This window comes from Salmo salar, chromosome 10 (genome assembly GCF_965601325.2).
Source record: "Salmo salar chromosome 10, fSalSal1, whole genome shotgun sequence".
Lineage (NCBI taxonomy): Eukaryota > Metazoa > Chordata > Actinopteri > Salmoniformes > Salmonidae > Salmo > Salmo salar.
Window position 1 is genome coordinate 74,053,138 of NC_138300.1, and position 288,358 is coordinate 74,341,495.

Consider the following 288,358-nt stretch of genomic DNA (forward strand, 5'->3'; position numbering starts at 1 on the left):
GACTTTTCAGACTACAAAAAAAGGTCAATTTGTCAGCAAGTGGCATCAATTAATGTAGTCTTGCGCAAGCGCACCCAATAGAGTCTGTGGTGGAATATTCTATTCAGGTGAGAGAGACTTTGTCATTTCTTCAAACAATCATCTTTATTCAATATCGATTAATTATGGCAATAATGAAACTAGTCAACTCAACAGTCTTGACTGTTGGGCTGAGAAGCCTAACCGAAAATGAAAAAAATTATCTTATATAGGACCTAAAAATGCTTTATCAGACTGGTTCCAACCCCTCCCATAAGCCACCTTGGTCCATCTCCTGATAGTCTGCACGGGATGTTGTTTTACTTCCAATCCGGCTTAGTATCCCAGATGCCAGGATGAGGCATTGATCTAAACACTTCCAGGCTATCTCTATCTTGGGTCACACACACCACATCTTGTCTATGGAATGCCAGCTTTAGGTTTTTATCACCAAGTCATTGTCAGCTCAAGCTATCTCTAGCAAAACCCATTTTTCTTGGCCATACACCCAGTCTAACTGCAGGAAGCTAGAGTGGAAACCATCTCTTTACAGAAATAGAAAGAAACCGAACAGAAAAATCCTACTATTTGTTAAGTATATAATCGTTAACTATTAATATCAAACAAATCAGGTAAATATGTATTTGTATTTATTATGGATCCCCATTAGCTGCTGCTTTGGCAAAAACATGACAATACATTCATAGATTTCACAACACACTGTGTGCCCTCAGGCCCCTTCTCCACCACTACCACATATCTACAGTAGTACATCCATGTGTATGTATAGTGCGTATGTTATCGTGTGTGTGTGTGTGTGTGTGTGTGTGTGTGTGTGTGTGTGTGTGTGTGTGTGTGTGTGTGTGTGTGTGTGGTGTGTGTGTGTGTGTGTGTGTGTGTGTGTGTGTGTGTATGTGTGTGTATGTGTCTGTGCCAATGTTTGTGTTGCTTCACAGTCCCTGCTGTTCCATAAGGTGTTTTTTTTATCTGTTTTTTTAAATCAAATTTTACTGCTTGCGTCAGTTACTTGATGTGGAATAGAGTTCCATGTAGTCGTGGCTCTATGTAGTACTGTGTGCCTCCCATAATCTGTTCTGGACTTGGGGACTGTGAAGAGACCTCTTGTGGCATGTCTTGTGAGGTATGCATGGGTGTCCGAGCTGTGTGCCAGTAGTTTAGACAGAGAGCTCGGTGCATTCAACATGTCAATACCTCTCATAAATAAAAGTAGTACACTCTCAGCCAGGAGAGATTGACATGCATATTATTAATATTAGCTCTCTGTGTACATCCAAGGGCTAGCCGTGCTGCTCTGTTCTGAGCCAATTGCAATTTTCCTTTCACAAGACCCTCCCCCAAAATATGTCTGGCCGTCCACATGCCTATTACAGTACGTCCACATGCCTATTACAGTACGTCCACATGCCTATTACAGTACGTCCACATGCATGTCTAGACAGTTTGAGTGATACAAGTTGCCCCTATTCTAATGCCTTAAATATATATTTTTCAGAGTTAGTTACACTCACAAAGTGAAAGTCTGGTATGACATTTTTGCTAATGAATTAACTGCTGCTAATAACACGTTTTGGATATTACAAACAAAGTGTGAACAAATTGCATCTGAAAATAGAGACTTGCTCAAATGAGCTGGCCTCACATTTAATTTAACTGGCAGAGCAGTAAATTGAGAGATTTAATATTAACACTATAGTGGAGGATTCTAGACTGCCTGTCTTATTACTGTGAAGTCGAATGGGGAAAGGTAATTTGGGTTTCTCTATAATTCAAATCAAATCAAATCAAATTTATTTTTATATAGCCCTTCGTACATCAGCTGATATTCTCAAAGTGCTGTACAGAAACCCAGCCTAAAACCCCAAACAGCAAGCAAAGCATGTGAAAGAAGCACGGTGGCTAGGAAAAACTCCCTAGGAAAAACTCCCTAGAAAGGCCAAAAACCTAGGAAGAAACCTAGAGAGGAACCAGGCTATGAGGGGTGGCCAGTCCTCTTCTGGCTGTGCAGGGTGGATATTATAACAGAACATGGTCAAAATGTTAAAATGTTAAAATGTTCATAAATGACCAGCATGGTCAAATAATAATAATCATAGTAGTTGTCGAGGGTGCAACAAGCACGTCCGGTGAACAGGTCAGGGTTCCATAGCCGCAGGCAGAACAGTTGAAACTGGAGCAGCAGCACGGCCAGGTGGACTGGGGACAGCAAGGAGTCATCATACCAGGTAGTCCTGAGGCATGGTCCTAGGGCTCAGGTCCTCCGAGAGAAAGACAGAAAGAGAGAAAGAGAGAATTAGAGAGAGCATATTTAAATACACACAGGACACCGGATAAGACAAGAGAAATACTCCAGATGTAACAGACTGACCCTAGCCCCCCGATGCATAAACTACTGCAGCATAAATACTGGAGGCTGAGACAGGAGGGGTCAGGAGACACTGTGGCCCCATCCGATGATACCCCCGGACAGGGCCAAACAGGCAGGATATAACCCCACCCACTTTGCCAAAGCACAGCCCCCACACCACTAGAGGGATGTCTCCAACCACCAACTTACCGTCCTAAGACAAGGCCGAGTATAGCCCACAACGATCTCCGCCATGGCACAACCCAAGGGGGGGGGGGGGCGCCAACCCAGACAGGAAGACCACGTCAGTGACTCAACCCACTCAAGTGACGCACCCCTCCCATGGACGGCATGGAAGAACACCAGTAGGCCAGTGACTCAGCCCCTGTAAAAGGGTTAGAGGCAGAGAATCCCAGTGGAAAGAGGGGAACCGGCAAGGCAGAGACAGCAAGGGCGGTTCGTTGCTCCAGCCTTTCCGTTCACCTTCACACTCCTGGGCCAGACTATACTTAATCATAGGACCTACTGAAGAGATAAGTCTTCAGTAAAGACTTAAAGGTTGAGACTGAGTCTGCGTCTCTCACATTGGTAGGCAGACCATTCCATAAAAATGGAGCTCTATAGGAGAAAGCCCTAACTCCAGCCGTTTGCTTAGAAATTCTAGGGACAATTAGGAGGCCTGCGTCTTGTGACCGTAGCGTACGTGTAGGTATGTACGGCAGGCCAAATCGGAAAGATAGGTAGGAGCAAGCCCATGTAATGCTTTGTAGGTTAGCAGTAAAACCTTGAAATCAGCCCTTGCCTTAACAGGAAGCCAGTGTAGGGAGGCTAGCACTGGAGTAATATGATCAAATTTTTTGGTTCTAGTCAGGATTCTAGCAGCCGTATTTAGCACTAACTGAACTAATTAACTAATTGAGTTGAGTGAAGCAGAGTCATGCCAACTATTGATTTGATAAAGAGTTGTTGAGCTGAAATGAAAAGACCATGATAGTTCAAAGAGGCTTGGGTTTATCATTAAGCCAAAGACAATTTAATACAATATAAATCAATGCTCCTATTTTTGCATACTGTTTAGGCTATAATGAAAATAAATCTATTGCACAAGAACAATGGAAAAGTTAACAATTTGGAAAGACCCATACCAAACACAAACCTCTATCCATATACTGTACAGAAGAAAACCACAATCTATTTGAAGCACTGGACTGCAGCCACAAAACACATACTTTTTATCGATGCCAAACGTGAGTATAAGGCAATAGTGTCCAACAATGCCATATTACGTTACTCAACTTAGTGCTTGCTGAACAGACATAATTGCCGTTATCTCTTTGGCCTTTGCAATTCAGGCATGTTGTTAGTCCAGACCTCTAGAGGTTGAAATACAGTGCATTCCACATTCTACACTTTTTCCACATTTTGTTACGTTACAGCCTTATTCTAAAATGAATTACACACAAAACCCCATAATGGCAAAGTAAAAACTGGTTTATAATGTTTTGCAAATGTATAAAAAATAGATTCTTTATACATTTACATCAGTATTCTTTGTTGAAACACCTTTGGCAGTGATTACAGCCTTGAATCTTCTGGATATGACTCTATAAGCTTGGCACACCTGTATTTGGGGAGTTTCTCCCATTCTTCTCTGAAGATCCTCTCAAGCTCTGTCAGTTTGGATGGGGAGTGTCGCTGCACAGCTATTTTCAGGTCTCTCCAGAGATGTTAGATCGGGTTCAAGTCAGGATCTGGCTAGGCCACTCAAGGACATTCAGAGACTTGTAGCGAAACCATTCCTGCGCTGTCTTGGCTGTGTGCTTAGAGCATGACTTAAACAATGTAAGCCTATGCTACATTAAATACAGTACTGTAGCAATGAGGTTTGTGCAGTAGGCTTTAGGCCCAAAACATTATCACTGCATATTGGCTTAGCTTGAATTACCCTGCTAATGTTGTTCTTCTCTGACCATTTAGAAATTATATTTCAAAATGTTAGGTATATGATCACACTTGTTATTGATAATTTGTTGTATTACTTGTGAGGCACAGCTGAGTGAGCATAATCATGAGCTTTTTCCTTTTTACTGGACTCATGGCCTGCATCTGATGGTCAGATTGAGGGGAAAGGAGGGAGCAGCGGTAAGGCTGCCTCTCACCTCTCACCTGCCTCTCACCTTTCCTCCACTGAGAAAAGAGGGCACAGTCATCCAGCTGATGGCGAAACTTAAGTCACAGTGCATTATTTCTGCCTCATGCACCAATTCATGTTGTTACTCCTATGACCAGAGAAAGTGAACTATTCCTCTATATTTAAAAAGACACAGCCGCTAATAATAACAATGTAAGCTTATCGAAACACTTTGCTAAAATTATTAATTGCAGCTGCAGTGCTGGTTGTTGCGTGTGTGGAAGTAGGGAGAACGCACATTTTATGGCTTCTGAAAATGTTAAACAGGGCTGAATAACAACTTAAACATGAACTTACTCATAAAAACAGCAGCTCTTTGGTGTATTCGTTGAGTCTCTCTCTAGTCATGGTTTTGAAACGTTTTGAAATTTCATATTATGAACTTTGCTGTGCGTTCAAGGCTTCTTTTTACAGTCTATGGCACGAGGAAACTGTGCAGACACAGTGATCTGAGCTATCTGATTAGCCAGCGGTAGGCCTAGAAGTGCACTTTATTTGTTCTCTGGGCCTGCCGGGTAGGCGGAGTTCTACCTTCAGACACATTAAATGTTTCAAAATGGGAACACTGCCTTCCTGGTGCTAGGGCTGTTGAATCAAGTGCACCTACCACCAACAGCCCAAAAACAAATACAAAAATAGGAACGCAAGGCTTTATCGTTGGGTTATTAACAGAAATGTTTGGTGATCGACTAGGAAATGCCTTAGAGATTGCGATTGACCAGTTGGTGACCACTGCCCTAAAACATCTTTGTTAAAAAAAAGTCACACCAACAAAACATGCTTATTGGATGGATGCTCATCATGTCTGACAATAGCTGAACCTTTTACTGTGAGTGGGCATCATTGTAGTTACAGTAGCAAGCTAACATCGACTTGATATGCCATTTTCGAACGAGTTGAATATGACACACGTGAGCAAAGATTGAATAATAGCACTTTGACTTACCACAATTTACGTGAGTAGTTGAACAGAAGTGTGGAGAGTAAATACCCTGTGGTCAAATAACTAGGCTAAACAAAAGCTCCTCGTTGCTTTAGCCAGCTGGCACCAGGGACAGCTCCTAAGTGTGAGATGAAATCTGTTATGTATTCTCCCAAGTGATGTTTGCTTGCTAGATAGCAATTAAGTTTGCATGCCAGATGAAAATAAAGGACACTGTCTCTATGTACCCAACCGCTGCGCCCTGTAAAATCAGAAGAAATACCGGTAGATGCATTTGTTTTGGGTCATGCACGACATTTTTATGTTTGTAATGCATTTTAATGCAAGATAGCAATTGTGCTAACACTAGTTAGTAACTTCTTTCAAACTGCACGCAGAGACACAAAAATGGTATCCAGGAGTTCATCTGACTGCCAAAATCCTGAAGTACCACTTTAAGCAAAATATATTTTCACATGACCCTCCCCAAACACTTGAAAAAAAACAAGCAACCCTCCCTCTACCTAAAATAAATTATAAAAACATGAAGTAGATAGCAGAGAACATGCCTACAATTTACCCTCCATCCTAGGACAGATCGGAGCCTGTCCTTCATCTCATTAACATTACATGGCAAAATTCTAATTTTGATAGCGCGTAGGCTACGGGACAGGTTGTGGTTCGCAGATATGGACAAGCTCACTCTCCTTGTCTGTTATAGCCTACAACGGACTCTCAGGGTGTTTTCAGTCATATTTTGTTTGCTATAGTTCAAATCAGAGTTCGATTATTTGTTACATTGTATAATTTGTTGTTGTTGATCCATTTGCTTTCGCATTGCCAAATGTTAAACAAAGTAATTTGTTTATCAAAATGCTCATGTTAAATCCATCTATGATCATCATAGAAGATCACTTCTGTGTTCATATTACCACATCTATAGGCTCTTTGATATTACCTTTGCTCTGGTCTTCCAACAACATATGGAAGGAAACCATAATAGCTGTGACATGCAGTGAATAGGGGAGACTGGGGCTGGTTGTCTCATCATGGATTGGTTGTCACAGTGCTTAGTCTATTACTCCCAATCTAAATGGTGCTGTGTAGCTTAGTAATTTTAAGATTAAAATGTGTGATTTATTTGCAAGATGTAATCCACCTGGTCAATTCATAACAGCATCTCAAAACATTAAGGAGAGGCTAATCTGCATGTTTTTACAGGAGGTGAAAGTAAAAAATACATGTAAACTCTGCATAAAAAGAAATGTCCTCTCACTGTCAACTGCGTTTATTTTCTGCAAATTTAACATGTGTACTTTTTTGTATGAACATAACAAGATTCAACAACTGAGACATAAACTGAACAGTTTCCACAGACATGTGACTAACAGAAAGGGAATAATGAGTCCCTGAACAAGGGGGGGTCAAAATCAAAAGTATCAGTCAGTATCTGGTGTGGCCACCAGCTGCATTAAGTACTGCAGTGCATTTCCTCCTCATGGACTGCACCAGATTTGCCAGTTCTTGCTGTGAGATGTTACCCCACTCTTCCACCAAGGCCAGGGGCGAAAATCTGATATCAACTTTGGAGGGGACAATTACATGACATTTTCTCAAGAGCAAATCCTGAGGGGGACACCAAAAGTAGTGCTGTAACACATAGCCTACATTGTAATAGGGTAAATGTATATTGAGTAACCAAATAAATAAGGTGTTTGCCGTACTCCTAACTACCGGTACCCAAAACTAATCACAACAGCAATACCATTGCCTTTAACAAATCTTAGTTCAGTCACCAGTTTAAGTTGAGAGTGGGGGTATCCATGGCATTTTCCAATTATGTTCCTATTTTACAAGTAAAAAAAATTGAGAACCTTTCATAATGTTGCTAAACAAAGACTCAACAAACTTACCTGAGACTCCCTGTCTCTGCCAGTCTGTCCCTGCATATCTGTCCCCAACTCTGCTGTCTGTGTGCCATCTGTTGCCTGCTCTGCCTAATGACATCATTGTGAAACATTTCCATTAGAATTTCATTTCTTTCTTATGAACATTTTATCAACTAGTCTTTGAGATATTAGGCTACTAGGGTTCTTACTTTGCGTTTTGGTGTACTGAAAAATACTCTGATGTCCGTCTTTTATTTTTCTGCCATTTTTCTACCTGGCTGGCTGGCTACACACACACACAGTGTGTAGGTTATTTACAGTAGGAGATGGGCTTCTATCATCTTATCTTTTATCATTCTATTTGGGCTTCGATCTAAAAGGTAGCTAGCAAATGTGAAACGGATTAAAATGACAAGAGTTGACCGCTGTATGAGTTCACCATTTACACAACATATGCTGCAACCTTTTGTAATTTTAAAAGTTTGTTTCATATTGGCTGGCTTCCAACAATAGCTGAATTTGCAAAGCTAGCGAGCACCAATTCCGTTTCAGTAGTGTTTGCTATAATCTTTGCTACCCAGGTTAAATAAAGGTGAAATAAAATAAATAAAAGTTCCCTTGCGACAATTTAGCTTTTGCAACGAGACCATTAAATATATTTAAGACAATGGTAGAAGAGAGTGTAGTTCTGTTCAGTTTGGACTTCCGTTTACCGCTAACCTTATCACAGGGACTTTGAAGCACTAACTTACATCATCTGCATGCTGATCTTGGAATAAATTGACGATAGCAAAGATTCCATCTTTGACGACGCCACATAAATGGAATAGGTACTAGCTAGCTTAATAGTTAATATTTGCGCGCTAGCTCTGCATATTCAGCTAGTGTGTGTGCGCGATTGACTGGATTAACCTCACGTCAGTTACGTTCATTGAGTGCCTTTCAGACAGTGGATACGACCCCTCTGTTACCTTGCCAACTAAGGAACTGGCAGTGGATCAAACCATTGTGAGACAAAGGGTGGGGGGGGTCGCAATCTTTTGAAACTTAAAAACGCGCTATTAAGTGTCTATAATCAGCACAATTGCTTTCATTGCGTATTATTAATATTATTTAAATTACATAATTATGTTTCAGTGATATATTGGGGGGGGACAAATCATATTTTTCCCAGGATGGGGGGGTCGTGTCCCCCCTGTCCCCCCCAGGATTTCCGCCCCTGACCAAGGCACCTGCAAGTTTCCAGACATTTCCAACAGGTCCCAGACGTGCTCAATGGGATTGAAATCCAGGCTCTTCGCTGGCCATTCCTGACAGAACACTGACATACCTGACTTGCAGGAAATCACGCACAGAACGAGCAGTATGGCTGGTGACATTGTCATGCTGGAGGGTCATGTCAGGATGAGCCTACAGGAAGGGTATCACATGAAGGAGGAGGATGTCTTCCCTGTAACGCACAGCGTTGAGATTGCCTGCAATGACATCAAGCTCAGTCCGATGATGCTGTGACACACCACCCCAAACCATGACAGACGCTCCACCTCCAAATTGATCCCGCTCCAGAGTACAGGCCTCGGTGTAATGCTCATTCCTTTGACGATAAACGCAAATGCGACCATCACCCCTGGTGAGACAAAACCGTTACTCGTCAGTGAAGAGCACTTTTTGCCAGTCCTGTCTGGTCCAGCGATGGTGGGTTTGTGCCCATAGGCGACGTTGTTGGAGGTGATGTCTGGTGAGGACCTGCCTTACAACAGGCCTACAAGCCCTCAGTCCAGCCTCTCTCAGCCTATTGTGGACAGTCTGAGCACTGATGGAGGGATTGTGCATTCCTGGTGTAACTCGGGCAGTTGTTGTTGGCGTCCTGTACCTGTCCCCCAGGTGGGATGTTCAGATGTACTGATTCTGTGCAGGTGTTGTTACACATGGTCTGCCACTGCGAGGACAATCAGCTGTCCATCCTGTCTCCCTGTAGCGCTGTCTTAGGCGTCTCACAGTACGGACATTGCAATTTATTGCCCTGGCCACATCTGCAGTCCTCATGCCTCCTTGCAGCATGCCTAAGGCACATTCAAGCAGATGAGCAGGGACCCTGGGCATCTTTTTTGGTGTTTTTCAGAGTCAGTAGAAAGGCCTCTTTAGTGTCCTAAGTTTTCATATCTGTGACCTTAATTGCCTACCGTCTGTAAGCTGTTAGAGTCTTAACGACCATTCCACAGGTGCATGTTCATTAATTGTTTATGGTTCATTGAACAAGCATGGGAAACGGTGTTTAAACCCTTTACAATGAATATCTGTGAAGTTATTTGGATTTTTACTAATTATACTTGAAAAACAGGGTCCTGAAAAAGGGATGTTTCTTTTTTTGCTGAGTTTACATATTTAATTGTTTTGAATTATAGGACTAGGCTATCCAAGAACATTCAATTGTTGAAAAGAGAAAAGGGATAGCTATAATTCAAACCTATTTCTGAGTTGCTAGGACAAGCCCTGTGGAAATGAGCATCATAGTTACCCTCATTTGGGGGTGAATATATAAAAAGTTAGACTTACAAAGTATAAGCTGTTGAATTTTGTTAGGAATATTGTTAAATAAAAATGAAAGTCTATAACTTGGCTATTTCTAAGACCTACATTACTAGCCTACATTACTTTCTTCAATCCAAACGGACAGTGTGTTTAATAGGCAATAACATGTCAACCCAAGACCTTGCTTTCTATTAACTCTATCAGTCCATCCTAACAACTCTTGTGTGGCTTGTGAGCTTCATAGAGTAAAACATGTTACAAGTGCATGTTTGTGAGAGTCTAATCTTTTCAGAGATACTGTAGCTTTTCATAGTTTGTAGCTCAAACAATCAGAACAAAGAGAGCAGCAGTGCCTGGAATTCGCAGTCTCCCTCTGAGACTGCCTGCCTTTTGAGAACAAGTGACAGGCAGAACCTCCCACCCACACAGCACCCACCGCCTCTCTATTCCACAGAGAATTCAGAATTTCTGTCTATGATTGCCATGTGAGTGTACAAACAAAGCCGTGAAAATAAATTATTGACACAGCTGTACCGAAAAGCTATCAAAGTTCATATATTTACATTTTAAATATTGCCAGGTTGATTATCACATCTATTTCACAAGGTGTTCATTGTTGTAAATTGTAAGGTACCCCTTGATGGTACTTGTTAGTTCAACATTATCATTGGACCTACAATAGATACATATATACTCAACTACAAGGGTTTACTAACGAGCTATGCGAGTGTCACGATCACTGTCTTCAAACTCCCTGTCATAAATGAGCCAAGGCGCAGCATGTAATTCCAAATCTTTAATGGAAGTGAAACCTTTCACAAAAACCAGGTAAACAGAAATCAAATGGGACGCAAACTGTGGCGCACAAACACTCACAGAAAATAATAATTACCCACAAACACAGGTGAGAAAACGGCTGCCTAAGTATGATCCCCAATCAGAGACAACGAATAAACAGCTGCCTCTGATTGGGAACCATACTAGGCCGACAAAGAAATAGAAACATAGATATTACCACCCAAGTCACACCCTGACCTAACAAAATAGAGAATAAAAAAAGGCTCTAAGGTCAGGGCGTGACAGCGAGATAGATTTTTTTAAATCATAATAGAGGACTACTGAAATAATATTATTTCCATGTATATAAGGAAAGGGCAGCTTAAAATAAAAACATGATAGCCAGACAAGCCAGTTTCTGAATCAAACCTATATACCAAGCAGTTTAGTCATCTCAACTTGCTCAATTTCCACGTTATTTACTGCAAGATTTAGTTGAGGTTTAGAGTTTAGTCCTAAATAAATGATTTGTCCTAAATACAATGCTTTTAGTTTTTAATATTTAGGACTAATGTATTCCTTGCTACCTATTCTAAAACTAACTGTAACGGCTGTCGTAGAGAGGGGACCAAGGCGCAGCGTGTTGATTGCTCATGATGAATATTTATTTTCACTCAGAACACTAAAGAAAAAAATAACAAAGCAAAAACGAAAGTGCACAGTTCTGTCAGGTACATAAACTAAACAGAAGACAACTACCCACAAACACAGGTGGAAAAAAACCCTACTTAAGTATGATCTCCAATTAGAGACAATGAGGACCAGCTGCCTCTAATTGGGGATCATCCCCCCAAAAAATTAAGAAATAGAAAACTAGATACAAAACATAGAAAACACAAAACACCCCCTGTCACGCCCTGACCTACGCTGCCGTTGAAAATAACATCTTACTATGGTCAGGACGTGACAGTACCCCCCCCCCCCGCCCAAAGGTGCAGACTCCGAATGCCCCTAAAAAACTAAAAAGGGAGGGTAGGGTGGGTAACTCCTGTTTATGGCGGCTCTAGTGCAGTCCACATAACCTTATCCTCCAGCAGAGGAGGCGGCTCCGGTTTGGGGCGTAACCCCCGCTGATCCCTCTGCTTTAGTACCACTGGACTGTAGATCATCGCTGGAGGTTCTGGGCTGCAGGCCGCCGCTGGAGACTCTGGGCTGAGGGCCGTCTCAGGAGGTTCCGGGCTGCGGGCCGTCTCAGGAGGTTCCGGGCTGCGGGACGTCTCAGGAGGTTCCGGGCTGGGGAGCATCGCTGGAGGTTCCGTACTGGGGAGCGTCATTCCAGTTCGTCATTCCAGCCCCAGGCTGAAACACATTATCGCCTTTGTCAAGTGGCCGATCAGGGGACAGTGGGCTTAGGCGCGTGTACTGGTCGCCCCCGTCTTTCTTTTTTTTCCTCTATTTACCGAAAAGCAGATTCCCGGTCGGAATATTATCGCTTTTTTACAAGACAAATTGCATAAAAATTGATTTTAAACAGCGGTTGACATGCTTCGAAGTTCGGTAATGGAATATTTAGAATTTTTTTGTCACGAAATGCGCCATGCTCATAACCCTGATTTACCATTTCGGATAGTGTCTAGAACGCACGAACAAAACGCCACTGTTTGGATATAACGATGGATTATTTGGGACCAAACCAACATTTGTTATTGAAGTAGAAGTCCTGGGAGTGCATTCTGACGAAGAACAGCAAAGGTAATAACATTTTTGTTATAGTAAATCTGATTTTGGTGAAGGCTAAACTTGCTGGGTGTCTAAATAGCTAGCCCGTGATGGCTGGGCTAAGTACTTAGAATATTGCAAAATGTGCTTTCACCAAAAAGCTATTTTAAAATCGGACATATCGAGTGCATAGAGGAGTTCTGTATCTATAATTCTTAAAATAATTGTTATGCTTTTTGTGAACGTTTATCGTGAGTAATTTAGTAAATTGTTGTATTGTATAAACATGTATTGTATAACATAATGTCCTAGGGTTGTCATCTGATGAAGATCATCAAAGGTTAGTGCTGCATTTAGCTGTGGTTTGGGTTTATGTGACATTATATGCTAGCTTGAAAAATGGGTGTCTGATTATTTCTGGCTGGGTACTCTGCTGACATAATCTAATGTTTTGCTTTCGTTGTAAAGCCTTTTTGAAATCGGACAGTGTGGTTAGATTAACGAGAGTCTTGTCTTTAAATAGCTGTAAAATAGTAATATGTTTGAGAAATTGAAGTAATAGCATTTCTAAGGTATTTGTAATTCGCGCCACAGGATTCAACTGGCTGTTACGTAGGTGGGACGATTTGGTGCCACCTAGCCCAGAGAGGTTAAGTAGGGTTTTTTTCCACCTGTGTTTGTGGGTAGTTGTCTTCTGTTTAGTTTATGTACCTGACAGAACTGTGCGCTTTCATTTTGCTTTGTTATTTTTTCTTTAGTGTTCTGAGTGAAAAATAAATATTCATCATGAGCAATCAACACGCTGCGCTTTGGTCTCCTCTCTACGACAGCATTTACAGAACTACCCACCACCAACGGACAAAGCAGCGTGATCAGGAATGGACCTGGGAAGACATTCTGGACGGGAAAGGACACGGGAGTCAGGCTGGGGAGTATTGCCGCCCGAGGGAGGAGATTGAGGCAGCAAAAGCAGAGCGCCGTTATTATGAGGAACCATACCAACCACGAGGCAAGTGCGAGAGACAGCCCCCCAAAAATTTTTTTGGGGGGGGGGCACACGGGGAGATTGGCAGAGTCAGGTTATCCTGCGCAAGCTATACGCATGGTAACCCCAGTTCGCCAGCACAAACCTGTGCGACCTGTTACAACGCCCCGCGCTTGCCGGGCTACAGAGGTTATCCAGCCAGGACGGGATGTGCCCGACATAAGCTCCAGACCTCCAGTGCGCCTCCACGGCCCAGTATACCCTGTGCCTACTCCGCGCACCCGGCCTCCAGCGACGTTCCCTAGTCCAGAACTCTCAGCGACGTTCCCTACTCCGGTGAGACCTATTCCAGCTCCACGAAAGAAGCCTCCAGTGATGATCTATGGTCTGAAGCCTCCAGTGATGATCCATGGCACGAAGCCTCCAGTGATGATCCATGGCCCGGAGCCTGTAGGGATAATCCATGGCAAGAAGCCTGTAGGGATGATCCATGGCACAAAGCCTCCAGTGATAATCCATGGCCCGGAGCCTCCAGTGATGATCCATGGCACAAAGCGTCCAGTGATGATCCATGGCGCGGAACCTGTAGTGATGATCCATGGCACGGAGCCTCGCTCGAGGCTCCGGACTGGGGAGCGTCGCTGGAGGCGACGCCCACAATAAGTTGGGTGAATTTTGGCCCATTCCTCCTGACAGAGCTGGTGTAACTGAGTCAGGTTTGTAGGCCTCCTTGCTTGCACACACTTTTTCAGTTCTATCCACACATTTTCTATAAGATTGAGGTCAGGGCTTTGTGATGGCCACTCCAATTCCTTGACTTTGTTGTCCTTAAGCCATTTTGCCACAACTTTGGAAGTATGCTTGTGTTCATTGTCCATTTGGAAGACCCATTTGCAACCAAGCTTTAACTTCCTGACTGGTGTTTTGAGATGTTTCTTCAATAAATCCACATAATTTACTTTGTCATTATGCCATCTATTTTGTGAAGTACACCAGTCCCTCCTGCAGCAAAGCACCCCCACAACATGATGCTGCCACCCTCGTGCTTCACGGTTTGGATGGTGTTCTTCGGCTTGCAAGCGTCCCCCTTTTTCCTCCAAACATGACGATGGTCATTATGGCTAAACAGTTCTATTTTGTTTCATCAGACCAGAGGACATTTCTCCAAAAAGTACGATCTTTGTCCCCATGTGCAGTTGCAAACCGTAGTCTGTGTTTTTGAGCAGTGGCTTCTTCCTTGCTGAGTGGCCTTTCAGGTTATGTCGATATAGGACTCGTTTTACTGTGGATATAGATACTTTTGTACCCGTTTCCTCCAGCAACTTCACAAGGTCCTTTGCTGTTGTTCTGGGATTGATTTGCACTTTTCGCACCAAAGCACGTTCATATCTAGGAGACAGCGCATCTCCTTCCTGAGCGGTATGTCGGCTGCGTGGTCTCATGGTGTTTATACTTGCGTGCTATTGTTTGTACAGAAGAACATGGTACCTTCAGGCATTTGGAAATTGCTCCCAAGGTTGACCAGACTTGTGGAGGTCTACAATTTTTTTCTGAGGTCTTGGCTGATTTCTTTTGATTTTCCCATGATGTTAAGCAAAGAGGCACTGAGTTTGAAGGTAGGCCTTGAAATACATCCACAGGTACACCTCCAATTGACTTAAATAAAATCAGTTAGCATATCAGAAGCTACTAAAGCTATGACATCATTTTCTGGAATTTTCAAAGCTGTTTAAAGGCACAGCCAACTTAGTGTATTTAAACTTCTGACCCACTGGAATTGTGATACAGTAAATTATAAGTGAAATAATCTGTCTGTAAACAATTGTTGGAAAAATTACTTGTGTCATGCAGAAAGTAGATGTCCTAACCGACTTGCCAAAACTATAGTTTGTTAACAAGAAATGTGTGGAGTGGTTGAAAAACAAGTTTTAATGACTCAAACCTGAGTTTATGTAAACTTCCGACTTCAACTGTATGTGCATTCAGGTTGAGAGAAAATGTTGAGGTGACACAGTGACACATGGACAGACAGTGACATATTTGTCACACCCTGATCTGTTTCACCTGTCCTTGTGATTGTCTCCACCCCCTCCAGGTGTCGCTTATTTTCCCTGGTGTATTTATCCCTGTGTTTCTTGTCTCTCTGTGCCAGTTCGTCTTATGTCTTTCAAGTCAACCAGTGTGTTTTCCCATACTCCTGCTTCTATTCTCTTTTTGCTAGTCCTCCCGGTTTTGACCCTTGCCTGTTTTCTGGACTCCGTACCCGCCTACCTGACCATTCTGCCTGCCCTGACCTCGAGCCTGCCTGCCACTCTGTACCTCCTGGACGCTGAACTGGTTTTGACATTTTGCCTGTCCACGACCATTCTCTTGCCTACCCCTTTTGGATTGAATAATAAATATCAAAGACTCAAACCATCTGCCTCCCGTGTCTGCATCTGGATCTCGCCTTGTGCCCTTATAACATTCAATACCGCCTTGCACACTCTTGCCTGCATCTAGCTTATCTAGGGTGTAATCATTAGTCCAACAATTGCAAACAAGAGTTTATTTTGGACAAATTCTGGTATTTTATTTTTATTATTATTTATTTATCATTTTGCTTACATTTAAGAAACATTTTTCAATAGAATTGGCAGAATTAATACACCCCTGATCACGCGTAAACACCACATTGTATTCCTTCTCGCCTCTGTGCACTCTCCTCCTCTCACCTTTTCCCTTCCTTTGTGGACTTAAATGCACAACACATCAGCTGTATGTGACAAGGTGAAAAAAACATTCCAAGCCAAATCATGTCATAACCACTACACACAGCCATCACAGCCATATTAGCTAAAGTAGCGACCTAGTCAACTTAGCTAACATAACTAATGCGTCAGTAAACCTGCTACAATCATGCAGTAACGTTACAGTGTTTAGTCAGTAAGCAGTTACACCGGTGGGTCCCAGTAGCAATACATTTATAAAACCAAAAGCTTACCTTGACTTGGAAGAGTTCCAGTGTTGTTGTCACGTCCTGACCATAGTAAGTTGTTATTTTCTATGGTAGAGTTGGTCAGGGCATGACAGGGGGTGTTTGTCAGTTTTTGTATTTCTATGTTTAGTTTCTAGTTTTGTATTTCTAGGTTAGTTTTTGTTTGGCATGATCTCCAATTAGAGGCAGCCGGTTGTCGTTGTCTCTAATTGGAGGCCATATTTAAATTGATGTTTGTCCCACTGGTGTTTTGTGGGTGATTCATTTTGTGAGTAGTGTATGCCTGCTCTGCATCACGGCTTTCTTGTTTTTGTATTTCAAGTTTATTGTTTATTGCATGAGTTTCACGATTGAATAAAAGATGGGGAATTACCGGCCCGCTGCGCCTTGGCTCCTATATGACAGGGAATTTGAAGACAGCACTCGTGACAGAATCACCCACCAACAAAGGACCAAGCAGCGTGGAATGGAGCAGCGGGAGTCGTGGACGTGGGAAGAAATCCTGGATGGGAAAGGACCCTGGAGGCAGGCTGGGGAGTATCGCCGTCCGAAGGAGGAGATCGAGGCAGCAAGAGCGGAGCGGCGATACTATGAGGCGCTATATCCACCAAGAGGCAAGGACGAGAGGCAGCAGCCACATTTTTTTTTGGGGGGGGGGGGCACACGGGCAGATTGGCTAAGGCGATTTTAAGACCTGAGCCAACTCCCCGTGCTTACCGTGGGGAGCGAGTGACCGAGCAAGCACCGTGTTATGCGGTGATGCGTACTGTGTCGCCAGTGCGCACTCACAGCCCGGTGCGCTCGGTGCAAGCTCCTCACCGTTGCCGTGCTAGAGTTGGCCGTCAGCCAGGTAGAAGTGCGCCGGTTCAGCATATCTGGGTATCTGGTCATACTTTCAAAATCTTAGGTAGCAGGCTAGTGTCACTTGTGCTCCCTATCCGGCCTCTAGGTCACCAGGCTGCTCGTTATGGCGCACACCTGCCACCATCGTTACGTGCACCTGCGCGTCATCACTCACCTTGTCTTACTGCTAAAACAAATGACGCAGTGGGTTGGTTTATAATTGAAACTTTCATTTGTTGGCAAGTAAACATGTTTTAATAAAACAGTAGACTTCTCAGTCAATATAGCAAATAAGTAGACATGGGTTGTATTCAAGATTAAGTTTATTTGCTCTGGAGGCTGAAGTGAGTTTACACAGCAGTATGCATGCACAGTTATGGCAATATACAATATACAGTAGAAGAAAAATATACTACTAACGCTTATAATACATACTACAGTTCTACAAAGGGAATATTTGCAAATGTTGTGTTTGGGTGTTGCAGTGAGCGGTTCGTAGTCACTTTGATAAAAGGGGACATTTGTTTTTATGGAACCTTTCACATCTCCCCTTGAGAGTTATCAACTTCTTTGTATCCAAGCGGTATTGTCTGAGAGAGAAAGATGAAAATACTATTACATTCATGGGCAATCGTTGTGCACTGTCTGTATTCATACTGTAGCAGCATGGTGTAGAATATGAGACATCTCACAGACACACATTAGCTAGCTCCTTTTCTCTCCGCCATCATCATCAAAACATTTCTCCAGTTTGCTAGTTAACTAGCTAGCTATAACATTAGACTACAGTACAGCTAGCTAGCTAAACTTGGCTTGTAGTGGTACTAGCAAGCCTCATTATGGCCAAATCGATCACCAAATTGTACTGTACTGAACAACACTTCCTATTGTAAAAAGAAAGCTTATATTGCTAGCTACCGACAGCAAAATAACTTACTACACTGGACCAAAATATAAACAGAACATGTAAAATGTTGGTCCCATGTTTCATGAGCTGAAATAAAAAATCCCAGACATGTTCCATATGCACAAAAAGCTCACTTCTCAAATGTTGTGCACAAATTTCTTTATATCCCTGTTAGTGAGCATTTCTTCTTTGCCAAGATAATCCATCCAACTGACAGGTGTGGCATATCAATATGTTTATTAAACAGCATGATCATTAAACAGGTGTACCTTGTGCTGGGGAAAATCAAAAGAAATCAGCCAATTGTAGACCTCCACAAGTCTGGTTCATATTTGAGATCAATTTCCAAATGCCTGAAGGTACCACGTTCAACTGTACAAACAATAGTACGCAAGTATAAACACCATGGGACCACGCATCCGTCATACCGCTCAGGAAGGAGACGCATTCTACATTTACATTTACATTTAAGTCATTTAGCAGACGCTCTTATCCAGAGCGACTTACAAATTGGTGGATTCACCTTATGATATCCAGTGGAACAACCACTTTACAATAGTGCATCTAAATCTTTTAGGGGGGGGGGGGGGTTAGAAGGATTACTTTATCCTATCCTAGGTATTCCTTAAAGAGGTGGGGGTTCAGGTGTCTCCGGAAGGTGGTGATTGACTCCGCTGTCCTGGCGTCGTGAGGGAGCTTGTTCCACCATTGGGGTGCCAGAGCAGCGAACAGTTTTGACTGGGCTGAGCGGGAACTGTGCTTCCTCAGAGGTAGGGAGGCGAGCAGGCCAGAGGTGGATGAACGGAGTGCCCTTGTTTGGGTGTAGGGCCTGATCAGAGCCTGAAGGTACGGAGGTGCCGTTCCCCTCACAGCTCCGTAGGCAAGCACCATGGTCTTGTAGCGGATGCGAGCTTCGACTGGAAGCCAGTGGAGAGAGCGGAGGAGCGGGGTGACGTGAGAGAACTTGGGAAGGTTGAACACCAGACGGGCTGCAGCGTTCTGGATGAGTTGTAGGGGTTTAATGGCACAGGCAGGGAGCCCAGCCAACAGCGAGTTGCAATAATCCAGACGGGAGATGACAAGTGCCTGGATTAGGACCTGCGCCGCTTCCTGTGTGAGGCAGGGTCGTACTCTGCGAATGTTGTAGAGCATGAACCTACAGGATCGGGTCACCGCCTTGATGTTGGTGGAGAACGACAGGGTGTTGTCCAGGGTCACGCCAAGGCTCTTAGCACTCTGGGAGGAGGACACAAGGGAGTTGTCAACTGTGATGGCGAGATCATGGAACGGGCAGTCCTTCCCCGGGAGGAAGAGCAGCTCCGTCTTGCCGAGGTTCAGCTTGAGGTGGTGTTCCGTCATCCACACTGATATGTCTGCCAGACATGCAGAGATGCGATTCGCCACCTGGTTGTCAGAAGGGGGAAAGGAGAAGATTAATTGTGTGTCATCTGCATAGCAATGATATGAGAGACCATGTGAGGATATGACAGAGCCAAGTGACTTGGTGTATAGCGAGAATAGGAGTGGGCCAAGAATAGAGCCCTGGGGGACACCAGTGGTGAGAGCACGTGGTGCGGAGACAGATTCTCGCCACGCCACCTGGTAGGAGCGACCTGTCAGGTAGGACGCAATCCAAGCGTGGGCGGCGCCGGAGATGCCCAGCTCGGAGAGGGTGGAGAGGAGGATCTGATGGTTCACGGTATCAAAGGCAGCAGATAGGGCTAGAAGGATGAGAGCAGAGGAGAGAGAGTTAGCTTTAGCAGTGCGGAGAGCCTCCGTGACACAGAGAAGAGCAGTCTCAGTTGAATGCCCAGTCTTGAAACCTGACTGATTAGGATCAAGAAGGTCATTCTGAGAGAGATAGCAGGACAGCTGGCCAAGGACGGCACGTTCAAGAGTTTTGGAGAGAAAAGAAAGAAGGGATACTGGTCTGTAGTTATTGACTTCGGAGGGATCGAGTGTAGGTTTTTTCAGAAGGGGTGCAACTCTCGCTCTCTTGAAGACGGAAGGGACGTAGCCAGCGGTCAAGGATGAGTTGATGAGCGAGGTGAGGTAAAGGAGAAGGTCTCCGGAAATGGTCTGGAGAAGAGAGGGGGGGATAGGGTCAAGCGGGCAGGTTGTTGGGCGGCCGGCCGTCACAAGACGCGAGATTTCATCTGGAGAGAGAGGGGAGAAAGAGGTCAAAGCACAGGGTAGGGCAGTGTGAGCAGGACCAGCGGTGTCGTTTGACTTAGCAAACGAGGATCGGATGTCGTCGACCTTCTTTTCAAAATGGTTGACGAAGTCATCCGCAGAGAGGGAGGAGGGAGGGGAGGGGGAGGAAGATTCAGGAGGGAGGAGAAGGTGGCAAAGAGCTTCCTAGGGTTAGAGCCAGATGCTTGGAATTTAGAGTGGTAGAAAGTGGCTTTAGCAGCAGAGCCAGAAGAGGAGAATGTAGAGAGGAGGAAGTGAAAGGATGCCAAGTCCGCAGGGAGGCGAGTTTTCCTCCATTTCCGCTCGGCTGCCCGGAGCCCTGTTCTGTGAGCTCGCAATGAGTTGTCAAGCCACGGAGCAGGAGGGGAGGACCGAGCCGGCCTGGAGGATAGGGGACATAGAGAATCAAAGGATGCAGAAAGGGAGGAGAGGAGGGTTGAGGAGGCAGAATCAGGGGATAGGTTGGAGAAGGTTTGAGCAGAGGGAAGAAATGATAGGATGGAAGAGGAGAGAGTAGCGGGAGAGAGAGAGCGAAGGTTGGGACGGCGCAATACCATCCGAGTAGGGGCAGAGTGAGAAGTGTTGGATGAGAGCGAGAGGGAAAAGGATACAAGGTAGTGGTCGGAGACTTGGAGGGGAGTTGCAATGAGATTAGTGGACGAAGAGCATCTAGTAAAGATGAGGTCAAGCGTATTGCCTGCCTTGTGAGTAGGGGGGGAAGGTGAGAGGGTGAGGTCAAAAGAGGAGAGGAGTGGAAAGAAGGAGGCAGAGAGGAATGAGTCAAAGGTAGACGTGGGGAGGTTAAAGTCACCCAGAACTGTGAGAGGTGAGCCATCCTCAGGAAAGGAACTTATCAAGACGTAAAGCTCATTGATGAACTCTCCAAGGGAACCTGGAGGGCGATAAATGATAAGGATGTTAAGCTTGAAAGGGCTGGTAACTGTGACAGCATGGAATTCAAATGAGGAGATAGACAGATGGGTCAGGGGAGAAAGAGAGAATGTCCACTTGGGAGAGATGAGGATTCCAGTGCCACCACCCCGCTGGCCAGATGCTCTCGGGGTATGCGAGAACACGTGGGCAGACGAGGAGAGAGCAGTAGGAGTAGCAGTGTTATCTGTGGTAATCCATGTTTCCGTCAGTGCCAAGAAGTCGAGGTGCTGGAGGGTAGCATAGGCTGAGATGAACTCTGCCTTGTTGGCCGCAGACCGGCAGTTCCAGAGGCTGCCGGAGACCCGGAACTCCACGTGGGTCGTGCGCGCTGGGACCACCAGGTTAGAGTGGCAGCGGCCACGCGGTGTGAAGCGTTTGTGTGGCCTGTGCAGAGGGGAGAGAACAGGGATAGACAGACACATAGTTGACAGGCTACAGAAGAGGCTACGCTAATGCAAAGGAGATTGGAATGACAAGTGGACTACACTTCTCGAATGTTCAGAAAGTTAAGCTTACGTTGCAAAAATTTTATTGACTAAAATGACAAAGATGATACAGTACAGCTGGCTGGTGAAGTAGGCTAGCTAGCAGTGGCTGCGTTGTTGACTTTATTTGAACGTGTAGCTGGCTAGGTAACCTCGATAGTTTCAGTACTACACCTTATCATGATACAAAAGCAACTATGTAGCTAGCTAACATAGCACTAATCAAGACGTTCCTTTGTAATGTATTTAGTTTCTACAATGCTGCTCGTCGGTAATAGTTGGCTAGGTTTGGAAAATGGCGTCGCGGGGACGAAAATAGCTGGCTAGCTAACCTCGATAATTACTCTAAACTACACAATTATCAAACTATGACAAAGACAACTAACACTGCACTAGTCAAATCGTCCCGTTGTAATGTATTAGTTTCTACAGTGCTGCTAGTCAGTAAAGGTTGGCTGGCTAGCAGTGGGTTTGATGATGACTAGGTGTGTTGACTAAGTCTGGAGTCTGGACAACGGCGTCGCATCGCGGCGCGGCTGGCTAGCTAACCTCTGTCTCCTAGAGATGAACGTACTTTGGTGCAAAAAGTGCAAATCAATCCCTGAACAACAGCAAAGGAACTTGTGAAGATGCTGGAAGAAACAGGTACTAAAGTATCTATAACCACAGTAAAACAAGTCCTATATCGACATAACCTGAAAGGCCACTCAGCAAGGAAGAAGCCACTGCTCAAAAACCGCCATAAAAAAGCAAGACTACGGTTTGCAACTGAATATTGGGACAAAGATCGTCCTTTTTGGAGAAACGTCATCTGGTCTGATGAAACAAAAATAGAACTGTTTGGCCATAATGACCATCGTTATGTTTGGAGGAAAAAGGGGGAGGCTTGCAAGCCAAAGAACACCATCCCAACCATGAAGCACGGGGGTGGCAGCATCATGTTGTGGGGGTGCTTTGCTGCAGGAGGGACTGGTGCACTTCACAAAATAGATGGCATCATGAGGGAGGAAAATGATGTGGATATATTGAAGAAACATCTCAAGACATCAGTCAGGAAGTTAAAGCTTGGTCGCAAATGGGTCTTCCAAACGGACAATGACCCCAAGCATACTTCTAAAGTTGTGGGAAAATGGCTTAAGGACAACAAAGTCAAGGTATTGGAGTGGCCATCACAAAGCCCTGACCTCAATCCTATAGAAAATGTGTTTGCAAAACTGAAAAAGTGTGTGCGAGCAAGGAGGCCTACAAACCTGACTCAGTTACACAAGCTCTGTCAGGAGGAATGGGCCACAATTCACCCAACTTTTTGTGGGAAGCTTGTGGAAGGCTACCCCAACCTTTGACCCAAGTTAAACAATTTAAAGGCAATGCTTCCAAATACTAATTGAGTGTATGTAAACGTCTGACCAACAGAATGTGATGAAAGAAATAAAAGCTGAAATAAATCATTCTTTCTACTATTATTCTGACATTTAACATTCTTAAAATATAGTGGTGATTCTAACTGACCTAAGACGGAATTTTTTCTAGGATTAAATGTCAGGAATTGTCACATCCTGACCAGTATAGGTGTCATTTGTCATTGTAGTACGGTCAGGGTGTGGCAGCAGGTGTTGTTTTTGTGTGTTTTGGGATTGGTTTATTTAGAGGGGATTTGTTCTAGTTTTCATTTTCTATGTTCGTTTTCTATGTGTGGCCGAGTATGGTTTCCAATCAGAGGCAGGTGTCTTTCGTTGTCTCTGATTGGAAGCCATACTTAGGCAGCCCTTTTTTCCTTGTGGGTTTGTGGGTGGTTGTTTTCTGTATAGCCTGTGTGCCTTATGGAACTGTTTCGCCGTCTGTTTATTTTGTTTTGAGTGTTCTTCCTAAATAAAGTAAGAAGATGAGCACTATACCCGCTGTGCCTTGGTCTGTCCCTTACGACGCGTATGACAGGAATTGTGAAAAACTGAGTTTAACCTCTATGGGCTAGGTGGGACGCAAGCGTCCCACCCGTGGTGCACTCCATCAACAGCAGGTGCATTTCAAGAGTGGCAAATTTGAATCCAAATAAATGTCAAAATTCTAATTTTTCAAACATACAACTATTTTACACCCTTTGAAAGATAAACATCTCCTTAATCTAACCACGTTTTACGATTTCAAAAAGGTTTTACGGCGAAAGCATAAATTTAGAGTATGTTAGGACAGTACATTTACAAGAGTTGTGTGTAATGTTGTGCCAATTCAAAGACAGGCGTCACCAAAACCATAAAATCAGCTAAAATTATGCACTAACCTTTTACAATCTCCAACAGATGACACTCCTAGGACATTGTGTTAGACAATGCATGCATTTTTAGTTCTATCAAGTTCATATTTATATCCAAAAACAGCGTTTTACTGTGGCGTTGATGTTCAGGAAATCGTTTCCCTCCAATAACCGGCATTCAAGTCAGCACCACAAATTAAATAATTAAAATTAGAAAACATTGGTAAAATATTATATTGTCATTTAAAGAATTATAGATTTACATCTCTTGAACGCAATCAACTTGCCAGATTTAAAAATAACCTTACTGGGAAATCACACTTTGCAATAATCTGAGCACTGCGCCCAGAAAAATACGCGTTGCGATACAGACTAGCCGCCATGTTGGGGAGATCTAAAATCGAAAATACTATGTAAATAATCCATTACCTTTGATTCTCTTCATCAGATGTCACTTCCAGGTATCACAGGTCCATAACGAATGTAGTTTTGTTCAAAAAAGCTCATCATTTATGTCCAAAAATCTCCGTCTTGTTAGCACATGATCTAAGCCCGCCGGACTTCACTTCATGAACGAGGGGAAAAAATATATTTACGTTCGTTCAAACATGTCAAACGTTGTATAGCATAAATCATTAGGGCCTTTTTTAACCAGAACATGAATAATATTCAAGGTGGACGAATGCATTCTCTTTTATAACGTATTGGAACGAGGGTACCCAACATGAACTCGCGCGCCAGGTGTCTAATGGGCCATCATCGTTCCATGGCTCTTGTTCGGTCAGATCTCCGTCCAGAAGACTCAAAACACTTTGTAAAGGCTGGTGACATCTAGTGGAAGCAATAGGAAGTGCCAAAATATTCCTCAGCCCCTGTGTTTTTCAATGGCATAGGTTTAAAGGTAATACAACACATCAGGTATCCCATTAGACACCTGGCGCGCTAGTTCATGTTGGGTACCCTCGTTCCAATACGTTATAAAAGAGTATGCATTCGTCCACCTTGAATATTATTCATGTTCTGGTTAAAAAAGGCCCTAATGATTTATGCTATACAACGTTTGACATGTTTGAACGAACGGAAATATATTTTTTCCCCTCGTTCATGACGAGAAGTCCGGCTGGCTTACATCATGTGCTAACGAGACGGAGATTTTTGGACATAAATGATGAGCTTTTTTGAACAAAACTACATTCGTTATGGACCTGTGATACCTGGAAGTGACATCTGATGAAGAGAATCAAAGGTAATGGATTATTTACATAGTATTTTCGATTTTAGATCTCCCCAACATGACGTCTAGTCTGTATCGCAACGCGTATTTTTCTGGGCGCAGTGCTCAGATTATTGCAAAGTGTGATTTCCCAGTAAGGTTATTTTTAAATCTGGCAAGTTGATTGCGTTCAAAAGATGTAAATCTATAATTCTTTAAATGACAATATAATATTTTACCAATGTTTTCTAATTTTAATTATTTAATTTGTGACGCTGACTTGACTGCCGGTTATTGGAGGGAAACGATTTCCTCAACATCAATGCCATAGTAAAACGCTGTTTTTTGATATAAATATGAACTTGATAGAACTAAAAATGCATGCATTGTCTAACATAATGTCCTAGGAGTGTCATCTGATGGAGATTGTAAAAGGTTAGTGCATCATTTTAGCTGGTTTTATGGTTTTGGTGACCCTGTCTTTGACTTGACAAAACATTACACACAACTCTTGTAAATGTACTGTCCTAACATACTCTAAATTTATGCTTTCGCCGTAAAACCTTTTTGAAATCGTAAAACGTGGTTAGATTAAGGAGATGTTTATCTTTCAAATGGTGTAACATAGTTGTATTTTTGAAAAATTTGAATTTTGACATTTATTTGGATTCAAATTTGCCGCTCTTGAAATGCACCTGCTGTTGATGGAGTGCACCACGGGTGGCACGCTAGCGTCCCACCTAGCCCCAAGAGGTTAAATAGTACCTGCAAAACACCAGTCTCAACGTCAACAGTGAAGAGGCGACTTCGGGATGGCCTTCTTGGCAGAGTTGCAAAGAAAAAGCCATATCTCAGACTGGCCAATAAAAAGAAAAGATTAAAATGTGCAAAAGAACACAGACACTGGACAGAGGAAGATTGGGAAAAAACGTGTTATGGACAGACGAATCTAAGTTTGAGGTGTTCGGATCACAAAAAAGAGCATTCGTGAGACACAGAAAAAATGAAAAGATGCTGGAGGAGGCAATGTGATGGTCTGGGGGTGCTTTGGTGGTGGTAAAGTGGGATATTTGTACGGGGTCAAAGGGATCTTGAAGAAGGAAGGCTTTCACTCCATTTTGCAACGCCATGCCATAACCCTGTGGACGGCGCTTAATTGGAGTCAATTTCCTCCTACAACAGGACGAATTTTAAAAAAAACAATTATTTAACCTTTATTTAACTAGGCAAGTCAGTTAAGAACAAATTCTTATTTACAATGACGGCCTAGGAACAGTGGGTTAACTGCCTTGTTCAGGGGCAGAACAACAGATTTTTACCTTGTTAGCTCGGGGATTCGATCCACTGTCTATAATGGAGTGGACAGCACAGTCACCGGATCTCAACCCTATTCAGCTGTTGTGGGAGCAGCTTGACCATATAGTACATAAGAAGTGCCCATCAAGCCAATCCAACTTGTGCGAGGTGCTTCAGGAAGCATGGGGTGAAATCTCTTCAGATTACCTCAACAAATTGGCAAAGGTCTGCAAGGCTGTAATTGCTGCAAATGGAGGACTCTTTGACGAAAGCAAAGTTTGAAGGACACAATTATTATTTCAATTAAAAATAATTATTTATAACCTTGTCAACGTATTGACTATATTTCTTATTCGTTTGTTCATGGATAACAAGGACATTTGTAAGTGACCCCAAACTTTTGAACGGGTAGTGTATGTAATTCTATATCATGTTGTACATGATGTGCAACCACAGTGTTTTCATGAGACAAATGCACAGGTCTCTCCCCACTATTCCATCAAAAGACACAGACCCTGTCATCCTGATTCAGACTCTTCACACCGGTTTCTTGTGCCACAGTGCACAAAATGATTGTAGAAATGTCCAATCTTTTTATTGCTATCACCTATGCAGTACTGACGATCAGATATGCTTTCATGAATATAAACAGTGATTTTGGAGGTTCTTTCAGAAAAACACTTATTTAATTAAGTTGAATTGTATGCCTATTAAATCCCACTGGAAAGCAGTAATGAGCAGCAATTAACCCTGGTGTCTATTTGAACCCTGTTGGTATTTAGAGCTTTGAAATGGCAGATGAAACAGTAAGTAGGAGTGACACACACAGAGATCAAAAGAGAGGCAGTCAGAATTTTGTATCACTATGTTTTCCTTATGGTTATATTGCATTTTACCCAACCACCCACTTGCCGTCAAATCCTTGCTTCCTCCATCCTTGTTTACTCCATTCCTCACCACTCTTTCAAAGCACATGGGAGGAGCAAGCTCGAGGGGTGAAACCTTCAATCCTCTCCCCGAATGGGCTTTGAGAGTGAGGTGAGGAATGAAGGAAACAAGGACAGATGAAGCAAGGATTTGACAGCTAGTAAAATGTTTAGACTGTGAGTGAGTAGCCGTGATACCCAGGCAGCTGTATCAGTCACTCACTCTTGCACTGTCTAACAATGTTAATAGGTGTCAAATATTGCTTCCTCTATCCTTGGAAGAATCTCAATTGCATTTCCTTGATTCATCACATCCTCACTTACCTTCCTATCCAATGGGGTTTGAGAAGGAGGCAAGGAGAGAGGACGTGAGGAATTAAGGTTTCCTCACGTGAAGAATCCTTCCCTCGGGCTCCAATGCGCTTTTAACGAGAGGCAAGGAGTGGAGGAAGCAAGGATTTGACGGCTAGTTTTCTATTATTATTGTAACTCTCAACAGTAAGTTGAGACCGCTGCTGAGTACCAACAAATAATAATAAACAATTTTGGCTGGGCAGGCCCTGGTTCACCATATCAAGCTCTTCCTCACTTGATCAGTTCAGCAGTCACTTATCCTCGCATGTTTTGCTCCGATCATTTAGATTGCTATTGCCAGCTGCTACTATGATAAATCAGTTGGCAAGGACGTTTGCTAGCAGGCTATCAATGTGCATAATATCTAACAAGTGGAGCAAGGGTAGGGAAAAAATATGTACTGTGTGTGAGGGAGAGCGGTATAAATCACCGACAAAGCCTCTCTTAAAAGTTTAAGTGTTTTGAACCTTTAACCTCAAACATTGTAAAGCTGTGCGTATTGCAGTCTTAGCGGTAGATCACCTTGAGGGAGAGAAACATTTTACTCTTTTTATCTTTGGCCCCTCCTTTTCACCCACGACTGCGTGGCCACGCACGACTCCAACACCATCATCCAGTTTGCTGATAACACAACAGTGGTAGGCCTGATCACCAACGGCGAAGACACAGGGTAATGGTCAGAGAGTTGGCAGTGTGGTGCCAGGACAACAACCAGTCCCTCGACATCAGTAAGACCAAGGAGATGATTGTGGACTACAGGAGAAAAGGGGAGAAAGAGGGGAGACCACGCCCACATAGCCTGGTTCCTCTCTAGGTTTCTTCCTAGGTTTTAGCCTTTCTAGGGAGTTTTTCCTAGCCACTGTGCTTCTACACCTGCATGGCTTGATGTTTGGGGTTTTAGGCTGGGTTTCTGTACAGCACTTTGAGATATCAGCTGATGTAAGAAGGGCTATATAAATAAATGTGATTTGATTTGATACACATCGACAGGCTGTAGTGGAGCGGGTCGAGAGCTTCAAGTTCCTTGGCATCCACATCACTAAGGACTTAACATGGTCCACTGCCTCTCGTGTGACGCAGTGGTCTAAGGCACTGCATCACAGTGCTAGCTGTGCCACTAGAGATTCTAGGTTCGAGTCCAGGCTCTGTCGCAGCTGGCCACGACCGGGAGACACATGGGGCGGCGCACAATTGGCCCAGCGTCATCCGGGTTAGGCGAGGGTTTGGCCGTCAAGGATGGCCTTCTCCCATCGCACACTAGCGACTCCTGTGGCGGGCCGGGTGCAGTGCACGCTGACACGGTCGCCAGGTGTACAGTGTTTCCTCCGACACATTGGTGCGGCTGGCTTCCGGGTTAAGTGGGCATTGTGTCAAGAAGCAGTGCGGCTTGGTTGGGTTGTGTTTCGGAGGACGCACGGCTCTCGACCTTCGCCTCTCCTGAGTCTGTATGGGAGTTGCAGCGATGAGACAAGACTGTAACTACCAACTGCATATCATGAAATTGGGGAGAAAAATGGGTAAAAAAAATAAGGGTACCACACAGGAGTGATGGTTGCTGATAATGGGCCTGTATGCCTATTTAGATATTCCTTAAAAAGTCTGCCATTTTCCAGCTACAATAGTCATTTACAACATTAACAATGTCTACACTGTATTTCTGATCAAGTTTATGTTATTTTCATGGACAAAAAATGGTTTTTCTTTCAAAATTAAGGACATTTCTAAGTGACCCCAAACTTTTGAACGGTAGTGTATATATATAAAAAAATATAAAATAAAATTACAAAATAAAAAATAACATGGTCCACATACCCCCGCACAGTCGTAAATAACCTACACACTGTGTGTGTAGCCAGCCAGCCAGCCAGCCAGAGCAGGCAACAGATGGCACACAGACAGCAGAGTTGGGAACAGATATGCAGGGACAGACTGACAGAGACAGGGAGTCTCAGGTAAGTTTGTTGAGTCTTTGTTTGGCAACATTATGAAAGGTTCTCAATTTTTTTTACTTGTAAAATAGGAACATAATTGGAAAATGCCATGGATACCCCCACTCTCAACTTAAACTGGTGACTGAACTAAGATTTGTTAAAGGCAATGGTATTGCTGTTGTGATTAGTTGTGTAGTTTTGGGTACCGGTAATTAGGAGTACGGCAAACACCTTATTTCTTTGGTTCCTCAATATACATTTACCATATTACAATGTAGGCTATGTTTTACAGCACTACTTTTGGTGTCCCCCTCAGGAATTGCTCTTGAGAAAATTTTATGTAATTGTCCCCTCCAAAGTTGATATCAGATTTTCGCCAATGCACAAAATCCAGGCTTTTGGTAAGAACGATAATTTGTTGAGTTTGTACTGAATTTCTGTGTTTGGAATTATAATGATGTGCCTACAGAATTATGTTGTTTGCTACTATACTTTTATTCACCCTATTCAACCTCTTCAGATAATTGGAGCTGCAAAATGTTTTTGTTTCACTTGACCTAGTCTCCCGCCTTGAGCACACTGAGTTGCATTTCAGACATTCAAAGCAAAAACCCTAATGAACTAGTGTGGGCCCAACAGACTTTGACCAGACCTAACCTGTTCTAATCAACGATGGCTTTGGTGCATTTCACTCTTTAATGTTTAAATTAAAAACAATGAATGTAGTGTTTGTACATCACAAACGTCATGGATGCAGCAATAAGGTAAAATGATATTATAAACAAAATAACAAAATGAAACCGTTTGGATTAGCGGAGGTTGTTTGAAGATAAGCTCATACTTTCCTCTACATGTTTTGACTGTATTGTTTATGCACAGTGATAAAATAACACAATCACTGCATAACATGTGTTACACAGGTATTACACAGACACAATGGAAGACCAATTAATCTCACATAGGGGTCTGTCATGGTCAGCATCACGTTGTACGCCCTTGTTGCTACATGTATCAAATTAGTGTACTGTTATGAATGGGGTGGTCATTTTGCTCACTGCATTTCACAGCCCTTCAAGCTTGAGGAACCAGAAAATGTTTCTAGACAAAAATAAAGTGGATTGTCAGCCAGAGAATCCCATCTGATTTGCTAGTTGGGTTGGTGAAGAATGAGGGTTGATAACACAGGGTGTCAATTGCTATTTGCAATTTATTGAATATCGGCAATGGAATCAATGAGGAATCTCAATGGGTTCCATCTCTGAGGCTGACTAACAGTACAGTCAATTACCTTCACATTGCTTTAGCTCCTATTTTCAAGCGAGCATTGGCAAACTCATTCATGAACAGATTGTAATTGGCTTTTGGGGAAGTTGATTCCAGGAAGTGGATGTACATTTCGTATTTCCTTTCCTTAACAAAATTCATAGGTCCTCTGCCATGTGAATGGAAATAACTTGAACCTTTGAAAAGATACTATTCACCCATGAGGTATTGAAAGGGCTGAACGGAACTAATTCAGAGAAACTGAAAGCAACCAATTGCTTGAATGAACTTATCCTAATGCTCCCTCAAAGACAGAGGCCAAAACTATGCGAGTGACGTGGCCCAAACTGTTGTTCAGCCTCAGAGATGGTTTGCATTGTGAATGAGCTTCAGCAAATGAAGCACAATGTCTGACCTTTTCTAGCTTTGCATATGGCACTTGGTGACACAGCAGAGGTGGAGATGAGATTCACTACCTGGAATTCACAGCCACCCACGGCCAGTTCATGAAATTTCACACTGGCAGACAGATTCAAATGGCACAGGAGCTCATCATGATGGAACATAGAAGGAAAATGAAATGTGCCATCAAGTTTAAGACCGCTCAAACATAAATCCCTTAACCTTTTTTACCTTCAGAAGATAAGAAGGAAAGACAAAGAAGGGAACATTTGGAAGAAAGAGAAAGCAAGCTAAAACTAAGAATGAAAGGAAGAAAAAATAAATAAATTAGCCTGTAATGAACAAGCAGGCAGTACCCCATTGATGTTTAGCTGTAGGAGGTCCAATTAGAACATATGGTACACTGTAGCCAACTAACAAATTCTCACAGTAGAGCAAAGCTCATAATTAAGAACCTTAGTGTCATCATCTGACACGTCGAGAGTTTGGCAACAGTGGAAGTGAAAATTAGATGGATGGTGAATTATGCTGAGAATCGGATGGTGTTGCGCCTCAATTAATGTCCACTTCTGAGTACATATTGACAGCCATCCTTATCAGGCCTCTCCAACCCTCCACATGCTGCAATCTGCAGTGCTTCTTCCCCAATATGGAGGGTAAGACGAGCATTCAAAATCGGGTACAGTTTTTTTTTCTCATAAAACTTTATTGTATCCAACTGTCTTTCTGTGGAAGTGAGGAGCCAAGCAACTCAATCATTAAAGGTAACTTTTTATGAATTATTGAACATGTTTGCTCAAAAATTCTTGGAACATGTTTCCTGTATACATACACATACCATATTGATATATGGATCTAAATGATGTCCAGCCTTTCATTGTAGATTAAACTCCAAGGTAATGTTGGTAAGTCACATCAAGTACAGCGGGGTACGAAATTATTGACACCCTTGATAAAGATTAGAAAAAATGACTATTGTAATAGCAAACATTTTTTGAAATTGTATTATTTTATACTAATACAAATGGTCAGGGACAGAGATTATGTTTAACAAGTAATCTTTCAAAAAGGTAGTGCTCAAAAGGATTGACACCCCTGTTTTCAATACCTCTGTTCTCTTGCATGCTTCGCAAATACACCAAAGTAGCCTAAAGTTTGCCTCTTTCTCTCTGGTTTTCTTTCAATTACACAACTTTCCCCAAGCCTTTGTAGCCTATCGTCTAGTTAGGCTATACCACGGAAAAAAATATGTTTTATGATAACTGCACTGTGATTTTAATTGTGGGGATTTTGTTATCGTTAAGAATCCCAATTACAACCTACTATACTATACAAGCCTACTATATAATATGGTGATGGATTTTTGATGTTATGGGGTTACATATCAGTATTTGGGGGGTCTTTAACCACAACCAAAGTGTATTTTATGACCTCATACATTTTGTAATGATTATGGAAAAGTGTTTTGTGAGAGGTTGGTCTGGCTGTTATAGCATTCAGACTGTGCATTGACCTGTCTATAAGTGGATAGAAGCAATAGATGCGGTAAAGAGGTAAATTAACTGGACCTAAACAATGGAAATGCCATTGAAATGCGAAGATACCAAATCTCCTTATTTCCCTCTAGCAAAATTATTCTACACTAAACAAAAATATAAACACAACATGTAAAGTCTTGGTCCCATGTTTCAAGAGCTGAAAGAAAAGATCCCAGAAATTTTACATACGTACAAAAATCGTATTTCTCTCAAATTTTGTGCACAAATTTGTTTACATCCCTGTTAGTGAACGTTTCTCCTTCGCCAAGATAATCCATCCACCTGACAGGTGTGGCACATCAAGAAGCTGATTAAACAGCATGATCAATAAAAGGCCTCTTTAAAATGTGCAGTTTTGTCACACAACACAATGTCACAGATGTCTCAAGTTTCGGGGGACGCCTGCAATTGGCATGCTGACTGCAGGAATGTCCACCCAGTAGCGGTGAGTGGGTAAAATTACTACAGCCTTATTCTAAAATTGATTAAAAATAAATAAAATCCTCAGCAATCTACACACAATACCCCACAATGACAAAGTAAAATCAGATTTATAGAAAGTTTTGCAAATGTATTCAAAGTAAAAAACTGAAATACCTTATTTACATAAGTATTCAGACCCTTTGCTATCAGACTTGAAATTGAGCTCAGGTGCATCCTGTTTCCATTGATCATCCTTGTGATGTTTCTACAACTTGATTGGAGTCCACCTGTGTTAAATTCAACTGATTGGACATAATTTGGAAAGGCACACACCTGTTTATATAAGGTCCCACAATTGACAGTGCATGTCAAGCCAATTTGTATGTTGCTGATTCATAAGTAAAGGCTGGGTTCGTGCAGATAACCAAGAATTTTACGATGTTTGGAATGAGAACTGATGAAGTAATAATTCATTAATAGAAGACTGGGAGTTTTAAGTGTTTCCTAGAGGCATAGAAAGGCAGCATTCCCATCAACTATCAGCCAAGACTCTTTTTTGAAATTCAGTAAAGACACTCATAGTAAAATCAGACCAGAGGGAAGATAGTGATGAATTGAAACAGCCCTGTAAATACAAGCACACAACCCATTTAAAAGGATGCATTCAGAAAGGCAACCGAGCAGAGACTTGAAGGAGACTGGAGGGCAAAAGCTACTCTTTGTTCCACCTCTGTGCCTCCACGTCAGTGTTTCTCAGTGTGTGTGTGGGGGGGTGGGGGGCATTACCATCAGGTCAGGACAGGGTTACAGTGAGTCCCAAGGCTTCGCAGTTTGATCCCACATGAGACACTGATGATGAACGCATACTGAATATTTTGTTGCTGGCTTGGCTACTCGTGATAAATACATTGGGATGTGCAAGCGCCGTGGAGAAACATTATTGAACAGTGTAAAACAGTTACTGTAAAGCACTTTGTGACAGCTACTAATGTAAAAAAAAGGCTTGCATTTATTTGATTTAAGTGTTATTCATTAAAGGGTATACAAGGGCTGTTAATGCACTCTGTAGAAACATACCTTCATAGGCAACACAAAGATCCTATTATATTCAGTCTTTTTAACATCAGAGATAATCTGATGTTATCTATGCCATTGGTTATGACAGTCCTCTCTACCAACTGTGCAAGAGTGAAAATGAAAGCATTTCATTCCAATAACATTTACTGTGTCTATCTGTAGACGTGTTTTATATAGAAACCCTTTTAAAGCTTTGTCTCTCCTAGGGGCCTATGTGCTCCTCCATATTCCCGTCCCTCTGCCCAAGCAGAAACAGAGATTGTATCCCAAATGGCACACTACTTCCTATAGAGTGTGGCAGTATAGAAGTAAGAGCGGCATCTAGTGGTCAAAACCTGATACTTTCACACTAATTCATGGTAAATAATGCATGCGACTTCAATTACTAATTTCTCTGAACAGGGAAAAATAACCAGCACCAGATTCACAGAGAATACATGACATATTATGAAGAAGCAATACGCCAAACTGCAGCTTCATACTACTTGTCAGACATAGATAACTGAAACTGTATACTGGTTGTTGTGGTGGGATTGGCGTGGTGGGGTCCGTGGGAGGCCTTTGGCAATTTTATTGGATTCCCCATGTCTTACTCACTGGTAGGATGAAGTTTTGTCCAAATCAGATGTTGGGTACTATATGTTTTAAATATTACCTGAATCCTATAAATTAAAATGGGCAATTTGGTTGGAATCAATTAGGTTAATTTCAAAATGTTTCAGGAATGCCACTCTTACCTGTTTCTAACTTCAGAAATGATTTCAGAACAATTTGAGATGGTGGGTGTCACGGCTGCTGCCATTGGCATTCAGTGGACACAGGATTATGTTGATAAAAACAGGCTGTACAAACAAACAATATTTTCTATGACTTCTTTCACTGCGCCATTGCTATGAAATCACAAGGTAAACACAATTAAAAGGGAAATTCTGCTATAAAAATGGTAATGAGAATGGTAAATAGAACAAACAATTTTCAGTCTGCCACTAACTGACTGTGCCTTTGTCAGTAAACCACAAAGTAAACAAAATAAAAGGTAATTACTAAGAACAATTTAATAGTTCTCTCTCCACTAGGACTTAAAAAATACAAATGAAAGTATTTACATTGTTGTTCCAAATTAAAGCAATGAGAAGAACAGCTTGCACTAGGTTATAAAAAGAGCATGAAAGAACATGGATCACATGAATCATTGCCAAACAGGCTCTTACTTGAAACCCTTCAACCTAAAAGAGGAAGACCACTTAGCGGCATCATTCAGAACAAGAAATGATGGGGGACTGACTTGGCCATTTGGCAACATCTCAAACGAATCCGCATTTCTATCTGAAATCTGTCAGGTACACAAAGCTACATAATGGACCTTTTATGTATTGCATAAGAGATAATAAAGCATAACCCAATTTTCTGTATTGATGCATTTAATTGGTGCTATTGGTACAATTTATTCCTAGCTGCTATGTGGTGTGAATTAGAGCCTACTGGATGAAAAATAGCCTGAATGTCACCCTGACACCCAAAGTCACTAGGGTGACCTGGGAGTGCAACGTTACCATGGAAATATGAGCACTCCAGATGTGGATCTATCAGGATGCACGCACACATCAAAGGGCATGTGCACAAACACACAGGCACGAATGCACGCAGACAAACACATGCACGCACAAATGAATGCATGCACACAAACTCCCTCAGACACACACATGGCATTACAATTTAGATTTTCCATATACGTAAGGAGACATACTGTGTAATATGACTTTTTAAACCAAACATGTTGCTGCCAGCTGTCAGTAGCATATATACTTATTCAATTTACAACTGACTTTCTCTCTGACATAAGAGATAGCAAATGTGGCAGCTGAGCTGACACCAAACTGAGAGGCAGTGAAGTTTAGGCGCCATAGGAACCACTCAGAACCACTCAGACAGCACTTAGTCTGACTGATGACCTAATTTCATGCGGCCGTGACAAGAAGTTCACAAAATCCCCGGCAGTTGGACGATCACTTGAAATAGCACAACAGGCTGTTGACATTTAGGAAAGCACAGAGATAAACAAGATGACTCATGTAAGGTCTTGTTTTTTTTTTTTAAACAAGATTCATATTGAGTAGTGGGGAAATTCAATAAGACATATCCAACTCATATTAATGCTCTATCCACGGCCCAAATCACACTCCCACAGGAATAACAATAAATAGCTTGAGGAGAAGATTTAGACCCGTTGCCATATTTGTCACGTTTTCCTGGCATGTACTGTAAGCTAAGAGGGATTTGATTCCCCAGGGTGTTGGAGGGAAAACAAGAGCACAGTGTGTGTGCATGCGGTGAGTGTGTGGTTGGTTGGTACAGCTGGGAATACTACTGTATTCTGTATTTCTGGAATACTACTGTGTAAATTGTGTAAATTGCATCATATCACAGGTTGTGCCCGATATATAAAATTGCTCCTGCTCAGGCAGCTCAGGCAGCGCATTCTGAAACACATATATACACATGTGTGTGTCAGGGTTTTTGGTTTCTAGGAATACATTTGAGATTTCTGTTGTTGTGACGTGACTTTCATTAATGTGATGACTGTCATTTATTAATCAACTAACTATGTTGCCTGATCAAATTAACCATGTAACAAACGTCAGCCTCAAAACCTTAATGACTTGGAGAAGATCTGCAAAGAGGAGTGGGACAAAATCCCTCCTGAGATGTGTGCAAACCTGGTGGCCAACTACAACAAACGTCTGACCTCTGTGATTGCCAACAAGGGTTTTGTCACCAAGTACTAAGTCATATTTTGCAGAGGGGTCAAATACTTATTTCCCTCATTAAAATGCAAATCAATTTATAACATTTTTTACATGCGTTTTTCTGGATGTTTTTGTTGTTATTCTGTCTCTCACTGTTCAAATAAACCTACCATTAAAATTATAGACTGATCATTTCTTTGTCAGTGGGCAAACGTACAAAATCAGCAGGGGATCAAATACTTTTTTCCCTCACTGTACAGTGCTTTGAAAAAGTATTTGCCCCTTCCTGATTTCTTATTTTTTTTGCACATGTCACACTTAAATGTTTCAGATCATCAAACAAATGTAAATATTACACAAAGATAACCCAAGTAAACACAAAATACAGTTTTTAAGTGATCATTTTATTTATTAAGGGAAAAAAGCTATCCGAACCTTCATGGCCCTATGTGAAAAAGTAATTGCCCCCTAAACCTAATAACTGGTTGTGCCACCATCAGCAGCAACAACTGCAATCAAGCGTTTGCAATAACTGGCAATGAGTCTTTCACATCACTGTGGAGGAATTTTGTCCCACTCTTCTTTGCAGATTTGTTTTAATTCAGCCACATTGGAGGGTTTTTGAGCATGAACCGCCTTTTTAAAGTCACGCCACAGCATCTCAATCGGATTCAAGTCCGGACTTTGACTAGGCCACTCCAAAACCTTAATTTAGTTTTTTTTTTAAGCCATTCAGAGCTGGACTTGCTGGTGTGTTTTGGATCATTGTCCTACTGCAGAACCCAAATGCGCTTCAGCTTGAGGTCACGAACTGATGGCCGGACATTCTCCTTCAGGATTTTTTGGTAGAGAGCAGAATTCATGGTTCCATCAATCACAGCAAGTCATCCAGGTCCTGAAGCAGCAAAGCAGCCCCAGACCATCACACTACCACCACCATATTTGACTGTTGGTATGATGTTCTTTTACTGAAATGCTGTGTTACTTTTACGCCAGATGTAACAGGACACACACCTTCCAAAAAGTTCAACTTTGTCTCGTCAGTCCACCGAACATTTTCCCAAAAGTCTTGGGGATCATCAAGATGTTTTTTGCCAAAACTGAGACGAGCCTGTATGTACTTTTTGGTCAGCAGTGGTTTTCGCCTTGGAACTCTGCCATAGATGCCATTTTTGCCCAGTCTCTTTCTTATAGTTAAGTCATGAACACTGACCTTAACTGAGGCAAGTGAGGCCTGCAGTTCTTTAGATGTTGTTGTGGGTTCTTTTGTGACCTCTTGGATGAGATGTCGCTGCTCTCTTGAGGTAATTTTGGTAGGCCGGCCACTCCTGGGAAGGTTCTCCACTGTTCCAAATTTTCTTCATCTCAAGTGCATCCCTGTGCCATCTTCCCCCACCGCCTCAACGCCACGGAGAGGAACTACGATGTGGGGAATCGTGACCTTCTCGCAGTGAAGATGGTGTTGGAGGAGTGGAGGCACTGGCTGGAGGGGGTGGAACATCCATTCATCGTGTGGAACAACCACATATCTCCGCACCACCAAGCGCTAGATGGCCCGTACTGTTCACCCTGTTCAACCTACCGGCCGGGATCCAAGGATGTCCAGATAATTGGATGTTCGTGCCTGATGAGGTCCGCTCCGAAGTCCTGGAGTGAGCCCACTCCTCCAGGCTTGCCTGCCACCCGGCCTCCTGGCGGACCCTGGCTTTTGTGCTACAATGCTTTTGGTGGCCTACCATGGTTCCTGACATCTCCACATTTGTCGCCGCCTGCATGGTCTGTGCACAGAACAAGACTCCTCGGCAAGCTCCGGCAGGTCTCCTCCAACCTCTGCATATCCCTCACTGTCCTTCGTGTCACATCTCCCCGGATTTTGTCACGAGTCTCCCTCCGTCTGATGGCAACACCACCATCCTGACCATTGTGGATTGGTTTTCCAAAGTTCCCACTTCATTCCTCTCCCCAAGCTACTCTCTGCTAAGGAGTTCATGGTGCAGCACCTCTTCCAGATCTATGGACTGCCCATTGACATGGTCTCCGACTGGGGTCCTCAGTTCTCATCCCGGTTCTGGAAGGCGTTCTGCACCCTCATTGGGTCATCGGCCAGCCTGTCCTCCGGGTTCCACCCACAGTCTAACGGCCAGTCGGAGCGAGCCAACCAGGACCTTGAGACTACTCTGTGCTGCCTGGTCTCCGCCAACACCACCACCTGGAGCCAGCAGCTTGTGTGGGTCGAATACACCCGCAACACCCTTCCCTGCTTTGCCATGGGCATATCACCGTTTGAGTGTTCCCTGGGGTATCAGCCCCCGCTCTTCCCTGAGCAGGAAGAAGAGGTCGACATATCTTCTGCCCAGATGTTTGTCCGCCGCTGTCGTCATACCTGGAGGAGAGCCCGGTCAGCCCTCCTCATGACCACCTCCAGGCATCAACGACAAGCAGATCGTCCCCGGTATCGTCTCAGGCAGAAGGTATGGCTATCCACCCAGGATCTGCCCCTCCGGGTAGAATCCCGCAAAGTATCCCCCCGGTTTATCGGCCTGTTTTCCATCTCCAAAATCATTAGCCCCTCTGCTGTTCGTCTTCTGTTGCCCCGAACCCTTCGTATACATCCCACCTTTCATATGCCCAGAGTTAAACCCATGTGTCACAGCCCTTTGTCTCTTCCCCATTACCCACTGTGTATTTATACCTGTGTTTTCTGTTTGTCTATTGCCAGTTCGTTTTGTTCGTGAAACCTACCAGCGTTTGTTCAGCGTTTGTTCCCCTGCCCCTACCTGTTTCTTGCTCCTGCTTTTAGTCTACACAAGGTGGAGATTCAAAGTTCTAAACATTTTCAGCCGTTGAGCCACAGCTACACATTTTCTGTTCTTAGAGTTATAACCATTTGTAAAGTTTAGCTCACGCTTCACATCTTCTGGTCTGGTATATTATTTCTTAGCGAGTCCTTTTAAGCACTCAGGTCGAAAAGGGTGGTTCCATCACACTGACATGTGCTTCTGACATCATTCGGGGCATGGCTTAGTTAATGTGCAGGACATGAAGGACATGAAAACTATGATCTTGTTAGAAAACAAAATAGTTTAATCGTTCTTCATATTGTATTAACATCATATTGGATGGAAACTTAACAGCTGAAGAGGGTTTCCTTCCTAAGCAACAGTATTTGGTTCATACAGTTTTTAATAATATCACAAAATGAAAAGCAATATGACATGATTATTCTTTACATCCCCACTGACCATTCGTAGCATTTCTATCTTTGAAATATTGTTCCAAAGTTCACTCTTTGGAACAGATTTTTAGATTTTTCGGGCGGCAAAATGTCTCTGTAACAAAGACATTCCAATCTTGATACTAGAGACCAAAAGGAGTTGTCTGCTGCATACAATTTACGATTGGCGTGTGGTGTCATAAAACCCCCACACCAGTCCCTCCTCCCCTCTGCGGGTGAGAGGGATTTGTAGACATTGATCCATTGTAACCTGATCTTTGGATCCTCATGACACTGTGTTCTGAGGTGTGATAATGTTTGTGTATGCATGTGTGTGTTTGCACATGTGTGTGAAGGTGTCTGTTCTGCCAGATTAAAAAAGTTCTGCTTCCTTGCCAACACTTTATAGATGGTATTTCAAATGACAGGATTAAAGTGTTTTTAAACACCATAGCTGTCCTATGCTATTGGGTGAGTAGATGCAAAAGCCACTCCGGAGCAAAACATATTGCAACTTAAAACATTTTGCAGCGAAAACAAGCGTTTCTTATTGGACAAATTCAGGTATATCCCTCCCCTTTTGCTTTGTTTGCTTCCGAGTGACTACATTTACATTTTAGTCATTTAACATTACCCAGAGCGACTTACAGGAGCAACTAGGGTTAACCTGTTAGGGCTAGGGGGCAGCATTGACACGGCTGGATAAAAAACATACCCGATTTAATCTGGTTACCACTTCTACTCAGTAACTAGAATATGCATATACTTATTACATATGGATAGAAAACACCCTAAATTTTCTAAAACTGTTTGAACGGTGTCTGTGAGTATAACAGAACTCAAATGGCAGGTCAAAACCTGAGAGATTCCTTTACAGGAAGTGGCCTGTCTGACCATTTGTTGAACTTCTTTTCCATCTCTATCATTTACTAAGGATCTCTGCTCTAACGTGACACTTCCCACGCCGTCCATAGGCGCTCAGAGCCCGGGAAAAAACAGAATGTCGTCATTCCAGCCCCAGGCTGAAACACATTATCGCCTTTCTCAAGTGGCCGATCAAGAGACACTAGCTTATGCGCGTGACCCCGACCACCCCCGCCTTTGGGATTTTTTCCTCTGTTTGCCGAAAAGGAGATTCCCTGTCGGAATATTATCGCTTTTCTACGAGAAAAATGTCGTAAAAATTGATTTTAAACAGCGGTTGACATGCTTCGAAGTACGGTAATGGAATACTTAGAATTTTATTGTCACGAATTGCGCCAAGCGCGTGACACTTCTTTACTATTTCGGATAGTGTCTGGAACGCACGAACAAAACGCCGCTATTCGGATATAACGATGGATTATTTTGGACCAAACCAACATTTGTTATTGAAGTAGCTGTCCTGGGTGTGTATTCTGATGAAGACAACAAAAGGTAATGAAATTTTTATAATAGTAAATATGATTATGGTGAGTGCTAAACTTGCCGGGTGTCTAAATAGCGAGCCCGTGATGCCTGGGCTATGTACTTAGAATATTGCAAAATGTGCTTTCACCAAAAAGCTATTTTAAAATCGGACATATCGAGTGCATAGAGGAGGTCTGTATCTATAATTCTTAAAATAATTGTTATGCTTTTTGTGAACGTTTATCGTGAGTAATTTAGTAAAATGTTAGCGAATTCCCCGGAAGTTTGCAGGGGGTATGCTAGTTCTGAACGTCACATGCTAATGTAAAAAGCTGGTTTTTGATATAAATATGAACTTGATTGAACAAAACATGCATGTATTGTATAACATAATGTCCTAGGGTTGTCATCTGATGAAGATCATCAAAGGTGAGTGCTGCATTTAGCTGTCTTCTGGGTTTTGGTGACATTATATGCTGGCTTGAAAAATGTGTGTCTGATTATTTCTGGCTTGGTACTCTGCTGACATAATCTAATGTTTTGCTTTCGTTGTAAAGCCTTTTTGAAATCGGACAGTGTGGTTAGATTAACGAGAGTCTTATCTTTAAATGGCTGTAAAATAGTCATATGTTTGAGAAATTCAAGTAATAGGATTTTTAAGGTTTTGAAAATCGCGCCACAGGATAGCAGTGGCTGTTACGTAGGTGGGACGAATTCGTCCCGCCTAGCCTAGAGTGCCTTGCTCAATGGCACAGACAGATTTTTCACATAGTCGGCTCAGGGATTCAAACCAGTGGAATTTCAGTTACTGGCCCAACACTCTTAATGGCTAGGCTACCTGAATAGAGAGCAATAGTAACGGTGACTTTTTGTCGGCACTAACACCACCATGGTTCGTTGGACAAAGCGTATGAAAATAATGTGTTTTGTATGGTTTTTAGATAAACGCCGAAAATAGGTTGGTGGTTAACAAAGCACATAAAGGCTTTATAATTCCTAAAGATCATGTTAACTGACTGATATAATATCATTGAACAAAACGTATAATATCTCCTAAGCCTGTGTTGACATCTCAGGCCTTATTTTCAGCGTTCATTCCAAAACCCTATTATTCCCGATTTAATTTTCCCCATATGAGTGACTGAACGAACTAGTGGTAACTTATTTCCATTTTTAGGACTACAAACTGGCGAGTTCTGTACACCACAGACGTCACTGTGGTTCTTCTCTCAATTCTGCAAAACAACCCTGTGTATAGGATCTATATAAGCCTGTAGTGTGCTCTGCAAAGTTTCTGTTCTCATCCCTGTGTGTCTTTGCCAAAAAGAGGGCCGGCCAAGGGAGAGCAGCTATGTGAGCCAAGTGTTTGCGTGACTGATGGGTTATTGATGTACAGTCGCTAGTGAAAGTCTACACAACCCTTGCACAGTCTTCACATTTTGCTCTCTTAAAATATATATATATACACATTCAATTCGATTTTGTTTTGCAGATTTAAACAAACTACTCCACGTTTTGAAAGTAAAAGAAGAATTATAGAAAACTTTCCAAATTAATAAAAAATGTTAAAAGGAAGATTGTTTGCGTATGTCTTCACACCCCAGAGTTAATATTTGGTGGAAGCACCTTTGGCAGCCATTACAACTTTAAATCACTGAATAAGATTCTACCAACTTTGCACAACTCTTAAGGCAGCATTTATCCATTTATTTTGTCAAAATTGCTCAAGCCAACTAAATTTGGTTAGGAATCATTAATGGACAGCAAAATTTAAACCTCTGATTTTCAAGCAAATTAAAGTCGGGACTAAGACTGAGCAACACTCACCACCTCTTGGGAAGCCATTCTGGTGTATCTTTGCCATAAACATTTGTCTAATTGTCCAGCTGAAAATACAACTATCCCAAGGTTAAGTTTTCAGAAGACTGAGGTGAGTTGTCCTCCAACTGTTCCCTGAACTTTGCTCCTTTCAAATGTATTTTTATCCTGACAAACTCCCCAGTCCCTGCCGGTGACAAACATGCCGATAACATGATGCTGCCACCACAATATTTGAAAATACAGTGCCACCACAATATTTGAAAATACAGTGAACATATTGATTTCACTTTGGAGTAGCTTGTGTACATCGATAGGAGAAAAATACAATTTTATGATTAAAAAAAAGATATATATATATGTGAAGACTGTGCAAGGGGTGTGTAGACTTTCACTATGCACTGTATGCTATAGGCTTGTGGGCATACATCGCATTCTGAAAGTATTCAGGCCCATTGACATTTTCCACATTTTGTTACGTTACATTCTAAAATTGATAAAATTGTTTCCCCCCCTCATCTACACAGAATACCCCATAGTGACAAAGCAAAAACAGTTTTTTAAACATTTTTGCAGTTTTTAAACAAAAGCCTAAATGTATACTGAACAAAAATATAAACGCAACATGCACCAATTTCAAAGATTCTACTGAGTTATACAGTTCATAAAAGGAAGTCAGTCAATTCAAATAAAATAAATTAGTCCCTAATATATTTCACATGACTGGCAATACATACAGTGCCTTCGGAAGGTATTCAGACCCCTTGACTTTTATCACATTTTGTGACATCACAGCTTTATTCTAAAATGTATGAAATAGTTTTTTCCCCCTCATCAATCTATACACAATAGCCCATACTGACAAAGCAAAAACAGGTATTTAGAAATTGTTGCTAATTTAAAAAATGTAAAAATAATAATAATCTCCCATTCATCTCTGCAGATCCTCTCATTCTCTGTCAGGTTCGTTGGGGAGCGACGCTGCAGAGCTATTTTCAGGTCTCTCCAGAGATGATCGAGTGGGTTCAAGTCCGGGCTCTGGCTGCCAGGTTTCCTCCAGACATGACATTTGGCATTCAGGCCAAAAAGTTCAATCTTGGTTTCATCAGACCAGAGAATCTTGTTTCTCATGGTCTGAGTCCTTTAACAATCTTTTGACAAATTCCTAGCAGACTGTCATGTGCCTTTTAGTGAGGAGTGGCTTCCGTCTGGCCATTCTACCATAAAGGCCTGATTGGTGGAGTGCTGCAGAGATGGTTGTCCTTCTGGAAGGTTCTCTCATCTCCACAGAGGAACTCTGGAGCTCTGTCATAGTGACCATCGGGTTCTTGGTCACCTCCCTGACCAAGGCCCTTCTCCTCCGATTGCTCAGTTTGGCCGGGCGGCCAGCTCTAGGAAGAGTCTTGGAGGTTCCAAACTTCTTCCATTTAAGAATGATGGAGGCCACTGTGTTGTTGGGGACCTTCAATGCTGCAAAAAATGTTTTGCCACCCTTCCCCAGATCTGTGCCTCGACACAATCCTGTCTCAGAGCTCTATGGACAATTCCTTCGACCTCATGGCTTGGTTTTTGCTTTGACATGCACTGTCAACTGTGGGGCCTTATATAGACAGGTGTGTGCCTTTCCAAATAATGTCCATTCAATTGAATTTACCACAGGTGGACTCCAATCAAGTTGTAGAAACATCTCAAGGATGATCAATGGAAACAGGATGCACCTGAGCTCAATTTCGAGTCTCATAGCAAAGGGTCTTAATACTTATGTAATTAAAGTTTTTCTGTTTTTTAGGAAAGGGGTCTGAATACTTTCCGAATGCAGTGTATCTGCTCTGATGATTTGTAATATGTGTGTTAGATGTACTTTAATGTAATATTTGTGTAATATCTACTCTGATATTATTTATTTGTCATATCAGATTTGTACTGTATGCTGTCTGTGTGAGAATCCCTGCGCGGGCTGTGAGCCCAGGTTGAAATTGTACCAGCTTCTCCAAACACAGCACAAATCACTGCATCGGCCTGTCATGGTTCTCCTGACAGTGGATCAAAAGACCCATCAGCTAGGCAAATGTTTGAAGATAGCCAGACCTCCTCCCTCCCACACAAGAGGGGAAGGGGGGCTGTGCCGGTCTTGACACCTTAACACTGGGTCGTAAATTTAGAGACTTTCTCTTTCTTGCCCTGCAGTATTGGGAAAGAAATCCCTTTGTCTACAGAATTCTAATGGCCAAAGAATAAACTGTGGAACAATATTCATAAGATAGGAATGTTAAGAATGATCCGTGGGATCTAAAGAATAGTCCTGTCATGTGGTTTATTGTTTTGTGATGTCATTAACTTCTCTAGGGCCAGTGGGGCGATTTCGTCCCACCTACGTAACAGCCAGTGGAATCCCGTGGCGCGTTATTCAAATACCTTAGAAATGCTATTACTTCAATTTCTCAAAATATGGCTATTTATGGCTGTTACGTAGGTGGGACGATTTCGTCCCACCTTCCCTAGAGAGGTTAAGGATGGTATGACAAAGTAACTAACTCCAAAAGTGTATTCATCCTATGTATCAAGTTTACATCTAAATGTTGTATAAAATATATGATTAAATATGAAAATAATTTTGTAAAGATAGCAATGTGATTTTAGCCTTCTAAATGACATTGATTTTCATATAAACTTGTGCCCAGTCAGTAACCACGCCCACGTGAGCACAGACATTGTGTTGGCGTGATGGAATGCCCCCTTTTGGCCAGAGTGCTTAAAAGGACTCGCTAACAAAATATAAATTAGACCAGCCAACGCAGAGCGCGAGATGAATGTGACAAATTGTTTAGACTACAGACCAAGCAGACGGACGGTGTAAACCGGACATCACAAATGGTTAAAACTACAAGACCAAAACATGCCAGGTTGCTGCTGGCATATAAAGTGGTTCAGTAGCTGAACCCTGAGTAATCAACCATTGATACTAAAAGAAGTGAGACGTTAGTCTACACGTTGAAATAGTGGGAAACTTTGAAGCTCTCAACCTCAACACTAGAAGAGAAGATAACCTCACCTAGGAGACCAGAAATCTTCACAGGGTACATCTGAAGTATGTGTTCTAACAACCACTCCACGACAAAAGAAACATTGTAACCTCTGGTGGACAACCAGAGCCTTACATCGAGTCACTACCCATAGATGGATCGATTGGTTTCAACAGAGAGACGACAGAGAAAGACAGCTACGCGTAAATGTATATTGCATTCTAATCCGAATAAGCGGTGGTTAGGGTGCTAAGTATTCTGTTTACTGTGAGCGTTGTTTCCAAATGTATGTACGATAAGTTGACTGTCTTTGTCTCTCCCTCTCTTTATCTTTCCCCACCCCCTTTCCATTGTGTAACAAGCCGTCAGATCGTGTCAGTCCACTGGGGACTTTTCTCTCATGTAAGTGTGTATGTGTATTCTGTGTTATTATTTGGTTAGTTAGTAAATACGTGATTAAATCAAGTTGTGTAGTACTGAATATTCAGAAGGGCTAGGGTTCTTGCAGATATCAAGGATTATGCGACATTCAGAATGAGACTGATGAGGTAATAATTAACCTGTTGGGGCTAGGGGGCAGTATTTTCACGGCTGGATAAAAAAACGTACCCGATTTAATCTGGTTACTAATCCTACCCAGTAACTAGAATATGCATATACTTATTATATATGGATAGAAAACACCCTAAAGTTTCTAAAACTGTTTGAATGGTGTCTGTGAGTATAACAGAACTCATTTGGCAGGCAAAACCATGAGACATTTTCTGACAGGAAGTGGATACCTGATGTGTTGAATTACCTTTAAGCCTATGCCATTGAAACACACAGGGGTTGATTAATGTTTTGGCACTTCCTATTGCTTCCACTAGATGTCACCAGCCTTTACAAAGTGTTTTGAGTCTTTTACTGTGAGATCTGACCGAACAAGAGCCATGGAACGGTGATGGCCGATTAGACTCTGGCGCGCGAGTTCATGTTGGGTACCCTCGTTCCAATACGTTATAAAAGAGAATGCATTCGTCCACCTTGAATATTATTCATGTTCTGGTTAAAAAAGGCACTAATGATTTATGCTATACAACGTTTGACATGTTTGAACGAACGTAAATATATTTTTTCCCCTCGTTCATGACGAGAAGTCCGGCTGGCTTAGATCATGTGCTAACAACACGGAGCTTTTTGGATATAAATGATGAGCTTTTTTGAACAAAACTACATTCGTTATGGACCTGGGATTCCTGGAAGTGACATCTGATGAAGAGAATCAAAGGTAATGGATTATTTACATAGTATTTTCGATTTTAGATCTCTCCAACATGGCCGTTTGCTATACAGACAAAGCATATTTTTCTGGGCGCAGTGCTCAGATTATTGCAAAGTGTGATTTCCCAGTAAGGTTATTTTTAAATCTGGCAAGTTGATTGCGTTCAAGAGATGTAAATCTATAATTCTTTAAATGACAATATAATATTTTACCAATGTTTTCTAATTTTAATTATTTCATTTGTGGTGCTGACTTGACTGCCGGTTATTGGAGGGAAACGATTTCCTCAACATCAATGCCATAGTAAAACGCTGTTTTTGGATATAAATATGAACTTGATAGAACTAAAAATGCATGCATTGTCTAACATAATGTCCTAGGAGTGTCATCTGATGGAGATTGTAAAAGGTTAGTGCATCATTTTAGCTGGTTTTATGGTTTTGGTGACGCCTGGCTTTGAATTGACAAAACATTACACACAGCTATTGTCAATGTACTCTCCTAACATAATCTAACTTTATGCTTTCGCCGTAAAACCTTTTTGAAATCGGACAACGTGGTTAGATTAAGGAGATGTTTATCTTTCAAAGGGTGTAAGATAGTTGTATGTTTGAAAAATTTGAATTTTGACATTTATTTGGTTTCAAATTTGCCGCTCTTGAAATGCACCTGCTGTTGATAGGGTGCACCACTGGTGGAACGCTAGCGTCCCACATAGCCCCAAGAAGTTAACTGTTATTGATGTAAGATATATCTATATATCTTTAGAGTTTAAGTAGGGAGAAAGTAACTTGTTAAACAACTTTTCCCGTGGTGCCCCAAATTCCTAATGAGTTAATTGTTACATGATTCATTTCATCGAGTAACAATTAAACATATTTAGTTGATAAAATAAATAACAGTCATCAGATTAATGATAGTCACGTCACGACAGGCCCATAGACATTGCCAACCACCCAACCAAAGTGTAAATTATGCATAAAAGGACAATTCACTGAAATTACAAATATATCCAATGTTCAGGAGTCAAAGACTCACAATTTGGTGAGTGACTCTCCAAGAACAAAAGTGATAAATTATACTGTGATGTAACAAAGCACAGATTATGTATTTGAACCAGCAATTTCAAGCCCACGAAGTCGATCCCATTAAGGTACAGTCCTCTTCTAAAATCCCCAAATGCTTTACTTTGGCTTGGGCTTTGGCCCAGCAGGGTAGGTGGGGTCATTACATGTCATTTCAGCAAGCAATGGCACCCAGCATCTCTGATTGTCTGAAATGGTTTCTGCAGTTAGAAACAGATAAGATAAGCAATCCTCCACCATTATTTTGCTTAAATATAATTTTATCTCTGAGAAATTAAGCTAAATGTTTGCACCCAAATTAGACATTTTAATTCATAGGATTCATATAATATCCATTTGGACCAAACTTTTTCCTACCAATGTGTAACACATGAGAAATCCCCAAAATAGTCAAAAGCCACCCATAGACCCCCCCCCCCCCCCCCCCACACCAATCCCACCCCAACAACCAGTATACAGTATCAGTTCTTTATGTCTGACAAGTAGTATGTTTCATGGTGATGATTCTTTTCCCATTAAGGTGATAAATTAGTCATTGAAGTTGTTAGGTTTATGTCCCATCATACATAGTGATATTACCAAGTTCTGACAACACGATGGTGTTGTTCCTGCTATTAGGTGAACAAAAATGAAATATCCCCCCTCCCCCAATGTTAAAGGTATAGTTCACCCAAATGACATATTGGTTTCCTTACCCTTTAAGCAGTCTATGGACAAGATATGACAGCAATCCATGCTTTGGTTTTGTTTACCTGGCCACTGTTTCCAATGCAAATATTTGTAGCATTTATGCCACAAATCCGATGCAAGTCAATGGTACGGATAATGGTATTTTCACACTTCATGTCCAAATCATCTACAAGTAACTTCATTGAGTTACACAATTCATTTTTTGGTACTTTAGGATGTTTTGACATGAAGCGTGAAAATGCTAATATAGGTACCATTGACTAGCATTGGGTTTGTGCCACCAATGCTAAAAACGTAGTGTTTGTAACAGTCGCCAGGTAAACAAAACCAAAGCATTGATTGCGTTCATAACTTGTCTATAGGGTAAACCAATATGTCATTTTGTAATTTGGGTGAACTATCCCTTGACATTGAGGGGGGAAAATCCTTAACACTTTCTCCACTTAACAGGAACAGCACCATCTAGTAGTCAGAACCTGGTAATAACAGGATGTATGACCTGGTGGTCCGTGGTGTCAAAGCCTTCTGGGTAATATAGCGGCTCCCATGGCTCAGCCTTCTCCAGACCTCCTGGGGTGTAAAGTCAGAGGATGTTCGCTCATGATAATGTGGAAGACGGACGCTACTCCTGCTGAGATTGAAACAGTGCTGATAAACTGACACCAAGCAAGCACAGCACCATGGCCCATCAGATAAGAGAAGTTGGCACAGAAAGTGAACAACAGCTTACAGTACATGCTCTTATCGATTTAAACAAGACTATAGTTGTGTCAATCTCAAACTGATCGACAAAGCTATACTATTGTTAGAATGCTGGTTTGGTAAAAGGTGATATTGTATGGTTGGATGCACTTTTATCTACAGTATATCAGCAAACTTGCTTGCCTCAAATTAAAATATTAAGGGGTAAAAATTAACCACCACACAGACAAATTGCAATGTCAAGCAATTGACACTCAATAAACAGATTGACTGAGATTAGACTTTTAGATTTGCCAATCTCCCCCTAAATTAGCAAGCAAGATAGCTACGACAGTTACAATTATGTATGCACAAATGCATGACAACACACTCTTCTTCTCTGATACAATGGCGTTCGCACTATTTTTAATGTGCATGCATACTGCCATCAACTGTACAGGTAGTGAACTGGATTATATCTTTTCTTATCAATTGCACAAAGAAAAAAAGAAAACAAAGACAAAAACAGATACATTTAAAAAAACATCCCCTTCCTTCAGTCATAGTCCAATCCAAATTACACTCCTACACAGGTTCAGGGTATTCCCTGAAATACTTCATGCTCATTTGGGCAGTACAATTAATCACTTGCGCAATAAATGCAACAAAAATTCACCTTCTTCACTATCGATGTATCTGTACCCTTCAACTGATGAACAACATTCTGAATCTCAACTGGCTGCTGGGCATCCACTACCATAGCTTCCTCAGATCTACTCGCTCCTTCAACAATTTCCCACACCTCTGTGAAGGACAGTGGAGGCTCCTCAGAGGAGGAAGGGGAGGACGATCCTCTTCAGTGAATTTAAGAAATATGTGAAGTGAAACATTATTTTATTATTTATATTTTCGACAACTTTTAATTTTACTTCACTACATTCCTATAGAAAATAATGTACTTTTTAATACATACATATCCCTGACACCGAAAAGTACTCGTTACATTATGAATGCTTAGCAGGACAGGAAAATGGTCCAATTCACACACATCAAGAGAACATCCCTGGTCATCCCTACTGCCTCTGATCTGGTGGACTCACTAAACACAAATGCTTGGTTTGTGTAACGATGTGCACTGGGAATTGGGAAGCAAATTCAGGGAGCAAATACATTTAATGAATGAACGAAACATAATAAAAAACAAGAAACACAAACAACGCACAGAAATGAAACTGAAACAATAACGCCTGGGGAAGTAACCAAAGGGAGTGACATATATAGGGACGGTAAACAGCGAAGTGATGGAGTCCAGGTGAGTCTGATGACGCGCAGGTGCGCGTAACGATGGTAACAGGTGTGCGCCATAACGAGCAGCCTGGTGACCTAGAGGCCGGAGAGGGAGCACACGTGACAGTTTGTAAATTATGTCTGAGTGTTGTAGATAGCCCCTGGCTATCTGTAAATTAAAAAAAAAACAAGAAAATGGCACCATCTGGTTTGCTTAATATAAGGAATTTAAAATTATATTTAAAAACAAATACTTTTAGACTTTTACTCAAGTAGTATTTTACTGGGTGACTTTCACTTTTACTTGAGTCATTTTTTATTAAGGTCTTTTAACTTTTACTGAAGTATGAGAATTGGGTACTTTTTCCACCACTGCACATCATCAAATAATTGATTAAAACACACTGTTTTGCAATGGTCTACAGTAGCTTCAACAGCACTCTGTAGGGAAGTGGTTCCCAACCTTTTTTGCTTACTGTACCACCAACTGAACTTTGCTCTGCCCTGAGTACCCCTGAAGTACCCCCTCATGTGCATTTCTACCAGTACGCCTATGTTCTCATAAGTCTTCTCAAGTACCCCCACTGGATAGGCCAAGTACCCCAGGGGTCTTAGTACCCCTGGTTAGGAACCACTGCTGTAGGATAGCACCATGGTATAGCCGGAGGACAGCTAGTTTCCGTCCTCCTTTGGGTACATCAACTTCGATACAAACAATAGAAGGCTCGTGGTTCTCACCCCTTCCATAGACTTACACAGTAATTATGACAACTTCCGGAGGACATCCTCCAACCCATCTGAGCTTTTGCAGCATGTACTGACATGTTGTCCACCCAATCAAAGGATCAGAGAATGAATCTAAATAGTACTGAAAGTATAAGCTACAGCTAGCAAGTACTGCAGTGCATAAAATGTGGTGAGTAGTTGACTCAAAGAGAGAGAAAGATAATAGTTGAACAGTTTTTAACAAATACATTTCTTCAAAAATGAAGGAGAAGCAAGAGGGAGAACGAGAGAGAGCTATACTTCATTGTATTTTTTTAGTTAGCAAATGCAGCTAGCTAGTTTAACCTACTTAAACACCTGGCTCAAACAGAGAGAGATGCTATGTTAGTTAGCTGCATATGGCTATCCAGCACTGGAACTCCTCCAAGTCAAGGTAAGCTTTTGGTTTTATTAATTTATTGCTACCGGGTTCTGCCGGTGTAACTGCTAAACTGCTTGCTGACAGCTGATGTGTTGTGCACTGAAGTCCACAAGTGAAGGGAAAAGGTGAGAAGAGGAGAGTGCATAGATGTGAGAAATAATTATTCAAGGGATCATGCTGTTTGTATGTGGCTGCTATGAAAGTTCACTGTGTTTGTGTGTTCAGGTGTGTGTTCATTCTGCGCATACTGTTGGAAAATGTTTCTTAAACGGAAGCAAATTGAACAAAATGGGCATAAACATAGCTGAATTTGTCCAATAGAAACTCTAATTTGCAACTGTTGGACTAATGATTACACCCTAGATCAGCTAGATGCAGGCAAGAGTGTGCAAGGCGGTATTGAATGTGTTAATGTCTGCCACCTTGATTAGTCAAATTTCTCTCGACCTGTGCACCTACATTGTACATTTTCATTCATAGGCTAGGTTGTAGGCCATGATGGGTATAGGAAAAATGTGAGTATCATTTAGTAGCCTAAACCTATCGATACATTGAACTGGGTGAACAGAAGAAGAATGACAGTCATCCAATATGCTGCAATATAAATTATGCAATGCTTATAAAAAAATTACATTCCTCCCTCATCTTAACAGGGCTGCTAACTTTTGAAGAAAGCTTGGAGTGAGATGTGCTATGTGAATTTCACTTCCCCCTGGCATAACCCCTAGACAGCTCTTCCCTCAAGAACATTGTACTGTTTTAAAGCTAATTTCCTGCAATTCTACTTATTTTGACATGGCTTAGGCCCCCCAAAAACACATAAACACAGGCCAGGTGTATTCAGGATGCTTTGAACATTAAATGAATGATTGATGGTAGTGGGTAACCAGATCATAGATTGCGGACTCCTTGTCCATAGATGCTTTCAAGGTGAGGGCACAAACACTTAGTATTTTGTCATTTGGGTTTAGTATATCTTTAAAATAGGGCTGGAAGAAAATCCTGCTTGATCTCCAGAAGGGTTGCTCTCCAGGAGGGTTGGCCATCTCTGGGTGCTGGGTGTTTGAAAATGTTCTTGTTATTACAATTCATTTCTAAAAATCATCCAACCTTCAAGAAAAATCAAAAGAACATCAATATTCAGGTGGTTAATGCCTATTAGTTGAAGGTCTTTGCCATCTTCTTACTCTACATGGACAAAATATGTGTTTATTAGTTATAAGTCCAATTACCATCTCTGCCTAGCATGTGCATAATAGTAAAATGTCAATTATATTTGATTCCTGGAGCATTTAATATCCAATTCTTATTTGTATGACTTATTCAAAACTGTCCATGAATGGCTGCAAAAATACATATCCTCATATAATTCATTTTCAAAGACACAAGTTGGCCATTCAGATTTCAAATATGTGATTACACTGGCAAAATTGGGAAGAAGTGGATTAATAGAATAAGTGTGGAGATAACAGTAGTGTTCTTGCTGACAGGCACAGTAATTACCCTATATTTTAGCCCATTGATAAGAATGAAAATTGTTCCACTGATCCAGACGAAGTAATGTAAATAGATAAAATCTCCTGAAGAAAAGATAACATAACTCTGCTTCTATTGTCACATCTGCTCCTTCCACGCCCTCTAGTGCTCATCCTGTGTCTCCTTGACCTGCCGCTACTCCCCCAGTGCTCTCTCCCTCTCCCTCTGTGTGTGCGTGTGTGATTGTGTGGGCGGAGACAGGTGTGCTGGAGTCAGAGCAGATCCCCACCAGCTACAACCTGTTCCATAATCAAGACCTCTACAAATACTCTGTCCTGCCACTTTCACACTGCCAGATTGTAATCTCTGCTCAGTCGGTCTACGTTTCTAGCCGTTTGTTACTGCGATGCATACATGTCAGGTAAAGAGAGCAAGGGTTGAGGGAATAGGATATGTTTTTCCTAAACAAATGAGGGATTTCGGTAACAGAACTTTTCAAGTAAGAATCTAGAAATGGCTGTAATTATTTTGCAGCTTCAGCACCACGGACAGCACAATAAAACTGTTGCTATGCAATGTATGGTCGCACTAGCAGTTCTGGGGGGGGCAGTGCCCCTGTGACAACAATTTTGGACCCCCTTGTAGCCCCCCTAACTGTGGAGTATGAAATCATTTTTACATAACTAATTTTTGCTATCGTTCTTTTTTTACATCCGTTATTAGACAGTGGCAACGCGGAACACTAATTTAACCCACACATTTTCTAGAGGGACGGCTTTAAGCGGAACACAACAGTATCGTACCACATGCATCTGCAATTTTTTTTCTATTCAGAAGTTGTAAGAAATTCCGCACAAATATTATTGTTCAAGCACAAAGAAGGAAATATAGAGGTGAGTAAAATTGTTAATATGTTGTATTTGTATTAAATGCATTACAGAAGTGTAACGTTAGATCAGCTTATCTTAACCTGGCCGTTTGTTACTTTGTGGCAGTATGAAAAAGGATAAAATATATGATCAACAAACTCATGGTGCTGAGTGTTTTTCCTCAAACCACACTCCGTAAATGCATTGTAACGTAAAACGGTTACACATAAGGGGTAGTTACCTAGCAAGTCAGTTATTTTAAGTAAATTAATTAATAAGCGTGGTCCCCATTTGCTTTTGCTCTTTAGTTTTCACCAAAATGAAGGACATCATGTCCTTCTTACAAAGAAAAGACAAGGCAGACAGTGAGACAGAGCCAGATGGTTCAGGTGTGGAGAGAGCAAGAGAGAGCAGAGAGCCTGCAGAGAGAGAGCAGGAAGATTTCTCCATTGGAGAGACAGAGTGAAGCCATAGTAGAGTAGGAAAGTGAGACAGATGGAGAGACTGAGGCTGAGAGTGAGACACCAACAGAGGAGCCTCGTGCGTCCACAAGCAGTGGACCATCAGGTTTGTGATGTTGAATAAATCTGTGGTTTGTAAAGCAGTGCAATTAGTCAGTTTATATGGTGTATAGAAATGAGTCAGTTTGTGATTGAAATGAATTCTTATTTAACATGCTATTGGGCTTGTGATATAGATATCAGATGGATTTCAGAAGTTGCCTGATGGCAACGGTATATCTAAAATTACACAAATAGATACTTTAATTATACACTGCTCAAAAAATAAAGGGAACACTTAAACAACACAATGTAACTCCAAGTCAATCACACTTCTGTGAAATCAAACTGTCCACTTAGGAAGCAACACTGATTGACAATAAATTTCACATGCTGTTGTCTATTCCTTTTGCACAACAGGTGGAAATTATAGGCAATTAGCAAGACACCCCCAATAAAGGAGTGGTTCTGCAGGTGGTGACCACAGACCACTTCTCAGTTCCTATGCTTCCTGGCTGATGTTTTGGTCACTTTTGAATGCTGGCGGTGCTTTCACTCTAGTGGTAGCATGAGACGGAGTCTACAACCCACACAAGTGGCTCAGGTAGTGCAGCTCATCCAGGATGGCACATCAATGCGAGCTGTGGCAAGAAGGTTTGCTGTGTCTGTCAGCGTAGTGTCCAGAGCATGGAGGCGCTACCAGGAGACAGGCCAGTACATCAGGAGACGTGGAGGAGGCCGTAGGAGGGCAACAACCCAGCAGCTGGACCGCTACCTCCGCCTTTGTGCAAGGAGGAGCAGGAGGAGCACTGCCAGAGCCCTGCAAAATGACCTCCAGCAGGCCACAAATGTGCATGTGTCTGCTCAAAAGGTCAGAAACAGACTCCATGAGGGTGGTATGAGGGCCTGACGTCCACAGGTGGGGGTTGTGCTTACAGCCCAACACCGTGCAGGACGTTTGGCATTTGCCAGAGAACACCAAGATTGGCAAATTCGCCACTGGCGCCCTGTGCTCTTCACAGATGAAAGCAGGTTCACACTGAGCACGTGACAGAGTCTGAAGACGCCGTGGAGAACGTTCTGCTGCCTGCAACATCCTCCAGCATGACCGGTTTGGCGGTGGGTCAGTCATGGTGTGGGGTGGCATTTCTTTGGGGGGCCACACAGCCCTCCATGTGCTCGCCAGAGGTAGCCTGACTGCCATTAGGTACCGAGATGAGATCCTCAGACCCCTTGTGAGACCATATGCTGGTGCGGTTGGCCCTGGGTTCCTCCTAATGCAAGACAATGCTAGACCTCATGTGGCTGGAGTGTGTCAGCAGTTCCTGCAAGAGGAAGGCATTGATGCTATGGACTGGCCTGCCCGTTCCCCAGACCTGAATCCAATTGAGCACATCTGGGACATCATGTCTCGCTCCATCCACCAACGCCACGTTGCACCACAGACTGTCCAGGAGTTGGCGGATGCTTTAGTCCAGGTCTGGAAGGAGATCCCTCAGGAGACCATCCGCCACCTCATCAGGAGCATGCCCAGGCGTTGTAGGGAGGTCATACAGGCACGTGGAGGCCACAGACACTAGTGAGCCTCATTTTGACTTGTTTTAAGGACATTACATCAAAGTTGGATCAGCCTGTAGTGTGGTTTTCCACTTTAATTTTGAGTGTGATTCCAAATCCAGACATCCATGGGTTGATAAATTGGATTTCCATTGATTATTTTTGTGTGATTTTGTTGTCAGCACATTCAACTATGTAAAGAAAAAAGTAGTTAATAAGATTATTTCTTTCATTCTAGGATGTGTTGTTTAACCTGTTTAGGATAGGGGGCAGTATTTTCACAGCCGGATAAAAAACGTACCAAATTTAATCTGGTTATTACTGCTGCCCAGAAACTAGAATATGCATATAATATAATATAAATGGATAGAAAACACCCTAAAGTTTCTAAAACTGTTTGAATGGTGTCTGTGAGTATAACAGAACTCATATGGCAGGCCAAAACCTGAGAAGATTCTATATTTAGGAAGTGCCCTGTCTGACCATTTCTTGTCCTTCTATAGTCTCTTTATCGAAAATACAGGATCTCTGCTGTAACGTGACATTTTCTAAGGCTCCCATAGGCTCTCAGAAGGCGCCAGAACGTGGAATGATAACTCTGCAGTCCCTGGGTGAAAAACAGTAGGGGTTTTGGAAAGTGGTCATTCTGAGAACAATGACACTGGTGCGCGCATGCATGTGACGACTCCATTTTACTTCTTTCAGTGTTTTTACGGTCTCCCGAACGGTCTCCCGGTTGGAATATTATCGCTATTTTACGAGAAAAATCGCATAAAAATTGATTTTAAACAGCTTTTGACATGCTTCGAAGTACGGTAATGGAATATTTTGCATTTTTTTGTCACGATACGCACCGGCGCGTCGCCCTTCGGATAGTGTCTTGAACGCAAGAACAAAACGCAGCTATTTGGATATAACTATGGATTATTTGGAACCAAAACAACATTGGGTGTTGAAGTAGAAGTCCTGGGAGTGCATTCTGACGAAGAACAGCAAAGGTAATCCAATTTTTCTTATAGTAAAAATGAGTTTGGTGAGTGCCAAACTTGGTGGGTGTCAAAATAGCTAGCCATGATGGCTATCTACTCAGAATATTGCAAAATGTGCTTTCACCGAAAAGCTATTTTAAAATCGGACACCGCAATTGCATAAAGGAGTTCTGTGTCTATAATTCTTAAAATAATTGTTATGTTTTTTGTGAACGTTTGTCGTGAGTAATTTAGTAAATTCACTGGAAGTTTTCGGTGGGTATGCTAGTTCTGAACAAAACATGCTAATATAAAAAGCTAGTTTTTTATATAAATATGAACTTGATTGAACAAAACATGCATGTATTGTATAACATAATGTCCTAGGAGTGTCATCTGATGAAGATCATCAAAGGTTAGTGCTGCATTTAGCTGTGGTTTTGGTTTTTGTGACATTATATGCTAGCTTGAAAAATGGGTGTGTGATTATTTCTGGCTGGGTACTCTCCTGACATAATCTAATGTTTTGCTTTCGCTGTAAAGCCTTTTTGAAATCGGACAATGTGCTTAGATAAAGGAGAGTCTTGTCTTTAAAATGGTGTAAAATAGTCATATGTTTGAAAAATTGAAGTTTTAGGATTTTTTAGGTATTTGTAATTCGCGCCACGCTCTACCATTGGATATTGGTGAGGCGTTCCGCTAGCGGAACATCTAGATGTAAGTGTTCCCTTTATTTTTTGGAGCAGTATATATATTTTTCTTTGGCAGATATCAGCAAGTCTGGGGAGGAACCACCGGTGCAGACAATGATGAACATATACCCAAGAACTCTGATGGGGGACCGGAGGAGGAGCTTCAAGGCGGCCTGGTACCATGTCCACCCATGTCTTGAATATAAAAAAAATAAATCAGACTCTGTGTTTTGTTACACCTGCAGGCATTTTAGCCCTCCCAAAGTCTCAGAGACTGTATTTGATTCACAATTGGGTTTTAACAACTGGAAGAAGGCAACTTACAAAGAGGGGGGATTTGCAATTCATGCAAGGTCTGTGCGGCACAAACAAGCAATGATTACATGGAGAGACTATCAGAAAGCTGTAAAAAGTAATGCAACACTGGTAAATGCCCTAAACAAGGAACACAACAAACAGGTTCAAGAAAATCGGGACTATATTAAAACAATAGGAGAAGTACTACTACTTACAGCCACACTAAACATTGCACAAAGAGGACACGATGAGTCTGCAGAGTCAGATAATAAAGGGAACTTCATGGCAATCCTAGAAACAATAGCTAAGCATGACACAACTGTGGAAAAAAGGTTGACTTCCATTCATAATGCAAAATATACAAGCAAAGGGATTCAGAATGAGGTTCTGAGTTGTTTGGCAGACATGGTTCGAACAAAAATGATAGAAGAAGTGAAAGACAGTGAGGTCTTTAGCATAATGGCAGACGAAACAAAAGATGTAAAACAAAAGGAGCAGATATCTCTAGTACTCAGGTACTATTTCAGAGGAGCTGTCCATGAGAGCTTTCTCCACTTTGAATCGGCTGAACGACTAGATGCAGCAGGGCTTACTGACAAAATCATACACATATTACAAAGTTATGGTCTTGAATACAAAAACAACCTAGTAGGCCAAGCATATGACGGTGCTTCAGTTATGAGTGGCAAGCATTCAGGCGTCCAGGCACGCATTAAAGAACAAGCAAAGCATGCCTTTTACATCCACTGCAGTGCACACTGTCTAAACTTAGTTTTAGTGGATACAGTCAAAGCTGTCCCTGAGGTAGGACAGTTCTTCTCCTTACTAGAAAGACTTTACGTCTTCACATCTGGGTCATATGTGCATCAAAAATTGCTTAGCATACAAAAAGAGATGTACCCAGGTGCACCTAGAGAGCTTCAGAGACTAAGTGACACTCGCTGAGCATGTCGATATATTGCTTTACATACTATTATGGATAGATTACCTGCCATTAAGCGAGTCATGCAAGACATAGTCCAAGAACACAATGGTGACGGATCTGTTGAGGCACGAGGTCTACTTGCACAGATAGATTTACAATTCATTGTGTGCCTTGTTACACTACATAAAGTGTTTGGAGAAGCAACATTTATATCAGATATGCTAGTCTTCATCACTTGACCTGTCAAAGGCTGTTGATTTAGTTGAAGCCTTAGTTCAAACTTTGAATGACTACAGGGATGAGTCATTTTTTGATGACCTATGGAATGAAGTGTTGAACACAGCTGAGCAATTTGATACCGCAATACATCCCCCTGAAAAACGACCAAAAACACTAAGCTCTCAATTTAATGGAGAGTGTGTACTCAGTACCGTGGGTCAGAGGTCAGTTTCAGTACAAGAAAAAGGTTGTTTTCGTACAACCCTTTTCTACCCTGTTTTAGATCATATGAGCTTAACAGAAGGTTCCCTAGCAAAAACTGTGACATAATGAATAGCATCCAAACTCTAAACCCTACAAGTGATGTGTTTCTCAAAGACAAGTCCCTGTTTCCATTTGCTAGAACGTATGAATCAAATATTGAGGACTTGGGGCATGAACTACATCAGTTCAGAAGAATTTTAGAAAGGAAAATACAGAGTGGCATGCAGAGACCCTCCAGTGTAGTAGAGCTGGCATTATTCATTGAGCCTTATAAAGAAGTTTTCTTTGAGCTCTTTAAACTGTGCAAGATAGCTGTTTCAATCCCTGTTAGTAATGCTTCTTGTGAACTGAGTTTTTCTGCACTAAAGCTGGTGAAAACGTATCTCAGGTCCACAATGTTAGATGACAGATTAAGCAATTTAGGTGTATTAAGTATTGAGTCTTGATGAATTAGCTGATCTTTTTGCAAAAAACAAAAAAACCTAAGAATACAGTTGATGTGACCTGATACTGAATATGTAATGCAAATGAAAATTATAATGGGAATGCAAATAAATTGTTGAATGATTATGAACATGGTCTTTTGCCTGCTAATGCCTGCAATGCAGTGAAGAAAACGATATGACAACAATAACGTCTAATATAACTGGCCCCTCTAACAGTACAACTGGCCCCAGCTTGGCCCCCCCAGTTGAAATGGTCTAGAACCGCCATTGGGTCCATGGTCGCTGCAGCAGGGAGAGACAGTCACACAGGCACTAGCTGTCAGGCTCCCTCTTGACTCATTTGTGTCTTCATTATTTCATCAAAGAGTGTGCTTAAATTATCAGACAAGCTCAGCGCATATAGTTGATTTTATTAAAACACATTGGGTGTTTTTTTATATGGAAAAATACACGTTTTACATTTTGATTGGTCGAAAGAACAGACACTCTAGATTGCCCAACATTTTTGTTGTTGTTGCGGACAGCCCTACTCCCTAACTTGTAGGCTTACCAAGTACTAAAGGCTTGGCTTGACTATCTCGCAATATCATTAAACTTTTTGGTATTTTGTCTCTTTCCATTCATCAGATGACCGCTGCACAGTTTGGACATATTGATTTTATCTGTTAAAAAAAAATACATATAGTGCATTCAGAAAGTATTCAGACCCCTTGACTTTTTCCACATTTTGTTAAGTTACAGCCTTATTCTAAAATTGATTAAATAAAATGTTTTCCTCATCAATCTACACACAATACCCCATAATACCAAAGCAAAAACAGGTTTTTAGAAATGTTTGCACATTTATTAAAAATAAACTGAAATACCTTATTTACATAAGTAATCAGACCCTTTGCTATGAAACTTGAAATTGAGCTCAGGTGCATCCTGTTTCCATTGATCATCCTTGAGCTGTTTCTACAACTTGATTGGAGGCCACCTGTGGTAAATTCAATTGATTGGACATTACTTGGAAAGGCACACACCTGTCTATATAAAAGGTCCCACAGTTGACATTGCATGACCAAGAACCCCGATGGTCACTCTGACAGAGCTCCAGAGTTCCTCTGCGGAGATGGGAGAACCTTCCAGAAGGACAACCATCTCTGCAGCACTCCAACAATCAGACCTTTATGGTAGAGTGGCCAGACGGAAGCCACTCCTCAGTAAAAGGCACATGACAGCCCACTTGGAGTTTGCCAAAAGGCACCTAAAGGACTCTGACCATGAGAAACAACATTCTCTGGTCTGATGAAACCAAGATTGAACTCTTTGGCCTGAATGCCAAGCGTCATGTCTGGAGGAAACCTAGCACCATCACTACAGTGAATCATGGTGGTGGCAGCTTCAGGCTGTGGGGATGTTTTTCAGTGGCAGGGACTTGGACAAGATGAACGGTCAAAGTACAGAGATATCCTTAATGAAAACCTGCTCCAGAGCGCTCAGGACCTCAGACTGGGGCGCAGGTTCACCTTCCAACAGGACAACAGTCCTAAACACACAGCCAAGACAACGCAGGAGTGAGAGGATCTGCAGAGAAGTACTGAGTAAAGGGTCGGAATACTTATGTAAATGTGATATTTTTTAACATTTTTAATACATTTGCAAAAAAATCTGAAAACCTGTTTTTGCTTTGTCATTATGGGGTATTGTGTGTAGATTGATGAAGAAAAAAAAACAATTCAATCAATTTTAGAATAAGGCTGTAACATAACAAAATGTGGATAACGTAAAGGGGTCTGAATGCACTCTATATACACTACACAAAGATTTAAAAGGGTGGCACAATAAAGTCGGTAACTTATTTCCATTGTGGTTGTTATTATTTTTTTTTTTACATAACTAGGCCTACATACAATTAGGCTCCATAGATGGACAAATTACAGAGATGGAGACAAAAAAATGCTCAACCTCCAGATTAGTATGAGGGGGAGTTTAAGTATACCGGCAGGTAGCCTAGTGGTTAGAGCGTTGGGCCAGTAACTAAAAGGTTGCTGGATTGAATCCCCAAGCTGACAAGGTAAAAATCTGTCGCTCTGCCCATGGACAAGGCAGTTAACCCACTGTTCCCTGGTAGGCCGTTATTGTAAATACTAATTTGTTCTTAAGTGACTTGCCTAGTTAAATTTAAAGCAAAAAAAAATATTTTAAAAGTATAAATCTTACAAGCTTGCTTGGCTGGTCTGTAGCTAATTCTTCAGACGTTTGGGGCTGCTGGTGAACCATCATGTGAAGGCATAATCAAAGTGACACTGGACTAAGCACACTTGCTTAAGGGTGGTTTCCATCCAACTGGAGAAAGATTTTCATGCACATATTAAAAAAAATCTGCATAAAAACAATATATGCATTTCAGAGTTTCCTTTGACTGTGAAGGTTTTTTTTTAACCGAACATTTGAGAAATTTACCAGACATCTATTAAGATCTGACCTGGCACAGCCAGCACCATCAATCAACAAGGAATATTGGCCAGATGAGCCACATTTACATGTCCTTAAAAACAACCTTTAACAAATTACAAAAACATTATCCCTTGGGTTTTTATGTGTAGCATATACAAAACTTCATAGCCAATTTTTATTTAGTGGTTTTTAGGCTACTTTCTTAAAACAATAATTGTCCACCTCATGGTTTAGTTGTCTGAGATTTGATTACAAAATGAATCAGGGCTTTGCATGCATAGGCCAAAAGGCTTAGGTGTCCACTGTTTGAAAATATATATATAAATAAATAACAACACTGCATGCATTTCTTTCCCTTTTCCTTATTTTATTTGGCCCATCCACCACCCCCCCTCCTCCTCAGAAGACAAAAATAAACTTTGTTTTTACAGCTTTTTCTTTTATTGTTATTTGGTATTTTATTAGGATCCCCATTAGCTGTTGCAAAAGCAGCAGCTACTCTTCCTTGGGTTCACATGACATAATACAGAACATGAATAGACAAGAACAGCTCAAGGAGAGAACTACATACAAAAATGTTTAAAGGCACACGTAGCCTACATATCAATGCATACACAAACTATCTAGGTTAAATAGGGGAGAGGCGTTGTGCTGTGAGGAGTTGCTTTATTTATATTTTTTTTAAACCAGGTTTGCTGTTTATTTGAGCAACATGAGATGGAACGGAGTTCCATACAATAATGGCTCTATATAATACTGTATGCTTTCTTGAATTTGTTCTGGATTTGTGGACTGTGAAAAGACCCCTTGGTGGCATGTCTGGTGGGGTAAGTGTGTGTGTGTGTGTGTAAGTTGACTATGCAAACAAGTTGGAATTTTCAACACATTGTTTCTTATAAAAATAAGAACTGATGCAGTCAGTCTCTCCTCAACTGTTAGCCAAGAGAGACTGGCATGCAGAGTATTAATATTAGCCCTCTGATTACAATGAAGAGCAAGACGTGCCGCTCTGTTCTGGGCACGCTGCAGCTTAATTAGGTATTTCCTTGCAGCACTGGACCACGACTGGACAATAATCAAGATTAGACAAAACTAGAGCCTGCAGAACTTGCTTTTTGGAGTGTGGTGTCAAAAAAGCAGAGCATCTCTTTATTACGGACAGACCTCTCCCCATCTTTACAACCATTGCATCTGTATGTTTTGACCATAACAGTTTACAATCTAAGGTAACGCCAAGTAATTTAGTCTCCTCAACTTGTTCAACAGCCACACCATTCATTACCAGAATCAGCGGAAGTCTAGAACTTAGGGAACGATATGTACCAAATACAATACTCTTAGTTTTAGAGATGTTCAGGACCAGTTTATTACTGGCTATAACACCTAAGTTTTTTTCAACAACAGCTTATGGTAAATAACATCAAGGGCTGCACTGAAATCTAACAGTACATCTCCCACAATCTTCTTATTATCAATGTCTTTCAACCAATCATCAGTAATTTGTGTCAGTGCAGTACATGAACCTTCTCCATAAGCATGCTGAAAGTCTTGTTAATTCGTTTACAGAGAAATAGCATAGTATTTGGTCAAACAATGTTTTCCAACAGTTGATAGGTCTGCTGTTAGAACCAGTAAAGACCGCTTTACTACACTTGGGTAGCGGACTTACATTGGCCTCCCTCCAGGACTGAGGACAAAGACTTTCTTCTAGGCTCAGATTGAAAATATGACAGATAGGAGTGGCAATAGAGTCAGCTACCGTCATCAGTAGCTTTCCTTCTAAGTTGTCAATGCCAGGAGGTTTGCCATTATTGATCGATAACAATAATTTTTCCAACTCTACACACTAACTTTACAAAATTCAAACATGCAATGCTTTTCTTTCATTATTAGTTTTTTTTATGCATACATACGATGGCTCACTGTTTGTAGTTGGTATTTCCTGCATAAGTTTGCCCACTTTAAGTAATCATTAAAATAATTGGCAGCATCAAATGGTTTTGTGATGAATAAGCCATCTGACTCGATGAATTTGTCTTTCCGCCCATAATTTCATTTAAAGTTCTCCCAAATTTTTCTTGGCTTCATAATACAGTTTCTACTCATTTCTTTTTTAGTTTAGTCACATCATTTCTCAATTTGCAGTAAGTCAGATGTGCTGCCAGACTTACTAGACACTCCTTTTCTCCCATCTATTTCAACCATACAGTTTTTCAATTCCTCATCAATCCATGGAGCCTTAATAGTTCTAACAGTCTGTTTCTTAACAGGTGCATGTTAATCAATAATTGGAAGAAGCAATTTCATAAAATGATCAAGTGCAGTGTCTGGATGCTCCTCAATAATCACATCAGACCAACAAATATTTTTTAACATGATCCACATAAGAGTCACAGCAAAATCTTTTGTATGATCTTTTATACACTATTTTAGGCCCAGCTGTTGGAACTTTGGCTTTCCTGGATATAGCCAATATATTGTGATCACTGCATCCAATGGGTACGGCTATAGCTTTAGAACAAAGTTCTACAATATTAGTAAAAATGTGATCAATACATGTGGATGATCTTGATCCTGTAGTGTTTGTAAATACCCTCGTAGGTTGATTAAAAACCTGAACATGATTATAGGCACTGGTTACAGTAAGACGCTTCCTCTTGAGAGGACAGCTTGATGAAAACCAGAAAGTAGACCTCTCTGTTTACATCACATACATTATTTAGATACTGACTGTTCGCACTTGGTAGCCTATAACAACACCCTAAAAGAAAAGTCTTTAGATGTGCCAAGTGAACCTGCAACCACAACACTTCAATAACACTTGACATAAGATCTTCTCTGAGCATTACAGGGATTTGGCTCTGAATATATACATCAACACCTCCCCCATAAGGCCAGCGCCAGTGGTTAGAGCGTTGAACTAGTAACTGAAAGGTTGCAAGTTCGAATCCCCGAGCTAACAAGGTACAAATCTGTCGTTCTGCCCCTGAACAAGGCACTGTTCCTAGACCATCATTGAAAATAACAATGTGTTCTTAACTGACTTGCCTGGTTAAATAAAAGGTTACAAAAAATAAGCATTTCTACCTTTTCTACAGATGTTAAATCCTTGTATTGCTACTGCTGTATCAAATGAATTATCTAAGTGAGTCTCAGAAATGGCTAATATATGAATGTTATCTGATGTTAGCAAGTTATTGATTTAATGAACCTCATTTCTAAAGGCAACATATATTCATATGGGCTATTTTCAGCCCATTCCTGGGTAGCTTATCAGAGATAGACATAATACTGAAAAGAGTAAACAAAGCAAGAGAAAAACATATACATTTAGCAGTCCATTAATCAATTGCGCTGCGCTGCAGAGTTGAAGACATGAACCCATAGGCTTGGCTCTCTCATCCCTTTCAGGCTTATGGGAGGGAGGGTGGACAATGAGCCTGTCATAGAGGATGAAAGCAATGTCCCCACGTGCTATGGCAGCTTTCATGGCTGGGATCAGTTCTTTTCTCTTCTGGCGCACAACTTCAGGATACAGTGCCTTGCAAAAGTATTCATCCTCCTTGGCGTTTTTACTATTTTGTTGCATTACAACCTGTAATAAACATGATTTTTAATTGTATTTCATGTAATGGACATACACAAAATAGTCCAAAAATGGTGAAGTGAAATGAAAAAAATTACTTGTTTCAAAAAATAAAAAAAATGGAAAAGTGGTGCATGCATCTGTATTCACTCCCTTTGCTATGAAGCCCCTAAATAAGATATGGTGCAACCAATTACCTTCAGAAGTCACATAATTAGTTAAATAAAGTTCACCTGTGTGCAATCTAAGTGTCACATGATCTCAGTATATATACACAGCTGTTCTGAAAGGCCCCAGAGTCTGCAACACCACTAAGCAAGGGGAACCACCAAGCAAGCGGCACCATGAAGACCAAGGGGCTCTCCAAACAGGTCAGGTCAGTTGTGGGGAAGTACAGATCAGGGTTGGGTTATAAAAAAATATCCGAAACGTTGAACATCCCACAGAGCACCAGTAAATCCATTATTAAAAAATGGAAACAATATGGCACCACAACAAACCTGCCAAGAGAGGGCCGTCCACCAAAACTCACGGACCAGGCAAAGGGGGCAATAATCAGAGAGGCAGCAAAGAGACAAAAGATAACCCTGAAGGAGCTGCAAAGCTCCACAGTGGAGATTGGAGTATCGGTCCATAGGACACTCCACAGAGCTGGGCTTACGGAAGAGTGGCCAGAAAAAAGCCATTGCTTAAAAAAAATAAGAAAACACGTTTGGTGTTCGCCAAAAGGCATGAGGGAGACTCCCCAAACATATGGAAGAAGGTACTCTGGTCAGATGAGACTAAAATGTAGCTTTTTGGCCATCAAGGAAAATGCTACGTCTGGCGCAAACCCAACACCTCTCATCACCCCGAGAAACCATCCCCACATTGAAGCACGGTGGTGGCAGCATCATGCTGTGGGGATGTTTTTCCATCGGCAGGGACTGGGGAACTGGTGAGAATTGAAGGAATGATGGATGGCGCTAAATACAGGGAAATTCTTGAGGGAAACCAATGTCAGTCTTCCAGAGATTTGAGACTGGGACGGAGGTTCACCTTCCAGCATGACAATGACCCTAAGCATACTGCTAAAGCAACACTTGAGTGGTTTAAGGGGAAACATTTAAATGTCTTGGAATGGCCTAGTCAAAGCCCAGAACTCAATCCAATTGAGAATCTGTGGTATGACTTAAAGATTGCTGTACACCATCGGAACCCATCCAACTTGGAGAAGTTTTGCTTTGAAAAATGGGCAAAAATCAAAAAGGTGGCTCTACAAAGTACTGACTTTGGGGTGGGTGAATAGTTATGCAAGCTCAAGTTCAGTTTTTTTGTCTTTTTTGTTTATTTCACAACAAATATTTAGCATCTTCAAAGTGGTAGGCATGTTGTGTACATCAAATGATTGTGTAAATCAATTTTAATTCCAGGTTGAAAGGCAATAAAATAGGAAAAACGCCAAGGGGGGTGAATACTTTTGCAAGCCACGTAGTCCTCGATGAGGAAGATATATGTTCCTCTCAAGTTCTTGACTCTTTCCAGAACAGCTACCTTGTCCTTGAACCTCAGGAACATGACCACTATCGGCCTCGGCCTGTCACCTGGACTGGGGGTGGGTATTCCAGTCCTGTGGGCGCGCTCCACCTCAATCTTCCTGTGGTCCGTCAGAGATCACTTCCCTCACTTTGTCCTCAGACTCTGTTCAGGTCTCATGTGGAGATTCTGAAATTCCGTCCACAACCATGTTGTTCCGCCTTTATTGTCCCTTGATTTATCCGTCATTGTTATCATGGATTCACACACAGAACTGATGTCCTCTCTCAATGACTTACAGATTGCTATCAACTTACCGTTCTCCTGTTTCAACTCATCGAGCTGACCCTGGGAAAGCTGCAAACTGTTCTTCAAGTCCTGGACCTCTCTGGTTTGGTTGTTCATTCTTTTAATTAGTTGAATCCACCAGTATTTGGACAAAACACATTAAGCTATTTTCTTGTTGTAGCAACTGCTTGAAGAACTCTTTTGTTTGTTTAGAAGATCCTTCACGTGTGATAGACACCACTGTCCACAACAGTACTCCTGCCGGCTTTATCTTTGTCATGGTAGCAAGCAACGTAGGTTACGATCTTACTCTTCACAGTTCCAGACAGGAAAGGTCACAGGGAAGATTGTTGTTTTCAAAGAGCAGGGATCTAGACAGCCACAAACCTGGGACAATCTGCGGCCCCAGCCACAATGGCTAACCGCGTTGCAGGCTGCGTTCAAGCCCTCAAGAAAACCCAGCTAGCTTGATATGCAGCTAGCAATGCCAAATGGCTCCTCAGGCCCATCCTTGGTCGACAGGATCACTGGACAGAGACTAGCAGTCCCAGCAACTGATGCCAACTGCGTTGAGGGATCCAAACTAAAAAGTTAGCTAGCTACTAAGAACTTTCCAATACACTTTCAAAACAACAAAACTGAGCTCTTCCTTGTTCAGCGTTCAAAAGGAAGTGACGTGTTACAACATGTTATATGTACATTCTACACACATTTGACATACATGGCCTTTATTTTTTACAGTACATAGCAAGAATAAAGTAATTTGATATATATTACATCTAGGTAGATAACACGATGTATAATGTGTAGCTTTTCAGTCAGAACTATTAAAGAACATGAGCTTTTAAAAAAACACACCCCTCAGCTACTCTCAGTCCATCCCACCTATCTCCGTAAACCACCGTCTTAGGATTTCCATGTGCCATATTTTAACTGAACCTGTCTAATCGCATAGTATCTACAGATTTTAAGTTAGTCAATAAATCAACATTGTAAAAATATTTAACTATGGTATTCCAAATCTCCCAACAGTGCTATTTGTAGAGTTAATTTTAGATAAATGTGATTTTTCAGCCATTCCTGAACCTGTGACCAGAAACAAGCTACACAGCGGCTAATGATTGTCTCTTCGTAGCAAAATCTGCAGAGCTGAGATGGTTGTATGCCCCATATACTGTACATAACATTTGGTTTGTGACAAGGCTTTATATCATTTAAATTTAAAAACTTTTGAATCAAACATTGTTTTGCATATCATGTGCCACTGTGTTCACAACGTTGCCATCAGCAAACTGCCCACACACCGCCATACACATGGTTTGCGGTTGGTAGGCCGGTTGGATGTACTGCCAAATTCTCTAAAACTATGTTGGAGGCGGTTTATGGTAGAAACATTAACATTCAATTATCTGGCGACAGCTCTGGTGGACATTCCTGCAGTCAACATGCTAATTGCACGCTCCTTCAAAACTTGAGACATCTGTGGCATTGTGTTGTGTGACAAAACTGCAAATCTGAGACTTTTATTGTCCCCAGCACAAGGTACACCTGTGTAATGATCATGCTGTTTAATCAGCTTCTTGATATGCCACACCTGTCCGGTGGATGGATGGATTATCTTGACAAATGAGAAATGCTCACGAACTAATTGGAGAAAAATAAGCTTTTTGTGTGTATGAAACATTTCTGGGATATTTTATTTCAGCTCATGAAACATGGGATCAACACTTTACATGTTAAGTTTATATTTTTGTTCAATATAATTACTGACTAATTGCTTACACTGAATTGTAGATGGTTGATTGTAAATTGCACAATGTCTTGTAAATAAATCTCTACAGCCAGCCTAATTGTACAAGGGGAGTTGACAATCACAATGAGTTCGCAAAAGGTTCACAAGTTGAGCCATTTCTCATGTTTCTCACATTGCATTACATGACACTGTCCGTTTTTCAAGATATACTCATGGAACATATGAACTGCACTACACAGTTGGTATCAAAACATTGGAGAGCGCTGCAACTTGAGAGAGTGAATGCTGTTAAGACTGCTGATCTCTTTCGACCTACCTACTTATATATATTTATTGTACACTGCTTTCCCGTATTTATTAAATTGATATTGCACTGTTTAGGAAGAGCTTGCAAGTAAGCATTTCACTGTACCGTTTACATCCACTGCATATATCCTGTGCACGTAACAAACTTTGATTTGTATCCATCAGATACTCAGCTCAAAGGGAGCTGTATTTTTCATTACCTTGATTTAACCTCGTTATAAATCTTTAATAAAACAGAGCTATTCAAATAAAAAAAATGGATATGAAAGTACAACAAACTGAACTCCAAACTGGAGTTTCAGCTGAGCTGTCATCTCTAAATGTATTTGTTTTAATTCTCAAAATCCAATGAACTTTAGGGAACTCAAGAGGGGACATAGAAGTGACAGGGTCCAGTAAAAATAGCATGTTGTGCTTAGAAGAGATTACAGAAGTGTTGTCTGTATAATCTTCAGTTAGAAGGCTCTGCTGATCATTATCTATTGTAAGAGTTTGCAGGAGTCTGTTATTTATGCAAGAGCCTGTTTGATGACATATTGAAGAGTGACAATGAATATTATTTTTCCTTAAAAAGCCTAGGATAACATTGTGTCCTTAAAGCTGTACATACTGTATATTTTCATAACTAATTAACATTATTTTGTTTGTCCTGTTTCATTATCTTCTGAGAATGTAGGCTAAATTTAGTTCCACAGTAATACTTCCATTAATTCATAAACTTCCATCAATTCAATTCAAGCTGTTCGTTACGTCAGAGCCATATATAAAGGATTTTCCAAACTTTTGTGAGAGCCTTTTGGAAAAACCTACACATTATTCTTAATGGTAATTTACCAGGAAAATAAGCACATTTTCTATGGGCTTCAAAAACAGACATTAGCTAGGTTTCTATCCAATTGGCGACAGATTTTCACACAAATATTCTTCAATCTGCATAACATAATGCACATTTTCCCACCAGAGATGTGTTTCCATCAAATTAACAAGGCTGTGCGTGATGACATGGCACACAGAAAAATAACGTTTGTGGTTAAATTCCCGTAGTGTAGGCAATATCACCTCCGCCATGCTGACCCTCAACATAGGGGCCCCACAGGGATGTGTGCTTAGTCCCCTCCTGTACTCACCCACGACTGCAACACCATCATCAAGATTGCTGATGACACAATGGTAGGCCTGATCCCCGGCGACGATGAGAAGGCCTAAAGGGAGGTCAGTGACCTGGCAGTGTGGTGCCAGGACAACAACCTCTCCCTCAACGTCAGTAAGACCATGGTGCTGACCGTCCTAATTTTCCCACCAGAGATGTGTTTCCATCAAATTCAGTTGTGGATAAAAGTCAGTGCTTGATGACATACAGTAGTGCACAAATAACTTTTACGGTTAAATGTACAGAATAAAAAAATACAAGTTAAATGGGTTTCCAACACATTTTCAACTCCCCTGATGGTTATCACAACTTATATAGCAAATGTGCCCATTCTGGTCTTGGCATGTGCTGGGCTCTCGAGTGGCTCCTCCAGCATCTCAGTGCTAGAGGCGTCACTACAGACAGCTGGTTCGAATCCAGGCTGTATCACAACCGGCCGTGATTGGGAGTCGCATAGGGCGGCACACAATTGGCTCAGGGTCGCCCAGGTTTGGCCTATGTAGGCCGTCTTTTTAAATAAAAATGTGTTCTAAACTGACTTGCCTAGTTAAAAAGGTACATATAAATAAAAAAATGTAATATGTGCACTCTAGCCCACAGCTCACAGGGTAGGCTACCTACATGAGATTAATATGGACAAAAGATAAATATTTTTATTTGCCAAACAGCTGCCAAGCATCGATTATTGTAACCAGAATAAGACACTCGATATTTATTGGAAAGTTGCATCATGTTCATTACCATGCACTTTCACCACCCTGTGAAGTTCCTAACTTATTTAATATGTAGCCTAAAACTGCATGCTTTCACCGAGTCATAGTGGGAGGACCACACACCATAGCACCACGTGACTCCAAGTTTAAGTCAATGTGATGGTTATTATATCAATATTTGAGCATAAAAGGCATTTCCACTGCCATTTCTCGCATACTTAATTTTACCTAAACTAAAAGACACCACCTTGTCTAGCGTATTTTGTTTTGTCATCATTTGGAAAGTTTACAGCTGAATTAGCTGTTTCCATCAGGCCTTAACTTGCATGAAAAAAGTTGGAGGTAAATCATAAAACTGCAATACCTCTGAAATTACAGCCTGTTACAGAAAGCACATTGAGAAAAGAGATTTGATTGAGACAAATGTCATAAGCTGCCCAGGATATCAACATGACATTAGAAAGTAATTAAAAGTACTGTATATGTTGTTTATTCAATAGGAACCACGCCTAATTATCCTCAAAATGAAATGGAAAGGTTGGCCACTTTTCAAGCAACTAGATGGCTGATTGTCCAACTTCAGAGACTAAAATATGTACCGCATTAGTGAAACCTGCAAAAAGACAGATTTGAGCACCCTTTTACAACACTAGTGATAGTGAATGTGTATTCAGAGGGTTATGCTTTAACTACGCAGACCACTCTGAACAGTACTCAAGCAGTAGCAGACTCACATGTCATCTGACTTGTCTAGCAATTCCTAGAATTCCATTGTTTACGCCATGTTAAATGTATTTTCTGGTTCTGTAAAGACTAAAGCGCTTTCTTCCCTCTGTATTTACCGATTACTTTCCACTACAGATGCGCTTCATCTCAAAGTCCCTCAAAAACAAAGGCAATCACAGGTTGTTTTTCTGAGTGAAGCAATGTCATTTCTGCTCATCTCTTCCATCTGCTCGGACATGCTGGAACCGTATGCTCTGCTCTCAAGCGGTGGCTTCAGTGTTTATTATGTCCAGTTGGTGCGGTTTATCCTTTAGGCAAGGGGAGGTTTCCAACACATATGGTGTAAACCAGAGAGGAATTGTGATATCCTCTGCAAAGCCATCAAACAAGCAAAAGGACATTTCCTATTTGACCTAAATAGTTTGTGTATGCATTGATATGTAGGCTACGTGTGCCTTTAAAAATAAATGTATGTAGTTCTGTCCTTGAGCTGTTATTGTCTATTAATGTTCTGTATTATGTCATGTTTCATGTTTTGATTGGACCCCAGGAAGTGTAGCTGCTGCTTTTGCAACAGCTAATGGGGATCTGAATAAAATACCAAAAATAGGAACAAGATGGAATTCTCAGAGCATGTGCAGAACAGCCACATTCATGTTCAACCTCTCCTTGTCCCAGTCTGTCATCCCCACAAGCTGACCAATATCATTCATGTCCAAAAGAACACTAAGGCTACCTGCCACAATGACTACCGCCCTATAGCACTCACATCTGTAATCATGAAGTGCTTTGAAAGGCTTGTAATGGCACAGATCAAATCCATCATCCCAGACCCAATCCAATTTGCATACTGCCCCAACAGATTCATAGACGATGCAATCTCAAGTGCACTCCACACTGCCCTCACACACCTACAGTGAGCTCCAAAAGTATTGGGTAAGTAACACATTTGTTGTTTTGGCTCTGTATTTCAGCATTTTGGATTTGAAACTATACACTGACTATGAGGTTAAAGTGCAAATTGCGAGCTTTAATTTGAGGGTATTTTTAAAAATCCATACCGGGTGAACCATTTAGAAATTACAGCACTTTTTGTCCATAGTCCCCCCATTTAAGGGGACCAAAAGAGTTGACTTCTGTGCGCGCATTAAAAAAAAATGGAACACATTCATAGCACACAATGAATACATCAAGCTTGTGATTCTACAAATTTGTTGGATGCATTTGCTGTTTGTTTTGGTTGCGTTTGATTTTTTTGTGCCCAATAAAAATGTATGGTAAATTATGTAGTCATTTTAGAGTCACTTTTAATGTAAATAAAAATGTTTCTCAACACTTCTACATTAACGTGGATGGTAACATGATTACAGATAATCCTGAATTAATCTGGAATAGCGATGAGTGAGAAAGTTAGACGGACAAATATTATACATCCAAGACATGCTAACCTCACCATTATAATAGCAGGGGAGGTTCACATTTTTTGGGGGTATGATATGCCTCTAACTTTGACTCATTATTATTCACGATTCATTCAGGATTATCCATAGGCATGGTAGCATCCACATTAAAACATCTGAAACACAACCAAAACAGAAAATGCATCAAACAAATTTGTAGTAACAAGCTTGATGTAATCAAATAAAATGTTATTGGTCACATGTACTGAATACAACAAGTGTAGATTTTACAGTGAAACGCTTACAGGCACATTACCAACAGTGCAGAGTTTAAAAAAAAAACACTAATATTTGCTAAGTAAAAAAGTAAATGGTAACAAAAATAATAACGAGGCTATATACAAGGAGTAGAAAGCCAGTATGAGTTTTTTTATTTTATACTTTTTAGGGATTAGATCAACTTTAATATTGCAGATACATTGATTGAAGCCACAATCTAATTGTCTGCATTATTTCCAATCCCCCATACATACACTTGAAGTCAGACGTTTACACACACTTTAGCCAAATACATTTAAACTCAGTTTCACAATTCCTGACATTTAATCCTAGTAAAAATTCCCCGTTTTAGGTCAGTAAGGATCACAGCTTTATTTTAAGAATGTGAAATGTCAGAATAATAGTAGAGAGAATGATTTACTTCTACTAAGTCCTGCTAACAAAAGGGTTCATAATACATCTGTGAGAATATCCAACCGGCTATTATATAATTCTAAATGAATAATATACTGCTCAAAAAAATAAAGGGAACACTTAAATAACACAACCTAGATCTGAATGAAATAAATAATCTTATTAAATACTTTCTTTACATAGTTGAATGTGCTGACAACAAAATCACAAAAATAAATCAATGGAAATCCAATTTATCAACCCAAGGAGGTCTGGATTTGGAGTCATAGTCAAAATTAAAGTGGAAAACCACACTACAGGCTGATCCAACTTTGATGTAATGTCCTTAAAACAAGTCAAAATGAGGCTCAGTAGTGTGTGTGGCCTCCACGTGCCTGTATGACCTCCCTACAACGCCTGGACATGCTCCTGATGAGGTGGCGGATGGTCTCCTGAGGGATCTCTTCCCAGACCTGGACTAAAGCATCTGCCAACTCCTGGACAGTCTGTGGTGCAACGTGGCGTTGGTGGATGGAGCGAGACATGATGTCCCAGATGTGCTCAATTGGATTCAGGTCTGGGGAACGGGCGGGCCAGTCCATAGCATCAATGCCTTCCTCTTGCAGGAACTGCTGACACACTCCAGCCACATGAGGTCTAGCATTGTCTTGCATTAGGAGGAACCCAGGGCCAACCGCACCAGCATATGGTCTCACAAGGGGTCTGAGGATCTCATCTCTGTACCTAATGGCAGTCAGGCTACCTCTGGCGAGCACATGGAGGGTTGTGCAGCCCCCCAAAGAAATGCCACCCCACACCATGACTGACCCACCGCCAAACCGGTCATGCTGGAGGATGTTGCAGGCAGCAGAACGTTCTCCACGGCGTCTCCAGACTGTCACGTGCTCAGTGTGAACCTGCTTTCATCTGTGAAGAGCACAGGGCGCCAGTGGCAAATTTGCCAATCTTGGTGTTCTCTGGCAAATGCCAAACGTCCTGCACGGTGTTGGGCTGTAAGCACAACCCCCACCTGTGGACGTCGGGCCCTCATACCACCCTCATGGAGTCTGTTTCTGACCTTTTGAGCAGACACATGCACATTTGTGGCCTGCTGGAGGTCATTTTGCAGGGCTCTGGCAGTGCTTCTCCTGCTCCTCCTTGCACAAAGGCGGAGGTAGCGGTCCTGCTGCTGGGTTGTTGGCCTCCTACGGCCTCCTCCACGTCTCCTGATGTACTGGCCTGTCTCCTGGTAGCGCCTCCATGCTCTGGACACTACACTGACAGACACAGCAAACCTTCTTGCCACAGCTCGCATTGATGTGCCATCCTGGATGAGCTGCACTACCTGAGCCACTTGTGTGGGTTGTAGACTCCGTCTCATGCTACCACTAGAGTGAAAGCACCGCCAGCATTCAAAAGTGACCAAAACATCAGCCAGGAAGCATTGGAACTGAGAAGTGGTCTGTGGTCCCCACCTGCAGAACCACTCCTTTATTGGGGGTGTCTTGCTAATTGCCTATAATTTCCACCTGTTGTCTATTTCATTTGCACAACAGCATGTGAAATGTATTGTCAATCAGTGTTGCTTCCTAAGTGGACAGTTTGATTTCACAGAAGTGTGATTGACTTGGAGTTACATTGTTGTTTAAGTGTTCCCTTTATTTTTTTGAGCAGTGTATATCACTTTGTAAAAAAAGAAAGATTTCATTTTCAAATAACGTAAAATGAGCAAGAAAAAAAAAGCCATTCTTGAACATGTGGTGAGACATTGTAGGTTTTTGGTATTCACAAATTAGTAACAATCATCTCATGGGTCTCCCAGTTGAGGGTGGCATGGGTATTAAACCAGCATCTGTAGCAACACAACTTGCATGGCTATGCAGCATCTTAGACAGTTGCGCCACTCAGGCGCTGTTTAACGTGACCGCTCGGGATTGGCCTACTGTACTAAAGTAAGAGAAAAATAATCATAAAATAAAAACCCTAGTGTAACAACAGTTTTAGTAAGTAATACTGATGTCGTGCACAATTATCTGTTTCTATTTAGAAATATGTCACCCATTCATTGTCAGTTAGACACAGTAGGACCCAGAAGCATAATCAGTGCTCTAACTCCTCCTTGTGCTGGTCTGGAGCAATGAAGTGGTGACGTAGGATACTGTACTAAACGACAAATTACCTCAAAATCCCGCAGCATAATCGCAAAACTTAGTAAAGCAACACAAAACAATTAGCCAAGCAAGGGAAGTTGGCAATGTAAACCCCTATGCCCTTGTTTGTGATCGAGTTTGTGAGTGTACCATTCTGAAACACCTCATAATTCAATTTGTGATGATTTTACATCCACTAATAAGTCAGAGAAAACTAAAAACGACCATCTATATGAAGAAGTCAACATACAAGTAAAAATGAACGTAAATAAGTTAGAAATTGTGCTACTAATGCACGACAGCACGGACATGTTTCTTAGAAGTAATGATGTTTTTGGTTAGCTTTTGGAAACTTTAGCTAGCGCATATAACTTTCCCTGACATTACACTTACACATTGTAATTTTCGATTTACCTGATATCGTCGGATGGCTAGCATTCGATGTCTGCGGATGCGTTGTCTTCTAGCTAAGATATCAAATGCAATCTTTGACTGTAGCACATATAAAGCACACAACAGCTACCGGTGGTTCCATGATGACTGAAAACAGTGGGCCGAACGAGTGACACATTTCCGTACTTCATCTTTTATATCATGGCGGTCCGCAAACAAACTTTTCAAGCACATGCCGCAACCTACTGTGCTGGAATGTATGATCAATCATGAATTGTACTACCATGAAAATACAGTTCCAAACCAAATACATCCCTAACTACTTCTTCCCCCTCCCCCATTAAACTTTATATCATGCTGAAACACTGCACCCTTACAGGCTGACCACAAAATAAAATGTAGAAATCTGTTATTCAATAATTGCACCCACACTACATGCGCGCCGGGTGTCTTCGTTGACAAGGGCTAAAATAGAAATCAGTTCTATTTCTGACGCAGATCGCGCTGCAAGTCCTGCCTCTCCTCATTGGTTAAGTAGAAGCAGGTACTCGCATGGTTATACCCACATGGGTGACTGAAAGACAAACGAGGTCAGTGGCGGTAATGCACCTAATTTATGAAGAGATGACTAGAAAGGATTCGGTTGACCGTTTTATGTGTGGATTAATTGGCGGAGTAGAGGACCTTGTGCATTATTCCAGCTAGCAAATTGCCATAAATGTTTAATGCGTTTCAACCTGTTCCCAAGTTAATAGAATCGTTTCAGAGTTTGTTTTGATATTTTAACCTGCGTGTTGTGATCGCGTTTGGTGTGGGAGGACAAAATACATTTATGCACGATGGCGCACAGGCGCAGCCGGTTTGGGTTCCATGTCAGGATTGTTCAGCATGTCAAACATTTCAACAGTAACATTTGTTACCCCCAATAGCTCTTCAGCCATCTCCACAATAACCTTCAACCTGGCATTTGTTTGCCACAACCCGCATTGTATTGATAACCTTACCAATAAAAGCTATGAAGTCAACTTTATTCATTATCAAAGTGTCCTTTGATACCGCACATTCATGAGCACAACACTTGTGAACAGGCCTCAAAATCATACCAGGACCAGCCTCTCTCTGTACCTGGCATCCAAATGCTGCACTGTGTTCTACCCCCAATTACAGCACTTAACCTTCACACTGCTTCCACATTTACCGTAATCATGTGCCTCTCCACACATCTTTTCTTTACACCGAGCAGCTACATTTGGCATTTAAAACCCCGCAGTGCAGATAGGACAAACGTTTCCTGACAAGATGTTCTCAAACCTCAGCATCACTGATAAGCTTTCCCTTCTTTGACTCTCCTACTTAAACTTTTGGCCTCAATCACTCTGCCTCCCTTCACATTTTCTTTAACATCATCTGTGGACCCCAGTGATGACTTCCCTCAATCTAGCATAAGAACCAGGGACATAGATTTGAATCATCTTTCCATTAAGCCTTTACATTTTCAGAATCTTCTCTTGCTGAGCCAGTCAACACACAACATTAACAATCTACCATTTCCAATGAACCGAGCTAACTTCACCTACCTCTTACTCTACGGCATTAGTTAGTCAGATAGGGTGTAAGTGATGCCCTGTGGTCTCAAACACTATCACCACTTTCCACTCCAACACAATTACTTCCAACCTTGGCCCTCTTTATGATTTATTTTCTAGACGCTCCACTGCATCATGATCTTCCTTCTTATGCCTTTCCACTACCGACCATTCCGGACCTTGACCCTCATCCTCAAGCTCCATAACATCAGAACTGACACCCATATTGTTGGAACTCCAGCACAGCTGTCGCTTCACCAACTTCCTCAAATTCCTCCATTTCGTTCGCACTACTCGCCTCCATTTCCGACCCATTCGTTACTTTTGCTACAGCTGCCTCATTGGCCGAGAGGACCAGTTTCCAGTCACTTCTGAACGCGTCGAAGTTTCAACAAAAACATCAACACACAAACTCTTTGCTTCAAATAAATTAAAAAAATAATAATAATCAGTATCAACACAAACGGTATCCCCCTCTGTGCGACCATGATACGTCATCAGAAGAGTCTTTTACATGTTTGGCATGCAGCCAGAGAAACTGAAAAAAGTTCATCCCGAATAGAGGCAGCAAACAATGTACCAGGCCAGCAATGATTTTTTAGGACTACCAAGACATTTTTTGATGAATTATATTAATTATTGTCATGACTCTGAGGATCCAAAGATCAGGTTTACAACGGATCTGACTTCCATCAGACCCCTCTCACCCGCAGAGGAAGGATTGATGTGGGGGTTTTATGACACCTCACACCAATCATAAATTGTATGCAGCAGAGGACTCTTTTTGCTGTTCAGTAGTGGTGATTGGAATCTCTTGGTTACAGATGTTTTGCCACCCAAAATCTCTAACATCCCAAAGTGAACACTGGGACAATATTAACATCCGAATGTGGGGAATGATGAGATGGAATATGAGAAATTAATGCCAATTTTGTGATATCACTTTTATACCATTTTTAATGACACAATCTTTTTTTTAACTTTCACACTGTATGTCAGGTTTACATCCTTTATGTTGTGTAGGAAATAAAGGATGAAGAGAATATTTTTTGTTAACCTTTCTCTAGGGGAGGTGGGACGAAATCGTCCCACACTATTCAACAGCCAGTGACAAATCAGAGCGCCAAATTAAAACCACAAAATGTCATAATTCAAAGTTCTCAAACATAGGACTATTTCACACCATTTTATAGATACACTTCTCCTGAATCGAACCATGTTGTCCGATTTCCAAAAGGCTTTACAGCAAAAGCAAAACAGATGAGAGTACATAGACACAAATAATCAGACATTTTCCAAGCAAGCATATATGTCACATAAACCCAAACCACAGCTAAATGCAGCACTAACCTTTGATGATCTTCATCAGATGACACTCCTAGGACATTATGTTATACAATACATGCATGTTTTCTTCAATCAAGTTCATATTTATATCAAAAAACAGCTTTTTATATTAGCGTGTGATGTTCAGAACTAGCATACCCACCGAAAACTTCCGGTGAATTTACTAAATTACTCACGATAAACGTTGACAAAATACATAATTATTTTAAGAATTATAGATACAGAACTCCTTTATGCAATCGCTATGTCCGATTTTAAAATAGCTTTTCGGCGAAAGCACATTTTGCAATATTCTGAGAACATAGCTCGGCCATCACGGCTAGCTATTTTGCCATCCGCCAACTTCGGGGTCACCTAAACTCAGAATTACTATTAGAAAAATTGGATTACCTTTGCTGTTCTTCGTCAGAATGCACTCCCAGGACTTCTACTTCAACAACAAATGTTGTTTTGGTTCCAAATAATCCATAGTTATATCCAAATACCTCAGTTTTGTTCGTGCGTTCAGGTCACTATGCAAAGGGTAACGCGCGAGCGCATTTCGTGACAAAAAAAAATCTAAATGTTCCATTACCGTACTTGTCAAACGCTGTTTAAAATCCATTTTTATGCTATTTCTCTCGTACAATAGCAATATATTCCAACCGGGCAACGTTGTATTCATTCAAAGACTGAAAAAAAAAAAAAATGGAGAAGTGTCGTGAACGCGCATCCCCAGGCTGACCACTCAAACTCTGCTCCTATACTTTGCCCAGAGACAGCAGACACCCCATTCCACTTTCTGGCGGCTTTAGAGAGCCAATGGAAGCCTTAGAAAGTGTCACGTTACAGCACAGATGCTGTAATTTCGATAGAGATGCAACAGAAGGACAACAAATTGTCAGACAGGGCACTTCCTGCATGGAATCTTCTCAGGTTTTGGCCTGCCATATTAGTTCTGTTATACTCACAGACACCATTGAAACAGTTTTAGAAACTTTAGAGTGTTTTCTATCCAAATCTACTAATTATATGCATATTCTAGTTTCTGTGTAGGAGTAGTAACCAGATTTAAATCAGGGTACGTTTTTTATCCGGCCGTGAAAATACTGCCCCCTATCCCAAAGAAGTTAATATAGGATTTTAGTTTTTCTAACGAGATCATAGTTTTGATGATACTTTGCCAAGTTAGTAGCCACACCCGAGGGAGCTCAGAGGGCATTTCATCATGACGGAAACACCTTTTTACGAGTGTGTGTAAAGGATGAGTTGAGAATTAACATATCAGACCAGAAAGACTCAAACTGCAGCTTAGGTCTCCATTGGTTACAACCCTTAAAATCAACATGAGGTAAAGACAACAAAGTAGCCTCTGACAATCAATGTTACGGCTGAGTAGCTGTTCTGATTACTGTATCTAAGAAAGTTAATTTAAGATGGACCATCCTGTTATTCTCTTCAAATCCTCGTCAACTACACTCATCACCAAACTGGGGATCATCGACACAGCTGATTAGCTGTCTTCAGAGGACCCCTCTTCCTGGGAAGTGAAAGTAAACACCAACCTGTTAGTCTGCTTCAGACTACAGGACAAGGACATTGTGACCTCGTGGACAATCAGAGCCTTACACTTAATTCGGGAGAAGGCCCATCAGAACCCTTTTCATGAAGGCCTTCATGAGTCCGACAGAGATACATGACAAAGGAAGCCATTCAAACACGTAAACATATTCATTATTTCTTTACCCCAAACAGGCGGCGGTTCGGGGCAAAGTATTATGATTACTGTGAGCGTAGTTTCAAGTTCATAAATGTGTCTCTCTTTCTCCCTTTGTTCCCCTCTACTCCTCCCTCTTTTGATAAACAAGCAGTCATGTCGTTAATACGATGGAAACAAGTCCCTAGCGGACTAAGTTTCTAATCAATAACCTATACCGTGTGTGTGAATAAACAATCAAATCAATTTGTGTGGTACGGAATGATCAGTAAAGCTGAGGTTTGTGCAGATACAAGGAGTATGCGACATTCAGAATCATGAGACTGATGAGGTAATGATGAATAAATGACTTATCTAGAGTTTAATTCGTGAGATGATAACTCGTTAAACAACTTCTTCCGTGGTGCCCCAAAGCCAAATGAGTTAATTGTTACATAATTAATTTATCGAGTAACAATTAAACAGTTTATTTGATACATAAGTCATCAGATTAAATGAAAGTCACGTCACGACATGATGCATTGAACTGCATCCATCTATTCTGCCAACAATGCCTTAGTGTGCGTAATGGAATGTTGAGTCAAACATAACCTACTTTTAAAACCTCTTATGAAGTTGGTTTTGTAGCATAAATTGGGAATTTGATATGACTGATATTATTTTTAGTTTCATACCTGCAAAGTAGTTAACACTGTCAGCTCCACTTTCAATATATACAGTGCCTTCAGAAAGTATTCACATCCATTGACCTTTTCCACATTTTGTTGTGTTACAGCCCGAATTCAAAATGGATTAAATAGATCTCACCCATCCGCACACAACCCCCCATAATGACAGTGAAAACATGTTTATTTTATTTTTCAAATGTATCAAAAATGAAATATCAAAATATTCACACCTGAGTCAATACTTTGTAGAAGGACCTTTGGCAGCGATTACAGCTTTGAGTAGTCTTGGGTATGTCCGCATTAGCGTTTCACATCTGGATTTGGGGATTTTCTCCCATTTTTCCTTGCAGATTTTCTCAAACTCTGTTAAGTAAGATGGGGAGTGGAGGTGAACAGCAATCTTCAAGTCTTTCCACATATTTTAAATGGGATTCAAATCTGGGCTTTGGCTGAGCCACTCAAGGACTTTCACATTCTTGTTCTGAAGCCATTCCAGTGTGGCATTGGCTGTTTACTTGTGGTCATTGTCCTGTTGGAACGCAAATCTTCGCCCCAGTTGAAGGTTGTTTGCACTCTGAAGCAGGTTCTCATCAAGGATTTGCCTGTATTTGGCTACATTCATTGTTCCCTCCATCCTTACCAGTATCCCAGTCCCTGCTGCTGAAAAGCATCCCCATAGCATGATGCTATCACCACGCTTCACAGTTGGGATGGTGTTAGACAGGTGATGAGCTGTGCCTATTTTTCTCCAGACATAGCACTTTGCATTCAGGCCAAAGAGTTCAATGTGTCTTATTAGACCACAGAATATCTTGCCTTATGCTCTGTCTTTCATGTGCCTTTTTGCAAACTCAAGGCGTGTGGTCATGTACTTTTTCTTTGGAGTTGATTCTCTCTGGCCACTCTCCCAAAAAGGCCAGCTTGAAGTGCTGTAGAGATGGTTGTCCTTCTGGCAGGCTCTTCCCTCTCAGCCAAGGAACGGTTGTTTTGTCAAAATGGTCATTGGCTTCACCTCCTTGACCAAGGTCCTTCTTACCCAGTTGCTCAGCTTGGTCGGACGACCAGCTCTAGGCAGAGTATGGGAAGTTCCATATTTTTTCAATTTCCCAATGATGGAGACCACTGTGCTTTTGGAAACTTTCAACACTCCAGACATTGTTTTATACCCTTCGCCAGATATATGCCTCATCACAATTATATCTGGGATCTCTACATACAGTTCATTGGACTTTATGGTATAGTTTCTCATCTGACATGCACTGTCAACTGTGGGACCTTATATAGACAGGTATGTTTCTGTCCAAACAAATGAATTGGCCACAGGTGGACTCCAATCAAGTTATAGTGACCTCTCAAGGATGATCAAATGAAATTGGATGCACCTCAGCTCAATTTGGAATGTCACAGCAAAGGAGGGTGAATACTTAAGGCACTGTATGTGAGGCCAGTGTAGAGTGAACCCATGATCCGGGCATTGCTAGCACCATGCTCCAGCCACCATACGCTAGCTGTAAGTTATCTACACTCCACTGTATTCCACAACCCCTGTTGTGCTGTATGTAAATACACCGTGTACAAAAAACATTAGGAACACCTGTCCCCAGAGCAAATCAAACTTCTTCCAGAGGCTGAGCCAAGACAACGCCGGCGAAGGAAGAGGTACTCGAGGTGGTCTTCTGGTCCGACTTAGGAAGCGTGCACACCACCCACCGCTCCCGAGTATTTTACTCGTCAATGTCCAATCTCTGGATAATACCATTGATGAGCTCAAGGCGAGAGTTGCTTTTCAGAGAGACACCAGGGATTGTAACATACTCCGCTTCACGAAAACATGGCTCTCTCGAGATATAGTGTCTGACTCGGTAAAGCCAGCTGGTTTCTCAGTACATTGCACCAACAAGAACAAACACCTCTCCAGGAAGCAAAAGGGTGGAGGTATATGTTTTATGAATAACGACTTATGGTGTAACTGTGATAACATACAGGAATGCAAGTCCTTCTGTTCACCTGACCTAGAATCTCACAATTAAATGCCGACCGTACTATCTCCCGAGAGATATTTCGTCAATAATAGCCACAGCGGTCTATATCCCCCTAGCAGATACCACGACGGACCTCAAAGAACTTCACTGGACTTTATGCAAAGCACATATCCTGAGGCTGCATTTATTGCAGTTATTTATTGTAGCTGGGGATTTTAACAAAGCGAATTTGAAGAAAATGCTACCGAAGTTCTATGAACATATTGACTGCGATACTCGCGCTGCTAAAACCCTAGACCATTGCTATACTACCTTCCAGAATGCATATAAGGCCCTCCCCCGCCCACCATTAGGCAAATCGGACCACAATTCCATCCTGCTCCTCCCCTACTATAGGCAGAAACTCAAACAGGAAGCATTCATGGTGAGGACTATTCAACGCTGGTCTGACCAATCGGAATCCACACTTCAAGATTGAATATATCCCAGTCCACATGATTGAAACAGAATAGCTTCAGAAAATAGACACATATACCGATAAGGTGAATGAGTTTATCAGGAAGTGCATAGGAGATGTTATACCCACTGTGACTATTAAAACCTACCCGAACCAGAAACTGTGGATAGATGGACGCATTCGCGCAAAACTGAAAGTACGAACCACCGCATTTAACCAGGGCAAGAAGACTGGGATATGGAAGTATACAAACAGTAGTAAATCCCTTCGCAAAGCAATCAAGCAGGCTAAACGTCAGTATAGGGACAAAGTCAAGTCCCAGTTGAACAGCTCAGACACGAGATGTATGTGGCAGGGGCTACAGACAACCACGGATTATAAAGGGAAAACCAGCCACGTCACGGACACCAACGTCTTGCTTCCAGACAGGCAGAACACCTTCACTCGCTTTGAGGATAACATGGTGCCACCGACGCTGCCCACTTAAGGACTGCGGGCTCTTCTCCTCCGACGTGAGTAAGACATTTAAGCATGTTAACCCTTGCAAGGCTGCCGGGCTCTTCAATTTGCTTACCGCCCCAATAGATCCACAAACGATGCAATCCTCACCACATTGCCCTGTCCCATCTAGACAAGTGGCATACCTACGTAAGAACGCTGTTCAGTGACTATAGCTCAGCATTCAAAACAATAGTACCCTCCAAGCTCATCATCAAGCTCGAGGCCCTGGGTCTGAACGCCGCCCTGTGCAACTGGGTCCTGTACTTCCTGACGGGTCGCCCCCAGGTGGTGAAGGTAGGAAACACCTCTCCTCAAAACTAGGGCCCCACAAGGGTGTGTGCACAACCACTTCCTATACTCCCTGTTCACCCATGACTGCGTGGCCAAGCACGCTTCCAACTCAATCATCAAGTTTGCAGATGACAACAGTAGGCTTGATTACCAACAACTATGAGAGCCTACAATGAAAGCCTAGGAGGTGAGGGCTCTGGGAGTGTGGTGCCAGGAAAATAACCTCTCACTCGACATCAACAAAACTAAGGAGATGATCGTGGACTTCAGGAAACAGCAGAGGGAGCACCCCCCTATCCCCATCAATGGGACCACAGTGGAGAAGGTGGAAAGCTTTAATTTCCTTGGCGTACACATCACTGACAAACTGAAATGGTCCATCCACACAGTGTGGTGAACGTGGCAACAGCGCCTCTACAACCTCAGGAGGCTAAAGAAATTTGGCTTAAAACCTAAAACTTTTACAGATTAACAATTGAGAGCATCCTGTATCACCGCCTGGTACGGCAACTGCACCGCCCACAACCACAAAGCTCTCCAGGGGGTGGTGCGGTCTGCCCAACGCATTACCAGGGGCAAACTTCCCGCCCTCCTGGACACCTACAGCACTCGATGTCATAGGAAGGCCAAAAAGATAATCAACTAGCCGAGCCACTGTCTGTTCACCTCGCTATCATCCAGGAGGCAAGGTCAGTACAGGTGCATCAAAGCTGGGACCGAGAGACTGAAAAACAGCTTCTATCTCAAGGCCATCAGTAGCACATCAGGGGCAGCTGCCTAAAGATAGATTAGGAATCACTGGCCACTTTTAGAAATGGATCACTAGAAACTTTATTAATGCACCGTAACTATATATTACTCATCTCATATGTATAAATTGCACTCCGCACAATTCTACGGTATCTTAGTCACTTTTAAATAGTGTTTACATATTGCATTACCCATTTCATATGTATATACTGTATTGTATTCTATCCTACACCACTGACTGTTAAACAGCCATCTCCAGCACATCAGAGGCTGCTGCCTATAAACATAGATTAGGAATCACTGGCCACTAAGGAAATGAAACACTAGCCACTTTTAGTCGTTTGTAAATATTGCATCACCCATCTCACATGTATATACTGTACTCTATAGTATGCCACTATGTTAGTCTAATGCCGCTCTGAGATGTATGTATGTATGTATGTATGTATGTATGTATGTATGTATGTATGTATGTATGTATGTATGTATGTATGTATGTATCCATTCCTTACTTAGATTTACGTGTTTGTTTTGGGTATAGGTTGTGAAACTGTTAGATATTACTGCACTCTCGGAGCTAGAAGCACAAGCATTTCACTACACCCGCAATAACATCTGCTTACATCACCATCCCTCCCCTTTGCCCTCAGAACAGCCTCAATTCGTCGGGGCATGGACTCTGCAAGGTGTCGAAAGCGTTCCACAGGGATGCTGGCCCATGTTGACTCCAATTCTTCCTACAATTGTGTCAAGTTGGCTGGATGTCCTTTGGGTGGTGGACCATTCTTGATACACACTGGAAACTGTTGAGGGTGGAAAAAACCCCAGCAGCGTTGCAATTCTTGACACACTCAACCTAGGGGGCCTGGCACCTACTACCATACCCAGTTCATAAGGCACACATCTTTTTGCCCATCCACCTGCTGAATGGCACACACAATTCAGATCTCTTCTTCTGGATTTGGTACATGGATCACATCAAACTTTTAGTTGCATACACCTCCACCCACTGTACTGGTGTGTGAGGCCATTCACAGCCTACCTACATTAAATTCTGATACAGTAATACAAAATTAGGAAAAAAGGAAAATTGCCCAGCCAACTATTACACAACTTAAAACAAAAAAACACATTCCACCATTTAACACTATCCAGTCCTACTCCAGACCAAAGGTGAGTGGAATTAACACTACCACTCAACAACCTCTGCAGCTGTTCTGCAGTAAATCCTCGTAATCCCAAGTACTTCTCTGCCACCACAACCTATTTTCTCTGACTTACGAGCCATTTCTGCAGTACAATTGACAACCATGGCTATAAATGCTAAAAAGACCATCTTACTGAATGAAGCACATCTTCCCATCACTCTCATCACTCTCAGCCTACTCACAGGAATCCTCTCAGCATCCCTCACCCTGTATCCATCTTCCTCAACTACTGTTCACTGCTTCAGCACCATCTGTACCACTAACCCTGGTAACCACAATCTGCCTTTCTCTCAGCGGACACCGATCTCCAGCCCTATGGGCTACCCCACAACTAACACAAATAACTTTTTTCACCGACACCACACATTGCTTCTTTTCATGCCCTCCTACACACTTCCCACATCTAGGCATCTCCCTCCTACACACAACATGCCCATAAACTTGACACCTAAAACCCCATAGTATTTTCAGAACAAAAGCTGTCACCGTATAACTGATACTTCCTACCTTAACCTTATCTGGCAAAGAGTCGGCATCAAAACTCAGCATGACAAACAACGTCTGTTTCCCCACTCACTCGGGGAAACAGGATCAACGTCTCACCAAATGGCAGATACAAGGAATTTTCCATTTCAATTGCTCAACACTTAATGCCATCCCCGTTAAAGCAGATCACAATTCTTGTCCCTTATCACACAATCCGGAGCGCCCGGTCCCTCTGGGCAGAGTAAACACAAATCATCAGAAGTCAACTCCGAGTTACCTTCACCAACTCAGCAGTCCCCAGCCTCTTCTCCACCCAACCTGATACCACATATGGATCAGCCAAATTGCAACGATCCATTCTCTCTACAAATCTCACTCCCACTGGGCCAGAATCATTCTTATCTTCGAGATGAGGCCCGAACTTAGCGGTCCTCACCCCAGGTACTTCCTCACTCCCGGCAGGTTCCATCTGAACTACTGGAGCACGTATCCCGCTTTTTGCCAATCTTCCTCTTCACACTACTTCCCTCTACACTCAATATCTTCTTTGCAGTCATCACTCCACCTGCCACCACAGTGAATTCATTCTCACGCGTCATGTTCAATTTCCTCAAGCTCTTCCAAAAGTTCTGTGAGATCCTCTATTCGATACAAACATCCTACTTCATTTATTTATTATAGTCCACCATAATCTCCTTCTCCAGATCTTCCAGAAGGCTTGTGCAATCCCAGTCCATATATTTTTTCCATATGTTGCACGCTTCCTTTTTTTCTTACAGCCCATGTTCCCAATCATGTCAAGGCTTAAAATACCTTATTTAACCAGTCTCCTCCCCTTCATCAACACTGATTGAAATGGATTTAACAGGTGACATCAGTAAGGGATCATAGCTTACACGTGGTCAGTCTCATGTGAAAGTGCAGGTGTTTAATGTTTTGTACACTCAGTGTATATCATGGTTCACCTGCATTGCATATTCTCTTTCATATTGGTGGACATGGCAGAAAAACAGCAGACTATTTCTAATGGATGTTTGACTATTGTTCCACTTCAGTGACTCAGCGAACCTTGTTCGACCATGCTGTTCTCGAGAGCTTACGTTCTGTTTTGCTACACAGATTCAAATGAAAACGTGAGCGCAGTGATCAGAATGGTAGATCAGGCTACCTCTCAAATCTTTGACATTGTGTAGTGTCATGGCGAGGAAATGTGTATGATTTAAAATACTTTTCTATTAAAAATGTTTTACATGTGTAGTTTCACACCTGCCATCCTATGTCCAGTTTGAGCTTCACTCCTAGATATAGTACGATGATTAGATCAACAGTGCTCTCCACTGGAATGGTACCGTCATTACAGAAGGGATATACACGTTACGTTGAAACACGTTACCTGCACTACATTTTTATATATCCCTCTATGTAACTTTTAATAGAGCATTGTTGTCCAGTGAACCCATTTATACCAATAGGCAGGAAAAACATATGTTAGAATAATTTTCCAGCAAAATTAAACTGACTTTCCATGTGGCCAAGAGACGCATTATACTTTTTGCGTGGTGAATTTTTATTTAAACAGGTAGGCCAGTTAAGAACAAGTTCTCATTTACAACTGCAGCCTGGCCAAGATAAAGCAAAGCGGTGCGAAAAAACAGAGTTACACATGGGATAAACAAACGTACAGTCAATAACACAATGGAAAAACCTATATCAGTGTGTGCAGATGTAGTAAGATTAGGGAGGTAAGGCAATAAATAGGCCATAGTGGCAAAATAATTACAATTTAGCATTAACACTAGAGTGAGATGTGCAAGTAGCAATACTGGGGTGCAAAAGGGCAAAAAAACAAAAACAATATGGGATGAGGTAGTTAGGTGGGAAACTTACAGATGGGCTATGTACAGGTGCAGTGATCAGTAAGCTGCTCTGACATGCTTATAGTTAGTGAGGGAGATATAAGTCTCCAACTTCAGTGACTTTTGCAATTTGTTCCAGTCATTGACAGCAGAGAACTGGAAGGAGAGGCGGCCAAAGGAGGTATGGGCTTTGGGGATGACCAGTGAGATATACCTGCTGGACTGCGTGCTACGGGTGGGTGCTGCTATGGAGACCAGTGAGCTGAGATAAGGCGGAGCTATAACTTGCAAAGACTTAGATGACCTGGAGCCAGTGGGTTTGGCGACTGATATGTAGCGAAGGCCAGCCAATGAGAGCATACAGGTCGTAGTGGTGGGTAGTATATGGGGCTTTGGTGACAAAACGGATAGCACTGTGATAGACTACATCCAATTTTCTGATTAGAGTGTTGGAGGCTATTTTGTAAATGACATCGAAGTCAAGGATCGGTAGGATAGTTTTACGAGGGTGACTATGTTTGGCAGCATGAGTGAAGGAGGCTTTGTTGCGAAATAGAAAGCCGATTCTAGATATAATTTTGGATTGGAGATACTTAATGTGAGTATGGAAGAAGAGTTTACAGTCTAACCAGACACCTAGGTATGTGCAGTTGTCCACATATTCTAAGTCAGAACCGTCCAGAGTAGTGATGCTAGTCGGGCGGGCAGCGATCGGTTGAAGGGCATACATTTAGTTTTACTAGCATTTAAGAGCAGTTGGAGGCCACGAAAGGAGAGTTGTATGGCATTGAAGCACGTTTGGAGGTTTGTTAACAGTGTCAGAAGGGCCAGAAGTATACAGAATGGTGTCGTCTGCGTAGAGGTGGATCAGAGACTCAACAGCAGCAAGAGCGACATCATTGATATATACAGAGAAAAGAGTCGGCCCGAGAATTGAACCCTGTGGCACCCCCAGAGACTGCCAGAGGTCTGGACAACAGGCCTTCTGATTTGACACACTGAACTCTGTCTGAGAAGTAGTTTGTGAACCAAGCGAGGCAGTCGTTTGAGAAACTAAGGCTATTGAGTCTGCCGATAAGAATGCGGTGATTGACAGAGTCGAAAGCCTTGGCTAGGTCGATGAATACGGCTGCACAGTGCGGTCTTATCGATGGCGGTTATGATATAATTTAGGACCTTGAGCGTGGCTGAGGTGCACCCATGACCAGCTTGGAAACCAGATTGCATAGCAGAGAATTCGAAATTGTCAGTGATTTGTTTGTTAACTTGGATTTCAGCCAGGTGGAAAGCATGGCCAGCTGTAGAAAAATGCTTATTGAAATTCTCAATTATCATGGATTTATCAGTGGTGACAGTGTTTCCTAGCCTCAGTGCAGTGGGCAGCTGGGAAGAGGTGCTCTTATTCTCCATGGACTGGTGTCGCAAAAGTTTTTGGAATTAGTGCTACAGGATGCAGATTTGTTGGGAAAAGCTAGCCTTTGCTTTCCTAAATGACTGTGTATATTGGATCCTCCAGGCATCCTCTACTGACGCGATGAGGTCAATATCCTTCCAGGATACCCGGGCCAGGTGAATTAGAAAAGGCCTGCTCGCTGAAGTATTTTAGGGTGCGTTTGACAGTGATGAGGAGTGGTCGTTTGACCGCAGACCCATTACGGACGCAGGCAATGAGGCAGTGATCGCTGAGATCCTGGTTGAAGACAGCGGAGGTGTATTCGGAGGGCAGGTTGGTCTGGATGATATCTATGAGGGTGCCCGTATTTACAGATTTGGGGTTGTACCTGGTAGGTTCCTTGATAATTTGCGTAAGATTGAGGGCATCTAGCTTAGATTGTAGAACGGCCGGGGTGTTAAGCATATCCCAGTTTAGGTCACCTAACAGTACGAACTCTGAAGATCGATGGGGGGCAATCAATTCACATATGGTGTCCAGGGCACAGCTGGGGGCTGTAACAGTGAGATTTATTTCTGGAGAAAGGTGGATTTTTTAAAGTAGAAGCTCGAACTGTTTAGGCACAGACCTGGATAGTAAGACAGAACTCCACAGGCTAACTCCGCCCCCTTTGGCAGAATAACAATGCATTTAGCCATTTCAGGTTAAAAATAACCCCTGCAGAAAAGATATAGAAAATACAAATTCCCCTCAAAACAAAAATCTGCTTTTTAGGAATATGTTTTATTTCCTATTTCAATCATGATGTTAGAAAAAGATCAAAGACAAAGCCATATACACTGCTGTCCATTCTGGGGCGATGGTTCAAGGGACGTTGCTCAGAAGTCTAAAAACTAACTGGGAAGTTCTCACATTTTTTCCTGCAACTCTTCATCTTATCCCTTAGTGATTATTTCATGATTACAATAACCTTGAAGTTATAATTCTGTTAGGGATTTGGACTTTTTTTTTTTTACCACAGTGATTATTCACAAAAGGATTTACGAAATTTGAACAGTTCCGATCAGGTAATCTCCGACATATCCTCCAGGCACTTTTATAAAAACACACACATTCCATGATGGCTACGATTTTAAGTTGATGGCTGGGTCGCATTCATTGGGGTACACAGAAGCAAAATGTTTAACAGAAAGCGAAAACTAGCATTTCTAAATGGACAACTTCAGCTAGTACCTCCCTGTTTCAGTCCATTTTCTTCCATTTGGTGCCTATTGAATACCTTGGTCTAAAGTCCCTGAGATGCCAGTCCCTTGGCTCAGTCATCAGGTTCAGTAACACACTGCTCCACGATGTCCCGCAGGTTAGGGTTCTCCATAGCAGCTGCTACTCTCTCCTTGTCGTTGATCTGTTTGTTAACTGGAGGGAAATGGATAAAATCACAATAAGTTTCCTTCTATTGTCAAACTGCATAAATGGGACCAAATGGGTTTGAACCTGGATTGTCTGAGAGCCACAAGTAATGTTATTCCCACTGAGCTAAAGCCTGAAGGTCTGTAAAATATTACCAATAGGGGTTAATGGTTCACAGAATTACTGGTTTCATAAGACAAATCCTAGTTGGGCTTTTCGTGTGTAAATACAAAATCTATCCAATGTCTGACATTTCTCTTTTATTCAAAATACATTGTCTGGAGATATGGAGGTGTTGTAAGTAAAAACACTTACTATCTTCCTCGGTAGAATGGGTTCCCTCAGAAATGAAAATGTCCAACTGTTGAACAAGAACAGATACATTTCCACTTTAAACAATAAATAATCAATTAATTTGCATGAAGTTGGGAAAACTAAAATGTCTGTGTGTTCCCACAGACAGGTCTAATCAGGGAGAAGGGTTGGAGGTTAGCGCACCAGAGATACAACCAGAGCCAGAAAACAACCACACCGCATTTTCATAGGAGCACCTTTGTTCCAGAGGCAGCACCAAGGCAGCACAAAAGGGGAGAAGATTTTAAGACACTGTTTTCCATTTAAATGATTGTCTTATTTCCAAGGGTAGTCTCTGAAGCCAAAGGGCTATGCATCAAAGGTATGGAAAATAGGACTTTTCTTAACGATAAATCACTGGATGAAAGGTCGTGTTCTTACAAACAGACTAACATTTTGTGCATCAACATTGATTTAGGGTTTAGTTGTATGATAACACTTTTCCTCTGATGGGTGTAATCCCCTCGCTGCTTACCTTGTGTTTAAACGGCAAGCATCTTTGCAGTTTAACTTGTAAGCACAGGCCTGAAACACACGTTACAGAATAATTTACATTGATGTCTGAAGTAGGCAATTTCTGTGTTTCCCCTAAGATTTTTTTAAGCAGCGGTGGCAGAGTTAGGGGGGGGGGATATACATCAATATTATATTTCTTTGCACCAGCTGCTGAACACATATAGGGGAAACAGATTTTTTTAAATGCATCCATAGAACAGAGTTAATTGACCCTGTGGGAAGATGGCCATGTTACAAAGAGAGTGAAAAGTAGGGGTTTCGCATGAGACTGCCATTTAACATTAGTCCCCTTCAGAGAATGATTAGGAACATTCACTGAGTGTTAAAAACATTAGGAACACCTTCCTAATATTGAGTTTCACACCCTTTTTCCCTCAGAACAGCCTCAATTCGCCGGGGCATGGACTCTACAAGGTGTTGAAAGTGGTCCATAGGGATGCTGGCCCACGTTGACGCCAATGCTTCCCACAGTTGCGTCACGTTGGCTGGATGACCATTCTTGACACACATGGGAAACTGTTGTGAAAAACCCAGCAGTGTTGCAGTTCTTGACACACAAATCAGTCCACCTGGCACATACTACCATACCCCGCTCAAAGGCACTTAAATATTTTGTGTTGCCAATTCACCCTCTGAACGGCACACATATACAAGCCATGTCTCAATTACCTCCAGGCTTGCAATTCCTTATTTTACCCATCTCCTCCCCTTCATCTACACTGATTGAAGTGGATTTAACAAGTGACATCAATAACAAATCATAGCTTTCACCTAGAATCACCTGGTCAGTCTGTCATGGAATGAGCAGGTGCTCCTAATGTTTCGTACACTCAGTATGTCTAGACAAAGTAGCTCTAAGTAGATCAATGCTACATTAAGTCGGACCACCTAAGTCAAGTTACTTGACAAACTTGTGGAAGTAGAAACTGGAACTAGTGGAAGTATAAAATGCGAAGTCTGCTGCATTTCAGTCATGCCAGTCTGAGTGCACTAATATGCCGGAATATGGTTGGAGAGGTGCCTGCTTGTGCTCCAGTTATCCTTCAATAGCCACCGATGCCAATCTTGCTTCAAAGACAACATTGCCCATTGAAAGCATGGCACTTTATCATGTGCCTATTTATTAAAATGATAGGAAAAGGGGCCTCATGGACTCTTACATTCTCTGCCCGTCCTGCCAACTTTGAGGTAGACAAGAATGTAGTAGAGATAGTTGTAGCTCTATAAGAATGGTAGCCTGAGTGTGTCACTCATTATGTTTGGCTTGACAGCAACGGAGATGTAAACAGCAGAAACAGATCTGCGACGAAGCTATGAGAATGCCACTGTAGTGTTGTCACATAAAACATTGTATCAGTATGGATGCAGGAGGCTAAATATCTATTTCTGTTCATGTCAGTTATGAACAGTTGTTTCTTATCAGTTGAAACAGAGACACACCGATTAGTGTTGCCAGAGAGCAGTGTGGGACAGTTGGGGAGAACTTGATAATTATGAGATACTCGTCCTCTCCAAGCTCTTGGACTTCAACACATTCTTCTGACACGACATCCAATTCCTCCAACGTGTTAGGTTTCTCTGGGTCTCGAATAGTGCGAATGACATCTGGGGAAAGAAATTGGGGTTGGGGTGGTGAACAAGCACGTCACTTAGAAATGTTAACTATTTCAGCTGGTTATACTGACAACTAGTTAGGTATCAGTTGAAATTAGCAGTTGTCTGAATGTGTCATTATCAAAGAGAAAATAAGAAATTGTAAAACAAATCTCAGATCTTTAGTGCGGTCTTGCCAACTCCGTTGGTCACTTCAGCGTGACAACGACCAGACTTGTCAATACACAAACTGTTCTGGGACCAGGCTAGATAAATAGTGTTATATCTAACTAATGCGTTAGCTAGGAAGTTTGAAAGCCATAACTTGCCTAGTTAAATAAAGGTTCAATCAAATAAATAAATACTAGCACGCAGCCTACAAAACCTGTCTATAGCGTTAGCTAACTAACACTCTAACTAGCTGTATCAAGATGCAAATAAACCAATTTACCGTATACTTCTAATGCTTTCTCTTCCATCTTTTGGGTCCTTGGTGCATTCGTGTTGTCTGGCAATCCGGTGAACTGCAATACTTTGTGACTCAATGTAACTAAGTGAGACAAGGCTAGACACTATTTCAATTTTTCAAATACTCGAGCTTTTTGAGAGACTTTGACATCCGTGTTTTCACGCTCCCTTAAACCAGACAGTATGTTCACAGTTTAATAAAACATACTAGCATATGGATTGGCTCATCAACGCGGTTTTTATAAGAAGACTTAAGCTTTGACATCTGCGTAGGTTGTGACAAACGAAAAGTCGTCACTAGTTAACACAGTAACAAAGTTATAAACCCCGCCCATTTAAAAAAAAATGCAATCTTAATTTTAAACATAACGCTAACCTTCACCACAATGCTTAACCATGCACAACCCTAACCTTAAATGAATCCCCAAAAAGTACATGTTTGTTTTCATACAGTTTTACGATCGCAAAAAGTTCTTTGTGGCTGTGTTATCTAGTGGGAAGCAAAACGAAAGCCTGTGCTGGCTGTTTACTTCCTCCTTCAGATTCAGGCGAAAGCAAACGCTGCGAGATCTGTGCAAGTTCGGTTTTCTGCTCCGCATGCATAATCATTTAGGAATTATTATTTGGTGTATTCATTCATTTATTAATGTTTTCAATAATTTGCCTTTAAACGGCTATTTTTTGGGGGTGTAAAATATCAAGGTTTCAACAGTGATGCTATCCTTGCTTCTGCTTTTCTTTGAAGTTTTATGAAAGACTACACCTACGTATTGTGTATTGGAACAAAAACAAAACATATTCCATTGCAGACATACAAAAAAACAAATTAAACAACCATCACACTACTTCAGTCACAGTTCAAAGCACACCCCCACACAGGCTCAGGCGGCTGTGAGCAAGGAGCATTCATCGACAGGATTCCTTGTAATGCCTCTTCAGAAAAATACTTGAGCGCTATCCTTGCTTGATTATTACTGTCTTTTATATATATATATTTTTTTCCGTTCTCCTATTGGGCAATAGTTAATCAGCTGATACAGAGAACGCATGTCATGTGATTTGTGTCAGGATGTAGGTAAGAATGTTTACGTGAAGGAGGAACACACATACACGAAAAAGAAAAAGATAATGTCCAAATGGTATTTTAATTGTTCTCTCATTTGACGACAAGTCGACAGCTGAGTATATACAACTGCAAATAGCTAAATTATATATGAGATCGTATCAGTTGTAAGGCATCTGCATCAAATTCGACATGATTATGATAAATATGTTGCACAGATCTGAAACTCGAGATAACTGTGCATTAGAAGTCGCTCTCATCCCGGAGAGCAACCTCTGTGTAAATGTTGTGGACACAGCAAAAGCCAAAATGGCCCAAGGCTGCTCCTTGCTCTGCTGCTTGAGTTGTGCTGGGGGGCTGACAGTCGGCGACATTTCAGAGAGCAAGGCACCGGGGAGGACGGTGGATGGCACATATACAGAGTGAGTAAAGTGAGCAACAACAAAAAAGTAAACTGCCATATGCATTTGTTTCCACATTGATGGTGGGATTGGTTCACACATCTCGTGTCTCTGTTTGTGTGTGTGTGTGTGTGTGTGTGTTGTGTGTGTGTGTGTGTGTGCGTGCGTGCGTGCGGGCGTGCTATATCTTCAAAAGGTTCTCTAATTGAATGAATTTCTCGTTGTCTGTAGCTTTGCCTGGGAGGAGGTGACAGTTTACAATGGAGCCCGTGGCAGCCCTAGACTTCTGGCTGTGAGCTCTGAGTTTGAGCTGACACTGTATGAACTGGAAGCAGAGGGCCCTACCTCTGGCCCTCTTGTCTCTGCCTCTGAGTTCACAGCAGATAAGCTACTGCAGCTGGTCAAGGAGAAAGCCCTGAGTAAGGGACACCAATGTCTTTATCATTATCAGTTTAATTCAGATTGAAAGTAGTGGATAATATTTGTCTTAGAGACCACATTAGGGTACACAGAATTAGCAGTTGTGCCTGAAGTTATACTCATTGTTATTTTCGTAGCTTTGAGTGTTATTTTACATGCATTACAACTTTAATCTGTCCATATGAATTCGTAACCTATACTAAACTGCACTGCTTGCATTTTGATTCTGCAGGTGTGACTGAGGTGGTGTCCTTGAGGCTGCTGTCCTTTGTGGATGCCAGAAGCTTTCTCCTGCTCAACTCCAGTGTTGTGGTGCAGCTGCAGTGGCAGCAGGGGGCTGAACCGGAGACCCTGTCCTGCTGCAGCATCGTTCTGCCCCCAAAAGCCCCCCTGGACACATGCACTGACTACCAGCTCTGCAGAGGCATACTCTTTGTGTTGACCACAGCTGGAGTCATATGTATCCTTAGCAATTTCATGTGTAGTAGTTAGCCCTGAGACACAGGGCTGTGCAGACTTCTATGGTGTCTAGCTATAACTGCCATAGGAGTCTACAGGCATCTATCTTACTCTGATCCTGATTGTCATTCAGTTTACTGCTCTATCTTTAACACAGTGCTCCAGATGTGTTTGACAGTGCTGAGGGGAGGAAGCTGGCCAGTGTAGACCTGCCCTCGTACCACACTGCTGGGCTGGGGGAAGACGAGCCGGCCCCCTACCTGGACTCCTTCTGTCTCCTCCAGGTGTCTCCTGACCTGGGTACTGCTGTTGCTGCCACTCAGTCTAACACTGCCTTTGCTGTCGACCTCAACCACTACTTCAGGTATTTCAGCAGTAAACAGGGAAGAACTATCACTGAAACTCGCCAAGATGGTTTACTTGTGATTCAATCTGTTCAGTCCACCTGGATGTCTCACAATTGGTCTTTTCTTGATCCCTTGCTTCCTTTTTCTTCGCCTCTTTCCCAAAAGCATTCAAGGAGAACATCCTTGGTTCCTCCCTTGGTACCTTTTCCTTCAATGCGATTTTAGAAGGAGGCGAGGAGAGAGGAGTCGAGCCATCAAGGAAAGGCAAATTGAGAAGGGTTTCCGATGAGCCCCTTCTTCCTCTGATTGACAGAAGTTGTTGTGGCTTTTTCCTGTCGTCCTGGTAGGATGTACCCAGAGCATCTGATGTGTCGGGTGGTCCCCAGTCGCCCTCCCCTCAGGCCCCAGGGTCCCTGTGACGAGGACAGCCTCTCCATCTCCACCTACAGCCACACTGTGCTGGGCACCTCCTTCAGCACTGACCGGTAAGAGGAAGAGCATAGAATAGAACAGAATAGAATACTCTGTTGTCAGTGTTGTACATTGCATTTTAGTTAAAGGGGAGTGTATTGCATACCATTTTTTGTTTTTATCTTTAATCCCCTGAAAGTTAAATGGGGTAAATAATTATTTGTTTTCCTCTCTCCCCCTTCCCGTTATCTCCAGGTCCTGGGAAGCTCGGCTGACTTCTCTGTACAACAAGGCCAAGGCTACCCCTCCCTCTTCTCCTCAGACTCCGGGGGCTCCTTGGTTTAAGGATTTCCCCCACATCGAGTGTGGGCGGGCAGCTATCGCTGCCAAGCTCTCCCAGAGCAGAGTCCCATCAGGGGGAGCCACCATGCAGTTCTCTGTGCCCGACACAACTGCCCCAGTGCTGCTCTCTGTCTCTGAATTCTCCACTGTGTTGACCTTTGTCTCCCCTGGCAACAGCGAGACAACTGTGGCCTTCTGGGATCTGCAGTCCCAGAGTGTTACCTACCACCGGCCCACCTTGCCCACCGTGCCTATCCAGCGTACCGCAGAGGAGCAGCTCAGCCTGCTTCTGAAGAGTGAGTCTGCTACTGAACACATATGAGAGGTGTTTAGTGTTTCTGAGTGGTCCGGTATGAGCCATGACTCAAATCTGCTTGAAAATCAGAGACAAGGTTTGAATATTGCTGTCCATCAATGATTCCCAACCAAATTTACTGAGCTAGATCAATTTTGACAAACAAAAAGGTAACTTTTCAGTCTGTCGATCAGTATAACGTACTATGTGCCAGGGTTCGACATTAACGCTTGTCCGCTTGCCAGGACAAGTATAAAACCATGGTCAGACAAGAAGAAAATAGATTAAAGTTGTTCGAATGGACAAGTTAAAAAAAATCACACAAACACGCAGTGTGTTGCACATTGCCCTCCCAATCTCTGCAGAGCGCATCGGACTATAATATTGTAGGCCTGCATTGACAGGGACGAGCGGAGATTCAATCATGCAGTCAGAAGTATATGTTTTGTGATCAAAGCGAGCCTAGTCGAGTGTACACATTTGTTGATATTCATTGCTAGTTAGGGAGCCCATTTATAGCAAATTTTTTGTCTGAATTGAAATCCTGGAAAATTCATGTTGTGTGCATCACCTGCATGTGGCATTGGGTTGCTGCCAAAGGAGCAATAGAGACATTTGCTCAGAAGATAAAATAATGACATACAACAAACTAGCAAGATTACCAGCCAAACTACACTATGTTTTGAATTGGCTGTCTCGCTAGTTAACTATTTAGCTATTAGCATGTATTATTGTCATGTCTGATGTCTTAAAATAACTCCACAGGCACTGGTGTATAATGGCAAATGACAGACATGCAGTTGATACGGGTGCACAGTTGATGAAACCAAAGCTGCATACTCTCAAGCCCTCAAAATTCTCTAGGATTCTCCTCAATTCAATACTGGCCATATAATTCTGACAAAGTTACAAAAATATTCCTAGAATAGCCTAATTGACAATGCTGTCAAGATCTCCCGTGAACACTGAATATTTTAATCTTACAAATAGATAAACATCATACAGTAGCCTTTCAGTGCAGTATTTTACATTGTGGGGTTAAGTGGCTTGCTCAAGGCAACAACGGCAGGAAATACTGTATAATACATGGGATCAGAGACCAGCAGTCGTCCGTTGCCAATACCAGTGATAATAATGAATGTTATTTTGTGAAGTGGTTCCTTGCATAATACAACACCATTTTCAGTCACGGTTTTGGCCCATGGTGTTAGGGAATTTTTTGTCTGGGTGGGTACAAGTGACTTGAGCTTTTGGACAAGTAAAACATCAGTGCTACTTGTCTGAAGGACAAGTGGCTAAAAAAGTTAATGTCAGGCCCTGTATGGGGAGTCATCGACCAATCCTATTCACCTGAAGCAAACTGAAATCACTCCCATTTCCTAAATTTCACGCAATTTGCAACTCTTCAAGCACACGAAGGCCATGAGATTTGTCTCCGGCTTAGGTGTCTGTTAGTGGGGAGAGAGTACTCGTCCTCCTAGATGTTGCGAGTTTTGGGTCTTGGTAACGCTTTTTGTGTTTGCTAAAAGCTAACTACTTTCTGCTCTGCTTGTGTAGCCAGTGCTTCCTTGCTTGAGTTAAATGGCCAGTGGGTAAGACAAAGTTTAAAAAGGCTTAACAGCCGAGTTTGAACCTCCAACCGTGTCTTAGGGCATGTGGTTTTACAATGAAAATTAAAGATACTCACGTGTACTGTCCTGTTTCCTGGGGTGGAAACACCCTTAGGAGGCCTTGGCTAGGACCAGTTTGTGTGACCACTGTCTTTGGCTGGGTTCAACTTCCATTGGGAGTCGGGCTGACTTTGTGAGGAATATTGGTGGTCGGAGTTGATATGGGTGTCATCTTAGCTGAGTTAGGCTCATTCCGGTTTCTCTGACAGTGTTCAGGGTCCGTGTTCCAGGGATGATGATAACTCAGCAAAAAAATAAACGTCCTCTCACTGTCAACTGCGTTTATTTTCAGCAAACTTAACATGTGTAAATATCTCCTCCTCACGGACTGCACCAGATTTGTCAGTTATTGCTGTGAGATGTTACCCCACTCTTCCACCAAGGCACCTGCAAGTTCCCGGACATTTCTGGGGGGAATGGCCCTAGCCCTCAGCTCTTCGCTGGCCATGGCAGAACACTGACATTCCTGTCTTGCAGGAAATCACGCACAGAACAAGCAGTATGGCTGGTGGCAGTGTCATGCTGGAGGGTCATTTCAGGATGAGCCTGCAGGAAGGGTACCACATGAGGGAGGAGGATGTCTTCCCTGGAACGCACAGCGTTGAGTTTGCCTGCAATGACAACAATCTCAGTCTGATGATGCTGTGACACACCTCCCCAGACCATGACGGACCCTCCACCTCCAAATCGATCTCGCTCCAGAGTACAGGCCTCGGTGTAACACTCATTCCTTCGATTATAAACACGAATCCGACCATCACCCCTAGTGAGACAAAACCACAACTTGTCAGTGAAGAGCGCTTTTTGCCAGTCCTGTCTGGTCCAGTGACGGTGGGTTTGTGCCCATAGGCGACGTTGTTGCCTGTGATGACTGGTGAGGACCTGCCTTACAACAGGCCTTCAAGCCCTCAGTCCATAATCTCTCAGCCTATTGCGGACAGTCTGAGCACTGATGGAGGGATTGTGTGTTCCTGGTGTAACTCGGGCAGTTGTTGTTGCCATCCTGTACCTGTCCCGCAGGTGGGATGTTCGGATGTACCGATCCTGTGCAGGTGTTGTTATACGTGTTCTGCCATTGCGAGGACGACCAGCTGCCCGTCCTGTCTCCCTGTAGCGCTGTCTTAGGTTGCTCACAGTACGGACATTGCAATTTAATGCCCTGGCCACATCTGCAGTCCTCATGCCTCCTTGCAGCATTCCTAAGGCACGTTCACGCAGATGAGCAGGGTCCCTGGGCATCTTTCTTTTGATGTTTTTCAGAGTCAGTAGAAAGGCCTCTTTAGTGTCTTAAGTGTTCATAACTGTGACCTTAATTGCCTACTGTCTGTAAGCTGTTAGTGTCTTAACGACCGTTCCACAGGTGCATGTTCATTAATTGTTTATGGTTCATTGAACGAGCATGGGAAACAGTGTTTAAACCCTTTACAATGAAGATCTGTGAAGTTATTTGGATTTTTACGAATTATCTTTGAAAGACAGAGTCCTGAAAAAGGGATGTTTTTTTTTGCTGAGTTTACTATCCCTGATTGGCTCTGGATAGTTTTCAGAGTATTAATTGGATGACGTCAGTCCGGGGCAGCTTGAAGCCCTGGCTTTGGATTTGGCGGGGGAGAGTGAACCATTGGTGGTGAATGCGCCTTTGATGGCATTTTTCTCCCCTGCAGCAGAGTTCCTCCAGATTTGGGGGAAGGTATTTCCTGTCCCTGCAGTGGTGAAGTGTTACTTAACCCAGTTTAAAGATTTTGCTGATTAGTGGCGAGTTACTTAACTACAGAGTATAACAAGGGGGCTAGTCCTAGCTCAGAGGTTCCTTGGGCCGAGAATCAGAACGCGCAGTTCCTTCCCCACGTTCAGATACACGGTTTTCAAGAGTGGTGGATATGAAAACAAGAATGACAACCATGGTTCCTGGAGATCATCCACCTGTTGGCCGTGGACCCGTAGGTTGAGGGAGTTGACATTTTGATGTTCTTGCAAAGGGGAGCCTTTCTTTTTCCACATTGAAGTTTTATATGGCAGCCATTTCGGGGTGTGTCATGTACGGATGGACGGCTCGACCCCAGAGTCTCATCCCCTGGTGGTGCGGTTCCTGAAAGGCGTACATTGGCTCGGACCAGGGTCTAAGCCTATAGCACCGACCCGGGACCTGGCGTTGGTCCTGGACGCTCTGTGTGAGCCTCTGTTTGAACCATTGGAGTCTGTGGACCTGAAGTTCCTTTCCTAGAAGTTTGCGCTGCTCATGGTGTCGGCAAAACACGTTGAGCATCTCCACGCCCTTCCTGTTTGGAGTTTGCACCTGGCAACTCCAAAGTAAAACTACATCCTAATCCAGTTGCTCTCAAGGTTATGCCTATGAGGGGGGTTGCTGGCTTTTGAGCATTTCCTTTCTCACTCCCACCGTTTGTTTCCAGTGAACAACGAAGGTTGCATGGCCTGTATCCTATATGGATAGAAACAAGGATATCCATGTTGTGACCAGCTTTTTTGTCTGTTTCGCTAATCCAGCTCAGGATAGGGTGCTTTCTAAGCAGCGTCTTTCTCGTTGGATTGTGGAGGCTATCTCCCTGGTGTGTGACTGAAAACTAGGCGTGTGGCGGCTTCTTGGGCATTGTTCACGGGCATTAAGATTGGTGATATCTGTGCTGCAGCAAGTTGGGGTTCCCCCACATACATTTGTGAAATTGTATTGATTGAATGTAACTGCTCCCGGTGTGGCTCATAGTGTTCTTATGGCTGGTTCCAGGAGTGGATGTCCGGCAGTGCGCAGATGGCACATTTATCCGGGTTACCACAGTTTCCCTGTGGGTTTGAGCCTTGGGCTGCCGTGGTTCGTCAATGAAGTGGCATGAATTATCAGCAGGTGCCCTGTTATTTTGGACATGCGGTTCCTTGTATGAGATCTGACTTTTCAGGGTCCCAAGGTAATTATTGTTCTTGGGCCGCTGTGGTCGGTGTTAGACAGCCTTTTGTCCGGGTTTCCCTGGTTTGAGCCTCAGGCGGCCTTGATGGGCAGCAGCGTGCAGAGTGCGTTTTATCAGGGTTACCACAGTTTTCTGTGGGTTTGAACCTTGGGCTACGGCAGCGTGTGAGTACACAGTTTACAGGTTACTGCAGGTTTTTTGTCGGAATTCTGCAGTAACCATTTTGATGGTGGATCTTTGATGTTATGGGGCTATTTGACTTCCACAGGTCCCCGGGCTATTGTTAAGGTCAACGGCATCATACACTTTTTCCCAGTACCAGGACATTTTAGCCAAAAACCTGGTTACCTCTGCCAGGAGGCTGAAACTTGGCCGTAAATGTATTATTGTTATTTATTTTATACAGTAATTTTTGCTCATCTTTATCAAGGGTGTCAATAATTTCAGACCCCACTGCAGGTTGCCCTTAGAGTTGTGCAAAGTTGGTTGAATCTTATTCTAAATGATTCACAGCTGTAATGGCTGCCAAAAGTGCGTCTACCAAGTATTACCTCTGGGGTGTGAAGACATATGCAATCATCATTATTATACAATTTTTTTTGTCTTTTTTTATTAATTTGGGAAATGTTCTATAATATTCTTTCACTTTCAAAATGTGGATTAGGTTGTGTAGATTGGTAAGAAAAAAATCAAATGCAATACTTTTTTAGATGTCACTTGCAGTTTTCTTCTGTAAAAATTGTGAGTAGACTTTCACTAGGCACTGTATGTTTTCATTATTCATGTGTGTATGGATATTGAGGGTAGCTCTTGTGTGTTGCAGCGTCAGGCCTGTCCCTGGTGCTGTTTGCTGTGTCACAGGAGGAGCTGCTCAACAGACTAATGGTATTTGGCAGTGCTGGCACAGTGGACTCTCTGTGCCACCTTAATGAATGGGGCCGCTGCTCCATCCCCATTCACGCCCTGCAGGTAGGAGGCCTGGGGCCCGTTCAGTTGGTTAAATGGTTTGCTTAATTTCACAACAGTACGTACTGAACGACACGTGCCTTTGTCTTGTATTTGTAGGCTGGTCTAAAGAACCACCAGTTGGACACAGTGGACTTCTTCCTGAAGAGCAAAAAGAACATCCTGACTCCACCCTCTGGGTATATTCTACCTGACCAATCAGCTGCCATCTCAACCCAGAGCCAGCTGAAGAGTAAGGCCTTTACAATCCATTTCATATTAATCACATAAAGCCCTAGAATCCTAATATAAATACTTAGTATTATTGTAATTGTATGCCATAGTAATTAATACTAAGTACAAATTTGACATGCATCAAATCTAATATTATTTGTCACATACGCTGAATACAACAGGTGTAGACCTTACAGTGAAGTGCTTACTTACAAGCCCTTAACCAATAGTGCAGTTCAAGAAATAGAGTTAAGAAAAAATATTTATTACATTTAAATAAAGTAAAAATAAAAAGTAACACAGTAGAATTGCATAACAATAACAAGGCTAGGTAATGGTGAAGTGACTATGCATAGATGATAAGATGATAAACAGCGAGTAACAGCAGTGTAAGAACAAGGGGGGGGGGGGGGTCAATGTAAATAGTCTGTAGAACTTTTGGAAGATCTGGGGACCCATGCCAGATCGTTTCAGTCTCCTGAGGGGGAAAAGGTGTTGTCGTACCCTCTTCACGACTGTCTTGGTGTGTTTGGACCATGATGTTGATGCTACACTATTTTATGTCTTTGTGCAGGGGCGCCACCTTCCTGTTATTTTAAGGGATTATCAGTAGCCCAGGCTTCTTTAAGATTTCATTACATGCTTTATGAATTTCAATGTTCAATTGATGTTTGTTTATTTTTCAATAATTATTCACTCAATACATACACTTAGGTTGGAGTCATTAAAACCAATTTTTTCAACCACTCCACAAATTTCTTGTTAACAAACTATAATTTTGGCAAGTCGGTTAGGACATCTACTTTGTGCATGACACAAGTAATTTTTCCAACAATTGTTTACAGACAGATTATTTCACTGTATCGCAATTCCAGTGGGTCAGAAGTTTACATACACTAAGTTAACTGTGCCTTTAAACAGCTTGGAAAATTCCCGAAAATAATGTAATGGCTTTAGAAGCTTCTCATAGGCTAATTGACATCAATTCAGTCAATTGGAGGTGTACCTGTGGATGCATTTCAAGGCCTACCATCAAACTCAGTGCCTCTGCTTGACATCATGGGAAAATCAAAAGAAATCAGCCAAGACCTCTGAAAGAAAATTGTTGACCTCCACAAGTCTGGTTCATCCTTGGGACCAATTTCCAAACGCCTGAAGGTACCACATTCATCTGTACAAACAATAGTACACAAGTATTAACACAATGGGACCACACAGTTGTCATACCGCTCAGGAAGGAGACGCGTTCTGTCTCCTAGAAATGAACGTACTTTGGTGCGAAAAGTGCAAATCAATCCCAGAACAACAGCAAAGGACCTTGTGAAGATGCTGGAGGAAACGGGTACAAAAGTATCTATATTCACAGTAAAACGAGTCCTATATCGACATAACCTGAAAGGCCGCTCAGCAAGGAAGAAGCCACTGCTCCAAAACCACCATCAAAAAGCCAGACTATGGTTTGCAACTGCACATGGGGACAAAGATCGTACTTTTTGAAGAAATGTCCTCTGGTCTGATGAAACAAAAATAGAACTGTTTGGCCCTAATGACCATCGTTATATTTGGAGGAAGAAGGGGAGGCTTGCAAGCCGAAGAACACCACCCCAACCGTGAAGCACAGGGGTGGCAGCATCATGTTGTGGGGGTGCTTTGCTGCAGGAGGGACTGGTACACTTCACAAAATAGATGGCATCATGAGAAAGGAAAATTATGTGGATATATTGAAGCAACATCTCAAGACATCAGTCAGGAAGTTAAAGCTTGGTCAAAAATGGGTCTTCCAAGCATGACCCCAAGCATACTTCCAAAGTTGTGGCAAAATGGCTCACTCCAAAGTCAAGGTATTGGAGTGGCCATCACAAAGCCCTGACCTCAAACCTATAGAATATTTGTGGCCAGAACTGAAAAAGCGTGTGTGAGCAAGGTGGCCTGCAAACCTGACTCAGTTACACCAGCTCTGTCAGCAGGAATGGGCCAAAATTCACCCAACGTATTGTGGGAAGCTTGTGGAAGGCTACCCGTAACGTTTGACCCAAGATAAACAATTTAAAGGCACTGCTATCAAATACTAATTCAGTGTATGTAAACTTCTGACCCACTGGGAATGTGATGAAAGAAATAAAAGCTGAAATAAATCATTCTCTCTACTATTATTCTGACATTTCACATTATTAAAATAAAGTGGTGATCCACACTGACCTAAGACAGGGAATTGTTACTAGGATTAAATGTCAGGAGTTGTGAAAAACTTAGTTTAAATGTATTTGTAAACTTCCGACTTCAACTGTACCTTTTGAAATATTGCGTGGTGCAAATAGTGTACAGTTCAAGTGACACCTTTCATCCATTTGTCATGTTTATGTAATGTAGTATTGTGTTGCAAGGTCAATACACTTTACTGAGTTATAAATCAGGCTGAAAATAAGGCATACATTGAAAATTAAATTGAAAGCTACAATGTAATGGTTAACACTGTGAGGATACTAGGTTGTAAATGCAAGTAATCTGAAAATCCTATACCATACATGACAATTAAATGATTGGGGAACACAGAAACACGCACAGCACACACACGGGGAGAGTTACGACGGTAATGATTCATATTGTGCATTGACACATGGGAGCTATTGGGCAGACAGTGTGTCGTATCAGCCTCGCCTCCTGAGTCCTGCTTGGATCGTTGTATAGTAGGTAAAGCGTTGGAGCCCGTTAATCTAGCCCACTGGGAGTGGCTGACAAACAGGAAGGAACAAGTATTGGCTATTTGGTATTTTATTAGCAACAGCTACTCTTCCTGGGGTCCACACAACATAAAACATGACATAATACAAAACATGTATAAACAAGAACAGCTCAAAGACCGAACTACATAAATTAAATATCACACAAACAAATGTGTGTGTGTACTAGTATGCAGGGCTGGGCGATATACCGTATTTTACTATACACCGGTATTTATGCGCGGACCGGTTTGGGTTTTTACTTTACCTTCTATGACGGTATTTTAATGTTTGGTTTGTTAAATGTGATACGCCGTGTGTAACGTCTATTTTCATAGTTTACTCTGTCACTTGAGTCATCCCTCTCCATGCCGCTTTCCACAGCCCTGATCCCACCCACTCACCCACTCACTCAAGGAGCGCATTTGTTGTTGCTTGACCACGAGACACTTTCGTTCAGTCTGCATGGTCAATGCAGCACATGCAACAATGTTGGTGACAACGATGTTGTTTCCATTTTGATCTTAATATAAATCCACAAGCATTCTATAATTACAATATTAGTTTGTGTTTCTTACATCTGCAAACAGCTTGTTTGTAATTTCTTAGCAAGTTACGCTAAATTGTGTTAGCTGGCTAGTCAACGAGCTATTAAAAGTACTGAGTCAAAGCAAATGTAGCTTGCTCATACAGCCTGATCCCAGTACTGGTGGAGGCATAGATTATAGGGTCCCCTAGGAAACACTGAACATCACTTTGGTTCCTACACTGTCACAATAACTCGTCCATGGCATTTTCATTCGTTGTCATGTTAAACACTATTCAAAGTGCCCACTATTATTTATATTCTAACTATATAGAATTATAATAAACATTCTATTTCCATGATTCCAAAAGTTCTCCGATCTAAATCGCAATTGCAGCGTTTGGTTAAAAATAAGGCCTAGTATTTTTGCCCATATCGTGGCAGTGTGGAAATGATCTCAAATGAGTGCAGGAAATGCAGAAATTGATGGAAATGCAGGAAATTATTTTAGGTTGAAGTTGAATTGAACAGTATAAAACAATCAGAATGGAGAAAGACCCATTTTGAAATAATTTAGAATATGTGTTGCCATCCTAGGGTCATACACTACTCATAAAGCAAATGTAGAACTTTTGTTAATCAAAAACATAAAATACCGTCAAAAATTTGAAAAAATACCATGATATAATATTTTGGCCATATCGCCCAGCCCTACTAGTATGTGTGAGCATACAGTTTGTGTGAGAGAGAAAGGAAGGGGACTATACCGTAAGATACCTCATGCGATGTCAGCTAGAATTACCGCTCCTAATAGTAATTGCCTTCTCACATGATGCCTCATTGTAGTCTCATCACAGCCTAGTAATTGAAATTGTGTGCATGCGCCCCCATGCATTTAATTTGTTTGTGTGTGTGTGGTTGATGTTTTCTCCTACTGACTAGAATAAACGTGTTCAACCTCCGTAGTGTATTATGAGCTTCATATTAATATTTCTGAAGTGTATATGTAAAAAAAAAAATGCATGGTTGCCTTCAATGGGTAATTGTAATTACCAGAATGTAATGAATAGAACGGTAGTAAACACAGCCATTACAATGGCTAAATTTCCCCCGTTTCTTCCTCCACTGCCCTACACATATGACCTAGGTACAGATCTAGGATCAGCTTCCACTCCCCCAATCCTAACCTTAACCATTAGTGGGGAACATGCAAAACTGAATAAAGATCCGCTTCTAGAGGCAACTTCATCCTACTCCAGATATAACATTATGAGTGTTTCTCTCTGTTCCTGTAGATGTCCAGGATCTGTGTCCGGCTCTGGACCTTCTGCGTTGTGCCATCAGAGACAATCATACTGAGGCCCAGAGCCGACAATTTTCAGAACAGCTGCTCAGCATCACCCTGGCCTTCCTCAACTCACAAGTCAGGGCCGTCCTCTCTGCCACAGAGGGTAAGACACTTCTCTCGCCGCGTTCCCCATGCTTTTGAATGCACTGCTTGTAGGTTAAATCCATGTCCATTGCTACACACACCAGTAGATTCTGGAGGTTGCTAACAAACTTTCAAAAAACCTTTGGGATAAAATGACAACATGTACATTTTTAAAAATGTTTTAAAACTGTGAACAATCCCTTTAAGATTTTTGAGGGGACACTGCATCAACCTGCTTAGCTACAGAATCCAGTTGCTGTAAGCATGATTCATTAGGAGTGCTGCCTCACTGAGCAGAGTCATGGTTGAGCGGTAACCCTCCCGGCTCTAGGCTCATGTACTACAACTCTGGAGACTGGGCTTCAAACCCTTCACACTACTATGCCTGATCCATTTCCCCCTCTGTTTCTCACCTCTCTGAAATGAAATCAATACAATTTGAAATCCACTCACTTTAAAATAAAAAAGTCTGCTATCTCAAGCAATTAGCCATGGCTGGCACGAAAACATCTGAGGGAGATTGCATCAACCTGCTTAGTTGCCAACTATATAACAAAAAATCCAGTTGACATTAGAATTTAGTTTGCTTCCACATGCAAAGATTTTACTGAGTTACAGTTTATATAAGGAAATCAGTGAATTGAAATTAATTCATTAGGCCGTAATCTATGGATTTCACATGACTGGGCAGGGGCGCAGCTGTGGGTGAGCCTGGGAGGGCATATGCCCCCCCACTTGGGAGCCCAGCCAATCAGAATAGGTTTTTACCCACAAAAGGGCATTATTACAGACAGAAATACTCCTCAGTTTCATTAGCTCTCCGGGTGGCTGGTCTCAGACGATTACGCAGGTGAAGAAACAGGATGTGGAGGTCTTGGGCTGGCATGGTTACACGTGGTCTGTGGTTGTGAGGACGGTTGGACGTATTGCCAAATTCTCTAAAACGACATTGAAGGCGGCTTATGGTAGAGAAATGAACATTAAATTCTCTGGCTACAGCTCTGATGGACGTTCCTGCAGTCAGCAAGCCAATTGCACGCTCCCTTGAGGCATATGTGGCATTGTGCTGTGTGTCACATTTTTGGGATCTTTTATTGCAGCTCATGAGACATGGGACTAATACTTTACATGTTGCGTTTATATTTTTGTTCAGTGCAGAAAAGTCTATAGATCATTAAACTCCAGCACACTGGTGACCTTACTGCTCCATAAATGTAACAGATCTTATATTTCAGTCTCAATAGGCCTTCATCAGAGATTTGTACTGATGTTATTAGGAGATCAGGACCAAACTTGAGTTTGTATGGTCTATGTTGAATCATGATAAGGTCTGAGGATGGTGGGTGTTTCAAACTTTCAATAACACAGAGGTTTCTCCCTATTCTCTAATTTCTTTCTACACAGAGCTGGATGAGAACTTGCAGGAGTGTGTGGAGATCTTGGATAGTTACGTCTCGGATCTGCGCACCTTCATGAAGAGGTTTCCCTGGCCAACAGGTGGTGACACTTCCACCCTTGTCCCATCCCCCATACCTGTACCTGAGGAGGTGGAGAATGATGACTGGAGTTCCCTCTCTTCTGAGGTAAAAACACAGTGAAGCTTTCAGAATAGTTACTTTATTGTCATTTCTTCGACTCAAATTAATTGTTTTGCTGTCACAATCACACACACACACACACACACACACACACACACACACACACACACACACACACACACACACACACACACACACACACACACACACACAGGGAGCAGAGTGGGCATGAATCCTCAGCGACATCCTGGATGGGTAATCATGATAATGGCATGAATTTATGTCACGCTTTTTAACCATAGGCCTCAAAGCGCTTGACATTGTGCTAGGGTAACTCTTCTCATCCACAAAAGCCATTTTGCACTAGAATGGTTCTCCCCAATTGGCTATAATTACATCATTATCTACAGTAATGACCAGATATCCGATTTCTGATACTGTGTGTGTGTTAAGGAGGTGGTCGAGCGGGCAGTGCTGACCAAGCAGATTCCCCGGGCCCAGGCCTACCTGAGGAGCCAGAACAGGCCAGATCAGCGGCTGGAGGAGTTGAGGAGTACGGGGCTGCGTCTGGCCTTCAACTGCCTCACACACAGAGACCTGGAGCAGGCCACTGCACTGCTCAGGAACATGGTGAGACTATGGCTATGTTCGGTTTGCTTTTACTAATCCATTCTGGAAGGATTCTGTATGGAGGAATGGTCTAAGATCCCTCCGAATGCGTTCTCCAACTCATAAAACCTTTTAGAAAAAAGCTCATTGCCGTTATCCTCACAAGGTGAGGTATCGAAGAGTATTGAAAACTGTGGTGTCAATAATTTTCTACCTTTTTGAGAGAAAAAAATATTACTTGCTAACAAAATCTCTTTCTTTGAGCAATTGTATTAGTATAAAATAATTGAATTTCCCCAAAAAATGTAGCATACAATATAATAGCCCAGTATTTGAATTTATTTTACACAGTCATTTTTGCCCATCTTTGTCAAGGGTGTCAATACTTTTAGACCCCACTGTTGGTTGCCCTTAGAGTTGTGCAAAGTTGGTAGAATCTTATTCTAAATGATTCACAGCTGTAATGGCTGCCAAAAGGGCTTCCACCAAGTCTTACCTCTGGGGTAATCTTTATCAAGGGTGTCAATCATTTTAGGACCTCACTCTATATGTCATTTAGCACACGCTTTTATTCAAAGGCACTTCCAGTCATGCATGCATTCGTTTTACTTATGGGTGGTCCTGGGAATTGAACCTACCATCCTGGCGTTGCCACCACCATACTCTACGAACTGAGATACAGAGGACCAACTCTATGTAGTCAGACATTTTACAATATGGAGATGGTTAAACAATATGACTCAGCATATTCGTAGTTAGACAATGATGAACAATGGTAACAGTATTAAAAAAAACTAAATAAACAATATAGCAGCGAGCAGCAATGAACGGGGTTCAGAGGATGATAGAAAGGACACAAGATCAGTTGAATAGCAAAGCAAGCACTCTATCATGTAGGAACAATCTTCCTTTATTCTCAATCATAAGTCTAAATACAACATGTGGAGTGAATCTGATGTCTGGTTCATGAGGAGAACATGATTGCTCCTCCGCTCTCTCCACTGGCTTCCAGTTGAAGCTCGCATCCGCTACAAGACCATGGTGATTGCCTACGGAGCTGTGAAGGGAACGGCACCTCCATACCTTCAGGCTCTGATCAGGCCCTACACCCAAACAAGGGCACTGCGTTCATCCACCTCTGGCCTGCTGGCCCCCCTACCTCTGAGGAAGCACAGTTCCCGCTCAGCCCAGTCAAAACTGTTCGCTGCTCTGGCACCCCAATGGTGGAACAAGCTCCCTCACGACGTCAGGACAGCGGAGTCAATCACCACCTTCCGGAGACACCTGAAACCCCACCTCTTTAAGGAATACCTAGGATAGGATAAAGTAATCCTTCTAACCCCCCCCCCCCCCCCCCCCCCCCTTAACCTCTCTAGGCTAGGCGGGACGAATTCGTCCCACCTACGTAACAGCCACTGCTATCCTGTGGCGCGATTTTCAAAACCTTAAAAATCCTATTACTTCAATTTCTCAAACATATGACTATTTTACAGCCATTTAAAGACAAGACTCTCGTTAATCTAACCACACTGTCCGATTTCAAAAAGGCTTTACAACGAAAGCAAAACATTAGATTATGTCAGCAGAGTACCAAGCCAGAAATAATCAGACACCCATTTTTCAAGCCAGCATATAATGTCACCAAAACCCAGAAGACAGCTAAATGCAGCACTCACCTTTGATGATCTTCATCAGATGACAACCCTAGGACATTATGTTATACAATACATGCATGTTTTGTTCAATCAAGTTCATATTTATATCAAAAACCAGCTTTTTACATTAGCATGTGACGTTCAGAACTAGCATACCCCCCGCAAACTTCCGGGGAATTTGCTAACATTTTACTAAATTACTCACGATAAACGTTCACAAAAAGCATAACAATTATTTTAAGAATTATAGATAGTCATATAAATAGTCATATATATATATATATATATATATATATATATATATATATAAATAGTCATATAAATAGTCATATGTTTGAGAAATTGAAGTAATAGGATTTTTAAGGTTTTGAAAATCGAGCCACAGGCTGGCAGTGGCTGTTACGTAGGTGGGACGCAAGCGTCCCACCTAGCCCATAGAGGTTAAAAGATTTAGATGCACTATTGTAAAGTGGTTGTTCCACTGGATATCATAAGGTGAATGCACCAATTTGTAAGTCGCTCTGGATAAGAGCGTCTGCTAAATGACTTAAATGTAAATGTACATTTTTAGCATTAGCGTTACATATGCAGTAATTCGTTGTTAATAGTTTCCTTATTTTTTTATATATCAATACCATATTCAGTGGGCTTCATCTTAGGGATGTCCATGATAGCGATGACAAGTTTCAAGTTGATAGGCCACCATGGAGTGGATTTCCAGTGGTGTAAATTGACACATAAAATCCGATTTGGATTTTTCAACTCAGCCATCTCTTAGCCAATCCCTTGGCTTTTCTCAAACTAAGTTAAGAGATGTACCATGACCTGTTACTTATCGTTCATGATAATACGTTTTTCCAAGATGGAGGAGAATCTTTCCTGATAGACCTTATGAAATGTGGTCAGCATTAGAAAAGACACTTGCATACAAAATTTCAAGTCTCTAGGTCAAACAGGGCGGTGAATAGGAGGGTTTAAGTGAGATTGCTTATAACAGAGCCACCTATAGGCCAATCATCCCATTCTTTTTCACCAAGTTATTCATGGCCTCTAGTTTCTGTGTGCCAAATTAGAAAAAAAGGTACCAAGCTATGTTTGAGTTATTTGACTATGTCAAATATATTTATTTGTAATCTAAGAATAACAACAGCTTTGCTGTGAACCCCTAAAAAAGGTTTTCAACTTGGATAAATCTCACAATTACCCTTGGACAAAAGAACTCAAAGACATATTTAAGGAAGCTGATCTATAACATATTTAGACACAAGTTACGATGCAATGTCTACATGATCAAAAAAAAGTTAACCCTAAGCTACAAAGAGAAATTGTCAACTTATATATGGCTAAAACCTAAACTCAGAAATTGTAACCAGATCAAAGCACCTATGATCCAGAACCCTATGTCACCTGACAAGAAATCAAAGAACCTTTTTGAGAACTGGGATACTGCTTCTGGCAATTGAATTAGGTAGGTTCAATGCCATAAATAAAGAAGAGCGGCTATGGACTGGTTGTTTGTTTAGCAACAAAACCGACGCGTGCGCAGCTATGGGGTTGGCTTATATTGTTGGCAACATGTAAACTATATTTCGTTTCCAATGTTTATTGAAAACATAAATACATTTGCACAATGAGCACTTGTTGTCTCAAATACATCGTTGCAGTTGTTGGAAAGCTAGCTAGTAATTTTTTTACTATATTAGCATAGATGTGACATCAGTCTAACACCTCAAACCAAGACATTTTATCATCACTAGATAAAACGAGTACTGTACTAGCTCCGGGGTACCAATAATTCTGTCCATGCCATTTGTCTTTATAATTTTTTATAAAACTGTTAAACTTAAAATAGAATTGGTTCTGCAGTGTTGAAAATCCAAAGTTTTTTCAATTTCATCTTGTTTTAGAAGAGATGTGGGATTTCTTTTTTAATGCAAGTGTGCCAATATATTTGTCTGCAACTGTATGTATGTATGTATGTACTTGTGTGCATATATAAGTATGATCATTTTCTTTAGATACAGCAAATACGGTGTCTTATAAGCCCATGTGGGCTGGGCATCATGAAGATGCATGACACTATAATATAATCAACCAATTACTCAATCATATAAGATTACTTGACAGTGGTTACACTGCATGATTATTTTACATAACCCACAAGACATAGACAGAGCTTTGCTATTCAATGTGCCCAGAGTCTGCGAAAACAGGGATGATGTTAGCATCTCACTCACACCCCATGACCGAGCAGGAATGTTGGTGTGTCCTCCATGACTAAATGGTAATTTCTCATGCAACTGAAACAGGAGTCTTCTTGTTTTTATGTTGTTTTACTGTGGATAAAAAAACGTCAGCGTTCTCTGTTTTCAGGGTTTCAACGTAAAGAAGCAACTGTATAACATATGCCTCTACACAGATGACCGGGACCTAAGGGACTTTGTGGTAAGACCAGCATTTTGAGTAAATGCAATGATCGCATCTAACATTGGCTTTCATTATTTGGATGATTTGACTGTTTTTAAAAACTCATTCCAGCCAGACAAGGGGGTACACTGCATTGAGTTTAAAAACATAGTCCTTATCAACATCTCTTTATGAACATTACCTTTTGAACTCATTACCTTTTGCCAGCCTCAACGGCGTTATTACTGAGTCTGATTAAGATTTTGGGGGTTTTCAATTACTGTGTGCAGGTGGAGGAGTTGTCAAAGCAGAGCTATTTGTCTGATGAAGAGACACAGAGGGTGGAATTCATCAAACAGATTGAGGCTTTGTGTGCGGTGCCTGAGACGCGCTGCACAGACCCTGTGGGCAGACAACGGTACGAGATAAAACAGACTATTTACTGCATTTGGTTTTTCAGTTTAACTTCATGTACTTTTCTCCTGTCAGGAGTTCTTACACTGTATCCACCTGGGTCGTGTTCTTTAGTCACCAAACAGAAGAAAACACATAAAAAGGGAGGGACTACCTGTACTTGTGTGTCCTAATGAACATGGCCCTGGATGCCAGTAGTTGTTTTTCTCTGCTTACATGACATTTTAACATGTTAGCAGTAAACATTTTTTTTTTTTTTGCTCAATCATTTATCTTTAGTCTTGCTCTATGGCAATCACTTCCTGTTTCAATGTAGCATACTGTACTGTGTACTGCTTTCTCTCAGGGTTCCTCAGATGGCCCAGACAGACCCAGAGTCTAAGAGCCTGCTGGAGGAGCTGGTAGACCAGAGAGGCTCCCAGTCAGAACAGACACTGTGGAGTTCGCTGCGTCTGGACTGGGTCAGACATTGGGACCACAACACCCAGAGAGCCATCCTGCTGTCACGCCTACAAGACTCGGGTAGGACTCTCTTAACCCTTCATTCACACCCTATATGAGTAATTGTAAGTATGAGATCCCGACTTGGAAAAACATTCAGCTTTCAAGTGGTAAATACAAGTTGGAAACTCGTATCATCTATGGACCCCGACTTTCCCGTCATGCTGAACTCTGACTTCACCTACCACAGAAATTACTATGGTGACAGCATTTTCGGCACTTAAACAGATAATCCACTCCTATAATTAAACTCCTGTCAATTTGGTGATAGTCTATGTTCTATGACTGGGTAAAACATTTATTTTCACCATGATTTAACTTCTAAGTGGTCTGTCTGCAATCAGGAAATCGTGTTGTGCCACGTCATCATGATAAATTCATCATGAGAATTCCAAATGATCACATTTTCATAACACTTAAAAATAAAAAATACCTGCACTCCCGATCACCATATAAGCTCAGCTTCTAGCTCCTAAGCAACTTTGCACAAGCATTTCGCTTCACCCGCAATAAAATCTGCAAAATATGTGTATGTGACCAATAAAATCTGATTTGATTACATGGTATGGGCATACTTGTCGAGAACACATACACTACCGTTCAAAAGTTTGAGGTCACTTAGAAATGTCCTTGTTTTTGAAAGAAAAGCACGTTTTTTTGTCCATTTTAAAATAACATAAAATTGATCAGAAATACATTGTTAATGGTGGAGGCAATGTGATAGTCTGGGGGTGCTTTGGTGGTAAAGTGGGAGATTTGTAAAGGGTAAAAGGGATCTTGAAGAAGGAAGGCTATCACTCCATTTTGCAACTCCATGCCATACCCTGTGGACGGCTCTTAATTGGAGCCTATTTCCTCCTACAACAGGACAATGACCCAAAGCACAGCTCCAAACTATGCAATAACTATTTAGGGAAGAAGCAGTCAGCTGGTATTCTGTCTGTAATGGAGTGGCCAGCCCAGTCACCGGTTCTCAACCCTATTGAGCTGTTGTGGGAGCAGCTTGACCGTATGGTACATAAGAAGTGCCCATCAAGCCAATGCAACTTGTGGAGGTGTTTCAGGAAGCATGGGGTGAAATCTCTTCAGATTACCTCGACAAATTGACAACTAGAATGCCAAAGGTCTGCAAGGCTGTTATTGCTGCAAATGGAGGATTCTTTGACGAAAGCAAAGTTTGAAGGACACAATTATTATTCAATTAAAAATCATTATTTATAAACTTGTCAACGTCTTGACTATATTTCCTATTCATTCATTTCATGTGTGTTTTCATGGAAAACAAGGACATTTATAAGTGACCCCAAACTTTTGAATGGTAGTGGACACCCGTCTATATATCGCCATGACAAAGTATATATTTCGCTAAGATGTGCTCAAACTGAACAGTGGACCAAATTATTCAACTCCATTTTTCCTTCAACTACCATCACTCAACACAAATGTATACTCTCCCCCTTGCCGGGGGGGGGGGGGGGGGGGGGGGGTGTGTGTGTGTGTGTGTGTGTGTGTGTGTGTGTGTGTGTGTGTGTGTGTGTGTGTGTGTGTGTGTGGCGCGTGGCCGTGGCCGCACTGTGCCTGTGGGGCTGTTGCGTTGCCATATCAACATCAGACTCCACTGAGCCACACGACCTGCAGTTTGAACATGGTGAGATTGTAGACTCCTAAATTGATAGTGCAGGTTGTATTGGAGATTTTACAGCTAGCTACCTACTTCACATGCTGATATTGACTTTGGTATTATCAGAGACATCTTATAGTCTTGGGGGGGCTTGAGGCTGTGTGAGAGCGATAAGATTTTACAGAATATTACAGATTTCTCCACACACACAGTAACGGTTGTACATTTTGGGCAAATCTGATGACAAGCCGAGCATTCTGAGCCCAAACTGACATCTTTCCAAGAAGTAGATTAGCATAAAAACAACTTTGTTTGAGGTCTGTGCTAGTTTTCAAATTGCCTGAAGCTGTTGTCTCTGCCTGCTGGTTGCTATAAATGCGAGAGAGCATGCTCACATGAGAGGCAATGCCCACTTACACAGACCGGAAGAGTGACAATTTGTTTCAGTGGAGATCTTGTATGCTTTGTCCTACGAGCTAATCTTCATCAGCTAACATCACTTTTTTTTAAGCATTTCTGTACAGTAATCAACACAAGCAGATAAAGCAGATAAAGGCTTCATAATTCATAAAGGTAATGTTAACTGACTGATGTTATCTCATAGAACAAAACGTATAAGATCTTCTAAGCCCGTGTTAACCTCATACCTTATTCTCGGCATATATCCCAAAACATTCTTTCCCCATTAATATCCCCAATTGGAATGGCCAACAAACCAGAGGTAGAAAATGTTAACTAATTTCATATTTTTAGGATGAGCTCTATTATAAAAAAGATTGTTCTCACATGTTAGTATTATTTAACCCGGTAAATCATAGGAATTTGTGGTTTTTGGGTGTATTATTCCTTGAAGGACAACAGCAAAACGTTATTTATCCCAAAATGTAATAGATGTACTTTTAATTTATGGTTGACGTAGCTAGTTAGCAAGTGAATGATCCCAAGTTGTTGTTCCGAGTTGACAAGTCGCTCCTCTGATAGGTTGTGAATGCGGCATAAGTCCTGTTCATGCTAGGGCTGTCACTTTTTTCCCCCCAAACATTGATGTTAAAAAAAAAATGCATGTGATGATGGAAAATGCAATATTGTCCAAAAATCCATATTGACATACACTGTCTGCTACCAGAGGTTTTATACAAATCTATCACTTCTCTTTGCTGCTACTGTCATTTAACCAGCATTTTTTTTTGCCTTGTATGGAAAGCCATCAACAGTTGGAGTCTAACATTTGGTGTTGTCTCCCTCATAAATTACCATGCTACCGCAAATTGAGCAACATAATAGCAGCGTGTGCAACATGACATGACCTGTCAATTGAAACAGCGGGAAACAACTGAAAGCAACTACAGTGAGGGAAAAAAGTATTTGATCATCTGCTGATTTTGTACGTTTGCCCACTGACAAAGAAATGATCAGTCTATAATTTTAATGGTAGGTTTATTTGAACAGTGAGAGAGAATAACAACAAAAAAATCCATAAAAACGCATGTACAAAATGTTACAAATTGATTTGCATTTTAATGAGGGAAATAAGTATTTGACCCCTCTGCAAAACATGACTTAATACTTGGTGGCAAAACCCTTGTTGGCAATCACAGAGGTCAGACGTTTCTTGTAGTTGGCCACCAGGTTTGCACACATCTCAGGAGGGATTTTGTCCCACTCCTCTTTGCAGATATTCTCCAAGTCATTAAGGTTTTGAGGCTGACGTTTGGCAACTCGAACCTTCAGCTCTCTCCACAGATTTTCTATGGGATTAAGGTCTGGAGACTGGCTAGGCCACTCCAGGACCTTAATGTGCTTCTTCTTGAGCCACTCGTTTGTTGTCTTGGCCGTGTGTTTTGGGTCATTTTCATACTGAAATACCCATCCACGACCCATTTTCAATGTTCTGGCTGAGGGAAGGATGTTCTCACCCAAGATTTGACGGTACATGGCCCCGTCCATCGTCCCTTTGATGCGGTGAAGTTGTCCTGCCCCCTTAGCAGAAAAACACCCCCAAAGCATAATGTTTCCACCTCCATGTTTGACGGTGGGGATGTTGTTCTTGGGGTCATAGGCAGCATTCCTCCTCCTCCAAACACGGCGAGTTGAGTTGATGTCAAAGAGCTCCATTTTGGTCTCATCTGACCACAACACCAGTTGTCCTCTGAATCATTCAGATGTTCATTGGCAAACTTCAGACGGCATGTATATGTATTCTTGAGCAGGGGACCTTGCGAGCGCTGCAGGATTTCAGTCCTTCACGGCGTAGTGTGTTACCAATTGTTTTCTTGGTGACTATGGTCGCAGCTGCCTTGAGATCATTGACAAGATCCTCCCGTGTAGTTCTGGGCTGATTCCTCACCGTTCTCATGATCGTTGTAACTCCACGAGGTGAGATCTTGCATGGAGCCCCAGGCTGAGGGATATTGACAGTTCTTTTGTGTTTCTTCCATCTGCGAATAATCGCACCAAATGTTGTCACCTTCTCACCAAGCTGCTTGGCGATGGTCGTGTAGCCCATTCCAGCCTTGTGTAGGTCTACAATCTTGTTCCTGACATCCTTGGAGAGCTCTTTGGTCTTGGCCATGGTGGAGAGTTTGGAATCTGATTGATTGATTGATTGCTTCTGTGGACAGGTGTCTTTTTTACAGGTAACAAGCTGAGATTAGGAGCACTCCCTTTAAGAGTGTGCTCCTAATCTCAGCTCGTTACCTGTATAAAAGACACCTGGGAGCCAGAAATCTTTCTGATTGAGAGGGGGTCAAATACTTATTTCCCTCATTAAAATGCAAATCAATTTCTAACATTTCTGACATGAGTTTTTCTGGATGTTTTTGTTGTTATTCTGTCTCTCACTGTTCAAATAAACCTACCATTAAAATTATAGACTGATCATTTCTTTGTAAGTGGGCAAACGTACAAAATCAGCAGGGGATCAAATACTTTTTTCCCCCACTGTAAGAAATATAAAGTTTTTCTTCATATTCAATACTGTATTGAGCAGTTAAATGAACAGTTGACACTATTTTGGTCGATTCAACCTGTGTTTATGTTTGACCAGCAGTTGTCAGTTCCTGTGACCCGGGGGTCCTGTGGTCATACCTCACCTCCCACCACGACCAGCGGAGGGTAACCGAGTGGATTGAGAGCCTGGCCGCCCAGAACGGTGACCCTTGCAGCGCCCCCCAGTGGCCCGCCCTCACGGCAGAGGTGGTCAACAACAACACCCGGTGTAGCGCCCACATGAGGAACCACATCCTCTACATGTTGGCCAGGTAGACCGTATTCTGGGATCAGCTTTGTCCTGTTTGAGGACAGTAAAGTGTTAACTATCTGTTCATCTCTCGTGGATGCATGTAAAATAGGATGGTATCGTAAGACTCCTTACAAACACGGCACTTCGCCCGGGTTACGTCTTCGTGGGCGTGGCTTATACTGGGTACAGTGCACTTTTTTGTATTTATTTTTATTTAACCTTTATTTAACTAGGCAAGTCAGTTAAGAACAAATTCTTAGGCAAACTTTGTGCCCGATGCGCATTCATGTAAAAACGTTTTACCAGACACAAACTCGTCGACACGAAGTGATGGTGAGTTAAGATAATTTACAACAGATATTTTGTAGGCACTAGTGTTGCACTGTACACCGAAGCTTGGTTGATTACTAGAATTTTTAAAAATGTTTGTGAAATCAACTAAATGTATTGAAGTTATTAGAAAATGTGTTTGCATAAGTCTATCATAAGACATGTACAGAATGTACACTACCGGTCAAAAGTTTTACAACACCTACTCATTCAAGGGTTTTTCTTTATTTTTACTATTTTCTACATTGTAGAATAATAGTGAAGACATCAAAACTATGAAATAACACATAAGGAATCATGTAGTAACCCAAAAAGTGTTAATAAACAAATCTAAATATATTTTATATTTGAGATTCTTCAAATAGCCACCTTTTGCCTTGATGACAGCTTTGCACAGACTTGATATAGGCCACCAAGTGCTAACAGTCAGTATCTAAATAATATGTGTGAAATTCTTGATTAGTGTATGTGATGTAAACAGCGAGGTCTAGTTTCTTGGAGACCTGAATATTAACTGGTTTTCAACATGCTGTCCGCTCAAGAGGAGCTTCTTTACTGTAACCAGTGCCTATAATCTGGTTCAGGTTATTAATCAACCTACCAGGGTGTTTACAAACACTACAGGAAAAATATAATTCATATGTATTGATCACGTTTGTACTAATACTGTAAAACGTTGTTCTAAAGTTGTATCCATACCCATTGGATGCAGGGATCACAATATAGTGGCTATATCCAGGAAAGACAAAGTTCCAAATGCTGGGCCTTAAATAGTGTATGAGATCATACAAAAGATTTTGCTGTGACTCTTATGTGGATGATGTTAAAAACACTTTTAGGTCTGATGTGATTAATAAAGTGCTTCCAGACGCTGCACTTCATGAATATATGACATTTCTTATTCCAATTTTTGATAAACATGCAACTGTTAAAAAACTGACTGTTAGAACTGTTAAGACTTCGTGGATTGATGAGGAATTGAAAAACTGTATAGTTGAAAGAGATGGGGCACAACGAGTGTCTAATGAATCTGGCTGGAAATCTGACTTACTGCAAATTGAGAAATTATGTGACTAAACTCAATAAAAAGAAAAAGAAACTATATTATGAAGCCAAGATCAATGATATAGTCCCGTGTGGCTCAGTTGGTTGAGCATGGTGTTTGCAATGCCAGGGTTGTGGGTTCGATTCCCACGGGGGACCAGTACGGAGAAAAAATTTATGAAATGTATGCTCTGGATAAGAGCGTCTGCTAAATGACTAAAAATGTAAATGTAAATATACAGTGCTTTCAGAAAGTATTCAGACCCCTTGACCTTTATCACATTTTGTTACATTACAGCCTTATTCTGAAATGGCCATAAAAAAATATTCAGCAATCTACACACAATACCCCATAATGACAAAGCGAATATATGTTTTTAGAAAATGTATTAAATATAAAAAAAGACCTTATTTACATAAATATTCAGACCCTTTGCTATGAGACTCGAAATTGAGCTCAGGTGTACTTTTTCCATTGATCATCCTTGATGTTTCTTCAACTTCATTGCAGTCCACCTGTGGTAAATTCAAATGATTGGACATGATTTGGAAAGGCTATATAAGGTCCCACAGTTGACAGTGCATGTCAGAGCAAAAACCAAGCCATGAGGTCGAAGGAATTGTCCCTAGAGCTCCGAGACAGGATTGTGTAGAGGCACAGATCTGGGGAACAGTACCAAAACATTTCTGCAGCATTGGAGGTCCCCAAGAACCCAGTGGCCTCCATCATTCTTAAATGGAAGAAGTTTGGAACAACCAAGACTCTTACTTGAGCTGGCTTTCGGCCAAGTTGAGCAATTGGGGGAGAAGGGCCTTGGTCAGGGAAGTGACCAAGAACCAGATGATCACTCTGACAGAGCTGCAGAGTTCCTCTGCGGAGATGGGAGAACCTTCCAGAAGGACAACCATCTCTGCAGCACTCCACCAATCAGGCCTTTACGGTAGAGTGGCCAGACGGAAGCCACTCCTCAGTAAAAGGCACATGACAGCCTGCTTGTAGTTCGCCAAAAGGCACCTAAAGACTCTCAGACCATGGGAAACAAGATTCTTTGGTCTGATGAAACCAAGATTGAACTCTTTGGCCTGAGTTCACCATCCCTACGGTGAGGCATGATGGTGGCAACATCCTTGATGAAAACCTGCTCCAGAGCACTCAGGACCTCAGACTGGGGTGAAGGTTCACCTTCCAACAGGACAATGATCCTAAGCACACAGCCAAGACAACGTAGGAGTGGCTTCGAGACAAGTCTCTGAATGTCCTTAAGCGTCCCAGCCAGAGCCCAGACTATCGAACATCTCTGGAATGACCTGAAAATAGCTGTGCAGCAACGCTCCCCATCCAACCGGACGCGCTTGAGAGCATCTGCAGAGAAGAATGGGAGAAACTCCCCAAATACTGGCGTGCCAAGCTAGTGGCGTCATACCTAAGAAGACTCGAGGCTGTAATTGCTTCCAAAGATGCTTCAACAAAGTTTTGCGTAAAGGGACTGAATACTTATATAAATGTGATAGATTATCACATCCTGATATGTGTGTGTGTATATATATATATATATATATATATATATATATATATATATATATATATATATATATATATATATCTATATCTCTAATATATCTATATCTCTAATATAACTCAGAGGGTTTTCTTTCATGGATGCTTCTCTAATGTCAAACTTGTAAAGTGTGGTGTACCACAGGGCAGCTCTCTAGGTCCTCTACTCTTTTCTATTTTTATCAATGACCTGCCACTGATGCTAATGATTCAACCATATACGCATCAGCAACCACAGCTAATTAATTCACTGAAACCCTTAACAAAGAGTTGCAGTCTGTTTTGAAATGGGTAGTCAATATTAAACTGGTCCTGAACTTTTGGTACAAGTTATTCCCTAAGTTCTAGACCTCAGCTGAATCTGCTATTGAATGGTGTGGATGTTGAACAAGTTGAGGAGACTAAATTACTTGGTGTTACTTTAGATTGTAAACTGTCATGGTCAAAACATATAGATTCAATGGTTGTAACGATGGGGAGTGATCTGTCTGTAATAAAGAGATGCTCTGCTTTTTTGATACAACACTCCATAAAGCAAGTCCTGCAGGCTCTAGTTTTATTTTATCTTGATTATTTTCCAGTCATAATGGGTCAGGTGCTGCGAAGTAAGACCTAGTTAAGCTCCCGAGACGCAGCAGTCTAAGGCATTGCATCTCCTTGCTTGAGGCGTCTCTACAGACCCAAGTTCGATTCCATGCTGTATCACAAACGGCCGTGATTGGGAGTCCCAATTGGCCCAGCGTCGTCCGGGTTAGGGTTTGGCTGGGGTAGACCGTCGTTGTAAATAAGAATTTGTTCTAAACTGACTTGCCTAGTTAAATAAAAAAGCTGCCGCTGGCCAAGAACATAGAGGCACATCTTGCTCTTCATTGTAATCAGAGGGCTAATATTAATACTATGCATGCCAGTCTCTCTTGGCTGAGAGTTGAGAAAAGACTGACTCTGTCACTTGTTTTTATAGGAAACATTCATGTGTTGGAAATAGTTTGCATAGTCAATGTACACACAGCACTGACATACACACACCCAATTACCTCACCAAAAATACCACCAGGGGTCTTTTCACAGTCCCCAGGTCCAGAAAAATTCAAGGAAACGTACAGTATTATATAGAGCCATGAGTGTGTGGAACTCCCTTTCATCTTATATAGCGCAAGTGAACAGCAAACCTGGTTTAAAAAATAAAATAAATAAACACCTCATGGCACAATGCCTCTCCCCCATGTGAACTACTTGTTGTGTGTATGAACTGACATGTATGTGTAACTGATAGATGCACACACACGCACTACATGTTGTTTTAAATTGTAAAGTATTTTGTCTGTAATGTCGGACCCCAGTAAGACTAGCTGTCGCCACTGGCTAATAAATCAAAACATTTTAGTAATTTACCAGACGCCCCTTTCCAGAGCAACTGCATACATTTTCATACTGGTCCCTCATGGGAATCGAACCCACAAGCCTGGCGTAACTAGCGCCATGCTCTGCCAACTGAACCACATGGGACCTTGTCATAGAGAACATAGGTCTATCTGTCAACCAATGTGAAAGAATCCAGATCAAATGTTTGAAATGGTTCAGCTGCCATGAAAACAAAGGCGTCAGTCACCTCTAGAAATGACTTCAATGCTCTCCATGCTGCCCTTTTGCCCTTTCCATGAAACTGCATGGAAGCCTGGCAAAGCCAAACTCTTGTGCATTCCAAGCTTTTCGCAGATGGTATTGATGCAAATCTCCTGTTATTTTTTAGCCATACCAAAAGCAACCCACAGCTTTTTGGTTGGATAATCCTTGGTAAGATAGAAGAACAGCCCAGCAATGAGATCTGTATCCACTGTTGAAATGATAATGGTCTGTGCACCCTTTTGAAGGGCATCTTTAAGATGAAGGCATACTTTAGTGCAGGGGTGTCCAACCCTGTTCCTGGAGAGCTATCTTCCTGTATGTTTTCGCTCCAACCCCAGTTGTAACTAACCTGGTTCAGCTGATCAATCAGCTAATTATTAGAATCAGGTGGGTTGGAGTGAACCTACAGGATGATAGCTCTCCAGGAACAGGTTTGGACACCCCTGCTCTAGTGTCTCACTCTTCATGGTCACATTATGGCATTGATGTCAGAGACCTCTTTAGCACCACAGACTTATCAGTTGTAACAGATATTTTCCTTCTTCAAATTCATTCCCATACACCATATGTGTCAACATTTTCAAAAGCCCCTGTTTGTTAGTAGGATTTCTGAGAAAGTTAGAAAGCTTCCATGTAATTTCTATCTGATGCCTTTCCCTCACTTTTCTCTCATTGAGTGTCCCACACTATTGATTCTATTGCAGTTTTTCAACTGGTGCTCTACCCAAGGCAGGAAGATACTACTGCCATATTCGCCAAATGTGTCAATGATTTTGACATCAGAAGAAGAGGGCGTGGTGGGAAGGAGTCTACAGCAGTCAGGCGTAGCAGATCAGATTTTTTGATTGGCAGGTTAAGCGTTCCGGTATTTTTAAGGATTGGAGGACATGGGTTATTTTCATGAGATAAAGGTTTCCATCTCGAAACTTGCTCGCTATGTAAAATTGAAAAGTGTACAATCACATTTTAATGCTGATATTAACTTTCTCTTTTGTGACTGTGCTTGCCTTAACATTTTTAAACAAACAGTGGTACATTTTCCCTCTTAATGCTCTGGTGGATGGATGTGTTCCTATCCACAATGACTTCCTTGAGAAGTGCCGAGTTTCTCAATGGTAATGAAATCTTTGCTTGCACAATTGCATGTATCCAAAACCAGGAATGGAATCCCCTTACTTGAGATTGTTGCACAAGCTGGCCATTTGATGTCTGGTGTGATGAACTTTGCTCGTGTTGGAGGTTTTGTGTTAAAAGGGGACACTACATTCAAAAGCTGGGATTCAAAATCAACCAGTAGAATGTCCTGCTACCATCCATCTCCAGAAGGCAGTGGGGTTCTCTGTTCCTTTTAGAGGGTTTCCCGTGTTCCTTTTACCAGCTAATGGTTTTGCACATGGGCTTGGTCAAGTGGCATGCATTAGAACCCGTTTTGTGTTTTTGGCAGGACCAGGATGTCTGAGAATTTTTATAATGTTAGCTGTAGAGCTTTCATGTCTCAAATGTGGATTGGAATCCACCTTGCATAGTTAGTTCTGTCCAGTGCAAAGAACCAAGTCCTCGAATGTTCCAACATAAAGACCAAAATCTCTAGTTATGTGTGTACAGACAAAAATCACTAGTCTTTCAAATTGAAGAACAATGTTCCAGAACTGGAATGTTGAATACCTGCTTTCCATGTATGAAAATAAGTGCATGTGGATTCGAACAGCCAAACATCTTTCAGGAATTTTGACAATGAACATAAAGTAACTTGATGACTGTGCCTGGTTTTGGTCAAGTGTGCTGCCACTCCAACATATGCTTACCCAACACCTTACAACGTTCCCTGTTGGTCCCTTACCATTTTCCCTCAGGACGTTAGCTGGGTAGCTGTCTGGAATTAATATTATATGTTGATTGTTTTGTATATCTTTAGCTAGCTAACCAACAAGACCTAACATTTTAAGTGAACAAAATCTGTGGCTAGCTTTTTTTGACAGAACAACCATGTCCGGTTTAAAGTCGTATTGCAATTACACATGTTCCCAATCAATTAGCTACATAATATAACTCCTAGAGTCTGTTGGCAATTCTATCTGTAAGGTTACTCAGTCGGTCGAGCAGTGAATTTCAAACATAGATTCAACCACAAAGACCAGGGAGGTTTTCTAATGCCTCGCAAAGAAGGGCACCTATTGGTAGATCGGAAGGGGAAAAAAGCAGACATTAAATATCCCTTTGAGCATTGTGACGTTATTAAAACTTGTCAGGGTTAGGGTCCTTTTTTCTGAATTTCCGTCTGACTAATGTGCCCAAAGTAAACTCCCTGTTACTCAGGCCCAAAAGCCAGGATAGACATTAAATATCCCTTTGAGCATTGTGACGTTATTAATTACACTTTGGATGGTGTATAAATACAGCCAGAGAGGAAGGAAACAGCTCAGGGATTTCACCATGAGGCCAATGGTCACTTTAAAACATTTACAGAGTTTAGTGAGTGTGATATGAGAGAACTGAGGATGGAGCAACAACATTGTAGTTACTCCACAATACTGACATAAATGGTAGAGTGAAAGAAGGAAGCCTGTGCAGAGTAAAAATGATCCAAAACATGCATCCTGTTTGCAACAAGGCACTCAAGTAAAACTGCTAAATAATTGGCAAAGAAATGAACTTCATGTCCTGAATAGAAAGTGTTATGTTTGAGGCAAATCCAACACAACACATCACTGAGTACTACTATTCATATTTTCAAGGATGGTGGTGGCTGCATCATGTTATGGGTATGCTTGTGATCGGCAAGGACTGGGTCGTTTAAAAAAAAAAAGTAAACCCTAGAGGAAAACCTGGTTCAGTCTGCTATCCAACAGACACTGGCAGACAAATTCACCTTTCAGCAGGAAAATAACCTAAAACAGAAGGCCAAATATACAGTCGTGGCCAAAAGTTTTGAGAATGACACAAATATTAATTTTCACAAAGTCTGCTGCCTCAGTTTGTATGATGGCAATTTGCATATACTCCAGAATGTTATGAGTGATCAGATGAATTGCAATTAATCGCCCCCAAAAAACATTTCCACTGCATTTCAGCCCTGCCACAAAAGGACCAGTTGACATCATATCAGTGATTCTCTCGTTAACACAGGTGTGAGTGTTGACGAGGACAAGGCTGGAGATCACTCTGTCATGCTGATTGAGTTCAAATAACAGACTGGAAGCTTCAAAAGGAGGGTGGTGCTTGGAATCATTGTTCTTCCTCTGTCAACCATGGTTACCTGCAAGGAAACACGTGCCGTCATCATTGCACAAAAAGGGCTTCACAGGCAAGGATATTGCTGCCAGTAAGATTGCACCTAAATCAACCATTTATCAGATCATCAAGAACTTCAAGGAGAGTGGTTCAATTGTTATGAAGAAGGCTTCAGGGCACCCAAGAAAGTCCAGCAAGCGCCAGGACCGTCTCCTAAAGTTGATTCAGCTGCGGGATCGGGGCTTACCACCAGTACAGAGCTTGCTCAAGAATGGCAGCAGGCAGGTGTGAGTGCGTCTGCACGCACAGTGAGACGACAACTTTTGGAGGATGGCCTGGTGTCAAGAAGGGCAGCAAAGAAGCCACTTCTCTCCAGGAAAAACATCAGGGACAGACTGATATTCTGCAAAAGGTACAGGGATTGGACTGCTGAGGACTGGGTTAAAGTCATTTTCTCTGATGAATCCCCAATCCGATTGTTTGGGGCATCCGAAAAAAAGCTTGTCCGGAGAAGACAAGGTGATCGCTAGCATCAGTCCTGTGTCATGCCAACAGTAAAGCATCCTGAGACCATTTATGTGTGGGGTTGCTTCTCAGCCACGGGAGTGGGCTCTCTCACAATTTTGCCTAAGAACACAGCCATGAATAAAGAAGGGTACCAACACATCCTCCAAGAGCAACTTATCCCAACCATCCAGGAACAGTTTGGTGATGAACAATGCCTTTTCCAGGATGATGGAGCACCTTGCCATAAAGCAAAAGTGATAACTAAGTGGCTCAGGGAACAAAACATCGATATTTTGGGTCCATGGCCAGGAAACTCCCCAGACCTTAATCCCATTGAGAACTTGTGGTCAATCCTCAAGAGGCGGGTGGACAAACAAAAACCCACAAATTCTGACAAACTCCAAGCATTGATTATGCAAGAATGGGCAGCCATCAGTCAGGATGTGACCCAGAAGTTAATTGACAGCATGCCAGGGCGGATTGCAGAGGTCTTGAAAAAGAAGGGTCAACACTGCAAATATTGACTCTTTGCATCAACTTCATGTAATTGTCAATAAAAGCTTTTGACACTTATGAAATGCTTGTAATTCTACTTCAGTATTCCGTAGTAACATCTTACAAAAATATCTAAAGACACTGAAGCAGCAAACCTTGTGGAAATGAATATTTCTGTCATTCTCAAAACTTTTGGCTGCGACTGTACACTGGAGTTGTTTACCAAGATGACATTGAATGTTCCTGAGTATTCTAGTTATAGTTTTCTTTTAAATCGGCTTGGAAATCTTTTGCAAACCTTGAGAATTGCTGTCTAGCACTGATCAACAACCAACTTGACAGAGTTATAATGTGCAAATATTGTACATTACAGGTGTGCCAAGCTCTTAAACCTTGTTCACATTGCAGGCCTTAATGCTCAAATCAGTTTAGTTTTTCAAATTCGTTTTGGAATACTGCCTGTCCAAACAGCAAGTTACAAGTGACCAAATCAGATTTGTGTATGTTCAGACAGCAGTCATTTGCTGACATGGCTACCTTAGTTGTCATAGTGACAACAGGTGTGTGCACAGGGATGTAGGTTGATTGGTGGTGGTGCTCGTGGTTCTTATCACTTAGAAGTTATGTAGCAAGCTTAGGTGACATCAATGCCTGCCATGAACGTTTGCCAGTTGTTTTCAATGTTCAAAATCATTACGTTTACATTTTAGTCATTTAGCAGACGCTCTTGTCCAGAGCGACTTACAGTAGTGAATGCATACATTTCATAAAATGTTTTCTCCGTACTGGTCCCCCGTGGGAATCGAACCCACAAACCTGGCGTTGCAAACACCATGCTCTACCAACTGAGCCACACGGGGCCCATAATGTAAGAACACTTTTAAAGCCTCAAAGGATAAGATGATCCAACTTTCAAAGTGAGTCCTTTTTGGCTAGCCACAGCAGTCACCTAGCTAGTTAGGTGGCTGTTCAGCTTTCTGGCACATTCACTCATTTGTTTCTAAACAATTAACAAGCTAATTAGCTACCACATGATATTGTCAAACTGTCAATAGAGTACCTAGCAACCAACAACATATGACAAGAAACCGTCTAAAAAAAAACACTTCAGGGCAAATAAATCAGATTTGACTGTTCAGATACTAGTTGCATGGCTAGGAATCAGATTTCACTTCAAACCACCTACAAAAGTGATCTGAAATGAGGATTGAAATATCAGATTCCATGTGCTTTTTGGTTGTTCAGACTGCAGGAAAAAGAACAGATTTGAATCAGTTATGCAAAACGTTTAGATTTGAGTCACTTCAAACTGCCAATGTGAACAAGGCTTTAGAGACTTAACCAGAAAGACTCACAGCTGTAATCACTTCCAAATGTCATTCTAACATGTATTGTCGCAGGGGTGTGACTACTTTATGTAAATTAGATTTCTTTATCAAATGTTTTAATAAAATTGCAAAAAAAATCTATAAACATGTTTTCACTTTGTCATTATGGGGTATTGTGTGTAGATGAGTTAGAAAAAAACTAAATGTAATTAATTTTGAATTCAGGCTGTAACACAACAAAATGTGCAATAAGTCAAGGGGTATGAATACTTTCTGAAGGCACTGTATGTTTAGTAGGAGAAAAACTGGAGCCAAGACCTCAAAAATAAAGATAAAAAATGTATTATATTGAGCTGCTTCGTTCTGGATTAGTAGGCTTACTTGCGAGCCCACCGTAGTAGAAGCAGAGAAGCAACCTCACAGCAAAAAATGTAGGCAAGTTTCGGCCTCTTGTGGCCAAACTGTTATTGCACCCTACACTGCTGAATACATGTTATGAATAGTCATACATGGTATATTACACTAGATATGTATGAAAGCTATGTTAGCTGCTAACCTCCATCACCCACCACTCTCTTTGCAGGAGAGGAGTGTTCATCCAGGCCGAGATGGCTGATTTTGAGCATCTGTTGTGGAGGCTGGGCCAGGCAGGTGGGGTGATGCAGGCCAGCCCACCCATGCCCCAGTACCGCTCCCCTCAAGGACACGACTTACACACACGCTTCATCCACCACTGCCTGGACAACGGCCTTCGCTACCTGCTCTACACCTACCTGGAGCACAACAGGTGAGGAAAGGGACAATCAATATTTCATGACTATTCGCTAGGAGGAGGCTATGACTGAATCTCAAACCGGACACTTGGCCCCTGAGCCCTTTCTCCCGAGTGGCCACTTGCTGATGTGTTCAGTGTTTCCAAAAATGTTTCAGTGAGAATTGCTACGATAGCCTGGGTGACCCGAGTCACTCGACTCACAGCGACGGAGAGCTGTGACACGCTGGTCTGGATAGGAGGCCATTGTAAATGCAGTATTCGCGCAGTCGGTGCTGACAACAATTTTTCAGTGAGAATCACTATTGGCTCCTTAATTTGTCGCTACATGACATTTTGCCATTGCCGCGACAACGTCACAGCACCAATTTGCCTTGCTGCGGCACAGGTGCGGGCGTCAGTTGAGTAGTCCATTTTTTGTAGAAAAAATCATTCCAATCCCAATTTAACATGCAACGGCTGTTTAGAGTATTGCTTGGCTGGCTTTAGGACCATGGGGAACATTGCTCAGCCTGGGCTCCTTTTCTCTCACTTTTAGAAAGCAGAGAGTGTGCCAGTTTGTTTTGCCGGTCAGCTGTTTAGGCAGTGCGCCGATTGCTTTGAATATGATGTCGGCATTGTTGTTATCTGATAGCCAGGGGTTAGTTGAATTGGGAGGTGGGGGAGACCTATTTGGTGACCATTCGAAAACAAAAGCTATTTTATTGATATTAAAACCATAGTTTGTAATAGCTGTAATTGATATTTTCATTAATTCGCCCAGTAAGTTAGTGCAATTTTGGTTTAATGTATTGGTATGAAAATAAACACAACTGAACAACTTGCTATTTAGAGCATTTCCTAAAAATATACATGTCCTGTTTTTGGCTTCAAAGACAACAATTGTAGGCTATAACATAAACTCAGCAAAAAAAAGAAACGTCCTCTCACTGTCAACTGCGTTTATTTTCTGTCAACTGCGTATATTTGTATGAACATAAGATTCAACAACTGAGACATAAACAGAACAAGTTCCACAGAAATTGAATAATGTGTGCCTGAACAAAGGGGGGAGTCAAAATCAACAGTCAGTATCTGTTGTGGCCACCAGCTGCATTAAGTACTGCAGTGCATCTCCTCCTCATGGACTGTACCAGATTTGCCAGTTCTTGCTGTGAGATGTTACCCCACTCTTCCACCAAGTTCCCGGACATTTCTGGGGGGGAATGTCCCTATCCCTCACCCTCCGATCCAACAGGTCCCAGACGTGCTCAATGGGATTGAGATCCGGGCTCTTCGCTCGCCATGGCAGAACACTGACATTCCTGTCTTGCAGGAAATCACGCACAGAACGAGCAGTATGGCTGGTGGGATTGTCATGCTGGAGGGTCATGTCAAGATGAGCCTGCAGGAAGGGTACCACATGAGGGAGGAGGATGTCTTCCCTGTAACGCACAACGCTGAGATTGCCTGCAATGACAACAAGCTCAGTCCGATGATGCTGTGACACACCGCCCCAGACCATGACGGACCCTCCACCTCCAAATCGATCCCACTCCAGAGTACAGGCCTAAGCGTAACGCTCATTCCTTCAAATATAAATGCAAATCCGACCATCAATAGAAAGGCCTCCTTAGTGTCCTAAGTTTTTAATTGCCTACTGTCTGTATGCTGTTAGTGTCTTAACGACCGTTCCACAGGTGCATGTTCATTAATTGTTTATTGAACAAGCATGGGAAACAGTGTTTAAACCCTTTACAATGAAGATCTGTGAAGTTATTTGGATTTTTATGAATTATCTTTGAAAGACAGGGTCCTGAAAAAGGCACGTTTTCTTTTTTTGCTGAGTTTATGTGCATTGTAGCAGTGACTGAAAGATAATTGAGATAATGCAAATCATTAATGATTACTTAGTTGGGGGAAAAAATGTTTACTTCTTGCTGTAGGACTACTTCATCATCACACTGCCTGTATCCCTAATCCCTACCTCTAGCCTACTAGCCCAAAGACAGGCAGATGGCGATATTGAGTCGTTTCATCTTACTGTACAAAGGCAGTGTATGCAGCTGGCTATACACTCGTAGGGTACAACATCAGGAATTAGCATTAGCCATTCTAGCATGGTGGTGGAAAATGGGGAAAGTATGCATATTTTCCTCTTTTTTTTTTTCTTCGCCTCTATGCTATTAAATCGAGTTAAGGAGAGAATGTTTTCAGTACGAACCGGTACATGGGGGATACGAGTGTATAGCCGGCTGCATACACTGCTTTTGGAGGGTAAGATGAAATGTGGGTAGATTCTCAATTCGCCCACCCCATTCTCACAAATGTATCCCGCTGTTTATGAAGTTTTTCATTCAACATGTGGAATTGAGAAATAGATGCTACAATACCTTTAAGAAATACTGCACCTTCAAGCACAAAACTCCTTAGCTAGATGTAAACTTGTGCGACTAAAGCCAGGCGTGCACTGCACGATTTTGGCCCCAATTTAGCTGTCCCAGACATGTTTTTGAGATCGGAGACAAAATCCCCATGTCGTTGCCTACTCAACGCTCGGCCGTCATCAACGCTCGTTTAATGAGAGCAGGTCAGAGACACAATCTGAGGGCTACCGATCCCGTCTTTGTCGGCACAATGCTCTTGTAGCGTGAGATGTGCAACGTATGACAAGTTTTGAGAACGGTGATCAGCAATAGCGAGCTCGCCAGTAAGATGATGACTTTGCATCACCGTCGCATCACCCAGAATGTGTAGACTGACAAGCAGGAGCGATGACTACTACTAGTATGCGTTTATACTTTAAGAAGACAAATTGTACAATTGTTACAGCTCTGAAGTTCACAAGCATTGTTATTAAATAAAAATTGTATTGGCTAGATATTTCAACTCTGTATGGCAAGCGTGAATGACTGAAAATGTTTGAGGCAGCTTTGAGCCACAGCTCGTTCTAGCTACGTTAACAATCTATTCACATTGTCACATCATTGTTTTCGCGAGACAGCGTGGTATCGAGCATCCTCATGATGCAAAAATGTTTAAATTAATTATAGATTTCTTGATGATTCATTCAGACTGTTTTGAGGGCGGCAGGTAGCCCAGCGGTTTGAGCATTGGGCCAGTAACCAAAAGGTCTCTGGTTCAAATTCCCAAGCCAACAAGGTCTTTGTGCCCTTGAGCAAGGCACTTCACCCTAATTTACTTTGGCTCACCTTGTAAAACAATTTGCTCCGGTGTATGTGACAATAAAACAAATCTATTTCTCTTTAGGAGTGGCTTTGTAGTTGCAAGGTAACACGCTAAGATTCGTGTTTAGAACTTGCTGTCTCGGGCGCCGAGTTGGCACAGGATTCCCTCTTAGTAGAGAGGCTGCTGAAAGACACAGTGGAGCCCTCGATCACTCGACAACTAACCGTTGAGATTGACTTGTGTTCGGTTTGAGATTCAGCTAATGTATTGTATTTCTTGTATTAGGCGCTTACTGATCATGGTTTTGAAAGTATTTTCAATTGTCAAACAAACAATTTCCAATTGAAGCTATTTGCGGCTCTGATGACACTGCATTCGTGAAATATACTGTATGTTTTTATAGCTCATGCTCCATCTTTGTTTTCTTTCTTTGTATTTAGATTGACCCCCAGGAATTGCCCTGTCCTTGCTGATAATGGTCTATATGAAAGTCACCCGTGGTTTGAAATGCTGGTGAAAATGCAAGAGATTACCAGAGACCTCTCAGGTATGGCAGTTTTAGTTATGTGGTGATGGGTTCTGATTTCTTAACCTTTGAAATCATTAAATATACTTATTCATTTCACTGAGGGATAGAGGGTAATGTATAACGTTTACATTGTCAGGATATGTTATTGTTAGCCATCAGGGATCCTATGGGAGGAGAAGAGAGTCTGGTACCAGTCACCATGACAGCCATGAGTTGGGGAGAAGTGAGGAATAACTTCTGGATAGCAACAGAGGTGTATTGGCTGTCCAGATGTGTAAGGAGGGGCTCAGCATAGGAGAAAGGGTTAAATGTCAGTGTTTGTGTGAATATGTTCTATGTCTTATGCAGATGTATGACCCAGTGGGTGAATAAACTTGGTTTGAGCTTCATTAAGCATCCGTGAGTTTTTTAGTCTGTTTATTTTGAACCTAATAGTGGTATGTCATGTTTTATTTTTGGTGCTTAGACTACCTTAAGGTTGATTTATAGTCCGTCTTACGTAATGTCTCTAGACCATTAGAATGCGACAAGTGTCATTGGCCAAAACTACATTGAATTTATACTCATGCCGACTGTCTGTAGACTGTCGATGCGACTGTCATTTTCCTTGTTGCATAGGCATGAAATATTTTCAACTTTGAACCTGTTGTTGGGACCATTGTTAGGATAACCTGATTTTGACAGCATCAAGAAGTTCTACATTTCTGTTAAAATAAAAGTTGTTTACAGTCTAAACATTGTCATATGTTCGGGTCATCATTTGAACTGTCTAGCATGCTAACAACGAACTAAAACACTGTTGGAAAGTTGCTTTCAGTTTCCTGGCTAGATTAGCATATCCTAAATACATTTTTAAACGGATGGGTTTATTGGTATAGAGCAGGTATGCTATTTGGAACACCAGGCTGCTGATGTCATGCAGTCGTATTTGTTTTTGAACTTTTTCAAAATGACAATGAAAAGTTTGTGACATGTAGTTTGACGAGTCATTAATAACCATTAAATAATTGTGTGTCTCTGTCCTGTAGATCCAGAACGCGTGTTCCAGGCCAGTCTGACCAGTGCCCAGGTCCTCATCCCAGGCAGCCAGGCCATGGTTAGCAGCATGCTCCTGGAAGGACACAGTCTTCTGGCCCTCGCTACCATCATGTTTGCCCCGGGTGGCATCGACCAGGTCTGGACCTTTTCTCTCCTCAAAAGCCTTATATATGGTAACTGCGTGATGCTATGTGATAACTGCATGAGGGTATTTCACCTTATAATTCTGCCTTCAGCGATTTCCTAGGCAGGAAACAGGAATTTCATGCATAAGTTCGTTTTATTTCCCACAGTGGCCATTTTTGGAATGCGGTGATCATGCTGGTTCCACCAGGCTATTGGCCAAAAGGTGAACAGCTCCATCAGAGCAAGACAAAACCTAATCTATTGACTCATACAGTATAGCAAAATGATCACAACAAAACAACCAACTTTCAATGCTCATGTTTTTATTGGGTATGCCCAATGACTAGATATGACGTGTAGAACGTGACACCATTCATTCCTATGTGAAGACTCAACAGTGCATTGAAATCAAATTAAGTCGGTTAAAGGTGCAGTATGCAGAAATCACTCCGCCATTTACTGATTGCAAAAATTCTAATAGTTTGCATAATTTCAGTTTGTGGCAAAAGTAGAGAATCATTGTATCTTCTAAATCGCTGTGCTATATCTTTTCAATAACCAAATATATTGTATTTTTAGCTGTTTGAAGCTAGTGTACAAAACCGAAAGTAAAAGACAAAAACATAAGCATGGGAAGTATAGAAATGGTGCACATAGAACAGATTTATTGCTTATTAGACTTAATTTCAATGCGAATGACAGATCTATAACTCCCATTTCTATGTGAATTTGGTCAGGTTTGCCAAAAAGTTACATATTGTAGCTTTTAAGATGGCGTCTCATGGAGACATAACATGCACAATTTGAGGTACTCCAGGTAGTGATGTTTCAGGCTAGCTTAGTGCTGCCCCCTTTCATTGAATAACTCAAGTAGAAGGCCTACCGGGGTCCTGCAGGCTGTTATTATATAGTAACTAAATGATCCTTATACAGTTGCGGCCAAATATATTGCCACTTTTGCACTTCTGTTAAATAATTCCCTATTTGTTTCAAAATAAGTTTGTCCCCACATCTTGTTATTGGATTTTCTACATTGCAGAACTATTTTCTACATTTGCATGTCACGAAAATCAATTTTTCACCACATTGATTCAAGTCAGAGTGATTTTTGTTTTGTTTTATTGTGATAACACACCCAGACTTACCAAGAATAGTTTATCAAATAAATATGGTTATTTCATGGATTTATTTACAAAAAACACTATTCACACGTATGACAGATGCACATTTTGCATAGATTTACAGATAAAATGGCACTTAAAATCTAAATTACACAAGATCTAAAATAAATCCTCTGGACAAGTCTGGCTATAAGTCCTAAGAACCAGTGTGTGGAATAATGTAAATGTACTTCCTTTGAAGGCTGAGAAAAATTGACTTAGCGCATGGGAAACCGGTCATTTTGAGAAAATGGCAGATAAAGATAAGTGAATGCAGTTAACATGTATTTTCCATAAATATGTCTGTTTTTGTAACATTAATTAATCTCTTATGTTATTTTTAAATTGACAATGAATACACTTTTTACAAATACACTAGCACATCACATGGTAAATATGCATAGTGTTGGGCAAATGCGTATAGCATATTGCTCAATTTGTAATTTAAAAGGCTGGTGAAATTTGCATGGTCAGTGATTAATAAGTTATGCATGCCTCATATGTAAGACCCTCTTTAAGTTGTTGCTGGTGCCTGTTGACTTTTTCGACTGCCTTGGGACCTGCGCTACGCTTGACACACACTGTTGAAGCAGCATCAGCTCTCACAATACGCATCTCATCATCCTCCCTGATTGCATCCAGTGTCATCAAAGTTCTGTCAAGTCACAATCTGTCCATCACCTTTGATATAATAGTGGTACCCTTGTTGAATGTGGCTACTGCATCAATGCGGCTTTTGCCCACAAGGTGGAGTTTATGCATTCTGGGTTCCTCCATGTTGCATTCTTTTGAGGTTGTCATTTGACATCCTATGGTATACAGGCACCATTTTCCGTGCAACCTCTCGATTAAAAAATGTATGGCCTAGATAGTTTTTTGTGACTGGGTGGATTCTAACCATTTTCTAGGGCTCGCTGGTACCAGCACCAAGATGATGAGCATCTGCCGTGATTAGGGGTTTCGTCTGTTGACATGGAATGGAGAAGACCAGCCCAGATGGCAGTCTTCTTGCTCTCTACATCACCCTTGATGTCAAGAATTGCACTCCTGAAATAGTTTTGTAGACTCTTACATTTTAGTGAAGTAAGTTTCCATACACCTCTGCCCCCAAGGCGTATTTCTGCATTAAGTTTACATAGAGATGTTCCCATCCTCTTGTGGGCATGATTGATGCATTCCAGTTTCCATACAGTGGCTTGCGAAAGTATTCACCCCCCTTGGCATTTTTCCTATTTTGTTGCCTTACAAACTGGAATTAAAATACATTTTTGGGGGGTTTGTGTCATTTGATTTAAACAACACGCCTACCACTTTGAAGATGCAAAATATTTTTTAATGTGAAACAAACAAGAAATGAGACAAAAAAACTGAAAACTTGGGCGTGCATAACTATTCACCCCTCAAAGTCAATACTTTGTAGAGCCACCTTTTGCAGCAATTACAGCTGCAAGTCTTTTGTGGTATCTCTCTATAAGCTTGGCACATCTAGACACTGGGATTTTTGCCCATTCTTCAAGGCAAAGCTGCTCCAGCTCCTTCAAGTTGGATGGGTTCCGCTGGTGTACAGCAATCTTTAAGTCATACCACAGACTCTCAATTGGATTGAGGTCTGGGCTTTGACTAGGCCATTCCAAGACATTTAAATGTTTCCCCTTAAACCACTCAATTGTTGCTTTAGCAGTATGCTTAGGGTCATTGTCCTGCTGGAAGGTGAACCTTCGTCACAGACTCAAATCTCTGGAGACTGAAACTGATTTCCTCTCAAGAATTTCCCTGTATTTAGCGCCGTCCACCATTCCTTCAATTCTGACCTGTTTCCCTGTCCCTGCCGATGGAAAAACATCCCCACAGCATGATGCTGCCACCACCATGCTTCACTGTGGGGATGGTGTTCTCGGGGTGATGAGAGGTGTTGGGTTTGCGCCAGACATAGCATTTTCCTTGATGGCCAAAAAGCTCAATTTTACTCTCATCTGACCAGAGTACCTTCTTCCATATGGTTGGGTAGTCTCCCACGTGCCTTTTGGCAAACACCAAATGTGTTTGCTTATTTATTTCTTTAAGCAATGGCTGTTTTCTGGCCACTCTTCCATAAAGCCCAGCTCTGTGGAGTGTACGGCTTAAAGTGGTCCTATGGACAGATACTCCAAACTCCGCTGTGGACAACTCCTTCAGGGTTATCTTTGGTCGCTTTGTTGCCTCTCTGATTAATGTCCTCCGTGCCTTGGTCCGTGAGTTTTGGTAGGTTTGTTGGCATACAATTTTTTTAATAATGGATTTAACCTCTTACATCTAGACGTTCCGCTAGCGGAACACCTGCTCCAATAGCCAATGATGGGCGTGGCGCGAATGACAAATTCCTCAAAAATACAAAAACTTCAATTTTTCAAACATATGACTATTTTACACCATTTTAAAGACAAGACTCTCCTTTATCTAACCACACTGTCCGATTTCAAAAAGGCTTTACAACGAAAGCAAAACATTAGATTATGTCAGCAGAGTATTATGTTATACAATACATGCATGTTTTGTTCAATCAAGTTCATATTTATATCAAAAACCAGCTTTTTACATTAGCATATGACGTTCAGAACTAGCATACCCCCCGCAAACTTCCGGTGAATTTACAAAATTACTCACGATAAACGTTCACAAAAAACATAACAATTATTTAAAGAATTATAGATACAGAACTCCTCTATGCACTCGCTATGTCCGATTTTAAAATAGCTTTTCGGTGAAAGCACATTTTGCAATATTCTCAGTAGATAGCCCGGCATCACAGGGCTAGCTATTTAGACACCCAGCAAGTTTAGCACTCACCAAAGTCAGATTTACTATAAGAAAAATGTTATTACCTTTGCTGTTCTTCGTCAGAATGCACTCCCAGGACTTCTACTTCAATAACAAATGTTGGTTTGGTCCCAAATAATCCATTGTTATATCCAAATAGCGGCGTTTTGTTCGTGCATTCAAGACACTATCCGAATGGTAAAGAAGGGTGACGAGCACGACACGACACAATATTCCATTACCGTACTTCGAAGCATGTCAACCGCTGTTTAAAATCAATTTTTATGCCATTTTTCTCGTAAAAAAGCGATAATATTCCGACCGGGAATCTGCGTTTAGGTAAAAAGCCGAAAGAAAATAAAGCATGTGGTCGACTCGTGCACGCGCCTAAGCCCATTGTCCTCTGATCGGCCACTTACCAAAGGCGATAATGTGTTTCAGACAGAGGCTGCCTCGATATCATTCAGCTTTTTCCCGGGTTCTGAGAGCCTATGGGAGCCGTAGGAAGTGTCACGTTACAGCAAAGATCCTCAGTCTTCAATAAAAAGAGCCAAAATGAACAAGAACTTTCAGACAGGTCACTTCCTGTAAGGAATCTTCTCAGGTTTTTGCCTGCCATATGAGTTCTGTTATACTCACAGACACCATTCAAACAGTTTTAGAAACTTTAGGGTGTTTTCTATCCAAAGCCAATAATTATATGCATATTCTAGTTTCTGGGCAGGAGTAATAATCAGATTAAATCGGGTACGTTTTTTATCCGGCCGTGAAAATACTGCCAAAGCCATAACAGGTTAATGGTGCTCCGTGGGAAGTTCAAAAATTCTGATATTTTTCTATAACCCTACCCTGATCTGTACTTCTCCATGACTTTGTCCCTGACCTGTTTGGAAAGCTCCTTGGTCTTCATGGTTCTGCTTTCTTGGTGTTGTCCCTTGCTTAGTGGTGTTGCAGACTCTGGGGCCTTTCAGAACAGGTGTATATATCCTGAGATCATGTGACAGATCATGTGACTTAGATTGCACACAGGTGAACCTTATTTAACGAATTATGTGACTTCTGAAGGTAATTGGTTGCACCAGATCTTATTTAGGGGCTTCATAGCAAAGGGGGTGAATACATATGCCCTCAACTTTTCTGTTTTTAATTTTAATATACTGCTCAAAAAAATAAAGGGAACACTTAAACAACACATCCTAGATCTGAACGAAAGAAATAATCTTATTAAATTCTTTTTTCTTTACGTAGTTGAATGTGCTGACAACAAAATCACAATGGAAATCCAATTTATCAACCCATGGAGGTCTGGATTTGGAGTCACACTCAAAATTAAAGTGGAAAACCACACTACAGGCTGATCCAACTTTGATGTAATGTCCTTAAAACAAGTCAAAATGAGGCTCAGTAGTGTGTGTGGCCTCCACGTGCCTGTATAACCTCCCTACAATGCCTGGCATGCTCCTGATGAGGTGGCGGATGGTCTCCTGAGGGATCTCCTCCCAGACCTGGACTAAAGCATCCGCCAACTCCTGGACAGTCTGTGGTGCAACGTGGCGTTGGTGGATGGAGCGAGACATGATGTCCCAGATGTGCTCAATTGGATTCAGGTCTGGGGAACGGGCGGGCCAGTCAATAGCATCAATGCCTTCCTCTTGCAGGAACTGCTGACACACTCCAGCCACATGAGGTCTAGCATTGTCTTGCATTAGGAGGAACCCAGGGCCAACCGCACTAGCATATGGTCTCACAAGGGGTCTAAGTATCTCATCTCGGTACCTAATGGCAGTCAGGCTACCTCTGGCGAGCACATGGAGGGCTGTGCGTCCCCCCAAAGAAATGCCACCCCACACCATGACTGACCCACCGCCAAACCGGTCATGCTGGAGGATGTTGCAGGCAGCAGAACGTTCTCCACGGCGTCTCCAGACTCTGTCACGTCTGTCACGTGCTCAGTGTGAACCTGCTTTCATCTGTGAAGAGCACAGGGCGCCAGTGGCGAATTTGCCAATCTTGGTGTTCTCTGGCAAATGCCAAACGTCCTGCACGGTGTTGTGCTGTAAGCACAACCCCCACCTGTGGATGTCGGGCCCACATACCACCCTCATGGAGTCTGTTTCTGACCGTTTGAGCAGACACATGCACATTTGTGGCCTGCTGGAGGTCATTTTGCAGGGCTCTGGCAGTGCTTCTCCTGCTCCTCCTTGCACAAAGGCAGAGGTAGCGGTCCTGCTGCTGGGTTGTTGCCCTCCTACGGCCTCCTCCACATCTCCTGATGTACTGGCCTGTCTCCTGGTAGCGCCTCCATGCTCTGGACACTACGCTGACAGACACAGCAAACCATCTTGCCACAGCTCGCATTGATGTGCCATCCTGGATGAGCTGCACTACCTGAGGCACTTGTGTGGGTTGTAGACTCCATCTCATGCTACCACTAGAGTGAAAGCACCGCCAGCATTCAAAAGTGACCAAAACATCAGCCAGGAAGCATAGGAACTGAGAAGTGGTATGTGGTCCCCACCTGCAGAACCACTCCTTTATTGGGGGTGTCTTGCTAATTGCCTATAATTTCCACCTGTTGTCAATTCCATTTGCACAACAGCATGTGAAATTTATTGTCAATCAGTGTTGCTTCCTAAGTGGACAGTTTGATTTCACAGAAGTGTGATTGACTTGGAGTTACATTGTGTTGTTTAAGTGTTCCCTTTATTTTTTTGAGCAGCGTATATATTTTTTAAGCAAGTTATTTATTTTCATTTCACTTCACCAATTTGAACTATTTTGTGTATGTCCATTACCTGAAATCCAAATAAAAATACATTTAAATTACAGGTTGTAATGCAACAAAATAGGAAAAACGCCAAGGGGGATGAATACTTTTGCAGGGCACTGTATCTCAATTCCTGGGTAGGGATCTAATGTGACAACTTTATGAAGTAGTCACCATCTGAGGGCATTTCTGTGTAACAAATGCGGTGGCGACTGACTGGTCTGGCCCACATGCATTTTGCTGCTTCCTGCTCTATTACTTTGCTAGACCCTGAGAAGTTTTCGGCACAGTCATCTGCATGTGACTCCTTCCATTCCCTGAACTCCTCCTCAGTAAACCCTATTTTCCTTTTCATCACACATGCATGGCAGTATGAAGACGACACTTCATAGTCTATCACTGGACCTGTTGCAATGTCTATGCACACACCTATTCCCGTAGTTGGAAGTGAATCCAATCCCTCCTCTTGTGCCAAGTGCCATCAAACGATAGATGAATGTCTATGACAGCATCGTCATCCTCCCTCAGCAACTCTGCTACGTCTGGATCTACAGTATATCTGTGTATGCTCTACTAATCTGGTTTGCAGCACTCTCCAAAGACTGCAGCCCTCTCTGAATCTCTGCAACTAAAGTGGAAAAAAGATTGCTTATTATGGTATCTATCGTAACTGCAGGAGTAAATATCAGCATGTATTTACCCTATGTTAATATCAGCATCTCAGCATGTATTTCTGTAGGTAAATGTAATCTCAGTAATCATACAGTAGTCTACTCTGTGTGTATGTGACAGTATGTATGTGACAATCTCATTATAGGAGAGACACTTCAAAACCTTATTCCTTATTATTTAATGTGTTATTCAATGCGTTTCTATGGGCTATAGTAGTGAAGGCCCAATTCAATATGTCATAAACAAAAATGGGTCCTAAACCTCGAAATCAAATAGCTAAATGATCCATGGTATGACCATCTTTAACAAACTCCATATGTTTACTTAGTAGACCATTTGAAGACAGGCGATGGCCTGTTGAGCATCTAATCCTGATTTTACAGTTTGGTTCAAAGTCAGCATTGGCAGATCTTGAAAAAAATTGTTTCACAACCATTCCCATTGGATTCAGACTGGTAAAGAGTGGAGTACAAATTCTTAAATTCATTATTAATCTCTGAATGATCACTTCATATACCATCAGATTGTGTGCAGATTTGTGAAATGAATTGAGATGCAGTAGTTTGACACAGTTGACGGGCTTAAAGTTTGTTTGCTTGTTAACCAAATGACGGATCTTCAGAAGCATAATCTCAACCTGATTTGTTGATGAGATCAAAGTCCATTTTTTTTTTATTTAAGCTTGTTATTGTGTACCCCTGGCGAGGGGTGCTCAACGTACTGTTGGTCTGTCAGAAAGTTCTCCCTTTTGATATCCATTTTGAAGTCCTTGGATCGCTCTTTATTACTGTTGGTTACATAAATGATTTGCCCTCTAATATATGCTTTCAATGTTTCCCATAAATGGCTGGGTGAAGTGTCCTCTGATTTTTTTATTTCTAAGAAAAGCTGTACCTGTTCTGAGACAAAGTTAATGAAATTATGCTCAGAGAGCGGCACAGAACGCCATGTTTTATGAGGCTTATTTTTCATGGTAGTACTGACGGTAGTACTAGGGGGGCGTGATCGGATATGACTAGATGCAGTTTTATCATCAACAACGAAGTAGTCAATATGTGAAAAATAGTGGTGGACTGGAGAAAAAAAATAGTATTGTTTTTCTGTGGGATCTAACTGCTGCCACAAATCAAAGACACCAAACTGTTCTAAAGAAGACATAATATCCTGAGTCCTGTGGGATATTATTTGTTAAACGGTTAAGTACCGGATTCAAAAAAACAATTAAAGTCCCCACCCAGAATCAGATAACGGGAGTTCAAATCTGGTAATAGAGAAAATAATGATTTGATAAAGTTGCCGTCATCTTTATTCTTCTCAAAGGATCGAACAGCTGGTGGTATTTGTACCCCACTTTGGGTGGAGTCTCCTCCTTCTCGCTAAACATTGTATCTTCATTGCTAGGCAGTAAAATAAGTGATATGGGCAATAAACTGTTATTTTTCCCTTAACGTGACCTGACCTGACCTCAACCCCCTTCATCACTAATCCACGGCTCTCTCCCCTTATCAGTACCTGCCACGTGATCGCTTTCCCTACACTCAGTACATTCCAAGCTTAATTGCACACACTGTATACCTTCCTCCTACAGATAACCATTAACTTCTGATGTAGACCCTCTAAACCTAAGCACCCAATATTTCAATATGATACCTGATAATTTACCCTATCCCAAGTTTAGGAGTTAGAACCCAGAATCCATCAATAGCCTACTAAATATACAGTGCATTCGGAAAGCATTCAGACCTCTTCACTTTTTCCAAACTCTGTCAGGTTGGATGGGGAGCGTCACTGCACAGCTATTTTCAGATCTTTCCAGAGATGTTCAGGTCCGGGCTCTGGCTGGGCCACTCAAGGACATTCAGAGACTTGTCCCGAAGCCACTCCTGCATTGTTTTGGCTGTGTGCTTAGGGTCGTTGTCCCGTTGGAAGGTGAACCTTCTCCCCAGTCTGAGGTCCTGGAGCAGGTTTTCAGACTGCGGAAAAGGTGCATCCGCATGAGCTCCGAACAGGGCAGATCAATAAGCGCAACCAACGGACGGGGTAGAGGGTTGCAAACTTGACAACTTCATGATGACTTGCGGTCAGTGGGTTCTAAACAACAATTACAATTAAAAAAAAGATGAAAACATGTTTGGGGGGAATTATACCACCACCCAGCGCTTAATTTGTAAATTGGGAGGTGCCGGGGGAACACATGAAAGAAAAATCACTTTTCTAATAAAGCATTGCTTGCATTATCATTGCTTTTGCGTACTGGCATAGACCAGTAGAGTAGAGAGAGGCGCTTGCAGAAGTTGCGCTCATGGGGAACATTTTTAGTGGTCATGGGTCACTTTTATAAAAGCATTTCATACAATTCTACATCATTTTAGATGACTGGAGACTTTAGCACAAAGGATCAAAATGACAGGTTATACTTTGACACTGACAAATTGAGAATCTGAGATCAATGAAAACGACCTTGTCTTAAATCCATCAATAGCCTATGGAGACACACATACTGTACTATATGAGGAGGATTTTATAGTCCTAAAAAAGCTATCCAGTTTCACTGACTCACCCAATGTTGCGCAGCTCACTCACCGGCGATGGCCAATGCGCTCATGCCAAAAGCTTATCTCTCTTGTTTTACTTTGTAAAACAACGCTGTTTGCTCAATAGGTCAATTTGAAAGTTGATAACTTGGTAGCCTACAGACAGATTAGTCTTCCCTTTTCAGCAGGATCTTTGTTTCCCTGCTGTTGTATATGAAATCTTGCAAAAGGCCTGTATTGGTTGACAGCAGTAATTCCATAACTTTGGCAAATGTATTTACATTTATCAGTGGTGCTGCGATAGCTCCAGCACCCTTAACACGGCTGTGATTCTGTAAGGAAATAAATGATTAAGTGCAACGCTGGAGAGATGAGAGTTGCATGCTTATTTCTATCAGAGCAGGGAGAGACATCATAGAAAGTGAATCTCATTCTGGTTCTGTGAGAAATACAGGCGCACTTCTCTCTCTCACCACAGCAATGGCCATGCGTTGGTTTATATAGGCTACAATGTTGTGCAAAACATAAACCCGGGCCAGCCCAACACTAATCAATTCTTAGAATTTCAGGCACTGTTTTCACATTACGTTTTTTAGGGGGCAGCCAGGAGAATTACATAGGATCAACTTGAATGAACTCTGATTGCTTTTATTGTAATTTTTACTTTGCAAACAGTAAAAATTATGTTTTATGTTACAAGAGGTACCGGATCCTAGCAAATGGATTCCAGAACGAAACATTCCAAAACTGAGGTGCCAAACAGGATCTGGCTCAAATTAAGCACTGCCACCACCCAAAAGGGCACGTTAGATACTGGAAAAGCAAAGGGCCTTGTGCTCTGCACAGGTTGAGCCCTATCTGTGCACTTCCTAACCCACAGCTCCCCATGTACAATATGAAAACCGCATTTCCCACCCCATATGCTCTGTAGCTGGGGTTTGTGTGGTTCCCCCTCCCCTCCTAAAGAAAATCGAAATGGGTTAAATTTACAAAGAAAATGTATACTAAACTTATTTAATAAGATTTTTTTTTTTTTTTAAGAAGCAAAAACTGTGTGGAAAAAGGGAGAGAGTAATGCCTATTTATGTGTTGGCCACTTTACTAATGTTTATCTCTTCCTTTTATAAAACAGCAAAACAAACATCTAGTGTTATGAGGAAGATAAATTGACATGGAACTAAACCTCATGGTATTGTTGTCCTGAGAACGGACAGGCACATAGATAGCACATTAATGTGCAAACAAAACAGTGTATCATTCGCCTACTGTTGTCCGTAGGTTCCTTGACCCCACCCACCCCGAGACGCACAGACACACGCATACAAATACACGTATTGTAGATACCTGTGTACAGTCGTGGCCAAATGTTTTGAGAATGACACAAATATTAATTTTCACAAAGTTTGCTGCTTCAGTGTCTTTAGATATTTTTGTCAGATGTTACTATGGAATGCTGAAGTATAATGACATGCATTTCATAAGTGTCAAAGGCTTTTATTGATAATTACATGAAGTTGATGCAAAGAGTCAATATTTGCAGTGTTGACCATTTCTTTTTCAAGACCTCTGCAATCCGCCCTGGCATGCTGTCAATTAACTTCTGGGCCACATCCTGACTGATGACAGCCCATTCTTGCATAATCAATGCTTGGAGTTTGTCAGAATTTGTAGGTTTTTGTTTGTCTACCCGCCTCTTGAGGATTGACCACAAGTTCTCAATGGGATTAAGGTCTGGGGAGTTTCCTGGCTATGGACCCAAAATATCGATGTTTTGTTCCCTGAGCCACTTAGTTATCACTTTTGCCTTATGGCAAGGTCATGCTTGAAAAGACATTGTTCATCACCAAACTGTTCCTGGATGGTTGGGAGAAGTTACTCTCGGAGGATGTGTTGGTACCATTCTTTATTCATGGCTGTGTTCTTAGGCAAAATTGTGAGTGAGCCCACTCCCTTGGCTGAGAAGCAACCCCACACATGAATGGTCTCAGGATGCTTTACTGTTGGCATGACACAGGACTGATGCTAGCGATCACCTTGTCTTCTCCGGACAAGCTTTTTTCCGGATGCCCCAAACAATCGGAAAGGGGATTCATCAGAGAAAATGACTTTACCCCAGTCCTCAGCAGTCCAATCCCTGTACCTTTTGCAGAATATCAGTCTGTCCCTGATGGTTTTTCCTGGAGAGAAGTGGCTTCTTTGCTGCCCTTCTTGACACCAGGCCATCCTTCAAAGGTCTTCGCCACACTGTGCGTGCAGATGCACTCACACTTGCCTGCTGCCATTCCTGAGCAAACTCTGTACTGGTGGTGCCCCGATCCCACAGCTGAATCAATTTTAGGAGACAGTCCTGGCGCTTGCTGGACTTTCTTGGGCGCCCTGAAGCCTTCTTCACAACTGAACCGCTCTCCTTGAAGTTCTTGATGATCCGATGGTTGATTTAGGTGCAATCTTACTGGCAGCAATATCCTTGCCTGTGAAGCCCTTTTTGTGCAAAGCAATGATGACGGCACGTGTTTCCTTGCAGGTAACCATGGTTGACAGAGGAAGAACAATGATTCCAAGCACCACCCTCCTTTTGAAGCTTCCAGTCTGTTATTCGAACTCAATCAGCATGACAGAGTGATCTCCAGCCTTGTCCTCGTCAACACTCACACCTGTGTTAACGAGAGAATCACTGACATGATGTCAGCTGGTCATCTTGTGGCAGGGCTGAAATGCAGTGGAAATGTTTTTGGGGGATTCAGTTCATTTGCATGGCGAAGAGGGACTTTGCAATTAATTGTAATTCATCTGATCACTCTTTATAATGTTCTGGAGTATATGCAAATTGCCATCATACAAACGGAGGCAGCAGACTTTGTGAAAATTCATATTTGTGTCATTCTCAAAACTTTTGGCCACGACTGTATATAACTGCCTTAATGTTTCTGTACCCCAGGAAGAGTAATGGGGATCCTTAATAAATACAAATTCAGCTCCCGACCCCAGCCTAAAGGGATTTTCCAAGGACGAAACGAGCACACTCACAAACACCAGGATTGGTATATTTGAATTTCAGTTTTCCTGTCTGTGTGTTGTTTAGGTGGTGAGTCAGGGGGAGAGGGCTGGGAGCTCTGTGTCTAGGGTGGACCCCCAGCTACTGAAGATGGCCCTGAGCCCCTACCCCAAGCTCAAGGCAGCGCTCTTCCCTGTGAGCGGACCACGAGGGACCACCGCCACCTCATCCGATATCTCCGTCTACCACCTCATGCAGGTACTCTACCACATCCATACCGTCCAGATCATCTGTTTGCTAAATGTCTTGTGTGTGTTTGCTGTGTTATAAATCATACAGTAACTTACCACATGCATAAAGGAACTGAATAATAGGGTTTGGTCCTGAGTACACCATTAGCATTCAGCGCATCACTGAGCAAACAAAGGCCCTAGGCTCTAATCATAGCATTATAGAGAACCACACAGCATCTTCACAGCACATTACACACACACTCTGCATTCACAGCATGGCACACTACACACTATCACAGCTTCAAAGGTAAACTTTGACTTTGAGTGTGTATTAGCAACTCGTCAGCCTTGAAACTCATCAATGTGTCTGCATCAGATAGCTTATGTCTGGTCTGGCCTGCACTTTTTTTGCTGTGGTATGGTAATTGCCTTTTCACCGCTTAAAGGCTAAACAGCCAGCGCTCGGACAGCGAGCTTCCCCTCAGGCTACAGACAGCAGGGAGCAATCACTTTAATGAGTGGTGGACATGCATGGCTCCACTTTTATCCTCATGAGGTATGAAACCAGTGCACTAATATGCTGGAAAATACGTTGAGATATGTCAGCCCATCCTCCCATAGTTTCAATAGGGCATAATTCAAGTGGAGAAACCTGTGGAGTAGGCTGAGCAATGTGCTTTTAAAGGAAATGTTTGTCCGAAACTGAATATTTGTACGGCACTTGTTATGGACTGTGTACATGGTGGTGTTAAGTGCAATGTAAATAAAGACTTTGTATGCAGCGGAAGTATTTTTGCTGACAATATATTTTACTTGTCTTTCCTTTTAGTCTTTACATCCATTGGATCCATCTCGACTGTTCGGGTGGCAGTCTGCCAATACACTAGGCTCCACCGGTAGGTATTTCACTGAAAGAACACGGAAAATATATATTTTTTAAGCTCACTTCTGAATATCAATTTATGCTTTTGTAACTCACCTAGCATAGGATGACGTACCCTAGGGTTTAACGAAGACTGTAGATTGTCTTGGTAATAATTTGTCTCTTGAAAACATTGTGTGATATCTCATGTTTAATTCCCCCAATAGAGACCTCAGTGGAGCTGCCCCATTTCTCTAGTCCTCACCTCGTCAGTAAATACGCCCTCATTGAGAACCTCGACTTCCTGTACTATCTGCGTCACGGACGACCATCGTTTGCCTACGGAACGTTTCTCGTCCAACAGCTAGCCAACTCCAACGAAGTGAAGTCGCAGTGAGTATATCGGTCTCTGTTAGGAAATTTCAACTGACATCAGAGTTACATAGACGGCACACTACAAAGACAATATGTTTTGCAGTAAGCTGAGTACATCCCCAAAAACATCTTACCTCAGGACATGATGACTATGCCAGGAAACAAAAAACTAAGCACTCAGATGTCTACAATGATCTTTGAGGTTTATCAGGGACAAGCAGGCCGGCCTACATTTCGAAGTGTCAGACACCTTCCTCCTCAGTGCCTTAACGACACTAACCAAACGATTTGAAACTTGTTCAACATAAAAACAAGAGGCTTGGGCAAGCACTTATCCCTTTGTTGTCGTTGTTACTCTTAGGTGGCACACTTAATTTTTTTACCCCTTTTTCTCCCCAATTTTATGGTATCCAATTGGTAGTTACAGTCTTGTCTCATCGCTGCAACTCCCGTACGTACTCGGGAGAGGCGGAGGTTGAGAGCCGTGCATCCTCCGAAACACAACCCAACCAAGCCGCACTGCTTCTTGACACAATGCCCATTTAACCCGGAAGCCAGCCACACCAATGTGTCGGAGGAAACACCGTGCATCTGGTGACCATGTCAGCGTACACTGCACCTGGCCCGCCACAGGAGTCGCTAGTGCACAACGGGACAAGGACATCCCTGCCGGCAAAACCTTCCCCTAACCCGGACGACGCTGGGCCAATTGTGCACCGCCCCATGGGTCTCCGTCTTCCGGTCGCGGCCGGCTGCGACAGAGCCTGAACTTGAACCCAGAAACTCTAGTAGCGCAGCTTTAGACCACTGCACCACTCGGGAGTCCCTGGTGGCACACATTTTGAACATCCAAGTTCTCTCTTGCAGTTTTTTCACTTCAAATGAACCCCTTTATTGTGCACCATATGTTCTCAGTATTTCATTTGAACCTTTATTCTGCCTGTTGAACATGTTTGCCTGGAACATGATTTTACTTTATGTTATACTGTAATATGTCGGTCAGGTCGTTTTGTATGAATTCATTCACTTTTTGACCATACACCTTTTTAAATTTGAATGAAACTTTCCATATGCGTTTGCCCATTGTTGAAGTGGTCAGAAAAATACTTTTTGGACCTGAATACTGTTAGTTTTTACTCTGTTTATTTAGAACGGACAACTAGTCAAAGCTCAAACCAAGTTTATTCACCCACTGGGTCAAACAGCTGCAAACAGCTGTTTCCCCTAGCACAAGTATTTATATGCCCTTTAGGCAGAGTCTCCTCCTTTTCTCTAAACACTAAATCTTTGTTGCTAGGCAGGAAGGGATGTGTGTAATAAACTGTTCCTTCTCCCTTCCTGTGACCTGACCTGACCTCGCCCCCCATTCCTCACTAATCCACAGCTATCCACCCTTATCAGTGACCGCAGCCATGTACATTCCTTCTACATATAACCATTAACTTCTGATATAGCAACTATTTCAAATTACAACCCAACAATACCAAAACATTCAGGAGATCGAGGTGCTCAAAGTTGACCCATTTTGCATACATTTTTTACATTTACATTTTAGTCATTTAGCAGACGCTCTTATCCAGAGCGACTTACAGTAGTGAACGCATACATTTCATACAATTTCATACATTTTTTTTCTGTGCTGGCCCCCCGTGGGAAATGAACCCACAACCCTGGCGTTGCAAACACCATGCTCTACCAACTGAGCTACAGGGAAGGCCACCCTACCATGTGACATCCACTGAAAAAGATAAATCATTGAGTTTGATATCATTTGAAGGCTTACAAACAGGGTTTGCAAAGTATTAGATTATATTTATTTTTATTCAAGTTTATTAAAAAACATGTAAACTCAGATTTTCTTCATTTTCGCATATGTTGTAGCTCAGACTATTTTACATCATCTGAGGTGTTTGTGTTTAATGCCTGTCATCGGTTAAGACAGTATTCTCTTGAATTCTTCTACCATGGGCAAACATGTATAGAAGATTTTGTTCAAAAAGCGATTGAATTCATATAGGACGACCCGGTATACAAGTCATGTACACTGAGTGTAAAAAACATTAGGAATACCTTCCTAATATTGAGTTGCACCCACTTTTGCCCTCGAACAGCCTAAATTCGTCGTAGCATGAACTCTACAATGTGTCGGAAGCGTTCCACCGGGATGCTGGCCCATGTTGACACCAATGCTTCCCATAGTTGTGTCAAGTTGGTTGGATGTCCTTTGGGTGGTGGACCATTCTTGATACTCACGGGAAACTGTTGAGCATGAAAAATCCAGCAGCATTGCAGTTCGACACAAACCGGTGCGCCTGTTCAAAGGCAATTACATATTTTGTCTTGCCCATTCACCCTCTGAATGGCACACACACAATCCATATCTCAATTGTTTCAAGGCTTAAAAATCTTTCTTTAACCTTTCTCCTTTTTATCGACACTGATTGAAGGGTATTTAGCAGGTGACATCAATAAGGGATCATAGCATTCAGCTGGTCAGGCTATGTCATGGAAAGGTGTTCTTAATGTTTTGTGCACTCAGTGCACATTGTATTGTAATATGTTGTATGTCTTTTCCCTATGTCAGGCTCAGTCATGCGGCGGAGCAGGCCTACAGCCTGGCCATGCTGTATTTCAGCGTTCCCTCTGTGGCAGCTGCATGTGTGTGTTTCTGCGAGCTCCTGGGTGTATGTAGCCTAAAGTTGCGGGTGGACCTCAAAGCCCTCAGTCTGATCCTCCGACTCCGGAGCCAGAGGCCTGGAGGGACCAGCACATTCTCCCTTAAAGACTTACTGGGTAAACCTACAGGGTTAGGGTTTTTTCGCTACACCTGCAATAACATCTGCTAAATAAATATACATATATAAATATAAAAGTCGAAAGTTTACATACACCTTAGCCAAATACATTTAAACTCAGTTTTTCACAATTACTGACATTCAATCCCAATAAAAATTCCCTGCCTTAGGTCAGTTAGGATCACCACTTTATTTTAAGAATGTGAAATGTCAGAATAATAGTAGAGAGAATAATTTATTTCAGCTTCTATTTCATTCCCAGTGGGTCAGAAGTTTACATACACTCAATTATTATTTGGTAGCATTGTCTTTAAATTGTTTAACTTGGGTTAAACGTTTCGGGTAGCCTTCCACAAGCTTCCCACAATATGTTTGGGTGAATTTTGGCCCATTCCTCCTGACAGAGCTGGTGTAACTGAAACAAGTTTTTAGGCCTCCTTGCCCGCGCACACTTTTTCAGTTTTGCCCACAATTTTTCGATAAGATTTTTTTTATTTTTGTTTCACCTTTATTTAACCAGGTAGGCCAGTTGAGAACAAGTTCTCATTTACAACTGCGACCTGGCCAAGATAAAGCAAAGCAGTGCGACACAAACAACAACACAGAGTTACACATGGAATAAACAAACATACAGTCAATAACACAATAGAAAAGTCTATATACAGTGTGTGCAAATGAAGTAAGATGAGGGAGGTAAGGCAATAAATAGGCCATAATGGCGAAATAATTACAATTTAGCAATTAAACACTGGAGTGATAGATGTGCAGAAGATGAATGTGCAAGTAGAGATACTGGGGTGCAAAGGAGCAAAAAATAATAACAACAATATGGGGATGAGGTAGTTGGGTGGGCTATTTACAAATGCAATGATCTGTAAGCTGCTCTGACAGCTGATGCTTAAAGTTAGTGAGGGAGATATGAGTCTCCAGCTTCAGTGACTTTTGCAGTTCGTTCCAGTCATTGGCAGCAGAGAACTGGAAGGAAGGGCGGCCAAAGGAGGAATTGGCTTTGGGGGCGACCAGTGAAATATACCTGCTGGAGCATGTGCTACGGGTGGGTGCTGCTATGGTGACCAGTGAGCTGAGATAAGGCGGGGCTTTACCTAGCAAAGACTTATAGATGAACTGGAGCCAGTGGGTTTGCCGACGAATATGAAGCGAGGGCCAGCCAACAAGAGCATACAGGTCGCAGTGGTGGGACGTATATGGGGCTTTGGTGACAAAACGAATGGCACTGTGATAGACTGCATCCAATTTGCTGAGTAGAGTTTTGGATGCTATTTTGTAAATGACATCGCCGAAGTCAAGGATTGGTAGGATAGTCAGTTTTAAGAGGGTATGTTTGGCGGCATGAGTGAAGGATGCTTTGTTGTGAAATAGGAAGCCGATTTTAGATCTAATTTTGGATTGGAGATGCTTAATGTGAGTCCGGAAGGAGAGTTTTACAGTCTAACCAGACACCTAGGTATTTGTAGTTGTCCACATATTCTAAGTCAGAACTGTCCAGAGTAGTGATGCTGGACGGGCGGGCAGGTGCGGGCAGCGATCGGTTGAAGAGCATGCATTTAGTTTTACTTACATTTAAGAGCAGTTGGAGGCCACGGAAAGAGTGTTGCATGGCATTGAAGCTCATCTGGAGGTTAGTTAACACAGTGTCCAAAGAAGGGCCAGAAGTATACAGAATGGTGTCGTCTGCGTAGAGGTGGATCAGAGAATCACCAGCAGCAAGAGCGACATCATTGATGTATACAGAGAAGAGAGTCGGCCCAAGAATTGAACCCTGTGGCACCCCCATAGAGACTGCCAGAGGTCCGGACAACAGGCCCTCCGATTTGACACACTGAACTCTGTCTGAGAAGTAGTTGGTGAACCAGGCGAGGCAGTCATTTGAGAAACCAATGCTGTTGAGTCTGCCGATAAGAATGCAGTGATTGGCAGAGTCGAAAGCCTTGGCCAGGTCGATGAATAAGGCTGCACAGTATTGTCTTTTATCGATGCCGGTTATGATGTCGTTTAGGACCTTGAGCGTGGCTGAGGTGCACCCATGACCAGCTCGGAAACCAGATTGCATAGCGGAGAAGGTATGGTGGGATTCGAAAATGTTCGGTGATCTGTTTGTTAACTTCGCTTTCGAAGATTTTAGAAAGGCAGGGTAGGATAGATATTGGTCTGTAACAGTTTGGGTCTAGGGCGTCTCCCCTTTGAAGGGGGGGATGACCGCGGCAGCTTTCCAATCTTTCGACGATACAAAAGAGAGGTTCAACAGGCTAGTAATGGGGTTGCAACAATTGCGGCGGGTAATTTTAGAAAGAGAGGGTCCAGATTGTCTAGCCCAGCTGATTTGTAGGGGTCCAGATTTTGCAGCTCAGAACATCAGCTATCAGGATTTAGGTCAAGGAGACATGGGGGAGGCTTGGGCAAGTTGCTATGTGGGGTGCAGAGCTGTTCACTGGGGTAGGGGTAGCCAGGTGGAAAGCATGGCCAGCCATAGAAAAATGCTTATTGAAATTCTCAATTATCGTGGATTTATTGGTGGTGACAGTGTTTCCTAGCCTCAGTGCAGCGGGCAGCTGGGAGGAGGTGCTCTTATTCTCCATGGACTTTACAGTGTCCCAGTACGTTTTGGAGTTTGTGCTACAAGATGCAAATTTCTGTTAGGAAAGCAAAGGCTAGCTTTTTCAAACTGACGGTGTATATTGGTTCCTAACTTCCCTGAAAAGTTGCATATCACGGGGGCTATTCAATGCTAATGCAGAACGTCACAGGATTTTTTTTGTGCAGGTCAAGGGCAGTCAGGTCTGGAGTGAACCAAGGTCTATATCTGTTCCTGGTTCTAAATGTTTTGAATGGGGCATGCTTATTTAAGATGGAGAGGAAAGTACTTTTGAAGAACAACCAGGCATCCTCTTCTGATGGGATGAGGTCAATATCCTTACAGGATACCCGGGCCAGGTCGATTAGAAAGGCCTGCTCGCTGAAGTGTTTTAGGAAGCGTTTGACAGTGATGAGGGGTGGTCGTTTGACCGCGGACCCATTACGGACGCAGGCAATGAGGCAGGTGTATTTAGAGGGCAGGTTGGTCAGGATGATATCTATGAGGGTGCCCGTGTTTACGGATTTGTACCTGGTAGGTTCCATGATAATTTGGGTGAGATTGAGGGCATCTATCTTAGATTGTAGGATGGCCGGGGTGTTAAGCATATCCCAGTTTAGGTCACCTAACAGTACAAACTCTGAAGATTGATCGCCCCCCATCTATTCACATATTGTGTCCAGGGCACAGCTGGGGGCTGAGGGGGGTCTGTAACAAGCGGCAACAGTGAGAGACTTATTTCTGGAAAGGTGGATTTTTAAAAGTAGAAGCTTGAACTGTTTGTGAGTGTGCTAAAGCAGTGAAAAAGAATTACTTAGGGAGGAGGCTTCTGATGTTAACATGCATGAAACCAAGGCTTTTACGGTTACAGAAGTCAACAAATGATAGCACCTGGGGAATAGGAGTGGAACTGGTGGCTACAGGGCCTGGGTTAACCTCTACATCACCAGAGGAATAGAGGAAGATTAGGATAAGGCTACAGGTAAAGACTATAAGAACTGGTCGTCTAGTGCGTTGGGGGCAGAGAATAAAAGGAGCAGATTTCTGGGCGTGGTAGAATAGATTCAAGGCATAATGTACAGACATGGGTATGGTAGGATGTGAGTACAGTGGAGTTAAACCTATGCGTTGCATGATGATGAGAGAGGTTTCGTCTCTGGAGGCATCAATTAACCTAGGTGAGGTCTCCGCATGTGTGTGGGGTGGGACGAAGTGTGTGGGGTGGTCCCGTGTGGCTCAGTTGGTAGAGCATCGTGTTTGCAACGCCAGGGTTGTGGGTTTGATTCCCACGGGGGACCAGTACGGAAGAACATTTTTTTTAATGAAATGTATGCATTCACTACTGTAAGTCGCTCTGGATAAGAGCGTCTGCTAAATGACTAAAATGTAAATGTAAGGCATTTAGAGCGGGACTGTAAGGCATTTGGAGCGGGACTGAGGGCTCTACAGTGAAATAAAACAAAAAAAATAGCCAAGACAAAAAGCAATCACAGGTGTTGATCAGGAGAGCTAAGACAACAACGGGTAAATGGCAATGAATGGGCAGAGCGGGTCGGTTAGGTACATACAGGACCTGAGTTCGAAGCTGGGGCTGACAGGTAAACAAAATGAGGTACCGTATTATTGAAACAGTCCAGGGGGCATCAGCTGTGTAGCCGAGTGATCATATGGTCAAAAGAGCAGCAATAGGTGAGTCAGGGTGCTATTAGTTTGTCACTACTACGCTGGGCGAGCAGGGGACACAGCGTTCAGAAAAGTTAGCGGGCCGGGGCTAGTAGATGGTTCTGCGGCGATATCGTAACAAAATAGCCTGTTGAGACCACATCGGGCGATCACGTCGGCAGTCCAGTCGTGATGGATTGGCGGGGCTCTGTGTCGACAATAAAGGGTCCAGGCCAATTGGCAAAGGAGGTATTGTAGCCCTAGAATTAGCATCAGCCTAGCTCGAGGCTAGCTGGTGCTAGCTTCGGGACAGAGGCGTTAGCTAACAGTAACCACTGTTTGCAGCTAGCTGGCTGTGATGATCCGGAGTAATGATCCGGTGTAATGATCCAGAGCAGCAGAAATCCGGTGATATGTTAGAGAGAAGCAGTTCGATATGCTCTGGGTTGATATCGCGCTGTGCAGACTGGCAGGTGATTGTCCGAGCTAAGGCTGGCTGATTCCGGGGAAAAAAAGGCGAGGACCGCTAGCCGTGGCTAACAAAGACCAGTAGCTAGTTAGCTGGCTAGCTCCTGATGGAAGTTCCAGTTATAAGGAATAAAAATAGCAGATCCGTACCCCATTGGGTGAGGCGGTTGCAGGAATCCGGTGATATGGTAGAGAGAAGCAGTCCGATATGCTCTGGGTTGATATCGCACTGTGCAAGACTGGTGGGTGTTGTCCGAGCTAAGGCTGGCTGATGCTGGGGGGGGGAAAAAGGCAAGGACTGCTAGCCATGGCTAACAAAGACTAGTAGCTAGTTAGCTGGCTAACTTCTGATGGAAGTTCCAGTTAAAAGGAATAAAAATAGAAGATCCGTACCACATTGGGTGAGGCGGGTTGCAGGAAAGTATATTTAATTTGTAGATAGAAAGTGAGATTAAGATATATATGAAAAAGACCGGCTATTTACAAGGGATAAGACACGGGATAAGACAAAGACAGATATACACGTCCTACTGCGCTGCCGTCTTGGATTTTGAAAAAAAAAAAAAGATTGAGGTCAGGGCTTTGTGATGGCCTCTCCAATACCTTGAGTTTGTTGTCCTTACGCCATTTTAACATCCTGACTGATGTCTTGATGTTGCTTCAATATATCCACATAATTTTCCTCCTTATGATGCCATCTATTTTGTGAAGTGTACCAGTCCCTCCTGCAGCAAAGCACCCCCACAACATGATGCTGCCACCCCCGTTCTTCACGGTTGGGATGTTGTTCTTCGGCTTGCAAGCCTCCCCCTTTTTCCTCCAAACATAACGATGGTCATTATGGCCAAACAGTTCTATTTTTGGTTCATCAGACCAGAGGACATTTCTCCAAAAAGTATGATCTTTTCCACATGTGCAGTTGCAAACTGTAGTCTGGCTTTTTTATGGTGGTTTTGGAGCAGTGGCTTCTTCCTTGCTGAGCAGCCTTTCAGGTTATGTCGATATGGGACTCGTTTTACTGTGGATATAGATACTTTTGTACTTGTTTCCTCCAGCATCTTCACAAGGTCCTTTGCTGTTGTTATGGGGTTGATTTGCACTTTGCGAGCCAAAGCACGTTCATCTCTAGGAGACATAACGCGTCTCCTTCCTGAGCGGTATGACGGATGCCTGGTCCCATAGTGTTTATTCTTGCTTACTATTGTTTGTACCGATAAACATGGTACCTTCAGGCGTTTGGAAATTGCTCCCAAGGATAAACCAGACTTGTGGAGGTCTACAATTCTTTTCTGAGGTCTTGGCTGATTTCTTTTGATTTTCCCATGATGTCAAGCAAAGAGGCACTGAGTTTGAAGGTAGGCCTTGAAATACATCCACAGGTACACCTCTAATTGACTCAAATTATTTCAATTAGCCTATCAGAAGCTTCTAAAGCCATGACATAATTTTCTGGAATTTTCCAAGCTGTTTAAAGGCAAAGTCAAGTGTATGTAAACTTCTGACCCACTGGAATTGTGATTCAGTGAAATAATCTGTCTGTAAACAATTGTTGGAAAAATTACTTGAGTCATGCACAAAGTAGATTTCCTAACCGACTTGCCAAAACTATAGTTTGTTAACAAGAAATTTGTGAGTGGTTGAAAAACAAGTTTTAATGACTCCAACCTAAGTGTATGTAAACTTCCTGCTTCAACTGTATGTGTGTGACCAATACGATTTTATTTTATTTGCAAAGACACACTCACACATCACACTGTGACGTTTGTTTGACCTTTTCTGTGTTTCAGCTCCTAAAGGCAGTAAGCTGGTGGAGGTGGAGAGGGAGACAGCGGAGGAGCTGCTCTTTGACTTGGAGGCAGCTGTGAAGGACAGTTTGGAGAGGAAGGGCATCAGCAGGTTAGGCACAGGCCCAATCCCAAATCGACCTATGCACTTGTGGAGATCTGATGGGTAAATGCATTATGGTGAAACTTACATCTTGCATGTCACAGGACAAGGTGGAGATATTACCATATTGCTTACACCTGTCAAATACTGTCGGATCTCAACAATTGCATAGGGTCTAGGGGCGAGAGGAAACTCTCATACACAGTTTGTTACAAGGAAATATATCCCATAGTTTTATGCACAATTTGTTGTGTGAGTCTGTTCAACTCTAAATGCCCTCTCCAGGTCATCCTATGAGGCAGGTCAGGAGTGGGCTCTGCCCATACAGTTTTGCCAGCTACATGCCCTGCCCCTGAGCAGCGTGTACCCACACGACTGTGCAGCCGACAGCCAGTGGCTACACTTCCTGCTCTTTGTCCAGCTGCACAGCTACCCCCCTCAGCAGGTACATCACCACTGCCAAACACACACATGCTAAATCTTTAAAGGCCCATTTGAACACATTTCAACCTCCTATTCATTATCTCCAGCACCATACCAATCAGTGTGTGAAAACAGCACATTTCTACGTTTTGAAGTTAACACTCCGGTTTACTGAGTCTATCCTTTACATTTACATTCACGTCATTTAGCAGACGCTCTTATCCAGAGCGACTTACAAAAAATATCATGCAGGGGTTTAAGTTCTCCATCACTGTGACGAATTTCCATCATATGTGACTCACCACCTGGATTCGGTCTTATGAAGCAAAATTAGAAATTTGATTTTTGACATTGGGTAAAGGTAGAGACTCAGAGCTACACAATGGTATATCATACACAGCATTTTTGAGGAACAATGGGAAAGTAATTCTGCTTTGAAAGTTGATAAACTTGTAAAATCACTTTTGAGAAAAGGGCCTTTACATGTTTTGGTACCTACTGGAGAGCTCTCCTTTGTACACTGATTTCGGCATTGCTCACACCCTCTTAAGCCAGCCCCACCCATCTCTTTAAGGATTCACATGTGAGGTCATGTGCTAAACAGTGAGTAGTGTAGTAAAGATTAAGACTAAAAGTGGTAGTAGCCTACAATAACGATGCAGAAACGCACCATTTTCACATATGTAAACACTGGTATGGCGCTGGAGATAATGAATATGATGTTTGAAAATTGGTGGACTTGCCCTTTAACTATCATTAACACCCCACTAGAAAACCCTTTAAAGATCCAATGCAGCCGCTTTTAACTCAATTTCAAATAATTTCTGGGTAACAATGAAGTACCTTACTGTGGTTTTGACCATTTTAATTGAAAACAAAGAAACAAAAAAACAAAAATAACTCCTTAGCAAGAGCACTTTCTCAAGCAAGAATTTTGACTAGGACTTTCTTGGAATGGTGAGGGGCATAATTGGACAAGCCTAATGGGAGGGATATGCCACCTGAAAACTAACTGTTATTGGCAGAGCGGTATGAAACTCTTTGTTATTGGTCTATTAACTTGCACTGTCTGGTGGTGTTGCCAGGCAGGCTGAAACTCCATCCCACCGAAACAGGCTGAAATTTCAGGCGGTCTTTTCAAACAGCTCTTACACTAAAAGGCAATTATCATAATTTTCACAAATTCACAGTATTATTCCAACCTCATTGAGTGGAAATGTATATATAAACCCCAGGAAAATAATTTTTGACTGCATTGGGCCTTTAATAACCCATACAACTGAAGGATTCTACCACACCTACCTTCTCTGTTCACTCTAAAATGGGATGAAAACTGCCCTCAGGGATCTTCAGAGGAAGAGAACCTATCAGGGAAATATGTTATTTGAATTACATTGTATAGCTACAGGGGCCTAAACTGTAAGGATTGTTCTCTAGATGGAAAATAAAGACGGGTGGTTTCCAATCGCCCCAATTGTATGTTTTCAGTTCTTCCCTCTTTCCCTACTTGTGATTGACAGGTGAGGTCCCTGGCGACCCATTTCAGCCCAGCCCTGCAGGCCCACCTGACCCTGGCCTTCCAGAACCTGCAGCTCAGCTCTCAGTGGAGGGTGGGGGAGGTGGAAGACAGGGAGGCCCAGGGTCAAGTCACCCTGCCCAGCGAGGAAGCCTCCGACCCCCCCAAGGAGCTGTTCCAGGTGCTGCTGCAGAGCCAGGAGCAGGCCAGCCCCTGGAGACACCTCCTGGGGGAGGCCCTGGCACAGCACTGCCCCACGCTCACCACACTAGCTGCCTGTCATCAGGTGGGGCTCTGTCTGTAAGGATTCTCTGTCTATGAGAATTTGTATTATAAGGCTTGGTATAAAAATCTGAAGTGTATTGACTTTCTCATTGCATTGACAGTTGTGTCATCCATGAACTTTGTAAGACAGTGTATAAAGTTGCACTTTACATGATCTACTTTGTATCTGGACTTTATTTACCTGACTGTGTGTGTGTGTTTGATTGCGTGTGTCTTTCTCTGTACGGTGTGTGCCATGGATTTGATTGACAGGAAGCCGACCTGCTCCAGTGCCTCTGCGTCTGGGTCCTGACCTCTGTGGATGAGGTCATTGCCACAGAGGCTACCGCCCACCTGGAGGAGAGCCCGCGACGTCATGAGTGGAACCTCCACGATCTGTCAATCATCTGGAAGACACTGCTGAGGAAATGCAGGGTCAGGCCTCTCATACGAGGCTTCCAGCTCTTCCAGAGGGTAATTCAATAGAACATTTGTGATTCATATCATTGTAGGTCTTGCAAATGAACTGCCCTTGGGAAAAGATAAACATCTCAAATCTCCCACTGACACACATGCATGATTTAGACGAAAGTATGCACACATATATAAAGTTAGGATTCTGCCCCAAATCTTAATGTTTTCCCCCAAGGGCAGCAATTTAACTGACATATATATGCCTTATTCCATTTTGCGCTCTGAGCACTACCATGCTATAGGCCTAAACTCAACAAATCATTTTAGAATGCATTGTTTTGAATGATAATATCCCAACCGAAGCAGGGCAGGTGGGCAGTGAATACTCTGTCCACTTTGACGCTCCGCTCAATTAGAACATGTCTTTATTATTGCGTTTTATCATTGGTGCTGTAGTCACAAAACAATTATTATAATTTTTCAAGCACATTTGAGAGTGACGTGTATCTGGGAGTAGAGAATGGAACGAGGCACTACATCACAAATGTGTTGAATGTAAGGAAGTAAAAAAATATCTGTCGGGTGAACATTTTAAAAACTGTTCTACTATACACTGAGTATACAAAACATTAAGAACAGCTTCCTTAAGCACCATCCCTCCCCTTTGCCCTCAAAATAGCCTCAATTTGTCAGGGCATGGACTCTACAAGGTGTCGAAAGCATTCCACAGGGATGCTGGCCCATGTTGACTCTAATTCTTCCTACAGTTGTGTCAAGTTGGCTCGATGTCCTTTGGGTAGTGGACCGTTTTTCATACACATGGGAAACTGTTGAGCGTGAAAAACCCTGCAGCATTGCAGTTCTTGACACAAAACGGTACGCCTGGCACATACTACCATACCCTGTTCAAAGTCACTTAAGTATTTTGTCTTGCCCCATTCACCCTCTGAATGGCACACGTACACAATCCATGTCTCAATTGTCTCAAGGATTAATAATCCTTCTTTAACCTGTCTCCTCCCCTTTATCCACAATGTTTTAAGTGGATTTAACAAGTGACACCAATAAGGTGTCATAGCTTTCATCTGGATTCACCTAGTCATTCTATGTCATGGAAAGAGCAGGTGTTCTTAGTGTATATTGAATAGACTACATGCAAATGAGGTTGCAGCAGGCTTAAGATGGGTGGGACTTTCCACTATTTCCTGTCAATCACTAACCGATGAAAACAGTAGAAATGGCTTTAAACTTTAATTTCATTCAAGCGATTGAAAGCACATAGATGGTTGCTTGCCTATCCAATCCCTCGTTATTATTTGCGTGTCATTTATTGGTTTCCTTCAGGCCTAGTCATTAGTGTTGCATTCTATTAGAATACTAATCTACCTGCACGGCAGCTTCCCTCCTCAGAAGTGACCCGAATGATATGTCCTCGTCGGCAATTTTGCACTGTATGCATAATCTTCAAACAGCTTCAAGGCTTAGACCAGCTCCTCTCATTAACCCAGCAGACATCATGGGAGGTCTGCCTCATGTATTATGGCTGTCATGTCTGGCTCTGCATGAGTTTGGTTGGTCTTTTATCTCTCTCTCTCTCTCTCTCTCTCTCTCTCTGTCTCTCTGTCTCTGTCTCTCTCTGTGTGTGTGTGACAGGACTCTCCCCTGATCCATGTGCTGCTCATGTACGAGCTGTGCTACGACTACAAAAACTACCCTGAAGCCAAGAAGAAACTCATTGAGTTCCAGAAATGCCTGATCACGGTAAGCTCCTTCACCCCTCTGCCTCTTCTTTCCACTCCCATTTCCCACACTCACTGTCTAACTCTCCCGAAAAGGACACCAACTGACTCTGAAGTAGAGCCTGAACGATTTGGGGTTTTTGGGTCCGATAACGATTTTAGGGAGGCATAATATGCCGATATATGTTTTTTTTTAAGGGTGGAATGAAAAACTCAACTAAATATGAACATTAACATTATTTAAGAACATTTTATTTGTGGTTTACATGATAACCACCAACAACAACGATATCCTCTATAAATACGAAAGTAAATACAAAACACTTGTTCAGTTTATCTTGGTACAACTTAAAGATTTGTCCATCTATGACGGTGAATAAGAATGCATAAGTGTTTGTGCCGAAGCACCACAAGCACACTAATAAACAAGAACGGTTTAATGAATTAAACATTGTCTTAAAGTAAAGACGACTCCGGGATGCTGGCCTTCTAGGCAGAGTTGCAAAAAAAAAAGCCATATCTCAGACTGGCCAATAAAAATGTAAGATTAAGATGGGCAAAAGAAAACAGACACTGGACAGAGGAACTCTGCCTAGATGACTGGTTGTGTTTATGCCACATTAAAAGGCATAGGCGGCGGGTCCATAAGGCTAGGGGAAGCTTTCCCTAAAGGAAATTTTAATTAAATTGCCAAAATAAAATTTAATTAGCTTTTCTTTCAAAAACAAGTGCATTTCTAAGTGACCCCGAACTTTTGAATGGTAGTGTTTTTGACTGCAAACCAATTCAGTTTTTTTAATGGAAACAAAATGGACTGTGTGCATGTACTGTAACGCGTCGTGACGGGGGGAAGTTTTTATTTTTATTATCTATGTCCATGCGGATGACTTTCCATTAGAAAAGTAGAGCGTGTCCGTGTCATGTCCCTTTAAGTCTGACAGGTTGGTTATGGGGGAAATGTATGCCCTCCATTGTCAGGGCAGGGGGGGGGGGGGGGGGGGGTTAAAGGGGTGCGTGTGTCTGACCTTGCCGGTCCTGTTTGGAGATGTCATTAGAGGAATGAATTTGGTGCCACACATGCCAGCGAAGCCACAAGGCCAGGGCCAATTCATCGAGTGTGTCAAGCACAACAGCACTCATCCCTCAAAGCGGTGACGCTGGCTGTAATCTTGTGTTCAGGGCCTGGCCTCTTGCCGTCTTTTGCTGCGTGTTTTGAGATAGCCACCAGCCCAATTCACATTGTTGCACACTATCTTTTGTGGCCGTAGTCTCACCGAGTCCTCCCTCTCGATGACCATAGTTAACTTTGATGTTCTTTATTTATTTAATTCCTGTATTCACTGTGATCTCCTGTCCTTGTGAAAGGTACATGCCCTCATTTCTGTTACTTTTCATGATCCTCTATTGTAGTTAATGGAAGAAATGAGGAGAGGAAGACTTTCTAGCATGAATGTTTGATGTGTTCTGTGTACACGAGAGGTTATACAGCCATAGTTCCTATGAGGTATGTGTGTGTTGCATGTAGGCCAATCTCAATTTGCTTTATTCTTTCATCTTTCCCTTATCCTCTCTCTCTTTCTATATCCCTATCTCTCTCTCTTTCTCTCCGACAGCTGAGGAGCAGTGGTGCTCATGCGCCAGCGGGCATCCCTCTCCAGTGGGTGGAGTGCCAGGCCTCAGTCCTCCTGTTGACCATGATGCAACAGTGCTCCACACAATACGAGCTGCGCAGACTACTGCAGCTGCTCGCAGACATGGAGCGCCTGCTCAAGTCTAACGGTGAGACACCAGTATTAACACTGTAGTAACACCGAGTCTTCAGCTGTTGCGTTGGATCATCATATTTAGCTAATTAGCTGTCAATTAAACGAGACTTAACCTAAATGACGTCCATAAGAGTTTGGTGTCTCTGTTTTTATTGTAAGCCTGACTTCTCTTCATAACACTGTGCAAACAAAATGTCGCTTAACATGACTAAAACTATGAAGACAGACATTTTTACCGTATGATTACCACGGAACCCTCCAGGTATGGTTCCCGTGTGGCTCAGTTGGTAGAGCATGGTGTTTGCAACGCCAGGGTTGTGTGTTCGATTCCCACGGGGGACCAGTACAGAAGAAAAAAATTTATGAAATGTATTCACTACTGTAAGTCGCTCTGGATAAGAACGTCTGCTAAATGACTAAAATGTAAAAAATGGTTGACGTGAGCAGGCAGAACGCCTTTTCATCATGGATTTAAATCACTGTCTTCCACTTGTGTGAGGTGTTGAGAATACTGTATTATTTTTTGTAGCTTATTGTCTGACTCAGGCAATACATGTTTGAGTCTGTATCTTTGTGCTTGTTCATCACTGTCTTCTGCTTGCGTGAGGTATTGAGAATACAATACTGTAAACAGGATTTTCTGGTTGACTCATGGACTTGACCAGTTTTTGCTGCTATGTATGCATCGGTCTCTTTCTCTGTGAGCAGGCCCGGACTTCAAGAAGCTCAGCTTCCTCAGCCAGGTTCTCCAGGACACCTCGGTGTCTCTCTCTCCCAGGCTGCTTGAGAGCTATTCCCCTGAAATCCTGCAGGGAGAGTGCCAGAGCATGTTGGAGAAGCTGCAAGACAGCGGCCTGTTCCACAAGGCCCGCCAGGTAGCTGAGCTGGCAGGGCTGCCCATTGACAGCCTGGTCATCAACGAGGTGAGCTCGTGGGTCCTCAATGCTCATCAACTAGATCATGTGCAGCCTGTTCAGTGTAAACTCAACTCTCACTGCTGTAAACTTTTGGTATATTTAATGTATGTTGATTTGGTCTAGAATCTAAAGTGCCTTCAGAAAGTATTCACACCACTTGACTTGTTCCACATTTTGTTGTGTTACAGCCTGCATTTAAAATGGATTACATTTAGATGTTTTTGTCACTGATCAACCTGTCTAAGTGGAATTGTGTTTTTTTAAGTTAATTAAAAATGAAAAGCTGAAATGTCTTGAGTCAATAAGTATTCAAACCGTTTGTTTTGGCAAGTCTTAATAAGTTCAGGAGTAAAAATTGACTTAACAAGTCACCCAATAAGTTGGACTCTTTGTGAAATAATAGTGTTTAACATTTATTTTTTAATGACTACCTCATCTCTGTACCCCACACATATAATTATTTCTAAGGTCCCTCAGTCAAGCAGTGAATTTCAACCACAGATTCCACCACAAAGACCAGGGAGGTTTTCCAATGCCTTGCAATGAAGGGCACTTATTGGTAGATGGGTAAAAAAAAATATGTGAATATCCCTTTGAGCAAGTTATTAATTACACTTTGGATGGTGTATAAACCCAGTCACTACAAAGATACAGGCGTCCTTCCTTACTCAGTTGCTGGTGAGGAAGGAAATCACTCAGGGATTTTACCATGAGGCCAATGGTGACTTTAAAACAGTTACAGAGTTTAATGGCTGTGATAGGAGAAAACTGAGGATGGATCAACAACATTGTAGTTACTCCACAATACTAACCTAATTGACAGAGTGAAAAGAAAGCCAGTACAGAATAAAAATATTCCAAAACATGCATCATGTTTGCAAGAAGGCACTAAAGTAATACTGCAAAAAATGTGGCAAATACATTTTTTTTTCTGAATACAAAGTGTTATGTTTGAGGCAAATACAACACATTACTGAGTACCACTCTCCATATTTAAAAAAATATATATGGTGGCTGCATCATGGTATGGGTATGCTTGTAATCATTAAGGACTGGGGAGTTTTTCAGGATAAAAAAATAAGTCGAATGGAGCTAAGCACAGGCAAAATCCTAGCGGAAAACCTGGTTCAGTCTGCTTTCCACCAGACACTGGGAGATGAATTGACTTTTCAACAGGACAATAACCTAAAACACAAGGCCAAATCTACACTAGAGTTGATTACCAAGACAGTGACTGTTCCTGAGTGACCAATTTGACAGAGCTTGAAGAATTTTGAAAATAATAGTTGGCAAATGTTGCATTATCCATGTGTGGAAAACTCTTAGAGACTTACCCAGAAAGACTCACAGCTGTAATCGCTGCTATAGGTGCTTCTGCAAAGTGTTGACTCAGGGGTGTGAATACTTATGTACGGTGCATTCAGAAAGTATTCAGACTCCTTGACTTTTTCCACATTTTGTTATGTTAAAGCCTTATTCTAAACTTGATTAAATATATTTTTTCCATCATCAATCTGCACACAAAAAAAGGTTAGATTTATTTGCAAATGTATTAAAAATAAAAAACGGAAATATCACATTTACATAAGTTATCCAGGCTCTTTACTCAGTACTTTGTTGAAGTACCTTTGGCAGCGATTACAACCTTGAGTCTTTTTGGGTATGACGCTACAAGCTTGGCACACCTGTATTTGGGGAGTTTCTCCCATTCTTCTCTGCAGAAGAATTCCTCTCAAGCTCTGTCAGGTTGGATAGGGAGTGTCCCTGCACAGTTATATTCAGGTCTCTCCAGAGATGCTCGATCCGGTTCAAGTCCGGGCTCTGGCTGGGACACTCAAGGACATTCAGAGACTTGTTCCGAAGCCACTCCTGCCTTGTCTTGGCTGTATGCTTAGGATCATTGTCTGGTTGGGAGGTGAACCTTCGCCCCAGTCTGAGGTCCTGAGTGCTCTGGAGCAGGTTTTCATCAAGGATCTCTCTGTACTCCCAGGCCCTGCCACTGAAAAACAACCCCACAGCATGATGCTGCCATCACCATTCTTCACAGTAGGGATGGTGCTAGGTTTCCTCCAGGCGTGAAGCTTGGCATTCAGGCAAAAGAGTTCAGTCTTGGTTTCATCAGACCAGAGAATCTTGCTTCTCATGGTCTGAGTGTCTTTAGGTGCCTTTTGGCAAACTCCCAGCGGGCTGTCATGTGTCTTTTACTGAGGAGTAGCTTCCGTCTGGCCACTCTACCATAAAGGCCTGATTGGTGGAGTGCTGCGGAGATGGTTGTCCTTCTGGAAGGTTCTCCCATCCCCACAGAGGAACTCTGAAGCTTTATCAGAGTGACCATCAGGTTCTTGGTCACCTCCCTGACCAAGGCCCTTCTCCCCGAATTGTTCAGTTTAGCCGGGAAGCCAGCTCTAGGAAGAATCTTGGTTGTTCCAAACTTCTTCCATTTAAGAATGATGGAGGCCACTGTGTTCTTGGCGACCTTCAATGCTGCAGAAATGTGTTAGTACCCTTACCCAGATCTGTGCCTCGACACAATCCCGTGTCGGATCTCTACAGACAATTCCTTCGACCTCATGGCTTGGTTTTTGCTCTGACATGCACTGTCAACTGTGGGATCTTATATAGACAAGTGAGTGCTTTTCCCAGTCATGTCCAATCAATTTAATTTACCACAGGTGGACTCCAATCAAATTGTAGAAACATCACAAGGATGATCAATGGAAACAGGATGCACCTGATCTCAATTTTGAGTCTCATAGCAAAGTGTATGAATACTTATGTAAATAAGGTATTTCAGTTTTTTATTATTAATATATTTGCCAAAATGTTGAAAAACCTGTTTTCGCTATGTCATGATGGGGTATTGTGTGTAGGAAACAAATACATTTTATCCATTGTAGAATAAGGCTGTAACGTAACAAAATGTGGAAAAAGTCAAGGGGTCTGAATACTTTCCGAAAGCACTGTAAATGAGATATTTCTGTATTTCATTATCTATAAATTTGCAAACATTTCTAAAAACACTATCAATGTGGGGTATTATGTGTAGAAGGGTGAGAAAAAAATATATGTAATCCTTTTTGAATTCTGGCTGCTACACATCAAAATGTGGAATAAGTCAAGGGGTATGAATACTTTCTGAAGGCACAGTACATGATTAATGTTTTGAGACAGGGACCATTGTGGCTTGACACTCCTTCTGCTATCCCTCTTTAAAAAGTTACTCCAAGACCTCAGTGCCCTGAAGGCCAAGCGGCACTGGGAGAGGAGGGAGACCCGGGTGTCCTTCTGGAGGAAATGCCACGAGCAGTTCAGGACTAACAGCACTGGCCCTGGGGCCGCCTCAGAGTTCTTCCTGGCCCAGGCAGGTGCCTCTGAGCCTCACCGGGGCTCCGTGGCCGAGACAGAGCTGCTGTGTGTCCAGGAGAGGTGCCTTCTCCTCAGCCTGGCCGGCCACTGGCTGTCCTGGCTCACCCTAGCTCCCCTGGCACGTCTCGAGGACCTGGAGAAGCAGCTGTGGACAAGCCGAGTGCGCCAGCAAGTCCTGCTCACCGCCATGGAGAAGGAGAGCATGTTCGCCCTCCCGGCGCCCACCATAGCCCCCGAGGAAAACTCCTATGAGGCCCTGATCAGGGAGTTCTCCTTCTCCAAGATGGCAGTGCTCAACGAGCCCAGGTACCTGAGCTTAGACGGCCTGCCCAGCTTCTCCCCTGAGGAAGAGGGTGGGGAGAAGACTGGGTCGGAGGAGCAGGGTGCTCTGGCTATCCTGGTGGGGCAGCTGTTGGACGAAGGGTGTATCCACGAAGCGAGCCGTGTGTGCCGTTACTTCTCCTTCTGCTCCCGGGACATGTGGGTAGTGCTGCACTGCCGAGGCCTGGCCTCAGGCGAACTCCAGGCTGGCCTGCAGGACATGCTCACCTTTGAGGGCCTGCCCAAGAAGAGCATTCCCAGCTGTAAGCTCCACATGACCCTCAGTTAACCTACTAGATACACCCAAACAACAAACTACTGTTTGGTGCATGTCAGAGTTGTTCAAAATCAAATCAAATTGTATTGGTCACATACACATATTTAGCAGATGTTATTGTGGGTGTAGCTTAATTTTTGTGTTCCTATCTCCATCAGTGCAGTAGTATCTAACAATTCACAACAATACACACCAATCTAAAAGTAAAAGAATGGAATTAATATATAAATATTAGATTGAGCAATGTCAGAGTGGCATAGACTAAACTACTGTAGAATAGAATACAGTATATGCATATGAGATGAGTGAAGCAGTATGTAAACATTATTTAAACAGTATTGAAGTGACTAGTGTTCCTTATTAAAATGACCAGTGATTCCATGTCTATGTATATAGGGCAGCAGCCTCTAAGGTGCAGGGTTGCTAAACCGGGTGGAAGCTGGCAAGTGATGGCTATTTAACAGTCTGATGGCCTTGAGATAGAAACTGTTTTTCAGTCTCTCGGCCCCACATTCACCACCCAGGGGCGGCCCGTCTGGAATTCCTGGACTCAGTTACACAGGGCAGGGTTCAGACCCAGGCCTCCGAGCTTAATGATGATCTTGGAGGGTACTATGGTGTTGAATGCTGAGCTATAGTCAATGAACAGCATTCTTACATAGGTATTCCTCTTGTCCATATGGGATAGGGCAGTGTACAGTGCGATGGCGATTGCTTCATCTGTGGATCTATTGGGGCGGTAAGCAAATTGAAGTGGGTCTAGGCTGTCAGGTGAGGTAGAGGTGATATGATCCTTAACTGAGTGCTTCGGAGCGATAGTCATTTAGTTCAGTTACCTTTGCTTTCTTGGGTACAGGAACAATGGTGGACATCTTGAAGCAAGTGGGGACAGCAGACTGGGATAGGGAGAGATTGAATATATCCGTAAACACTCCAGCCAGCTGGTTTGCGAATGCTCTGAGGATGCGGCTAGGGATGCTGTCTGGGCCGGCAGCCTTGCGAGGGTTAACATGATTAAATGTCTTACTCACTTTGGCCACAGAGAAGGAGAGCCCACAGTCCTTGGTAGCGGGCCGTGTCAGTGGCACTGTGTTATCCTCAAAGTGGGCGAAGGTGTTTAGCTTGTCCGGAAGCAAAATGTCGGTGTCTGCGACGTGGCTGGTTTTCCCTTTGTAGTCCGTGATTGTCTGTTGACCCTGCCACATACGTCTCGTGTCGGAGCCGTTCAATTGCGACTCCACTTTTGCTCTGTACTGACGTTTTGCCTGTTTGATTGCCTTACGGAGGGAATAACTACACTGTTTGTATTCGGCCATATTCCCAGTCACTTTGCCATGGTTAAATGCGGTGGTTCGCGCTTTCAGTTTTGCGCGAATGCTTCCATCTATCCACGGTTTCTGGTTTCGGTAGTTTAACAGGTTTAATCTCCTATACACTTCCTGATGAACTCAGTCACCGTATCCGTGTATTCATCGATGTTACTCTGAGGCTACCCGGAACATATCCCAGTCTTCATGTGCAGAGGTCACAAGTTAAAAAACACTCAGACACATCCAAACAACAGTGCCAAAAATGTCAACAACCCTCTGAAGAATCAAAACAACACTCACATACACCCAAACAACAATTCAAAGATTGTCAGTAACAGTCACAACACATACATAGTTTATAGTCAGGTACGAAAGAGATTTGGACAATGACAGTTTGTTGGTTATTTTGGCTCTGTACTCCAGCACATTGATACAATGACACTGAGGTTAAAGTGCAGACTGATAGCTCGGGTGAACCGTTAAGAAATTACAGAATTTTTGTACATAGTCCCACCATTTTAGAGAACAATTCACTAATGTCTATTAAAGTAGTCAAAAGTTTAGCATTTGGTGCCATATTCCTAGCATGCAATGACTACATCAAAATAAACTGCAAATGCATCTGTAATTTCTAAACTGTTCACCCGATATGGATTAAAATACCCTCAAATTGGCCTCCCGAGTGGCGCAGCGGTCTACATCGCTGTGTTGCAGTGGGTTCGATCCCAGGCTGTGTCACAACCGGCCGTGACCGGGAGTCCCATAGGGCGGCGCACAATTGGCCCAGCGTCGTTCAGGTTTGGGGATGGCTTGGCCGGGAGGGCTTTACTTGGCTCGTCGCGCTCTAGCGACTCCTTATGGTGGCCGGGTGCCTGCGGGCTGACTTAGGTCATCAGTTGAACAGTGTTTCCTCCAACACATTGGTGCAGCTTCCGGGTTAAGTGAGCGGGTGTTAAGCATGGTTTGGCGGGTCATGTTTCAGAGGACGCATGACTCGACCTTCGCCTCTCCCGAGCGCGTTGGGGAGTTGCAGCGATGAGACAAGATTGTAATCAAGTAATTGGGGAGACAAAGGGAGCAAAATGTTTTTTTTAAATACCCTGAAATTAACGCTGACGACTAGTCAGCACTTTAACCTCATAGTCATTGTATTATTTCAAATCCAAAGTGCTGGAGTACAGAGCCAAAACGACGACAAATGTGTAACCGTCAAAACCCTTTTGAACCTCACTCTGTCTGGCCTTTTGCATTATTGACATATCCCCTCTTTGAACGCTGTCCACCTGTTTCTCTGTGAATGCTCCCACTCCAGCAACTAGTTTTAGCAGCCTGTCCTCCTTTGTGATGGTGCCCTCTCCAGAGGATCAAACGGTGACTCAGCTCCAGATACTGGTGGACGAATGTCGCCACGGAAAGAGCTACTGCAAGCAGGTCCTGAGTCTCTACGAGCTCTCCAAGGTACTCCCCTATCTTTTCCGACCTTAACATCAAAGTTGCTGCCTTTTCAGACCTAAACAACAGACAGCCTATTTTTGTGAAGTGAATTGAAGTTATGTACATTGCTGTGTGTTCATGAGAGCATTGTTGTTGTGTAGTATTTTTTATAATGTACTTTATTAATATCCTAGATTTGAATATACATGATCAGTGATTTCACTATCTAGTGTATTCAATTTCTACATGTCGTTATGAGTTGAACTTGGTCTTGTTCATTAGGGCACACAAAGGAAGATGTTTTAAAACGGTTTGGAACGTAAAATGAAAATGTGCTTTTCTTATTGTACAAGGGCAGGTATTTGCTCACTATTTCAATCAGTTCTTCCATTTGGTGCCCATTGAACACAACCTTGATCATGGTAACCTTTGACCCTTTGATACTGCTACCTAGGAGCTGCAGTGTTCATACAGTGAGATCTCAGCCGAGGAGCCTCAGGCAGTGCTGTGTAAGGTGCTACTGTCCCAGCAGCCGGAGCGCTATAAGAAGGCCCAGGCCTTCATCAGTGTGCAGGGCCTGCAGCCTGACACCGTGGCCCAGCTTGTATCCACCGCCGTGGTCCAGGGCCTGTTGGCCTCTGCACAGGACGGAGAGACTGGTGAGAGGAATGATGGATAGGTTGATTGATTGATATGGCTGCTTAAATGCAACTAATCGTCCCTCTAGAAGATTTTTGCATACTTTTAAATCCCTACTCATATATTGAATATGTTGTGGTTCTATTACCTACTAAAACCCATATTTTAGTCAGACGGATTCATTTTTAGTCCTAAGGTTACAGGAAATGTATAATCGTAGCTAAGAGCTCAGATAATTGGTTACAAAGCTTTAATATGCACCTCCTGCGCTATCCTTGCTATTGGACTTTATTACTGTCTTATTAAACCCTGAGTCAGACACAACGACTGTAGTGATTGGTGTGTGTTCACAGCAGAGAAGCAGATGTTCAGTCCAGAGGAAGGGAGAGAGTCCTTCTTGCAGCTGGCCAAGCTGTGTGGGGACCCCAACCTGGTGGGCATCAAACTGCTGGACCACATCCCCACTGTGCCACTGGGAGAGCTCGGCTGCAGTAAGACATACTCAATACTAGGGCTGTGACGATACCAGTATCGCAATATTTCTTTTCCATGGCAAAAATAAAACACGAAACAGAACAGACTCTTTGCTCTTTTAAAAACCTGCTGTATGTAAAATATTGTGTGCTAGAGCTTGGAAAATAAATAAAATGTGACTCTGGATGACAACATAACGACAACATTGCAATGCTGGTATCATCCCGGCCCTAGTCAATACTATAGTAACACTCTCACTGCCACAGTAGTGACAAACACTGGATAACATAGGCTGTTCTCTTATGGGAATGAAATTATTCCAGTCTATTAGCTGAGTCTTACTTCAGACACTAAATACTAGATAAACACTCTGTCATAGTACTGTAGTGATAAACAATGGTAATATAGTATTATCATGGAATTATTCCACTCTATTTAGTTAGTCAAGCCATAGTTCTTTAAAACCCCTTGCACTAGTGGGAATTTGCCTATATGGATAGGGCTACATTTAAATGTTTCTTACAGAAGAAATATGTAAAGCATATGCATAACCATGGTAGCAATCAAAAGGGAACAGTTTGGAGATTATGGGAAAATTATTAGACTAAAAGTGAGGACAAAACAGTTAATCTGACACTAACTGAATCCAAATGTTGATTTTATGTGCATTTTACATTTACTGTACTTTTTACCGCATTTGATGGTAACAAAATCTGAAAATACTATGGATACATTCAGTAACATGATAACAATATTCATGGGAAATTTGTGGTAGGTGCAACATAAGACAAAAAAAAAAGGTTTGAGTGAGAGGTCTAACTGGTGTCTGTCTCCAAATGGCTACACACCTCTCCAAAGTGTGCGCAGTTCCTACGTACAGTTGAAGTCGGAAGTTTACATACACCTTAGCCAAAGACATTTAAACAACATTTTTCACAATTCCTGACATTTTAATCTAGTAAAAATTCCCTGTTTTAGGTCATTTAGAATCACCACTTTATTTGAAGAATGTGAAATGTCAGAATAATAGTAGAGAATTATTTATTTCAGCTTTTATTTCTTTCATCACATTCCCAGTGGGTCAGAAGTTTACATACACTCAATTAGTATTTCGTAGCATTGCCTTTAAATTGTTTAACTTGGGTTGAACGTTTCGGGTAGCCTTCCACAAGCTTCCCACAATAAATTGGGTGAATTTTGGCCCATTCCTCCTGGCTGATTTCTTTTGATTTTCCAATAATGTCAAGCAAAGAGGCACTGAGTTTGAAGGTAGGCCTTGAAATACATCCACAGGTACACCTCCTCCACTTGACTCAAATAATGTCAATTAGCCTATCAGAAGCTTCTAAAGCCATGACATCATTTTCTGGAATTTTCCAAGCTGTTTAAAGGCATAGTCAACTTAGTGTATGTAAACTTCTGACCCACTGGAATTGTGATACAGTGAATTCTAAGTAAAATAATCTGTCTGTAAACAATTGTTGGGAAAATTACTTGTGTCATGCACAAAGTAGATGTCCTAACCGACTTGCCAAAACTATAGTTTGTTAAGAAAAAATGTGTGTAGTGGTTGAAAAACGAGTTTTAATGACTCCAACCGAAGTGTATGTAAACTTCCGACTTCAACTGTAATTTCAATGCACTTTTATGACTCAAAGAAGAGTCTTCAACTATAAGGTACTGTTTTGAGCTCTCCTAACTGTGCCGTTGAGGAACTAGAGCAAGCACACTTGTAGTTGTTTTCTTTGGAACACAGCACTGCGTCCCCGCCTTCTCACAATTACTGTTGTTTACACATTCCAAAATGTACGCATACCATTATCAATCACAATCTGGTAAGGTGGGCGTAATTTGAAAGCGCGCTCTATTGCCAGCATGGTTAGCTACGTTACAAAATATGATCTTACAGTGTTAGGCTTTCGCAAGGAAATTCGGAGAAGCCGATCATAATTTTGGTGCGCATATAATAGTCACGAGTGCATTCAGGTGAGCGTTCCCCGCCAAATTTCTTCACGATACGACAAACATAGGCTTATGTCATCTTGTAACTGTACATCAAGCATACAGTAGTGATCATAAATGACAAGTTTTTTGATATGGAAACGTTTAGTGCACATTTGGACTATCGGGTGTTTGGCTTGCTTGTATTACATTACATTTACATTTTAGTCATTTAGCAGACGCTCTTATCCAGAGCGATTTACAGTAGTGAATGCATACATTTCATACATTATATATTTTTTTCCCGTCCTGCCCCCCCGTGGGAATCGAACCCACAACCCTGGCGTTGCAAACACCATGCTGTACCAACTGAGCTATAGGGAAGGCTGAGAGATTTACCAGCAGGCCGTAGTGTTCGCTGTGGGCCAGGTGTGCGTGGCTAAAGTGGCGGGCAGCCTGCAAAGCGGTATTTATTATAATCCTCAATGTCTCATCTTTCAAAATACATAGAGTCCTCTTTATTTACAGCATTTCCCGCACTCAGACAACAAAACATTTGCAGAAGTTTCCCAATTAGTGGGAGGGATGGGGGCAACATCTTGTCGCGTGCGGTGTTCAAGTTCAGTATCGCTGTCAGTAAAAACGAATATTGAGACATTGAGACCTTGAGCTCTGACGTCATGTGTAGCGTGTTACTGTACAGCCACTGCGTTACAATTTAGGAGCTTATCAGTATCCAAAATCTTCTATTTCGAACCTGTATACGGGTATGTATGTAAAGAGCTACCAATGGAAATGAGTCATGCCAACCAGTTACTAATTCATTTGCAGTTTAATGCGTTACAGTGTATTGGTGGATAATATCATGTATAACGATGCATAATATCTAACTCTCCCTCTTGTTGTGTAGCGGTGGAGCTGTTGATCCTGGCCCACGATTGCTTCAGTCTGACCTGTAACATGGAGGGCATAGTGAGGGTGCTGCAGGCTGCCCGCCACCTTAGCCACGCACACCTGGCCCACAGCGAACACTACGGCCTGCTGGTAAATCTCTCTTGTCTGGTCACACATGGGCCTCCTTCCCAGTCATTGTATCGTAAATTACATTGTAATATATGTTGATGGCTTTGCAATGGATTACCTGGTGATATTTGACTATAAACGAATTGCTCCAAATTATTGTGTACAGTCGTGGCCAAAGGTTTTGAGAATGAGACAAATATACATTTTCACAAAGTTTGCTGCTTCAGTGTATTTAGATATTTTTGTCAGATGTTACTATGGAATACTGAAGTATTTCATAAATGTCAAAGGCTTTTATTGACAATTACATGAAGTTGATGCAAAGAGTCAATATTTGCAGTGTTGACCCTTCTTTTTCAAGACCTCTGCAATCCGCCCTGGCATGTTGTCAATTAACTTCTGGGCCACATCCTGACTGATGGCAGCCCATTCTTGCATAATCAATGCTTGGAGTTTGTCAGAATTTGTGGGGTTTTGTTTGTCCACCTGCCTCTTGAGGATTGACCACAAGTTCTCAATGGGATTAAGGTCTGGGGAGTTTCCTGGCCATGGACCCAAAATATCGATGTTTTGTTCCCCGAGCCACTTTTGCCTTATGGCAAGGTGCTCCATCATGGCTGTGTTCTTAGGAAAAATTGTGAGTGAGCCCACTCCCTTGGCTGAGAAACAACCCCACACATGAATGGTCTCAGGATGTTTTACTGTTGGCATGAAACAGGACTGATGGTAGCACTCACCTTGTCTTCTCCGGACAAGCTTTTTTCCGGATGCCCCAAACAATAGGAAAGGGGATTCATCAGAGAAAATGACTTTACCCCAGTCCTCAGCAGTCCAATCCCTGTACCTTTTCAGAATATTAGTCTGTCCCTGATGTTTTTCCTGGAGAGAAGTGGCTCCTTTGCTGCCCTTTTTGACACCAGGCCATCCTTCAAAAGTCTTCACCTCACTGTGCGTGCAGATGCACTCACACCTGCCTGCTGCCATTCCTGAGCAAGCTCTGTACTGGTGGTGCCCCGATCCCGCAGCTGAATCAACTTTAGGAGACGATCCTGGCACTTGCTGGACTTTCTTGGGCGCCCTGAAGCCTTCTTCACAACAATTGAACCGCTCTCTTTGAAGTTCTTGATGATCCGATAAATGGTTGATTTAGGTGCAATCTTACTGGCAGCAATATCCTTGCCTGTGAAGGCCTTTTTGTGCAAAGCAATGATGACGGCAAGTGTTTCCTTGCAGGTAACCATGGTTGACAGAGGAAGAACAATGATTCCAAGCACCACCCTCCTTTTGAAGCTTCCAGTCTGTTAAATCGAACTCAATCAGCATGACAGAGTGCTCTCCAGCCTTGTCCTCGTCAACACTCACACCTGTGTTAATGAAAGAATCACTGACATGATGTCAGCTGGTCCTTTTGTGGCAGGGCTGAAATGCGGTGGAAATGTTTTTGGGGGATTCTGTTCATTTGCATGGCAAAGAGGGACTTTGCAATTCATCTGATCACTCTTCATAACATTCTGGAGTATATGCAAATTGCCATCATACAAACTGAGACAGTAGACTTTGTGAAAATTAATATTTGTGTCATTCTCAAAACTTTTGGCCACGACTGTACTGTAAGCATGGTGGTGTTTTTCTCTTTTCTCTGTGCATGTGTATGCGTGTGTGCACTCACCTTGTGTTGCCCCCTTCAGGTGCGTCTCCTCACTGGCATCGGCAGATACAATGACATGACCTACATCTTCGACCTGCTCAACCAGAACCACCGCTTCGAGATGCTGCTCAGGAAAAAAGTGGAGTCGGTAAGAGGCGCACACACAGATCTGTCTCGCTCTCACACACACAAACGTAGAAACTGCACACACACAAACAACAGATAGAGATCGCTCTTCCCAAAACAGTCTCCGTTGAGGTCTGACAGAACACCCACAGAGACACAACAGACCTGTCAGACAGAGAGAGGCATCTAGTCATTGTATTTTAGCTGAGACAGGAAATATATATATCACAGGGGTTGTGTACATGCTGTTTTCCGAGAACACCATGCCTTAGATGTGTAGGACTGTCTTGGAGTACCAGAATTAGGACAATAGGAAAGGATATTTTCCTTTCACGTTGTCCTTTCCAGCACAGCTCCAGCAACTATTGGATGCATAACCAGGCCAGCCCAGTACAGCTCTGCTTGGGTCAGTTCAGTAATGTGAAAGGGGTATTAAAGTTTGTGTTTTGTAGTGCACTTGTTTATACTTATAGTACTCTAGTATCTAAACGGTGTGTGTGTGTGTGTTGCAGAACTTCCGGCTGAAGACGGCCCTGCTGGACTACATCAAGCGGTGTTTGCCGGGGGACAGTGAGAAGTACAACATGGTGGCCCTATGCTTCAGCATGTGCAGAGAGATAGGAGAGAACCACGAGGGAGCCGCCCGCACCCAGCTCAAACTGATCGAGTCCCAGCCTTGGGGTGAGCTATGACAAGGCCTACAGTTATAGGATGAGGATTACTACAGTTAAAGTATGAAGTCAGACATACTATATATTTCTGACGCATATAAAGAACATGGTATAGTGGCTGAGGTAAATTAAGTTTTCAATTCTGGAAGTGAATTAAAATTCAATTTATGAATTGAAACGTCCTCATAGAAAACAGTAGACAATTTTCATTTAATGAATTGAATGTCAAATCTCGAGTCAATAACTGAACTGACCCCAAACCTGGTGTCAAAGGATGTGTTTTTCAATATTGGAGTATCTTTCCTGTTGTATAAAGGGCAACTTCTTAAAATAGACTGTTGTAAAATGTTTCTGTTGCTTTAACTTTATTTGCACCTGAATGTAGCCTGTGTATGAGTCATTGACACAAACTCAATGAAGAGCTACAGGACATGCAGACAGTGTTTTTCACTCACTCCCTTCTCATCCCATAACAGCAGTGACCCCTGAACTCAAAAGTGCCTTGATAAAGGTTCTTACTCTCCTGAAGGATGCTGCAGAGAGCTATTCTAAGGTATTGTTATCCCTCCAACTATCAAACACAGGTCCTCTGTTTAGTGTTGCTTAATACTAGAAAGGTCTCCTTGGATCCCCCTTTGTGCCAATGACACATGTTTTGGACATCAACATTCGAACAGTCTAATAAGTAGATTTAATATATGCTATCCAAAAAGTTATCATTTGGTTGTGGTTATGAAGGTCTTACCTAACATTAGAATACGAAAATATATTTTTTAAAGAACAGAACATTTCATTACTTTATGTTACTGTACTTTTCAACATTTTAGAACAGCCTTATTCTAAAATGGATTACATTTTTGTTTTGTCATGAATCTACACACACAATACCCCATAATGACAAATCAAAAACAGTATTTAAAAAAATAATATATTGCAAATTTATGATTACATTTTCTGGGGAAATATTACATTTACATAAGTATTCAGACCCTTTACTCAGTACTTTGTTGAAGCACCTTAGGCAGCGATTACAGCCTCGAGTCTTGGGTATGACGCTAGAAGCTTGGCACACCTGTATTTTGGGAGTTTCTCCCATTCTTCTCTGCTCTCAAGCTCTATTAGGTTGGATGGGGAGCGTCGCTGCACAGCTATTTTCAGATGCTGCCACTACCATGCTTCACCATAGGGATCGTGCCAGGTTTCCTCCAGACATGACGCTTGGCATTCAGGCCAAAGAGTTCAATCTTGGTTTCATCAGACCAGAGAGTCTTTTAGGTGCCTTTTGGCAAACTCCAAGCGGGTTGTCATATGTCTTTTACTGAGGAGTGGCTTCCGCCTGGCCACTCTACCATAAAGGCCTGATTGGTGGAGTGCTGCAGAGATGGTTGTCCTTCTGGAAGGTTCTCCCACCCCCACAGAGGAACTCTGTAGCTCTGTCAGAGTGACCATCGGGCTCTTGGTCACCTCCCTGACCAAGGCCCTTCTCCCTGATTGCTCAGTTTGGCCGAGCGGTCAGCTCTAGGAAGAGTCTTGGTGGTTCCAAAGTTCTTCCATTTAAGAATGATGGACGCTACTGTGTTCTTGGACTTTCAATGCTGCAGACATTTTTTGGTACCCTTCCCCAGATCTGTGCCTCGACACAATTGCTTTGACCTCATGGCTTGGTTTTTGCACTGACATGCACTGTCAACTGTGGGACCTTATATAGACAGGTGTGTGCCTTTCCAAATCATGTCCAATCAATTGAATTTACCACAGGTGGACTCCAATCAAGTTGTAGAAACATCTCAAGGATGATCAATGGGAACAGGATGCACCTGAGCTCAATTTCGAGTCTCATAGCAATGGGCCTGAATACCCTTGTAAATATTTTTAATTTTTTTTTACTGTTTTCGCTTTGACATTATGGGGTATTGTGTGTAGATTGATGAGGAAAAATAATAATTGAATCAACTTTAGAATAAAGCTGTAACGTAACAAAATGTGGAAAAAGGGAAGGGATCTGAATACTTTCTGAATCCAGTGTATGTAGGGTGTCCTCACACTAGTACTGAGCGAAGACAGTGTGAGGAGAACAGAGATAACGTTAGATGGTTGTCTGACTGGCTGGCTGCAACTGCCTGAGCAGAGATGAGATGATGACTCTAAGGAATTAAAAATGATAGTCTACAGAATTGCAATATTTTATTATTTCCTATTTTTCAATTTGGACCTGACAGAGCCAATGGAAAATGTTCAATGTTTTGGCAGTTGAATGTCCATTATTTTTGCCTTTGGAATTTCTATTAAAAAGCTCTAATCATTTTGATGTAATTATTCATAATGCATTTAATGTTAATCGAAAACCGTGATAATTGTTTTGTAATCGTGTCAAAACTGAACTGAAAAAGCACTAATGGCTAAGTACTACCACCCAATCTACCCAGAGTGGGTGAAAACAGGCTTTGGTGATGAAATTTCACTTCTTTATGTTATAAAATACATTTTACCAAGACAAATATGATGATTCATGTTCTACGTCGTTCAGTGGGGTCTTTCACTAACATTTCATTAACAGTGTATCCAAATAGTCGGATTTCCTAACCGAATACATTCGATAATAATCACAGAGCTGTTGACAAGCGGTGCAGCTTTCTCGCAGCAACTTTTGAGGATTGTACATGTTGTGGTGGTCGTCTTCAAAGTTGTTTCTACGAGTCGCAAAAGCTAAATGGCACAAGCTGAATTAATTGTGAAAGGCTTTGAAAATAAAAAGATTGCGGTACGTTCAGTGCTCCCGTTGACATTTCACAGAGATTCGCTTGTTTTTGTGAGAAAATCTTCTAAACAGGAATTTCTCATTAATATGAAAAGCTTATACTAAAATATAAAACATATTATCCCACCTCTATATTATTTTATGTCCTGCGGATTCGAGTAGAAAGATGACGAGTTCAACGGGAAATGGGAACCCGTGAGGTAGCAATCATTCTCGCAAATCATCCAGCCTAGTTTACGCGATGCTGTGCAATTTTTCTTATTTTGACAACTTTTTTTCTCTGGCCTCCATTGATTTAGTCACCCTAATTTTGGCCACCCTACAAGGGTAAACATTCCAATAACTTTTGAACATAAGGTCCGAATTTTTGCCATATTTTGCGCAGAGGGAGGGAGCTCCCGTCTCGCTTTGTTCATGGTGCCTACCAGGCTTGTTTTTTGCGCATCGTTCGCTTCCCCTCGCTCATAAACTCTCCCATTCTCCCCTTTATCATACTTTACTTCATTTATTTCATCTGTTAAATGTATATTTTTTTTTAAATTGGTATAGTTTATGTTCAGTTTTGAGGCAATTATCGGGGTGATTATCAACTGGTCATGGCACCTTCAACTGTCGGGAAAGCCATAAAAAAAATGATATGTCCTCCTAAAACTGGTTATAACTCAAATCAAATGTTATTTGTCACATAAAAACAGGTGTAGACTAACAGTGAATTGCTTACTTAAGGGTCATTTTCCAACAATGCAGAGTTAAAGATAAAAAATTAAATTGAAATAGTGACACGAGGAATAAATACACAGTGAATAATGAATAACAATAAAGAGTAAAAATAGCATGGCTATATACAGGGAGTACCAGTACCGAGTTGATGTGCAGGTTTACAAGGTAATTCAGTTAGCTATGTACATATAGGTATGGGTAAAGTGACTCCAGTTCTGTTTGTGATATAACACACTGTCGTTGTTAGAATTTTTATATAGACTTATTTAGGAAAAGTCAATGATGACTTAAAAAATAGCAGAGTAATAAAACATTTAAATTTGTTTTGCTTCATTATTATCTGGGTCTTTCTAGTGTTAATTGAACGTGAGTAATAGCTTTGCAGTGGAGATAAAAACTTGCTGTGTGTCTGTGTGTGTACGCATGCACGCATATGCATGCGCGTGTGTGTTGTCCCTCAGGACTCGTGTGTACGCCAGGCAGCACGTTGTGTCAAAATGGCAAAGCTGACCACACTCCAGCTCCACTTCCTGAACCACGGTCAAGACCAACGTGTCATAAACCTGCGCCAATCAGATCTCCTTGGTGCTATAGTGGCACTGCCCCGCTGTTACCAGGTAATGGCACTAAATGTAACCGTGGTATACTAAATCAATTATCCAAATGCTAGACTTGTGGTACCGGCGCTATTGTAATAGTGGGAGGAAAAATCAATTATCCCAATCCTAGACTTGGGAAGGATGTACTGAAATGTAGATTGATTCCCAGTAGTATGTCATAATGAGATGTAGCTAAGCTTATTTTAAGCTATTATTTTAAACTGTGTTGTTTCTCTTGTCGCTAGGCTTTTGTGTTGTCGGAGGCCTACGACTACAGTCCAGACTGGGCGGAGGTGCTCTACCAGAAGGTCATCCTCAGTGGAGACTTTGCTTACCTAGAGGAGTTCCGACTTCACAGGCCACTCCCCGCCTGCCTGTTTGAGGACATATCACAAAAGTAATTTCAGATGATTTCCACAATTAGGAGGGAATATCTTCTTGCTGATATTAATCATTGGTCTGGTCCTATCTTTCAGATTGACTCACAACACGCCTCCGAGCAGTGCGGGCCAGAACCTGAAGAGACTATTGCAACACTGTGATGACGTTTACACCTACTACAAGCTTGCGTATGAACACAAGTTCTTCGACGTGGCCAACATGTTACTTCAGGACTCCAAAACAAGCAGTTACCTAAATGACAGGCTAGGTACTAGGTAGCTGATTCGAAATGGCACTGCCCCTGTCAAATACCTCCAAATACGCATGTGGAATTTTTTACACACTCTTTTCTATAACATCTTTCATGGAGATGAATAGTTTCACGAAATAATGTTTTATTTTCTCCATGCAAAATCACTGACTAACTGAATAAATCTCATATTGATTGAAGCTACAGACTTCTGTCTTTACTTAAACACGATTGAGTGGTCATCCACAGAGGCTGTTATTATAGCTGTTGTTGTGATGTCTACCTAACCGAGGTAGACAAAGTAAATTATCCTAAATTGTAATAGAGTTAGGTTTGCAAAATGATAGTAACATTCCCCAAATTCCTGGGAATGCTGGAGTATTCAGGATTTTCATTTTTTTCCCCACTTGATTCCAATAATCTTTTAAACAGGATTTCTGGAAAACCTGGGAATTCTACGAAAGATACCGGAAAGGTGCAACCCTAAGTGGAGGACTTGGTGGACTGTATATTCTTAGGTTTGGTATTGCTTAATGTGTTCACTCCCAGGTGCTGATTGGGGCACATATGACAGTAAAGTGGATTACAGTTGTGGGTTTAATAAAGATGAGGATTCACACAGTATAGGGCAAAGCACAGCACAGTGTAGGATGTTAATGGCTTGATTGACAGCTTGAGTGTTAACCAACTTGGTTGTGTGTAGTCTGAAAAGACAAGGGGGAAATAAAGACACAATAGTGAATCATCGATATAAACAATCTCCAATTCACTATACTAAACAATAAGAATGTAACAACATGGCTATAACATCTTGATGCTATTCAAGACTATACAGCGGTATACAACATGATCGTGCCCGCAATAATTAGAGACTAAAAGCGTGTCGCTGCACATGTACTATAAAGCAAAGCACTGCCATCTTCAGGGCAATGCCACAACTGCATGAACTTGAAATGGTACGAGTGAGGTGTTCTCTCATTTATTTCTGGAAGTAGCTAGAAAACTAGCCAACTTTAGCCAGTTCGCTTAGGTGCTTCAATGCGGTTGAGAGGTCAGAATGCTGCGATCAGCCCTACACCTTGGCCAGAGTGTCCAGTGTGATCTATGAATGCTCTGAGAGTGAACAGCTCTGAATTCACGAATGGCCCAGAGCGCACACTGACACACTGGAGGCAATTTACGAACACACCCGTAGCTTCTTTTTTCTGACTCTGAGCTGGAGATCACCCAGAATGCTCTGCTCCACTTCACTAGTAGCCAGAGCTACAGCTCTAATATGATGAACTACTATTTCTTCACAGCCTTTCGTACACAAATCGTAGACTTGGGAAGAACACACTGAAATGCAGATTGTCAGTTTCAATGACCATGATTCCTTCTGACTCTCTTTGGTGCCCTTACAAAGCAATTAAACATGCCATGATATATCTGGGATGTATTAAGGGATGTACACTGAGTGTATAAAACATTAAGAACACCTTCCTAATATTCAGTTTCAGCCTCAATTTGTCAGGGCCTGGACTCGAAAGCATTCCACAGGGATGCTGGCCCATGGTTGGCTCCAATGCTTCCCACAGTTGTCAAGTTGGCTGGATGTCCTTTGGGTGGTGGACTATTCTTGATACACATGGAAAACTGTTGAGCGTGAAAAACCCAGCAGTGTTGCAGTTCTTGACACAAACCAGTGCGCCTGTCACCTACTACCATACGTTGTTCAAAGGCATTTAAGTGTTTTATTTTTCCCATTCACCCTCTGAATGGCACAATACATGTCTTAATGCTTAAAAATCCTTCTTTAACCTGTCTCCTCCCCTTTATCTACACTTATTGAAGTTGATTTACACTTATTGAAGTGACATCAATAAGGGGTTATAGCGTTCAACTGGATTCACCTGTTCAGTCTATGTCATGGAAAGAGCAGGTGTTCCTAACATTTTGTACACTCAGTGAATGTTAGTCATCAAACTGTGTTCGGCAATGTCCACAGAGGATTTTCCAGGATGCGTCCCAAATGACACCCTATTCCCTATACAGTGCACGACTCTTGACCAGGGCCCACAGGGTACCACTTGGGATGAAGCCCTAATCTCCGCCAGTGATACAGGGTTAATTCCCCTCCTTGGTTGGAGTGTTTGGGGTCCACCGTCCTTGAGGGGAAGACCCCTCATAAATAAACATGCTGTGTCCTCTCCAGACACTGCGATAGCATGGCTTTGATGAACTACTAGAATCAATGGGCCGCCAGCGACAAATCCTGCAAGGTTGGTTAATGACCTTGTCTGGTTTGATTAATAATTACAGGATTCACCAGGAGAGGGGATGAATGTTGCAGTACTGGCCATAGTCACTAGATGCCACTCTATGGTGCTTATAAGTCATACACTACATGATCAAAAGTATGTGGACACCTTCTCGTCATACATCTCTTTCCAAAATCAGGGGCATTAATATGGAGTTGGTCCCCCCCTTTGCTGCTCTAACAGTCTGCACTCTTCTGGGAAGGTTTTCCACTAGATGCTGGAACATTGCTGCTGGGACTTTCTTCCATTCAGCCACAAGCATTAGTGAGGTCGGGCACTGCTGTTGGGTGACTTAGGCCTGGCTCGCAGTCGGTGTTCCAATTCATCCCAAAGGTGTTCAATGGGATTGAGGTCAGGGCTCTGTTCAGGCCAGTCATGTTCTTCCACAACAATCTCGACAAAACCATTTCTGTATGGACCTCGCTTTGTGCACGGGGGCATTGTCATAATGAAACAGGAAAGGGCCTTCCCCAAACTGATGCCACAAAGTTGGAAGCACAGAATCGTCTACAATGTAATTGTATGCTGTAGCGTTAAGATTTCAATGGAACTAAGGGGCCTAGCCCGAACCATGAAAAACATCCCCAGAACATTATTCCTCCTCCAACAAACTTTATAGTTCCTCCGTGGACTGCCAGATGGTGAAGCGCGATTCATCACTCCAGAGAACGCGTTTCCACTGCTCACAGAGTCCAATTGTGCGTGAGCTTTACACTGCTCCAGCCGATGCTTGGCAGTGTACATGGTGATCTTAGGCTTGTGTGCGTTTTTGTGCTGACGTTGCTTCCGTAGGCAGTTTGGAACTAGGTAGTGAGTGTTGCAACCGAGGACAGACTATTTTAATACGCTCCTGCACTCGGCGGTCCCGAGCTTGTGTGGCCTACCACTTCGCGGCTGAGCCATTGTTGCTCCTAGATTTTTTCACTTAGCATATTTTTTGTTTATTTGATAGGATTAAAGATGGAGAGAGTGTGCTGAACTAGCAGTGGGACGGATTTGAACCCATACTGCAGCGTTATATGTGATCTGGAGGCAGCGGCCTAGACTGCTAGACCACCCTAGGCCACATGCACTGATAGGTTAGCTGCTATCAGTATTCACATTTGAAAATACCTTTTTGTTGCTCCTTTAATAATGAATGACTTTGTATTCTGTGGGTTTATTGATAATAGGCTCCTACTTCAGACTTAAGTTTTTCTCATGAATTAATTTTCTCATTGCGTCAATGCTTACTGCATAATTCAGTGTGCTGAGTCGTCAAAGTATGTACAGTGAGGGGGGAAACGTATTTGATCCGCTGCTGATTTTGTACGTTTGCCCACTGACAAAGAAATGATCAGTCTATACTTTTAATGGTTGGTTTATTTGAACAGTGAGAGACAGAATAACAACAACAAAAAATCCAGAAAAACGCATGTCAAAAATGTTATAAAATGATTTGCATTTTAATGAGGGAAATAAGTATTTGACCCCCTCTCAATCAGAAAGATTGCATGGGGTTAGTGGACATGTGGGTTAATTGATCTTGAGCAGCCAAGATGATCAATAGCGTACTTAATGCATGTTTGATGTGGTCTCCCTTCTATTGCAGGAAAAGAGCCCAAAGGTTCTACAATCTTCTCTGTGTGAGAAAGGACTGTTTAAGAGCTGTCCATGGTTCTGATTAGATACAAAAGGAGCATTCTGTACTTCTACCACAGTTTTAAAGTATGGAATAGAGATAATGAAGTATTATTAGTCAGATGGTCCCTCACACTTTAAATGTAATTGTTTCCTTTATGGAAGCACATCGTCTTTTTACAGGTAGTCATTTTAATTAACAGCCCAGTACAGTGGCTTCTTTCACATCATAAAGTATACATTTAAGGTTTGTGGGTTAATTCATCCGCCATAATATTTACTTTTCAGTCGCCATAAATTTGGCAATATTATTAGCTAAATCTACAGGTGATGCAGTGTTTGTGCGTTTTTGCATAAACATATGTAGTCTAGTCATAATCATATTCAATTGGGGTATTGGCAACCAGAATAGACATTATGTTAATAATTCCCAGTGAATGATTGTCACACTCTCCTACTGTATGCCTCCTCGAAATATTAGCTGCCAGTGCGGTTATTCGATGATTTGCCTCTGCAAAGACAGCATGACTAGTTCTGTCACAGCCATGTGAGTTTAGTGTCGCGATTCGCATTTTCATTTTGGAGGGCTTCAAGGAAGAGCACCCGACCAACCCCCCTGGAGCACAAATCCAAATCCGTATCTTCGCATGTCAAGCCTCGTTATCAGCTATTTTCAACCGTTTGGCAGGCGTTGTCTGGGATGCCCGGTGACTTTTTGGCGTTTTTTAATTACCGGTGACTGTACAACAGTGGTCTCGGAACTGTCACATAGTCTAGGCTATCATAGGAGGCACATTTGGTCTGTCATGCAATGGAGGCTCGGATTTTTACCCTGTATTTACTTACCATCGTCTGCTTGTTTCACGGTAGGCAACGTTGTGCATGTGTTATCATAATGTTATTATAGTGAGATTTTGAATCCGTGGGTTCGATGTTCATTGTCAATTACAAAGAGGGCTTTGTCAATTACAGAGAGGGCTAGTCTTGATTCGGTTATATGAGAAACTTAGAAGTGTAGCTTCTTCTGACATTGTTTTAGCCTACATCGACATAGATTTATCTTCGTGGCGGGCCAACCATTATTCGGCCATTGACAGCATCAAGGACAAGGTCCCTCACCTGTGTACACTTTCTACATTAAACAGTGCGCCTTGCAGTGTTGCGAAGCAAGAGTCCCCACTTAAATCTTAGACATAAGTTACATACTTATTATTATTATTTAACACACTACTCCTCTTACATTGTTTAAGCTAAAAACGCCGTTAAAACTTTAAAACGTGCAAACTGGTCTGGTTTGAGTAGCTTGCATACAACTTTTTGGATCTCTTTTTTTAATTAAGCTTTTTTGTCCTCCGACTTTCATGGGATTTCCAGCAGCATTTTTAAGGGCCGATTGTGACTTCATGACTCCCAACATTCTGTTCTATTCACTGTAAACAATGTAACCTTTGACACAAATCAGCTACTTTGGCCACTCTTCCAACAATTTATACAAAAAAAGTTTACTTCTCTGCTATTCAAATCTGAAATCGATATTAAAATATATTCTACCAATCTAACAATATAGCTGTATTAGTAACCTCATTAACAAATTATTTTCCAACTTTTTGCAAATAACTGACATTTTCACCACTTTCCCAGCACTTTAGACACAAACGTAGATGGTTTGACACCTTGGTCTACTTCTCTGCTTTTTACATTTGGAATCAAAATAGAATAATCTTCTACCAATCAAAAGTTACAGCTGTTTCTCAGAGTGGCGAAAAGTAGCTAGCTAACGTCAGCTAACCGCTTTGTCATGTCTCTTCATTGAACAGCCCAAACGGAATGTTGCTATGGATACTCACACACGTAGAGGAGTGCATGGGGTAGTGTAGGGAGAAACGGACAGACGAGAGACAATCCACTACTAATGGAAGAAGTTGCTGTATTTGTTACTGTATTTGTTATTTCATGTTTAACAATCGGGTCCCGGTAGAGTAGGGCCTGAACCTCGCTGACATGGGCAGGGCTCGCGCTAAAATATTATGCCTTTCTGCTTTTCTTTTCTTTCAAACCTCTGACCAGTTTCCCGACAGGTTAGACAGAAACTTAGAGGGTATGACTTCTTCCTCGACTTCACCTCTATTCAAGCTGAAATGGTGATCACGGTTAGCCTAAATATTTTATTTATTGGATAGAACTACAGCTAGGTATAAGTAGGTCTACATACAAACATATTGTTCTACATAGTTCTTCAACGACCACAAAATGTATTTTAAAGAGCTGTCATCACTCGATGCACCATCATATTTCTCTCCCAAAATAATATCCTAAAACGTTCTAATACCTTATGAGTTCCTCCCTTCCAGGACAACAGCAAGTCTTCAAATTCAGAAAGCAAAAACCAAAGTTGCATAACCATGATTTATTTTTTTCTTGTTTCAACACGGACTGCAGTTTTTGAAGGACCACAACAACCAGAAACAGGATCTTAGGAAAGCTTGAATGAATCAATGAATGAATGTATTTGCAGCAGGGAAAATGGCAGGGCATCTGACTTCACTTGAGTAAAAAAAATGTAAACTTCTACCACAAAAATACTTTTAAAGGTCCAATGTAGCTGTTTTGATCCCATTTCTATGATTGTTTTCAATCAAAATGATCAAAAATAGCTTCTAAGCAAGAATTTAGTTATGAAAACAAAACAATTAGCCATTATTGGCAGAGAAGGTTTGGAACTCTTTTTCTTATTGGTCTGTTGACCAATTTACCGCCTGATGATGTCACCAGGCAAGCCAAGACTCCATCCTACCAAAACAGGCAAATGTTTTAAGCAGTCTTTTCAAACAGCTCTTACACTAAAACGGCATTAACATCATTTTCACAAAGTCACAGGATTATTCCAACCTCATAGTATACACTATATACACAGAGGTATGTGGACACCCCTTAAAATTCTTCTATTTCAGCCACATCCGTTGTTGACAGGTGTATACAATCGAGCATACAGTCATGCAATCTCCATAGACAAACATTGGCAGTAGAATGGCCTTACTGAAGAGCTCAGTGACGTTCAACGTGGCGCGGTAATAGGATGCCACCTTTCCAACAAGTCAGTTCGTCAAATTTCTGCCCTGCTAGAGATGCCCTGGGTCAACTGTAAGTGCTGTTATTGTGAAGTGGAAACGTCTACGAGCAACAGTGGCTCTGCCGCAAAGTGGTAGGCCACACAAGTTCACAGAACGGGACCGCCGAGTGCTGAAGCGCGTAGCCCGTAAAAATCGTCTCTCCTTGGTTGCAACACTCACTACTGAGTTCCAAACTGCCTCTTGAAGCAATGTCGGCACAAGAACTGTTCGTTGAGAGCTTCATGAAATGGATTTCCATGGTTGAGCAGCCACACATAAGCCTAAGATCACCATGTGCAATGCCAAGCGTCAGCTGGAGTGGTGTAAAGCTCGCCGCCATTAGATTTGTGTTCTCTGAAGTGATAAATCACGCTTCACCATCTGGCGTGGAAGAATTTGACTTGCCTGCACAGAGCACTGTCCTCAACCCCATCGAACACCTTTGGGATGAATTGGAACGCCAACTGTGAGCCAGGCCTAATCACCCAACATCAGTGCCTGACCTCACTAATGCTCTTGTGGCTGAATGGAAGCAAGTCCCTGCAACAATGTTCCAACATCTTGTGGAAAGCCTTCCCAGAAGAGTGGAGGCTGTTATGGCAGCAAAGGGGGGACCAATTCCATATTCATGCCCATGATTTTAGAATGAGATGTTTGACGAGCAGGTGTCCACATACTTTTGGTCATGTAGTGCATCAGCAGGTACAATTTACGCCTCTTAGAGCAAACAAGTGGAAACTGAAAGGTGCAGATCTTCTGATCAGCAATGAAGTGGAAAACTCAGTTTCAAAGGTAAATGATGAGGATGTATTTTGGTATTTTTCCCCCAACCTAATCTCATAGACTAGATGTAACATAGTACAGTAAAGCCAAGATGTTACATTTGTTATGGTGACACAAGACAGAATTTTACTTAACCCTTTTAGATAACCCTTCCCCTAACCTTAACCCTTTAACCTAATTCCTAACCTTAACCCTAACCCCTAGCCTAGCTAACATCAGTGTTAGCCACAACAAATTGGAATTTGTAACATATCATATGTTTTGTAAATTCATAACATATTGTAAGTTTAGCAAATTCGTAACACATTGTACATTTTGCAAATTCGTAACATATCATACAAAATGTATGATGGACATCCACAAATGAATACATACCATACGAAACATAACATATCATACTAAATGGAATGATCAAATTTACGTACAGAATAATACGAAATGCTCTGACACCAGGTTGTTTTTCCGGACTGCAGTACCTTGCCGTTTGAGCTGATAGTTGCGGTCTTCTCTACAATGTAAGGAGAAGAGACAGACTGATGTGTCTTCAGATATGTGAAGCAGATGAGACTGGATGGGGTTCAAGACCAAAAACAGACAATAGAGATGATTTTGTTTGCCTTATTTATAGCTGTATAGCTTTGTATGAAATTGCACACCAGTATCAAATTCAAAAAGGTATGCTGTATCTTAAAGCCTTGACTTTACTGAATATGTGAAAAATTGGCACTACAAAAATAAATGCTTTCTGTAGTACTGTTTTATAAAGTTCTTCGGAGTTGAAATTTTATCACATCTCTGTCCCACCTGGCACAGACTTCAGTTCATTGTCTAGTTTTGATTTACATTTGGTTGAGCTTTTATTTATTTTTCCAGACCGTAACATACAAAATGCAAAAAATATAAGGGTTGCAAACGTGTGTGTGTGTGTGTGTGTGTGTGTGTGTGTGTGTGTGTGTGTGTGTGTGTGTGTGTGTGTGTGTGTGTGTGTGTGTGTGTGTGTGTGTGTGTGTGTGTGTGTGTGTGTGTGTGTGTGTGTGTGTGTGTGTGTGTGTGGGCATGAATGGCCCCTAGTGTCTCTACAGGGACAGCACCAGCGCAGACTGTACAAGGACCTGATGCGAAACTACAACCCTCTGGAGCGTCCCGTGTTCAATGACTCCCACTCGCTCACCGTACACTTCAGCTTCAGCCTCATGCAGATCATGGATGTGGTGGGTCTGATGAGCCATCTGTCAACCCATACACACACACACTGTTAGCACGCAATGAAAGAAACACTGACAACATCACCGTAACACATAGTGATGGATATATCAGATCTCCCCTCCGAAGCACTAGAGATGATATCAAACACACACACACATACACACTCTAACCTGTGATAGGATGTGTGAGCCACATTAACAAGAATCCCTGTGCGGCTGTGTTTCCCGGTCGGTGCTCAGCTCGCCCACAGTGCTGCTGAGAGAGGCAGCAGACCTTTTTCCCCCCCTGTGTGTCTGATGCACTCCCCCCTGCCAGGGCACTGCCAGCAGGGGAGCTGAAACAACATACCTCTCCATCATTACACCCAGCATCTGACAAAACCAACGTTCCCTGGGCCCACAGAATACCACTGTTTTTGAAAGTATCTACGTATATGTTATTGAGGAGATAAGAAAGAGGAAAGTGAGGATTTGTGATAAAGTAGCAGTAGTTGAGGGATTTAAATCCACCCAGTCACAAGCACACCGTCTTGGCCAAAATCATACTGTTGTGTCAGAAACAGCCTCCCTGCTTGGAATGTATATCATACTGGTGCTATGGAACTGTCTGTGCGTACTGTAGATCTATAATCTAGATGGGAGGAAAGCACAGGCAGAGAACGGTGAATGTGCTGAAATGATCACTTACCATAATATCAGAGATGGAATTGGAAGGGAGCGTGTTTCCCGAGTGAAAATCACAGGCAGAGCATTTTGACAAATGTGACATTAGTGAGTGATTTTTAACAATCTTATTCCAACTTTTCATGCCTACTGTTCTCTACGATACTACTCTTGCTGCTTCTTTCCTAATTGCACTGTAAGTCTTGTAAAGGCCACAGTGTGTGCAGGCTTTTGTTCCCACCCATCTCTAATACACAGTTTTAAATGATAAACTACTTAAAATACCACAATTAGTTGAAAGGTGTGTTTGTGCTGGGCTGGAACAAAAGTCTGCACACGGGCTGTAACAACGGTTAATGTAATAACACCAGCTATTACATTAACCTTTGTAACAGGGGTCCTCGAGAACAGTTGCCTATCCCTGGTAAATAGCTACACTGAATAATTCATTGTCATTCTTTGTTTCATTCTTTGTTTCACCATTTCTACTCTGTTGTTGGTGGAGATTGTGTTTTGGGGGGACCCCAGCTGTGTGCTGCGTTGGGATTAAATGAGACCCTATTTCGTGCAGTGGGAGCCCTGCTGGATTGGGAAACATTAGTCACAATTCACTACACGTGCCTGCTCCCATTTACTTCTAGCTAATCACATTTTAGGGTACAGAGCACATTGCATCCATGATTATACAATATTACATGGATGATTTAAGATGATATATATAATATATTGTGAGAAATAAAAAACGTAAGTAAACAAATATACTTTGAAAAGTTCAAAAAATAAGTCATCAAATCAGTCTGTGAGTCCGTGAGCACGAGGTTCATGTTTGCAGCTACTGCAATTGGCCAGTGACCATTTATGAAGCCACACAGTTGAGCCTTCCTGGAACTCCAACGCCAACAGCTGGGGTCTGTGGCGGCTGCAGCATTTGCCCATAAACAGGAAAGAATGATATGCATCCACTGGTAAAAGTTGAAGTATGCCGCATTACCCACCGTCCAGCACCCACAGACCAATAACCTTCCCACTTTTAAACAACATTACCTCCAGGTCTTTTCATCTCAACCATTGCTTTGGAGCAGCTTGTGTCTTTTAATAGAAATGCTTGGCTGGTGTTGTTATGCAGATGCAGTAGCTCCATGTTTTGCTCCCTGCTTGTGAGAGGATTTAAAATGCAGGACATTTATCAAAGTGACGTTATTCATAGTCATTTGCCCTTTATCGGCAAGTGGCCATATCTAAGACGGATTACAGCTAGCGAAAAGTCCTGTCCCAGCAAGACTTTTATTAAGTGTGGCAGGTGGAGCGACAAATTAGAATATTTTCTAGCATTGGTTGATGACAGACATTGATTGTGTTTGTATGTTTACAGGATGAGAAGAACCAGGTCCTGACGACCAACATCTGGTTACAGCTGGTGAGTTCTTTCCTCATTCGAACCTTGAGTCTAAGAGTATGTGGCATGTGAAGATATGCGTCAAAACAGACAGAGGTTCATATCAAGACACTTGTCCTCCATCACCCCCTTTCCTTCTCCCGGGTAGAGTGTCTTTGTGATCATCAGTCCTCCTTTATCGAGTCAGACAGTTAGGCCCCCCTGTATGTCAATGAACACTACTAATGCTCCTCAATTACCAAGCAACAGTATATTTTAAGGGTCATGCTCAAGAACGTCCTTAGACGATCTACTACACCTAACAAGCTTGATGGATATGTCTGTCAGCTCTGCCCTTTATCCCAAAAACGTCCCCCTACACCCTCCCCCCCATCCTATCCCCCTCATCCTTGACAAACTGGCCCTCAGCTTCATTCCCAACCCTCACTGGGATAGGGGAGTGCCACTACATTAAGAAAATTAAACCGTGCTCTCACAGACCATTGCAGATGGGCTGGCGAGTGCCAAGGGGACAGTGCCTAAATGGACTCAGAAGAAAATTGTGAATCAAATGTCCATGATAAGTGTAAGCCTTTAGCCAAATTATTTTGTCGTTTTTTTCTTCAACTTGGCTCCCAAAGTATCTAAATGAATTGGCTTCTCCCAACCCTAGTATTTGACCTAGATAAATAGCTGTCGGATAAAAAAACTAAAAACTCCCTCAACAGCGGAAAAGGACGCGCGATGCTCGCTCTGCTTCTACTAATACTGCATTTCCCTTTTAGACACTCCATGTGGAGTTGAAAGGCTCTGTCAGGCTTGTCTGTCAATATGGTGTCAGTTTGAATATGTTTTTGAAGTAAGTCGTCTATAACCTTCCCTGAGTTTTTTACTGAATGGTGTCACACACATTATTATGTGGTACACTACTCCACTCGGCCATTTTGTGAACTCATGTCCCCTTTGGAAAAAGCCAGTGTCATTGCTAAAGCTCATACAGAATGTATTTTTTGACAGGTGCTTCTTTTTTTATATACTAACAAGCGAATTTTATTCTAAATAAAGAATGACAATACAATTGTATGTTTTTAACAGACAGACATTGACATGGCAGAACATGCTCAAAAGCCTGGTTCCTTTTGCACCTTTGGCAGTGATGCGGTGGAAGACTTGTGCTTTTTCCAGTTCACATAAAGGACATTATAGCAGATTATTAGCAGTTCTAAGCTACTTTTATAATAATAGTATTGGTTTTTACGTATATGCATAATGACAAAACAGTACAGTAAAGCCATGAATATAAATACTGTATGTAAACAAGTTTTCTTTTCTTAAACCCATTTCATACAGCTGCTCAAATTCAATTAGCTTTCTTATCAGTATTGTGAATTCCCAGAATTCTCACGGTCTTACGAAAGTTGTGTTTAAAATTTAGAGAAGCAACTAATCCCTTCCTAACATCTCACACTCTTCATCCAGTGAGAAAGGTTGTTTTATCCCCTCAGGCTCAGCCATACCTTTCTCCAGCACATTTTGTTTGTTAAATAGCCTCCAGTGCGAAGTAGTCTTTTAGCTTAATTTGATTTTAAGGGCTCAATGAATTTCCTTGCTCCCTCTCTCAATGTTTTGGAAAGCGATCCACCCAGGCTCTGGTGCTGGAAGTCTGTATTTTGAGGGGAGAGATGTCTCTATGCCCCGAGCTGTGGGTATTTTTCAAATGTCAACATCCGTTACTGCGGCTCTTTAAAGGTTTCATGCTGGCAGAGGGAATGATTGAACTTGCATAAATAGCCCACCAGAGAAAAACATGATCTACAGCGTGAATTCCCATCCCCAGCAGATGCCTCCTCTCTGGTAATTTATTGTGCATATTTACTGCGCGGCATATTTCTGACAGCATAAAATGAATTTACATGTGGGAGTTAAGGAACACTTTTGAGTGAACAGAGATTATTCACTGTTAGATTTTTTTTTTTCACACTCGCCATACATAACTCTCCTGAAGCTGGTTAGCCACTGTGATGAAACAATGCCTTCTGCCACAAGATAAGTCCATTTAAATGACCCACTTATGTAATCCAATTTGGACTCCTCTCATCGAAAGTAAATTAAGCATACCTGTCCTTTGCCAGATAATATTTATGAGGATGATTCCATTGTCAGAAGATAATTATATAATTAGAGATAATGATTAGAGAAAGAGAGAGCGAGTCAGTGAGCCTCCAACGAAACTGAGAGATGCTCGCCAGAGTGGGGTTGTGGTGTGCTGCTCAAAAAATGTACTCCATTTGGAGAGGAAGAGGCCAGAGTTATAGGCCCGTCTTCTGTGTGAGGTCATTCGGTAGAAATACGAGGTCTGGGCAGACCGCTCAAGTCTAATAATATACCTTACTGTGCCTGACCAGCCGTTCAAAGTGCATAGATATTTAACACGGATGCTCCACAGTCATTGGGAATTTGTACTTTTCTGTATGCCTCTCTCTGTTCATTAGCTAGGTAACCTTATACAGTTACTCTGTGGGCAGATAATTAGGTCCAGATATACTGAGCATTTGTACCAAGTTCACAGTTAAACTGTTTTTTTTTCCAGAGGAAATTGACCAAAGAATGTAAAACAAAAATGCCAAATAAGAAGGAATAACACAGCGTGAAGACATCATTTCATCCGTGTGTATATCAGACAATATACCACGGGTATGATGCAAAAATACCTGTTTATTGTTCTATTTATGTTGGTAACCAGTTAATAATAATAAGGCACATTGAGGGTTTTTGGTATATGGCCAATATACCACGGGTAAGGGCTGTATCCAGGCACTCCGCTTCTGGCCTTATTGTTTAATTGAACCCTATTGCACCTGGTGCAAATTATTATGTAGTTAACCTGGACCATGTCTCACAACACTTGTAAGTGTCAATCTCTACAATGGGTAAATAACACACTTGATTATAACACATTAGTGTTAAGTCTCATTCTGAACTTCCTCCAGTGTTTCCTAACCTATCTATGTGGTCTCCCTAGTACTGGACTGACTACTACCTGCAGTGGAACACCACAGACTACCCTGGAGTTACCAATGTCAGGTTCCCTGACACCCAGATATGGAGGCCTGACATTCTCCTCTACAACAGGTACGTACCACTACTCATACGTCATGTATTGGGGGATTAATTCAGTGTGCCGGCTAGCTAGCCAGTAACATTTACTGTTATAATTTGGATTTAACAGAAGGTGAACCATCATCCATTTGATGCACTTGTGTGTTGTGTTGTTTTTCTTCATTCGATGCCATTCATTCAACACAATTGCTATTCAGCGAACTGAATGTGTTGCATCTTATATCAGAGCCATAATATGTTAAGTACATCAAATAGATGAAAAATAGCTTATTTGCCTGTCATGATTTATATTTCTTTGTTAAAAACATCAATGTGACTAGAGTGCCTATGCTAGCAGTCGAGGCTAGTCTGGATATGCTTCCTTATGCTGAGCAATTGTTGTGGAGAGCGTCAGGAACGGAACAGAGCTCCATTTGCATTTAGAGAAGGAGGCCTGATCAAAGATAAGCTCCAATAACTGTCAGTAGTCTAACGAGCGGGGGCGATATCAGAGGCAGAGAACATTGAGGTCCTGAAGAATGTAGAGACGTTGTAGAGGAACATTTTAATTAGCACACAATGTTCTACTGAATTGTTTTTCTGTGTAGACTATCAAACGTATATTTTTGCAGATCAGATACAGGTGACACGTTTATTTGAGAGAAACATATAAGTAAATAGAAAAGATGGATAGTTGATGTCTGAGTCAGATGCTGGTAGGCGTATCTTTTTTATGAAGAGATACTTTCACCTGTACTGCTGTGACTGTATCTTGCAGTGCTACAGCTAGCTAGATTAACATGGATTTATGTTGGAGAGAAGCACAGACTGATACATTATCAAAGTGGGGGCCACTGTGCAGCTCTTGATTTGTTTGTGTGTGTGTTTGTGTCTGTCGTTGTCATTTCTTTGTGTATGGGCTGTCTGTGAAGCAGCTGAGCCTGCTTAATCTGCACATGCTCGACTCTGCTCATTCACATTCTAATGCAACTTCTTCACTAGTGGGTGTGTGTGTGTGTGTACAGTGTAGCGTGTGTACAGTGTAGCGTGTGTACAGTATAGCGTGTGTACAGTGTGTTAGTCTATGCCAGGGTTCCAGAACTGGCAGCCCTTAGGGGATTTTATTGTTGGACATAAAAGACTGTAAAAATACCAGCAAATCAGCTCCATGTATTCCTATACATAATAGCTCTCTAGATATATGGGATCGTATACAAATGTAAGCAAGGTTTGAAATGATTATGTTTTAGTCAAATATGATATCTGTTTGGGCTTCTTGTGGTAAATTTGCCGTCTACAAATGATTTGTATTTATGTTCCAGACCCCTGACCATCCTCTCAAGAAAAAATTGGCCCGCGGCTGAATCTAGTTGATGATCCCTGGTCTATGCTATTTGTTTTGCACTATGCTGAGTAACTATGATTTACACAGCCCTTGCGCCAGGCAGTGACACCCCAGCTCTGCTGAGCTCTTTACGGTCTTGTTTTCCCACTAAAGCTACAAGGTTAGATTTTATGTGCAAATAAAGCGCTGATGGATGCTAACTGCTAATCTGTGTCCAATGCTCAGCGCTGACGAGAGGTTTGACGCCACCTTCCACACCAACGTCCTAGTCAACTCCACTGGCTACTGCCAGTATCTCCCCCCAGGTAAGCCTCCTTAACTTCTCCTAGATCACAGGGGGAGGTCCATTCTCCTTATTCTCCCTGCAAAAGCCTCCACTGGTATATATCAGTTGGCCTTGAAATTGTGTCAAAATGATATAGTGGTCAGGAAATAAGCCAGGTCAATTTGGTCAGAGAGGTCCCTCTGGGCCAATAAAAGAAGCCATGAAAAGTTATGGATCTGAATGATGATGCAATCACTCTGCTTCCACTATTCATTTAGTTTTTTTTCTGCTCCCACAAACAAAGGCAGTGGTGCCTGTGATGATGAACCTCCCAAATCTAATGGATTAAGTCACGCAGAGCTGATTAACTAGATTCTACACAACGCCATGCCGAATTAGAAGACGTGAACCACTGTGGGTGTGTGTCGAGTGGGGCTGGCTGACACATGGTCTCCGTCTGAATATAGAGTGCAGTGTAGTCAAATAGCTCCCTATCTGCAAATAAGTCTGTAAATCAGCTTTATGACCTTTAAGAATGTCATTACGACAGGCATTGATTCATCTCAGAGTTATGAACGAGGCAGTGACTGAGATGTGGAAATTGGATGCGGGAGGGGTAATGTCTCTATAAGCTGTCACAACCCTCTCCCATGTCTACCCTACCACCTAGTTTGACCCCATCTTCTCTGACCCAGTAATGTCACCTCCGGGATGTAGACATACAAGTCCCTGACAGTATGTCACCAACAGGGGACCAGCAGGACCTACGTGTAAGGAAGGTGATCGCAAAGGGCACCCTGTCTGAGTATCTCCCTCCAGCTGACTGCAGGAATTAGAGAAAAACACAGAGTTGTAACTGATAGAAATCAATAGAGCCACAAACAGCTGCATCACGATAGACAGCGGACATGAATTACTTTGGGGTCTGGATGGACGAAGAGAGGGGGCTATGCAAAACATGACAGCCGACCTGCTATCAACGACTAACTAATTCAGTTAAATAAGCCATTCACAAATGTCCAGAGAGACCCTTATTGCAGGGAAAAGTAATCCAACGTAGGCAGAAGGGCTGCGGCGGAAACGCTTTGCAGACGCTTAGAGATTGGGAACAAATTACATTTTTCTGCCATTTTGTTTTGTGGGGGATCCAGGGCATGTAAATCAAAGAGCCTTGTCCCAATCCATCATGCTCAGGCTGCTTTGGCTCTTGCTTCTTCTCCCCCTCTCATATCAACAGTTTTGGAGTTCCCCAGGGCTCCGTTGTTGGCCCCCTTATAATTAGGGGGGTTATTATTAATATCCCTATTTCATCCCATCCTTCCATTCTGTTGACCATTTATTGATGTATTGCTTCGCTAACAGTTTATACAATTAATCAAATTTGTTGCTTAGGAATCTTCAAGAGCACATGCTACATCGACGTGCGCTGGTTTCCCTTCGATGTCCAGCGCTGTGACCTCAAGTTTGGCTCGTGGACGTACGGGGGCTGGTCTTTAGACCTGCAGATGATAGAGGCGGATGTGACTGGATACATTGCGAATGGAGAGTGGGACCTCGTGGGTAAGTTCAGTCCCGAATGGCAGAGAGCCATAGAAAGCAGAGAGTCAAAGAGATGATAAACAAATTACTGTAAGTGTGGATTATGCTCGAAGAAGTCTGAGGGTTGGTTCTATGATTACTATTTAAAATATCACACAGTTTCCTGTATGTAAGATCTATGCTGGACGTTGTGTGTGAACTAGGGCAGCTCTGAGTATCCACATTCATTGTAATAAAAAAAGAAAGCAGCTAGCAGCCATGACTGAACTAATATTCAAAAGACCAATGGCTTTGATGCCTCTAAAGACAACTGATTTTTGAGGAATGGAACTGGATTTACATAACAATCATTATATTCCTACATTTATTCAACAGCAATTAAAACTGTCCTGCTGTTATTTAGTGAACCCCCTGCAGGGGTGGGTTGGCAGACGCTTCCATGGAGCTCGTTGCACCTGGAGGGGGGGGGTTGTCTCTAGGCACTATTTGCCAAATCAAGCGCAACAAAGTGTGACGGGCAAGTAGCATTTCGGTTTCCCTGACTGTTGTAAGGAGCCTTACCCTGATGTTTCTTTCGCATGCAGAGCTCTTTTCAGAATGGAAATGACACAAAAACCCATGAGGCTTTACCACCCCTGATAGAATGGTTCTATTAGGTTATGTTTGCCCCCGCCCTCACCCTGGTCTAGGAGACCTTGGCTGTCTCCATTTTACATAGACGGAGGAGTCATGTTGGGGTCTAATGATTAACAAAGGCCTGTTCATCGCTCCCTGGGGAGCCAGAACACATCCGTGTGCTTCCAAGAGACGGAAATGAAGAAATGGAGAGGGAGCGACAGAGAAACAAAGAGATGATGGAGCAAGAGAGTGAAGAATGTGTCCTTAGGAGACCAACCAATGGAGCATTGAGGCCCCACGTAATAGAAATTGCAGGAAGTAATCTGGCCATTTCACCATCAACATGCTCTATGATTCCCTTCTATATGGGCATATACACAATCAAAACCAATGTTCTAAAGATCATAAGAGTAGTGAAGCATGTAAGAGGACTGTTCACAATATTCACTCCCTGATGTACTTTCTTGATAACAAGAGGCTAGTCGTTGAAGCCTGTTATTGGTGTGTTCTGGCAGTGATTATGTAAGAAATAATCAACGAGGGGCTATACGTTCTCTGGAAAATAATGCATGACGTGGAAGGTGTGTTCCACGATGTGCTAGCGGAGTGGAATAAACCTTCCACGGAGTTGCATTATTTTCCAGAGAAAGCATAGAGCCCTGAGTTGATTATAACCCTTTCATACCATGGCTATAATTTAACATATTTGCCGCTATAAATATATTGCCAGTAGAAATGTGACAACATCCACTGAAGTAGCTAGCAAGTTTACTAGCTAGCTAGACAGCTAAAGTAGTTTCTCTGGAAACCAAACAGACTTGTTACCTTTGCTAACCAAACCTTCATCCTAGCTTGCTATTATAAAAATCGAATTCAACAATGCCAGTAATGTTTTCAGCTCGACTTTTGCGTTCAAAGCAGCTCAAACATAGAACATGTAAGCATGAACTTCATAGCTATTAAGTTATACCGTGCAATTGTACCGTGCGTAATAGGGAAATAATGCACACTCTAGAATGCCCTTCAAGCCAATCAGAAACAAGTATTCAACAATGCCATGGTATAAGATAGTATAACAGTAAACATCTGTGTATACAATAAGGATGCATATGTGTGCATATACTGTAATTCTCTGTCCGTGTGTGTGCTGCAGAGGTCCCCGGACGGAGGAACGAGCGTTTCTATGACTGCTGTAAGGAGCCTTACCCTGACGTGACCTTCACGGTGGTGATGCGTAGACGCACCCTCTACTACGGCCTCAACCTGCTCATCCCCTGTGTCCTCATCTCCACCCTGGCCCTGCTCGTGTTCCTGCTGCCTGCGGACTCTGGAGAGAAGATCTCACTGGGTGAGACTGGCGAGGGTGTGTGTGCGTGTGCGTGAAAGGGTTGTGTGTGTGAGCGGTGTTGGTAAGGTACATGACTAAATACCATGAGGCAGAGCACAAGGGTATGCTTTTCTTCTTGTGATGAAACAGGGCATGTTAGACAGCAGTGTACCCTACTATTATGGTCTGCTCTGTTGCTTTCTGTCACAAATGCGTGAGTAACATACAGAATGTTTGTGTGTTTGTGTGCCGAAATGTGTGGTGTCGTTGAATATTCATGTGTGTTTGTGTCCGTGCGTATGAGGGAAGTAGGTTTGTAAAGTGCACACTCTTGACTGGCATTCAATCTATGCTAGCAGGACTGACACTCAGCCCAAAGGCCGTCTGTTGAATTCTAGGGCAACTAAACACCGTCCCTTCACTCACCGGACAACCCACTCTGTCTACATGTCAGAAGAAAAATATTTATTTCACCTATAATTTATTATATTTCACTCTGCATGAATGTACTGTTATTACAGAACCAAACTTTATATACAGTAGAGATGTTTATGTATGTGAAGGTTTTTTACATAGATGTCTCTGTATAATTCATCCTATGCCATTTTGTCAATTATTGTGGAGTAAGTACAATGTTGATCCATCCTCAGTTTTCTCCTATCACAGCCATTCAATTATGTAACTATAAAGTCACCATTGGACTCATGGTGAAATCCCTGAGCGGTTTCTTTCCTCTCCGGCAACTGAGTTAGGAAAGACACCTGGATCTTTGTAGTTGTTGGGTGTATTGATACACCATCCAAAGTGTAGTTAATATCTTCACCATGCTCAAAGGGATATTCAATGTCTGCTTTTTTACCCATCTACTAGTAGGTTCCTTTCTTTGCGAGGCATTGGAAAATCTCCCTGGTCTTTGTGGTTGAATCTGTGTTTGAAATTCACTGCTCCACTGAGGGACCTTACAGATAATTGTATGTGTGGGGTACAGAGATAAGGTAGTAATTCCAAAATCATGTTAAACACTATTATTGCACACAGAGTGAGTGCATGCAAGTTATTATGTGACTTGTTAAGCACATTTTTACTCCTGAACTTACTTGCCTTAACTCCAGGCTCCCGAGTAGCGCAGGGGTCTAAGGCACTGCATCTCAGTGCAAGAGCTGTCATTACAGTCCCTGATTCGGATCCAGGCTGTATCACATCCGGCCATGATTGGGAGTCCCATTGGGCGGCGTATAATTGGCCCAGCGTCGTCCGGGTTTGGCCAGGGTAGGCCGCCATTGTCAATAAGAATGTGTTCTTAACTGACTTGCCTAGTTAAATAAAGGTTAAATAAATACAAATAATACTTATTGACTCAAGACATTTCAACTTTTCTTTTGTAATTATTTGAAAAAGATTACATTAACCTAATTCCGCTTTGATATTATGTGGTAGGCTAGTAGGCTAGTCACAAAAACATCTCAATTTAATCAATTTTAAATTCAGACTCTAACATTTAAAAAAATAAAGGGGTTTGAATACTTTCTGAAGGCACTGTATGTAAACTAAGATGTGGCATAAAAATTGCTATATGATTTGATAGGCTCTGGCACATACACATTGCTTATCCCTAAACAATTTATTTTGCTCATAGTTAATGTAGAGCATATTGAGACAGTATTATAGAAAACTACATTTTCAAGATATTTCAATTAGCTACTTTAGCCACGTCTGCCCACTCTCCCCCTCCCACCTCCTGATTCACTGGATGACTTATGGTCTGAAATCAATATCTGCTGGCAATGAACTGACTTGAAACTCGGAGTCAAACTGCAAGTAACATTTTCCCAAGTGATACCACGAGATAGTGTGTGTGTGTGTGCGTCTCTGTGTGTGTGCGTGCTGTGTGTGTTTCTGTGTGTCTGCATGCATGTGTGTGTGTTTCCATTTGTGTCTGTATAAAATGTATCGACTGATGGGCATGTCTGCAGGTTACCTAAAACAAAAGCAAAAAGCAATTTTGAAAAGGTATGCCTAAATACATTATTCATGCCAGTTGACTTGGCTGCATCTGATTTCATTCATCCACTTTGATTCATTTAGGTGGACTGGCTTTAAACAGATCCCTACCTACAGTAATACACACACACACACAGGCATACACACACTGCCAAACTGAGTTAAAAGAGCATATGTTATCATCACACAGATAGCTTGTGACATGCTTAAGCTGCATCTATAGGCTATAGATAGTTACAGTACAGTACCTAGCCTGTAACCAACAACAAAAAACTACAGTGCATAAAACACAACACATTTAGCCACTGCCTATGGGTACTGCCCTGACTAGCACCCAATCTTCCCAGTGATGGCAGAGGGGGCCAGATATATTGCGGGGTGCATCTGTTAGAGCAGCGCTGCAGGGGCCAGTCCCCCAAGACCTCTATGCTTCTGGCTGTAGCTGGGCTGTGGCTGTGGGCTGCCTGCTTGCCTGTCTGCCTGTCTGCGTGCATGACTGGGCTTGAGCTTTGGCTGGAGCCTCAGACCAGGTGAACTGGAAATGCCCTCTCTTGCTTGCCCAGAGAGAGCTGGAGATGATTGTGTGTTTTGTGTTTTTGTGAGTCCGTGTGTGTGTGTGTGTGTGTGTGTGTGAACCAGAATGAGTTCAACTACGTATTTTTTTTAACGTATTTATCGCCCTCCAGGTTCCCTTGGAGAGTTCATCAATGAGCTTGACGCCTTGATAAGTTCCTTTCCTGAAGATGGCTCACCTCTCACAGTTCTGGGTGACTTTAACCTCCCCACGTCTACCTTTGACTCATTCCTCTCTGCCTCCTTCTTTCCACTCCTCTCCTCTTTTGACCTCACCCTCTCACCTTCCCCCCCCTACTCACAAGGCAGGCAATACGCTTGACCTCATCTTTACTAGATGCTGTTCTTCCACTAATCTCATTGCAACTCCCCTCCAAATCTCCGACCACTACCTTGTATCCTTTTCCCTCTTGCTCTCATCCAACACTTCTCACTCTGCCCCTACTTGGATGGTATTGCGCCGTCCCAACCTTCGCTCTCTCTCTCCCGCTACTCTTTCCTCTTCCATCCTATCATCTCTTCCCTCTGCTCAAACCTTCTCCAACCTATCTCCTGATTCTGCCTCCTCAACCCTCCTCTCCTCCCTTTCTGCATCCTTTGATTTTCTCTGTCCCCTATCCTCCAGGCCGGCTCGGTCCTCCCCTCCTGCTCCGTGGCTCGACGACTCACTACGAGCTCACAGAACAGGGCTCCGGGCAGCCGAGCGGAAATGGAGGAAAACTCGCCTCCCTGCGGACCTGGCATCCTTTCACTCCCTCCTCTCTACATTCTCCTCTTCTGTCTCTGCTGCTAAAGCCACTTTCTACCACTCTAAATTCCAAGCATCTGCCTCTAACCCTAGGAAGCTCTTTGCTACCTTCTCCTCCCTCCTGAATCCTCCTCCCCCTCCCCCCCCCCCCCCTCCTCCCTCTCTGCGGATGACTTCGTCAACCATTTTGAAAAGAAGGTTGACGATATCCGATCCTCGTTTGCTAAGTCAAACGACACCGCTGGTCCTGCTCACACTGCCCTACCCTGTGCTTTGACCTCTTTCTCCCCTTTCTCTCCAGATGAAATCTTGCGTCTTGTGACGGCCGGCCGCCCAACAACCTGCCCACTTGACCCTATCCCCTCCTCTCTTCTCCAGACCATTTCCAGAGACCTTCTCCCCTACCTCACCTCGCTCATCAACTCATCCTTGACCGCTGGCTACGTCCCTTCCGTCTTCAAGAGAGCGAGAGTTGCACCCCTTCTGAAAAAACCTACACTCGATCCCTCCGATGTCAACAACTACAGACCAGTATCCCTTCTTTCTTTTCTCTCCAAAACTCTTGAACGTGCCGTCCTTGGCCAGCTCTCCTGCTATCTCTCTCAGAATGACCTTCTTGATCCTAATCAGTCAGGTTTCAAGACTGGGCATTCAACTGAGACTGCTCTTCTCTGTGTCACGGAGGCTCTCCGCACTGCTAAAGCTAACTCTCTCTCCTCTGCTCTCATCCTTCTAGACCTATCTGCTGCCTTTGATACTGTGAACCATCAGATCCTCCTCTCCACCCTCTCCGAGTTGGGCATCTCCGGCGCGGCCCACGCTTGGATTGCGTCCTACCTGACAGGTCGCTCCTACCAGGTGGCGTGGCGAGAATCTGTCTCCGCACCATGCGCTCTCACCACTGGTGTCCCCCAGGGCTCTGTTCTAGGCCCTCTCCTATTCTCGCTATACACCAAGTCACTTGGCTCTGTCATATCCTCACATGGTCTCTCCTATCATTGCTATGCAGACGACACACAATTAATCTTCTCCTTTCCCCCTTCTGATAACCAGGCGGCGAATCGCATCTCTGCATGTCTGTCAGACATATCAGTGTGGATGACGGATCACCACATCAAGCTGAACCTCGGCAAGACGGAGCTGCTCTTCCTCCCGGGGAAGGACTGCCCGTTCCATGATCTCGCCATCACGGTTGACAACTCCCTTGTGTCCTCCTCCCAGAGTGCTAAGAACCTTGGCGTGATCCTGGACAACACCCTGTCGTTCTCCACTAACATCAAGGCGGTGACGCGATCCTGTAGGTTCATGCTCTACAACATTCGCAGAGTACGACCCTGCCTCACACAGGAAGCGGCGCAGGTCCTAATCCAGGCACTTGTCATCTCCCGTCTGGATTACTGCAACTCGCTGTTGGCTGGGCTCCCTGCCTGTGCCATTAAACCCCTACAACTCATCCAGAACGCCGCAGCCCGTCTGGTGTTCAACCTTCCCAAGTTCTCTCACGTCACCCCGCTCCTCCGCTCTCTCCACTGGCTTCCAGTTGAAGCTCGCATCCGCTACAAGACCATGGTGTTTGCCTACGGAGCTGTGAAGGGAACGGCACCTCCATACCTTCAGGCTCTGATCAGGCCCTACACCCAAACAAGGGCACTGCGTTCATCCACCTCTGGCCTGCTGGCCCCCCTACCTCTGAGGAAGCACAGTTCCCGCTCAGCCTAGTCAAAACTGTTCGCTGCTCTGGCACCCCAATGGTGGAACAAGCTCCCTCACGATGCCAGGACAGCGGAGTCAATCACCACCTTCCGGAGACACCTGAAACCCCACCTCTTTAAGGAATACCTAGGATAGGATAAAGTAATCCTTCTTACCCCCCCCCCCCCCCCTTAAAAGATTTAGATGCACTATTGTAAAGTGGTTGTTCCACTGGATATCATAAGGTGAATGCACCAATTTGTAAGTCGCTCTGGATAAGAGCGTCTGCTAAATGACTTAAATGTAATGTAAATGTAAATGTAATACGTAGGACCATAATAATATAATTAATATTTAAATTCTATGTGTAGGATATAGGTGTTTAACATGGGTGTGTTTTTTTTCTTGTTGTATGCAACAAACCACATCTACAGTATGTTATCGTACAATTGATGACAAATACAATTTACAGGTACTTTTAGATGCTTCTAGTTTTCAGAGTAAGAAACGTGGCTGAGCAAACAATAGAAATGTTACAAATTAGAAATGTTTTCTATTTTATTGAAAATGAAATCTAATTTACTTAAGTATTCACACCCCTGAATCAATACATTGTAGAAGCACCTTTGGCAGCGATTACATTTGTGAGGTAAGTCTCAAAGAGCTTTCCACACCTGGATTGTGCAACATTTGCCCATTATTCTTTTCAAAATTCTTCAAGCTCTGTCAAATTGGTTGTTGATCATTGTTAGACAATCATTTTCAGGCCTTGCATACATTTTTAAGAAGACTTAAGTCAAAACTGTAACTAGGAAATCATACTGAAACAGGTTTTCCTCTAGGATTTTGCCTGTGCTTAGCTCTATTCTATTTATTTTTTATCCTGAAAACACCCCAGTCATTAACGATTACAACCATACTCATAACATGATGCAGCCACCACTATGCTTGAAAATATGGAGAGTAGTACTCCGTAATGTGTTGAATTGGTTTTTCCCCAGACATAACACTTTGTATTCAGGACAAAAAGTGTTTTGCCATATTACTTTCGTGCCTTGTTGAAAACAGGATGGAGAAATTGTTTTATTATAAACAGGCTTCCTTCTTTTCGCTCTGTCAATTATTGTGGAGTAAGTACAATGTTGATCCATCCTCAGTTTTCTCCTATCACAGCCATTCAATTATGTAACTATAAAGTCACCATTGGACTCATGGTGAAATCCCTGAGCGGTTTCTTTCCTCTCCGGCAACTGAGTTAGGAAAGACACCTGGATCTTTGTAGTTGTTGGGTGTATTGATACACCATCCAAAGTGTAGTTAATATCTTCACCATGCTCAAAGGGATATTCAATGTCTGCTTTTTTACCCATCTACTAGTAGGTTCCTTTCTTTGCGAGGCATTGGAAAATCTCCCTGGTCTTTGTGGTTGAATCTGTGTTTGAAATTCACTGCTCCACTGAGGGACCTTACAGATAATTGTATGTGTGGGGTACAGAGATAAGGTAGTAATTCCAAAATCATGTTAAACACTATTATTGCACACAGAGTGAGTGCATGCAAGTTATTATGTGACTTGTTAAGCACATTTTTACTCCTGAACTTACTTGCCTTAACTCCAGGCTCCCGAGTAGCGCAGGGGTCTAAGGCACTGCATCTCAGTGCAAGAGCTGTCATTACAGTCCCTGATTCGGATCCAGGCTGTATCACATCCGGCCATGATTGGGAGTCCCATTGGGCGGCGTATAATTGGCCCAGCGTCGTCCGGGTTTGGCCAGGGTAGGCCGCCATTGTCAATAAGAATGTGTTCTTAACTGACTTGCCTAGTTAAATAAAGGTTAAATAAATACAAATAATACTTATTGACTCAAGACATTTCAACTTTTCTTTTGTAATTATTTGAAAAAGATTACCTAATTCCGCTTTGATATTATGTGGTAGGCTAGTAGGCTAGTCACAAAAACATCTCAATTTAATCAATTTTAAATTCAGACTCTAACATTTAAAAAAATAAAGGGGTTTGAATACTTTCTGAAGGCACTGTATGTAAACTAAGATGTGGCATAAAAATTGCTATATGATTTGATAGGCTCTGGCACATACACATTGCTTATCCCTAAACAATTTATTTTGCTCATAGTTAATGTAGAGCATATTGAGACAGTATTATAGAAAACTACATTTTCAAGATATTTCAATTAGCTACTTTAGCCACGTCTGCCCACTCTCCCCCTCCCACCTCCTGATTCACTGGATGACTTATGGTCTGAAATCAATATCTGCTGGCAATGAACTGACTTGAAACTCGGAGTCAAACTGCGAGTAACATTTTCCCAAGTGATACCACGAGATAGTGTGTGTGTGTGCGTCTCTGTGTGTGTGCGTGCTGTGTGTGTTTCTGTGTGTCTGCATGCATGTGTGTGTGTTTCCATTTGTGTCTGTATAAAATCTATCGACTGGATGCATCGAAGAATACAGGAGTGGTTAATGAGAGGAAAGCGCTCTATCCATCTTGATCCTTGGATCGCCTGGCTTTATTGATCCTCAGAGTTCATTAGAAAACTTTGGGAAGAGTGCTGCTGGTGAGTCATAGCCCACTGTACACTGAAAAAAAGAAGGTTCTTCTTCAGCTCTTAAGGTTCCTTGGAGAACTCTTGTCCAATAAATAACCTTTGAGCTAAGTGTGTGGGGGGGGTTCTTGAAATGTATGGAAGCCTGCAGATGTGTCCCTTTCATAGAACACAGCAAATTGGCCAATGTTAACTGGTGTTGATTTTCAGTGTAACATTTCTAGTGTTGATTCAGTAGTTAAATTAACAGTCAGTGATGTAAAAGAATCCCAGTGTTGGTGTTAATAACCAGAGTTGAACCAAAACCATGCCCATCATTATCATATTTGTTATTTTGCAGGTTTGATTTTTGAATTGTTGGTTTCAATATCTATGTTTTTGCATGTGCATTGATTGATTAATTCATTTTAGACTACTGAAATATAAATAACATAAATTGTTCTAAAATATTCCAATCTGTTACTTGGACTTATTGCAAAAGTTACTGAAATGATTGTTCCAGTTTAGATGGTTTAGGTAGTCTCATATCTTAGTCTTCCCTACCCTGGCAGTCATTCTGAATGCAGGTTGTGGGTGAATAAAAATGGAAAATGTTGCATATCCCCACACTGGCTGGATTTCAATAGAAATTACACATCACTTTGCAAGCCAACATAATGTAACTTGCAGGCCTAATGTGGCCTGTAAACTATAAGTTTCAGGCCTCTGCGTTAGGGTAAAACGAGCCACTCAAAGTAAGCCCTTGTGAAATATGTATTGTATTGTCTTAAAGAATGTAATTTTAATGATAACATATTCACATAGGATCTAATGGTGAAGGCCACAGGACTGAAAATGAATGAATGCAATAGCCATATCTCTGTCACTAGCAAACACAGTCATGGGTGGTACTGGTAACACTAAAATCCAATCAAAAGGCATGATAATCACTATGATACCCTGGAAAATATGCAAAAAAGGCTTAAAACCCAACAGTGGGGCTATTCAATCCCGGGCCTAGAGTGCTGAAACATTTCTGTTTTTTCAGAGACCCTAAAATGGTTCCCCTATGGCATCGCTCTCAATAACCTTATTTGGTTCCAACTTGCACCTTTATTTTTAAGAGTGTTGGTTGAAGGGGTTTGCTTCTCTAGCTCTAGAACAGCGGTCACTAACCGGTCGATCATGAACTGGTTGATCTCCAAGGCATGCCTAGTCGATCGCCAAACATTTCAGTAAAAAATCCAAGGATAAGTCTTATTCGTCACACGCTGTTGGCGGTAGTTGCACCCGATTCAGCTGCCCTACGTGCCGGGTAGGCAGCGTGTTCCAATTTTGAACCATTTCATATGTCTGAAGATGCAAACTTCTTTCCCAGTGGGCCCGGGAGGAGCAAATCAAGTACACTATAGGCCTACCACTTGCCAATCGGATGGGTCTGATTACCGTGTCTGCAATAAGGCAGCAGGCGTAAAATAAATCTATAGCAAAGTTGAGACTGTGAGATTTCGAAACTTTGAAAACCATGACTAGAGAGACAATCTGTCAACGAATACAGCAAAGAGCTGCTGTTTTTATGAGTGAGTTCATGTTTAAGTTTTTACTCTAGCACTGTCAACACTTTGTATTCAACACTTTTATAAGCCATAAAATGCGTGTGCTCCCAACTTCCACTCAAGCTACAACCAGCACTGCAGCTGTAATGAATGAGTAGGAAAGTGTATCTATAGGCTTGCGTTGTTATTATTAGCGGTTTGGGTCTTTTTTAATATTGAGGAATATTTCACTTTCTCTGGTCATAGGACTAACAACATGAATTTGTGCGTGAGGCAGAAATAATGTAGTGCGACTCGAGTTTCGCCATCAGCTGGAAGATGGTGTCCCTTTTTGGTCAGTATCAGTATCAGAGGGACATTGAGAGGCAGACCCTCAGTCTGCTGCTCTCTCCCTTCACTGAGACTGACCATTTGATGCAGCCTCCATCAGCCCAGTAAAATAAAAAAAGCAAATTATTTCAATATATGCTCACTCAGATTTATTACCGGTGTGATTATATAGCCTACCTCAAATGTTGAAATATAATTTTAAAACATGTTCTGAGAAGAACAACAATGCATTGGCAGGGCAATTCAAGCAAGAGGCATCATTACAGTCCATGGTTCGAATCCAGGCTGTATCACGTCCAGCTGTGATTGGGAGTCCCATCAGGCGGCGTACAATTGGCCCATCGTCGTCCGAGTTTGACCGGGGTAGGCCGTCATTGCAAATAAGACTTTGTTCTTAACTGACTTGCCTAGTTAAATAAATAAATTGTCTTAAACAGAATTTTCGGGAGATCAAGGTAGAGAAGTAATTTGCTCTTGCATCTTTAACCACAACAAGTAATTTCTCATCAGATCCTTCATTATCTCGTAGAACACTTGAAGTTTACAGGCCTTCCATTTACGTTCAGCCTTTCTAAGTTATCTTCTAATGAATGAGCTACCCTCTTCTTCTAATTTGTACATTGGTTGCAAAATGGTTGAAAATAACATTTCTCTCTCTTTTACAAAAACCACAGTAATGACTATGATAACATGATAATAGCTATAATACAGACAAGCACTATGATGGCATGATGATAACATGATACTCACTATGATACCCTGATAATCACTATGATAGCATGATGATAGCACAATAATCACTTTGATAACATGATAACCACTGTGATAACATGATGGTCACTATGATAACATGCACTATGATACCTTGATAATAACCTTGATAATAACTATGATACCTTGATAATAACCTTGATAATAACTATGATACGATAACAGCATGTCTGGTGATGTACATTCTTCTAATGGTCGGTCTGTCTGTCTCTCCCTCTTTTTCTTCCTTTCTCCAGGTATCACTGTGCTGCTCTCTCTAACTGTCTTCATGCTCTTGGTAGCTGAGATCATGCCGGCCACCTCCGACTCTGTTCCTCTCATAGGTATGTACTCAGGGATACCTTCATCCTCACCCTACTCCATCTATCCATTTTCTCATCTGTCCGTTTCTCCAGCCATCTGTTCTTCCCAGTCATCCATTCATTCATTTCATCTATCCATCTGTCCCCTCTGTGTCACCACATTCGTAAGACGAACCGGCCCTCAATGACTGAGGTAGAAAGATCTGATGAAGCAGAAAAGGTGACACACACTCCTTTAAAGCGAAACTGGGTGGCACCTCCAAGTTCATTTGTCACATACAGTGACGCTACAGTATATTGTAGGCCATAAATCGGTTGGACTGATGAGATATAAGTGCGATCACTCACCCATGAAACCTGGGGTGTATTTATAAGCACCAAATGGAGGGAAGACATACTGAAACAGTGAGGGACTACCTGAACTTGGTCATTAATAAATGATAGTTTTTGTTATCCGTTGCAAAACGTTTTACTACGCTGTGCCCTAATGAATAGAACAACCCTGACTACTTAGCATCTGAGACCTCCGCGCTCAAGTGGCAGGCACTCAGTCTGGCAAGCAAATGAAAAAATAGAGACTTGGCGTTGATTGCAGTGCTGCATGGGAGTATAGTTTGCAGTTAGCATAGACTGCAGTCTATTTTTATAATTTGATTAACATATATATATATTGATATTGAGCAATGCTCAAATCAATGGATGTGCGTGTGTAATCTTTTCCGCTAATGAATCTGCAGTTCAAGCCCAATGACTGTCATATTTTTACCAATGGCAGATATTTATGTTCTTAAACATATTGATATCCTCATCTCAGCTATTTCCCTGCATGCCACCCAATTATTTCCACAGCATCTTCAAGCTATCCAATAAAGAGAGGCCAGATCCCCCCTAACATGATATGATGGCCCATTTGGTCTCTGCCTTGAAGAAAATATTCAGCTTGCCAGGGCTGGCTCTAACCATATCATACTATGTCTGTCATTGACTGACATATTTGAGGAACATTTGCACTACCAAATTTTGAAATTGCACCCTGTGTTGCATAGTCTACGTATAGGGCAAGTCGGCCCTGCAGCTTGCCGTAGCGTTCAGAGAGATTCGAGATAGAAATGTTGTATTTTCTGCCGACATCCTTTATTAGCTACATTTCTATCTTCAACATTCTAAAACATTGCGACCGACTGAACACCAGGCACGGTTCAGATGCTCATCTCTGAGAGGCTCTTTTTCGGGGCACACATCGGTATGCAAGAGCGTAAACCTCCTGTTGTGTGGCTCAGTTGGTAACGGCATGGCACAAGTAATGCCAGGGTTGCGAGTCCAATTCCCAAAGGGATCACATACACATACTATGTATGCACTCACTGTACTGTAAGTCGCTTTGGATTAAAGCATCTGCTCTGTGGCATATATTAACTCAATGTGCCCTTGGTCTCCAGCCATAGTATATAATCGTCTATGATTCCTCAGAGTTATGCCGTGCCTCTCTCTCTCTCTATCTCTATTCCAGCCCAGTACTTTGCCACCACCATGGTCATCGTGGGCCTGTCCGTCATCGCCACCGTCCTGGTCCTCCAGTACCACCATCATGACCCGGACGGAGCCAAAATGCCAAAGTGGGTGAGTCTGTGTCCGTCTTTCCATTCCCGCGTTTTGCATTCACTCGGAGCACCGGATACACTCGGAATTCCGAATGCTGACATTCCATTAAGGTAGAATTGGACCTGAAGGTTAAGAGTTCTACATCAGCGGATCAGCGACTGCTCCTTGCTCTGAGGTGTGTGTGTTAGTCAGGGTTAGTGGGCAATTTGAGCATTGGCGTGAGAGGAATGCCAATGTGGTTTGAAAAAAGAGGGGAGGGGAGGAGAGACTGCTGACCAGGCTTGAAGGGCAGATGGAAGTGAGTGGAGAGGGCACAGAACTTTGGAAACTGCAAAAAATGTGGATGATGCAATTATAAGCCTTATTAGACATGATAAAGGTTCATACATGCTAATAACAAGATGTAAGCCATTATATCGACAGGTTACCAGAGGTTATTCCAACACTTTTTCTAGAGTAGGAATGCTCATTTATTATGTACTGTGTGTGTACAGTATGTGTGTTGTCATATGTTTTCTGTGATCCGAACTTGTGCTTGACATAGTAATCTGGCTCATTACGGAATAAAACTTATATACAGTTGAATTCGGAAGTTTACATACACTTAGGTTGGAGTCATTAAAACTTGTTTTTCAAACCACTCCACAAATTCGGTTAGGACATCTACTTTGTGCATGACACAAGTCATTTTTCCAACAATTGTTTACAGACAGATTATTTCACTTATAATTCACTCTATCAGTATCAGACCTCCACAAGTCTGGTTCATCCTTGGGAGCAATTTCCAAACGCCTGAAGATAGCACGTTCAACTGTACAAACAATAGTATACAAGTATAAACACCATGGGACCATGCAGCCTTCATACCGCTCACGAAGGAGCGTGTTCTGTTCATCCTACAGATGAACATACTTTGGTGTGAAAAGTGCAAATCAATCCCAGAACAACAGCAAAGGACCTTGTGAAGATGCTGGAGGAAACAGATACAAAAGTATCTATATCCACAGTAAAATGAGTCGTATATCGAAATAACCTGAAAGGCCGCTCCTCAAGGAAGAAGCCACTGCTCCAAAACCACATAAAAAAGCCAGACTACGGTTTGCAACTGCACATGGGGACTAAGATTGTACTTTTTGTAGAAATGTCCTCTGGTCTGATGAAACAAAAATAGAACTGTTTGGCCATAATGGCCATCGTTATGTTTGGAGGAAAAAGGGGGAGGCTTGCAAGCTGAAGAACACCATCCAAACCGTGAAGGACGGGGGTGGCAGCATCATGTTGTGGGGGTGCTTTGCTGCAGGAGGATCTGGTGCACTTCACAAAATAGATGGCTTCATGAGGAAGGAAAAGTATGTGGCTATATTGAAGCAATATCTCAAGACATCAGTCAGAAAGTTACAGCTTGGTCGCAAATGGGTCTTCCAAATGGACAATGACCCCAAGCATACTTCCAAAGTTGTGGCAAAATGGCTTAAGGATAACAAAGTCAAGGTATTGGAGTGGCCATCACAAAGCCCTGACCTCAAACCTATAGAATATTTGTGGGCAGAACTGAAAAAGCGTGTGCGAGCAAGGTGGCCTGCAAACCTGACTCAGTTACACCAGCTCTGTCAGGAGGAATGGGCCAAAATTCACCCAACGTATTGTGGGAAGCTTGTGGAAGGCTACCCGTAACGTTTGACCCAAGATAAACAATTTAAAGGCACTGCTATCAAATACTAATTCAGTGTATGTAAACTTCTGACCCACTGGGAATGTGATGGAAGAAATAAAAGCTGAAAAATAAATCATTCTCTCTACTATTATTCTGACATTTCACATTCTTAAAATAAAGTGGTGACCCTAACTGACCTAAGACAGGGAATGTTTACTAGGATTAAATGTCAGGAATTGTGAAAAACTGAGTTTAAATGTATTTGGCTAAGGTGTATATAAACGTCCGATTTCAACTGTATTTTATGGAGCAGATAGGAAATTAAATCAATATGATTTGAAAAATATTGTAAACTGATATTTTTTTCTCTAAAACATGTATAGCTACAGTATACTAAGAGAACATAATCAGAGTGAAAAGCCATGTTAAAATTGTCAGCGTCTGTGGTAGAATTGGGAGCTAATGCACAATGCTTGCATAGTGATCATCTCCTGTTCATGTTTCTCTCCTCTGGCGTTGATATTCTATTCTTGTCTCTCCTCCCGCTGGTGTACATAAACACACAAACACTGACACGCATACACACACACACTTTCTCTCTCTCTCACTCTCTCACTCATCCCCACAAAGACACGCGTGGTGCTCCTGAACTGGTGCGCCTGGTTCCTACGTATGAAGCGGCCCGGCGAGGAGCGTGTGCGTCTGGCCTGCCACAACAAGCATCCGCGCAACAGCCTCTCCAGTGTGGAGCTCAGTATGAGCCAGGGGACCCTCCAGCCCACCAATGGCAACATGCTCTACATCGGCTTCCGGGGCATGGAGGGCATGCACTACACCACCACCCCCGACTCAGGCGTCATCTGCTCCAGGCTGATGGGGGCAGGGGACGAGGAGGTGCTGCTACCCGGGGCCGGGTTGCCCAACTTGGGCAACGTGGCAGGCAGCACCGGGGTGGGGGTGGCGAGCCCCGTGGACTCCGACATGTCCAAGATCCTAGAGGAGGTGCGCTACATCGCCAAGCGCTTCCGGGGCCAGGACGAGGACGAGTCGCTGTGCAACGAGTGGAAGTTTGCGGCATCTGTGATTGACCGGCTGTGCCTGATGGCGTTCTCTGTGTTCACCATCCTCTGCACAATCGGCATCCTCATGTCAGCGCCAAACTTCGTGGAGGCCATCTCCAAAGACTTCTTCACCTGAGCTTGTTGTGTTGGAGGATGGGAGGGATTGTTTGTTTGTGTGTGTGTGTGTGTGTGTGTGTGTGTGTGTGTGTGTGTGTGTGTGTGTGTGTGTGTGTGTGTGTGTGTGTGTGTGTGTGTGTGTGTGTGTGTGTGTGTGTGTGTGTGTGAGGGAGGGGGGGTGGGGGTGTACATATATACACACACAAAAGCTAAACAAAAGCACACACGTACAGTCTCACACACAATCTCACATATACACACACACACACTTGCACTCACACACATGTATTGTATACTGTTTATATCCCAAACACATCTTTACCTATGACTTATATAAGCTGACAACCCCACTCTTCAGTATTTTCACATATTTTTCACATATATTACTGTATTTAGAGTGGCTATTATAATGGCACAACTTATAGCAATACAAATGTGTTCGTCATATGTGGTGTGAATCTGTGATCAATTGAGGTCTTCATCAACAATGACTGTGTATATATTAAGTAGCACATTGGGGAGGTTCCAGAAAGCAGGATCATTGAGTTAACCAGCTAGCTAACTGAAATCCATATTTTTGAGAAATATACACTTGAAATTGGCATAGTATATATTAATCAACAATCAAAAACGCATATTCAAGCTGAGCTAAATTAACCAAAAATTCAAGAGATATATATGATTGTTAATATGTTAGCTCGATAACTTTAGGATTTATTTTATCACAGGCTATTGGAAGAATACATGGGTCAAAATGTTTGTTCCAAAAAAGATTGGTGTTTGTAATGTTCATTCATGTACAGTACATGTAAAATGGAAAAAGTAGTTTCCATTGTTTATACCTTTCAAAGGAAATCTCTGTAACATTCATGCTGAGTTTCTCTCAATCTAAAGCTCGTTTCATAGATTTGCTCGAGTGAATTGAAGAGCCTGCCCCAATTGCAAAATGTAGATCATTTCTGTTTTCTTTCCTTCTGCATTATAAGTTCAATTCCCAAGAGAACAGCCATGCCAATAGTAATTGTAACATAGTGTTTTGGACTTGTGATTTTTGTGCTATTTATTCTTTGTTTCACAATTACACTGCTTTGTGTCACTGACCCATTTGACATGCATGGAACCTATGACATTTGACGTAAGTGTTTGGACGAAAAGCGCATAATGAGGGAGTTCAGGTGCAGTGATCCCTAGTGTCACCATGGAATGAAGGACAAGTTCTGCTCGAATACTTCAGGTGTGTATTCACCAGGAACCAAACGGGAAAGATCTAACTAAATGTGTCCAATAGAAACTCTTGTTTTCATTGGTAACTGTTTTTCCATTGCCAAACGTTTTGCAGCAGTTTGCTACGTTGTGCAGTAATGAATACACCCCCAGGTGATAGCTCAATCTGTTTCAAAATGGTTTCATACCTTCTTAATATGACCCTGGCTTAGGTTTTCCATCGCCCTCTGTTCTCCTCAACTGTTCCTCTGTACTGTAAAAGCAATATAGGAGCCTACCGCTCTTCCCGTCCACCTTTATCATTTAACCCTTAACCTTTGTAATTTATGTGCACTTGCATCCATGCCCAGAATACCCTTTGATCCGTGCACAAAAATAAATGTATTTTTCTAGATGTGATGTGTATGAAGCCTGCATTCAATTATTAATGTTTCTATGGATGAAGTGTCACAGGATGGAAGATTACATTTTTTACATAGATTTTTAGGGTTTGTTTTTTATTGGACAGAGGAGAAATAGACGGAGAGTGTGTCACGAAGGCAGTGGGCCGGATTCTAAACCACGACGATACTGGCTGTAGGTGGTGGCACTAACCCACCGTTTTCCAAACTCGGTCCTCGGGACCCCAAGGGGTGCACGTTTTGTTTTTTGCCCTAGCACTACACAGCTCTATTTGATTATTTGAATCAGCTGTGTAGTGCTAGGGCAAAAACCCCCTGGGATCCCGAGGACCGAGTTTGGGAAACCCTGCATTAACCGCTAGACCACCCAGGCCACAGTATACTTTTCTAATTCAATCTATCTATATCTATCTATCTATCTATCTATCTATCTATCTATCTATCTATCTATCTATCTATCTATCTATCTATCTATCTATCTATCTGTGTGTGTGTGTGTGTGGGCGGGGGGGTCAGACAGTGGGGGGTACTACAGTCTTCTATAATGTCACCTCTTGAAACAGGGTCACTGCGAAACACTGCGCTCTCCTAATCCGCTCTTGTAAACCTGTTCCATTTTTTATTACAGCCATGAAGCCACACTAATGACTTGTTGGAGGAGACACTCCTGTGTAGCACACATTCTTACAGAGAACGCTTCTCTGCTGCTTAGACAGCCAGGTACAGTGAAGTACAAGTTTGTGGCCCAAATGTCACACTATATAATGCACTACCCTATGGGCCATGGTCAAAAGTAGTAAACAATATAGGGAATATGGTGGCATTTAGAACGTACAAGTTAATTCGCCGTGCTTGTTACTAACGCATTAGCGTTACTGTCATGATGTTCATGTGCATCTGGAAACAAGAATTATCATTAAGAAAACTGGTGCGATCCAGGAGAGCAGGAAACTGGAAACTAACATGACAAAAAAAAGAGAAAACCGTGGACTGAGAGAATAACTCGGTCAAGCACAGTACACAGACAGGCGAACAGTAAACATTGGTTTTAGCCCCACCAGCCAACTCACAGAATGGGTTGCAGTTGTAGCCTTCCCTTTTCACATTTAAAACCAACCCAAACCAAACTGCTGGCTCTGAACTTTTCTTTCCACATTGTCCTTTTGAGTTCCTGCAACTATGGTGGATGAGTAACCGACCCAGCCCAGTACAGGTTAGTTTGGCTCTCTAGTGTACAGTATCAGCCCTAAAAACAAGTGAAGAAATATCCCCTGTAATTCTATCCTTTGGTTTGTAAAGTAAAATTAACAGTCCATTGAACTTGAAAAATTCAAATTGAAACATATTCTTTTGAATAGAGGTGTCATAGGAATTATTCAACGCAGTGGCTTATCGCTTGTGAACATAACGAGCACACAAACACACACACTCTATACGAGGCCCCCTGAGGAGTGACTGTAAATTTAGAAAGAAAAGCAAAAGTGATAAGTCTTGGCCGTCGGACCCATCTACTCTCGGAGGCTGACATCACACAGATGTGTTGGTTATTAATAGCTTATTGTTAGTGAAAGAGAGCATGAATGGGCCAGATGGCAGAGCCTTGGGAGGAACCCTTAAGAGTAGAAAGGGAAAACACACTAAACAATACGAGAAGCTGGAGAAGCTGGTTCAAACATTGGCCATTCGCCCAGATGAGCAAGGCACTTCAACTGAATTGAACTCAGTGTGGAAAAAGTATTAAACCCATTGGCCCTAAAACATTTACGGTCAAAGCATCTTCCAATGCTTCCCTCACAAACAAATACTTTTATATTTAGTATGATAATGTTACTGTTCCAAAAATACTTATTTTTAACAACAAAAAATAGAACAAGGAATCAAAAAAAGGCAGATGTCCAAAAATGTTATCTTCCAATTAACACTGGATTTAAATCTTGGACCTAGACTTGAGAAAGCACTTAAAAAGGAAAACATCGATAGAGAGAACCCTGATTCTAATCAATGAGTTTTGGCCCTGGGTCATTATGGTACAAACCTCAGGGACCTTGTTGAAATTCCAGGATTAATAAGTAACTACTGGGGTGAGATGCCCCCTCGTTTGTTACCCCCTCTTCAGATCTGGATGTTTCCGCTCCTGGCAAGAAGAATAATTTGTCTTTAGATAGGTAATATATGTTCTCTCTTCTCTCTCTCTTCACTCCCCTGTATAATTAACAGAGCCCTGCTTAAGGAAATACATATTGCCCTCTCATCAATAGTTTTGTATTTGCTGCCATCTAGTGGGAGAGAAGTGCAATGTCAAGGTTGGTGCATACCACCCACTAGCACTCCGGAGTGAAGTTTCCCTCAGGTACAGATCAAGGATAAGCTTCCGCTCCCCCAATCCTAACCTTAACCATTAGTGCCCATGGGGAATATGCTAAACTTACCCAAGATGAGCATCTAGGGGCAACTTAGCACTACACCACCCACTAGCACACTAACTGACACAAAACATTTCTGCCATAGCACCTCTTTATTAAAACAGGAATTGATAGCATGAAAGAATACAACATCACAGACTTTTCATTAAAACTAAAAGTAATGCTTATTTCACTAGTTTTTTATCCACTTCATCATTAATTTAGAGTATCTTTGTTTTCTTCTGTTTCCTTTTTCTCTTCCTCCACCTCCTGGTCAGTGTTGGTGCCACTGTAGCTGTTGCTTTCTGAAGACTTCTCACTTTGTCCCGAGTCACTGCCCGCAAACTTCACCCTCTGCTTGGATTTCTACTTACAGAAGAAGTAAGGGGACACGAGAACAAAGAAATGCACGTCACTTCTTAGTTAGCCTGATGGTCCAGTCTGTTTGTACTTAAGTCAACCTCTCTGTGTTCCTTCATTGTCATGCCAAACATTGCATGGCATGACAATAGTTTGCTACAGCACGTACAGAATGGGACCTGGCTAGTTCTTAGCTACCAATCATTATTAGACATTCCAAAGACTTCTAAACAGCTTCTACCCCCAAGACATAAGACTCCTGAACATCTAGTCAAATGGCTACACAGACTATTCACATTGCTCCCCTCTCCACTGCCACTCTCTGTTGTCATCTATGCATAGTCACTTTAATTAACTCTACCTACATGTACATACTACCTCAACTAACCGGTGCCCCCGCACATTGACTCTGTACATGCACCCTCCTATATATATTGTTATTTTTTTACTGCTCCTCTTTAATTACTTGTTACTTTTATCTCTTATTCTTACCTGTATTTTCACTGTAAGGTAAGCATTTCACTGTAAGGTCTACCTACACCTGTTGTATTCGGTGCATGTGTGACTAATAACATTTCATTTGATTTGAAACTGCAGAGCTTTCATCTCCCAAGTAGCTAGCTAGCACATTTTAGATTCCAAAAAGTGTTCTAGACTGCCACCTGAAATGCTTGTAAATGAATTGGAGTGTGTAAAAAGGTCTCTGCAGCCATCTAAATGATATACACATTTTTATTCATTTTATCTTTATTTAACTAGGCAAGTCAGTTAAGAACAAATTCTTATTTTCAATGACGGCTTAGGAACAGTGGGTTAACTGCCTTGTTCAGGGGCAGAACGGCAGATTTTTACCTTGTCAGCTCATCTCATTCCTGACTGTTTGCACATTCGGATCGACATTTTTGTTAATTAGTATCATCACACCTTTTGAGATCCTTTTTCCATGACAGATAATTATTTCACCGCCCCATTCCTTTTCCCACGCAACTTCACCTAAAGATGTAGAGTGTTTCCTGTCAACAGTCAGGTTTGGGTAGGTTACTTTCTAAATGTAATTCGTTACAGTTACTAGTTATCTGTCCAAAATTGTAATCAGTAACGTAACTTTTGTACTACCAAAACTCAGTAACGTAATCTGATTACATTCTGTTACTTTTAGATTACTTTCCCTTTAAGAAGAAGACAAAAATGCATGTTACCAATTGAACATCTATTGCAGGATAAATCAATGTTAAAGTTTACATTGCTGGCCATATACAGTATGGATGTTAAATTTTACTTTATGGGTTGGTTATGTAGGCTTCTTTAATCCATCGCTTTCTACTACATATAATAATACAATTAAATTATATCTTAACATTTAATACCAAAGTCTATCAGAATTCCAGTCATTCCAATAAATGCTATACACCTTGATCTTCAAGAATAGAACTTGGAAATATAGATTAGTCAAATTGTTTTACCTGAGCATAACCCCTAAACTAAGGACTTATTAGCCAGCCCTACTCTGTTGTTTATGATTGTGTTGTCATGGAGGACTGATTGGGCTCATTGATTCTAGTTGAAAAATAAATGCTGCGCTCATGGAATGGCATGCTTTGAGCACTACTGAAAAGTGCTATTTACATGTGAAAAATGAATGCCATATGCTGCATTTGCTATAGGCCTATTGCTTACCTTATGTTGGTGACACTTTGATATCTTGATAATATGCAGCTGTTTAAAAGGCAAATCCATAGATGAAACAATAACAAAACGGTTGGCCAGCCTCTGTTTTGGTAAAATGCTAAGGGATGGGCCTAGAGAAATGTAACCACTCTCAGATTAATAGACAGAACTGTGGATGCAATTATTGTTTTAACCATGTTATGAGGCTATACAGTGTTTACATTTACAATGTTTACAAACATTGGAGTAAAACAAGCTTATATTTTGGGTTCTCATAGAGTGTGATAGTTGAACTATAACTTATATAACTTATAAATGCTTGATGAGCATAGTTCATTCAGATCTAGGATGTGTTGTTTAAGTGTTCCCTTTATTTTTTTGAGCAGTATATATATATACTGCTCAAAAAAATAAAGGGAACACTTAAACAACACATCCTAGATCTGAATGAAAGAAATAATCTTATTAAATACTTTTTTCTTTACATAGTTGAATGTGCTGACAACAAAATCACACAAAAATAATCAATGGAAATCCAATTTATCAACCCATGGAGGTCTGGATTTGGAGTCACACTCAAAATTAAAGTGGAAAACCACACTACAAGCTGATCCAACCTTGATGTAATGTCCTTAAAACAAGTCAAAATGAGGCTCAGTAGTGTGTGTGGCCTCCGCGTGCCTGTATGACCTCCCTACAGCGCCTGGGCATGCTCCTGATGAGGTGGCGGATGGTCTCCTGAGGGATCTCCTCCCAGACCTGGACTAAAGCATCCGCCAACTCCTGGACAGTCTGTGGTGCAACGTGGCGTTGGTGGATGGAGCGAGACATGATGTCCCAGATGTGCTCAATTGGATTCAGGTCTAGGGAACGGGTGGGCCAGTCCATAGCATCAATGCCTTCCTCTTGCAGGAACTGCTGACACACTCCAGCCACATGAGGTCTAGCATTGTCTTGCATTAGGAGGAACCCAGGGCCAACTGCACCAGCATATGGTCTCACAAGGGGTCTGAGGATCTCATCTCGGTACCTAATGGCAGTCAGGCTACCTCTGGCGAGCACATGGAGGGCTGTGCGGCCCCCCAAAGAAATGCTACCCCACACCATGACTGACCCACCACCAAACCGGTCATGCTGGAGGATGTTGCAGGCAGCAGAACGTTCTCCACGGCGTCTCCAGACTCTGTCACGTCTGTCACGTGCTCAGTGTGAACCTGCTTTCATCTGTGAAGAGCACAGGGCGCCAATGGTAATCTTGGTGTTCTCTGGCAAATGCCAAACGTCCTGCACGGTGTTGGACTGTAAGCACAACCCCCACCTGTGGACGTCGGGCCCTCATACCACCCTCATGGAGTCTGTTTCTGACCGTTTGAGCAGACACATGCACATTTGTGGCCTGCTGGAGGTCATTTTGCAGGGCTCTGGCAGTGCTTCTCCTGCTCCTCCTTGCACAAAGGCGGAGGTAGCGGTCCTGCTGCTGGGTTGTTGCACTCCTACGGCCTCCTCCACATCTCCTGATGTACTGGCCTGTCTCCTAGTAGCGCCTCCATGCTCTGGACACTGCGCTGACAGACACAGCAAACCTTCTTGCCACAGCTCGCATTGATGTGCCATCCTGGATGAGCTGCACTACCTGAGCCACTTGTGTGGGTTGTAGACTCCGTCTCATGCTACCACTAGAGTGAAAGCACCGCCAGCATTCAAAAGTGACCAAAACATCAGCCACGAAGCATAGGAACTGAGAAGTGGTCTGTGGTCCCCACCTGCAGAACCACTCCTTTATTGGGGGTGTCTTGCTAATTGCCTATACTTTCCACCTGTTGTCTATTCCATTTGCACAACAGCATGTGAAATTTGTCAATCAGTGTTGCTTCCTAAGTGGACAGTTTGATTTCACAGAAGTGTGATTGACTTGGAGTTACATTGGGTTGTTTAAGTGTTCCCTTTATTTTTTGGAGTAGTGTGTCTATATATATATATACAATGGGTTCTGATATCTTCCCATTGCTTGTTGTAAACATATACTGTGTAGACAAATACATACAAAAGATGGACAAACAAGAAACATTTTGAATTATAACAAGTTCTAGACAATAGAGGGAGAGAGAGAAGAGAGAGAAAGAGAGGGGAGAGCGATCAAGTGTGTATGTGTGTGTGTCCATGTTTGTAAGCGAGTGTGTAATTGTGTGTGTATCAACTTCATACTGTTCAGATATTTTACAGTCCCAAATTATTTTTTCCGTAACCTGGTGTCCCTGTAGAATTTAGTATAACCATGGTGTTATGGAGCTGTCTCGGAAAAAACTGTCCTTCTATAAAGAGTTTGTCCACAACGCTTACCCCTCTCCCTCTGTTGCTTCTGTACAGGATACAGTCTCTTGCCACATTCGTTTATCTCCTGGGAAAATTGGTAATTGAGACTGAATTTGTCCCTTTAAGTTCCCTTCTCCTATTTTGGGACGATAGGTTTGGGACCCTTGGTCTTGTCTCTCTGAGCTCCAAGCCTGTGCACTCTTTGGAAACCACCTTGTTTACAGTCTAGAGGAACTTTCAAGGTGGACTGCATGAACTGTCTTATTGCGCCCTCTGCATTTTTCGGAATCCAAGAAAAATAAAATAAAATCACGCATGCTTTGGGTTTGTATGTCTGGTAGCGAATCCGTCATCCCCCTGTTTTCCCTGAGTAGACAATCCATATTAGAATCGAGGGTTTTTACCTTGGCTGTGAGTGACTTATCTCCTAGGAGTGTGAGAATTTCACTGTTATATTTTATTTATTTTTATTTCACCTTTATTTAACCAGGTAAGCTAGTTGAGAACAAGTTCTCATTTGCAACTGTGACCTGGCCAAGATAAAGCATAGCAACTCGACACATACAACAACAGAGTTACACATGGAATAACGAAAACATACAGTCAATAATACAGTAGAAAAAAAGAAACAAAAAAAAAGTCTATATACAGTGAGTGCAAATGAGTTAAGATAAGGGAGTTAAGGCAATAAATAGGCCATGGTGGCAAAGTAATTACAATATAGCAATTAAACACTGGAATGGTAGATGTGCAGAAGATGAATGTGCAAGTAGAGATACTGGGGTGCAAAGGAGCAAGATAAAGAAATAAATACAGTATGGGGATGAGGTAGATACAGTGGGGGGGAAAAGTATTTGATCCCCTGCTGATTTTGTACGTTTGCCCACTGACAAAGAAAGGATCAGTCTATAATTTTAATGGTAGGTTCATTTGAACAGTGAGAGACAGAATAACAACAAAAATATCCAGAAAAACGCATGTGAAAAATGTTATAAAATGATTTGCATTTTAATGAGGGAAATAAGTATTTGACCCCTCTGCAAAACATGACTTAGTACTTGGTGGCAAAACCCTTGTTGGCAATCACAGAGGTCAGACGTTTCTTGTAGTTGGCCAATGCTCATCGGGCTATAGCGACTCGTTGTGGTGGGCCGGGTACCTGTGGGCTGACCCCGGTCGCCAGTTGAACAGTGTTTCCTCCGACACATTGGTGTGGCTGGCTTCTGGGTTAAGCTGGCGGATGTTAAGGAGCACGGTTAGGCGAGTAACATGTTTCGGAGGACATATGATTCCACCTTCACTTCTCCCGAGCCTGTTGGGGGAGTTGCAGCGATGAGACAAGATCGAAAGGGGGTAAAAAAAAATATTATTATTAAAACAATTGAGAATTATTTTTTACTTTTGTCACAATTCATGGTATCGCAACAAGAAATGCAAATGGAAAACATGAGACATTATTTGTAATTTAAGCGTTTACATTTTATTTTTAAATGTGTAAGTGTTGTTCTGGATAGTACCATGGAAATTAAATATCAAACTCACTTTGCTATTTCTTTTTCCATTTGGCAGACATACTGAATCATGAAAATGATAATGCGATATATTACTTTTTAACAGCGAATTTGAGCACAGCATAGGTAAAGTAAGTGCATAGCTATCTACAGCTAACTTTTGTCAGTGGAATAGGCCATGCAGCTACCGGTGAACTTTTGCTTGTTTGTTTGTTTATTATACCAGTATTAATCATTGCACTCTTCATAGACTTATCATATAGGTTGAAAATACTGTTGCACAAGTCCTACAATCTCACATTTGTGGGCTACATTTAATAATATACTCAGTTAATCAATTGTAGCCTAGATCGTTTATACACAGTTAGTTTTTTCCTTGACAACTGATAAAGCCCACTTTAATTGGTACATACACAAACTATAATTGTCCCGAGCAATACCAAAGTATTTGATGCAAGAACTGCAAACCCAAAGTGTGTCTCACAAAAGACCTCATCCAACATTAAGGGGCCCCTGACCAGTTTGACATTGCACAGAAAGTCAGCAGGACCATTGGAGAGCAGACAGACCTCACGCAACGATTTAATATAGACTGTGAGTTGAAGCCAGAGTCTGGAAAGCACTCAATCTCAAGTAGATCTGAGGACGTCAACCATATTGTGAGTGTGCTTCTTGATCAGAAAGTGTTTTCTTTGACACCTGGCAGGTTGTACCCAAGATTTCAGAACTTCCAAATAAACTATGAGGAACTAGTGTTGTGGATCAGCAACCACAAACTGAACTTACACCGTAGGAAGAACAAACTGTCTGCTTGCTTGGCATGCAGACAGAGGCACAAACGTTGACAGTTGATTACAGCTGTAGTGCTGAGACCTTAGAATGGAAATTGTTATCTTAAATGCCACAGTAGAGAAGTAATGTAAGAATAGGAAAGAAGACGTATTACTGAAACCAATCACAATGTAGACTCACAGAACATGAGAACACTCACAGAACACATCCAAAAGTGAGAGGTGCCGGATTCTGTTCCGGCAGGATCCAGCTCAAATTAAGCACTGGTCATGGCAGATAATATATATATTTTTTTGGTGACTTCAATATTTACATGGAAAAGTCCACACACCCACTCCAAAAGGCTTTCAGAGCCATCATCGATTCAGTGGGTTTTGTCCAACATGTCTCTGTAACCATGCATTACCACAGTCATACGCTGGATCTAGTTTTGTCTCATGGAATACATATTGTGAATCTAACTGTTTTTCCTAATATTCCTGGACTATCGGACCACCATCTTATTACGTTTGCAATCGCAACAAATAATCTTCTCAAACCCCAAGCAAGGATCATCAAAAGCCGTGCTATAAATTCTCGGACAACCCAAAGATTCCTAGATGCCCTTCCAGACTCCCTCCACCTACCCAAGGACATCAGAGTACAAAAATCGGTTAACCACCCGAGTGATCTAAATGTAACCTTGCGTAATACCCTAGATGCAGTCGCACCCCTAAAAACAAAAAACATTTGTCACAAGAAATTAGCTCCCTGGTATACAGAAAATACCCAAGCTCTGAAGCAAGCTTCCAGAAAATTGTCACGGAAATGGCACTCCCCCAAACTAGAAATCTTCCAACTAGCTTGAAAAGACAGTACCGAAGAGCCCTCACTGCTGCTCAATTATCCTATTTTTCCAACCTATTTGAGGAGATTAAGAACAATCCAAAATTGATTTTTGATACTGTTGCAAAGCTAACCAAAAAGCAGCATTCCCCAAGAGAGGATGGCTTTCACATTAGCAGTGATGAATTCATGAACCTCCTTGATGAAAAGATTATGATCACTAGAAAGCAAATTAAGGACTCCTCTTTGAATCTGCATATTTCTCCAAAGCTCAGTTGTCCTGAGTCTACACAGAACTGCCAGGACCTAGGATCAATGGAGACACTCAAGTTTTTTTTATCCTGCATCTCTTGACACATTCATGAAAATAGTAATGGGCCCTAAACCTTCCAGCTGCATTCTGGACCCTATTCCAACTAAACTTCTGAAAGAGCTACTTCCTGTGCTTGGCCATTCTATGTTGAACATAATAAACATCTCCCTGTCCTCCGGATGTGTACCAAACTCACTAAAAGTGGCAGTAATAAAGCCTTTCTTGAAAAAGACAAACCTTGACCCGGAAAATGTAAAAAACTATCGGCCTATATCGAATCTCCCATTCCTCTCAAAAATTGTAGAAGCTGTTGGACAGCAACTCACTGCCTTCCTGAAGACAAATAATGTGTACGAAACACTTCAGTCTGGTTTTAGAACCCATCATAGTACTGAGACTGTGAAGGTGGTAAATTACCTTTTATTCATTGGACTAAGGCTCTGCATCTGTTCTCATGCCCCTAGACCTTTGTGCTGCTTTTGACACCATCGATCACTTTATTATTTTTGAGAGATTGGAAACTCTAATTGGTCTACACAGATAAGTTCTTGCCTGGTTTAGATCTTACCTTTCTGAAAGATATCAGTTTGTCTCTGTGGATGGTTTGTCCTCTGACAAATCAATTGTAAGTTTCAGTGTTCCTCAAGGTTCCGTTTTAGGACCACTATTGTTTTCATTATATATTCTACCTCTTGGTGATGTCATTCGAAAACACAATGTCAACTTTCACTGTCATGCAGACGACACACAGCTGTACATTTCGATGAAACACGGTGAAGCTCCAAAATGGCCTACCCTGGAAGCCTGTGTTTCACACATAAGGAAATGGATGGTGGCAATAGTTTTTACTTTTAAACTCAGACAAAACAGAGATGTTAGTTCTAGGTCCCAAGAAACAAAGTGATCTGGTGTTGAATTCAAAATTCATCTTGATGGTTGCAGAGTTGTCTCAAATAAAACTGTGAAGGAGCTCGGCATTACTCTGGACACTGATCTCTCTTTTGGCGAACATATCAAGAATATATCAAGGACAGCTTTTTTCCATCTTCATAACATTGCAAAAATCTGAAACTTTTTGTCCAAAAATGATGCAGAAAATCTAATCCATGCTTTTGTCACTTCTAGATTACTGCAATGCTCTACTCTCCGGCTGCCCGGATAAAGCACTAAATAAACTTCAGTTAGTGCTAAACACGGCTGCTAGAATCTTGACTAGAACAAATGTTTTTTATCATATTACTTCAGCCTCTGGCTTCCTATTAAAGGCTAGGGCTGATTTCAAGGTTTTAGTGCTAACCTACAAAGCATTACATGGTCTTGCTCGTACATATCTCTCTGATTTGGTCCTGCCGTACATATCTACACGGTCACAAGACGCAGGCCTCCTTATTGTCCCTAGAATTTCTAAGCAAACAGCTGTAGGCAGGGCTTTCTCCTATAGATGTACATTTTTATGAAATGGTCTGTCTATCCATGTGAGAGACATTGACTCTGTCTCAACCTTTAACCCTTTCATGCGTGAGTTCCAAATATGCACGTGATGTTAGAATGTTCTCTCCATTCCAGAATGGGATTGTTACACAACAGTACATTTAATCCTCGCTACCATCAAACCAAGGCACGCTGCCTGTTTTTATTTATAGGCTGTTTTCAACTTGTCAATTTCAAATTATTTTCGAACAAGTTTTTTATTTTCTAAGAACAGTTTGAATTGAGGTGTGTTCCGCCTCATTCATTCACATAAAAATAGTCATTTTTACTTTTGTGGACTAATACATTTTTTTAACATTTCTGACCCGGACAAAATTCCCCAAGCACTTCCCAATTGTTTGTGCAGTTCAAGTCTGCAGACATTTGCTCATCTCCCGTCCTTAACACACGTGTTCACATTTTCCGTCTCTTGCCTGCATTACAGTCATAGTTGTTTCCGTTACCAATAATAACTTTGGAAATGTGTGCGTTTCTATCAAAGTAAGTGCCTTATAACGTTATAATAGTTTCTGCATGTCGTGTTATGTCGTTTCTACTGTAGCATAATATTTTTGTGTATATTCCTTACACCCGCGGATACGCGAGGTAACGTTACTCATTTCATAACCTTTATGCTGTTGTACTCAATGCTTAGGTAGCTAGCTACATTCTTCTATTAGCTCTGGAAAACAATGCTAATTGCGTCAGAGAAGTATTAGCATGTGTTGTATTTTGAAGCTACCCTAGCCTTCTGACTCCCAAGTGGCGCAGAGGTCTAAGGCACAGCATCTCAGTGCTAGAGGCGTCACTACAGACACCCAGGTTCAAATCCAGACTGAGTTTCTATCAAAGTAAGTGCCTTATTACATTAGAATAGTTTCTGTATGTCGTGTTATACCGTTTCTGCTGCAGCTCACTGTATGTATGGAGCATAATATATTTGTGCATATTCCTTATAACCGCGGACATGAAAGGTAACATTACTCATTTCGTAACCTTAATGGTGTTATATTCAATCATGCTTATGTAGCTAGCTATATTTTTCTATTAGCTCCGTAAAACAATGCTAATTGTGTCAAAGAAGGATTTGCTTGTGTTGTATTTTGAAACTACCCTGGCCTTTTGACTCTCAAGTGGCGCAGCGGTCTAAGGCACAGCATCTTAGTGCTAGAGGTGTCACTACAGACACCCTGGTTCAAATCCAGGCTGCATTTCTATCAAAGTAAGTGCCTTATTGAGTTAATAGTTTCTGTATGTGATTTGCATGTGAACTGTACATCCAATTACAAAAAATCCTTTGTTCAGTAATCATCTCACCTGTTAGCTGGCAGTGAACTATGTGGCCATTGAGGGCTGTGAACTATGTGGCCATTGAGGGCTGTGTCCGCCTTATCCACTGCCCCCCATTTTGAGGTTATAGTCAAGCACGCAGTCTGGTCTGATTTTTCTCTCTCCCGTCAGGGGGTTCACCCTCCCTGTGGCCGACATGGTTTCTGTATGGACAGTGGAGAGGGCATGGATGTCTCGTTTGTCATGCCAGCTGATGACTGTTCTCCTTGAACTCCGCCTCCACTCTCTGCATCTTCCTGCATCCGAATGCCGGCATCCCCTTCCTATTTGACCTGACTGTGCCACAGGCCCCTGTGCTGTTGTAGAGCAGATGCTGGAAGAGTGTGGGACTGCTACAACAATTGTCCACATACAAAGTGTGTCCTTGCTAAGATGAGGAGCCAGCATGGTCATCACCACGGACCCGGACACCCCAAGCCCCTCATACTCATCAGTGCATAGGTCCTTGTATGACACAAAGACTCAACCAAATGCTATGGTCAGGCTGGTAAGAACATTTCCTATTTTGTATAACGGGTCATTTAGGATGGCAGTAGCATTGTTGACAAAATGCAGTCATCGCAGCAGAACTAGGAAGAAGGGAGTTGCAAACATAGGATCTGTGCTCCAGTATTCTCTTAGGGAGTTCTTCTTTACTATCCCCATGAGAAGGACTGTCACCAGGAAGGTAAACATTTCACTAATTGTAGTTGCCCCCCCCCCCCCCCCCCACTCCTGGCTCTCTCTTCTCCTGTAGCTCCAGGGCATTCTGCCTTCCAGCTACCACAGAAGTCCCGCACTTCATCCACTGTCGGTCTGCCTCCATCACCACCAGCATCTTCAAAGGGAACTGGGACTTTGTCAGTGGACAAAGGGTCCTCAGATTCAAGGTTCTCAATGGCTGAGGGGCAGCTCCTCACTGTCAGAATTTGATTCCTAACTTTTACTCAGACTCATTGTCAGAATAAAAAAAATCTCCAGAATTTCCGCATTTGTGAGTTACTCCTTTTGAAAGACATTGCTAATGCTACAGGTTCGCTCACTGGCTACATACATAAACAACAACACTGAATGGCTCAGAGTGGGAGTGAGAGGTTACATTACAATAGATGCAATAATCGGAATGCATTATTTGTCACAAGTACTTGAAAACATGTGAATAAAACTGTAAATACATTATGCTCCATACATACATACATACATACATACATACATACATACATACATACATACATACATACATACATACATACGCGCCTACAGTACTGTAGAAACGACAGCACGATATACAGAAAATAAGGAACTTGCTATCAAAGTAACGCACACATGTCCAAAGTTATTATTTGTAAGGAAAACAACAAGGAAGACAAAATGAGCGCCAGCAAGAAAATGTTCAAATTCTTGTAAGACTGCGCAAATATATGCATACTTGATCTGCACAAACATCAGTGAAGTGTGGTGGGCTCTCGAAGAGAGAAGTTTATCCAGCTGAGTAAAGCCTCAAACTTAAATTGTCCGCAACGCTGAAATCGGCTACTTCTATGTGAATTAATGAGGAGGCGGAACACACCTCAATTCAAACTGTTGTTAGAAAATACAACTTGTTAGAAAATCATTTGAAATTGACAAGTTGAAACATAGCCTATAGATAATTAGCAGGCAGAGTGTGTTAACTGTTCTGTTGCGTAATAATCACATTTTGGAACGGTGAGAGCATTCTGACATCACGTGCATAAAACAACTCACGCTGGGGCGACCGTTAGAGATATTTGGAACTCACATGTGAAAAGGTTATGTATGCTCCCTCTAATTTAGAAAAGAATAATAGAATATAATAAAACTTTATTGTCCATCCAGGATGGCCATTTTCTTTGGCATCACCTTCCATTAAAAGAATCACATTCTCACATCATACACATTTAAACCAGTCAGTCCATCATGTTGCATACACTAACAACATAGACATTAATACATTCACTCACAAATGACCATTGTCCCAACTGCACTAGATAGATAAGTACATATACCGATACAATTTACTTACATTTAGTACTCCAACAGCACAAGGAACTAATTAATGTTTGAACACGTTCTTCTTGGCCATGGGCATTCTGAGGCGCCGGCCAGAGGGTGTAGAGGGTTCTCTCTCTCTCCCTCTCTCCCTCTCCATCCACTCCCGGAGGACCTGAGCCCTAGGACCATGCCTCAGGACTACCTGGCTTAATGACTCCTGGCTGTCCCCAGTCCACCTGGTTGTGCTGCTGCTCCAGTTTCAAATGTTCTGCCTGCGACTACAGAACCCTGACCTGTTCACCGGATATCCTACCTTGTTTTCGAATGTCTCGCTCCCTCACTCTCTCTCTCTACCACACCTGCTGTCTCAACCTCTGAATGCTTGGCTATGAAAAGCCAACTGACATTTATTCCTGAGGTACTGACATGTTGCACCCTCTACAACCACTGTGATTATTATATTACTCTGCTGGTCATCTATGAACATTTTAACATCTTGAAGAACAATCTGGCCTTAATGTACTCTTATAATGTTCACCCTGCACAGCCAGAAGAGGACTGGCCACCCCTCAGAGCCTGGTTCCTCTCTAGGTTTCTTCCTAGGTTCCTGCCTTTCTAGGGAGTTTTTCCTAGCCACTGTGCTTCTACATCTGTCACACCCTGATCTGTTTCACCTGTCTTTGTGATTGTCTCCACCCCCCTCCAGGTGTCGCCATTATCCCCTGTGTATTTATACCTGTGTTCTCTGTTTGTCTGTTGCCAGTTCGTTTTGTTCATTGATTTTTCCCTTGCTCCTGTCTTTGCTATAGTTCCTGTTTTCTTGTTTCCTGGTTTTGACCATTCCTGCCTGCCCTGACGCTGAGCCTGCCTGCCGTCCTGGACATTTGCCCCACCTTTCTGGATTACTGACCTCTGCCTGCTCTTGACCTGTCCTTTTGCCTGTCCCTGTTCGAATAGTACATTTTTGTTATTTCGAAACTGTCTACACCTGGGTCTTACCTTAAATGTGAAAACATCTCCATTGCTTGCTATTTGGAGTTTTAGGTTGGGTTTCTGTATAAATACATTTTATTCTATTTAATCTGTTCTGAACTACCATTTGAAAAACGGGGAGGGATTGGGTTGTGGGTTGGGGAACGCTGTCAGCATGGCCACTACCATCTAAAACATTATTCATTGCTTCAAGCCACACCTCGCCACACCCACCAAACAGGATCAAACGTAGCTCAAAGTCTGGTCAAGTAAGTTTTGGGGAAACATGTCGTTCAGTACAAACCAATCTGCAACGTAGAAAACGTTCAAGCGAACTGAACGCACCTCAGTTTTACAAACAGGAATTCAGGTCAAATCAGTTTTGCTTGAATCAATTAATGAATGAAAATTCTGCTTCCGGTTTCTCGCCTATCTCAGAGAGGAAAACAATGTTCCTATAATGGACTTGTATCACATTGATCGCACCTGTTTGTTGGCGACAGCACGAGGGTAACGAGCGATGTCATCACGTCTGCGCAGCACCCTCTCCCAGTCGTCCAACCAGAGCTGGCGACGGTAGTCAGATTCACGGGCCGTGATTCGCTGGTAGATGGCCTGGTTCTGATTAGTCACCTGCAGCAGCTCATCCCTCCTCTTCTCAGCGTTCAGACTACAGCACCGAGAGAGAGAGACCCAGAATGTTTAGTTCTGTCTTCCACACATCACTATGTATGCTCAGTGTAACCTACTGTACCATCATCCAAGGTACTATGACTTTAGCCAAAGGGTCTGGGCCTTTATGGCACAGGTAGTAGTGCACTAGTCCTTGACACTATTTCCCATATAGCATTTTGTATATGGCATTATAACACTTTGAAAGGTAGACTCAGCAGAATAGCGTGACCATGAGCAGCATCGCAGATATTGTGATAAGTGAGATGCAAGACTTCGCTCTCACACAGTCACACAGCATATCTGTGCATGTGCATGAGTTCATTTTACTCTGTGACAGAGTGGTAGCAACAGGACCAAAACAGAGGAGAAGTTTAGCCTCGAGCATCAACGCTCTTAGTTGTTGTGGAAATTAAACCACTATATTGTTTACTTTGTGCATCTATGTCATATAGTTGAGTCTACCTTTAACCAACTCAGTGGTTAGACTGTCCGCCGTGAAATTGAGGAAGGTTGTGGGTTCGATCCCTGGCCGAGTCATTCCAAAGACTCTAAAATTGGACTTGATGCCTCTGCTTGGCACTCCGAATTAAGGAAATGGATTGACTAGCTTCTTGGGGGTGTATTTGTACATCAAGCTACCTCACCCTATGGGCCGTTCTGTCTCAGACAAGCTTACTTGTTATAACACTTTGCTTCACACAGCATTAAGGCTTTTATAATTATAGATGTTTATGGGCAGCGATTAGTACTTATGGTGTTCATTATAGAGCATTATGCATAGATCATAAGGCATTATGAATGCGCTTATAATGCATTGTGAAAAGGGGATTCATAGGAAGTGTCAAGCAGGAAACATGTCTGTCCGAGGGAGTCAGCCAGGCCAATACCAGTACTGACAACAGACAGCCACATCTGCAGCTCAATAATTCAACAATGGGCCATATCAATATTGGTTACATAAATGATTTGATGAGTCAACAGAATGTGCGGTGACATAAACATTTTTCGAAAATCAAGTATGCTATAAATGCCAAGATTTTATATTCATTTCGGTTTGTCATCTAGTAGAATTCACTGCACACTTTTCGGGAATTTCTCCTTACAATGATTAAGTCTATTTACTTGTAACGTTACATATTTGAAAACAAATCTGCAGCTGCCTACATGCTTTAGTAGGACTAAAAGTTACTGTTTGAACAGTAACGTTAGCTACAGGTTTACTTGTTTGCTGTTGAGCCACAATTTAATATTTAACATTAGCCTAGTTAGCTAGCTAGATAGCTACTTGTTGTAAATACCAGGGCTTGTGTTCAAACTGCCCTAGCCAAACAAATCCTATAGGATTTCAATTAAAAAAAATCAAATAGAAAACCCTATTACATTTTGTAACGTATCCTTTAGGAAAGAATCCTATAGGTGTCACGTCCTGACCAGCAGATGGAGCTAGTGTTTTAGTTTTGGTCAGGACGTGGCATGTTTGTGTTGGGTATGTTTGTATTGTTGATTGGGACTTCCAATTGAAGGCAGGTGTGTTGAGTTGCCTTTGATTGTAAGTCCTATATAGGTGTGTGTGTTTTTCTTTGGGGTTGTGGGTGGTTGTACTTGCACTGCGTTTTGTATGCCTGTAAGACTGTCACTGTTGTGTTTATTGTTTATTCAGTGGATACTTTACTGGAGACCTCGGGCCGAGGTGCGTCTCTGCAGGCTCCGGACTGTGGGCCGTCTCTGCTGACTCCGGACTGTGGGCCGTCTCTGCTGGCTCCGGACTGTGGGCCGTCTCTGCTGGCTCCGGACTGTGGGCCGTCTCTGCTGGCTCCGGACTGTGGGCCGTCTCTGCTGGCTCCGGACTGTGTGCCGTCTCTGCTGGCTCCGGACTGTGGGCCGTCTCTGCTGGCTCCGGACTGTGGGCCGTCTCTGCTGGCTCCGGACTGTGGGCCGTCTCTGCAGCCTCCGGACTGTGGGCCGTCTCTGCAGCCTCCGGACTGTGGGCCGTCTCTGCTGGCTCCGGACTGTGGGCCGTCTCTGCTGGCTCCGGACTGTGGGCCGTCTCTGCTGGCTCCGGACTGTGGGCCGTCTCTGCTGGCTCCGGACTGTGGGCCGTCTCTGCAGGCTCCGGACTGTGGGCCGTCTCTGTCGGTTCCGGAATGTAGGCCGTCTCTGCCGGTTCCGGACTGTAGGCCATCTCTGTCGGTTCCGGACTGTAGGACGTCGCCAGAAGCTCTGGATGGGGAACTGTCGCCGGAAGCTCTGGACGGGGAACTATCGCCGGAAGCTCTGGACTGGGACTGCGCACTGAAGGCCTGATGCGTGGGGCTGGCTTAGGAGGCGCCAGACTAGTAACCCGCACCACAGGGCTAGTGCGAGGAGCAGGAACAGGACATACTGGACTGGGCAGGCACACTAGAGGCCTGATGCGTGGGGCTGGCTTTGGAGGCGCCAGAACAGTAACATGCACCACAGGGCTAGTGCGAGGAGCAGGAACAGGATACACTGGGTCTTGAAGACACACTGGAGCTCTGGAGCACACAGCCTGCACAACCCATCCTGGCTGAGTTGATACTGTAGCCCGGCACAGGTGGAGTGCTGGCACAGGGCGAACTGGGCTGTGCTGAGGAATGATGGCTGCCGTGCGTAGAGCAGGCGCAGGGTAGCCTGGGCCTAGGAGACGCACTGGTGGCCAGATGTGCTGAGCAGGCATACTCCTTCCTGGCTGGATACCCACTCTTGCACGCCACTTGCAGGGGGCTGGTATCGACCGCACCGGACTGTGCGTGAGGATGGGCGAGACCGTGCGAACTTCCGCATAGCACGGTGCTCTCCACGCCAAACGCTCCCCATAATAAGCACGAGGAGTTGGCTCAGGTCTATTGCCTGACTTACCCCAACTCCCCGTGTGCCCCCCCAATTTTTTTTGGGGGGGCTGCCTCTCAGGCTTCCTTGCCAGTCGTGTCCTTCCTCCGCTGCTTGGTCCTTCTTTGGTGGGTGGTTCTGTCATGGTCGTCGTAAGGAGTGGACCAAAATGCAGCGGGTAAAGTGCTTATCTTCTTAGTTATTAAAGGAAAAAACACTTAAACAAAACAAATGACGAAAACAGTCAGGTGCAGAGACTATACCGGAAACAACCACCCACAAACACAAGTGAAAAACGAACACACTTAACTATGGCCTTCAATTAGAGACAACGACAACCAGCTGCCTCTAATTGGAGGTCATTGAAAAACACAACATAGAAATAGAAAACTAGAATAAACATAGAAATAGAAAATATAGAACATAAATCAAAAACCCCGAAAGACAAAAAACAAACACCCCCTGCCATGCCCTGACCAAACTACAATAACAAATAACTCCTTTTACTGGTCAGGACGTGTTTTGGTCACTTTTGAATGCTGGCGGTGCTTTCACTCTAGTGGTAGCATGAGACGGAGTCTACAACCCACACAAGTGGCTCAGGTAGTGTAGCTCATCCAGGATGGCACGTCAATGTGAGCTGTGGCAAGAAGGTTTGCTGTGTCTGTCAGCGTAGTGTCCAGAGCATGGAGGCGCTACCAGGAGACAGGCCAGTACATCAGGAGACGTGGAGGAGGCCGTAGGAGGGCAACAACCCAGCAGCAGCACCGCTACCTCCGCCTTTGTGCAAGGAGGAGCAGGAGGAGCACTGCCAGAGCCCTGCAAAATGACCTCCAGCAGGCCACAAATGTGCATGTGTCTGCTCAAACGGTCAGAAACAGACTCCATGAGGGTGGTATGAGGGCCTGACGTCCACAGGTGGGGGTTGTGCTTACAGCCCAACACCGTGCAGGACGTTTGGCATTTGCCAGAGAACACCAAGATTGGCAAATTCGCCACTGGCGCCCTGTGCTCTTCACAGATGAAAGCAGCTTCACACTGAGCACATGTGACAGACGTAACAGAGTCTGGAGACGCCATGGAGAATGTTCTGCTGCCTGCAACATCCTCCAGCATGACCGGTTTGGCGGTGGGTCAGTCATGGTGTGGGGTGGCATTTCTTTGGGGGGCCGCACAGCCCTCCATGTGCTCACCAGATGCAGCCTGACTGCCATTAGGTACCGAGATGAGATCCTCAGACCCCTTGTGAGACCATATGCTGGTGCGGTTGGCCCTGGGTTCCTCCTAATGCAAGACAATGCTAGACCTCATGTGGCTGGAGTGTGTCAGCAGTTCCTGCAAGAGGAAGGCATTGATGCTATGGACTGGCCCGCCCGTTCTCCAGACCTGAATCCAATTGAGCACATCTGGGACATCATGTCTCGCTCCATCCACCAACGCCACGTTGCACCACAGACTGTCCAGGAGTTGGCGGATGCTTTAGTCCAGGTCTGGGAGGAGATCCCTCAGGAGACCATCCGCCACCTCATCAGGAGCATGCCCAGGCATTGTAGGGAGGTCATACAGGCACGTGGAGGCCACACACACTACTGAGCCTCATTTTGACTTGTTTTAAGGACATTACATCAAAGTTGGATCAGCTTGTAGTGTGGTTTTCCACTTTAATTTTGAGTGTGACTCCAAATCCAGACCTCCATGGGTTGATAAATTGGATTTCCATTGATTATTTTTGTGTGATTTTGTTGTCAGCACATTCAACTATGTAAAGAAAAAAGTATTTAATAAGATTATTTCATTCATTCAGATCTAGGATGTGTTATTTTAGTGTTCCCTTTATTTTTTTGTGCAGTGTATATATGGAGACTGTTTAGTGCCAGCAATAAGGGGTTAAGTCTCAGATATAGGACAGAAACTTCAGAGCAAACTTCCTTTTGAATATTTGGGGAGTTGCCTATCTGTTCCATGTTGTGAATCTGTTATTCAATGTGTTTGTATGGGTTAATAGCAGAAGGCCAAAAATAATTTTACAGCAAACAATTACAGCAAAAAATACAGTATCAGTCAAAAGTTTGGACACACCTACTCATTCAAGGGTTTTTCTTTTTTTTTTACTATTTTCTACATTGTAGAATAATAGTGAAGACGTTACAACTATGAAATAACACATATGGAATCGTGTAGTAACCAAAAAGGTGTTAAACAAATCAAAATAGATTTTATATTTGAGATTCTTCAAAAATGCCACTGTAACGGTCGTCGTACATCATGGACCAAGACGCAGTGGGTTGAGTGCTCATCTTAACTTTTTATTTGAACACATACGTAACAAAACAAGAAAACGATCGAATGAACAGTGTTGTAGGCTAACACACAGCAGTACAACAACAACTTCCCACAAAGGGACAGGTGAAACAAAGCTACCTAAGTATGACTCTCAATCAGCAACAACGATGTACAGCTGTTCCTGATTGAGAGCCATACCAGACCAACACAAAGAAATACACAACATAGAAAACCATAGAAATACAAAACAAGAACATTACCCAAAAACCCCAGAACACATAAACCAAACATCCCTCTTACATAAATACATATCCCATAAAACCCCAAACCACTTAAAACAAATACCACCTGCCACGTCCTGACCAAACTACAATAACCAATAACCCCTTATACTGGTCAGGACGTGACAGCCACGCTTTGCTTTGATGACAGCTTTGCACACGCATGACATTCTCTCAACCAGATTCATGAGGTATTCACCTGGAATGAATTGCAATTACCGGTGTGCCTTGTTAAAAGTTAATTTGTGGAATTCCTTTCCTTCTTAATGCGTTTGAGCCAATCAGTTGTGTGGTGAAAGGTAGGGGTGGTATACAGAAGACATCCCTATCTGGTAAAAGTCCATATTTTGGCAAGAACAGCTCAAATAAGCAAAGAGAACAACAGTAAATCATTACTTTAAGACATGGTCAGTCAATGCGTAATATTTCAAGGACTTTGAAAGTGGGGGTGCCATAATCCTACAAGACTAGCCCAACAGGAAAAACTCCAGGATCCAGAAAAGACACACAAATTTTGCCTCACCACTTTTGAACCTGTGGTTCTACCTCTGCCGTTTGTTAATAAAATACTTTTTCTGCTAACAGATCCCTCTGTGCATTAAATTATAGTTTTTTGTCCCGGTGCTGAGTTAATGGGAGTTAATGTGTAGCGACTAATTGTATAGCTAATAGGCTATGTGTTTTTAGAGCGACTGAGGTGAATGAAGCTACAGTAACCAATGTACTTAAATCTCTCTTTGCTCTTTTAACTTCTGTCTTGAATCTTAAAAGCCCTTAAAATATCTTAAAATCTCATCTAGGGACTGGTGCAGTAATTCAGTGTAAAGTAGGCCTAGTGGTGCAGTTTACGTTTATCAAGTTCCTTGGTGTCCACATCACCAACAAGCTATAAGGCTCCAAACACACTAAGATGTGAAGAAGGCACGACAAAGCCTATTCCCAGTCAGGATACTGAAAAGATTTGGCATGGGTCCTCAGATACTCATAAGGTTCTACAGCTGCACCATCGAGAGCATCCTGATTGGTTGCATCACTGCCTGGTATGGCAACTGCTTGGCCTCCAACCGTAAGGCACTACAGAGGGTATGGCCCAGTACATCACTGGGGCCAAGCTTCCTGACATCTAGGACCTCTATACCAGGCGGTATCAGAGGAAGGCCCTAAAAATTGTCAGAGTCCAGCCACCCTAGTCATAGACTGTTCTCTCTGCTACCACAAGACAAGCGGTACCGGAGCGCCAAGTCGAGCTCCAAAAGGCTTCTTAACAGCTTCTACCCCCCAAGCCATAAGTCTCCTGAATAGCTAATCAAAGGGCTACACAGACCCCTCTTTTACGCTGCTGCTAGTCTCTGTTTAGAATCTATGCATAGTCACTTTAACTCGACCTACATGTACATATTACCTCAATTACCTCAACTAACCGGTGCCCCCGCATATTGACTCTGTACCGGTTCCCCCTGTATATAGCCTCGCTTGTTATTTTACTGCTGCTGTTTAATTATTTGTTACTTTTATTTTCTATTTTTTACCTAACACTTATTTTTATATGTTTTCTTACCTTCTTAAATCATTATTGGTTAGAGCCTATAAGTAAGCATTTCACTGTAAGGTCTGCACCTGTTGTATTCGGCGCACGTGACAAATAAACATTGATTTGATTTGACCTGTTGTATTCAGCTCATGTGACGAATAACATTTCATTTGATTTGACAGTTTATTATATGCGTCAGTATTGTAATTACAACTCTCCCAATCCAATAAACAATTGAGAAATAAATGCAGAACTGAGTATCAGTACACCATTCTGTGAGGCATTTGATGGATGGACAAGCCTTAAAAATCATTTAATATTCTACCACGTTTTCTTTTGACAAAGAATGTCCACAGTTAGTCGTCAAATACTTATTGATCCTATGAATAATGGACTCAACGTTATATAATATCACTGCAAAACACAAGAGTATTACATTTCCTATGGAGAGTATTGCCGTGACACAGTGCTGAGAGGTTAAACGTGAAACTTGAGTAGCCCTTACCTTCTCTCGGGATAATGGTTCCTGTGGTCGACCAGACCTTTGGACCGCACGATGTCAGACAGCTTGGAGGACAGGAGACGGTTATCTCTCTCGATGGTGACCAGCCTCTCATCTTGTAACTGATCGATAAAAATAGACGTTGTAATGGCAGACATATCTCATTTAAAAAATGTCCGATATTGACATTTAACCAGTTATATGCCACTTCAGGTGACAGGTTATATTTCACTATATTTTGATACTCAAACCTTGTTGGTAATGACTGTGCTATCAGTAGACATTTATGACTGATATAGGCATACACTCTAATGTTTCAGATATTGAATGCCTATGTGAGACACATACACATTGTAGTTGTAAGGATACAGTAGCAGTTTTACAATTATCTTATACCCTTGTCTATGGCCATTTGTATGGCTATGCTAGATGGAAATATCTGTTTGTCTGTATACATGATTTCACTTTATCTACTGTATTTCTTTCATATACAGTCTGCAATGTAACTAAATGTCCTACCGCATACTTTTTAACCTATAGTAACAATAATGGTGTGATAGCACACGGAGTATACAAAACATTGCTCTTTCCACGACATAGACTGCAGGTGAATCCAGGAGAACGCTATGATCTCTTATTGATGCCACTATGTTATATCCACTTCAAACAGTGTAGATGAAGGGGAGGAGACAGGTTAAAGAAGGATTTTTAAGCCTTGAGAAAATTGAGATATGGATTGTGTGTGTGCCATTCAGAGTGTGAATGGGCAAGACAAAAGATGTAACTGCCTTTGAACGGGGTATAGTAGTAGGTTCCAGGCGCACTGGTTTGTTTCAAGAACTGCAACGCTGCACAGTTTCCCTTGTGTATCAAGAATGGTCCACCAACTAAAGGACATCCAGCCAACTTAACACAACATTGGGAAGCATTGGAGTCAACATGGGCCAGCATCCCTGTGGAATGCTTTCGACATGCTCCATGCTCCGATGAATCAAGTCTGTTCTGAGGGCAAAAGGTTTTCCTAATGTTTGGTATACTCAGTGTATGTTTATTTCATTTTTCCAGATCCCAAGGGCACTTTCTTTTATTAACAAATATATATATTTTCAACCACCACTGTAAGGTAACATCATCAGGCCATTTGTCCCGTCTGCTCCTGCTCCTCCCCTCTGGTATACGCCATTGCCAGAGTACTAACCACCGGTCCTGGGATTCATCATTACGCACACCTGTGAATCATTATGATTCCCACCTGGAGTCCATTACCTTCATCATTTCCTCCCCTTTATATGTCACTCTCCCAGGTTCACTGACCAGTTGGTGTTGTTCTTGTGTCTCGGTGTACTGCCTTATGTTAGTGTCGTGTTCTTGGTGTTGATGTTTTACTGAAACGTTTCACCTGCTTCCGACTCACCGCCCCATCATTACACCATCGTAACCAGTGTGTGTGTGTCCACTGACCTGGAGTTTCTTGAGTTTCAGCTGAACATGTGCAGGTGTTCTAATGCCTTTAGTGTCCACAATGGGCCTGGCCGTACTCAGCTGGAGGAGATGTTAAGTTAATGTTAGGTTGTTATGGAAGTTAATTATGTAACCCATTGTTGATTTACTTCATTCATTTGGTGTGTGTAAGTAATGCTTCTCAAGAACATCCAGGAGGAAAATAAAATGCCTGATGATCAGGCATGTGATCATATGCTTAAATGAATGAACACCTTAATAAATATGCACATGCACGCAAATGTATCCACTTGTGTACTTGCCTACATAAATATGTATGTGCGCACGTATAAATACACAGGCACAAGCAGACACACACTTATCTCATACCTTATTCCTATGCTCCTCATATCTGGTCTGGTCCCATTTCTTCTGCAGGTACTTGTTCGTTGCAGGTTTCAGTGGTTGGTATGACTTGTGCATGTTTCAATTGTGTAGCTCTGTGCTTTCTGGCACTTCAGGGCACCTGCCAATAAACCCCCCCACTGCCCCTCCTCCTCCTCCCCACACACATACACGCCCCACTCTCCAAGCAGGAGGTCCGGCTAAGGCTCGCTCGGCCTAAGGCAGTTACCATGGCGCCATGACTCACCTGTATCTCCCTCACTAATGCTACTGTTTCTAATGTGGGCAGATTGGATGTCAATGAATTATTAGTGGACTGACTTACTCCCCAGTGGCTTCAATAAAGAGCTGCTCTACTCCAAACACAGGCCCTGAAGGCAAATGCTGCCACTAACATCAATGTCTGTTTACGAAAAAAACAATGCACTCACTACTGTAAGTTGCTTTGGAGAACAGCGTCTGCTAAATGATTGAACATTTAAATGTTTTACAAACTGGAGTCTAATTAATCAAAAACCTCAGTTAGAGAACTTAACACTTGACACATCCACATGACTATGGATGCTATATTTTGTTTAAAAAAATAGATGTATCACAAAATGCCAAACGGTGACAGTAATTCCCAATCTAAATTGTTTGAGCACATTTTCCCGAATCATTATTCTCTTTTTCAAAATCATTTCTGTAAGAAAATAGATTATGTTGGAGTTTTCAGTTGTTGAAAGAACCAGATCTTAAACATTAGTACATTTTTATAGCTACGAATCGCTGTGCAACCATTTGTACACATATTGCATTAATATGAAAGCTGTACAGTTATACTGTATGATGAGACTAGTATAGAAGTCCCATCAACCAACTCAGCCTCATCATATGCAGAGATGTTATTTTCAGTGTTATTAGGTTGTTCATGTACAGTTTTAGGAAAAGGTAAGTGTTGTAGGCCAAAGTCAGACATTCAACTTCCACTATATACATCCCACCCCTAGGTGGGAACCACGCTACATATATACATCCCACCCCTAGGTGGGAACCACGCTACATATATACATCCCACCCCTAGGTGGGAACCACGCTACATATATACATCCCACCCCTAGGTGGGAACCGCGCTACATATATACATCCCACCCCTAGGTGGGAACCACGCTACATATATACATCCCACCCCTAGGTGGCGGCAGCCGGCGCCAACAGGTGCTTGGAGACCATCAGCAAGGCTTGAGAAGAAGTGAGTAATTACCATATGTACAGAAGCCGCTGCAGTGTTACAATTGGAAAAAGTTTGGACAAGTGGCAATATTTAGCAGCTGAAGAGTCAGATAAAGCATGTTGTGATGATGGGAATCATGTTCCCGAGTTCCTGGAGAACCCTGTAAGGATGAAGGAGGTCGCAGTAGCTAGGATCAGGGCTATCCAGCAGGTCTCCTATGTGGAGGCAGTGAAAATAGCTGAAGGAGTGAGTAGAGATGAGATGGAAGTGAATGTCCCACAGTCTGCAGTGAATGCCATGCAGGAGAAGGATCCCGACACACTAACAGTGAAAAAGGTGGACTTTGTTGCGTTTATATAAATTGCACTAGTCAAACTAATAAAAAATCTAAGAAGTTAGACATCATTGTGAAGGCGGCAAATAGATACCTGGATCTCCAGGACTTTACAGCCAAAATGTTACAGGGAGTACTGAATGAAGAGGTTCCCCCCTCCCTGGTGTCTGAGCCTGTGTAGGGATCTGAATAGACATTTAAAACCTGACTGAAGGAGTATGTATTCTTTTTTTATTCAGGGTAGTAGCGTGAATTTGTTCATCCAAAACACATTATGTTTTTGGGGTATTTTTTACTACCCCGAACAGTAGGTGGCGGCAAAACACCTAATGAGTGTAGTCTGCCTATAAACCTCAAAGAAGAAGAAGTGAGTAATTGCTCACAGGTGTGAGTGATATAGCGTCACGTGACAGTGTTTTAGTAAATACAATTACTTATGTGTGGGGTGAAGGGAAGATGGTGGAAGTGGATGCTGAGTTCGAATTAAGCAGCTTGTCAGGCAAATTTGGTGAAGAGAAATGTTCTGAATAGAGAACACTAGTATCGAAAACTGGAACAAAAAAGGAAATGTCTAAAATTGGAGTGGAAGATACGAGTGGGTACTGGCGCCTGTGTAGGGATCAGATCTGTTTTATTAATTCATTTTTAACAGTAAAATTGTTTGATTTAGTTTATTTTATAAATGTTTTGGTAGTTCAGTTTTTGGGGGGAATTGTGTTTCCATCCCACATAGTAGGTGGCGTAATTTACATTAAAAGGTGTGATCGCCAATATACCATAGAATAAGATGTGAGTGATTGGCAGGTTATTGAAGAGTGAGCGGTGAACCAAGTAGTTTCTCTTCCTGGTGGGGGTCATCTGCGTTTGTTTGAAACCGTTTTGTTATGGGTGCATTCGAACCAAAACCCACAGCGGGGCAGGTGGCTTCGTCGCATCATTCTCTGATTGTCATCAAGTACAAAACGCAAAAACCGTACTCCAGTAGTTCAGAAATTAAACCTGACGAGACTGAGAATGAATTACCTGCAGTGGCAGGTGCAGTGAAGACCGCCAAGTTCGAGCCTCACCCCGTTGATGACAAAGACGATTCTGATCCTGTAGGAGTGAGATTTTTGGAGCGAATGGATCCTTGCCTTTTGGCTGATCCATATGTGGTGTCAGGTTGGGTGGAGAAGTGTCTGGGGACTGTTGAATCAGTGAAAGTAACTTAAAGTGGACTTGTGGTGATTTTTGTCGTTTCCTCCGCCCAGGGGGAACGGGCATTCCGCACCACGCTCGTCTGGACAAGACCTGTGTCTTGCTTTACTCTCCAGAGCTAGGTGCTGTTGAAAGAAGTGAGAAATGGGGTGGCATTAAGTGTTGAGTAGGATCAACTGAAATTCAATATTCCCGGTATCTGTGACGCCCGCCGTTTGACGCAACACAGACCCGGTGGAGAGCATGGTGAAACAGAGAAGACACTGTCTGTCCTGCTGAGTTTTGAATCAGAGTCTTCACCTGACAAAGTCAAGTCAGGATGTGTCAGTTATCCTGTGAGAGCTTGTCTCGAACCCATTACGGTGTTTTAGGTGTCAAGCTTATGTTCATGTTGCAGCAATTTGAAGGAGGAAGATTCCTAGATGTGAGTGTGCAGGAGGGCATGAGACAAAGGAATGTGTAGTATAGGTGGTAAAAGCTGTGTGTATTAAAGGCCCAAAGCAGCTGTTTTTATATCGATATGATTTCTGGGTAATAAAGAAGTGCCATTCTGTAATAGATTTATTAAAATGGCAAAAATAGTTATTTATTAAGCAAGAATTTTGCTGGTATTGTGTATACGTGGAGAGGGGAAAACTAGCTGTTTTTGCCAGAGGTTTGAAACCCTCTTTGTTATTGGTCTATTGACCAATTTGCTGCATGGTGATGTCAGCATGGAAAGCCGAACTCCCGCCCATGCAAACCAGCTGATTAGAAGATCCTGAGTAGATAATATTTTTTTACCAACACGTTGACAGTATTAGTTTCAGCAGCTGTTGTACAATATGATACAAAACACAGGAAATACTGAATTTGGACTGCATTGGGCCTTTATCTGTAGGGGTACTCATGTTGCTGGAGATCAAATGTGCCCAGTGAGAGAGAGGCAGGTTGATGTTGCCAGGGTCAGAGTAGTAAAGAAGGTTTTGTATGCTGAGGCAGTGAAGAAAGTAGAAGAGGACGATGGTTCAAGGATCCAAGAGGATCCCTGTGAGTAGGCAAAGGCCAATAGCATGATAGGAATAATGCACTTCAGTAAGGTGGCTATCAATTGTACCACAGAAAAGAAACTTAAATCACCGAAAATAGATGTTGTGGTGGCATCTGCAGAGAAGTACTTGGGTGTACGTGATTTACTGCAGAAGAATTACAAGGTGTGTTACAGAGCGATTACATTATACAAGCGGCTCTTGCCTAGCCAAGCTAGCCTCGCCCTCATGTGGGTTCTAACAAGCAACCTAGGTAGTGCTATGTTCAGCTCCCTCACACATGCTCGCATCGCTCAATGGCAGTGGTGGAAAAAGTACCCAATTGTCATACTTGAATAAAAGCAAAGATACCTTCATAGAAAATGACTCAAGTAAAAGTTAAGTCACCCAGTAAAATACTACTTGAGTAAAAGTCTAAAGTATTTGGTTTTAAATATACTTAAGTATCAAAAGTAAATGTAACTGCTAAAATATATTAAAAGTAAAAGTATAAATCGTTTCAAATTCCTTATATTAAGCAAACCAGACGGCACCATTTTATTTTTTATTTACGGATAGCCAGGGGCACACCAACTCTCAGACATCATTTACAAATGAAGCATGTGTTTAGTGAGTCCGCCAGATCAGAGGCAGTAGGGATGACCAGGAATATTATCTTGATAAGTGTGTGAATTAGACAGTTGTCCTGTCCTGCTAAGCATTCAAAATGTAACGAGTACTTTTGGGTGTCAGGGAAAATGTACGGAGTAAAACGTACATTATTTTCTTTAGCAATGTAGTGAAGTAAAACTAAAAGTTGTAAAAAATATAAATATTAAAGTACAGATTTTTTATTTAACTAGGCAAGTCATTTAAGAACAAATTCTTGTTTACAAAGACAGCCTAGGAACAGGGGGTTAACTGCCTTGTTCAGGGGCAGAACGAGGAGATTTTTACCTTGTCAGCTCGGGGATTCAATCTAGCAACCTTTTGGTTACTGGCCCAACACTCTAACCACTAGGCTACCTGCTACCAGATACCCTAAATAACTACTTAAGTAGTACTTTCAAGTATTTTACACCACTGCTCAACGGTCTTCCCACCCGATGTTTCACTACACGTTGTGTCTGTATCGTGGGAACGCAATGTAAATGCACACGTTCCTCCAATTCTAATGTTTTGGTCATCTGACAATGACTTGACAGTGTGCGTGAAGGTACCATTGAAAGTGTGTTCCCTCAGTCACATTTGAGATTAACTTAACTATGTATAACGGTAATAAATATTTCAGCTGAAGGTGATGCTGATAGAGTGTTTTCTGTAATCGCATCTGACAAATTATCATCAGCTAGCAACACCCGCACAGCGACGTGTGTGTTTACAGTAGATCCCAGCTGACAGGCAATGGAAAATCTCTCAGCAGGCAGCTGTCTGAGGAAGTCTCAGGACAAATAATTCTTCTACTTCAGACACCTCGCAGTTAAGGGTGTGTGTGTGTGTGTGTGTGTGTGTGTGTGTGTGTGTGTGTGTGTGTGTGTGTGTGTGTGTGTGTGTGTGTGTGTGTGTGTGTGTGTGTGTGTGTGTGTGTGTGTTTGTTTGTTTTCTCACAAAACAGCAGCAGTGAAGCGGTAAATTAGTTTTGGCTCATGCTTAGATGGAAACTGGTTCATATATTTCAGTCAGATTTTGACAGATGTCGACTATGTTTCGCTGTGTTTTTGCCTTGCGGTTTAGGGCGGAGCAGTTGCCACACCAGGCTGTGATACAACCTGACAGGATGCTCTCGTTTGTGGGTCTGTAAAAGTTAGTCAGGGTTTTGGGTGACAAGCCAAATTTCTTCAGCCTGTTGCGCCTTCTTCACCAGACTGTCTGTGTGGGTGGACCATTTCAGTTTGTCGTTGATGTGTACGCCGAGGAACTTAAAACGTTCCACTTTCTCCTCTGCTGTCCCTTTGATGTGGATAGGCGGGTGCTCCCTCTGCTGTTTCCTGAAGTCCACGATCATCTCCTTTGTTTTGTTGATGTAGAGTGAGCGGTAGTTTTCCTGACACCACACTCCGAGTGCCCTCACCTACTCCCTGTAGGCTGTCTCATCGTTGTTGATGATCAGGCCCACTACTGTTGTGCCGTCAGAAAACTTGATGATTGAGTTAGAGGCGTGCATGCCACGCAATCGAGGGTGAACAGGGAGTACAGGAGGGGGCTCAGCACGCACCCTTGTGGGGCCCCAGTGTTGAGGGTCAGTGAGGTGGAGATGTTGTTTCCTACCTTCACCACCTGGGGGTGGCTCGTCAGAAAGTCCAGGACCCAATTGCACAGCGCAGGGTTGAGGCCCAGGGCCTCCAGCTTGATGAACAGCATTCTTACAATAGGCATTCCTCTTGTCCAGATGGGATAAGGCAGTGTGCAGTGTGATGGCGATTGCGTCATCTGTGGACCTGTTAGGGTGGTATGCAAACTGAAGTGCGTCTAGGGTGGCCGGTAAGGTGGAGGTGATATGATCCTTGACTAGCCTCTCAAAGCACTTCATGACGACAGAAGTGAGTGCTATGGGGCGGTAGTCATTTAGTTCAGTTATCTTTGCCTTCTTGGGTACAGGAACAATGGTGGCCATCTTGAAGCATGTGGGGATAGCAGACTGGGATAGGGGGCGATTGAATATGTCCGTAAAAACACACTAGCCAGCTGGTCTGCACGTGCGCTGAGGACGCGGCTAGGGATGCAGTCTGGGCCAGCAGCCTTGCGAGGTTTAACACGTTTAAATGTTTTACTCACGTCAGCCACAGAGAAGGAGAGGGGGGCGCAGTGGTTGTTAGCGGGCCGCAACGGTGGCACTGTATTATCATCAATGCAAGATGTCGACGTGGTCGGATTTGCCCGAAGGGAGGGCGGAGGAGGGCTTTGTATGCATCGTGGAAGTTAGAGTAGCAGTGGTCGATTGTAATACCCCCGTGCGTAGTGCAATCAATATGCTGATAGAATTTAGGTAGCCTTGTTATCAAATTGCTTTGTTAAAATCCCCAGCTACAATCAATGCAGCCTCAAGATATATGGTTTCCAGTTTACATAGAGTCCAGTGAAGTTCCTTTAGGGCCATCTTGGTGTCTGCTTGAGGGGGAATGTACACAGCTGTGATGATAAATGATGACAATTGTCTTGGAAGGTAATATGGCCGTCATTTGATTGTGAGGAATTCTAGGTCGGGTGAGCAGAAGGACTTGAGTTCCTGTAATCATAACAACATATGCCATGAGTCGTTAATCATGAAGCATACACCCTCGCCCTTCGTCTTCCCAGAGAGATGTTTATCTCTGTCAGCGTGATGCATGGAGAAGCCCGTTGGTTGAACCGATTCCGACAACATATCCCGAGAGAACCATGATGTTACATTCTCTGACGTCTCTCTGGAAGGCAACCCTTGCTCGAATTTCGTCTACCATGTTGTCAAGAGACTAGACATTTGCGAGTAGTATACTCGGGAGCGGTGGGCGATGTGCATGTCTACAGAGCCTGCTCAGGAGGCCGCTCCATCAGCCCCTTCTGCGGCATCTTTGTCTTGGGTCGGCTTCTGGGATTAGATCTATTGTCCTGGGTTGGGTGGTGGTCCAAACAGAGGATCCACTTCGGGAAAGTCGTATTCCTGGTCGTAATGTTGGTAAATTGAGGTCACTCTTATATCCAATAGTTTTTCCCGGCTGTATGTAATAAGACTTAAGATTTCCTGGGGTAACGATGTAAGAAATAATACATAAAAAAATTAAATAAATACTGCATAGTTACCTAAGGACTCGCGAGGCGACTATCTCTGTCGACGCCATCTTCCAATGCCTTGATGTCTTCACTATTATTCTACAATGTAGAAAATAGTAAAAATAAAGAAAAACCCTTGAATGAGTAGGTGTGTCCAAACTTTTGACTGGTACTGTATGTAAGTATTTTGTCTGTAATGTATTTTTCGCTATGTGTCGGACCCCAGTAAGACTAGCTGTTGCCATTGGTGTCAGCTAATGGGAATCCCAGTAAATTTAGTCAGATCAAGATTGGACTTCCCGAATTTAGTATTTGGACTGTTACAGAAGTCTACATTTTTCGTAGGTTTGTGTTATTCCACAAAGATCTAAATAGTGCTGCAGTGAGTTGGGGGCTGTATAACTCTGACGTAGCTCTAGCTCACTCTCCCTGAGTGAGAGAGGTGCGCACTTTGACAGACAGTCCAACAACGAGTCAGAGGGGAACAGACACATTTTCCAAATTTGCCATTATTCCCCTTTAACACGCTTGTAAATCTTCCTCAAGTTGACCACGGAGATCGAGAGCCCATCTTATGTGTAATTTTGGCATAATCAACAAACCTTTTAAAGTAATTATAGATTGGACATTTCACAAAGGAATCTTTAGTCAATCAACATCCATATTCCTAATTGTGGGCACATTACAGTATACCTCTTGCAATTATTTTCATGGCCCATAGAGGGTGTACTCCACCATCACTTTCAGTTGAAGCACAAGGCAGCCATGTTTTGCAGCTGAGTGAATAGGAAAGCCTTTGGCATATTCTCCCAGTGCAAACCAACCACTAAACAACACTAACAAACTATCACTCAATGCTCTGGTGCTGCTTCTGTTCTTTAAGGTTTTTCCTCTAGACTCGTCTTGTCTCTAGGTATCTACTTATGTTATTCTGGACTTAGCAGATAAAATAGCAAGGCTTAACCATAGCATCTGAGAGAGAGAAAGAGACAGAGCAAGAGTACTGATGTCAGTCCTTGATTCCTTATTAATCAATGAGGTTAAGCTCACTGTGGCTTCAATCTGTGTTTGGTTCTTTCTGCTATAGAACACCTGCACATACACAAAAGCTTTTCCCAACATATCTCATACAGCTACTGTACATCTCCAATAAGTCGTAAATCTTTAATAAGGATGAATGTTTTATTGGCTCATTTCCTGTCTCATTTCCTTCTCGGTTTGCCTTGAAAAAGAGAGAGGAGAAAATGTGGTCATCATGACAGTTCAGACATCTGCTACAATCACATAAAACCCTGCCCATCCCCAAGCCACCCACATCCTCTCCCTACATATTTCGCTCTTTCCCTACAGCTCTCTTTTTGCCTACCCTCTCTCTGTCTTTCTCTACCCTCTCGCTACCTCTCCACCGCTTCACTCTCTCAATAAATAAAATAAAATAAATGCTTTATTAGCATGAATGACTGGTTGCCACTGTTGCCAAAGCAATCTACACTGAGTGTACAAAACATTAGGAACACCTTCCTAATATTGAGTTGCACCCCCTTTTGCCCTCGGAACAGCCTCAATTCGTTGGGATATGGACTATACAAGGTGTCGAAAGCATTCCACAGGGATGCTGGCGCCAATGCTTCCCACAGTTGTGTCAAGTTGGCTGGATGTCCTTTTGGGTGGTGGACCATTCTTGATACACACAGGAAACTGTGCAGCACTGCAGTTCTTGAATAAAACCGGTGTGCTTGGCACCTACTACCATATCCCAGTTCAAAGGCACTTAAATATGTTTGTCTTACCCATTCACCCTATGAATAACACAAATAAAAAATCCATGTCTCAAGGCTTAAAAATAATTTTTTAACCTGTCTCCTCCGGGTCATCAATATTGATTTAAGTGGATAGAACAGGTGACCTCAATAACAAATCATAGCTTTCACCTGGTCAGTCTATGTCATGGAAAGAAAATGTTTTGTACACTCAGTATATATGAAGAATTACTTAACAGATTTTCATGCGAATATTCACATATCTGCCGAAAACAATATGCGCATTTTCCCAGCTAGGATGTCTCCATCAAACTGACTGTTTGTGAATAAAAGGCTGTGCGTGATCACGTAGTACACATACAAATAACTTTGCTGTTAAAATCCCATGTAACAGATGAAAAATACAAGTTAAATGTGTTTCCATTGCGTTTTCAACTCTACTGATGGTTTTGTCACATAAACTTGTGTTGTGTTATATTGCAAATTTGCCCACTCTGGTCTAGGCACATGCGCTCAAGCCAACAGCTCACAGATACAGTGCAGGTAGGCTATCTACATTATGAGATTATTATGGATAAGAGAGATTTTATTTGTATTTGTCAAAGGCAGCCAAGCATTGATCATCATGTCACCAGAATAAGACCCTCGATATTTAATGGAAAGGTGCATCAAGCTCATTAACTAGCACATTCACCATCCTGTGAAGTTCATCATCATTTATTTCATCTGTAGCCTAATAAGCTGCATGGTTTCTCAAGTCGTAGTGGGAGGACCACACAACATATCATCGCGTGACTCAAAGTTTACTTCAATATGGTGGTTATTATATCAATATTTGCGCATGAAGGCGTGGTTATTGAGTAGTATTTAGAGCAAGGGAGTAGGAAGGGATGCTCATTCTCTACTTCAACCGACCCACAGTGCTTAGATAGTCTTTGTTCTCTGGCCTTTCATGTTTTTCTCTGGCCTTTCATGTTTTTCTCTGGCCTTTCATGTTTTTCTATGGCGTCCTGTCTCTATTGCCAGGCTGTACATTGTTAATGTCTTCCTTTGTTTGAATTCTGTGATTTTGACAAGGTGTTGTGCTAATCTCTATTTAGAATTTGGTAACATTGAAGTTTGATTAAATAGAATTTAATTTCAGCAATAATTAGGGTATGTACAGTTGAAGTCGGAAGTTTACATACACCTTAGCCAAATACATTTAAACTCAGTTTTTCACAATTCCTGACATTTAATCCTAGTAAAAATTCCCTGTCTTAGGTCAGTTAGGATGACCACTTTATTTTAAGAATGTGAAATGTCAGAATAATAGTAGAGAGAATGATTTATTTTTCAGCTTTTATTTCTTTCATCACATTCCCATTGGGTCAGAAGTTTACATACACTGAATTAGTATTTGATAGCATTGACTTTAAATTGTTTAACTTGGGTCAAACATTTCGGGTAGCCTTCCACAAGCTTCCCACAATAAGTTGGGTGAATTTTGGCCCATTCCTCCTGACAGAGCTGGTGTAACTGAGTCAGGTTTGTAGGCCTCCTTGCTCGCACATGCTTTTTCAGTTCTGCCCACAAAATGTCTATGGGATTGAGGTCAGAGCTTTGTGATGGCCACTCCAATACCTTGACTTTGTTGTCCTTAAGCCATTTTGCCACAACTTTGGAAGTATGCTTGGGGTCATTGTCCATTAGGAAGACCCATTTGCGACCAAGCTTTAACTTCCTGAGAGATGTCTTGAGATGTTGCTTCAGTATATCCACGTACTTTTCCTTCCTCATGATGCCATCTATTTTGTGAAGTGCACCAGTCCCTCCTGCAGCAAAGCACCCCCACAGCATGATGCTGCACCCCCGTGCTTCGCCGTTGGGATGGTGTTCTTCGGCTTGCAAGCCTCCCCCTTTTTCGTCCAAACATAATGATTTACATTTACATTTAAGTCATTTAGCAGACGCTCTTATCCAGAGCGACTTACAAATTGGTGCATTCACCTTATGATATCCAGTGGAACAACCACTTTACAATAGTGCATCTAAATCTTTTAAGGGGGGGGGGGGGGGGTTAGAAGGATTACTTTATCCTATCCTAGGTATTCCTTAAAGAGGTGGGGTTTCAGGTGTCTCCGGAAGGTGGTGATTGACTCCGCTGTCCTGGCGTCGTGAGGGAGCTTGTTCCACCATTGGGGTGCCAGAGCAGCGAACAGTTTTGACTAGGCTGAGCGGGAACTGTGCTTCCTCAGAGGTAGGGGGGCCAGCAGGCCAGAGGTGGATGAACGCAGTGCCCTTGTTTGGGTGTAGGGCCTGATCAGAGCCTGAAGGTATGGAGGTGCCGTTCCCTTCACAGCTCCGTAGGCAATCACCATGGTCTTGTAGCGGATGCGAGCTTCAACTGGAAGCCAGTGGAGAGAGCGGAGGAGCGGGGTGACGTGAGAGAACTTGGGAAGGTTGAACACCAGACGGGCTGCGGCGTTCTGGATGAGTTGTAGGGGTTTAATGGCACAGGCAGGGAGCCCAGCCAACAGCGAGTTGCAGTAATCCAGACGGGAGATGACAAGTGCCTGGATTAGGACCTGCGCCGCTTCCTGTGTGAGGCAGGGTCGTACTCTGCGAATGTTGTAGAGCATGAACCTGCAGGATCGGGTCACCGCCTTGATGTTAGTGGAGAACGACAGGGTGTTGTCCAGGATCACGCCAAGGTTCTTAGCACTCTGGGAGGAGGACACAAGGGAGTTGTCAACCATGATGGCGAGATCATGGAACGGGCAGTCCTTCCCCGGGAGGAAGAGCAGCTCCGTCTTGCCGAGGTTCAGCTTGAGGTGGTGATCCGTCATCCACACTGATATGTCTGACAGACATGCAGAGATGCGATTCGCCGCCTGGTTATCAGAAGGGGGAAAGGAGAAGATTAATTGTGTGTCGTCTGCATAGCAATGATAGGAGAGACCATGTGAGGATATGACAGAGCCAAGTGACTTGGTGTATAGCGAGAATAGGAGAGGGCCTAGAACAGAGCCCTGGGGGACACCAGTGGTGAGAGCGCATGGTGCGGAGACAGATTCTCGCCACGCCACCTGGTAGGAGCGACCTGTCAGGTAGGACGCAATCCAAGCGTGGGCCGCGCCGGAGATGCCCAACTCGGAGAGGGTGGAGAGGAGGATCTGATGGTTCACAGTATCAAAGGCAGCAGATAGGTCTAGAAGGATGAGAGCAGAGGAGAGAGAGTTAGCTTTAGCAGTGCGGAGAGCCTCCGTGACACAGAGAAGAGCAGTCTCAGTTGAATGCCCAGTCTTGAAACCTGACTGATTAGGATCAAGAAGGTCATTCTGAGAGAGATAGCAGGAGAGCTGGCCAAGGACGGCACGTTCAAGAGTTTTGGAGAGAAAAGAAAGAAGGGATACTGGTCTGTAGTTGTTGACATCGGAGGGATCGAGTGTAGGTTTTTTCAGAAGGGGTGCAACTCTCGCTCTCTTGAAGACGGAAGGGACGTAGCCAGCGGTCAAGGATGAGTTGATGAGCGAGGTGAGGTAGGGGAGAAGGTCTCCCGAAATGGTCTGGAGAAGAGACGAGGGGATAGGGTCAAGTGGGCAGGTTGTTGGGCGGCCGGCCGTCACAAGACGCGAGATTTCATCTGGAGAGAGAGGGGAGAAAGAGGTCAAAGCACAGGGTAGGGCAGTGTGAGCAGGACCAGCAGTGTCGTTTGACTTAGCAAACGAGGATCGGATATCGTCAACCTTCTTTTCAAAATGGTTGACGAAGTCATCCGCAGAGAGGGAGGAGGGGGGGGGGAGGGGGAGGAGGATTCAGGAGGGAGGAGAAGGTAGCAAAGAGCTTCCTAGGGTTAGAGGCAGATGCTTGGAATTTAGAGTGGTAGAAAGTGGCTTTAGCAGCAGAGACAGAAGAGGAGAATGTAGAGAGGAGGGAGTGAAAGGATGCCAGGTCCGCAGGGAGGCGAGTTTTCCTCCATTTCCGCTCGGCTGCCCGGAGCCCTGTTCTGTGAGCTCGTAGTGAGTCGTCGAGCCACGGAGCAGGAGGGGAGGACCGAGCCGGCCTGGAGGATAGGGGACAGAGAAAATCAAAGGATGCAGAAAGGGAGGAGAGGAGGGTTGAGGAGGCAGAATCAGGAGATAGGTTGGAGAAGGTTTGAGCAGAGGGAAGAGATGATAGGATGGAAGAGGAGAGAGTAGCGGGAGAGAGAGAGAGCGAAGGTTGGGACGGCGCAATACCATCCGAGTAGGGGCAGAGTGAGAAGTGTTGGATGAGAGCAAGAGGGAAAAGGATACAAGGTAGTGGTCGGAGATTTGGAGGGGAGTTGCAATGAGATTAGTGGAAGAACAGCATCTAGTAAAGATGAGGTCAAGCGTATTGCCTGCCTTGTGAGTAGGGGGGGAAGGTGAGAGGGTGAGGTCAAAAGAGGAGAGGAGTGGAAAGAAGGAGGCAGAGAGGAATGAGTCAAAGGTAGACGTGGGGAGGTTAAAGTCACCCAGAACTGTGAGAGGTGAGCCATCTTCAGGAAAGGAACTTATCAAGGCGTCAAGCTCATTGATGAACTCTCCAAGGGAACCTGGAGGGCGATAAATGATAAGGATGTTAAGCTTGAAAGGGCTGGTAACTGTGACAGCATGGAATTCAAATGAGGAGATAGACAGATGGGTCAGGGGAGAAAGAGAGAATGTCCACTTGGGAGAGATGAGGATTCCAGTGCCACCACCCCGCTGGCTCGATGCTCTAGGGGTATGCGAGAACACGTGGGCAGACGAAGAGAGAGCAGTAGGAGTAGCAGTGTTATCTGTGGTAATCCATGTTTCCGTCAGCGCCAGGAAGTCTAGGGACTGGAGGGTAGCATAGGCTGAGATGAACTCAGCCTTGTTGGCTGCAGACCGGCAGTTCCAGCGGCTGCCAGAGACCTGGAACTCCACGTGGGTCGTGCGCGCTGGGACCACCAGGTTAGAGTGGCAGCGGCCACGCGGTGTGAAGCGTTTGTATGGCCTGTGCAGAGGGGAGAGAACAGGGATAGACAGACACATAGTTGACAAGCTACATAAGTAATACATACATACATAATGATGGTCATGATGGTCAAACAGTTCTATTTTTGTTTCATCAGACCAGAGGACATTACTCCAAAAAGTACAATCTTTGTCCCCATGTGCAGTTGCAAACCGTAGTCTGGCGTTTTTATGGTGGTTTTGGAGCAGTGGCTTCTTCCTTGCTGAGCGGCCTTTCAGGTTGTGTCGATATAGGACTCGTTTTACTGTGGATATAGATACTTTTGTACCTGTTTCTTCCAGCATCTTCACAAGGTCCTTTGCTATTGTTCTGGGATTGATTTGCACTTTTCACACCAAACTATGTTCATCTCTAGGAAACAGAACGTGTCTCCTTCCTGAGCGGTATGAAGGCTGCGTGGTCGCATGGTGTTTATGCTTCGTACTGTTGTTTGTACAGATGAACGTGGTACCTACAGGCGTTTGGAAATTGCTCCCAAGGATGAACCAGACTTGTGGAGGTCTATAATTTTTTTTTCTGAGGTCTTGGCTGATTTCTTTTGATTTTCCCATGATGTCAAGCAAAGAGGCAGTGAGTAGGCTTTGAAATACATCCACAGGTACACCTCCAATTGACTCAAATTATGTCAATTAGCCTATCAGAAGCTTCTAAAGCCATGACATAATTTTCTGGAATTTTCAAAGCTGTTTAAAGGCACAGTCAACTTAGTGTATGTAAACTTCTGACCCACTGGAATTGTGATACAGTGAATTATAAGTGAAATAATCAGTCTGTAAACAATTGTTGGAAAAATTACTTACTTATGTCATGCACAAGGAAGATTAACAAGAAATGTGTTGAGTGGTTGGAAAACGAGTTTTAATGACTCCAACCTAAGTGTATGTAAACTTCCGACTTCAACTGTATATTGGTTAAAGATTTTTATTTGTTAGAATTTTGTTACTCGTGGTTGCATGGTTGAGTTTCTCTCTCTCTAGCTCTCGCTCTCTACATATTGACCCAGACTAAGGTATTTAAATACTGCACAGTGATATTCTGCCTGGGGTAAATAGGTCCTGTTTCAGTGTAATTACTCTTCTTTACATAGCGGCCACAATGATTCAGAGGGTGGAAAGACATCTCACTCTCTCAAGCTAGCATAATGCCGCTCATACGTAGTTACTGCCCATCAGGCAAAACTGCATGCAACATCCTTATGACGTCTTTTATGACACCGTGGTCACATTGATACTGATTATAGAGCGATGTTTTGTTAATGTCTTTTTAGCAACAAGAATGGTTGTGGTTTTTTTTTATTCACAGGCATAAAATCAATTGTTCAGATATAACTCCAGCTGTTCTTTTATTGTGTGTGTGTGTGTGTGTGTGTGTGTGTGTGTGTGACATATGTGATCGCTTTCATGTTCTTTGTTTTTCATTGTATCGTGCATATTTATAATCATTTTGGTAGCCTACAGTATGTGTTGATTGTGGTCGGACGTAGAGTATTTGAATGGGCTTTCTGGCCATGCTTTCAATGTGTATAAGTGTGTATTCAATATGCACATTCCTGCTCCAAAGTACAAGCACAAATGTGTATTTATTTATTTATTTATTTTTTCTATTTATTTAACCAGGTGAACTGACTGAGAATACATTCTCATTTAGAGCAACGACCTGGGGAAAATTACAAAATATAGTTAACATACAAAAATATTAGCAATCAAAAAACACAAACACACACACAAAAAATTACAAAAATAGAACAATCATAGAATCCTAAAAACAAAAACAATATTCCCTAAAAAGGACCTAACATAGCTGTCTGAACTGCTTTAGAGCCACCAATCAATTCAGCTTCAGCTCATTCTGACTTGCCTAGTTAAATAAAGGTTAAATGAAAAAAATCTGTAGACCATTCCACAAGCAAGGTGCAAAATAGCTAAAGGCAGATTTACCTAAATCTGTCGAGATCAAAGGGAACTTTAGAATGAGCCATTCCTGAGATTGTGTCTGATAGCTCATAGTATTTCTGTTGGTTAATAGAGAAGTGAGTGAGTGGTAATTTATGTAAGAGGGCTTTATAAACAAAAAGCATGGAATGCATTGATCTACGAGATGCCAAAGAGGACCAGCCTACTTTCGGATACAGAGTGCAGTGATGTGTGCCGAAACTATCACCCAAAACAAAGTGTAATGCACTATGTGATGTGTGCCGAAACTATCACCCAAAACAAAGTGTAATGCACTATAAACTGCGTCCAGAGGCTTCAATACCAGTGGCAGATGCATTCATGTATGTATATGATATTGTCTAAAACTGTTAAGTAATCTAACAAATTCACAACAACTACCTTATACACACAAATATAAAGGGATGAATAATAATATGTACATATAAATATATGGATGAGCGATGGCCGTGCGGCATAGGCAAGATGCAGTAGATGGTATAGAATACAGTACCGTAATTTCCGGACTATTGAGTGCACCTGAATATAAGCCACACCCACTGAATTAATTTTTTTTATTTATTTTCAACATAAATAAGCTGCACATGTCTATAAGCCGCAGGTGCCTACCGGTACATTGAAACAAAGAACTTTACACAGGCTTTAACGAAACACGGCTTGTAACAAAAATAAATAGGCTTTAACGAAACACGGCTTGTAACAAAAATAAATAGGCTTTAACGAAACACGGCTTGTAACAAAAAATAAAGAATTAGCAGTAAACAGTAGCCTACCAAGAAAGTCATTGGTCGCTATCTTCCTCCTCCTGTGCACTGAAACCACTGAAGTCATCTCCTTCGGTGTCGGAGTTGAATAGCCTCAGAATTGCTTCATCCGATATTGGATCGTTTTCATTGTCGCTCTCGTCACTTTCATCCGGAGGCAAATCCCCCGCTGAGCCCTCTTCAACACGCAGCAGTCCAGCCTTTCGAAACCCATTGATGATAGTGGATTTTTTGACAATGCTCCACGCTGTCAGGACCCATTTATTTATTTATTTTTTAAATTTGAAAGCAGGAAAAATCCATATATTAGCCGCGTCATTGTTTAAGCCGCGAGGTTCAAAGCGTGGGAAAAAAGTTGCGGCTTATAGTCCGGAAATTACGGTATATACATATATGATGTGTAATGTAGGATATGTAAACATTATTAAAGTGCCATTATTTAAAGTGACTAGTGATACCTTAAGTCCATTTATTTATTAAGTTGCCAGAGATTTGAGTCTGTATGTTGGCAGCAGCCTCTCCATGTTAGTGATGGCTGTGTAACAGTCTGATGGCCTTGAGATAGAAGCTGTTTTCAGTCTCTCGGTCCCAGCTTTGATGCACCTATACTGACCTCGCCTTCTGGATGATAGCGGGGTGAACAGGCAGTGGCTCGGGTGGTTGTTGTCCTTGATGATCTTTTTGGTCTTCCTGTGACATCGGGTGCTGTAGGTGTCCTGGAGGGCAGGTAGTTTGCCCTCGGTGATGCGTTGTGCAGACCGCACTACCCACTGGAGAGCCTTGCGGTTGAGGGCGGTGCAGTTGCTGTACCAGACGGTGATACAGCCCGACAGGATGCTCTCGATTGAGCATCTGTAAAAGTTTGTGTGTTTTAGGTGACAAGCCAAATTTCTTCAGCCTTCTGAGGTTGTACCATCCAATTAAATGTCGTGTCTTTGGGTCACCATTAAACTGAAGACATGTTTATCAAAATAACTCCCTGTAATTATTATCACGTGATTAAACTGATTAATCGTTTAACTATAATTAACTAGGAGATCGGGGCACCAAGGAAAATATTCAGATTACAAAGTTATAATTTTCCTAATATAACTTTCCTATATTATAATATTATATTATAATATAGGCCGATTATCTTCTGGTTTAAATGGTGTATTTTACCTCGCGTCCAGTCTCATTCCAAACGTCGTAAATTGTTGTATCTGCACGAACCCAGCCTTTACTAAGAGTCATCCATACATCAATTGTCTTAAAATAATTTATTTACTAAACTAAGTAATTCACAGAAAGCATACAAACAGTAATTATCGTCACAAAGAATTGGTAGAGTAATGTGCCCTAGTGGGCTAAACAGGCATGGCGGCCTGTTAAACAAAGGGTCATAAAAGGTCAGCTGAGGAGGCACACAGGGTTCATTAATATTAACAATTGATATGCTAATCCTTTGCACATGAACGCTCACTCATTCGGGAACAATTGCAATCAATATATATTTACGCTCAGTGTGTCGTCGGGATCCTTGTTGGAGAGTCGTTCTGTTGGAGAGTTCTCTCTCTCTCGGTTAGAATGGATCTTTCAAAGCGACATTCATTAATGTCGTCATAGAATGGATGTTTCGTCGGTCTTCGCGTTCAATGATATAATTTCTAGCTGCAGACTATTAATTAATATCAAAGACTTGTTCTTATTTTGTCGGTATCGATAGTCTAAAAGTTAACCACGTGGTATAGTTCACTTTCAGTAGAGGAATTGGATGGTCAAACCTATTGGCCAACTCGCAATGGAGTGGAGGCCTGGTCTGCTCAATGTAAATCAGGGTAGGGGTTTTATAGGTGAACCTAGAACAGGCTTTTCACATGACGCCTGGTCCTGTCCGTGTCCCTGTGGGCGTGCCGATGACTGATTTAATCTTTGAACATAAATACATTCTATCACATTAACATCAGTACACAGCATCTCAATGTATTACAAAATAGCTTTATCCTTATTAATACATTCTATACAACCATTTGGATGCAAGTCCCATAGCTGAGGCTATTATATAAACAGTTTTATGGTAATATGGCTATATTGTCTCTTCTGAGTATCACAAAATTGTACCAAGCGGACCAGTTCGTAGCTGGATTCTTCACCAATCTTTTATACCTTCTCCAGAACATAAATGTCATTTGGTTCCCCAATTCTGTGAGTTGGAAGAATGTCCTGTATCTCTCTATGAAACCCCTCTGTGTCTCAACTGGGCCATATGGCAAGAGATTCTCCTCTAGAATTTTACAACCCCTTCACACAGGGCCTGGGTGGGGGGAGGTAGGTTGGGGGATGGTGCAAGGGGGAGGGGGTCAACTGTCCTCCCTGTACTCAAAGAGGGCAACGTCATGACAGTACCATCCAATGTACGTATGAATAAAATCTTCAGATAAAGTTTTACAAGATATAGATAATAACTTATACTTGGTTTTACCTGCATTAAGTACTAATTCAAGTTCAACAAAGGCTTTCTGCAAGGCTCCAAAATGGTCTGATCAGACATGGGCAGTAGCATATACAGTGAGGGAAAAAAGTATTTGATCCCCTACTGATTTTGTACGTTTGCCCACTGACAAAGAAATGATCAGTCTATAATTTTAACCTCTTGACGGTCGCCTAGGATAGGGGGCGCCACAGCGCGTTTTGAAAAAAATTTGTGCCCATTTTAAACGGCCTACTACTCAAACTCAGAAGCTAGGATATGCATATAATTAATACTTGTGGATAGAAAACACCCTAACGTTTCTAAAACTGTTCGAATGGTGTCTGTGAGTATAACAGAACTCATATGGCAGTCAAAACCCCGAGACAGATCGAAACAGGAAGTGGAATTCTGAATTGCGGACTCAACTTCATCACGTTGCCTATTAATCACACCGTGAGCTATGGTTCATTGAGCACTTCCTATTGCTTCCACTAGATGTCCCCAGTCTTTACAAAGTGATTTGAGTCTCCTACTGTGAAAACTGACAGAATGACCCGCTGTGGAACATGGTCACATGGAGAGGGCCATCACCATTATGACGCCGGCGCCCCTGGCTACCCTCCCCTTTCGAAACGTTTTGAAACACAATGCAATCGTCCCCCTTGAATCTTATTGGAGCTCTGGTTGAAAAAGGCCCTAAAGATTTATGTTATACAACGTTTGACATGTTTGAACGAACGTAAATAAGAAAAAAATGCATTTTGTTGAAAGAGTAGCCCCGCGCACGTCGAAACTTTTGGTGCAGCCTTCAGAACGCGCTAACAACAACAAGCTAATGGAACATAAAGGAAAATACATTTGTTGTGGACCTGGGATTCCTGGAAGTGCCTAAGAATGAAGATAATCAAAGGTAAGGGATTATTGACAATAGTATACAAGACTAGATTTGATATGCGATTGTTCCAAGATGGCGCTGACCTGTATTGCTAGCCTATTGTTCTGAGTATCGCATCCCCTTTTATCGCAAAGTGTGATTACCCAGTAAAGTTATTTTTAAATCTGGCATTACAGGTGCTTTCAAGAGATATTCATCTATAAATCTTAGAATGACAATATTACATCTTAAAAATGTTTTAGAATAGTAATTTAGTAAATTGTAGCGCTGTTTCATCGGATGCATTTGAGGGAAAATAGTTAGTCAACGTTACGCACCGATGTAAAATGCTGTTTTTATATATAAATATGAACTTTATCGAACAAAAGAATGCATGTATTGTGTAACATGATGTCCTAGGTGTGTCATCTGATGAAGATTGTCAAAGGTTAGTACTGCATTTAGCTGTTTTTTGGTTATTTGTGATGCATGTGGTTGGTCGGAAAATGGCAATGTGGCTACTTTTACGATATACTCCTCTAACATAATCTAATGTTTTGCTTTTGCTGTAAAGCCTTTTTGAAATCGGACAACGTGGTTCGATTCAGGAGAAAACGATTTAATTTGAAAAAAAAATTGAAAAAAAAAAATGTATTACATTTTGTTATGCTAATGGCGATAGGATTTTTCGCTGGATGTCCGTCCCGAGGCCGCACAGGGGTTAATGGTAGGTTTATTTGAACAGTGAGAGACAGAATAACAACAAAAAAATCCAGAAAAATGCATGTCAAAAATGTTATAAATTGATTTGCATTTTAATGAGGGAAATAAGTATTTGACCCCCTCTCAATCAGAAAGATTTCTGGCTCCCAGGTGTCTTTTATACAGGTAACGAGCTGAGATTAGGAGCACACTCTTAAAGGGAGTGCTCCTAATCTCAGTTTGTTACCTGTATAAAAGACACCTGTCCAGAGAAGCAATCAATCAATCAGATTTCAAACTCTCCATCATGGCCAAGACCAAAGAGCTCTCCAAGGATGTCAGGGACAAGATTGTAGACCTACACAAGGCTGGAATGGGCTACAAGACCATCGCCAAACAGCTTGGTGAGAAGGTGACAACAGTTGGTGCGATTATTCACAAATGGAAGAAACACAAAAGAACTGTCAGTCTCCCTCGGCCTGGGGCTCCATGCAAGATCTCACCTCGTGGAGTTGCAATGATCATGAGAACGGTAAAGAATCAGCCCAGAACTATACGGGAGGATCTTGTCAATGATCTCAAGGCAGCTGGGACCATAGTCACCAAGAAAACTATTGGTAACACACTACGCCGTGAAGGACTGAAATCCTGCAGCGCCCGCAAGGTCCCCCTGCTCAAGAAAGCACATATACATGCCCGTCTGAAGTTTGCCAATGAAAATCTGAATGATTCAGAGGACAACTGGGTGAAAGTGTTGTGGTCAGATGAGACCAAAATGGAGCTCTTTGGCATCAACTCAACTTGCCGTGTTTGGAGGAGGAGGAATGCTGCCTATGACCCCAGGGGCGAAAATCTGATATCAACTTTGGAGGGGACAATTACATGACATTTTCTCAAAAGCAATTCCTGAGGGGGACACCAAAAGTTGTGCTGTAACACATAGCCTACATTGTAATATGGTAAATGTATATTGAGGAACCAAAGAAATAAGGTGTTTGCCGTACTCCTAACTACCGGTACCCAAAACTACACAACTAATCACAACAGCAATACCATTGCCTTTAACAAATATTAGTTCAGTCACCAGTTTGAGAGTGGGGGTATCCATGGCATTTTCCAATTATGTTCCTATTTTACAAGTCAAAAAAATTGAGAACCTTTCATAATGTTGCCAAACAAAGACTCAACAAACTTACCTGAGACTCCCTGTCTCTGCCAGTCTGTCCCTGCATATCTGTCCCCAACTCTGCTGTCTGTGTGCCATCTGTTGCCTGCTCTGTCTAATGACATCATTGTGAAACATTTCCATTAGAATTTCATTTCTTTCTTATGAACATTTTATCAACTAGTCTTTGAGATATTAGGCTACTAGGGTTCTTACTTTGCGTTTTGGTGTACTGAAAAATACTCTGATGTCCGTCTTTTATTTTTCTGCCATTTTCTACCTGGCTGGCTGGCAGTAGGAGATGGGCTTCTATCATCTTCAATCATTCTATTTGGGCTTCGATCTAAAAGGTAGCTAGCAAATGTGAAATGGATTAAAATGACAAGAGTTGACAGCTGTATGAGTTCACCATTTACACAACATATGCTGCAACCTTTTGTAATTTTAATAGTTTGTTTCATATTGGCTGGCTTCCAACAATAGCTGAATTTGCAAAGCTAGCGAGCACCAATTCAGCTCCAGTGGTGTTTGCTATAATCTTTGCTACCCGGGTTAAATAAAGGTGAAATAAAATAAATAAATAAAAGTTCACTTGCGACAATTTAGCTTTTGCAACGAGACCATTAAATATATTTAAGACAATGGTAGAAGAGAGTGTAGTTCTGTTCAGTTTGGATTTCAGTTTATCGCTAACCTTATCACAGGGACTTTGAAGCACTAACTTACATCATCTGCATGCTGATTCCATCTTTGACGACGCCACATAAATGGAATAGGTACTAGCTAGCTTAATAGTTAATATTTGCGCGCTAGCTCTGCATATTCAGCTAGTGTGTGTGCGCGATTGACTGGATGAACCTCCCGTCAGTTACGTGCATTGAGTGCCTTTCAGACAATAGACACGACCCCTCTGTTACCTAGCAAGCTAAGGAACTGGCAGTGGATCAAACCATTGTGAGGCAAAGGGTGGGGGAGGTTGCAATCTTTTGAAACTTAAAAACGCGCTATTAAGTGTCTATAATCAGCACAATTGTTTTCATTGCGTATTATTAATATTATTTAAATTACATAGTTATGTTTCAGTGATATATTGGGGGGGACAAATCATATTTTTCCCAGGATGGGGGGGTCATGTCCCCCCCGTCCCCCCCGGGATTTCCGCCCCTGTATGACTCCAAGAACACCATCCTCACCGTCAAACATGGAGGTGGAAACATTATGCTTTGGGGGTGTTTTTCTGCTAAGGGGACAGGACAACTTCACCGCATCAAAGGGACGATGGACGGGGCCATGCACCGTCAAATCTTGGGTGAGAACCTCCTTCCCTCAGCCAGGGCATTGAAAATGGGTCGTGGATGGGTATTCCAGCATGACAATGACCCAAAACACATGACCAAGGCAACAAAGGAGTGGCTCAAGAAGAAGCACATTAACCTGTTGGGGCTACAGGTTAGCAATGAACCCCGAGCCGGGATTGCTAACAAGGCTGGAAATTCAAAACATCAAAAATCTAATAATTTCAATTTCTCAAACAATCAACTATTTTACACAATTTAAATGATAAACATCTCCTTAATCTAACCACATTGTTCGATTTTCAAAGAGGCTTTACGGCAAAAGCATAAAGTTAGATTATGTTAGGACAGTACATAGCCACAAAAGTACAAACATCCATTTTCAATTCAAGGTCAGGCGTCACCAAAAGCAGAAACCAGCTTGAATTATGCACTAACTTTTGTCAATCTCCATCAGATGACACTCCTAGGACATTATGTTATACAATACATGCATTTTTTGTTCCATCAAGTTCATATTTATATCCAAAAACAGCATTTTACAGTAGCGTGAAATTCAGATTTTTTTCTTCTCTGAAATGCTTCCGGTGAACATAACAAAATTACTATTCGAAAACATTGGTAAATTATAATATTGTCATTCAAAGAATAATATATTATCATCTCGTAATTGCTACCGAATGGCCAGATCTCAAAATAACTTTACTGGGAAATCACATTTTGCAATAAACGGGGTGCTATGCTAAGAACAACAGGCTATGCTATACAGTTAGCATCATCTAAAATCGATAATAACATTGTAAATACCCCCTTACCTTTGATTATCTCCATCAGAAGGCAGGATCCCAGGTCCGGAAGGCATTCCAGGTCCGGAACAAATGTGGTTTCTTTTGACAAAGTTCATAATTTATGTCCAAATAACACCAAGTACTTAGCGTTCATTATGCTCCCACAAAACGTGGTGTGGGGCTGGTAAAATCACGCCGAAAAGCTAAAAAAACCTAGTAAATAATCTATTTATGTTCGTTCAAACATGTCAAATGTTGTTTAGCATTAATCTTTTGGTCCATTTTTAACGTTAAACATCAGTAATATTTTCACACAACCTATCCTATGTCTAGATAAAAAATGATGACAAACTCACGTTTCTCAGATTTATGCGCAGGCGCAAAAAAATGAAGTGATGACATGTCAACTTCCTTGGATTCTAATTTGCTCTCTGTTTATCATAGACGCTTCAAACAACTTTATAAAGATCGTTGACATCTAGTGGAAGCCGTAGGTGTTGCGAAATGAATCCTTTCTCACTATGGTATCTATAAAACAATGACACTAAATAGTACAGTCACAAAATTCACATTTTTTTGGATCTATTTTTCACAGGTTTTTGCCTGCAATATGAGTTTTGTTATACTTACAGACACCATTCAAACTGTTTTAGAAAATTCAGAGTGTTTTCTATCCGAATGTGTTAATAATATGCATATCCTAGCTTCTGAGTTGGTGTAGGAGGCAGTTAAAAATGGGCACATATTTTTTTCAAAATGTCTCAATACTGCCCCCGAGCCCCAACAGGTCCAAGAGTGGCCTAGCCAGTCTCCAGACCTTAATCCCATAGAAAATCTGTGGAGGGAGCTGAAGGTTTGAGTTGCCAAACGTCAGCCTCGAAACCTTAATGACTTGGAGAATATCTGCAAAGAGGAGTGGGACAAAATCCCTCCTGAGATGTATGCAAACCTGGTGGCCAACTACAAGAAACGTCTAACCTCTGTGATTGCCAACAAGGGTTTTGCCACCAAGTACTAAGTCATGTTTTGCAGAGGGGGTCAAATACTTATTTCCCTCATTAAAATGCTAATCATTTTCTAACATTTTCGACATGCGTTTTTCTGGATTTTTTTGTTGTTATTCTGTCTCTCACTGTTCAAATAAACCTACCATTAAAATTATAGACTGATCATTTCTTAGACAGTGGGCAAACGTACAAAATCAGCAGGGGATCAAACACTTTTTTCCCTCACTGTAAGTGTCATCTGCATACTGGTGAATTTGTATTATTTTTTGACAGATAAACCAATATTGCTCATGTAAAAGGAACCGGACCAAGAATCGATCCCTGTGTGACACTCTTTGTTACAGTGCATTCGGAAACTATTCAGACCACTTGAATTTTTCCACATTTTGTAACGTTACAGCCTTATTCTAAAATTTATTAAATCATTTTTTTCCCTCAATCTACATACAATATCCTATAATGACAAAGCGAAAACAGGTTTAGAAATGTTTGCAAATTTATTAAAAATAAAAAAGATACCTTATTTACATAAGTATTCAGATCCTTTGCTATGAGACTCAAAATTGACTTGAGATGTTTCTACAACTTGATTGGAGTCCACGTGTGGTAAATTCAATTGATTGGACATGATTTGGAAAAACACACACCTGTCTATATTAGGTCCCACAGTTGATAGTGCGTGTCAGAGCAAAAACCAAGCCATGAGGTCTAAGGAATTGTCCGTAGAGCTACGAGATTTTAGAAATGAGAACAAAGATTCACTAGAAGTTGACGGTCTTCCTTCGAGCCTGAGAGAGGGAAAAGCTGTCAACTGCCTGACCAGGGTCAATTAAAGCAGGCGCATGCGGAGTGAGTAATTCCGTTTTGTACCGACAAAACTGTGGTTATACAGTTCCTTCGGAAAGTATTCAGACCCCTTCATTTTTTCCACATTTTGTTATGTTACAGACTTATTCTAAAATTGATTACATTTATTTTTTTCCTCATCAATTTACACACAATACCCAATAATGAGAAAGCAAGAACAGGTTTTTAGAAATTAATTTTATAAAAAATAAAAAATGAAAGATCACATTTACATAAGTATTCAGACCCTTTACTCAGTACTTTGTTGAAGCACCTTTGGCAGTGATTACAGCTAGTCTCACAGTCCCTGCCGCTGAAAAACATCCCACAGCATGATGCTGCCACCACAATGCTTCACCGTAGGGATGGTGCCAGGTTTCCTCCAGACATGACGCTTAGCATTCAGGCCAAATCTTGGTTTCATCAGATTTTCATGGTCTGAGTTCTTTAGGTGGCTTTTTGCACACTCCAAGCAGACTGTCATGTCCCTTTTACTGAGGAGGGGCTTCCGTCTGGCCACTCTACCATAAAGGCCTGATTGGTAGAGTGCTGCAGAGATGGTTGTCCTTCTGGAAGGTTCTCCCATCTCCACAGAGGAACTCTGGAGCTCTGTCAGATTGGCAATTGAGTTCTTGGTCACCTCCCTGACCAATGCCCTTCTCCCTCGATTGCTCAGTTTGGCCACACGGCCAGCTCGAGGAAGAGTCTTGTTGGTTCCAAACTTCTTCCATTTAAGAATGAGGCCACTGTGCTCTTGGGGACCTTCAATGCTGCATAATTGTTTAGGTACCCTTTCCCAGATCTGTGTCTCGACACAATCCTGTCTCGGAGCTCTACGGACAATTCCTTAGACCTCATGGCTTGGTTTTTGCTATAACATGCACTGTTAACTCTGGGACCTTATATAGACGGGTGTGTGCCTTTCCAAATCATGTCCAATCAATTTGAATTTACCACAGGTGGACTCCAATCAAGTTGTAGAAACATCAAGGATGATCAATGGAAACAGGATGCACCTGAGCTCAATTTCGAGTTTCATAGCAAAGGGTCTGAATACTTATATAAATAAGATTTGATCTGTTTTTCATTTTTAGTAAATTTGCAAAAATGTCTAAAAACCTGTGTTGGATTTGTCATTATGGGGTATTGTGTGTAAAATAATGTAATCAATTTTAGAATAAGCCTGTAACGTAACAAAAAGTGGAAAAAGTCAAGGGGGCTCAATACTTTCTGAATTCACTGTATATAAAAGTATGTGGATTCGGCTACTGCAGCCACACCCATTGCTGACAGGTGTATAATATTCAGCACACAGCCATGCAATCTCCATAGACAAACATTGGCAGTAGAATGGCCTTACTGAAGAGCTCAGTGACTTTCAACGTGGCACTGTCTTAGGATGTCACCTTTCAAACAAGTCAGTTCGTAAAATTTCTGCCATGCTCGAGCTGCCTCGGTCAACTGTAAGTGCTGCTATTGTGAAGTGGAAACGTCTAGAAGCAACAACGTCTCAGCCGCGAAATGGTAGGCCTCACAAGCTCACAGAATGGAACCACAGAGTGCTGAAGCACGTTGTGTGAGAAAATCATCTGTCCTCAGTTGCAACACTCACTACCGAGTTCCAAACTGTCTCTGCAAGCAAAGTCAGGGCAAGAATTGTTTGTCGCGATCTTCATGAATTGGGTTTCCATTGCCGAGCTGCCACACACAAGCCTAAAATCACCTTGTGCAATGCCAAGCGTCGGCTGGAGCGGTGTAAAGTTCACCACCACTTGACTCTGGAGCAGTGGAAACGTCTTCTCTGGAGTGATGAATCACGCTTCACCATATAGCAGTCAAAATCTGAGCTTGGAGGATGCCAGGAGAACGCTACCTGCCCGAATGGATAGTGCCAACTGTAAAGTTTTTTGTTGTGAAGTTAAAACTGATGGTATCGCATTACTTCTCAGCTGTCATCGAAATGGATTCTCCATCAGTCAGGAAATTCCTCTGGTAAACCTTCTTAGGGCTGTGTCCGGTGAAACTGGAGGGCGTGCAATTCAAATAAATAATCATAAATCATAAAGCTTACATTCTTGTTAATCTAACTGAACTGTCCAATTTACAGTAGCTATTACAGCGAAAACATGCCATGCAATTGTTTGAGGACGGCGCCCCACATCAAAATATTTTTCCACCGGCACAGGTTCCATACATTCACATATGAAGATTAAATATTCACTTACTTTTAAAAAATCTTCCATTGATTTGTCATCCAAAGGGTCCCAGCTATAACATGTAGTGTCATTTTGTTAGATAAAATCTTTCTTTATATCCCAAAACGTCTGTTAGTTGGCGCCATCGATTTGAGTAATCCACTCGTTCAACTTGCAGAGAAAGAAATCCGAAAATCTACCCATAAACTTTGTTTCAACAAGTGAAAATACGTTTCTATTTACTCCTCAGATACTCTAATATATAATCAAACTATTATATTTATTTCGGAAAGGAGTATGTTCAATAGGAAACCGATTTTAGCAGGTGCGTAATGTCTTCATGGCCCGTGTAAACACGAATTTCCAAGACTGTGTCCGTCTACTAAAACTGATACTTCTTATTCATTTTTGAAGTTACAAGCCTGAAACATTGAACATAGACTGCTGACACCCTGTGGAAGCCATAAGAATTTCATCCAGAGAGCTAATTTTCAATATGACCTTTTACTTGCATTTCTAAGAGGATGGTCTCTCAAAAATAAAATCTGGTTGGTTTTTCTTTGGATGTTTTCCTACCATATCTATTGTGTTATATTCTCCTACATTATTTGAACAGTTCTACAAACTTCAAATTGTTTTCTTTCCAATGGTACCAATTATATGTATATCCTGGCTTCAGGGCCTGAGCTACAAGCAGTTTACTTTTGGCACGTCATTCAGACAGGAAGTGGAGAAAAAAGGGGCCTAGCCCTAAGAAGCTTTGGTCACCGTAAGCATCATTCTTGATATCCACAAGCTATCATTTTCGTACTTATTTGTAATTAGCACAGCCTTCACAGAACACCACACGGGCATGATGACGAATGTTAATGAAAAACGTTTTCAAATAAATCTTGCCTATAGAATTCCTGAGATGACTCTGTGTTGGTTGTTCCAAGTTAACAACGTCATCAAGTTTGTGGGCACACCCCATCTACCTAACGAGGCGGTATCTGCATTCACTGTGAATTCTGGTCTTTGTGTTTGACTGTGAGCAGACCAATACACAGGAAGTCGAAACTTCCCGATTTCTACCAGTGAAATGAAAACGCGCTTGTGATTTGGATAATTCTGATGTTTATGACAAAAACGTAATGTTAATATAGCAGTGGCAGAGCCAGGGTGAAATCTCCCTTAAAACCTTTTAATTGTTTTTGTTTTGTTTAATTTGATTTGTTATCATTTTGTTTTCTTGTTTTTTTTCTCACTTGCTTTGGCAATGTAAACACGTCTCCCATGCCAATAAAGCCCCGTTGAATTGAGAAAGAGAGGGAGAGAGAGAGATCCCCCATCTGTTTTTGGTGAATTGAACAATCCCGCTACTCATATGGCCTGCCGAGTTATCGATCCAAATACCCTGCATCAGCAGATTAATGAGAAAGAGCCCATTACACACACACACACACACACACACACACACACACACACACACACACACACACATCACAGATGAAGATAAGATACTTAACCAAGATAGAGTTGGAGAGCAAAGAGGGTGTTAAATAAAAAAAGCAACTAGAAAGAGAGAAGGGATAGTAGATAGGGGAGGACAAATTAAAAGAGGCATGAGAAAAGAGATAAATTAGGAAAATGACACAGATCAGAGAAGAAAACCTATACCATTCCCAGACCTCACTGTGGGACCTGCATAGAATAAGAGCTGAGATCTTACATTGAGAAAATCACTGATCTCAAATCAGTTTCAGGAATTGCTGGTTAAAAGTTTGTATCCAGATCACACTACTTATGTTTGAATTCAGTCATGGCCGCTAGAGTTTCTTAATGAACCAAATCTAAAACGAGTCCAAATCAGGAAGCGCAGTCGCTCTTTAACAACCGTAGGCTTCCTAAACAGGGAGAATCACTGATCTTGGATTAGTTTTAACAGTAGGAATCCAGATCACCCCTCTCTACCTGCACTAACCATTCAGTCCCAATCACCATCTCCATGTTTCCCTGCACATTGTACACAGCTCACCCACAGTGAAGAACATGACAGAGTCGCAACCATTTCCATTTGGACTCTTATTGCAGTACTGGAGTTTCATTCATAATGACTTTCTCCACGATAAAGAAAAATTTAATTATAGCCCATAGCTCCGGCACACTGTGCGGCAACTGATAATTAACACTAATAATTATGGGGGGAAATAAATATATTTGAGCTCTGGGAGAGAGGATGGCTTCTACAGCTACTGTAATGTATGTTTGTTTCAGTGTGTGTTTATTGGAATAAACTACCTCAGATGTATAGATAATATACATAAGTGTGTATACATTTATGTATACTGTATATTCTCTATACATCTGAGGTACTCCAACACACGCATACACGCATGCATGCAGTCCGTTGCAGTGGGAGGCTTCCATTGATCCAAGCAAGGCTGAATGCAGGCCAATGCCCCTGAGAGTTACAAGAGAACTGGTATTCACTCACAGTCTCACAGAAGGCTGCACACAAGGCTAAGTCACCCTCTATAGCTGGGAGAATGCTCATGTGCCTCTATGGCTCTGTCTCTCGTTCTCTTTCCGTCTCTCTCTCTCTCTGTCTCTCTCTCTCTGTCTCTCTCTCTCTGTCTCTCTCTTTCTCTTTTCACCAAAGATCATTAAAGATTTGTCTATAATTCAATGAATTGAAAATGTAATGTTGAAAAAACAATAAGAGGAAACTAATATGTAATTGTTGGTAGCAAGTAAAACTTGTAGACTATTGGTATATCTTCATTGTTACTTTATATGGACAGGTTTTAATGCTAGACACCTAATTAACTTAATATTCTCACCTGTCGTCAGCCACATGTGATCTAGAACAACCACTCAGAAACACATATTTGGACCATTAACAGTGAGGTTAATACTAAAGGTTATTGACAATTAGTGCCAGTTGGATCAAATACAGACAAATATGATCTACTATTTGTACATGAAAATATGTTTTTGAAAGATTTTGATTTATCAATCAATGTGTTTTCAGGTAATTCAGTAGGATAAGGTTTCACCACTCCCTGTATTTGTGACCTACACACCAACCCTCTCTCTCTGGTCATTGTTTTCACAGAGCTGGAGGCATATGCTGCAGACAAAGCGGGGAACCTCCTCTCCCCCTCCCTCTCAGTGTGCTGTCCCTGTGTTGATCAGCAGAGAGAGACTAATGATGGGCAGGTTATCCCCCCACGTGTGCAGACCCAGGATTCAAAGGTCATATCACCCCCACCCCCCAAGCCACCGAACTCCGCCATACCTCTGCCGATATTGAAAACCAATCAGGGCCTTCCTTCAGGCAATTTGTCGTGGTGGTCAGAAGGGGTGGAAGGGGGAGTATAAGTGGGATAGGAAGGGATAGGAGGGGGAAGGTGTTTGTGTGAAGGGGGGATTTGGGTGGTGGGTGGCAGTGGGGAGGGGGACACTGATGATTCTCCATCTGTCTGACGAGGACCTTAGGGGGGCAGTCTGTTATTTTTGAAAAGCCCTTGTCGATGGTGAGAAGTTATAGAGGCTCTTTCCGGCCATTTACTGCTTGATGTTGTTCATTTATAAACATGAAAAGTCCCCTTTCCTTGGGTAAACAGTTTGACCCTGAGGACGGCAGGTCACTGTTATTATGTGATAAAGATTTGAGAAGGTGATGTGTAGTCTACCTCTCTCAGCAGTTTGGTGTCAGTGCTGGATCATGCTACGGCAGGGCTTTTTTTCCACGTAACGAAGAAAAAAAAGCATTTTTGCTTACTGTTTTAAAACATTTGCCATTGCGTTCCCTAACATGAACCAGGCATCACATCCTTCTCAATCTAAGGCAGTGATTCCCAAACCTCTCCTTGAGTACACCCAGCCTTTCCACTTATTTCAATGTATTCCAGTTCTAGCACACCTCATTAAATTGATCAACTAAACACCAAGCCCTTCATTAGTTGAAATCAGGTATGCTAGCGCTGGAACACATCAAATACGTGGAACGTGGGGGAGGTTTGGGAAACACTGATCTACAGAATGACCTTTGATGATGTGTTTGACACTACTAACGAGTCACCTTTTGCATAATATTAGCTCGCTGTTGTGTGGTACACTATGCGATTGATACTGACACAGTTTTGAGGCATCGGTAGAGATTGTGATAAACAGTTAAAATTAGATGACAATGGTATGTACGTATCTCTGTAGCACAAGACACACACACTGAAAAGTAGAGTCCTCCGTGTGATCTGTTACCTCACAGCATCTATTTGTGTGAAGGGTCTGGCTGTCATCGTCTCTCGCTGATGACTCTGTTATTTCCTTATGTGGATATGGAGAGAGAGAGAGAGAGAGAGGAGAGAGGAGAGAGAGAGAGGAGAGAGAGAGAGAGGAGAGAGAGAGAGAGAGAGGAGAGAGAGAGAGAGAGAGAGAGAGAGAGACTACTGCCTCTACAGGTTTGAGGCCACAGACAACGCTGTTTCCTCTCGTTCCTCTATCCCCGGCCTTGCTTCATCCTTCTCTCCTCGCTCTCGTAGACATTAGCTAGGTTTCCATGACCTTTTCCAGCAATTTTTTTTTTTTGGGGGGGTGGACATTTAGAAAGTTCACATAGAAAACAGATGAGACAATTGCCTGCTACAATGTGCTTCCATTGAACTATCTTGTGTCGATAAAACAGCTGGATGTAATGAAGTCACACCTAAAAATAAAATAACTTTCTTTCGCATAAACCTACAGTGTCGACTAAAAATGAATTTGAAGTGTTTCCATTACCCATTTAGGCAAATTGCGCATTAATAAATTGGCGACAGCCTATATGCCCTCCCACCTTTCTGTTTCATGTCTCAGGTAGCCCGCACAGATACAATGCAAGAATTTACTAATATTTGCCATATTCTAATCATTCTCATGTGCCAACATATCGCCACAGTCTGTGTCATGGTGACTTATTTTTGATTTTTTTTAGGGGTGGATCAGCTTTAATATTGAGAATAAATTGTTGCTTCCATCAATGTAATTGTCTGCATCATTTCCAATCCCACATACATTTTTTGGTTAAATATATATGTCTTGATGCAAATTAATTACTTAAAGATCATACAATGTGATTTTCTGGATTTTTGTTTTAGATTCCGTCTCTCACAGTTGAAGTGTACCTATGATAAAAATTACAGACCTCTACATGCTTTGTAAGAAGGAAAACCTGCAAAATCGGCAGTGTATCAAATACTTGTTCTCCCCACTGTATATATACCGCTTGGATCCTGTTTCAGTAATAATTAAATCAGACCTTCTTGTTGCGTGTCCGATAATCTACCATTTATATCGGAGTGGTGAAAACAAGCTAATAATGGTCCTCTGAGTATATAAAAAAAAGTTTTGTATACTTCCACTGGTTTGCCATCCAGCCCTGTAGTTTTCCCGGACTTAGAGGCTTTAATTGCATCAAGAAGTTCCAATACATTTTTTTGGTAGCATTTCTATGTTGAAGATTGAAAAATAATTTGGTGCATTTTTCCCCATATTCCATCCAGTTCGCATAATTTTTTACTGGATCTTTCTTGAATAAGTTTCTCCATTACTTTTTGTTCTTCCTCTAACTTACTCTGAGCCTCTACGGTACCGTTTGCTATCAATCTGTACTGTTAGTCCTTCAATTTCCTTTGTTATTATGGACTCTTTTGACCTAAATTGCTTTTGTTTTATAGATGAGTACTGAATTGCATGGCCTCCAAAGGCACATTTAAAAGTGTTCCATAAAATAAGGGGATCTGCTGTACCTATGTTATGTCGTAAAAAGTCAGTTATAAATTCTTCTGTCCTAGTTAAAAAACAAGTTATCATCCAATAGGCTTTGATTCAATTTCCATTATCCTCGCTCACGTGGAAATTCTGTAAGAGTAATATATATGCCAATTATGTGATGGTTCGATGGCATTCTGTCCCCTATCAACACTTTTTAAACTTTTGGTGCCAGAGAGAATGACGTAAGAAAGTAATCAAGACGACTTGCACTCATGTAGATCTGAAATAATTGGATGGTGGAAACTTTCATCCAGCCAACCAGAAAAGCAAGGCGAAGCGATAGCCATAATTTATTCAAAAAAAATAAGTTTCCATCATCATTCGCAATAAAGAAAGTTAGACAAAAGGAAAATCCACCCCAGTCGAACGGATAAAAATGTTGTCTGTCTCCTATATCTGCTGTTTCCATTACACGTCACAAAGATTTTTGTTTCAACGTTACTTTTGTCAAATAAACCTGGGGCAATGGAAACCTGCCTAGTGTTTCTCCTCCTGCCGTTCCAGTGCTGTGCGGCCCAGATGCCATTTTCAGAGGAATTGATTTCCCCTTCGGTTGGCTTCATTATCTGCTGTGTGCAGCAGCAAACCCCCTCCTTCTCCTTCCCTCCGTCGTTTTTTTCCATGCCAGGCATCCTGCCATCAAGGAGAGGTCACCCAGCTTGTGACTGCAGCACAGGGGAGGGTACAGTGAGCCATGGCTGCAGAGCTCCAAGGCTCCAGGGCTGCAGGCTGGAGAGGGAGAGGGACAGGCTGAGCCCAACTGCAGACTCATAGAGCGTGAAATAAGGAGATAGAGAGCCTATCTGCCACTACCAATGACTCAATCCCTTCTTTCATGCAGCCCCCTATAATCTACAGTAACTGCCGTTTTATGAAACGGCCATGGCCCCTGTTGTAAATTCTCATGTCCTTGTTTCACAGGCTTCATTGTCTTTAGTAGCTGTGGTTCTGGGGATACACTGGTTTTAATGTAAGGGATAGGTGTGTGTGTGTGTGTGTGTGTGTGTGTGTGTGTGTGTGTGTGTGTGTGTGTGTGTGTGTGTGTGTGTGTGTGTGTGTGTGTGTGTGTGTGTGTGTGTGTGTGTGTGTGTGTGTGTGTGTGCCATATTGTCCCAAATGCCATCCTATTCCCTATATAGTGCAGCATTTTTGACCAGGGCCTATAGGGCATTGGGGACACTTAATCTGAAACACTACAACACTGAATAATAATTAACCTAGACTGCGTATAGCAACATAAATGCATCAACTTTTAAGTAGCTCATTTCTCTAACATTTCTCTGTCCACCATTTCTTTCTCCTCTCTTTCTCCTCTCAGAGTACAGAGTTGTATATTGTGTCCCAAATTGCACCCTATTTCATATAGTGCGCTACTATCAACCAGGGCCTGTCATGCCAAATAATGTCCCCCAGCCAAATAGTGTCCCCCTCTAGGTTACAATTGGATTTGATCAACTATTAGCGTCCGTTACTACATCAACGGTGTGATGACCTAATGATTCAAATTTTGGAGATCATTACAGTCTAAATTATGTTATTTTCATCATCGCTATGCAAACAAGGCTGATTTCCACGACAATTTCGCTGTTTAAACAAGTTTTGTTTAGCGAATAGCTAATTCATTCAAAACTACTTTTGGGTACCTTGTTAATATTACAACATGAAATCCATGTCTTAAACATTTCGGTTTCAGAAATGTCAAAGAAAACGTGTAATCTGCTTGACACATTAAAGTTACTTACCTTACAGATCACGAAGTCAGCTAATTTTCATTCCATTCATATGCAAATCCGTTGCAGTGTTATAAATGGGAGATATGTACTTTTCAACACTTTTGGAAGGTATGGCCTACCTCAAGCTGGTCCCCTTCCGACTCAGAGTACAGAGAATCAGACTGATCTGAACTCACTGGTTCTGGTGGATGGGATACCTCCTGGGGGGCCCGGACAGTTAATGGTCCTAAAGTCATTTGGAGATAGAAATTGAAGTGGTACATTTTTATAAGCTTAGTATAACTACCATTTTCTTGCTTTCTTAAATGTCAACCAAAGCTTAACATACTTTGTCTATTGGGCTTCACTGAAGTGTAGGGCATCAGTGCTTCCAGTGGTCGACCGTCCAACTGCTCCAACTGTAGAAGATTGTTGGCTTCCACTGAGGTAACCCTTGGAAGACAAAGACATTTTTTATATTCGCTTCAACAGATGGTGACCCCAGCTAGGAACAAAAGAGCAGCGAGGTTTCCCAGGTCTCGCTTCCTTTCGTCCTTCTTCCAAACCAAGTAATTCGCCCGGATATCATAGCACTTGTTCCCCTTCTTGATTCTGCTCCGGTAGCTCTCCTTCTGTTTCTCCTGCACCTTGTCCATGTTCAGTCTCACCTTGATTGATGACAGGAATGCATGCATTTATAGTTCATATTACAAATACATTTCTTACATATCTCTTGGAGGGCCACAAAATAAATTAACAACTGACAATCGTTTTTACCTGGTCAAAAAAGGTAGTACTCAAAGGCATTCTGATCTGGTTCGACAACTTCCAGCACATCAGGTGAGGTTTCAGTGATCTGAAAGTACGTTATACCTTGTTCCAGCGTTCATGACCTCGATCACTCAAGATAACCTCCTTATTAAAAATCACCCTCCTGTGTGGCTGGCCATCCTTCCCCCGTAGTTAGATATGATTGCCTAACAAGTTGGAAGAGAAGAGTTGTTGAAATACTCAAGTCCAAGTCACCTAGTTAAGGGCGTTTGGAATTACCATAATTGCTTACACCTATCCATTTGATTGATCAGGTTTAACTTATGGCTAGACTCCTCAATATGACAGACATATCCCAGCTAGCACAGTGAATCTGGGGCGATTCCAGCTGAGCGTCGGGGCACTCGGCTGAGAGTCAGACTCGGCCGGCATCATGTGTCCCGAGTATGGGCCGCCTTCGGCAAGGATGCGGGAATTGGCAAGGATGCGAGAATTGGGCTCGGGCCGATTCCGGTGCGAGTTATCTGGCCCAAATGTTTTACTTGGGGATCGGGCCGATAGGGGCTACTCTCTGGCAGATGATTACACAGGCTGCTTTATATAATTAACATTTCATAATTTTTTTCCTCTCCATATTTTCTCAGTGTTTCTGTGATCAAAATATACAATTAACATTTAAATGAAATACTTTAAGAGTCCTGTGTAGTATTTTAGTATTTTGATACTTTGTGCAAGCCAATTGTTAAGCATTAAAAACTTTGTTGATGGAGCCTCCCGAGTGGCGCAGCGGTATAAGACACTGCATCGTAGTGCAAACTGTGTTGCTACAGATGCTGGTTTGAGACCTGTGCCGGCCACGCCCGGGAGACCCATGAGGCAACGCACAATTGGCCTAGCGTCGTCTGAGTTAGGGGAGGGTTTGGCCGGGATGTCCTTGTCCCATCGCGCTGGAGCGACTCCTGTGGCGGGCCAGGCGCATGCACACTGACATGGTCACCAGGTGTATGGTGTTTCCTCCGACACAAAATGTTTTTTTGTGGATGGGTATAATTTGTATGTATAAAATGTATAATAGTAATATTTAAAATGACTAAATAGGGGAATTTTGTATACATTTATTTAAATTTGCATCTGGCCGCTTCTGGGGGGATTCTGCTAAGATGCCGGGAAAGTCGGCTGAATTCCGGTAGACGGAAAAGGCCCGATATACTTGGGCCGATTCTGGGCAGTCATTCATTTTGATTCCGGGCCGATTCAATCAGTTCCTGCCCCCCGGAAGAGGGCTGCTTCTGGGCCGATTCCTCATTGCTAGCTGGGATAACTATATGTATAGCTAGCAACTAGCTAACGTTTGACGGAGAAATTTTGGAGGGAAAATGGTTGTACATAGCTAAATCCGTCCAGTTATCTAACGGAAGTTAACTGCTTAAGGTTACCATGAATTGTGAATTTTTCTGAATGTTGCGCGTCTTGTTGAGATCAGTGGTGTCTTCATAGAACTTCTTCTGGTTGGAAAGATAAAAGAACCTCTCCTAAAGGGATGCCATTGAAATGCAAGCTACATACAAACAGAAAGCTGCAATAACAGTTACAGTAGCTTGCTTGCTAACTAGCTAATGTTAGTTTTATTTAGCTCTCTGGCTAGCTAGCTGGCTAGCTGACTAGGCAGGCTGAGGTATTTAAGTACAGTAGCTAGCAATATCAATCTAAAAACAGCTTAAATGATTTATTCCTATTTAACAATATGTACTTATATAAAGACAAATACATGGTAAAGAAAGGGTTCTCTTTCCAGTATTTTCGGTCCTTTGAAGCAGCAGGTTTTCGCCGTCAAAAACATTGTCCTTGGAGTGCAATTCTGAGGTAATTTGCACGGGCTGAGCGAGCATTTATGCGGTGAAATAGAACTAGAACTGCCCGCATCTTCCTTCCTTTGTGACCGCTATGAGGTAAAATAGAACCAAGCAAACAGCATAGCAACGGACGCTTTGGTTCGTAATCCAAGGCCTAGCAACAGAAGCTAGAACTCATAAAATTCCATTGTGACGTAGAGGGGGATACTATTTGGCCGGGGGACACTATTTGGCATGACAGGCCCATATGGCTCTGATCAAAAGTAGTGCACAATTTAGAGATTATGGCGCCATTTGGGACGCAGTCACAGCGAGGGTCAGAGATGACAAAACTGTAACCCCATCTTGTTTCTCGTATAGACAGAGGGGAGACCCAGTCAGATTCGACCCTCCCTTCTCACTCTGTGACGGATGACTGGAAGTGTTTTCCTCTGCATTGTATAGACAGAGGGGACACCCAGTCAGATTCAGCCCTCCTTCTCCCTCTGTGACGGATGACTGGAAGTGTTTTCCTCTGCATTGTTCTCTCCATCTCTCCACTGGTGTCAGCAGGGGTCCACTGAGGGACTGACTGTGTGGCTGGATGGTTATTGATGGCCACAACTCAGCCTCTGAGGTCTAAACAAGAACAGCTAGCAGCCATTGGGGACATAGATCAAAGTATTTTTTTGCCTTCGGAAAGTATTCAGACCCCTTGACTTTTTCCACATTTTGTTACGTTACAGCCTTATTCTAAAATTGTTGACAAAAAGTACAATTTAATCCATCTACACACAATAACCCATAATGACAAAGTAAAAACTGTTTTTTAGAAAAAACTGAAATCACATTTACAT

At 42.3% G+C, this 288,358-nt stretch overlaps 4 protein-coding genes across 6 annotated transcripts; 2 read left to right on the forward strand and 2 right to left on the reverse strand.

Moving 5' to 3' along the window:
- Positions 1–93,047: 93,047 nt before the first annotated feature.
- ciao2a (cytosolic iron-sulfur assembly component 2A) lies at positions 93,048–96,920 on the reverse strand. Its single transcript, XM_014123973.3, has 5 exons — positions 96,608–96,920; positions 96,004–96,168; positions 94,523–94,572; positions 94,009–94,054; positions 93,048–93,699 (listed from the first exon to the last, which is right to left on the reverse strand). The coding sequence occupies exons 1-5, from the start codon at positions 96,633–96,635 to the stop codon at positions 93,599–93,601; spliced, it is 390 nt and encodes a 129-aa protein (XP_013979448.1). The 5' UTR covers positions 96,636–96,920; the 3' UTR covers positions 93,048–93,598.
- Positions 96,921–97,664: 744 nt separating this feature from the next.
- On the forward strand, positions 97,665–187,523 carry spg11 (SPG11 vesicle trafficking associated, spatacsin). 3 transcript variants are annotated; one of them, XM_014123970.3, is made up of 40 exons: positions 97,665–98,109; positions 98,320–98,507; positions 98,741–98,968; positions 99,133–99,331; positions 99,662–99,799; positions 99,981–100,363; positions 105,777–105,922; positions 106,019–106,151; positions 110,674–110,829; positions 112,215–112,393; positions 112,802–112,978; positions 116,986–117,057; positions 117,309–117,436; positions 117,779–117,954; positions 122,601–122,814; positions 133,498–133,701; positions 137,295–137,401; positions 138,412–138,557; positions 151,559–151,729; positions 152,534–152,600; positions 152,794–152,959; positions 155,526–155,734; positions 162,247–162,355; positions 162,632–162,791; positions 164,290–164,571; positions 164,823–165,023; positions 166,617–166,724; positions 168,316–168,481; positions 169,177–169,391; positions 172,603–173,335; positions 175,972–176,117; positions 176,548–176,752; positions 177,086–177,223; positions 180,058–180,191; positions 181,859–181,966; positions 182,457–182,625; positions 183,092–183,168; positions 186,555–186,710; positions 186,938–187,089; positions 187,169–187,523. In XM_014123970.3, the coding sequence occupies exons 1-40, from the start codon at positions 97,880–97,882 to the stop codon at positions 187,350–187,352; spliced, it is 7,260 nt and encodes a 2,419-aa protein (XP_013979445.3). In that variant the 5' UTR covers positions 97,665–97,879; the 3' UTR covers positions 187,353–187,523. The 3 variants fall into 3 exon arrangements, with proteins under 3 accessions (XP_013979445.3, XP_013979447.3, XP_013979446.3); XM_014123972.3 differs by having other exon boundaries at positions 177,089–177,223; XM_014123971.3 differs by having other exon boundaries at positions 122,604–122,814.
- Positions 187,524–191,700: 4,177 nt separating this feature from the next.
- On the forward strand, positions 191,701–221,697 carry LOC106560753 (neuronal acetylcholine receptor subunit alpha-7). The gene is made up of 10 exons (XM_014123969.3): positions 191,701–192,109; positions 196,208–196,347; positions 198,377–198,421; positions 201,402–201,511; positions 203,049–203,128; positions 204,481–204,648; positions 206,399–206,593; positions 217,026–217,112; positions 218,602–218,711; positions 220,978–221,697. The coding sequence occupies exons 1-10, from the start codon at positions 192,055–192,057 to the stop codon at positions 221,542–221,544; spliced, it is 1,557 nt and encodes a 518-aa protein (XP_013979444.1). The 5' UTR covers positions 191,701–192,054; the 3' UTR covers positions 221,545–221,697.
- A 3,963-nt stretch (positions 221,698–225,660) lies between these two features.
- Positions 225,661–249,183, reverse strand: si:ch211-284k5.2 (sperm axonemal maintenance protein CFAP97D1). The gene is made up of 5 exons (XM_014124064.3): positions 249,071–249,183; positions 248,702–248,782; positions 247,244–247,362; positions 239,605–239,788; positions 225,661–225,918 (listed from the first exon to the last, which is right to left on the reverse strand). The coding sequence occupies exons 1-5, from the start codon at positions 249,161–249,163 to the stop codon at positions 225,769–225,771; spliced, it is 627 nt and encodes a 208-aa protein (XP_013979539.1). The 5' UTR covers positions 249,164–249,183; the 3' UTR covers positions 225,661–225,768.
- Between the last annotated feature and the right edge of the window lie 39,175 nt (positions 249,184–288,358).

Excerpts from the sequence above, each read along its gene's own strand:
- LOC106560753 (XM_014123969.3), top strand. The coding sequence starts at position 192,055 with ATGGAGGCTCGGATTTTTACCCTGTATTTACTTACCATCGTCTGCTTG. Across the intron at positions 196,348-198,376 it reads TCATGCAGATCATGGATGTG|GATGAGAAGAACCAGGTCCT; the intron begins GTGGGTCTGATG and ends GTATGTTTACAG. Across the intron at positions 218,712-220,977 it reads GAGCCAAAATGCCAAAGTGG|ACACGCGTGGTGCTCCTGAA; the intron begins GTGAGTCTGTGT and ends ATCCCCACAAAG.
- ciao2a (XM_014123973.3), bottom strand. The coding sequence starts at position 96,635 with ATGGAAGAGAAAGCATTAGAAGTATACG. Across the intron at positions 94,055-94,522 it reads GCTTGCCGTTTAAACACAAG|TTGGACATTTTCATTTCTGA; the intron begins GTAAGCAGCGAG and ends CTTGTTCAACAG. Across the intron at positions 93,700-94,008 it reads CCATTCTACCGAGGAAGATA|TTAACAAACAGATCAACGAC; the intron begins GTAAGTGTTTTT and ends ATTTCCCTCCAG.
- spg11 (XM_014123970.3), top strand. The coding sequence starts at position 97,880 with ATGATTATGATAAATATGTTGCACAGATCTGAAACTCGAGATAACTGT. Across the intron at positions 100,364-105,776 it reads GCTCAGCCTGCTTCTGAAGA|CGTCAGGCCTGTCCCTGGTG; the intron begins GTGAGTCTGCTA and ends TGTGTGTTGCAG. Across the intron at positions 133,702-137,294 it reads ACCTACCTGGAGCACAACAG|ATTGACCCCCAGGAATTGCC; the intron begins GTGAGGAAAGGG and ends CTTTGTATTTAG.
- si:ch211-284k5.2 (XM_014124064.3), bottom strand. The coding sequence starts at position 249,163 with ATGCACAAGTCATACCAACCACTGAAACCTGCAACGAACAAGTACCTG. Across the intron at positions 248,783-249,070 it reads ATGAGGAGCATAGGAATAAG|CTGAGTACGGCCAGGCCCAT; the intron begins GTATGAGATAAG and ends CATCTCCTCCAG. Across the intron at positions 247,363-248,701 it reads TGAAACTCAAGAAACTCCAG|TTACAAGATGAGAGGCTGGT; the intron begins GTCAGTGGACAC and ends TTTATCGATCAG.